Source organism: Sus scrofa, chromosome 12 (assembly GCF_000003025.6).
Source record: "Sus scrofa isolate TJ Tabasco breed Duroc chromosome 12, Sscrofa11.1, whole genome shotgun sequence".
Lineage (NCBI taxonomy): Eukaryota > Metazoa > Chordata > Mammalia > Artiodactyla > Suidae > Sus > Sus scrofa.
In genome coordinates, this window is record NC_010454.4 from 18918771 (window position 1) to 19163620 (window position 244850).

The 244850-nt window shown below is 53.8% G+C and overlaps 11 protein-coding genes and 1 long non-coding RNA gene across 50 annotated transcripts in view; 6 read left to right on the forward strand and 6 right to left on the reverse strand.

The window, feature by feature from the left end:
* Positions 1-991, forward strand: part of SLC25A39 (solute carrier family 25 member 39) — a 6501-nt gene extending 5510 nt beyond the window's left edge. For 3 of the 4 annotated variants that reach the window (XM_021066107.1, XM_021066108.1, XM_021066109.1), the window contains 3 exons: positions 163-244; positions 319-399; positions 522-991. In XM_021066107.1, coding sequence (XP_020921766.1) covers positions 163-244; positions 319-399; positions 522-637 — 279 coding nt within the window. In that variant the 3' untranslated portion in view covers positions 638-991. 4 annotated transcript variants of the gene reach the window in all.
* Positions 1595-10996, reverse strand: RUNDC3A (RUN domain containing 3A). Of its 7 annotated transcripts, none has more exons than XM_005668758.3 (11): positions 10637-10996; positions 6887-7002; positions 6356-6489; positions 6117-6202; positions 5049-5138; positions 4860-4940; positions 4516-4681; positions 4249-4406; positions 3428-3565; positions 3213-3319; positions 1595-2178 (listed from the first exon to the last, which is right to left on the reverse strand). In XM_005668758.3, exons 1-11 carry the CDS (start codon positions 10741-10743, stop codon positions 2036-2038), a joined length of 1326 nt encoding a protein of 441 aa, XP_005668815.1. In that variant the 5' UTR covers positions 10744-10996; the 3' UTR covers positions 1595-2035. The 7 variants fall into 7 exon arrangements, with proteins under 7 accessions (XP_005668815.1, XP_003131398.1, XP_005668816.1 ...); XM_003131350.5 differs by having other exon boundaries at positions 6356-6504; positions 10637-10987; XM_005668759.3 differs by having other exon boundaries at positions 1595-2789; positions 10637-10982.
* Positions 39043-56496, forward strand: SLC4A1 (solute carrier family 4 member 1 (Diego blood group)). Of its 2 annotated transcripts, XM_005668756.3 has the most exons (20): positions 39043-39166; positions 42406-42488; positions 42608-42695; positions 43662-43726; positions 44829-45027; positions 45110-45245; positions 45690-45810; positions 46204-46282; positions 46429-46649; positions 47452-47662; positions 47900-48103; positions 48279-48427; positions 48541-48735; positions 49880-50032; positions 50487-50576; positions 51043-51209; positions 51971-52224; positions 53609-53778; positions 53872-54048; positions 54605-56496. In XM_005668756.3, exons 2-20 carry the CDS (start codon positions 42474-42476, stop codon positions 54683-54685), a joined length of 2775 nt encoding a protein of 924 aa, XP_005668813.2. In that variant the 5' UTR covers positions 39043-39166; positions 42406-42473; the 3' UTR covers positions 54686-56496. The 2 variants fall into 2 exon arrangements, with proteins under 2 accessions (XP_005668813.2, XP_020922529.1); XM_021066870.1 differs by lacking the exons at positions 39043-39166; positions 42406-42488; positions 42608-42695 and adding an exon at positions 43207-43315 and having other exon boundaries at positions 54605-55426.
* On the reverse strand, positions 53853-59303 carry LOC110255996. The gene is made up of 2 exons (XR_002337096.1): positions 59218-59303; positions 53853-54251 (listed from the first exon to the last, which is right to left on the reverse strand). It is a non-coding gene; the product is annotated as an uncharacterized LOC110255996 (long non-coding RNA).
* UBTF (upstream binding transcription factor, RNA polymerase I) lies at positions 71063-87375 on the forward strand. 13 transcript variants are annotated; one of them, XM_021066873.1, is made up of 21 exons: positions 71063-71483; positions 74439-74563; positions 76078-76253; positions 76817-76900; positions 76998-77153; positions 79713-79777; positions 80062-80182; positions 80544-80654; positions 80997-81130; positions 81286-81427; positions 81690-81731; positions 81863-81976; positions 82070-82225; positions 82612-82767; positions 82869-82979; positions 83383-83471; positions 83573-83762; positions 84557-84604; positions 84724-84795; positions 84879-85022; positions 85114-85880. In XM_021066873.1, exons 2-21 carry the CDS (start codon positions 74506-74508, stop codon positions 85237-85239), a joined length of 2295 nt encoding a protein of 764 aa, XP_020922532.1. In that variant the 5' UTR covers positions 71063-71483; positions 74439-74505; the 3' UTR covers positions 85240-85880. The 13 variants fall into 13 exon arrangements, with proteins under 13 accessions (XP_020922532.1, XP_020922536.1, XP_020922539.1 ...); XM_021066871.1 differs by lacking the exon at positions 71063-71483 and adding an exon at positions 71745-71947 and having other exon boundaries at positions 85114-87375; XM_021066872.1 differs by lacking the exon at positions 71063-71483 and adding an exon at positions 73175-73262 and having other exon boundaries at positions 85114-87361.
* ATXN7L3 (ataxin 7 like 3) lies at positions 93554-101366 on the forward strand. 6 transcript variants are annotated; one of them, XM_021066884.1, is made up of 13 exons: positions 93554-93617; positions 94982-95092; positions 95391-95523; positions 95730-95901; positions 96095-96192; positions 96380-96402; positions 96707-96773; positions 96934-97019; positions 97330-97398; positions 97644-97687; positions 97946-98017; positions 98113-98270; positions 98382-101366. In XM_021066884.1, exons 2-13 carry the CDS (start codon positions 95042-95044, stop codon positions 98528-98530), a joined length of 1122 nt encoding a protein of 373 aa, XP_020922543.1. In that variant the 5' UTR covers positions 93554-93617; positions 94982-95041; the 3' UTR covers positions 98531-101366. The 6 variants fall into 6 exon arrangements, with proteins under 6 accessions (XP_020922543.1, XP_020922544.1, XP_013836371.1 ...); XM_021066885.1 differs by having other exon boundaries at positions 96728-96773; positions 96991-97019; XM_013980917.2 differs by lacking the exon at positions 93554-93617 and adding an exon at positions 94285-94560.
* On the reverse strand, positions 100871-105455 carry TMUB2 (transmembrane and ubiquitin like domain containing 2). Of its 4 annotated transcripts, none has more exons than XM_021066887.1 (3): positions 105313-105455; positions 102566-103132; positions 100871-102335 (listed from the first exon to the last, which is right to left on the reverse strand). In XM_021066887.1, exons 2-3 carry the CDS (start codon positions 103105-103107, stop codon positions 101969-101971), a joined length of 909 nt encoding a protein of 302 aa, XP_020922546.1. In that variant the 5' UTR covers positions 103108-103132; positions 105313-105455; the 3' UTR covers positions 100871-101968. The 4 variants fall into 4 exon arrangements, with proteins under 4 accessions (XP_020922546.1, XP_020922547.1, XP_020922548.1 ...); XM_021066888.1 differs by having other exon boundaries at positions 104796-105372; XM_021066889.1 differs by lacking the exon at positions 105313-105455 and adding an exon at positions 105259-105276.
* On the reverse strand, positions 114701-121711 carry ASB16 (ankyrin repeat and SOCS box containing 16). Its single transcript, XM_021066898.1, has 5 exons — positions 121073-121711; positions 119664-119931; positions 117382-117874; positions 116869-116982; positions 114701-116389 (listed from the first exon to the last, which is right to left on the reverse strand). The coding sequence occupies exons 1-5, from the start codon at positions 121662-121664 to the stop codon at positions 116204-116206; spliced, it is 1653 nt and encodes a 550-aa protein (XP_020922557.1). The 5' UTR covers positions 121665-121711; the 3' UTR covers positions 114701-116203.
* Positions 125799-159107, reverse strand: C12H17orf53 (chromosome 12 C17orf53 homolog). 4 transcript variants are annotated; one of them, XM_021066897.1, is made up of 11 exons: positions 159021-159107; positions 153575-153736; positions 139731-139781; positions 135082-136245; positions 133553-133636; positions 132386-132526; positions 131680-131788; positions 131405-131490; positions 130909-131034; positions 128805-128910; positions 125799-126442 (listed from the first exon to the last, which is right to left on the reverse strand). In XM_021066897.1, the coding sequence occupies exons 4-11, from the start codon at positions 136042-136044 to the stop codon at positions 126351-126353; spliced, it is 1707 nt and encodes a 568-aa protein (XP_020922556.1). In that variant the 5' UTR covers positions 136045-136245; positions 139731-139781; positions 153575-153736; positions 159021-159107; the 3' UTR covers positions 125799-126350. The 4 variants fall into 4 exon arrangements, with proteins under 4 accessions (XP_020922556.1, XP_020922553.1, XP_020922554.1 ...); XM_021066894.1 differs by lacking the exons at positions 153575-153736; positions 159021-159107 and adding an exon at positions 140952-141704; XM_021066895.1 differs by lacking the exon at positions 125799-126442 and having other exon boundaries at positions 126876-128910.
* Positions 159140-200693, forward strand: HDAC5 (histone deacetylase 5). 5 transcript variants are annotated; one of them, XM_021066892.1, is made up of 27 exons: positions 159140-159370; positions 164950-165160; positions 172813-172884; positions 185154-185413; positions 185506-185650; positions 185762-185876; positions 186419-186549; positions 186686-186832; positions 186937-187049; positions 187339-187470; positions 187705-187927; positions 189792-190003; positions 190486-190776; positions 191783-191948; positions 193200-193333; positions 193955-194075; positions 194521-194570; positions 194731-194838; positions 195434-195489; positions 195608-195695; positions 197601-197720; positions 197963-198060; positions 198241-198359; positions 199427-199560; positions 200088-200172; positions 200319-200484; positions 200573-200693. In XM_021066892.1, exons 2-27 carry the CDS (start codon positions 165139-165141, stop codon positions 200610-200612), a joined length of 3348 nt encoding a protein of 1115 aa, XP_020922551.1. In that variant the 5' UTR covers positions 159140-159370; positions 164950-165138; the 3' UTR covers positions 200613-200693. The 5 variants fall into 5 exon arrangements, 3 of the variants coding, with proteins under 3 accessions (XP_020922551.1, XP_020922550.1, XP_020922549.1); XM_021066891.1 differs by having other exon boundaries at positions 159146-159370; positions 172810-172884; XR_002337097.1 differs by having other exon boundaries at positions 159225-159370; positions 172810-172884; positions 199144-199560.
* G6PC3 (glucose-6-phosphatase catalytic subunit 3) lies at positions 202770-207521 on the reverse strand. Of its 2 annotated transcripts, XM_003131354.4 has the most exons (7): positions 207420-207521; positions 207000-207251; positions 204699-204805; positions 204205-204295; positions 203907-204025; positions 203570-203711; positions 202772-203433 (listed from the first exon to the last, which is right to left on the reverse strand). In XM_003131354.4, exons 2-7 carry the CDS (start codon positions 207215-207217, stop codon positions 203070-203072), a joined length of 1041 nt encoding a protein of 346 aa, XP_003131402.1. In that variant the 5' UTR covers positions 207218-207251; positions 207420-207521; the 3' UTR covers positions 202772-203069. The 2 variants fall into 2 exon arrangements, with proteins under 2 accessions (XP_020922558.1, XP_003131402.1); XM_021066899.1 differs by lacking the exons at positions 203907-204025; positions 207420-207521 and having other exon boundaries at positions 202770-203433; positions 207000-207361.
* On the forward strand, positions 209860-235917 carry LSM12 (LSM12 homolog). Its single transcript, XM_021066900.1, has 5 exons — positions 209860-210071; positions 212120-212253; positions 230680-230789; positions 232870-232996; positions 233756-235917. The coding sequence occupies exons 1-5, from the start codon at positions 209948-209950 to the stop codon at positions 233846-233848; spliced, it is 588 nt and encodes a 195-aa protein (XP_020922559.1). The 5' UTR covers positions 209860-209947; the 3' UTR covers positions 233849-235917.

Sequence of the window (244850 nt, forward strand, 5' to 3'; positions counted from 1 at the left end):
GGCAGAGGTTCGGGGAAGAGTCCTCACCCGCCTGGCAAGGTGGCCACACGCGCCCCTCCCCTGGCGAAGCTCTGGCTGAGGCTGGCGGCCCCCGTCTGTCCAGATACCAGGGGTGGGGGTCCTGGGAATAGAGACGAGCCCCCACCCCACTCCCACCCCCAGGTGGCGGCCATCCTGACTCTACCCTTCGACGTGGTGAAGACTCAACGCCAGGTCGCGCTTGGAGCGGTGGAGGCTGTGAGAGGTGCGGGGCCCTGGCGGGTGTGGGGCAGGGCAGCCGGGCAGCAGGGTCTTACTGGACTGAGCCTTGGTTTGCAGTGACGCCCCCGCGCGCCATCTCCACCTGGCTGCTGCTGCAGAGGATCCGGGCCGAGTCGGGCACCAGGGGGCTCTTTGCAGGTGGGTGTCTCTGAGTGTGTGTGTGTGTGTGTGTGTCTGTCTGTCTGTCTGTGTCCAGGCCCTGGTGGATCTGGGGCCCCCGGGACCTGACCTCTGACCCCGGCCGCTCCCTCCCGCCACAGGCTTCCTCCCGAGGATCGTCAAGGCCGCCCCCTCCTGCGCCATCATGATCAGCACGTATGAGTTCGGCAAAAGCTTCTTCCAGAGGCTCAACCGGGAACAGCCTCTGGGCCCTTGAAAGGAGTGAGGGGACAGGGACCCCATCTCTTCCACGGGTGGGGTGAGGCAGGAGGAGACTGAGCCAAGTGCCTTTTCCTCAGCACTGAGGGGAGGGGCCCCGTTTCTCTTTCCTCTCCGCTCTGAGCCCCAGGCCCCCCACCCCAGACCTCTTCCTGCTGCTCCCCATTCCCCAGCCCCGTGAATCATCTCTCCCCCCCACGTTCAAGACCAAATCTGCTAACTACCCGCACCCCCCATTCCCTGGTGTGTCTGCTGTAGCCGGGCCTGCCCCTGAAAGCCTGCGGGCCTGGCGTGGTCTGCACCCGCCTCTGTTAATTCCTTGAGTCTAAAGATGATAAACTTCTTTCCAGTGCCTGTGACTCTGGGAATGGGGGGTCTGCGGTGGGTGGCCCGGTGGGTGAGGAAGCAGGGCACGGTGAAGGCAGTGTGTACAGAAGAGTCCCAGAAGGGACCGTGATGTCGGCTTTGGCTCTCCGGGTCTTGCCCACGTAGAGGACCCCACACACAACTTGGAGCCGGGTCAGGGTAAGGACCCAGGGTTGAAGGGCTGGTGAGACTTGCCCCAAGGGCACAAACTTTCAGTGACCACCCAGGAGGGAGGGTGGCTTCACAGCCAGGCTTCGGCCTAGTGGAAGGAGCTGGACCTGTAGGCCAGAGCTGACTTGCTCAGGAAGGTGGCAAGGAAACGGGGCCCTGCCTTCGCCATCCTGCCCCCTGGGACGCCCCGCGTCTTCTCTGCCTGGGATGAATGAGTTACTAATTGGATCAGGGCGCAGGGGCCCTTACACGTTCCGGTCCCACGCTGGGCTGACCTGATACTTAGGAAAGCTGCCCACTCCCTGAAATCCTCCTACCACGGGGCACACACGGACTCTGGTCCAGCACGGCCTTGGCCCCGGTGCCAGCCCCTCCACGTTCTGGGCCCTGTCCCAGCCCCCCACAGACAAGGCTGCCCTCAGTCCTCTGGTTTTTATTTGCCTGATGGCCTCAGAGGCTCTCCCCTCCTCCACCTCCTTGGAGACCAAGGACGGAGTGGCTCCACGGTGTACACAGGAACAGACGGGAGAGGCATGAGAGGTGGGGGTGCTGAGGCTGGGCCACCAGCTCCTAAGGAGGGTGGGGAGATGAGCAGAGGAGAGTCCAGTAGGGAGCGAGTCAGGCGTCAAGGTCGGCGGAAGAATAAGCTCCCCGCAGCCTTGGCGCCCCAGCCTCTGGGGCCCAGCCGGCCTCCCTTGGCAGCTCCTGCCTCCTCGGGCAAGAAGTTAAACTGGGCTAGAAGCAAAGGGTGTCTTTCCCCAGACGCTCCTGGAGGGTGGCCTGGATTGGGGGACTGAGGACAGGTGGCAGGCGTCTGTGCCCCTGGCAGGTGCGGCTGGCACCCCCCGGGGGCAACTCCTCAGCTGGGGCTCAGTGCCGGGCTGCCCTCAGGACTGTCGCTCACCAGGCACTCGTTGGATTTGAAGCTCGCCAGCGACTTGCAGCTGGGGATGGAGGCCAGGGAGCCGCAGAGGCCCAGCATGGAGGGCGTGGGGTCCTTCCCTGGGGAGAGAGGGGGGGTGAGGCCGGGCCAACCGGTCTGCGTGTGTGTGAGTTGGGGCGTGCGCAGGTGCAGGCAGTGAAGGGACAGCCCTCAGGTCACCCACCAGGCGGCCTTCCTCATTTCTGGAGCGTTTGCCTTCTGCAACGCACCCTTGCTCAGCACCTGCCCGCGCCATGCACAGAGCTGGGGACACTGTATTGTAATCGTCAGTTGATGTCTCTGTCTCCCCCCTGAGGTTCACCCTCTCTCTTTGTCCATTTATTAAACACACGGTGAGCACTTGTTCCGTTCCAAGCACGGGGGATACAGAGAACGGACGAGACACGGTCCCTGCCCTCACGGAGCTCACAGTCTGGTGGGGAGACAGACACACGGACAATCACAAACACAGTGTGGCGGGCTTCCACATCCATGGCCTGCCTCGTCTCAAAGAGGATCTAGGGTCATCCAGTGCAGTGTAGGTTTTAGAAAGAAAAGACAAGGAGTCCAGGCACCAGGAAAACTAGGGTGGGAAACCAAGGAGAAGCCAGGGGGAGGGCAACACAAAAATGCATGCGTTGAAGTCCTGGACATTCGCTTGAAGGGAGCCACTAATTTGGCTCTGAGCTTCCTGGCAGCCAAAGAAAAGGGGGAAACAACGGTCAGGTGACTGGTTCACAGAGGGCATGAGATAAGAGCAAATTAGGCAAAGAACTCCCCGAGGGTCTGTGAGGAGCCCCTTCACGATGGCTCCATACCAAAAAGCCATCGAGCCCTCACCATGTGCCAACACTGGGGATTATTCTAAGCGGCATCCCCATCTTACGGACGAGAAGGGCTCAGCAAGGTGAAGTCACTGACCAAGCTCACACAACCAGAGGGGGCACAGCCGCCATCGGCACCCGGGTCTACATGACACCCCAAACCAAGCTCCCAATTGCTGTGCTAAGCTCTCGGGAAGGGCCGAGCCAATGAGGGAAGTGGCCAGAGCCTGACTACAGGCCCCGAGGCCTGGCCTCAGCCCTTCCCCGGCGGGTGCTGGGTGCTGGCTCACCGATGGGGCCCCAAGGCTCCTCGTCCCGCTTGCCCTCTCCCAGACGCTGGGAGTCTGAGCTCAGACTGGCTTCTGCTGACAGCGGCTCCGTGCTCATGAAACTGTGTCTGCGGCAAAGCAGAGAGCTAGTATACAGGCAGCGGCCCTCGGACCCGGCGCCCTCTTCCCTGGGAGGGACAGCACTCAGGCCCAGGCTGAGCGTGGCTGGGGCTTACCTCCGGTAGAGCTTGGGGTTGTTAGTGCCTTCGGCCCCGTTGAGTGTCCCCAGTGATGGCCACTGGTTGACCAGGCGTGCAGTGAGGTCCTTGGAACCCTGGGCCAGGGGAGCGTGGTCACCGGGGATCAGACCTGTCCTGGGATGGGGAGGGGGGGTCAGGCCTGGCCAGGAAGGGGCTCAGCAAGAGGTGGGAGAGGAGTTAGGATTGAAACCTGGGTAGCAGAAACGGGTATGAATGTTCATCAGTGGGGCAGATCCTGGGGGTCAGAAGGATGATGGGAATTAGTGTCCGGGGTTAGGGGAATAGCAGGATGTGGACGGAGTCAGGGGATGGGCCTTGGTGCCGAATAGTGTGGGAATCATGAAGAGTTAGGGGATGTTGGGGGTTATGCTGGGAGGAGCGGTTAAAGGGATGGATAGGGGTGAGGTCAGGGGTCACCATGGCTGATGATGATGGGCCTACACTGCAGGTCAGAGGGGTGTTGAACAGAGGGGAAAGGGCAACCCTGTTGAAGGCTGAGGAACAGAGGTCCTTATGAGCTATGTTGGGGTCCTTGGTAGTGTCAAGAGTCCCAGAAGTAATGGCCATTCTAGCTGGTGGCAGATAATTGAAGGTGAAGTGGGGAAGCTGGTTTTGGGGGGGGGGTCCTCGTGTTGATAACGTTAGGTCGCGCGAGGGTGGGGATCTGTGGATGAAGGTGACAGGCTGTTGGTATCGGGAAAGGTGACGTTAGAGTCAGCGGGGGCGATGGTGGGGTTCCCTGGGGTGATGTGTTGGGGGAGGCGGAGGAACGGGGTCAGGGCGGCGGCGGCGCTCACAGCTGCTCCTGCAGCTCCAGGATCACGCCTTCCAGCTCCCGCTTCTCGCGCTGGTTCTGCGCCGCCGCCTCCTCCAGCTGCAGCTGCAGCCGCCGGTTCTCCGCCTCCAGGTCTTTCAGCTGCGACTCGCGCAGACGCACCAGCTCCTCCAGGTAGCCCTGCGGGGCGCCGGCTCAGCCAGGGTGGCAGGAGGAAAGGGGGGGTCCCCGCGGCCGCCCCAGCCGCCCCGCCCTCCTCAGGGCTCCCCTCCCCTCCCCCACCGCGCACCTTCTGCGCGTAGACAATGCGGAACTTCTGTTCCATCTTATGCCACTTGCTGTACCAGCTGTCCTCGTCGGTGACGAGCGGCAGGTAAGGGTGCTCGGGTGAGTTGTCCTCACTCGTGCTGCTCTCGGCGCTGTGCCGCTCCTCCTCGTCCGTCAGGTAGTCGTAGCTTGGGGAAGGGAGCAGTGGGCACTTGCCGGCCCTGCCCGCTGGCGTGCCCCACGCCAGCCCGCTTGGGCGGGGGCACCAAGATTCTCCCTGCCGCCGGCCTCCCCCCGCCATCCCCGCCCCTTAGGGCGGTCTTCTGACCGCACCCACCAACCACCGGCAACAATCAGGCTGCTCACCTCTGGGTGAACTTCAGGTAGGGCGTGTAGTCGATGACCACGGGGGTCTTCCCGTCCAGCACTTCGCCCTTTAGGCAGAAGCTGGGGGCAGAGGAGCCACAGGATGGCAGGCGGGTATGAGGGGACGGGAGTGTGGACTTTCTCGGAGAAACATCCCCATCGCCATGGCCACCGCCACGCAGCCCCCACCTGAAATCTATGGCGCTCAGGCCGATCAGCATCCCGGTGAGGACCGTGGCTTCCTCCCGCAGCATGATGGCTCCCGAGTCATAGAAACGTCTGTAGGGAGGGGGGAAGGGGCCGATGGTGGAGCACCTCCCACGAAGCCTCAAGGCTTCTCTTGGCTCATTACAGACTCTCCTAGAGGAAGGAGGTATCTCTTTCCTGTTCACTCAGCTGAGGATTTGTCTCCCCCTCAGACTGGGACCCGCTGGGGACAGTGCCTGGGTCTCCCACCTACTAGAACAAGCGTCCCCCGAGAATAGAGCTCCACCCTCTGAACTACCCCTTCCCCATCAAGCACTGGGTCACCCAGATCCTTAAAATCAGGAAACAAGTTCTAAAACGTGCTTGCATACAGTCAGTGCTCAAAAACATGCTGATGTGAACTCTGAAATGCGAGGGCAGGCTAGACCTACAATGCAGTAAAAACAGCAGTTTGAGTGTGGCCACCTGGGGGAGGGGGCGGTGGGTAGGTCCGTGCCTGTGCTGTACTCAGACGGCTTCAAACGCACCTTCCCCACGGACACATCTTCCCTGTGACCCTGCCCCCCCAGACCCGCGCTCTCTGCAAACCCTCAGCGCAAGGATTGAAGCTCTGGACACCGGGACTCTGTAGTCCATGGGTCGCAAGCACAGACTGCTGTTATCGTTTGGGAAGCAGATAGGGCTGTGTGTTAGAGGTCGTGGAACACGGCCAGCAAGAGAAACGATACATGGCTGAGGCTTGTCCCCGGCTGTGTCTAAGGGTAGAGCTGCGTCTGAGACCCGTGCTAGGCAGTCATGGAAGATAATGAATTTGACTTGGAAGAGAGGGTGGTGGTGCTAAAGTCGTGTTCTGGGACGGGAGACCCATCGGACTGGTAGACAGTCTGAGAGAGGGAAACTAGCAGTGCATGCTGGGAGTTGTAGTCCAGGTGCTAAAGGGTGCAGCAGGAACTTAAGGATCACATGCGTTTAGGCAATGCATGTGCCCACTGGGACTTGTGGTCCACACTGCCAGAGGTGGCGGCGGGGGGCCGGGGGGGGTGATCTGACCTGGTGGTCCGGGTGTCCCGCAGGGCTGTGGTGATGTATTCCGACATGCGCTTCTCCATCAGTGCCACTCGGATCCATGCCCGGCCCTGGAAAGAAGGCTTACCATCTTACTTGCTGCCCCAAAAGGACCCGTGCACCACTTGGCACCGTGGGCAGGGGCGAGGACCAAGGAGCAGGCTGCCCCCTGTACCCAGAGCAGGAAGCAGCTGCCCTGGCTCCGCCCTCTACCGACGGCTCACCTTGGCTCGGGCTGTGCTGATGTTCTCCATGTTCTCGATGCTGCTCACGCAGTTGTTGGGCACTTTGCTGCAGGCCAGCCGGATGTAGTCCCAGAAGCCCCGCTGCCCATCTGAGCTGAACCAGCTCACCGGACCTGCTGGGGCACAGGCTGAGCCAGGGCAGGGAAGGGGCTCAGCAAGACCAGGGAGTTTGGAGAGGGTCCATGTACTGGGGCACACACATGCGTAAGCACAAGCAGCCATGCACACCCGTAGCACCTCCCCCAAACATACGTGCACACACATGCATGTACACACAGGGCACACCAGCCCATAATTGCATGCCCACTGATGGGGCTTGTGGGCACCCACCGTTTTGTGCCCAGAGGACCCCTCCCCTCTTCCCAGCTCTGTGGACGAGCTTCTGTGCATGGTCCAGAATTGGAGCCAGGGTCAAGGATGGGGTTCAGAAAGCCACAGAGTAGGGTGGCTGGAAGCTAAAGGTTGGGAGTTGGGAGGGCTGGGCAGTGGGAGACAGGAACCTGGGCCCACCTTTGAAACGGTGGCTGAGGATCTGCTCTAAGATGGCTGCAAAATTCACAAACTCCTCGGATGAGTCGTCGATGGGCTCTGCCGTGTACTTCTCCAGCAGGGTTTTCACAGAGAACCTGGGCGAGGGGGAAGGAGAAGGGGCAGTGGGGTGTCAGGTGGGAAGACAGGGTGGCTGCGGGTAGAAGAAAGGCATCAGGCAAAGAGAGGGAAGCAAGGGCAGAGAAGAGGTCCCAGGATGGATGTGGTGGGGAGGTAGCGGAAGAGACGGCGGGAGGCAGGCGACAATAGAGTGACCGTGGAGGTGCTGTGACATGGGAGAATAGGGTGGCAGGTGGGAGACTGACACAGTGGGTGACAGGAGAGGTGACAGGCAGAGAAAGGGGGCTTGGGGAACAAGGTATGAGGGGGTGACACGAAAGATGAAGCCCCTTCCTCCTTGCTGCCCCGCCTCCCCTCCCGTAGTGACTCCCCTAGTGTCAGAGAAGGGTGGGAGTCGGGAGCTGCTTTGTGCCTCTGCCCTGAGCTGTCTTCTGCTACTGCTGGAATGACCTCCAGTCCCTTCCAGGGTGGGGCTGGGGGTCACCTGTGCCAGGGCATGTGAGTTGGCGCTGAGCACATGGAGCGTGTGCATGCCTGGGCGGCCAGGTGGGCTTCTAGCACACGGATGCCCCCCCTTCCCCCTTTTCCTTCCTAGCTCGGCCACCCACACACCAGCTGCCCAGAACCAAGCGATGCGGAGCTAGGCAGAGGGACATGCAGGGTGTGGGTCTGACACACACAGTGGGTGGGAGGGGGCACTGGCAGCAGATCTCTGGAAGGGGCTTGGGGGCCCGAACACCTGGCTTCTCAGCGAGGAAGGAAGCCAAGGGACGCCCATGGGGCTGAGGGACTGGAGCCCAGCAGCCCCCATCCCTCTTTCCAGTCCTGCTTGGAGCTCCGGCCTCCTCTGCAGTCCCCACGCCTGCAGTCACCACCTGCCATTGCTGCAGCGGGGTGGGGCAGGGGTGAGGACGAGGCTCCCAACGCCCCGTTATTGTCCCACTGTGGGTGGCACAGCAGGGGCGAGGTATCCAGGGATGCAGGGGCTGCTTGGAACTGTCCCTTTTTTTTCTAAGCTCATCAAGCCCTGCAATGTGCCAAGCACTCTGCCTGGGTATCTCATCCATCCCCACGGCAGACCTGGGAGGAAGGTCTCCTCATTATCACCCACATCCCCATGTTACAGGCCCGGTAGCTGAGGGTCCAAGAGCTTGAGTGATCTGTTCAAAGTCATGCAGCCTGTGGAGAGTCAACAGGTAGGGCTGATTCCAAAGCCCTCGCTCTTTCTGCTACATCTGTGGCCTCCTGGTGGCTGCTCAGTAGAGGCCCCTGAGCAGCCCCTCCCTCTTCCAACCTCTGTCCTCTACTCAGCAGGCTCCAGCCCTTGAGCACTGGCCTCTGGGGCTCTTGGACTAAGCCCAAGGACCTCCCTCCCTTCCCTTTGGGCTTGGAGTTAGTCTGGCCTGAGATCAGAGCCAGGTCAGTGCTGGGTTGCACTAGGGAGAGGCAGCCTGGGTGAACAAATCCTGTGTCCTTGTGATACCGATGTGGCCTTGGACAAGTCATTTAATCTCTCCAAGGCCCATTTTCCCAAATGCAGACAAGAATAATAGTATTTGTCTTATCAAAATTTGGTTCAGATCCCAAGACATATCTGGAAGGTGAGTGTACAGGTCATTGGCCAGGGGTGGTGAGGAGCCGGGCCTTTAACGGGATGGCCAGAGGAAGCCTGAGTTTAAGGCATTATCTGGGCTTCATTGTGCAGCCCCTCCCCCGTGATTTCTTCTGGTCTTTTGGGTCAGACCTCAGTGGGGGCCTGCAGCCGGTTTCAGCATGGCAGCCATCTGCCATCTGCCCTCAGGGGTGCTGCAGAACTGGTCATCGCCCCCGGGAGCCCTGTGGTGTGTTCCCTGTTAGGAGGTGCAGTGGCTGCTGCAGGTTGCCATGGAGACAGGGCAGCCAGGGCCCAGGGGAGTCCTTGGCCTGCTAAAGGGAACTGTTCTGGGAGCTGGAGGCAAACCACATGACAAGGATGAGGCAGCAGGGGCCTGAGAGGTTTCTGAGCCTTTGTCATGCTTCCGATCCCCCCCGGCAAAACTCCATCCCTCACACCCCAGCTCTGAGCCCACTTCCAATCCACCAGAGCCTCTGCTTCTCCAGCCTAGGCCAAGGGGAGTTCCCTGCTTCCCCACACCCTCAAGAGGCCCAGGTGTCCTGGCAGGCAAGAGAAAGGAGAGGAACCTAGGTGTTGAAGAGAGAGGAGAGGGCCAGGAAGGATGTCCTCGGCATGAGGCTACGGGGCTAGGCTCCTCTGGGCTTTCTGTCATTACCATTCCTTGGTGGGGCTGTTACAATGTTACAATGGGGATGAAGCGCCCAAGGCCCAGAGTGGTTAGGAGACTTCCCCAAGTTTGCACAGCTAATAACTGTTAAAGTAAGAGCTTGAACCTAGGGCCATCTTTATTTACACCAGCCGACAGGGTTTGAGGGTGAGCATAGAGGCAGAGGTTTGCATTTGGGCTGGGCCATTGCTGCACTCATTCCTGCTACAATATTCTGGGTGTTTTTGCAGGGGTCCGATGTGCACAGCACTGTGCTAGGCCCTAGGGATATGATGGTGTGAGACAGACGCAGTGTGGCTGCGTGTGTGCCCAGAACCCTGGAAGGAGCTGTAGAAGATGGGAGCCTGGGCGTCAGGTGGGCACTGAGTCCTAGGGGAAAGAGCAGGGCCAAGGCCTGTGTGCAGGCAGGTGGGGCTGGCCAGGGAAGACAGCTGAGCTCTGCACTGGGAGCACCCTGCCCTTGGAGGTGGCATAGGGGAGAGGGGAGGTTGCAGATGGAGAAGGCAGCTGGCATGGGGACCCAAGGGGAGAGATGAGGGCAGGTGAGGGCCGAGGGACAGGGGCTGAGCTACTGGCCATTCCTGGCTTCAGGGCAGGGCCGGGAGGGTGAACCACTGCAGGCCTGGGAAGTGGGAAGGTTCATTTCCTGAGCCTCAAGAAAGCGGGCAAGGCTTCTGAACACTGCGACAGCCCCACCCTCAGGGACCAGTGGCTCTGCCCTCCCAACCTCCTCCCGGCCAACCCAAGAGACCCAGGCTTCTGTGGTCAGGCCCTCAGTCCTTCCCAAAGCAGAGCTAGTGCCCCACACTCTTCACTGCACTGATTCGGGGACATTGCCTACATGCCCAGTTAACCCTGCCCTAGGCTGCAGCTGCCCAGACATGGAGGAAGGTACATCCCTGCTCCAAGATTTAAGCATCAGCATCTCCACGGAAAGCCCCACCCCAAAGAGGCCAGGCTGACGGGGAGAGTGAGGGTATGCTCGGAGGGATACCCCCTGTCCCCTCGGTTCTCCTCAGCCCACCCAGCTCCCGCCCCCAGCAAGGGAGCCAGCCATCCTCACCCCTCCCCCTCGCACACAATGTCACTTCCTGGTTCTACAGGAAGCTGCAGTGCTAATTAAACACCCCTAACCCCCCGGGCTGCAGGCTGAGCAGAGGCCTGGCTAGGCCTAGAGGGGTAGGCATCAGACCTCCCCAGGCCTGGCCCTGAGGACAGTGGATGCGCTTCTCTTAACCTTGCGCTGCCTCCCTTTCCTCCGCGGCTGCTGTGCAGCCATCCTCCCGCGGGCACTCTCAGGCCGGGTTTCGGCAGCCCACCCCCACGCCTCTCCCGGACCACCCCACCCCCGCCCGGCGGCGGCGCCCACCTGCACACGGTGATCAGGTTCCTACGCTCCACGGCCACATTCCGGGAAGATGCTTTCTTGGAGGACAACCCCAGAGCCATGGTGGTCTGGACAAAGCTCGCTTCCATCCAGATGTGTGGCCACTGCTGCCGCCGTCAGCTGCCCACCCGGCGCCGCGGCCCCCCCCAACAGATCACGGCTGGGCCCTCTGCCCGCCGGGGCCCCTCGACCCCTCCAAGGCCATCCTCTTGCCGCTGCGCCTGTTGCCCGGCCCCCTGGCTCCCTCCCCAGGCGGCGATTCCGGAGCAAAACAAGGCCGGGGAGGGAGCTCTCCGAGGTGCTGAGCCGGGGCGCGTCACCCCCCCCTCCCCTAGCCTCCCGCCCCCCCTCGGCAGGTGACGTCAGGGCCCTCGGGCCCCGCCCCCCGGCAGGCCGGGGACCAATCCGCAGAGGGTGCAGGATTTGGGGGCGGGGAGGGAGAGGAGAGCACTGGGCCTCAGGGAGGACTGAAGGGGGTCCCCGGAAGACGCAGCGTTTGGAAGGAAGAAAAGGGGCATCTGGCTTGTCCTCCACCCCCGTGATCAGAGCCCGGTACCCCACGCTTCGCATCTCTGAGCTCCGACCCCTCTACCCCCTTGTTTCTTATCTGCGATCAGTGGGGTCTAGCTCAGATTTCGCCCCCTGATTTCTCCTCACCTCCTGTACTCTCGTCTCAGCCTCGGCCCCCACCCGTTCAGTGTCGGCATTCCCAGCGAGGCCAGAACCAATCCTAGAGACCAAGGAGCAGTGAGAGCCTGCGTGACTGTCTGCGCCCGGGGGGGAGGGGGTGGACTTGTCTGCAGCAGCCGGCTTCTAGGGTGGGGGATGGGAATCCAGCCTATGCGGTAGGAGCCCAGCGCCTGGGACTCCTCTGGACAGTGAATGGAGCAGATTGGCAGCTAAGGGCCTGGGCTCTGTGGAGGTTCCCAGCCGCAGAGCTGGTGCCCAAAGTAGTAGGAAGGCAACTGCTCCTTCTCAGGGTCCTACGTCCTCACACCCCCAGGTGGCTTGAGGGTTAAACCCCTTGGCTACCAGAATTGCTGCAGGGTGCCATCAACTCTCTTTGCAAGGCCAGAAAAGCTGGTTGCATGTTTTGGGGAAAGATGGGGAAATGGAGGCACCGGCCGGCTTCCCTGCCACCTTTCGCTCTTTCACATCTCCACTCGCATCTGCTCCATTCCTCTATTCAGCCTGTTCTCTTTCACCCACTCAAATGTCCACCTCCCATAGAACGCCTTTCCATGTTGATAACAAGGGCTTCACTCAGTTTCTCCATCTGGCCTCAGAAACATCCATTCCCAGGCTCAGCTCATATCCATTCACCAACTCTGCCCATGCACTGGATTTACTCTGCTGGCTGGTGGATGGTCAGTATCTCTGCGTTGATTCAGATGTGCAGCTACATCTGACTACGACCAGCAGGCAAGGACCCTTTTCTAGCGCAGAGAAGGAGGTGAAAGACCTGCCAAGGTCCCCAACCTTGGTCTGTCTCCCTGGGGGCTGGATCTCCTGCTCAATTCTTGGCTTCTGGGACCTCAGAGTTAGTCTTCTCTGTCCCTCCTCTCTGCCTTTTCCCTCTTGCCTCATCTCTAGAAGCCCCTCTTAACATCCTCCTGCCTCCAGACCCATCCCCAGGGGCAATCACAATGTTTGTTCTTTTGTTTTTCATTGCAGGATATATCAGATGCCCAAAAGAGCACCTAAAACACATGTGTGCAGCTTAAAGAATGTTTCCAAAGCACAAGCCTGGGATGTAATCTCAATGATCAAGAAATAGGACATTGAGGGCGTTCCCATCGCGGTGCAGCGGTTAACGAATCCCACTAGGAACCATGAGGTTGCGGGTTCGGTCCCTGCCCTTGCTCAGTGGGTTAAGGGTCCGGCGTTGCCATGAGCTGCGGTGTGGGTTGCAGACATGGCTCAGGTCCTGTGTTGCTGTGGCTGTGGTGTAGGCCGGTGGCTACAGCTTCAATTCGACCCCTAGCCTGGGAACCTCCATGTGCCACGGGAGTGGCCCTAGGAAAGGCAAAAAGACAAAAAAAGAAAAAAAAGAAATAGGACATTGCAAACACCCCAGAACCTCCACTATGCTCCTCGCAGATCTCATCTTCATCCATCCCCATAGGAGGTAACCACTACCCAGACGTTTGTGATAATCATTTCCTTGCTTTTCTTTGTAACTTCATCATCTATGTGTCCATCGATAAAAAATATGGTTTAATGTTACCAGTGTTTAAACTTTGTAGAAATGGAGTCATCTTGGAGTTCCTATTGTAATTCAGTGGCAAGGAACCTGACTAGTATGCATGAGGATGCGGGTTCAACCCCTGGCTTTGCTCAGTGGGTTAAGGATCCTCGTTGCCATGAGCTACGGTGTAGGTCACAGACGGGGCTCGTATCTGGCATTGGCTGGCAGCCGCAGCTCCCATTCAACCTCTAGTCTGGGAACTTCTGTGTGCTGCGGGTGCGGCCCTTAAAAAAAAAAGACCAAAAAAAAAAAAAATGCAGTCATTCTGTACGAATTCATTGGTGATTTGCTTTCAGTATTAGGTTAGAGCGGTTCATTTTCCCCAGTACACTATTCCACTGTGTGACTATACCACAATTTATCTATTCTAACCATAAGGGTTACTTTGTGCACCAGATAGGGCCTAGTCAGAAAAATGAAAACCACATTACCTATTTTGGGTAGAGGGGATTTGATTACACAGGAGTTGGAAGAGCAAGGAGAGAAAGAGGACACTGGGGCAACGAGACAACTCGTGGAGCTTGTAACTAAAGAAAGCAGTAAGGGGAGTTCCCACTGTAGCAGAGTGGGTTAAGAACCTGACTGCAGTCGCTTGGGTCCCTGCAGAGGTTCAGATTTGACCCCTGGCCCAGGAAATTTCAAATGCCACTGGGTGCGGCCATTAGAAAAGAAAAGAGGAGTTCCTGTCATGGTGCAGTGGTTAACGAATCCAACTAGGAACCATGAGGTTCAGGTTCAATCCCTGGCCTTGCTCAGTGGGTTAACGATCAGGCGTTGCCGTGAGCTGTGGTATAGGTTGCAGACGCGGCTTGGATCCTGCATTGCTGTTGCTGTGGCTGTGGCATAGGCCAAGAAATGGCAAAAAAAAGAAAGAAAGAAGAGAAAAGAAAGACATCAGGAAGAGGGCTGAGGACACAAAAGAGAAGTGGGGGCCCAGACGCCCCCAGCGGGCTGCCCCTGGTGTCATCTACAAACAAAGAAAAGCCAGCTATGAAGCTGGTTCTCTGAAGGCAGAAAGAAGCTAAAGGCTAGAGCCAACTTCCAATGACAGAGCGACCCTGAACAAAGCCAAAAAAAAAAAAAAAAAAGTGCCTTCTCCCTTCCTCCTGCCCTCCATCTCCCTCTAGAGTCTCCTATTCACAGACCTCAACAGAAAGCCAGTAAAAGAGTCTGGGAAATAGGAGTTCCCCTTGTGGCTCAGGGTAACTAACCCGACTAGGATCCATGAGGAGGCAAGTTCGATCCCTGGCCTTACTCAGTGGGTTAAGGATCCGGTGTTACCATGAGCTGTGGTGTAGGTTGCAGACTTGGGTCAGATCCCTCGTGGCTGTGGCTGTGGTTTGCGGCATAGGCCTCAGCTGCAGCTCCAATTGGACTGCTAGCATGGGAACATCGTGGTGTGACCCTAAAAAGACGAAAGAAAAAGAAAAAAAGAAGAAAAAAAAGCTAAGGCAGAGGAAGAAAGGGGACATGAATTTATATACATATGTATTATTTATACATACACACAGAGTATATAGTATAAAACAAGCAAGCAAAAAAAAAAAAAAAAACCCATAGCTTCTACAATTCTTATTTCTGTAACTGGTCAGAAGCAGATATATTATTTATTTATTTATTTTTAGGGCTGCTCCCACAGCATATGGAAGTTCCTAGACTATGGGTCGAATCAGAGCTGTAGCTGCCAGTCTCCACCACAGCCACAGCAATGTGGGATCTGAGCTGTGTCTGCAACCTACACCACAGCTCACGTCAAAACTGGATCCTTAACCCACAGAGCAAGGCCAGGGATCGAACCTGCATTCTCATGGATACAAGTCAGGTTCGTTACGGCTGAGCCACAATGGAGTCTCCAGAAGCTGATATGTACAATTTCCTCTTCCATCACTTATTTCATTGTCGTCTTGCCCTTAGGCAGCACCTCCGTTTTCTGCTGTTTTTAAACCATGTCAGGTGAGGGAGTTCCTGTTGTGGCTCAGCGGTGACAGAGCAAGTGATATCCATGAAGATTCGGGTTTGATCTCTGGCCTCACTCAGTGGGTTAAGAACCCAGCAGAATTGGGTGAACTGTGGTGTAGGTCTCAGACGAGCCTCGGATCCCACATGGCTGTGGCTGTGGCACAGGCTGCAGCTGCAGCTCTGATTTGATCCCTAGCTGATTGGCGAATGCCCCAGTTTTCTCAGCCGTCTGTTGGGATGGCCCCGAGGCTTACGCTACGACTGGCTCCCTGAGTCCCCAGCAGGATTAAGCTCCAGTTGTCCACAGTCTGAATTTGCCTGATAGCACATCCCTCACTGACCATCTTCCCTTCTCTGTGTCACTTCCCACCCACGTGCAGGTAGTTCCCAACATCGATTCCTCAAATAAATGCTTGCCTTCAAATCTTCAACTGTGGTTTTATTGCTGGGGGGAACCCTCCCTTAAAAAAAAAACAGTTGGGGAGTTCCCATTGTGGCTCAGCAGATTAAGAACTCAACACAGTGTCCGGGAGGCTGTGGGTTCGATCCTTAGCCTCATGCAGTGGGTTAAGGATCCAGTGTAGGTTACAGATGTGGCTTGGATCTGGCATGACTGTGGCATAGACCAGCAGCGCAGCTCTGATTCAGCCCCTAGCCCAGGAACTTCCATATGCCACAGGGCCCTAAAAAGAAACAAAGAAATTGATATCTGAAGTGGTCCTAAGACGCAGATCCCCTGAATGGGATTCTAAAATCGAATCACTCACCATAAATTAGCAACAAGGGTAAGTGGGGTGCTGATACCCACGCACAAGCATGATTCACCCTGGGGAATACAGGGGTGCTTTGCCTGTGTGCATCTCTAGTATTTGAGATATGAGAGGGAACTGGGAATTAAAAGGATTGTGGAATTGGTCAGATGTTAAATGCCATCAAATTGCTAAAAGACAAAAAAAAAATGACAGACTCGCATTGGCTAACTCTCAACTCAGGATCAAGTGTAAAAACCAGAAGTCCAGGAGTTCCCATGTGGCTCAGTGGTTAATGAACCTGACTAGTAACCATAAGGTTGCGGGTTTCATCCCTGGCCCCACTCAGTGAGTTAAAGATCCGACGTTGCCGTGAGCTGTGGTCTAGGTCGCAGACGTGGCTCAGATCCTGTGTTGCTGTGGCTGTGGCGTAGGCTGGCAGCTGTAGTTCTGATTCGACCCCTAGCCTAGGAACCTCCATATGCCGTGGGTGTGGCCCTAAAAAGACAAAAGACAAACAAACAAATAAACAGAAGTCCAAGAGTTTCCATGGTGGCTCAGCAGTAACAAACCCGAGTAGTATCCATGAGGACGTGGGTTCTATCCCTGGCCTCTCGCAGTGGGTTAAGGATTCAGCCTTGCCATGAGCTGTGGTGTAGGCCAGCAGCTGCAGCTCCAATTCAGCCTGTAGTCCCAGAACTCCCACATGCTGCAGGTGTGGGCATAAAAACAAACAAACAAACAAACACATGAAAAGGTCTAATTCTGCCCCCTCCCCCATGATTCTAGATCCAGTGCCTTAGACCGCTAGGCCACACTACCACTCATCAAGAAAATGCAGCCTATCCATGCTATGGCTTTTTTTCTTTTCTTTTCCCTTTCTGGCTTCCCAGGGGCATATGGAGTTCCCGGCAAGGAACCAGATCTTTTTGTTTGTGACCGTGACTTCCACCGGAGCTAGAGGAATCCTGGATCGTTAACCCACTGTGCTGTGCCAGGCCAGGGACTGAAACGGGGAGCCAGTGCTGCAAGACACCCCTGATCGTGTTGCGCCACAGTGGGAACTCCCCCTCCATGATTCTAGCCCAATAACCATAGCCGAGTTTCTTCAGGGGCCGCTTCATCAGGGAATAAGCAGGAAGTACTATCCTATAGCCCTGGAAAGGAAGGGACTATTAGCCAAAAATGCTGCCTGCTCTGGCTATCATGTAGCCGCAGAAAATTGGGAGAACATGCTTGAGAAGGGATCTTGCGGGTGCCCGACTGTGGTCGGGGAGTAGAATATAAGCCTGGAGAGTGGAAAGTTGATTGCTCTAGGATACCCTGCCATGAATAAGGATTTAACGTTTTAAAAGCTTAGCAAGAACATATGATGAAATATGCTTCTGGGATAGAACTTCAACGTTCTGAGGAAACTCTGCATTACAGCAGATGAGGTGGCAATGCCAGAATTTCCTTGGCAGAGTCCTGGGGAAGGGTGGGAAGGCTCAGAGGGGTGGGCTCACCAGAATTAAACTATTATCAGGTAAGATGAAAGAACCCTCCTGTTTGCCACGTTCTGCATGAGGACCCGGAGACACTCTCTTAAATACAGAGATTGGGAATGTGCTAGTGGTTAGTGCAGCACTGGCATCCCTTGCAGCTCAGTAGAGGCTATTCTCTGCAGCCCAAAGCTGATGGTAGTGGAAGCTGCTATGGACCTGGGCTTCCTAAAGCCAATGGGTGCAGCAGAAACTCCGAACAGAAACCAAGTGATGGCACGCAGTCATGAGTCAAGGGAAACATAATTGCCATAATGGCAGAAAGACCCAAATGGCCCATTGGGTTCTCCTGTGATCACCAATGGTCTTTACAAGGAAGACCAAGGTCTTGCTAGGTAGGTGGAAAGCCAGCAAGAGTATTTCTTGACTTCTGCATATCTAAAACCAGGCAAGAATGTGTCAGCAGAAGGATGATGTCAGCCACTACAAAGAAAAAAATCACAATCCCTCCCCCAATTTCCAGACCGCAACCATTTTTCAGCTGCAGAGCCCATTGATTGAAGGGGAGGCCAGTGCCCTTCAGGGAGAGTCTTGCAATGCCACAGCGAGTTTATATCATAGTAATTGTCTCATGCCTCCTCCAAGGCCACTCCTCAGAGCAACTGTATACTAGGGAAAGGGGAATCTCAGATCTTTCAAGGCTTTGGGGTATAGGGTCTGAGCTGGCACTGATATTAGGAGACCAAGATGCCATTATGGACTCGTATTAGGGTTGGGTATACAGAGGCCAAACGATGAAAGGAGACCTGGAGTTCCCGTGGTGGCTCAGTGGTAATGAGCCCAACTAGTATCCATGAGGACTCAGGTTCGATCCCTGGTCTCGCTCAGTGGGTTAAGAATCGAGCGCTGGGGAGTCCCGTCGTGGCTCAGTGGTTAATGAATCTGACTAGGAACCATGAGATTGCAGGTTTGATCCCTGGCCTTGCTCAGTGGGTTAAGGATCCGGCGTTGCCATGAGCTGTGGTGTAGGTCGCAGTTCGGCTCGGATCCGGCGTCGCTGTGGCTCTGGCGTAGGCCGGCAGCTACAGCTCTGATTGGAACCTCCATATGCTGTGGGAGCGGCCCTAGAAATGGCAAAAAAAAAAAAAAAAAAAAAAAAAAAAAAAAAGAATGGAGCATTGGCATGAGCTGTGGTGTAGGCTGGCAGCTATAGCTCTGATTCCACCCCTAGCCTGGGAACTTCCATGTGCCACAGATGCGACCCTAAGAAGATAAAAAAAAAAAAAAAAAAAAGGAGGCCTGGCCAAGTCAATCCCACAGTAGGTCCAATAGGTTCACAGACTCACGTGGTGTTTACTTCCCTGGCTCCTGGATCTATATTGGGATAGATATACTTGGCAGATGGCAGAACTCTCATATTGGTTTCCTGAAACGAGAGCCAGCAGAGTCGGGAAGACCAAGTGGCAGCTGCCCCCTCCGCTGCCGAGATGTTACATCGGAAGCCATACCTCATCTCAGGTGGAAGGCGGTGTACGGTCACCCCCAGAGGAGGCAGGTGTCGTGGTCCCTGTTGTATCTCCATTCCACCCATCAATCTGGCCTTGCGAAAACCAGACGAATCATTGTAAATGACGGAGAACGGAACCAAGGGGTCGCCCCAGGTCAGCTGCTGCGCCAGATGATCCGACAGCTTTCCTAGAGCGGATCAGCACAGCCCCTGCTATTTAGTACGAGGCTATTACCTTGGTGAAGGAAATGGATTAGAACCATAGAAAGTACGCTTCCATTTCCTCTCTCCCTGACTTTGGCTGTTGTCATACCTTTTGTTTTAGTTGGCATTTCCAGGCTGGGTAACATGATTGAGCATTTTTTTCCGCGTGCTTGTTGGTCATTTGAGTTTTCTCCACTGTGAAGTTCCTGTTCCAAGTATTTTGCTCATTTTCTTTTGGCTTTTTTTCATTGCTCTGTAGCAGGTCTTTATATATATTCTTTTTTGTTTGTTTGCTTGTTTTTGTTTGTGCATTTGTTTGTTTTAATGACCCGACCCATGCCATATGCAAGTTCCCCGGCCAGGGCAACACCAGATCCTTTAACCCACTGCACCCGGCCATTTTCACCATTTTTTTTTTAAAGGGCCACACATATGGCGTATGGGGGTTCCCAGGCTAGGGCTCAAATTGAGCTACAGGTGCCGACCTATGCCAGAGCCACAGCCACAGCCGTGAAGGATCCTTAACCCACTGAGCAAGGCCAGGGATCAAACCCGAAATTTTGGGTTTGTCACCACTGAACCACAACAGGAACCATTTTAACTTTTTTTTTTTTTTTTTTTGAGGGCTGCACCCAAGGCATAGGAAGATTTCCAGGCTAGGGGTCCAGTCGGACCTGTAGTCACTGGCCTACACAGCCACTGCAACACGGGATCGAGCCATGTCTGCGACCTACACCACAGCTCACAGCAATGCGGATCCTTAACCCTTAACCCACTGAGTGAGGCCAGGGATCCAACCTGCGTCCTCATGGATGCTAGCCAGATTCCTTTCCCCTGAGCCATGACAGGAACTCCCATTTTAACATTTTTAAGTGTACAACTCAGTGGCATTAATTAAACTCACAAAGTTGTGCCGCCATCACCACTATTTCCAAAGCATTTTCCTTACCCTTCATCATGCTATGAACATTTGGGTACAAGGATCTGTTTGAGTCCCTGGTTTCCATTCTTCTGAATTGCTATGTCATATGGTAATTCTATGTTTAACTTTTGGAGGAGTAGCCAAACTGTTTCCACCGCAGCTGAACCATTTGACATTCCCACCAGTACCATGCGAGGGTTCCAATTTCTCCACAGCCTCGGCAACACTCACTGTCTTTCATTTTTCATAATAGACGTCCTAGGGTGAGTGGTGGTGTCTCATTGTGGTTCTGATGTCTATTTCTTTAATGCCTAATGAGGTTGAATTTTTTTTTTCCTTTTCCTTTTTCTTTTTAAGACTGCAGCTGGGGCATATGGACGTTCCCAGGCTAGGGGTCAACTGGGAGCTGCAGCTGCCGGCCTACACCACAGCCACAGCAACACCAGATGCGAGCCACATCTATGACCTACGCTGCAGCTTGCAGCAACGAAGTATCCTTAACCCACCGAGCGAGACCAAGGATCGAACCACATACTCTCAGAGACTACGTCATGTTCTTAACCTTGTGAGCCACAGTAGGAACTCCGAGTACAGTGGAGTTTTTATCTGTTTACGGCCATTTGTATATCTTCTTTGGAGAAATGTCTGTTCAAGTCCTTTGATCATTTTTAAATTGGGCTGTTTGTACAATTTTTAAGTTGATTCTTCTAACTGATTAAACATTTCTATAAAGTGAAATAATTTATCTGTAGCTTCTTTTGGATTTTCTTGCTACATAATTAGACCATTTGCAAGGAAGAGGTTCTTTCCTTCCTTACCGGATAACAAGCATCCTTGTCCTGTTTCTGACCTCAGAAGGAAAGATTTCAAAATTGTGACGTTCGCTATAGATTTTTTTATAGCTATCCCTTATCAGGTTATAGAAGTTTCCTTCTAGTTTTCATATGCTCAAAATGTTAATAATTAATGTGTGGCAAACTTTATCAAATGCCTTTGTTTATTTATTTATTTTTTGGGGGTCTTTTTGCCATTTCTTGAGCCGCTCCCACAGCATACGGAGGTTCCCAGGCTAGGGGTCGAACTGGAGCTGTAGCCGCCGGCCTATGCCAGAGCTCACAGCAATGCCGGATCCTTAGCCCACTGTGGGAGACCAGGGGTCGAACCTACAACCTCGTGGTTCCTAGTCGGATTCGTTAACCACTGAGCCACGACAGCAACACCCCTTTTTTGTTTTTGAGATGAATCTATGGTTTTCATTCTTCTTTCATGTTCACGTGGAGGATTACATTAATTGATTTTTCTTTTTTAGGGCTGCTTCCGCAGCATATGGAAATTCCCAGGCCAGGGATCGAATCAGAGCTGCAGCTGCGGGCCTACGTTACAGCCACAGCAGTGCCAGATCCGAGCTACCTCTGTGACTACACTGCAACACGGGTTGGATCCTTAACCCACCGAGGGAGGCCAGGGCTCAAATTGGCATCCTCACGTATATTAGTCGGGTTCTTAACCCACTGAGGCACAATAGGAACTCCCTAATTGATTATTCTAATGGTACTAAACTCTATGTCTGGAATGACCCAGTTTGGTCATGATATATTATCTTTTTCATTTCTCACTGGTTTCTGTTTGCTAACGTCTTATTTACTTAGGATTTTAAAATTTATTTTCACGGGTGAGATTAACTTGTTCTTTTTCTTCCTTTTCTTATCCATGCCAGCTTTTGGTGTTAAGAATATGTTAGACGAGGAGTTCCCGTCGTGGCTCAGAGGAGATGAATCTGACTAGTAACCGTGAGGTTGCAGGCATCACTCAGTGGGTTAAAGATCTGGTGCTGCTGTGGCTGTGGCGTGGGCCAGCAGTTATAGCTCCAATTGGACCCCTAGCCTGGGAACCTCCATACGCTGCGGGTGTGGCCCTAAAAAGCAAAAAAAAAAAAAAAAAAAAAAAAAAAATTTAATGAGTAAAGAAGTGCCCCTTACGTTTGCACCTGCAGCATGACGAAGTTCCTGGGCTGGGGATCAAACCTGAGCCACAGCAGTGACAATACCATGTCCTTAGCCACTAGGCCACCAGGGAACTCCATTCCCTTCTTGATCTATAATCTGGAATAATTGGTGACTATTTGGAATAGGTGGCTTCTTGAATAGGTGACTGAATTTAATGATGAAGCTATCTGCTCGTGGAACTTGCTTTGGGGGAATATTTTTGACTGCTGATTCCATTTCTTTTTTTATTCCTAGAAGGTTTTAAGTTTGATTTTGTAGTTAATTTCTCCACTTTAAAAATCAACATTATTGAAGTATAATTTACATAAAATAAACATACCCGTGTTACTTGCACTGGTCAATGAGTTTTGACAAACATGGGTTTTGTGGGTTTTGACAAACCCACAATCAAGACAGGGAATATTTCCATCAGTGGAAAAGTTCCTTTGTGCCTCTTCCCAGTCAATCCTCTGCCCCACCCTGACTCTAGGCAACCATTTATTTACTTGCTATTGCTAAAGACTAGTCTTCTCAAGCATTTCATCAAAATGATATCATGTAAGTTTTACTTTTTTGTGTCTGGCTTCTTATTCTCAGCATAACATTTTGGAAATTCATTCCTGTTGTTGCAAGTATTGTTAATTCATTACTTATTAGTGTTGTGTCATATTCCATTGTAGAAATGAACCACAATTTATTTATCCGTTCATTTGTTGATGGATATTAGGATTTTTTCTTTTTCTTTTTTAACTTTTTAAGGCTGCCCCCATGGCATGTGGAAGTTCCCAGGCTAGGAGTCAAATCGGAGCTGACACTGCCTGCCTACACCACAGCTCACAGCAATGCTGGCTCCTTAACCCACTGAGCCAGGCGAGGGATCGAACCTGCGTCCTCATGGATACCAGATTTATTTCCACTTAGCCATCATGGGAACTCCAGGATTTTTTTCAATTCTTTTTACTAGTGTGACTAAAGCTGCCATAAATGGCATTGTATAAATTTTTGTTTTCCTTTCTCTTGGGTAAATACCTACAAGTAGAAGAGAAATATGTGTTTAAATTTATAAGAAACTTCCAAACTTGTAAAGTGGTTGTAACATTTTACATTCTCACCGTCAATGCATGAGAGATCCAGTTACTTCACAGACTCACCAATATTCAGGTTTTTTTATGGCTGCACGCACAGCAAATGGAAGTTCCCAGGCCAGAGACTGAATCCAAGCCGCAGCTGCGACCTGGCAAAACAGCCAGATCCTTTACCCATTGCACTGGGCCAGAGATGGAATTGGCGCTTCACCAGCGAACCAAGCCACTGCAGTCAGTTTCTTAACCCACTGCACTATAGCAGGAATTCCAATATTCATTATTTTTATTCTTTCTTTCTTTCTTTTTTTTTTTTTTTTTTTTTTGTCTTTTTGTCTTTTTGTCTCTTTAGGGCCGCACCCGTGGCACATGGAGGTTCCCAGGCTAGGGGTCCAATTGGAACTACAGCTGCCGGCCTACACCACAGCCACAGCAATGGCAGAGCCGAGCCACATCTGCGACCTACACCACAGAGCTACACCAAGGAGCTCCTGTACGTTTTCTTTTGCTAAGTGTCTGTTCAAGTCTTTCATCAAAGTTTTTATTGAGTTTTTTTTTTTCATAATTGAGTTGTAGGAATTCTTTATATATTCTAGATGACAGGTCTTTTGTCCCATACATGTGTTGCAAACATTTTCACCCAGATTGTGACTTGCTATAAGCATCAAGGTGTTGGAAGTTTTTGGTTTCAAAATCACACTAGAGGTTCTTTAGCTTTATTAATCTTTTTTTTTTTTTTTTTTTTTTTTTGTCTTTCTGCTATTTCTTTGGGCCGCTCCCACGGCATATGGAGGGTCCCAGGCTAGGAGTCGAATCGGAGCTGTAGCCCCAGCCTACACCAGAGCCACAGCAACGCGGGATCCGAGCCACGTCTGCAACCTACACCACAGCTCACGGCAACGCCGGATCCTTAACCCACTGAACAAGGGCAGGGACCGAACCCGCAACCTCATGGTTCCTAGTCGGATTCGTTAACCACTGCGCCACGACGGGAACTCCTAGATTTATTAATCTTATTAAGGACCTACCTTTGTCTTAACTGATGTTTTACTTTGTATTTTATGTACTTTTATTATTATTTTTCTTCTCTCTACTTTTAAGGGACTTATTTTGTTCTTCTGTTTTTTTGTCTTTCTGTCTTTTCAAGGCCAGACCTGCGCTATACAGACGTTCCCAGGCTAGGGGTCGAATCAGAGCTGTAGCTGCTGGCCTACACCACAGCCATAGCAACACAAAATCCGAGCCCTGTCTGCAACCTACACCACAGCTCACAGCAATGCCGGATCCTTAGCCCACTGTGGGAGACCAGGGATCGAACCCACATCCTCATGGATACTAGTCAGGTTCGTTACTGCTGAGCCACAACGGGAACTCTTTTCTTCTATCAAGTTACAGAAATGAGTAACTTAGAAGTCCCTGTGGTGGCTCAGTGGTAACAAACCTGACTAGTATCCATGAGGATGTGGGCTCAATCCCTGGCCCCACTCAGTGGGTTAAGGATCTGTTCTTGCCATGAGCTATGGCGCAGGTCCTAGATGTGGCTGGGATCCTGTGTTGCTGTGGCTGTGACATAGGCCGGCAGCTGCAGCTCTGATTCAACCCCTAGCCCGGGAACTTCCATATGCCACAGGTGTGGCCCTAAAAAGATAAAAAGACAAAAAAGAAAGGCATTAGTAGCTTAGATTGTTCATTACATGCTTATTTTCCAATACATACAATTAAGGCCATACATTTTTGTATAAGAGTTGCTTTAGCTGTATCCTACAAATATTGTTTTCATTCAAGTCAAAACACTTTATAATTTTCATTATGGTTTCTTCTTTAACCCATGAGAGCCATCAGACCGATAGGCAGAGACATATAGATATGTAAGCATCTTTCTATCTATATTTGTAGATATACATATATAAATATAGATAGATATTTATGTGTAAATATATATAAACATGTGTGTATTTCTAGGTGAATCTTCAGGGAGAGATTGATCGATGGCTTTATTGCCAAGGAATTGGCTTACTCAATTGTGAGGGCTGGTTAGGCCCTCTGAAATCCACCGGGCCGGCACTGACACTGCAGTTCATAGACAGGCTTTCTTCTTCCTCGAGCACCATTAGTTTTTTTTTCCATGTGCGTGTGTTTTGTTTTTGGCTTTTTTGGCTGCCGAAGCCTAATGGAGTCCCTCGGCCAGGGATCAGATCTGAGCTGCAGCTGAAGAACACTGGATCCTTTAACCCACTGTGCCAGGCTGGGGGATCGAACCCGTGTCTGATGCTGCAGACGCCATCAATCCATCACACAACAGCAGGAACTCCAAGGGACCCTGAGTTTTTCTCTGAAGAGCTTTCAACTGATTGGAGGACCATCCAGAATATCCTCTACTTAAAATCAGCAGATTGTAGATTTTAATCACACGTACAAAATACTTTCACAGTGACACGTGGATTAGTGCTCAGGTGAATAACTGGGTACTGTAGACTAACCAAGTTGACCAGAACTAACCATCACACCGCTGTCTGATGCTTCTCTCATGATTAGACGCACATTATGAGGTTTAGGGAGGAAGATGACAGAGACCTATTTTCATCCCAACATCTCAAGCTATTACCCTCAGCATAATCTATGTCCGATGATGTCGACCCTGCCTGTTGGCTGAGCTCGTTGGCTGCCAAGTTACTCCACTGTTGTACTGTTTTGAAGGGAGTCACTCCGTGAGCCCACACTAAAGGGGAGGATTTATGTCCCCTTCCTTGAGGGTAGAGTATGATATATATTATTTGGAATTCTTCCACATGGGAGATTGGTCTCTTCTTCTGTCAGCATCTCTCTCTCTAAATGTTCATAGACATACCTATACAAATATAGGTAAATATTTACATGTAAATATAGAAAGAGTTGTATATTTATAGATATATTTATAGATAAATGTGTATATATATATATATAACACACATACACACAGATGGAAAGAGAGAACGTGAGTGAGTGCTTTACTGCTTTATTGCCATGGAATTAATTTATTAATTTATTAATAAATACAATAGGTTAATTTATTCATGTATTCAATTACTTAAATATATATCAATATGGACTCATGGATATAGATAATTTTTGGCCTCGGCCATGGCATGTGCAAGTTCCCGGACCAGAGATCAAACCTGAGCCACAGCAGTGACAGCACTGAATCTACCTGCTAGGACACCAGGGAACTCCAGGAGTCATAGATACTTGTTTTTTATAATTTGGTTATAATCCAATACTGCTTACTTTGTTATTTAAATTGTTCCAGCTTTGGTCACCGGGACCTGCGTGGTATATCCAGTTCCTATCTTATTACTTTTACTTTTCAGCGTCCACCTTCCACAGACGCTTCTTGAGCATCTTCTGTGTAGATCGTGTGGAATCCGCTTGTAGTTTCGTATGTCCGTGGAGAGAATGAAGAGGACGAATGAAACCCAAGATTCAGCAGAGCTACAGGATTTGAGCATTAGCAGCTGAACATTAGTAAGTCGCGACAGGCTCCATTTGGGCTTTGGAAAGGTCATCAGTTATAGGAAATGCAATGGATGGCTCCTTGGTGGCTGGCCAGATAAGGCGGAAGTTTTGCAGGCACTTCCTGGTTTCTGGCTTGAGCAATGGGTGGACTGGGGTGTCTCTGGCCGAGATAGGGCACCTTGGATGAGGGCCAAGTTACAAGAGCACGCAGAGTGGAGGGAGAAGATAGCTCAGGAAAGATGAACTTGGGGGAGCATCAACATGGGGGAAGGCGATAGGAGGAAGATGAGGCAGCCAAGAAGATACAGGAGAAACCATCAATTATACAGGAGGGGAACTGAGAGCAGATATCTCAAGAAGGAGAGGCTGGACATGCCAAATGAGAAATCCAGCCGGAGAGCTGGGCAGTGTCCATTAGATTTGGCAAGTTATTGGAAAAGGGAGCTAGAGGAGCAGCTGGGCTGTCTTGGGCAGAGGAGGGAATGGGAGGTGAGGAAGAGGAGAGAGTGTTATGCCCTGTAAGGGGTAGAGCGCAACAGGGCAACCACTCTAGACTCAAGAGAAGCTTGCCTGCTTATTTCAATGAATAGACTTGAATTAGGTTGAACCAGGATAGGAGAGAGAGGGAGAAGAGACCACTGAGGCAGGAAGTCCAGAGGGTCCTGAGCCTCAGTGGGGGTGGAGTGCTCCAGAGAGACAGGGCGTGGCTTGAGCCCCCTGGAGGACCGGTGGTGTCACTACAGGCAAGTTTACACTAGCTGCCGAGGAGAGTTTATTTATTAAAATTTTCAAGGTTTGGAGTTCCCGTGTGACTCAGTGGGTTAAGTATCCGGCATGGTCCCTGTAGTGGCTTGGGTCGCTGCCATGGTGCAGGTTTGATCCCTGGGAACTTCTTCATCCCTCAGGTGCAGCCAAAAAATAAAGCTTTTTTTAAAAAAATCTTCAACATTCAAGGGTCTTTACTGATGGAGAGAAATCCTCACTCCTACCTGAACTTGGCTTCAGGTCCAGTTTATTAACCTTCCGAACCTACTGAAAAACTGGTAATACTTTCAACAATTAACATCTCTCTAAGAGTCACCCAAGCACAAGTTGACTCTTAGGAATTTGACAAATTAAATTTCTTCTAACACTTTAATCATCTATTACCAAAAATAACAATAAAAATAAGTAGCACTTAATATCGCCTTTACTATGCTCCAGGCACTAAGAGCCCCTGCATGTATTACTTCAATAATCCTCATAATAACACTTCAAGGAAGGGAGGCTTTTTTGCTTTGTTTTTTTTTTGTTTGTTTGTTTGTTGCTTTTTAGGGCGGCATATGGAAGTTTCCAGGCTAGGGGTCTCATCAGAGCTACAGCTGCCGGCCTATATCACAGCCACAGCCATGCCAGTTCTGAGCCACGTCTGCAACCCACACCACCACAGCTCACGGCAACACTGGATCCTTGACCCACTGAGCAAGGCCAGGGATCCAACCTGCATCCTCATGAATGGTTCCTATTTTGCAGCTGAGGTACCCGAAGCCCAGAGAGGTGAAGTAACCGCCCGAGGTCACACAGCTGGTGAGTGTTAGACTTGGAATTTGTACTCAGTCACCTGGGCCATGGAGACGCTACTACGATTACAGGCTGTAATGAAAACATGGCTGATTTTTCTGGAATTTAAACAATTGGCAAAACATACACAAACACAGGAGTTCCCGTTGAGGCACAGCGGAAATGAAACTGGCTAGTATCCATGAGGATGTGGGTTTGATCCCTGGCCTTGCTCAGGGGGTTAAGGATCTGGCATTGCTATGAGCTGTGGTGTAGGTCAGAGACAGGGCTCAGATCTCAGGTTGCTGTGGCTGTGGCATAGACCAGCATCTGTAGCTCCCATTCGACCCCTAACCTCGGAAATTTCACATGCCACATGTGTGGCCCTAAAAAGCAATACACAAATACGATTATTTCCAAAAGTGTTATGTATGGTTATCAGGCAAATCAAAGCTTTTCTTTGCAATAGTCGTTTCCCAATGATCTAAACTTTTTGCTTTGGGGATTTTTTCTTTTCTTTTCTTTTTTTTTTTTGGCCAATCTTTCATCATGCAGAAGTTCCCAGGCTGGGGATCAAACTTGAGGCACATCAGTGATAATGAACCACGGCAGTGACAACACCAAATCCTTGTCCCCTAGGTTACCAGGAAACTCCTAAACTGGTTTTTTTTTTAATTAAAAAATTTTTGTTTTGCTTTTTAGGGCCGCATCTGCGGCATATGGAAGTTTCCAGGCCAGGGGTCGAATTGGACCTACAGCTGCCAGTCTACACTACAGCTCAGGGCAATGCTGGATCCTTAACCCACTGAGTGAGGCCAAGGATCGAACCTGAGTTCTCATGGATCCTAGTCAGGTTATTACCACTGAGCCATGTCGGGAACTCCCCAGCCTCTGTTTTTCAAGTACAAAATGAGGAGAGAGAAGTGAAAGCCAGAAGGTAGAGTCATCTTTCATGTCCTTGGCTCACTTTTTTACCTTCATGTTCTGCCCCTTTGGGCACAAGGATGACCCTCTCTCCTGCGCTGTCCTGTCCAAAGTCATAAGCACCGTTTGACCCTTGGGACATCCCATCTGCGGTGCCCTGCTGCGTTTCACACCTGGCTTATTGGCTTATTCAGGTTAGCCTAAGAGTCCTTTCTCTCTCTCTCTCTCTCTCTCTCTCTCTCTCTCTCTCTCTCCCCATTTATTTATTTATTTATTTATTTATTTATTTATTTATTTGCATTTGGAATTTCCTGGGCCAGGGATTGAATCCCAGCTGTAGCTGCCACCTATGCCACACCTCCGCCATGCCGGCTTTTTTTTTTTTTTTTTTTTTTTTTTTTGGCTTTTGTCTTTTTAGGGCCGCACCAGCGGCATGTGGATGTTCCCAGGCTAGGGGTCGAATCAGAGCTGTAGCCACCGGCTTAGGCCAGAACCACAGCAACACCAGATCCAAGCATCGTCTATGAGCTATACCACAGCTCACGACAACACCAGATCGTTAACCCACTGACCAAGGCCAGGGATTGAACCCGCAACCTCATGGTTCCTAGTTGGATTCGTTTCCAATGCGCCACGACGGGAACCCCCCATGCCGGCTCCTTAACCCACTGCACCACAGCGGGAAGTCCTACCCTTCTCCTTCGGATGCTCACACTGTCCCCACCCAAGAGAAGGACCTCTCGCCACTGCCCCCTGACGTCCTTGAACATTTTCGTGGACATGGAAGCCACAATCACCTTAGGAATCATATTTCCTTTGAGCAGAGAACTTATGTGAGAGCAAAATCCAGGAGTGGGGCCACATTTGGTCTGAGTGATGTCCTCTGGCTGCAGAGTCCAGGGTGTGAGATGACACCCCTGGTCATACAAGGTTTGGGGTCTTCCGGGCAGATGAGGCAGAAGGATGAGGGCGCCCGGACATTGCAGGTACTGGCAGCCTGCGTCCGTGTCCACCCTCCAGGCCTTCCTGTCTGAGACAATGAAAGGATGGCAGATCCACAGCCGGCTCGTTCCTTCATGGACACACCTGCTACATTGCTTCCAGCTCCTCTGTTTATGTCTCTCCGAAACCACAGGAGGGAATCCCTGCTCCCTCCTGGGATTTGCCAGCCAAAATGATGTGTGACTTGGGGCACAGGAGGCTCCCATGAGTTCTGGGCTGCCGCCTCTCTCTGCACAGTCCCTGCCTAGAACTGCAGTGTTTACACTCCCCCAGGCCCGGAGGCTCCCAGGCCAGACGGCCTGGGAGTCTGTATCCCTGGGCACCTAGTGGGGTGCCTGACACAGGAATAGATGCAAAATAAATGCTGTGGCCCACTTCTATCTTTTTCTTTGTCTTTTTTTTCTTTTTTAGGGCTGGACCAGAGGCATACGGAAGTTCCCGAGCTAGAGATGGACTCAGAGCTGCAGCAGCTGCAGCTGCCGGCCTACGCCACAGCCACAGCAACGCCAGATCCAAGCCACATCTGTGACCTACACCACAGCTTGCAGCAACACCGGATCCTTAACCCACTGAGCGAGGCCAGGGATCGAACCCAAGTCCTCATGGATACTAGTCGGGTTCTTAACCCGCTGAGCCACAAGGGGAACTCCAACGTGGACCTCCTTCTTGGATGGATAAATGAAGTAATTCCCCACCATCTCAAAGTTGAGGCTTAAGAAACTCCAATTTCCTCCAGTTACCCTAAAGATAAACTAAGGCACAGGCTGAAAACCCTTCTTCCCTCCCCCTCTCTGCTTGGACACGGGACCCAGCATTTTCTCTCCCAGACAAGATGAGCTAATATAGTCCCTCCCAAGTCTCCCAGCTGTCAGCATTGACTCCAGAGATAGGGGCCTGGGCCCTGCAGGCACTGCCTTTGCCTCCCCACCCTGCCCCACCCAAGCCCCTTCAGCACCACTGGTCAGGCCCCATTTGAAATTAACCAGTGTAGGGCCAGGGCTGAGGCTCTGAGTCCTGATTGGCTGTTCCAGGTCTATTCAAAAAGAAACAGGAGTTCCCGTCGTGGCGCAGTGGTTAACGAATCCAATTAGGAACCATGAGGTTGCGGGTTCGGTCCCTGCCCTTGCTCAGTGGGTTAACAATCCGGCGTTGCCGTGAGCTGTGATGTAGGTTGCAGACGAGGCTCCGATCCCGCGTTGCTGTGGCTCTGGCGTAGGCCGGTGGCTACAGCTCCAATTCAACCCCTAGCCTGGGAACCTCCATATGCCGCGGGAGCGGCCCGAAGAAATAGCAAAAAGACCAAAAAAAAAAAAAAAAAAGGAAACAAGGAGCAGTTTGGACTTTGAGGCTCCCTGCCCTCCTCCAAGATCTTGGAGGGACAGTTGAGTTATTATGCGGAGTCTGCTGGCGTCTGGTTGGCTTCCCCCCAAAGAAGACAGAGGCTCCTGGTTGCTGAGGTTTCCCCTGCGAGGTCTCCCCAGAGCTCAGCCCCAGGTCCCCTGATTGAAGGAGTCCCTGAAGGAGGAGAAGCTAGGGTCAGGGGCTTCAGGACCCAGAGGCTTTGAGCAGCAAACCCCAGCGTCCAACATATGGAGGGACTGCCATGCTGACTGGGTTTTCTCCCCTCCATGGCAATACCTGCCATTGATTAAATTTTACTACGTACCTACAGCTATGCTAAGAGCTTCCTGCACAATCTCATCGTACCTGCACAACCTCTCCAGGAGGCTGGATGTTATGGATGAAGAATCAGAGACTTCAAAGACATCTGGAAACTTACTCAAGGTCACACAGCTAGTAAGAAGCCAGACCCAGCTGGACTGACTCCAAAGCCATTGGCTTCACCACAACTCCTCCCACCTACTCACCACCACCCCCGCCCCCCTTACACACACAGTGGGGGACACACCCATACACCCTGAGCCAGACTGCCATCAGCTGTCACGAAGAGGCCCCAAATATCTGGCTGAGCAGATAGGAAGGGCCAAGAAGGGATGGAGCTGTGCCACAAGGGAGGGGCAGCTCCTTAAGTCACGCCCAGCTCTTTTCTGGAGGAAACATATGACCCCTCCTCCCGAGGGATGGAGAGAGGAGGAGAGAGGAGGTGTTCTCAGGGGCTGCGGCGGGGTGGGGGTGGGGGGCAGACTGACCAAAAGAACTACCTGCCCTCAGGAGGGGCGGGGACCCGAGTGAGTGCACAAGCAGCTCTCTTGCCACAGAGACACTCACTGCACACAGACACAGCAGGCACAGTCCCACCCCACCCACCCACCCCAGCAAAAGTGGCTGCTCTACTGTTCTATTTTTTTTTTTTTTTTTTTTTTGGTCTTTTGCCATTTCTTGGGCCGCTCCCGTGGCATATGGAGGTTCCCAGGGTTGGGGTCCAATCAGAGCTGTAGCCGCTGGCCTACACCAGAGTCACAGCAACACGGGATCCAAGCCATATCTGCAACCTACACCACAGCTCACGGCAATGCCGGATCGTTAACCCACTGAGCAAGGGCAGGGACCGAACCCGCAACCTCATGGTTCCTAGTCGGATTTGTTAACCACTGAGCCACGACAGGAACTCCCACTGTTCTATCTCTTTTGCACCCAAGGCCTATGGCAGGACCCAGGTTAGAGGTCGAATCCGAGCTGCAGCTGCCAACCTACACCCCAGCTCACGGCAATGCTGGGTCCTTAACCCATTGAGCGAAGCCAAGGATCAAACCTGCATCCTCATGGATTCTAGTCAGGTTCTTAACCCACTGAGACACAACGGGAACTCCCCTGAGTATTTCAAAGGGTCAGGAATGGAAGGAGGACAAAGGCAGCTTCCCAGTGGGTGGCTGGGAGTCTGGACATCCATGATCAGCCCCTGCCTCAGCTCTTCTGAGCTCCTACTGGGTGCAGGCTGGCCTCCCTTGAAAGCAGAGGGTGACAATCACAGGGGGCCCCTCAGGAAGGGGAGGAGGTCCCTGCAGGAGGACAGGGGAGCCAGTCAACCAAAGGGGAGGTGGCTAGACTGGAGAAGGGACTAAGCACAATTTTAACACTTAACCAGTTCAAGGGGGAGCACTGAGGCTAGGACCAGTGGGGCAGGACCTGGGACCAAGTGCAAGTTCACAGGCAGGAAGGCCAGGCCAAGAGGTCGGCAGAAACCACATCAGAAGGAAGAATCTGGACTTTATCCACAGGCGCCAGGAGCAGCTGGTGGCAGGGCAGGTTGAGGGGCAGGAGCAGGTTAGGCTTAGGCGCTAAGGGTCAGTGGGCCCCTGGAGCACAGACGGGCCCTCCATGTGCCCTACCCACTGTGGGAAGGAAGAGGGGACTGCTCTCCACCAGTCCTCTCCCGGTGTATACCCCGACCCCTGGGGTTCCCCCACCCCCCAGGTCTCTGCCCCTCCCTCAGAGCCCCCCAAGCAGGCCTGCATCCCCGGCCACCCGGGCTTAGAGTTGGGGTCTTGCGCCTCTCCCGCACAGTGGAGTCAGGACAGGAGCCAAGGGACAGTCTCTTGCTGGCCAGCCTGCCTCCCAGGCCTGGGTCAGTCTAGTGGGTGGCGGTTCCCCTGTCTGCTGCAGCCCCACCCCAGCCTGAGAGGCCCACGTGCGCCCAGCTCCCTGGGCCACTGGCATGACCTTGAACTCTCACAGACCCAGAAGAGCCATTTCCCTGAGGGATTTCCCTTCCTGTCCCCATCCCAAGCTTTGGACCCTGGTTGTCTGCGAGCAAATCCTGTTCCAGCTTGCTGGAATGAGCTGTGTGACCCCTCGGAAGTTACATCCCCTCTTTGCGTCCCTCTTTCTTCAAGTATTGTGAGGATTAACTGAGAACAGCCTGTAAAGAGAAGCAGCTTGGGAGTTCCCGTTGTGGCTCAGCAGGTTAAGGACCTGACATAGTATGTCCGTGAGAATGCAGATTCGAACCCTAGCCTCACTCAGTGGGTTAGGGACCTGGCTTTGCCACAAGCTGCAGCATAGGCAGCAGATGCTGCTCAGATCTGGTGTTGCTGTGGCTGTGGTGTAGGCCGGCAGCTCCTACTGGACCCCTAGCCTGGGAACTTCCATGTGCCACAGGTGGGGCCATGAAAAAAATAAAATAAAGGCAGCTTACAATACTGAGGGAGGTCTTTATGCCATGCAATTAAGTCTTTTTGTCTGGATAAGGAAGCAGAGGGTCAGGAGTGCTACTTAATGGAGAAGAGATGAGGTGGAGAGAGCTTAGACTCTGGTCTGGGGCTTGTTCCAAGACTAAACTCTTCCTGTTTTGGGGGGGGGCAGTTTAAAGATTTTTATTTTTTTCTATTATAGTTGATTTACAATGTTCTTTCAATTTCTTTTTTTTTTTTTTGATAGGCAAGAAATAGATTTATTAAGATAGGACGCTTGTAAGAGATGCAAGCAGGCAGGCAGGGAAGCTCTGCCTGTTCTGTCAATTTCTGCTGTCAATTTCTCCTGTCAATTTCTGCTCGGTGACCTAGTTATACATACATATATATATGTACACAGATTCTTTTTCTCACATTATCCTCCATCATGCTCCATCACAAATGACTAGATGTAGTTCCCTGTGCTCTACAGCAGGATCTCATTGGAAGTCTTCCTGGTTTTGAAGCCCTGTGGTCTCTGGGGACTTGTGAGCCATCCTAGAGTGCTGTCTCCACTTGTGGGCTGTGCTTCCCCACTGGGGACAGAGGCCAGCCGGTGGGATTAGGGATGGATGAGACAGGACGGGAAAGGGTGGGAAGAAGCAGGCTAGGGCAGGCCAGGTTCGAAAATGGCAGTGACCTCAGGGGTCAGCACTGCCGCAGAACAAAGATAATATTGTCGAATGTTCTACACCAGAGGGTCCCACCTGTCCTTCAAGATGCCTCCTCTTGGAAGCCTTCCTTGACCACTTCACTCTTCTGGGAAAATTCTGGGGGCCTGAGAAGCGGCAGCTTACCCTTGGGGAGCTGAGTGTTCCCAGTTACTGCAGGTGGTAGGGGCCCACCAGCCATTCATCATCAAGTCAATTTTAGAGAGCTTTCCCACGTATTAGCTCATTTAATCCTCCTAACAGCTCTGAGAGGGAAGGATGAAATGTGCTTAATTCCAGGAGGTATTTATCTCATGGATTGAATGTAATAGCCTCACCTAGTGAGTAACAGAAAGGTTATAGAAACTCGTCGCAATCATTTCTTCTGTTAATCTCATTAGAGGCTAAAGGCAATATAGGCAAGAACTTCAGATGGAATTTCCCCGGGAAATGGCATCTGCAGACTCCAGGTGATTGTGTCCTGGCCTCTAACTTAGTCCGAGGTGGGGCTGAGAGATCAGAGGAGCCAGTGTGTGAGACGGAAGTAGTTGAGAGAATGCCGAAGCCACAGAGAGCAAGTTTTGAAGACTCTGGAGATACACTGATGGATCTTTTTGCCTACGGTGTGACCTCAGGTGAATTACTTAATCTTTCTGAGTCTCATTTTCACCGCCTGTAAGATGGGAATGAGAATGTGTCATTCAATCATTCATTCGGTATAAATTTAGTGCCTACCCTGTGCCAGGCACTGGTGCTAGACTCTGGAGATACAGTGATGGACAAGCCCAGCAAAGAATTTGTCTTTACCAAACTACTATGTACAGAATCAATAGGCTCCAAGGATGGATTGTACCATGCAGAGGATATAGTCAATATTTTATGATAACTATAAACAGGGGATTATCTTTAAAATCAGGGAGTTGCAACTCCCTGATTCACAATTTTTAAAGATAATCCCCACCGCGGATGTGGGTTCGATCCCTGGCCTCACTCAGTAGGTTAAGGCTCTGGCATGGCTGTGGCTGTGGCATAGGCCAGTAGCTGCAGCTCTGATTTGACACCTAACCTGAGAACTTCCGTATGCCACAAATGTGACCCTGAAAAGCAAAAAAAAAAAAAAAAAAAAAAAAAGTGAATCACTATTTGTACACCCGAAACATAATATAGTATTGTAAGTCAACTATCCCTCAAAAAAATTTTTTTTTCTTTTTTGGCCACCCAGCAGCATATGGACTTCCTGGGCTAGGGATCAGCGCTGAGCCCAGTTGTGACCTAAGCCACAGTGAAGCAACACCGGATCCTTAACCCACTGTGCCCCGCCCAGGACTGAACCTGCATCCTGGCACTCCAGAGGTGCTACAGATCCCATTGCACCACAGTGGGAACTCCTCGAAAAATATTTTTAATAAAAAGCAAAAGAACTGAGTCCATCATGGCTCAGCAGAAAGAATCTGACTAGCATCCGTGAGGACGAAGGTTCGATCCCTGGCCTTGCTCTGTGGGTTAAGGATCTGGCGTTGCTGTGGCTGTGGCGTAGGCCGGTGGCTACAGCTCCGATGGGACCCCTAGCCTGGGAACCTCCCTTAAAAAAAAAGAGAGAAAGAGAGAAAAAGTCTCCTCTTCAGGAGAACTTCACACTCTGCCCACAGGGCCTCCCTCTGGGACAACCGGTCCCAACCCCATGACCTGGGCCGTGTGGGCTGGAATAACACGGTGCATGCGGGCAACCGAACCACCCTTCCGGGTGGGCTTCCTCCAGCCCAGCTTGAGGCTCCGCCTTTGGTTTACCTCATTCCTGTCAACGTTTGGCCTTGGCTCCCAACCTTCTGAGAGCATGAACTTGGACAAGGGCAGCTGTGAACTGCTCTAGGGAGTGGCAGAGTAGGGCTGGCAAGAGGGGCTCCACGGGAAGAGACCGAAGGGGTGGGGGGTGCCCCTGGAGGGCCAATCAGGACACGCTCGCAAGGCATCCTGGGGCCCTGCCTCATTCCGCCACATGACCTGTCCATGCCCAGGGGCATGGCTACGGGGAGGCGCACCTCTCTCTGCTCGTTTCCCCCTTGCCCAGGCACTGGGGCCTTTAGGTGAACGGAACTGGCCCAAGTCCCCACTGGAATAAAACGAGGGAAAGGAGTCATCGCTTCTTCCTGGAAAAGCAAACAAGTGAAACGTGATGTTGGCCAGATGTGGGGACAATCACATCCCACCAAGGCAACGAGAAGGACCAGGAACACGCGATGTGAGTAGAAAGGACCAGAGGCCAATCTGCTCTGGTGCCGCTGGGGTGACTGGCGGGCTGCCCGGGGCTGGTGCCTGCAGAACCGCTGCACAGCTGGGTAGATTCTCCTTCTAGGCCAGATGTTCCCATTTGCCATCCCCTCCACCCTCCCACCTCGCACCTAGCTAGCTGCCAGTCCTTCTTTGGGCCCAGGGAGAGGGTCCCTCTTGCTGCCATCTGCACTTAGCTGCAGCCTGGCAAGTGGGGCAGGCAAAAGGGTAAGGTGCCCGGGCCCTCTGGGCTGAGGCAGGAAGGCAGGGCCTTCATCTGACATTCGCTGCCCCAGGAAGCGGCCCGGACCCAGCTTGGGCTTGGGACAGATGCCACCAGTGGGGAGAGTGAGTTCCAAACTGTAGCAGAAGGAGGTGTGCCCAGCCCCCTTCACCAGGGCCTCTCTTCTCCTCATTGGTGTGAAGGCCAAGTGTGATAGGAGGGTGCCTGGAGCTCGGTGTCAGGCAGGACACCAGCAGAGGGGCCCAGGGAGAGTCACCTACCTCTCCAACCTTGGCTCCCTCATCCACAAGAATAAACAGTGCCAGAGTTCCCGCTGTGGCTCAGCAGGGTAAAGACCTGACATAGTGTCAGTGAGGCTGCAGGTTCGATCCCTGGCCTTGCTCAGTGGGTTAAGGATCCAGCATTGCCGCAAGCTGTGGCATCGGTTGCAGATGTGGCTCAAATCTGGTGTTGCCATGGCTGTGGTGTAGGATAGCAGCTGCAGCTTCGATTCGACCCCTGGCCTGGGAACTTCCATATGCCACAGGTGTGGCCCTTAAAAAAAAATAAAGAATAAATAGTGCCTTTCTTGGAGGGGCTTGGAAGCTCAAAGAGATGACACATGTGACCTGCTGGGCACAGCGCCCCATGCAGAGGGGTGCTCATGCGTCAGTTATTCTTTTTACTGGGTAAAAGCCACTTTACCTCTCTGTCGTGTTGGTTAAGTCCTCTGTGAAATGGGAAGGCTGTAAGGATTAAGCGCAACCACAGGTGATGCCCCAGGTTAGTGCCTGGAACAGATTCCTTCATAAACGGAAGGATTCTGGCTCTGGGTCTGAATTAATTCCCTTCCTCTCTCTGCCCGGGCCCGGTACGAGCAGGCTTGTGGTGAGACCCAGAGACTGGTTGTGGACTTGCTGGACATGCCACCTCTCTTTCTTGTCTCTGCACTTCTATTGTTTGAGTCTGAAGCAGGGGATCCCCAAGCTGGTGGCCCCCAGAGAATCGGCACCTTCCCCTCCCAGATAAGGTCACGGAAGCCCAGAGAGGGGCAGGCACTTGCCAGGTGGTGTCAGAGCCTGACCAGAACCGGTTCCTCCCTTCACACCTAGAGCCAGGTCCGCAAAACCCCCTTTCTGTCTGCTTGCAAACCTCTGCTCAGTCTTGCCCATCCGGACTCATCTTTCTGTCTCTGCCTCCTTAGCAACCAGAGCCCGGGAACAGGTGACCGGCCCTGGCTCTCCCCAGGAGCAGAGACAGCCCTGCTGGGGGGCCGGGGGAGGGCCTCGGCGGGGGCCGAGAATGCCGGCTGCTCTGGCCTGGGGGCCTGGGCCGGGCTGCCGACAGAGGAGCCAGTGTGCCCAGACATTGGGGCTTTGTGAGCTCGGAGCTCCGTGTGGGGACGTTGTTTTTGTTGACCTGAGATTGTTTCAGGTTGACTGAGTGGCAGTGTCTTGGGGACCAGGGGCTGGTTCTTTGGAGCCAGAGGGGGTCTTGAGGAGAGGGTGGCTGGGGCCGCCCCAGTCCGGAGCGAGGAGAAGGGGGAGCTGGTCCCCGTGGTCAGGGTGGGAGGTGGTCGGGGCTGCAGAGGAAGAGCGAAGCGTCTCGAGGGAGGGCACCAGGTCAGGAGGGAGGAGAAAGCAGCCCAGCGCCCGTGCCTCCGGGGCCCGGAGCAGAAGGGCCTGGGCAGCATGAGGATGGCCAGAAGCAGGACGGGGGCGTCGAGAAGTTGGGGCAGACCTGCCGGGAAGCAGGGAGCTCCAAGAGCCCAGCCTTCACATGTTAGTCCACGAAGGAAGACCCAGGAGCATCGCAGGGGCCAGGAGGGCCTTGGGAGGCCTTGGGGCTGGCCAGCTGGGGTGGGGTGGGGTAGGGTGGGCCAGACTCACAGCTGTCCAGATGTGAGTGAGAGATAACTCTGTTTACCGGGCACCCAGTGGGAGCAGCACAGGGGGGGTGAAAGGGGCTCCCAGGGCCCGTGGGGCGGGCAGATTAGGGGGCGGGGGCATGAGTCAGGGGTTTGGGAACTGTCCCCGGGGCGCACAAGCAGGAACCCGGCGCTGTTAGAGCGGGCGTGAGCTCAGCTGGTCACAGAGGCCACCGGCGGCTGCAGGAGGTCACCGAGGGACCCCAAAGCTCTCGAGCAGGTGAGCAGGGCAGGGAGGGGCAAGGGTGGTCCCGAGGCACCGGTCTGGAGGGTGTCTGTAGGTGCCCACCCAAAACTGTGCCCAAGTGGGTATGGGTGCTGGGCCTCAGAGAGGGGTGCCGGTGGGTGGGATGAGGATGTTACTGTGTGGGCTGCTACCCCTAAGGGCACAGGCCCGTGGGCACCTGCAGCTGGGAAGAGCCGGGCAGCAGGTGTTAGGAAAGAAGGCCTGGCACGTGGCAGCAGAGGTGTGTGAGCTGGTGTGTGAGTGTGTGTCGGGTGGTGAGGGGGGTACAAATCTGATTCCCTTCCAGCTGTGGCCAGGTGTGGCCGCACAGACACAGGTCTCACCCCCCAGCCCCTTCTTTCCTCCATGTGTGGGGATCCCCAGGCCACCCCATCTCCCCCCATGAGGAAAGTTATCAGCTGACACTTCTTCTCATTCGAGACACTTACCAAGGAGTCTACCAGGGAGACCTGGCGCCGTCCCCACCCTAGAGAGTGTTGGGAGGGGCAGGAGGAGTCCCCCACCATCTGAGGATCTCAAAGTGGTTAGGCTGAGGGAGCTCCCGATGTGGCTCAGTGGGTTACAAACCCGACCGATATCCATGAGGATGCAGGTTCGATCCCTGGCCTCACTCAGTGGGTTAAGGATCTGGCGTTGCCATGAGCTGCAGCATAGCTTGCAGCGGCAGCTCGGATCTGGTGTTGCTGTGGCTCTAGTGTAGCCGGCAGCTGCAGCTCCAATTCAACCCCTAGCCTGGGAACTTCACATACTGCAGGTGCAGCCCTAAAAAAAGGAAAAAAAAAAAAAAAAAAAAAGGTTAGGCTGATTCCATGGGAGGTGAAGAAAAATCAGAGGGGGTTGAAGGAAGCAAGTCTGACCTTGATCCCCAGCAGCCCAGTTGCAGTGATAATGGCAGCAAACATTTACCTAGAGCTCTTTATGTGCCAGGGACTGTGCTAGGTGCTTCCTCCCTAGGAACTTACTTAACGCTACAACACGTCCCTGAGGCAGGCGTCATCATGATTACCCCATTTCACAGATGAGAAAACTGAGGCTCAGAGAGGTGGAGTCACCTGCCTGAGGTTACACAGTGTTGGGGCTGGGATTTGAACTCGGGCAGCCTGACGGCAGACTCCATGCTCTTCGTTGCTGGTACTAAACCAGCTAATAACTATTTTCTCTTCTGTGAGGCCACTTAGCGCAATGGTTAGGGGAGCAGCTGGAGCCAGATAGGCCAGGGTTTAATCCTGCCTCTGATACCTACATGCAAGGAAACCGAAACACCAAACCTCACGGAACCTCAGCTTTCTCATCTGTAAAGTGAGGCCGATGATATCACCCACGTCATGGAGTGGTCTGGGGATTATACGCGATAGGGCAGCACAGCTATGTGTGGCATGGGGGCGATTACACAAAGGCAGTGCTATGCCGCCAGGGAGCCCTCTCTGTCATCTGGTCACCTCCCCCCTCTCAGCTTCTGCCAGCTGTGCTCCACCTCCTGGGCTCCAAGGTGTCCCACTCGCCCTTATCTGCCTGGCCCTGGCTGGTGGGCTGGCCAGGTGTTTGGGGCACTTCCAGACACGGGGCAGCCGTCAGGGTCCCGACTCTTATCAGTGCCAGCAGAGCAAGGCCTGCAGCTGGAGGGTGGCGGGGCCTGGTGGTGGCAGCAGTCTGGCTCATGGGGGCACCCTCTGAGGCCCCTGCGGAGCGTGAGCTACCTCTATTCTCTCTCATTGAGGTCTCAGAACCCCAGTGGGGAGGCCTCCCATTGTACAGATGGGGTGACTGAGCCCTAGAGAGAGGCTGGGAGCTGCTGGTCAGTGGCATAGAGGCAGCCTGGAAGTCTGAGTTCTCTGGTTCCGGAGGCCCCTCTGACCCTCTCCCCTCTCAGCTGGGAAACTGAGACCACAGTCCCAGCCCCTGGGGGGATGTTGAGCATCTAACTGGACGCCATGGAGGCTGCTAGGGAGCTGAGGCCCAGGTAGCCATGAGGCCAGAGAAGGAAGAAAGAGAATAAAGATGGGAGCAAAGGAGTTCCCATTATGGCTCAGCGGGATAAGAACCTGACATAGTCTCCATGAGGATGCGAGTTCGATCCCTGGCCTTGCTCGGTGGGTTAAGGATCCAGCATTGCCACAAGCTGCAGCGTAGGTCGCAAATGCAGCTCTGATCCTGCATTGCTGTGGCTGCGATGTAGGCCTGCCGCTGGGAACCCAATTGGACCCCTAGCCCAGGAACTTCCATATGCCGCAGGTGAGACTGTAAAAAGAAAAAAGAAAAAGAAATACAACTGAGAAAATGCTGGCACAGGGTCCCACCATCTCCTGTCTGGGCCCCAGTGCCCCCACCTTCCCAGTCTCAGAGCCCCAAGCCTGCAAGGGGGAGCTGTTCTTACATTCTTCCAACAAGTATTTATCAAGCGCCTAATATGTGGCAACCATTCCGCTAGGAGTGGGGGATCCTTTGGGGATTGAGATGTGCAGGATCTCAGCGCCCATGTGGCTTCCCTTCTAGAGGCATCAGCTGACCATATACACACAAATGAATCAAGAAACCAAAAATGAGATTGGGGTAGTGAAATTAGAATGGTCAGGAAAAAAAAAAAAAAAAAGAATGGTCAGGAAGGGAATCTGAAGAGGTGGCATGTGAGCTGAAATGTAGGGAGGACTATGGTGGGGAGAGAGGCAAATGGGATGTGGACAACACGTGCAAAGGCCCTGGGGCAGGAAAGGGCTTGGTAAGGAGGCCAATGGAATAGATGGTAGGAGAGCAAGAGAGATGGAGTGAGGGATGGATACTGCAGCCCCATGCCCAGCCCCAAGCAGCCGTTTCTGGGAGAAGAGAGTATTTTATGGAGACTCTCAGCTAAGCTCCCTGAAGAAGAGACCCGTCATGCTCCTGGAGCTGGCTGATTCCTGAGCATGGGCAGAAAAGGAAACTGGGTGAGGACTGGTGGATGGAGAAAGGAATCGGATTTGAAGAACACCCCCCAATCCTCCCCAACACCTTAGGCTTGTGCCACCCAAATTTCCTCTCCCCCGACCCCTGCACACCCCGCTTCCCATGTACAAATCCAGCCCTTTCCTCCAACCCCTCACTCACCCTTCCTTCCTCTGACCCGATGGTCTCCAGCACCTGGGATCTGCTTCACTCCCATGCAGCCCCCCCAGGCGGGTGGAAGGGGAGACCTCGGTTGCCCTGTTCCTCACTCAGCCTGTGCCTTCGCCTTGCAGGGACCCGCAGTGCGGGTTATGCTGGGGGCTCAGATCACTGCAGACAACTGAACAGTCAGCACAGCGCCATGGGGGACTTCCAGGTGAGTTTTTGGTGGCATCTGCAGGGCTCCTACCCAGAGGCTCTGGGAGCCCAGCCCTGGACTCCTACCTTCATGGGGGCCTGCCCAGCCCCTCACAGCCTGACGGCGACTTCTCACAGGATAATGAAGAGAGGCTGGAGGAGAATTTAGGGGTGCAGGACTATGAAGACCAAGCTCCCCCCACGATCAGGGAGGAGGACCCAGAAGGTGAGCCTTGTCTCCCTGGCTTGCTGGGCTGAGCTGCCGAGCCCCAGCCCAGCAACGGTGGGGACCTTGTCCTCCCCTTCTCCCCACGCCCCACCGGCCCAGCCCCGGGGCCAGTTCTCCCACAATCCTGGCTGATTGACAGATAAACAGAGTTTTGTTTGAAATGATCACAGAGGGTGACTGGAGGTGTGGGGGGGAAAGGACCAGTCACCCGTCCCTGTGCCCCTTAGATTCCGGGACAAGGGCATGAGCCCATGTGCCACCCGTGCCCATCCAGGGCCAACTTCCAGGCCAGGCACTGGGCCTGTTCTGGCAACATCCATTCTGTATGGGGGTCTAGCGGTCCTGAGAAATGGGGAGCCAGAAGGACCCTCAGAGCTGAGAGCGATCAGGAAACCTTCCCGGGTCCGTCCAAGGTCCCGGGTGGGGAGCCCCAGGAGGGGCCCTGTTTACTGTCAACAGGACTTAAGTGCCAGCAATTGGCACTGGAGATAAGAGGCCCCTCCGGGAAGTGAGGGCTGGGGGTGCGGGGGCAATATAAGAGCCCACCCCACCCGGGCACCCGGAGCTCCCCGTGGAGGCAGCAAGAAGCTACCTGGCTGGTGGGATTATCTAGGCAGGTGGGAAGAAGGAAGGAATCTGGTCCCAGAAGGGAGCGGGAGCAGAGGAGACCCTGGGAAAATCCTGAGAGTTGCCATTCAGACTCCCCAACCCGCTTGGAGATGACCCTCCCAAGGGGGTCACCTTGAGCCCTGGGGTCCCCCACAGTGCTCAGACGGGGAGTGACAGTGCCAGGCTGGTCCAAAAACAGGTGGAAGCCACGACCCATTGAGCAGCAGGGGTAGGGTGGGGGCACCAGGGTCCCGGCCAGGGGCAACGGGAAGGAGAGAGGCTCGCGGCAGGTGGCACAGGGGGGTCTTGGGGGGATCGTCTAGGGGCGGTGCTAACCAGCCTTGGGGTTTTCAGCTCAGCTCACTGAGCCAACGGCCACCGACTACCACACTGCATCGCGGCACCTAGACACCCATAAGGTGAGCCCCCGATTCCCTTTCCTGTGCTGCCCTTGGTACCCCCCATGTTACCAGGGGGAGGGAGGAGGGGGGAGATGGATACAGCTTCAGGATAGGGGACACCCCCCCAAAACGGGCAGAGGAGGAATGGGCAGCCTGGGAAGTTTGAAGAGGGCACCTCCTGGAGTTCCCTACGTGGCTCAGCGGTTAGGAACCTGACTAAGATCCATGAGGCTGGGAGGTTCGATCCCTGGCCTCGCTCAGTGGGTTAAGGATCTGGTGCTGCTGTGAGCTGTGGTGTAGGTTGCAGGTGTAGCTCGGATCCCTTGTTGCTGTGGCTGTGGCGTAGGCTGGTGGCCATAGCTCCAATTCAGCTCCTAGCCTGGGAATCTCCATATGCTTCAGGTGCAGCCCTAAAAAAAAAAGAGGGCACCTCCCTTTGAGGGGCAAACATTGAATACCCCTTCCATGGATGGGGGAGCTCCCTGGACAGAGATAAACTGCCTGTTGGAGGTCTGAACCCCCAGATCCACTGGCCCTGGCTGGGCTGTTAGGTGCTCCCTGGGGAAGTACAGAATTAAATGCATGCTCTTCTCAGCCCAGCGCCCCTTCCCCCAGCCCCCCTCCATGTCCTCGCTGGTCACCAGACTGTCCAGCTGGTTAGGAAATTGGGTCTGCCCTCAGCTAGGCCCCTGGGAGTGTCCACCCGACCCCAAGGAAACCCAAAGGCATGCTGAGCCCGCGGGACAGTCTTGGAGGCAAGAGACAGACCTGGTGACCCCAAAAGTTTCCCGCTTCTTTCTCCTCCATGCCCGCTCTAGCACCCCTTTCGGCCCAGAGGTTTTCAGGTGCCTCTGAAATGGGGTGAGGGGCCTGGAAGTTGGGGAACAGAGCCTGAGGCAGGGGCCAGATCAACAGTCCCCACAAGCATCTCCCCACCTGTCACATCTCACTCCACACCTTCAGGCTATAGCTCCTGAGGGTCCCTTCTGAGCTCAGAGGACCCCAGCCCCTGGCAGACATCTCTCAGAGCCTGCCGAGTGCTGACCATGCCCTGGGCTTCCAGTCTCTCCAAGGCCCTGCCCTGGGCCTGAGGGACTAATTCAGGCCTGTGGGGCCACAGTTACCTGAGCAGCTGCAGATTGGTGTGGAGCTGCGGGAACTGGTGATGGATGAAAAGAACCAGGAGATGCAGTGGATGGAGAGAGCGCGGTGGGTGCGGCTGGAGGAGAACCTGGGGAAGGATGGGACCTGGGGCCGCCCACACCTGTCTTACCTCACCTTCTGGAACCTGTTAGAGCTGCAGAAAGCCTTCACCAAGGGTGAGTGAGTCCCGCCGGGTCCCTCTGTGAGAGGAGGGCCAGGGCCAGCCAACCAGCTAGCTCACCCCTCCACTGCCTGCAGGTACTGTCCTCCTGGACCTGCCAGAGAAATCCCTGCCCGGGGTGGTCGTGCAGCTGCTGGACAGGTTTATCTTCGAGGGGCAGATCCGGCCTGAACACCGAGAGCCCCTGCTCCGGACCCTGCTGCTCAAACACAGGTGCCTCTGCCTGCCAGACCCTGGGCTCCTCACCCACGGGGCCCTGATCCCAGCCCACCTGCCCCAAGCTCTCCCTGGGGGTCCAGGCGCTCCCTCCCCCACCAGGCTGGGGCCCACTTTTCTTCCACAGTGGCTCCTGCTTGGGACGCCTCTTGAGCGGTGGCCATGTCTCCAGGCTCGGATTTGGGGGCCACTGGTCCCCAGGAGGGCCGACTCTCAAGGCCCTTCCCTCCATTGATTCTTCTGGCTCCACTAGTCATTCCAGAGGCCACTCCCTGCCATCCACACCAGCCTTCAGAGGAGGCTGCTTCTCCTGCTGTCCCTGGGCCTCCCTAGGCTGGTCACCCGCACGTCCCATGGGGTCCTTCACACCACCGATCTCCACTCTGCTGGTCGCCCAGCCAGAGCAGCCTACTCAGCCCATGTCCACTGTGTGTCCTGCAGCCACGCCAGAGATATAGAGGTCCTGGGGGAGATGAAGCCTGCGCTCTTGACACCTGCGGGCCCTTCGCAGCCTCTGCTCCCACAGCAGCCTTCGCTGGAAGTAGAGCTCTTTTGTGAACAGGTGAGGCTGTCCCAGGGGTGGCGGAGGAGAGCTGGCAGGTCCCCAACCTGATATGGTTCAGAAAGCAGGGGAGGGAGTTCCCATGGTGGCTCAGTGGTAATGACTCCAACTAGTATCCATGAGAACAGGGGTTCGATCCCTGGCCTTGCTCAGTGGGTTAAGGATCCAGCGTTGCCGTGAGTTGTGGTTCAGATCTGGTGTGGCTGTGGCTGTGGTGCAGGTCGGCAGCTACAGCTCCGATTTGACCCTTAGTCTGGGAACCTCCATGTGCCTCGGGTTTGGCCCTTCAAAAAAAAGGGGGGAGAGGAGGTAGGGGAGGAGGGGGTCAAGAGACTCAGGTGTCCCAGGTCCAGAGTGGCTGGAGGAGTCCCCTTATCACCCTCCTTCCAACAGGGAGAGGGGAGCATGGAAGGCCACTCATCTGAAATCCTGGGGAAGAGCCCTGAGAACCTGGACACGCTGGTGCTGGTGGGTAAGTGGCCAGCGCCTCTATCCTCCAGCCCACACATCCCCCGCTTCGGCCTCCCGCCCTGGCTCAGCCTGCCTCCCCCTAAGCCGGGACCCCAGCAGCGCCCCCTTCAGCCTGGCCTGACCCCCTCCATCGGTTGCCCCCAACAGGCCAAGTCTCCTTCCTGGAGCGGCCGGTGCTGGGCTTCGTGCGGCTAAAGGAGCCCATGGAGATGGAGCAGGAGACGGAGCAGGAGATGGAGCAGAAGCCAGAGGAGACAGAGGCGCTGGCAGTGCCTCTGCGCTTCCTCATGGTGCTGCTGGGACCGGAGGACCCTCATATTGACTACAATCAGCTGGGCCGGGCTGCTGCCACCCTCCTGTCAGAGAAGGTGGGTAGGGGTGGGCCAGGGCGGGGGGAGCGGAGGGCCAGCTAGCCGCTGGGGCCCCCTCTCCGGCCTGGTTCCTTTAACTTCGCAAGTCTGGCCCCATTCAGCCCAATCTGGCTGCTTCTATCCTGGGGAGTCCTGGCCCGTGTAGTGTGGCCTGGCCCTGTCTGATCCGGCCTGGTCTAGGCTGGCCCACTCTGCCCTGGTTCTGTCTGGTTAGGTCTGGGCTGGTCTACTTTAGTTTCATCTGGTCTTCTATAAGCCACCTGCTTTGCTTTAGTTCTTTCTGCCTCCCCAAAATCCTTTTGTAGTGGGGGGGGCAAAAAAAAGCAGTTCCATGTGCTGCCGGTGTGACCCTCAAAAAGCCAAAAAAAGAAAAGAAAAGAAACAGGAGTTCTTGTCGTGGCTCAGCAGAAATGAATTGGACTAGTATCCATGAGGATGCAGGTTCGATCCCTGGCCTTGCTCAGTGGGTTAAGGATCAGGCGTTGCTGTGAGCTGTGGTGTAGGCGGGCGGCTACAGCGCCAATTCAACCCCTAGCTCGGGAACTTCCATATGCCCCAGGTAGGGCCCTAAAAAGAAAGACAGGAAGGAAGGAAGAGAGAGAGAGAAAGAAAGAAAGAGGGAGGGAGGAAGGAAGAAAGAAAGAAAGTAAGAAGAAAAAAGAAACAGAGGAAAAGAAAAAGTTCCTATCAGGCAGGAGCTGGGTGAGAGGGTTCTAGTTCTCGGAGGCCCTGGCTGTGGACCCCTGGATCCTTTTGTTGAGCAAGTCCAAGTGGCCCTGACCTTCCCATCTACCCCCAGGTGTTCCACGCTGAGGCACGCGTGGCTCAGAGCAAGGAGGAGCTGGTACATTCTCTGGGGGGCTTCCTAGACTGCAGTCTGGTGCTGCCGCCCTCAGACACCTACTCGGAGAAGGACCTGCTCAGCCTGATACCTGTGCAGAGGGCACTGCTGAAAAGACGCAAACTCCCCAGTCCTGCCAAGCAGGAACCCAGCTTCTACATGGGCCTAGGTACCTGCCCTGCCCAGTCCAAGGCTTTCTGAGCCCCAAGACCCTCAGACACCCCAACACAGGCCTATGAGCCCCTGCCTCCCCTCTTCCCATTAAATACCCTGCGTCCCCTCTCGCAGTCTTGCCTCCCAGCCTCCCAGCCCGCCCCATTCCCATCAGACAGTCCCAGCCTCGAGTCCCCCTCCCTCCACCTTCCCCATCGGCCCCCTGTGGCCATGGTCCCGTCCTTCACTACAGACGTGGATGGGGGCATAGAAGACAAAGACGACCCTCTGAGGAGGACGGGCAAGCTTTTCGGGGGCCTGGTGCGTGACATCCGGCGCCGCTACCCGCGCTACTTGAGTGACATCACAGACGCCTTGAGTCCCCAGGTCCTATCTGCCATCATCTTCATCTACTTTGCCGCCCTGTCGCCTGCCATCACCTTCGGCGGCCTCCTGGGTCAGTGCCTCTGCAGGTCCCACGTACCCTCGCCTCTGACCCTCTGGCCTCCGCATCAGCCCTGACTTTGCTCCGATCTGGCGTCCTGGAACCCTGCCTCAGCCTCTCCCTGAAACGCTCTGTGGGCCTCTGGGAATGGTCTTGACTTTGCTCGCACTGTCACTTCTCCCTGCAGGAGAAAAGACCCAGAACCTGATGGGCGTGTCGGAGCTGCTCATCTCTACGTCAGCGCAGGGCATCGTCTTCTCCCTGCTGGGGGCTCAGCCCCTGCTCGTGGTGGGCTTCTCAGGACCCCTGCTCGTGTTTGAGGAAGCCTTCTACTCGGTAGCTCCCTTCTGGCCCCACCGTGACCCTGAGCTGGCCCCCGGCCCCGCCCCCTTGACACACGCTGCCCGGGCCCAGTGATCTGACTCCAGCTTCTTCTGACCGCCCCGCAGTTCTGCCAGAGTAACGGCCTGGAGTACATCGTGGGCCGTGTGTGGATTGGCTACTGGCTCATCTTTCTGGTGGTGCTGGTGGTGGCCTTTGAGGGCAGCTTCCTGGTCCGCTTCATCTCTCGCTACACCCAAGAGATCTTCTCCTTCCTCATCTCCCTCATCTTCATCTTCGAGACCTTCAAAAAGCTGTACAAGGTGAGGGTCGTGGCAGTGCTGACGAGCATTCGCGCCCGCGTGTGTGTACGTGACTGTGCACAAGCGAGGCGACTGTGCGTATCATTGCACACATGTCTGTACAGCATTCGTGTGGCCCTCTTTCCACGGCATGTGACTGCGACCACATACGCGTTGACCTCTGCTGTCTGTGGGCCCGTGGTCTCTTGTTTGTTTGTTGTACTTTTATGGCTGCACCCTTGGCGCATGGAAGTTCCCGGGCCAGGGGCTGAATCCAAGCTGCAGCTGCAGCGACACTGGATCCTTTAACTGTGCTGGGCCCGGTCTCGAAGCGGAGCCTCTGCAGTGACCCTAGAGCCACTGTAGTCGGATTCCTAACCCACTGTGCCACAGGGGGAACTCCTGTGCGCCAGTATTCTTGCCATGAGTGTGCAGAGTGACTGAGTGTGAGAGGACCCCTCTGCGAGCACAGCCCATGTGTACAACCACACACAGAGAAACTAACGGGCACGTATGTATATGAGAGAGAAGGTGGGAGGCTGCAGGCGTGGCAGGATAGCGGGCTTCTGGAGGCTCCCAAGTCCCCGCCTCCCTCTCCTGCAGTTGCCCTCAAGAACCTGCAGAGAGCATGACCTGCCTGCTCAGCTCTGTCGCCGTAAACCATGCCTACCTCCGTGTCTGCCTCTGATACGGAGGAAGGATGACAGCGCACATTTGCTCCTGCTTCTGCTGGTTGGTGGGACTTTCTGTTTCCAAGTCTTCGGAGCCCGAGTCTTTTTAGGAACCTCCTTGGCACTTGTTTCCTGCCCTCCAACTTCTTACGGCTCGCATGGGATGAGATGAGGCCCTGGATACTCACACGCCCATGGGCGAGCATGTGCGCGTGCACACACACATACACACTCATTTCCTCCATGACCTACCTCACCCAAGCCTAGCCTGGTCCTCACTCCTGAAAACCAAGCTGTAGAATCTCATTGCCTCTCTGTTATCATATCAGTTGAGGAAGAAGATGGACAGATGATGTTGGCTGGACAGATGGGTGGGTGGAAGATGAATAGAGAGAGAGTTGACGAATGGAGAGATAGTGATGGATGGGCAATGGCTAGATAGATGACGGATGGATGAACGGGAGGAAACAAGATGCTTTGGTTTTCTGCTGCAGATCTTCGAGGAGCACCCACTGAAGAAGGATTATTCTGCGGCAGGGCCGTCCCAACCCAACACAGCCCTCCTCTCTCTTGTGCTCATGGCGGGCACCTTCTTCTTAGCCATGCTGCTGCGCAAGTTCAAGAACAGCTCCTACTTCCCTGGCAAGGTCAGTACATCCTCCTCACCTGCCCTTGCCTACACTACCCTCTCCCAGGCCAAGGCACTCCCCTCAGCTTTCCCAAGGCCATTAGCTCCCCTTCTTGCCCTAGATTCCCATTTCTAACCCCAAGCCTCCATGGCCCCCTCATCACCCAGGATTTTACTCTGCAGACAAGTGCATCTCCCCTTCTCAGCACGCGCAGGCTGAGAACCCAGTGGGGAGCGAAGGACAGGTCTTGCAGGAGGGTGGAGAAACTGTGGGGCCAGGGGTGGGGCTGGGCCGGGAGAAGAGGAGAGGAAGCAGATACATTGAGGTGCAGGACAGGGCATTAGATGTTAAGGGATCCCCTGGGAAGAGAGGAGGGACCCCCTGGGGTGAAGATGGGTCACGAATGGGGGAAAGTGGGAGGGGAACGGGGAGCAACTGGGTACTGACCACTGGTCCCTCCACCTGCCCTCAGCTGCGACGGGTCATCGGGGACTTTGGGGTTCCCATTTCCATCCTGATCATGGTCTTGGTGGATGTCTTCATTGAGGAGACCTACACACAGGTGGCCTTCCCCCCCCTCCCCTTATTTCATGCCTTCCGCACCGTTTCGTCCCCAAACTGCCTTTCAAACCTGAAGCCAGTTAGAACTACCCCTACTCCATCTCTGCCTCCCCCAGGAGCCCCCTGTTCTTCCTTCAGCCTGGCTGAAGCAAGGGTCTGGGTCAGGCTGTCCCTTTTGACGCCTTAATCCAAGGCGGTAGGAAAGAATCTTCTTTGGAGCCAGGCTGATCTGAGAATGAATCTCAGTTTTGCCGCCAAATAGCTGTGTGATGCAGAGCCGGCTGCATAACTTCTCTGATCCTGTTCCCTCATCTCTAAAGTAGGGAGTGAGATGTTTGTAAAGGGCTTTGGGCAGGGACTAAGTACAAAGCAGATGCCCAATATAAGTTCCCAAGGGCCCAGGACCTTGGCTCCCCCTGTCCCTACCCCCCACCCCAGGTGTTCTCACCAGCATCCCCCTCCCACAGAAACTCAGCGTGCCTTCAGGCTTCACTGTATCCAACTCCTCTGCCCGAGGCTGGCTCATCCACCCGCTGGGCCAGGGTGGCTCATTTCCCATCTGGATGATGTTTGCGTCCGTCCTGCCTGCCATGCTGGTCTTCATCCTCATCTTCCTAGAGACCCAGATCACCACGTAAGAGCCAGGGCGGGGCAGGGACTGGGAGGGGCGCGGGCAGAGAAACAGATGGGCTCCCGGCAGGCAGAGACACCGGACTGAGCGCTGGTGGTGATGGATGAGCAGCGCAGGTCTGGGTTTTGTGGGACCTGATGGTATCATTCGGGGAGCCCTTTTTTTTAAAAAAAAAAAGCATAGGGAATCTCAAACAGGGAGTTCCCATTGTAGCTCAGCAGTAACGAATTCAACTCGAATTCCATGAGGATGCGGGTTCGATCCCCAGACCTACTTAGGGGGTTAAGGATCCGGCCTTGCGGTGAGCTGTGATGTAGGTCACAGACGAGGCTCGCAACTGGTGCGGCCATGGGTGTGGTGGAGGGCGGCAGTTGCAGCTCCGATTCAACCCCTAGCCTGGGAACTTCCATATGCCGCATACTTTATCTTAATAATAATAATAAGATAAAGTAAAATAAAATAAATGACAAAACAAAATTAGGTGCTAGATCTTGGAAAGGGCCCGTACCCGGGAGGTTCCCTGAAGCTTATGCCTCATTAGGTGCAGAGTCAATCTGCCTTGTGGGTGTTCTGCGTGTGTCTGAAGACACTTCTCTTAGGGTCTTGGTGGAGCAGGAGGGAGGGGAGCTAGGAACTCCGAGACCGACGGGCAAAGAAGGATCAACTAAATTATCAAGGGCCCCAAGTCTGGGGAAGGAAAGAGGGAGCGAAGGGGGTGGGGGCGAAGAAGAGCCCTGGTAACCCTTGACCTCCCACACCCCCAGGCTGATCGTCAGCAAACCAGAGCGCAAGATGGTCAAGGGCTCCGGCTTCCACCTGGACCTGCTGCTGATCATGGGCATGGGTGGGGTGGCCGCCATCTTTGGGTTGCCCTGGCTCAGTGCCACCACCGTGCGTTCTGTCACCCACGCCAATGCCCTCACGGTCATGAGCAAGTCCAGCATCCCAGGAGCTGCTTCCCAGATTCAGGAAGTCAAGGAACAGCGGATCAGCGGGCTCCTGGTCGCTGTGCTCGTGGGTGAGTGAGGACTGGCCACACTCTCCACCACCCTCTGGCCCTGCCCTGGGCCTCAGCCCTTGCCCGTTAGGAGTCAAGGCCCCTCCGGCCCTATCCACACTGCAGCCAGGTCTCTCCGCCCCAGGGTCAGTTATTCACATGAAAGAATTATGGAGGAAATACCCAGGGCACTGAGCTGGGCCTCTGAGCAACAGGGGGTGGGGGGTGTCTCCATTACTGGAACCTTCTTTTTTGTGTGTGTGTCTTTTCTAGGGCCGCACTCAAGACATATGGAGGTTCCCAGGCTAGGGGTCTAATTGGAGCTACAGCAGCTGGCCTACACCACAGCCATAGCAACGTCGGATCTGAGCCACGTCTGCGACCTACACCACACCTCACGGCAATGCCAGATCTTTAACCCACTGATCAAGGCCAGAAATCGAACCCGTGTCCTCATGGATGCTAGTCGGGTTCGCCAACCACTGCGCCAAGACAGGAACTCCAGCTGGAACCTTCTTTAGACAAAACCCTGTATTCAAGAGCTTCTCCAGCAGTTCAGCGAACTGTGGGTTTCAGGCCTGTCCCGCTACGAACTAGTTATCCTTCCCTGTCTCTGGGCCTCGAGTTTCCCATCTGCACCGTTAGAGAGTTCATGCGATGCCTGCGGTCTCTGTAGTTCAACTGCTCTGTGACTGACACGAAGGGCAGTGCTCGGGGTATAACCTGAACTGGGCTCGAGTACGATGGAAAGTCCAGGGAAGTTTCTTGAAGGAGGTGAAGTTGAAGTTAGCTGGAGGAGAGCTAGGATTTGGGCAGGTGGCGAGTGATGGGGCATTCTGGACCAGGGTAAAGGGAAAGGTGGGCTTCTCTGACCTCTGTGGTCCCCTAGGTTAAAGGAGTCAGGCATTGAAGTCAGGCGGGCAGGAGTCTGACTGCCTGTTCGGCTGCTTACTAGCTGTGTGGCCTTAGGTAAGTTGCCTCACCTCTCTGTTTCCTCATCTGTAAAATGGGAGCAATACCTATTACAGAGGATCCATAGAAAGGGTTCCGTATGGAGTTCCTGTTGTAGCTCAGTGGTAACAAACCCCACTAGTATCCTGACGTGGGTTCGATCCCTGGCCTCGCTCAGAGGGTTACGGATCCCGCGTTGCTGTGAGCTGCGGTATAGGTCACAGATGTGGCTTGGATCTGGTGTGGCTGTGGCTATGGTGTAGGCCGGCAGCTACAGGTCCAATGTGACCCCCATCCTAGGAACTTCCATATGCTGCAGGTGCCGTCCTAAAAAAGACAAAGGAAGGGAGCAAGGAAGCAAGGGTTCCACATGGTACCTGTGATTTCATTCCCCAGCCCTGCTGGTGCCGACCCTCTGGGGCAGCTGGGGCTGAGTGCGTGCTTCTCCCCACAGGCCTGTCCATCCTCATGGGGCCCATCCTGTCCCACATCCCCCTGGCTGTGCTGTTTGGCATCTTCCTCTACATGGGGGTCACGTCACTCAGTGGCATCCAGCTCTTTGACCGCATCTTGCTTCTGTTCAAGCCGTCCAAGTACCACCCGGATATACCCTATGCCAAGCGGGTACAGAGCCCTTCCAGCTGCCCTGGCCAGGGTGGGGTGGGGGGTGCTGGGTGCCCGGGCAGGGCAGGTGATGACCCCCGCCTCTGCCTGCAGGTGAGAACCTGGCGCATGCACCTGTACACGCTCACCCAGATCATCTGCCTCGTGGTGCTGTGGACGGTGAAGTTCTTCCCATCCACCTCGCTGGCCCTGCCCTTCGTCCTCATCCTCACGGTGCCCCTCCGCCTCTTCCTGCTGCCACTCATCTTCAGGAAACTGGAGCTCCAATGTGTGAGTGGCTGCCCCCCCCCGCCCCCACCCCCCAGGCTGGGGACAGGGAGGGGTCCTCGGTGGGGCTGGGAACTAAGGAAGCCAGAAGAGCATCCTGATTCAGGTCTGGGTCTGCAGCCTGTGTTCCCATCCCAGCACTGCCACTTCCTCACGTGCGACCTGGAGCAGGAGGCTTCGTGTCTCTGTGCCTCAGGCTGACTCATCTGGAAAGAGAGGAATGGGGACAGAGTTGGGGAGAGGGCGCAGAGGCTCACAGGCCGTGTCCCACGTCCTGCGGTCCCAGCCATTCTGGACAGCCGCTCCTCTGGGAGCATTCGTCCACGGCGTGACACAGGTGGTCACCGCCCGGGTGAAGGGGGCTGCCCTCCTCCTCCACCGGATTCCCTCCTGGGGAAAGCCCTCGTAAAGACCAACCCCAGGGGCTGCAGGGACAGGATGGGACGTGTCCGAGGTTCAAAGAGAGGCAGGCTCTCCTGACTGCAGCGGTGCCTCCGCGCTGCGGGGAGGGCGCCCCCGGCCCTGGGCTGCTCACGGCTCTTTTCTCCCCTCCCCCCAGCTGGATGCTGATGATGCGAAGCCCAACTTAGACGAGGAGCACGGTCGGGATGAATATGACGAGGTGCACATGCCTGTGTGAGGGGGGGCCCGGGCCCCGGCGCCCCCTCCACCGTTCCACGGGCCCACTCTCCCAGGAAAAGCAGAGGCTCATGGGCACCTCCTGGACTCCCAGGTCCCTCCGGGGGAAGCAGCTGAGGTCCGGGGGCCATGGGTTAGGGGGAAGGAAGGGGTGTCTAAGAAACCTTCCGTGAAGGGTAGGCTGGCTTTTCTGGCAGGAAATGGCCAGTGGGGTCCACAGCAGGGGATTTACCGTGCAGTCCCTTCTGGGGCCACACTGCCACTTGGGGGGTCCCACGCCAGAAGACCTAGATCTGAGCCCTCATGGCACAGACAGGAGCAGTGATGGGGGTGGAGGGAGGGCGCTAGGGGAAGGGTGGGTATTCAAATTCCTATTTGCTGTGTGACCTTGGGCAAGTCCTTGGATCTCTCCAGCCTCTGCTTCCTCATCTGTAAAATGGGTATATCAATAATCACATACCCACATTACAGGATGGTTTCTGAGGACCAAAGATAAATGTGAGGAAAGGGCTTTGGGAGTTCCTGTCATGGCAGAGTGGTTAACGACTCCGACTAAGAACCATGAGGTTTGGGGTTCGATCCCTGGCCTCGCTCAGTGGGTTAAGGATCCGGCGTTGCCATGAGCTGTGGTGTAGGTTGCAGATGCGGCTTGGATCCTGCGTTGCTGTGGCTCTGGCATAGGCCGGTGGCTACAGCTCCAATTGGACCGCTAGCCTGGGAACCTCCATGTGCCGTGGGAGCGGCCTTAGAAAAGGCAAAAAAGACAAAAGAAAAGAAAAGAAAAGAAAAGGGCTTTGTAAAATCTAAAAAGCTATTACACAATAGTCTTCGATTCTTCCTCAAGCCTGCCCAAGGCCATGTAGCTCCTGAGCCACATGGCTGGGATTTGAACTCTAAAAGTCTACTTCAGTCACCCACCTTTCCACACTTAGAGATGTGCCTGCTGGCTCCCCCGCCACCTCTCTGCTCCCACTGGGGACCCTCTTCTCTGGGCCAGAGGGAGGTGTCCGGGTGAGGGCAAGGTGCAGGCAAGGTGCAGGCGAGGACAGAATCAGGGCTGGGACTCAGGACTCCTAAATGCTTGCCCCCCTTCCCCACGCTCTCATTCATCCCACAAACACTTACCAAAGTCCCTGGACCCCATGGGCACAGAGGTGCCTGAGACAAGACCTTGCCCTGGGGTTGGGGTGGGGCAATGTACAGTCTGTTCTGAATTTGGGTGGGGGGTGGGGGGAAGGTGAGAATATAGGAAGAAGATGGGGAGGGGAGGGAGGTTTGTAATTTATACCTTGTGTATTCTCAGAGCTTTTGTTGTACTTCAGCACATGCGCGCGCGTGCATACGCACACACACACACACACACACACACTTAGAGACCCACTGTCCCCAGCCCCACCTGAAACAAATCTTGGAGAGATCCTAGATTCAAACTCTTGGGGTTAGAGACAGTTAGGGTCTGCAGAATATGGATAAAATCTATATATATATATATATATATATATATATATATATATTTTTTTTACAAAAAGAAAGTATAAAAAGAGTGGAAAGAACTGGAAGTGGCGAGAGATGGTTAACACTGAAAATCAGGGTGTTACAGAGAAGCAAGGAGGTTGAGAGAGGGCTGACGGCTACCTCCCACCCCTTTGCTGTTTCATGCCCCATCTGTAAACTGGGACCAGTAAGGGTACCTACTTCATAGGGTTGTTATAAGGCTTAAAGGAGACGTGCCTGCAAAGAGATGGCTCAGCACAGAGCCTGGTCTCAGACCTCCGCAGAAGAGCTCAATAAAGTTAGCTGCTGGTATTGTGATTTCGATTAGAATGCTGGACCCCCTTCCACCCTCTGCGCCTTGAACACGGCCAAGAAAAGTGGAAAACAAGTCACTCAGTCTGCTAGGGCCCTTCCCCTTGATGCTTGGGAATAGGTTTTTACTAATAGAAGCGTCTATGGTGGAGTGAGTGCCTTGCCGGAATCCCCCTCTCAGAGCCGGGGTCCAGGGGTCTTGGCCAGACCACGTGAACACAGAATGTACAGTGTGGAGCTGGTGCAGGGCTGTGGTCCTGCAGCGGGGCAAGGAGGGCCAGGCTGGGGGAGTGCATGGCACCAGCGTTGGGGGAGAGGCAGAGCTGGTGGCCCTGAGCCCTAGGGTAGAGAGGGCCAGCACCCACTGAGGGGGTGGGAGAGCAATGTTTATGCTCCAGACATCCTTCCTCTCCAAAATAAGCAAGACGCGAGAGTTGCCATTGTGGCTCAGGGGGTTATGAACCCCACTAGTATCCATGAGGACACAGGTTTGATCCCTGGCCTTGCTCAGTGGATTCAAGATCTGACATTGCTGTGAGCTGTGGTGTAGGTCACAGATGTGGCCCGGATCCTGTGTTGCTGTGGCTATAGCAAAGGCTGGCAGCTGCGGCTCCAATTCAACCCCTAGCCTGGAAACTTCCATATGCTGCAGGTGCAGCCCTAAAAAGCAAAAAAAAAAAAAAAGAAGCAAGACCCATGGAGGTGGGAGGAGCTGTAAAGAGGTCTTTGCTCTTGCCCCTTGTACAGGGGACCCCGTGTCCACTATACAAAAACTTGAATGAAAGTTTTTGCACTGCAAAGGAAACTATAAGCAAAAAAAAAAAAAAAAAGCAACCCTCAAAATGGGAGAAAATAATTGTAAATGAAGCAATTAACAAGGGATTAATCTCCAAAATATACAAACAACCTCCTGCAGCTCAATACCAGAAAAACAAACAACCCAATCAAAAAATGGGCAGGAGTTCCCATTGTGGCTTGGTGGTAATGAACCCGACTAGTATCTATGAGGACCTGGGTTCGATCCCTGGCCTCACTCAGTGCATTAAGGATCCGGTGTTGTTGTAGCTGTGGTGTAGGCTGGCAGCTGCAGCTCCGATTTGACACCTAGCCTAGAAACTTCCATATGCCACAGGGGCAGACCAAAAAAAAAAAAAAAAAAAAAAAAAAAAAAAAGCCAAAGATCTAAATAGACATTTCTCCAAAGAAGACAGACAGATGGCCAAAAAGACCCGTGAAAGGAGGTTTAACGTCACTGATTATTAGAGAAATGCAAGTCAAAACTACTGTGAGGTACCACCTTACACCAGCCAGAATGGCCACCATCGAAATGTCTACAAATAACACATGCTGAAGAGGGTGTGGAGAAAAGGGAACCCTCTTACACTGTTGGTGGGAATGTACATTGGTAAAACCACCATGGAAAACAGTATGGAGGTTCCTCAAAAAACTAAAAGTAGAATGACCACTCCTGGGCATCTATCCAGAGAAAACCATAATTCGAAAAGACGCATGCACCCATATGTTCACTGCAGCACTGTTTACAATAGCCAAGACATGGAAGCAACCTAAATGCCCATCTATAACGGAGTGGATAAAGAAGATGTAGTAGTATATATATACAAAGAAATATTACTCAGCCATAAAAAAGAAATAACCCCATTTGCAGCAACATGGACGGACCCAGAAACTATCAACCTAAGTGAAGTTAGTCAGACGGTGAAAGACAAACATCAGGAGTTCCCGTTGTGGCGCAGCAGAAACGAATCCAACCATGAGGCTGCAGGTTTGATCCCTGGCCTTGCTCAGTGGGTTAAGGATCCGGTGTGGCCGTGAGCTGTGGTATAGGTCAAAGACGCAGCTCAGATCCTGTGTTGCTGTGGCTGTGGCTGGCGGCTATAACTTCGATTAGACCCCTAGCCTGGGAACCTCCACATGCCGCGGGTGCGCCCTAAGAAGACAAAAAAAAAGAGATATATGGAATGATTGGCCAAAGGGGACCTGCTGTATAGCCCAGAGAATTCTACCCAGTATCCTGTGATAATCTATGTGGGAAAAGAATCAGAGAGAATGGATATGTGTATATGTATGACTGAGTCACTTTGTTGTGCAGCAGAAATTATCACAGCCCTGTATTAACTGTACTTCAATAAAACTTAAACAAATGAAAAAGCAAAACTCACGGAGGTGGAGGAGGGGCAGTGAGGAGGGCTTGCCCCTTGCCCCTTGTACAGTGGACCCCATGTCCCTTTGGACCCCTTAGCCCCTTAGCTGGGCAGCACCCCTGACGGGGATTATGAGAGAGAAAATGCAGTTTGCCTTGGCTCACGCAGGAGCAGCATCTCTTAAGCAGCTTCCACCCGCCCGGGGATGAGCCTCTGGAAGGCTCGCCCCAGCCCCAGCCGCAGCCCCAGCCCCTTGCAGCGATTCTGGGGGGGCTGCTGGGGCTGGTGTCACCCAGCCCTGGAGAGAAAGATGCGAGGACCTGACCCCTCCCCCCCCACCTTCCAAAGCGAGGTCCGCCTGCCTGGCGGGCTCCCTGCTCTGGCTGTGTTTCTATGCTGCCCATCCCCAGCTGACCCCAGCCAGGCCGGCCAGGGCGGCCGCCAAAGGGCCAAAGAGCGACCTGGGGCCGGGGTGGTGGTCCCAGCCATGCACCTCCCACCCACGGCAGCTTCTGTCCCACAGCGTTGTCCCAATCCCCAGGGCTTGCCCGGGCCCGTTCCCTACCTGGAGCCCCTAGGGCCGCCCTCGGGCAAGTGCAGACGGCGAAAGTCGATCAGAATGCAACTCCCTGCCTGGCCCGGGACCTCGCTCCCCTCCGTTTCCTGCCCCCTCTCCGCACAGCCGCCCTGCCCCCCACAGCCGCACTTCCTCTCAGGAAAACTACCTCGGGGTGAATTAACTGCCATCTGAGGTCCACCCTTTTCGTGTGAACACAAAGCAACCCCACCCCTGGGAAGGGAGTAAGTCGACAGAATCCAAAAACTCCAGACCTGGAAAGAGTCTTTGTGGGACTCCCTATGGAAGCAAAAAAACTAGAAAGAGCCCAAATATTCAGAAACAGGAGAGGGTGAGGAAATTACAGTCAATTACCCACCGTCAATATAATGGACCATTAGACAGGCCTTTCAAATAATGAGGCTGAGGAGTTCCTGCTGTGGCACAGTGGGTTAGGGATCTGATTTCAGCTGCTCCGGTTGCTGTAGGGGCGAGAGTTCAATCCCTGGCCCAGGAACCTCCATATGCCGTGGGTGTGGCCATGAAGAAAATGACGACCCGGAGTTCCCTTCGTGGCTCAGCAGTTAAGGAACTTGACTAGGATCCTAGGATCCGTGAAGATGTGGGTTTGATCCCCGGCCTCGCTCAGTGGGTTAAGGATCCCCTGCAGGGTAGGTGGAGCTACAGTGTATGTCACAGACATGGCTCGGATCCTGTATTGCTGTGGCTGTAGTGTAGGCCTGCAGCTAAAACTCTGATTTGCCCCCTAACCTGGGAATTGCCATATGTTGTACATGAGGCCCTTAAAAAAGAAAAAGAAATATTGATGATACACACACCAAAGTAGAGACAATAGTGCAACAAACTCCCACATACTGATCTCCCAGACTCAAAACTTATCAAGATCTTGCCTTAAAATCTTGCTTAAATCTTCACTTAAGACACATTTGTTTCATCTTTCTCTTTTTCCTTCTGCTGAACTAAATAGCTGAAGGTAGATTCTATACATCACGCCATTTCGCCCCTGCATTTTTCAGCTATGCATGCCCCCCAAAATGAACATTTTCTTACCCAACTGCAGAGCCATCTTCACACCCAACAAAATTAGCAGTAATAGCTAAAATACAGACCACAACCAAATGTCTCCGAATGTCTCTTTTCAGTTGGTTTGGTGTGTGTGTGTGTGTGTGTTTCTAGACATTATCATCATTGAGTTCTAGGCCTTTCTCTGTTGGTCCCCTTTTCACCCATCACCATGGTTTTAAGACCCAGCCAGGTTGTTCTGTGGGCACCGATTCGCTTTAACTGCCGTAGGATGCTCCGTGAGGACTTCCCCCATTTCGGCCTCTCTGCTCTCCCAGGGAGGACCATCCGATTACAGCCAACCCCCCCTCCCACAAGCAGGGCTGCAGTGCACAGCCATAGCTTTGTCCTCTTATGGATCCAGGGAAAATCTCTCTAGGTTACATATGTAGAAGCCAGGAGTGGACTTGCTAGGTCGTAGGGTATAAATAAAGCTGTCCCCATTTGACTAAGCACAGTCGTATTTTTCTCTGCAACGTCTGTACCAGTTCACACGCCCACAGACAGAGCAGGAGGTTCCTATATTCCCATATGATTGATTTTATCAGGCTGTCTGGTTTTTCCTACTCTGATCAAGGTGTTATCTCGTTGTTTTATTTGGAGTCGTCTGATCGCTAAAGAGTCGGAGCATCTCTGCATTCGGCAATTACCCTTTAAGATTTCCTTTCCCATCATGGCTCAACAGTGAACAAACCTGACTAGCATCCATGAGGAGGCGGGTTCGATCCCTGGCCTCGCTCAGTGGGTTAAGGATCTGGTATTGCCGTGAGCTGTGGTGTAGGTCGAAGACGCGGCTTGGATCCTGCGTTGCTGTGGCTGTGGTGTAGGCCGGCGGCTATAGCTCTGATTCGACCCCTAGCCTGGGAACCTCCATATGCCACCAGGTGCGGCCCTAGAAAAGGCAAAAAGACAAAAAATAAATAAATAAATAAATGTCCTCTTGTGTGAATAGTCTTTTCATATCATTTGGTCAGATGAATAGCCAAGGCAGGTGGACACAGCTCCAAGTCTTACAGGACCTGCAGTCAGCTTGGGAGTCAGGCGTTCAACAGGAGTGATGAACATTCTGCAGGGAGTGGCGGGAGTAGAGCAGGGCTGGGCTTGGGCAAGGTTTCCTGGAGATATTTGCTCTGACTCCTAAGGGGAAAGTAAGAGCTGGCCCAGTGATGAGAGGGGGACTGTCTTGAGAGAATAAGAGTCTGGAAAGTGGAAAACAGAGAAATAACCTGAAGATAAAGCGGTGAAATTTGCTCAACCAAGTTAAGTCACGTGGTAGAAAGCCTGCTGGGTTGGCGGGCCACATGGCGACCTCAGAAAATTGTTTCTTCCCCGGGCACCTGGGCCCAAAGCCAGATGACAGGAGGGAAGGAGGAAGCTGCAAATAAGCAGAAGCAGGAGGCATCAGCCATGGTCTGGGCACTTGGCCGGAGGGGGACAGGCAGAGAGCACCCAGCTGACTTTATTCCAAGGTGGACCAGAGAGAATGCTTTGTATAAAGAAAGGAAGAGTCCTAGAGAAGAATAAGTGAATGCAAAAGCAAAACGTTTATTTTTCTTTTTTCTTTTTTTCTTTTTTTTTTGTCTTTTTGCCATTTCTTGGGCCACTCTCAGCATTTCTCGGCATATGGAGGTTCCCAAGCTAGGGGTCTAATCGGAGTAGTAGCCACCGGCCTACGCCAGAGCCCCAGCAACACAGGGTCTGAGCCGCGTCTGCAACTGAGATCACAGCTCATGGCAACGCTGGATCCTTAACCCACTGAGCAAGGCCAGGGATCGAACCTGCAACCTCATGATTCCTAGTCGGATTTGTTACACACTGTGCCACGACAGGAACTCCATATTTATTTTTCTTACTCTTTTTTTTTTTTTTTTTGGTCTTTTTAGGGCCTCACTCATGGCATATGGAGGTTCCCAGACTAGGGGTCTAATCAGAGCTGTAGCTGCCAGCCTAGGTACACCAAAGTCACAGCAACGCCTGATCCAAGCAGCATCTTCGACCTACACCACAGCTTCACCACGATGCCAGATCCTGAACCCACTGAGTGAGGCCAGGTATTGACCTTGCATCCTCATGGATCCTAGCCAGGTTCGTTAACCATTGAGCCACAAGGAGAACTCCTATTTTTCTCACTCTTAAATGATCTAACAGATAAACAGTTTGTTCAAAATAATAAACGCAACAATGTACTTAACTGTGAATGCTTATATGTGTATACGTATGTCTACGTATCAGGGACATAAATGACAGGAATATATAAGGGACAGGAAGATGGCGGAATTATGAATATATTGTTATTATAAAGTACTGGCACAATTCACGAAATGACAGTGTTATTTGAAAGAGGACTTGGCTTAGTTGTAAATGTATTGCAAACTCTAGGGCAACCACTAAAAAACAGGGGGGGAAGTAAAATGATACACTAAGAAGGGAAAGAAAATGAATTCATATAAAATATTTGCTTGGTGTTCCCGTTGTGACTCAACCATAAAAAAAACCCCGACACAGTGTCCATGAGGCTGCGGTTCAATCCCTGGCCTCGCTCAGTGGGTTAAAGATCTGGCCCTGCCACAAGCTGCAGCATAGGTCGCAGATGCAGCTTGGATCCAGCATTGTTGTGGCTGTGGCATAGGCTGGCAGCTGCAGGTCCTATTCAACCCTAGTCTGGGAACTTCCATAGGTGGCAGGTGCAGCCATGAAAAAAAAATAATAAAAAATTTAAAAAATAAAATAAAATGCTTGCTTAAGGGAGTTGCCTGGTGGTCTAGTGGTTAGCATTCCATGCTTCCACCACTGTGGCCCGGGGTTCAATCCCTGGGCCAGGAACTGAGATCCCTCACCAATCCACTGTACTCTGTAGCCAAAAATAAATAATCAAAAATACTCGCTTAAAACCACAAAAGACATGGAGTTCCCTCGTGGCCTAATGGTTGGGAATCTGGCTTTCTTGCTACTGTGGCTCAGGTCACTGTTATGGGCGCAAGTTCAATCCCTGGCCTAGTAACTTCTGCCTGCTGTGGGTGCAGGCAAAAAAAACAAAAACAAAACAAAACCAAAAAACACCACCAAAAAACAAACACAAAAGACAAAAAAATAAAGTAAAAGGCAGAAAAAAATAGCAACAAAGAATGAGGGCAACAGATTTAAAACAGTTATAAATATGGTAGATAAGAATGCAACTATATCAATAATCACCTTCAACCACTAAATTTTTTTTTTTTTTTTTGGTCTTTTTGCCTTTTCTAGGGTCTCACCCTCGGCATATGGAGGTTCCCAGGCTAGGGGTCTAATCGGAGCTACAGCTGCAGGCCTACACCAGAGCCACAGCAATGCAGGATCCAGGCTGTGACTGCGACCTACAGCACAGCTCATGGCCACGCCAGATCCTTAACCCACTGAGCGAGGTCAGGGATCGAACCTGCAACCTCATGGTTCCTAGTCTGATTCATTAACCACTGAGCCATGACGGGAACTCCTAAATACACCAATTAAAAGACAGAGATTGAAATGCTATAAAATTGGGTTGTGATGATCATTGTAGAACTATAAATGTAATAAAATTCACTAATTAAAAAAAATAAAATAAATAAAAGACAAAGATTGGGAGTTCCTGTAGTAGCTCAGTGGTAACGAACCCGACTAGTACCCACAAAGACACAGGTTCAGTCCCTGGCCTCACTCTCAGTGGGTTAAGGATCCAGCGTTGCCATGAGTTGTAGTGTAGTTTGAAGACATGGCTCAGATTTGGGGTTGCTGTGGCTGCGGTGTAGGCCTGCAGCTACAGCTCCCGTTGGACCCCTAGCCTGGGAATTTCCATATGCCTTGGATGAGGCCCTAAGAAGATTAAAAAAAAAAAAAAAAAAAAAAAAAAAAAAAGACAAAGATTGTCAGAGTGGATCAAAGACTGAGAACAAATTTTATATCATCTATAAGAAACCCACTTTAAATATACGAACACATATAGATTCACAACAAAGGAATGGAGAAAGATATACCATGCTAACACTAACCAAAAAAAAAGTGAGGATCATAGTTCTTTTGTGGTGCAGCAGGTTAAGGATTCAGTGTCGTCACTGCAGCAGCCTGGTTCGCTGCTGTGGCACAGGTTTGATCCCTGGTCCCAGAAATTCCACATGCCATGGGCATGGTGAAAAGAAAAAGAAAGGAAGGAAGGAAGAAAGTAAGAGAAAGAAAGAAAGAAAAGGAAAAGGGAAAGAAAAAAGGAACGTGGGGGAGTTCCCGTCCTGGCACAGTGGTTAACAAATCCGACTAGGAACCATGAGGTTGCGGCTTCGATCCCTGCCTTTGCTCAGTGGGTTAAGGATCCGGGAGCTGTGGTGTAGGTTGCAGATGCGGCTCATATCCAGCGCTGCTGTGGCTCTGGTGTAGGCTTGGTGGCTACAGCTCCGATTCGACCCCTAGCCTGGGAACCTCCATATGCTGTGGGTGCAGCCCTAGAAAAGGCAAAAAGACCAAAAAAAAGAAAAGAAAAGAAAAAAAAGCAAAAAGGAATGTGTGGATAGATATATTCATTTCATACAGAGCCAACTTTGGAGGAAGGAAAGCTGTCAGGGATAAAAGGGGCATTACTTAATAAAAAAGACATAACAATCCTTAATGTGCATGGGCCTAACAGCAGAGTGCCAAAATACATGAGGCGAAACTGATAGATCTGCAAGGAGAAATAGATGACTCCACTATTATATTTGGAGACTTTAATACCTCTCTATTAAAAGTGGCCAGATTGAGCAGGCAGAAAATCAGTAAGGACATGGTTGAACTCAACAGCACTGTGAATAAACTGTTTATAATTGACATCTATAGACCACATCCAGCAACAGCAGATTAGGCACACTCTTCTCGCACTCACATGGAACAGTCACCAAGATACACCACACTCTGGGCCATTAAGCACACTTTAACACCTCTGAAGGATTAGAAATCATATAACGGCTACTCTCAGAGCACAATGGAATTAAACTAGAAGTCAACAACAGAAAGACAGCTGGAAAATCCCAAAATACTTGGAGATCAAGCAGCACACTTTTTTTTTTTGGTCTTTTTTGCTATTTCTTGGGCTGCTGCCCCAGCATATGGAGGTTCCCAGGCTAGGGGTCGAATCGGAGCTGTAGCCACCGGCCTACGCCAGAGCCACAGCAACGCGGGATCTGAGCCGTGTCTGCAACCTACACCACAGCTCACGGCAACGCTGGATCCTTAACCCACTGAGCAAGGGCAGGGATCGAAGCCGCAACCTCATGGTTCCTAGTCGGATTCGTTAACCACTGCGCCACGACGGGAACTCCAGCACACTTCTAAATAACATATGAGCCAAAGAAGAAATTTCAAGATAAATTTTTTAATATTTTGAAATAAATGAAAACAAATTTGTAGGATGTAGCCAAACCATTACTCAAAGGGGAATTTATATCATCAATTGCGTAAAGTATCAGAAAACAAGAAAGAACTAAGTTAATAATCTGGAGTTCCCGTCGTGGCGCAGTGGTTAACGAATCCGACTAGGAACCATGAGGTTGCGGGTTCGGTCCCTGCCCTTGCTCAGTGGGTTAACGATCCGGGTTAACGATCCGGCGTTGCCGTGAGCTGTGGTGTAGGTTGCAGACACGGCTCAGATCCCGCGTTGCTGTGGCTCTGGCGTAGGCCGGTGGCTACAGCTCCGATTCGACCCCTAGCCTGGGAACCTCCATATGCCGCGGGAGCGGCCCAAGAAATAGCAACAACAACAACAACAACAACAAAAAAGACAAAAGCCAAAAAAAATAAAGAAATAATCTATTGCCGTGAGCTATGGTGTAGGTCACCAATGAAGCTCGGATCCCACGTTGCTGTGGCTGTGGCGTAGGCTGGCAGCTATAGCTCTGATTGAACTCCTAGCCTGGGAACCTTCATATGCCACAGGTGTGGCCTTAAAAAGCAAAAATAAATAAATAAATAAATAAGTTAAATTAATAATCGAAACTTCCACTTTAGGAAATAAGAACAAAAAGAGCAAATTATATACAAATTAAGCAGAAAAAAAAGAAATAATAAAAAATCGGAGCCAAAATTAATTATATTGAATACAGGAAATCAATAGGGAAAAACAACAAAAGCAAAAGCTGGTTCTTTGAAAAAAGAAATCAATAAAATTGATAGGTCACAGATGCAGCTCAGATCCGGTGCTACTGTGGCTGTGGTGTAGGCCTGAAGCAGCAGCTCCAATTCGTTTCCTAGCCTGGGAACTTCCATATGCCACAAGTGCAGCTCTAAAAAGAAAAAACAAACAAGGAGTTCCCATTGTAGCTCAGCAGATTAAGAACCCGACATAGCCTCCATGAGGATTTGGGTTTAATCCCTGGCCTCGCTCAGTGGGTTAAGGATCCAGCATTGCCACAACACTAGTGTAGGTCACATATGTGGCTCGGATCTGGCTGTGGCTGTGGCTTGGGTGGGTAGCTGCAGCTTCAATTCGACCCCTAGCTTGGGAACTTCCACGTTAAAAAAAAAGAAAAAACAAACAACAATGATATATCACTACACACCTAATAGAACGACAAAATTTCAAAAACACTGACAACACTAAGTGACAGTATCTAATAATGTCCAATATGTTTATATCTTATGATACAGGAATTCCACTCCTGGAAATACACTCAGGAGGAATGAATTCTTATATCCACCAAAAGATATGCGCAAGAATGTCAGAAGCAGTTTTATCCATAATGGTAAAAAACTGGAAACAACACATATGCCCATTAGAAGTATAAAGGATAGGAGTTCCTGTCGTGGCGCAGCGGAAACGAATCCAACTAGGAACCATGAGGTTGCGGGTTCGATCCCTGGCCTTGCTCAGTGGGTTAAGGATCCTGCGTTGCCATGAGCTGTGGTGTAGGGCACAGACTCGGCTCGGATTTGGCGTTGCCGTGGCTGTGGTGTAGGCTGGCAGCTACAGCTCTGATTGGAGCCCAAGCCTGGGAACCTCCATATGCCACAGGTGTGGCCCTGAAAAGACAAAAAAAAAAAAAAAAGTGAAAAGGATGAATTATGGTATAGTTATACCATGAAATACTACTTAGCAACGAAAAGGAATAAACCACTATACGCGCAATATCATAGATTACTATCAGAGATAAAGTTGGGTGAAAGAGGTCAAATGTTAAAGAATACATACTGGAGCTTCCGTCATGGCGCAGCATAGACGAATCCAACCAGGAACCATGGGATTTCAGGTTCCATCCCTGGCCTCGCTCCGTGGGTTGGAGATCCGGCATTGCCATGGCGTGGGTCGCAGACACAGCTCAGATCTGACATTGCTGTGGCTGTGGTGTAGGCTGGCAGCTGTAACTCCAATTCGACCCCTGGCCTGGGAACCTCCATGCGCCGAGTCCGGCCTAAAAAGCAAAACAAACAAACAAACAAAAACATACTGAATGAGTCCACGTAAATGAAGTCCGAAAACAGGCTAAACTATGGCAATAGCTCAGAATACTGCTGACATTTGAAGGAGCTGGCTAAATGCTGGAAATATTCGGTATCTTGCTTTGGGTGGTGGTTACATTATATATAAATGTACACATATACTATGTATACATATGTAAAAATCCATCAAGCTATACTCTTAGGTTGTGTACATTTTATTGTCTGTAAGTCATACCTCAATAAAAAAGAAAAATTGGGGAGTTCCCGTTGTGGCGCAGTGGTTAACAAATCCGACTAGGAACCATGAGGTTGCAGGTTCAGTCCCTGCCCTTGCTCAGTGGGTTAACGATCCGGCGTTGCCATGACCTGTGGTGTAGATTGCAGATGCGGCTCGGATCCCACATTGCTGTGGCTCTGGCGTAGGCTTGGTTGCTACAGTTCCGATTCGACCCCTAGCCTGGGAACCTCCACAGGCCGCAGGAGCGGCCCAAGAAATGGCAAAAAGACAAAAAAAAAAAGAAAAATTTGAAGTTCCCTTGTGGCACAGGGGGTTAAGGATCTGGCATTGCTGCAGCTATGGCTCAGGCTGCAACTGGAGGGTGGGTTTGATCCCTGGACAGGAACTTTCACAAGCCACAGGTGGGCCAGAATAAACAAAACAAACAAATAAACATGGGACAATACCTCCAGAAAGAAGAAGAAGCTTTATGTCACCATTTTAAATTTTAAAAATAACATTTCCAGAGTTCTCTGGTGGCTCAGAGGGTCAAAGATCCAGCATTGTTACTGCTGCCACTCAGGTTGCTGCTGTGACTCAGGTGTGATCCCAGGCTTGGGAACTTTTGCATGCTGCAGGTGTGGCCAAAAAAGAAAAAAAAAATTTTTTTTTCCAAATACACGTTATAATACATAACTTTGAAAACAACATGTTCATTGGTATTCTACCACATAGAATAGAAATTTAAGTGCCACACTTTGGTTTAGGCATTCCAGGCACAGTAGGGGTTTTATATGAGCTAGTGCTGGGATACTGGCAACCCAGGGAAAATCTGGGGCTACGTGGAGAATGTGTAGCTAGGATTGTGCCCTGTCACCAGCCTGGGCAGGGGTTGTGAAATGCCGAAGCTCTGCATCAAGGCGCAGGGCAGAAAACTGGGAGAGAGGGGGGAATGAATGGGAAGAGGGGCCAAAGAAAAAAGGCCAAGGGTAGGTTCCCTCAGGCCCTGGCCCACAGCCCAACTCCTAGACTCCTGACCTCACCAAAGACACAATAGATGTAAAACAAGCCAATCAGTTTCCAAGTGGGACGAGTTCCAGCCATGACTTTTGCTGCCCAAGGAATGAAAAATCAATAATAATCATTCTTATGATTCATGTTCATCCTGTTTTATTCCAAAGTACTTTACCGAAAGGCCCCTTGGCCCAGCCAAGAAGTTTAGGCGGGGAGCCAGGACACCTGGACTCCAGATCTGTGTATGAAAGACTTGGAACTTTGTTTCTAAGTTTCTCCCACTGTAATCGTCACAAGTGACATTGCGGAGTAGTTTAACAGCTTTACGTACATCATTTCACTAGACTCTCCAACCCCTGGCGAGGAGAGCAGAGAACATAAGATTGCTAGTTTAATCTTATAGTCAAGGAAACTGGGCTCAGATGAAGTTAGGAGATCCCATCAAACTCAAACCATTAAGAAGGCGAGGAAGCCGAGAGGCTCAGATGCTGGAACTTTTGACTCCAAACCCTTTGCTGTTTCCCAGTCAGAAGAAGAAAGTCAGTCCCTGCCAGTTCTAAGTACAGTATGAGTTGGCTTGATCATACACAAAATGCCCTCTGTAGGTGCCAAGGGCAGAGCTGGGCTTGTGGAGCTGAAACTTGCATAATTGTGGGGGTGGGGGGGTGCTGCCAGGCCTCTTTAACAAAAATACCAAATGATGGATCAAAATTAAGGGCCTAAGACAGCCCCTGTGATAAGGGGCCCTGAAGCTTAAACTTCATTAGCATCAAGGCAAATCGGCCCCTCCTACGTGCTCTACCCACTAGAAAATCCTGACACACCAGATCTTGACAGGATTTTCCTCCCTGTTTATGAAACGTGGCAGATGTGGGCTCTGGAAGCCCTGGAAAAGGAATCTCATTTCTCCCGGGAGACATGAGGAACCGCAGCAGCAGCAGCGAAGCCCGCCTGTGAAGATGGAGAAGGCTGTTTGCCAGGGGAGAGTCCAAAGGGGCCAGTGACCCAGCTGGCCGAGATGTGGCCGCAGCAGTGCTGGCGTGGTAGGCTGGCATCCCAGGAGCCGGGAGCAATGGCGCTGCCCCCGGAGCGATGGCCCAAACTGTAGGCTCGCCTGTCGGAAGCGGGCGTTCTTCAGACTGTCATCTGGCTTCCTGCGTCCAGATAAACCCTCCGCGGAGGAGGACAGGCAGAGGAAGACAACCACAGACGACGGCAGTTGGGAGGGTGGATGGTGGTCCCGCCCAGGCCTTTCGATCCCCGGCCCGCAGGGTGGTAGGAGAACAGAGGCCTACGAGGAGGCTGCCCCGCTGCGGCTTGCGCGGCGAGGCCCGGGTGCCAGGCTCCCCTCTTGGCTCCCCGCCGCCGCTGCCGGGGGTGGGGGTAGTGGAGGGTGGGGGGCAGCGCCCGCAGCCTGCTTTCCCAGGGCTGGCCGAGCCTTTTTGACAAGCCGATTGCGTGGCGGGGATTGGCTGGTCCGGGCGTGACGCCGGTTAACAACAAAGGTGGAGTTGGAAGAAATTAGATTAAAGGAAAGGGAAAAAAAAAAAAAAAAATTAAAGGGGGAGCTGGCAGGGGACAGGCGGCAGAGACCGAAGGGGAGATGCACGAAGCGAGGTCTCAAGCTCCAAGTTCACCCCGGATACCCCTTTGCCTAAACCCAACGGGGTTTTTGCTCTTTATCCAGACGCCGGCCCAGCCACTGAAGCCGGGGTGGGAGGGACGGTTGCTGCTTCTTGAGAAATACCCCCACCTCCCACCCTGACACCCCCTTGCTACGGCCCAGGGGGAGAACTTTTTGCTTGGACTTCCTCGGATCCTAAACCCGTAGGAGGTGAGGGGCACTGAGAACAACGAGGGGCTCGCTCCAAAACCCGGAAGGCCCTGGCGGAGCCCCGAGATCGGACTAGGCGGGGTGCTCCCCGGGTTTTTCAATGTGTTGCAAGCCTAAGAGCTATTTGCTTGCTTTTATCTTTTTCTTTCTTTTTTGTTTTTTTGTAACACTCCCCCTTGCTCCCCACCCCCCACCCACTCCGCTCTGGCTCTAGGGTTGCAAAAGCAAAGAGCAATAAAAAAAAAAAAAAAAAAAAAAAAAAAAAAAAAACCCGCGCACACACTCAGACACACACCAGTGGCGACAGGGGAGAGTTGGAAAGACGCAGGAGAGAAGCAGGAGGCAGGAGGCAGCAGGGAGGGAGCAATGGGAGCGGGAAGCCGGCAGGTTCCCTCGCAAATCCCCCTCCGGCCCCACGTCGCCTCGCCGGCCCCGGCAGGGGAGCGAGGATCCGGGCAAGCAGATGGAGGAGTGGAGCTCGCTCTAGGCAGCGGGCTTGGCCGGAGAATGGAGGAGCCGCCAAGCGATCGGCTGATTGGAAGAGAAACGCAGAGCGATGGAGGCGGGGGTAGGAGGACGATTTCTCTGCGGGGACTGGCGGCGGCGTATACGCCCGGGTCGGGCGCTGCAGAGCTTGGCTAGCTTTCAACCCGCGCTCGCCGGCTACAGCCCCGCGCGCCCCCACCCCTAGCCCTCCCGGCGGCTCCGCAGGTGAGTGCGAGCTGGGGGCAAAAAAAGACCCGAAAGTCTCAACAAGCCCGCCCTGCCAAAGGAAAAAAAAAAAAGAAAAGCATTTTTTCCTTTTCTTTTTTTTTTTATTTTCATGCAACCCCCAGAGCGGTGGGAGGGAAGGGGTGAGGCTGAGCCGCTCGGAGGAGGCGGAGGGGCCAGGCGAGGCCGGAGTGGCCCGGGAGGCGGCGGCGCCGAGGCGGCTCTGACGGGCGAGCGCTCGGAGCGGCGCTGCGCTGCGCCGAGGCGGGCGGGCGGGCGGGCGGAGCGGGGCGGGCGGAGCGCGGCGCGTGGGGCTCGCCATTAGCCGTCGCTCCGCTTCGCCATCTCGGGCTTTGTCTGGCGACTCGCTGCCCCGGCGTCGGCTGCGGCGGAGCTGCGGCTCGGCTCTTCGGCCCGCAGCACCCCTAAGGCGCCCCTGGCCCGCACTCCCATTCACACGCTCGGTAAGTGAGCCCCAGCGCCGCGGATTTCGGGGGAGAGGGGTTGCTGCGAGCGGCGGCAGCGACGATCTCCATGCGCCCGGGCAGGCCTGGGGAGCCATGCCGGGCTGGATTGAACCAGCTCCCAGAAAGGCTCCTCCGCCGGAGCCCGTTGCCCCCTCGCCGTTTGCGGAGTGTAAGCACAGGATTTTTTTTTTTTAATTTGCAAGGAGGATATTTTGTAGGAATAATTTTTTAAAAGTTCGTGTGTGTGCTGCTTGGCAGCGAGGCGACCGCGAGGCAGGCTCCGAAGCCTGGCGCCGCGATCGGCGGGCGTGCGCCCCAAGCCGGTGGCTACGCTCCGGGGATAAGGGTGGGCGCGGACCGCCCGCTCCGGGAGGCAGGCGAGGGGAGCGGGTGAGGGCCGGCGTGGAAACCTGAATCTGAGCTGGGAAGACTTAAGAGAGAGCTCCGGAGCAAGGCTGCAGGCACCCCCCGAGCCTCCCTGGCCGCCGGGGGGCCCTCCGGGCACCCTCTCTGCGGCCGCGCCTCGAGCCCTCCCTCCCGCGCCGGCCGAGCCTGCCAGTTCCCCCGCGGGTCTGGCGAGGTCGCTCTCGGCGCCCGCCCGCCCGCCTGCCTCGGCTCCGAGCCCCGCCGCCATCCGGGCGGCTGCGTGTCTCCCTGCCCCGGCCCCCCCCCTCTCCGGCGGCAGCAGCCGCCGCCGCCGCCGCCACCACCACCACTACCACTACCACCACCACCACCCCCTCCCCTCCTTCCTTCCCTCCGCCTCGGCCGCCCGGGTCCCCCAGCTCCCGCCCCTCCTCCCAGCTGCCCCCCGCGGAGCCCGCCCGGGCAGGCTGTGGGAGGGAGCGGAGCCGGCGAGGCGGGCGGGCTGGCGCTCGCTCCCCGGGGGTCGGTGTGCGCTCTACGGGGAAGGACGCGCTCGCTGCCCCGCTTCTCCCGCCCCCCCTCCCGCTCCTCCTCCTCCCTTCTCCCTCCTCCTCCCCGCTCCGGCGGCGGAGGCTGCGGCGGCGGCGGGGGGTGTGCGAGCTGAGGCCGGGGCCGGCGGGCGGGCGGCGGGCGGGCTGCCTGCAGGCGGAGGGCGCTGTGCTTTGTGCTTTTCGCCGCGAGGAGCAGCAGGCAGCAGCCACAGCCGCCGCCGCCGCCACAGCAGCAGCAGCCGCCGCCCCAGCGCTGCCGCCGCGCCCGGAGGAGGAGCCGCTGCCGCCGCGGGAGGGAGCTGCGGCTGTGCCCGGCCGAGCGGGGGAGGGCGCCGCCGCTCAGAGCCGGGGAGGGAGCCGCCGGAGCGGGAAGCCTGGAGGCCGCGCTGTGCCGGGTAACCGAGGCGGCTGAGGACGCGCGCTGGGGTCGGGGCCGGGCGGCGGGGAGCGAGCCGCGGGTACGGTGGACGCCCGGAGGGGACCCGGGACGACCTCCGGGCAAGGGACTGGGCGAGAGAGGGCCAGGGCACTGGAGAGGACGCCGAGAACCGGGGGAGGGGAGGGCAGGAAGCGAGGCCCGAGCTGAGTCCCGGCAGCAGGCGGAGGAGCCCGCGCTTCTCCGAGCCGGCAGGCGCAGTTCTCGCCGGCCGCCGGAGGGGGCGGCGGGGCCGGTGAGCGCTGCGCCCCCGCCTCCCGGCCGCCGTCCTCCCGCCCTCTCCTTGGCTCGGCTCCCCGGAGGCCGGGGCGGGGGCGCCGGCAGGGCTGGGCCGCAAGCTCGAGGGAGGAGGCGGCGGTTCCCGCCGTGGTCGCGCCTCTGCGCCGGGCTCCTCCGTGCGCGTCGGGGTGGCTGGGCGGCGGCGGCGCCTCTACCCGGGGTGGGTGGCTCGGGGGCGGGGGGCAGGCCAGGCCGCTTCTCTCCGGCTGCTCGCCCGCCCAGGCGGGCGGGGACGGCGTCGCGAGCCCGCGTGGGGGGGGCGGCGGGAATCCGGATCCGGTCCCCGGGGGAGGTGCGGCCGCTGCGCTCCGGGGCCGGCGGCGGCTGCGCTGCGTCCGGGTCCCCGCCGGGTTGCGGAGGCGGGGGGAACCGGCCGGGGGGAGCGGGAGGAGGAGACTGTGGCGCGTGCCCGATTCCGCGGCCGCGCGCGCCCTTTACCCGCCCTTCCTCCTCCCCCGCCCTCCAGCCTGGGGCCTCCCCGGGGCGGGCGCACCGAGGAGGAGGAGGAGGAGGAGTTTTTTTTTTTTTTTTTTTTTGGCCGGGGTGGGGGAAGGAGGGTGGAGGGCGGGCGCTAGCTGCACGCGGGAGCGGGGAGCAGTCTCTCGCGTGGGCAGGGGAGGGCGCACGCCGCGGAGCCGGGCTGTAGGGGCTGGGGGCAGTGGGAGGGAGTTAGGAGGAAGTGGAGGAGGGCATTCCCACCCCCACCGACTCATCTCCCAGGACCTTGGCTTACAGAGTGGGGACTTGGGGCTCCCTCCCCCTTTGGGGGAGGGAGGGGATAGACAGTTCCTCACTTCTCAGCCCGTCTGAGTGAGGACTGCTTTTTTTTTTTTTTTTTTCCTCTTTTTCCCAAAAGGTGAGGTGGCTTTGACCCCGGCCTGCCTGGCCAGCACGACCCGAGGAGGTGGCTGGACGGCTGGAGAATGAACGGAGAAGCCGACTGCCCCACAGACCTGGAAATGGCCGCCCCCAAAGGCCAAGGTAGGAGCCCGGACCTTTAGCCCTCTTTAATTAAATTCTCTTTCCTACGGGGGTCTGCAGGGCCCACTCCCCTTCTAAAGGACTTCTCCATCTCTGAAATGAGACAGGAGGGAGTGTCTTGAGTGTTGATAAGAATAGTCAAGCACCCCTCACGCCGGGGGTTTGGCTAAACCCAAATTATTCGGTCTTGAGCCTCTAAGTTGTATTTTCCACACTCTGTTCCCTCGTGTTGGAGAGAAAGAAGGAGGCCCCTGTGTGTGGAAGTCTTCCTTTGGAGCTTCCCATCACCCAGAGTGTCTTCAGCAATGTCGGGGAATGGGAGAGAGATGAGGAACATGAAGGAGAGGGAGATGAGAGGGCTTGAGAAGGCTTTTGAGGTTTTTTATTATTGTTAAGGGGACAAGGGTTTTGGTGAGGCACACTGGCCAGAGAGGGTGTTTTGGTGGCTTGAGGTCTCAAGATATATAGCTCCACCCTACCTCACCTAGCACCCCAGCCCATAGGGCTCCAGTGTGTAAGGAGGCAGGGGATAGGATGAATCTGAGCCTCTGGCAATCCTTGTGAGACCTTGAGAAGACAGGTTCATGGGTTTCCGTGACCCCGTCCTGGAAACCCTGGCCCAGGTCACCAGATGTAAATGCAGGTGAAGAGCCCCTTTGACGCCTAGCTGTGCTCCCAGCCCCTTTGATGGCTGTGCTCCCAGCTCACCTTCCAGGCTGGCCATCCTCCAGAGGAGCCTCACTGGAACTGCATTTTTCAGTGGCTGGAAAAGGCTGGGCCAGACCCTGTTCTCTGCCTCTACGGGAAGTTGAGCTAGGAAGACAACGCAGAATTCCCGGGCTCTGGGGTTTCTTCGCTGGAGCAGGGCCCTGGGAGCCTTTGCCTGCGTTGCCTCACAGCTGCCCTATATTGGCTCTTTCAGTTGTTTACTCGCCCCACATTCTCCTTGGGTCTTCCTCAAGAGGGAGGGTAGGGTCATCACTCATGTTTCTCATGGTAGTTTCCAGCTGCGCTGGAGAGAAACATCTGCATGGGTTCTCCTTACTGCCCATACCGCTTGCTCAGTCTGCGCATTTAGAATCTTCACCTAGAACTTTGATCGAACTAAGCTTCATGTTTAGGTAGATGCGTGGCCTTCTTGCTTCCCCTCCCTCTGCAATAAGCTAGCTATTCTCCAGCAGGGTCCCAAGTCACCGTAGCTTCCCCCCGCCCCCTTCCGTCTAATAAATTGTGGCCCAGGGCAGGTAGCATGGTAGAAATGATAATAGCTCTGAAGGAAGCCAGACTTGAGTCCAAGGGTGATTTCTAGATGCGATGCTGTCCCGCCCGGAGTTCCCCCTTTAACCCAGGTGGCCGCAGCTCTTGCTTAGGGCCAGGTCGTGTCGTGTCTGTGCCTTCAGAGGGAAGAGAACCAGGGTCTGGGGTGCTCTGGCAAGGAAGGGTTGCTTAAGGACTGGGGAGCAGCTGGGGGCTAGCATGAGCGCAGCGTGATGGGCGTTCCGACCCTTCCCCAGACCGCTGGTCCCAGGAAGACATGCTGACTTTGCTGGAATGCATGAAGAACAACCTTCCATCCAATGACAGCTCCAAGTTCAAAACCACTGAGTCGCATATGGACTGGGAAAAAGTAGCCTTTAAAGACTTTTCGGGAGACATGTGCAAGCTCAAATGGGTGGAGATCTCTAACGAGGTAACTGATCCCCCCCTTCCTGACACATCTGAGCACACATCCACCCATACCTTTGCCTCAGCCTTCCTGGTGGGAGAGATGAAACAGAAGTCTATAAACAGGAAGGAAAGAGACCAGGCGAGGTGCTCGCGTGGTCGCCCTTGTGCATTTCGGGAGGTGGCACGGTTGACAGCCCTGGCCAAGACTTCTCAGTTCTGCCACTTTCTAGCTGTGTGGCCTTGAATACTTACCGTCTTGGAGCGTCTGTCGTCTGAGCTGTTCTGGGGATTGAATGAGGTGCTGGCACGGACAACCATTCCGAGGTCAGGTGGTCACCTTTTTGCTGTCCTGTGGTGTGTTCTGACTGCCTGGGCCTCTGCAGGAAGCACGGGCCAGGGCCTGGGTGTCGGCCTGGGTGTCCGGGCCGCCTGAGCAGTGTGGCTGTTGGCCTCTGCCCCTCCTCCTCTGGTAACTTCAGCCTAGTGGAACGTAGAGAAGGCTCGTGGGGAAAACGAGGGTCGGCGCCTGCGTGGTGGTCCCCTCCTGGGACCGTCCCCTTCTGCTCACCTCCCTTCTTCCCCCAGGTGAGGAAGTTCCGAACGTTGACAGAGTTGATCCTCGATGCTCAGGAACATGTTAAAAATCCCTACAAAGGCAAAAAACTCAAGGTGAGTTTCCAGGAGGAGGAGCGCCAGGGCTCGGAGAGGCCAGGTCTAAAGATCGGATGGCGTCTGACCTTCGCCGTGTCCTTGTCCCTCCTTCCAGAAACATCCGGACTTTCCAAAGAAGCCCCTGACCCCTTATTTCCGCTTCTTCATGGAGAAGCGGGCCAAGTACGCAAAACTCCACCCTGAGATGAGCAACCTGGACCTGACCAAGATTCTGTCCAAGAAATACAAGGAGCTGCCCGAGAAGAAGAAGGTGGGGGGAGGGCAAAGGCCGGGAGCAGTCGGCGTGGCGTGGGTCATCTGTTGGGGGGCCAAGGGCTTAGACCAAGGGACCTGGCGTCAGGGGCGCGAGGGGGTCAGCAGAGCAGAATAGGGCCTCGGGTGGCCACCCCTGATCGCCCTCCCTGGCCCCACACCGTCCGTGCCACCCGGACCGAGGCGGGCGCTCGGTTTAGCCGCGGGCAGCCCGTGGTGGTGTTTCACACGAGTCCTCACTGTTAGGCCCGCACAGCCCTTCACGCCTGACATTTTCCCAACACGGTCTCGTTTGCTGCTCGTAAAGGTCACTCTGGGAGACTGGATGATCCCGATTTTGCAGGCAAGGAACTAGGGTGCTGGAGTTATCAGGTCCCAGTCAGCGAGGCTAGAGCAGGACTCCGGTTTAGTGCTCAGGCTCCCTGTCTACTGCTCTTTGCGTTGCCACATCCACAGGTTGGATGGGCTTCCCTGCCCTTGCACACCTTGTGCCCTGGGGCCTCGTGCTGTCCTAGACCGTTGGGGCTGTGACCCTTGGGTGGAGGTTGCCCCAGCCTGCCAGGCAGGGTGGACACAGTCCACACAGCAGGTCTCCCAGTCCCTCGCAGAGGCAGGAGCTCAGCACCTGCAGTGGGGACACACAGGAGATGCTGTCCAGTGGGTCGGAGCCAGGGAGAGACACTGGTGAGGGGCAGTGAGAGAGGCAGGAAGGCCCATTTGCTGGGAGAGGAGACAGTTGCACGCGGCCACCTCTCAGGAGGGCACCAGCGCTTAGCCCTTTTCCTGGTTTGTGCGCTCTGGCTGCCGGCTCAGGCGCTGGTTCTGTACCCCAAAAAAGGAGCCAGCTGGGCTGGGTAAATCCAGCTGTCGGCAGCTGCTGCCTGAGCCGAGCCGGAGTGTGAGCGGCTGGAGCCATTCTTGACCCCTGTGATGGGGACATCCCAGAGCTGACTGTACACACGCCACCCAGGCATCCTCAGGGGATGGGAGGGATAGGCCGGGGGTTTCAGGACCAAGAAGGGACAGAAGAGACCACGTTGTTGAGTGGACAGGGCGCCAGCCTAGGGGACATAAGCCTTGGGCCTGTTCTGGCTCCCACGGAGTCACCGTGCGTGTGCCCTTCGGTAAGTCGCTTCACTCCTCCGGACCTGCTCTTGATCGGAGGTGCGGGGGGCAGTGCCTTCCGGCTCTAAAAGCTGCTGTTTTGTGGGAGGAGAGCCAAGATCAGGGCAGAGGAGGCTGTGCTCTGCTCCCGGTTTTCCGTGGGAACCTCGAGGAAAGCAGAGTTGCCTCGCTTCTTGGCACCTGGTGCCTGTTCTGTGAGGGGCAGGGGTTGGGCTCTGTCAGCTCGAGCCCCTGGCCCCCTCCAGTGCTGACTCTTGTGAATCTGGGAAGAGACGGGGCAAGGAAAGGTGGACATCGAGTGAGAGCCAGGTTAGGAAGGCCATCAGAGTTAGGGGTGTGGGGAGGCAGGAAGGATGCAGGGAAGGAGTCGAGGATGGTGGGCAGGGAAGGTAAGGTTGGTGGAAGCTGGTGCAGAAGGAAGGGGAACCAAGCAGCAGAGGAGAATAACTCAGGGCAGGGGTGGGGGGGTATCCAGGAGCCAGGGAGCCAAAAGCCAAACACATGGAAGAAGGTGTAGGCGGTAGGGAAGGTGACGACTGAGGAAGGACGGGGTGGGGTGAGGATGGTTGCAGAACCATCACGGACAGCCAGGGAGCCAAAGGCAACGGATGAGGGGAAATCCAAATTCAGGAGATGGACCTCTTGGCCTTTTTTTTTTTTTTTTTTCCCCTTCCCCCTCTAGGGCCACACCTGCAGCAATTGGAAGTTTCCAGGCTAGGGGTCCAAATCCGAGCTGCAGCTGCTGGCCTTTGCTACAGCCACAGCAACTCCAGATCTGAGCAGCGTCTGTGACCTACGCCACAGCTCACGGCAACATTGGATCCTTAATCCTCTGAGCGAGGCCAGGGATTGAACCTGTGTCCTCGTGGACACTAGTCAGATTCGTTTCCGCTGAGCCAGGACGGGAACTCCCAGGAGACAGATCTGTTGGGATGTGCTTTGGGTTGCAAGGATTCACTCTGGGTTATTTTCAGTGCAATCTCTCCCTCACGCCTCAGAAGCTCCTTGGGCCATCTCTGAGGGGGCAGATCAGTATCAGCTGCCACAGACACAGGCAGATAGAGTGACGGGGCAAGGCCTACACCCTCTCCTGACTGCCGCGTTGTGGGAGTCTCGTGGTGGGGAAAGGCAGAGGAGTAGCGCCACTGGACATCAGGGCAATGCCCTGTCCCCCTTCTGGGACTTTCCTAAAGGGAGAGAAGGGGATGTAGGACGCGTGCTGGGAGACCCCTGTAGCTCCCCGCGTCTGGGCTACAGTCGAGTGTCTCCCAGCCCTTCCCCAACACCCTGGAAGGCAGGCCACCGTCCCTGCCCGCTTATAACTTTCCCGGTGCACGTCACCAACTGGGGGGCAAAACAGCTAGCGAGGACGCGGTGGTTTCTGTAGCTCAGGCCTTGGGTCACGGGTGACCCTGTCCCCTCCTCCCCCCAGATGAAGTATATTCAGGACTTCCAGAGAGAGAAACAGGAGTTTGAGCGAAACCTCGCCCGATTCAGGTAAGGCAGAGGAACCCGGAGGAGGGCCATGGGGTGCTGGGTGTGGCAGAAGAGGGTAGCATTGGCCAGAGCCTGGAGGCAGCCATCGGTGAGGCACGGGGGGTGGCTGGGTCCTGTGTAGACCCCGGTGGCGCAGGGGCAGGGACAGGCAGGCCACCGCCTTCCCGCCAGGCCCAGGGGCCTGGGTGGGTAGGGCGGCTGGCTCAGGTCAGCCCCCGGCAGGACCCCCCCTTCCCCTGCCGCTGCCGCCGCCGGCTGATGGCTGCTCCCTGCGCCCTGGCCAGGGAGGATCACCCCGACCTAATCCAGAACGCCAAGAAGTCGGACATCCCCGAGAAGCCCAAAACCCCCCAGCAGCTGTGGTACACCCACGAGAAGAAGGTGTATCTTAAAGTGCGGCCAGATGTGAGTGTCCGGCCAAGGGGTGGCGGGGAGGGCGCAAGGCGATGGCAAGGGGGGAGCCGCGCCAGGTCGGCCGGGCACGGTGCAGGGGAGCAGGAGAGGAGGCCCCTCCCCAGGGGTGGGCTGCATGGACAGGGCCTGGGCCAGCTGGCGTGCGAGCGTGTGTGTGCGTGCGTGCGTGCGTGAGCCTGTCCCCTTGCACCCAGGCGGGACCCCCCCGCCTCTCTGCCTTCCCCTCCTGGCCCGTGGGGGACACTCCTGTGACCTCCTGTGGCCTGAGGGGGCGGGGGCCTCTGCGCCCCCCTCCCCTCCCCTCCCCCTGCCCCCGGCTGCCTGTGTGTGTCTGACGGCTTTTGGTTTGCAGGCCACTACGAAGGAGGTGAAGGACTCCCTGGGGAAGCAGTGGTCTCAGCTCTCGGACAAAAAGAGGCTGAAATGGATTCATAAGGCCCTGGAGCAGCGGAAGGAGTACGAGGTTAGGCTTCCGCTGCGCTCCGCCCCACCCGGCTCTTCACGAGCCTCTGCGCTCTGACTCTCTGGCCTCCGCACTCAGCGGGAGGCGGTCCCTCCCCATCCGCCCCTGAGGGAGGGGCCGTCTGGGCCCCTCACCTCTGCCCCTTCCTTCTCCACCCCCCCACCCCCCACCATGAGATCTCAGGCTAGGGCAGGGCAGGGCACCACGTCTCGTGTGACATAGCAGACACACGGCCACCCAGCTTTGCTCCCTGCCTCCCCTCCCCAGCGGCTCTCCCCGCTCCCCGGCCCCCCGCTAACCCCGCACCCCGTTGCCCTCCATCCCCCCCACCTCACTCTGCAGGAGATCATGCGTGACTATATCCAGAAGCACCCCGAGCTGAACATCAGCGAGGAGGGCATCACCAAGTCCACCCTCACCAAGGCCGAACGCCAGCTCAAGGACAAGTTTGATGGGCGACCCACCAAGCCACCTCCGTGAGCACCGCTCTGGGGCGGGTGGGCCAGTGGGCAGCCAGGGAGCTGGGCCGGTAGAGGACCTCTGGCCCGGGCTCTGGAAGTGAGGAGGCCGCTGCCCTGGGGCCGCCCCATCGCTCACAGGGGTGCTCCCCCCTTGCTGCCGGTTGTGACAGGAACAGCTACTCGCTGTACTGCGCAGAGCTGATGGCCAACATGAAGGACGTGCCCAGCACAGAGCGCATGGTGCTATGCAGCCAGCAGTGGAAGCTGCTGTCCCAGAAGGAGAAGGACGCCTACCACAAGAAGTGCGACCAGGTGAGCCGTGCCCTGGGGCTTGGAAGCATGCGGTCTGACCCGTGGGCCCTCGCTTCACACCTGGTGGAGGTGTTGTTCTAGGTGTAGCTTCCGGCCAGTCAAGGCAGCCCCAGGCCTCGTGCTTCACATCCATCTGCAGAGGGAGACGGGGCCCTGTGCAGGCTCTGGGTGGCTTGCTGAGGGGCCACTCTTTGTCCCTGAAAGAGGGAGGGTCTCCAGCGAGGCTGCCCCCAGACTAACCCTGACTCCCTTCCTTCCCCAGAAAAAGAAAGATTACGAGGTGGAACTGCTCCGTTTCCTAGAGGTGAGTGTTTCTCTGCGGAAGGCGCGGGCAGAGAGCGGGGCCTGGGGGTGGGCGAGCAAGGCCCTTAGGGCCTCTGGAAGCGGACTGGGGACCAGACGTCTGACCGCAGGCTGCCTCTTCTCCCCGACCAGAGCCTGCCGGAGGAGGAGCAGCAGCGGGTCCTGGGGGAGGAGAAGATGCTGAACATCAACAAGAAGCAGGCCACCAGCCCAGCCTCCAAGAAGCCCTCCCAGGAAGCGGGCAAGGTGGGCAGGGGGCACGACCAGCCAGGTGGGGGTGGGAGAGGCGAGGCTCCGGTCCGCACCCCACGGATCCCGACCCTCTTTGCACGGCTACAGGGCGGCTCAGAGAAGCCCAAAAGGCCCGTGTCCGCCATGTTCATCTTCTCGGAAGAGAAGCGGCGGCAGCTGCAGGAGGAGAGGCCCGAGCTCTCAGAGAGCGAGCTGACCCGCCTGCTGGCCCGCATGTGGAACGACCTGTCCGAGAAGAAAAAGGTCAGGGTTGCCAGACCGCCCGCCGGGCAGAGGCCGGGCCCCTTCTCCCCGGGGACCAGCTGCACTTCCTCACCCTGCCCCGTGATGTGTGGATGAGGCCGGAGCCCCACTTGCGCCCGGGCGCAGGTGGCGGGGCCAGGAACCCAGCAAGCCGGAAGGCGGGAAGCTGTCGGGCCGAGGCCTGTGGGCTCCCTGGGGAGCAGGGCTGCCGGGCGGGTTGAGCCGCTGGCTGGAGACGTCTGCACCAGCCCGTCCGCACCAGCCCGGCCCTTAGCTCGCCCGCCCCGCCCTTGTGGGTCCCGAGAGCGGTCAGCTGCTGGGCGAGCCACGCGCGCCCCCTGGGGGCGGCTGGAAGGTTGACGCCTCTCCCGTCCGTCCGTCCACAGGCCAAGTACAAGGCCCGGGAGGCGGCGCTGAAAGCCCAGTCGGAAAGGAAGCCGGGCGCCGATCGCGAGGACCGGGGCAAGCTGCCCGAGTCGCCCAAGAGAGCCGAGGAGATCTGGCAGCAGAGCGTCATTGGCGACTACCTGGCCCGCTTCAAGGTGGCAGGCAGTGGGAAAGGGGTTGTTCTGTCACCACCCACCCAGACCTCCTCCAGCCCTGGGTGACCCCTCCCACAGCTGACGCCCCTGTCTGTCCCCAGAATGACCGGGTGAAGGCCTTAAAAGCCATGGAGATGACTTGGAACAACATGGAAAAGAAGGAGAAACTGATGTGGATTAAGAAGGCCGCTGAAGACCAAAAGCGATACGAGGTAGGAAGGGGGCTGCCGGTCAGAGCCGCGCGGGGCAGGGCAGAGCTGGGGGCCCCTTCTGCCACAGAAAGCTCCGGTGCGCCCTCTTGGGTGGGCAGCTTGACCCCACTGCCTGGGGCTTGGAGCCAGAAGTCCCAGCTTGGGCTCTGTGACCCTGAGTGGGTCTCCTAACTTCCTTCTCTGAGCCTCAGTCGGGCCTTAGTCAGACAAGGGCGATGCTGTCACGTGAGGGCAATGGCGAAAGCCCTTTCAGACAGCAGGGCCCACCGGACACAGCGTGAGCTGTAAGGAAGCTGTGCCTCGGTTTCTCCTCCTTCCTGGCCCATGAAAGCAGAGTCAGCTAAGGACTGACGGCCTGGGGCAGGAGGTCGAGGGGCATGACCTGTCCGGGCTATCCCCACAGAGAGAGCTGAGTGAGATGCGGGCACCCCCGGCTGCTGCCAACTCATCCAAGAAGATGAAGTTCCAGGGAGAACCCAAGAAGCCTCCCATGTGAGCCTGGGGGCTGGAGTCCACCCTGGGGGGCGCTGGCCAGGGCAGAAGGGCCGCTTGGTTGGTATCCTGACCCTCCCTGCCCCACTCCCGCCTCCCAGGAACGGTTACCAGAAGTTCTCCCAGGAGCTACTGTCCAACGGGGAGCTGAACCACCTGCCACTGAAGGAGCGCATGGTGGAGATTGGCAGCCGCTGGCAGCGCATCTCCCAGAGCCAGAAGGAACACTACAAAAAGCTGGCCGAGGAGCAGCAGAAGCAGTACAAAGTACACCTGGACCTCTGGGTCAAGGTGAGAGGGCAGGGCTGGCGGCAAGGATGAGGGAGGTGTCATGCTGGCTGTCTGCACTTGGGGTTTAATTCAGTGTTGCAGCAGTCCTTCCAGGTGATGATCTGTCAAAGATAAGGTTGCCAAGGCTCAGACAGGTTAAGTAACTTACCTGAGGTCACACAGCTAGTAAGTAGGAAAATCCAAAGCAGGCTGCCTTTGCCTCTCTCCAGCCGGAATCGGGGGACCTCCCCTAGATACAGGCTCTACCCCCAGCCCTGAGCTCTCCTTCCATGCCTTGCTTGAGCAGTCAGGTCTCTAAAGAGGGGAAGTCACATATGTCTTCCCCAGCCACCCAGGCAGGCTGACCAAGGACTCCGGGGAATAGTGCGGATTAAGTGTTCCAGAAGTTCGGTGAGCCCCAGGTTGCCTCAGTAGTGGCTCTGGGCTTGGTGTTTGGGGAGGAGTGATGAAGCCAGGCTACGGAGGTCAACATGGGGAGCTTCTCTTGAGTCGAGGAAGCCCTGGCTCTGGAGCCTCCGTTTGGGTAGAGCAACAGGGCGGACACGAAAAGCCTCCTGTCTTGGGGCAGGGTGGCTTAGGAAAGGATTCGGGGCTTCTTAGCTGAAACACTGAGCTGGTGGGGTTCAGTCCCTGGGGTTCTCTACAGAGACCCTAGGCGTGGGGAGACCGGGATGGGTGACAGTGGGGTGGTGGTAAATACTCAGCCCCCTGCCTGGCACCTGGCCAACATGGTCCATCAGCAGTAGTTGGAGGGGTTGTATTCTGTCTCTCACCTCCTTCTCTGTCTCCCCCAGAGCCTGTCTCCTCAGGACCGTGCAGCATATAAAGAGTACATCTCCAGCGTGAGTCTGGGACAGGGTGATGTTGGGATAAGCGGGGGTGGGGGGTGGGGACGACCTCGGTGCAGGGTCTGGAGCTTACAGCCCCTCCCTTCGCCTGTGTCCCCGTCCCTCTCCTGCAGAAACGTAAGAGCATGACCAAGCTTCGAGGCCCGAACCCCAAGTCCAGCCGGACTACCCTGCAGTCTAAGTCGGTAAGGAGCCCCTCCCAGGAGGAGGGCCCCGTGCAGGGTCCAGGGCGCGGCAGGGACCCCTGATGGGCTTCCATCCCTCGCAGGAGTCTGAGGAGGACGATGAAGAGGATGAGGAGGACGAGGACGAGGACGAGGAGGAGGAAGATGACGAGAACGGGGACTCCTCCGAGGATGGCGGCGACTCCTCCGAGTCCAGCAGCGAGGACGAGAGCGAGGACGGGGATGAGGTGGGGCGGGCGGGCAGGCGGGCGGGCGGGAGGGCGGGACGGGGTCCCGCCAGCACGGCCCCCTGGTGACTGCACTTCCCTTGCCTCCCAGAACGAGGATGAGGATGAGGACGAGGACGACGACGAGGATGACGACGAGGACGAGGACAACGAATCCGAGGGCAGCAGCTCCAGCTCGTCCTCCTCGGGGGACTCCTCGGACTCTGACTCCAACTGAGGCTCAGCCCCACGCGGGGCGCCCCTCCTCGACTGACCACCTTTGTTTCTCTCCCATGTTCTGTCCCCTGCCCCCTGGCCTCCCCCACTTTCTTTCTTTCTTTTTCTTTTTTCTTTTTTTTTAAAAAAAAAAACAAAATACAGTGGGGAGAGGCACTGGAGGCGCCCAGGCTAGAACTCTGCGGCCTTAGAGCCATCAGCCCTGGAGGGCCCTCCAGGGAGCGCAACCACCAGACTGAGCCACCACTGGACCGGCCCAGCCCACCCCTCTTTTGCACTCGCAGTTCCGGCATGGACAATGGACCTGGGAGTGGGATCGGGGGTGGGTCCCAAAGAGTTCTCTGAGGCCCTCTACACCTGCAGCCCAACCCCTGGGAGGGTGGAAGCTTGGGGAAGGCCCCTTTGTTTCCAGAGGGGCTGCAGCCTGGACCCCTACATTGGAACTGGAGGCAGGGGACATGGGAGAGGAGGGCGGGTGCCTATGGGGAAATAGGCACGGCCCCCCAGCCCTCTCCCCTGCCCCCTGCAGGAAGGAGCTGCCTGGACCCACTCACGAGGGGAGGGGGCAGAAGTGTTTTTTATATATGTGTATATATTTTTTTTTTTAAGCTCTGAGCTGTCAACGAGACGTTTCCTACCGATCTCGGCTGCCGTCTCTGTTGTCATTTCTGGGAGAGGGAGGGGGTAGGGGTTAGGTTTGGGACTTTTTTAAAACGGTCTTGATGCGTGTGGAAAAATGCGTGTGTGTGCGTGTGTGTGTGCGTGGCCTGTACATAGCATGGGTGCACCTGTGGATGTGTGCAAAGGCACATGTGTATTTGTGTGTGTAAGAGAGGAGGAGGAGCCCACCTCAAGTCTGTGAATCTGGTGAAAGTGTTGGTGCGGGCCGGGGTGACATTGATCCTGATGGGGACAGGCTGGGTGGCCCCTTTCTCCATATCTTCTGCTTTGCCGAATCTCGGATTCAGTTTTGCGGGGTGACCGAAGCTCCTCTGATGCTTCTCATACTGGTTTCCCTCTGAGCTACTGCTGGTCTCCAATATCCAGCAGGATGGCGGAGAGGGGAACAGACCAGGTAGAACCTTAAAGCTTTGATTTGGTGGGAAAGGCCTCTGCAGCTCATCTGAGAGGCCTCCCGGCCACCCTGGGCTCCGAGAAATGTGTTGGAAGCTTGTAACTTACACGTCGCTCCTGCCTTTCCGCCACATCCTCCAGCTCCCCCACCCCCATTTCCTTTGATTTCTCAGGTCTGCCCACCTCCCCAAACCCACGGCTGGGGAAGAGGTCTGCACAAGCTGTTTTTGCAGCTGTCCTAACCCTTCCCAGCCATCCCCCCAATTTTGGTACCCCGATTCCTAAACTCTTAATAAGCCAAGCCACCTTGTCTCTGGGTTTAAATTTGGGGGGGTTGTTTTTATTAAATTTTGACTTTTTTTTTTTTAAACAATCACATCGTTGACCTATCTAATCGGGGCTTTGTGCTTTTCCACCTTCCCCTCTGAATGAAAGCCAAGGGATGGGGAAGAGTGGGAGCTCCGCCCAGGAGGCGGGCTGGGAAAGGTGGGTCCTGCTCCCAAAGGCAGGCGGTCCGCTTTGCCTTGGACTTGGTGCTGGGAGTGGGGGGAGCTAGGGAGGGACACTTCCCACTCCCACTCCCCTTCCTTTGTCCTGATCCTGGAATTAGGTACAAGGGTTCATAGGTTCTATTTCTTCCGGAGAGCCCCTGCAGAGAACCCTGTTTCCCTGTTTGAATGCTCCTGCGCTGTTGTGTTTTAGTGAAACATGTCTTCACTTAAAACCAACTTCGAGCGGGGCACTGTTTCTTTCCCCCCGTTTTGAAAGTTGAAAAATTCTTACAGTACAAACAGGGCTGTGGGGGGTTAGGGTGTTGGTGCTGTGAGAGGTCACTCTGAGTGCATTTTGGCACTGGGATGGGATGGCTGGGGTGGGAGGACCCCGCTCCCCCCCCTTTTTTCTAATATTTAAGGAGTGTTTTTGTAGGTTTCAACAACAACCACAACTTGAATTTGTAACATGGGAGGTGGGAGGGAATGGCTTAGAGGTGTCCGCCTAAGCTTAAGGCCAACTGTGGAAGTTTTGTTTTCCCTTTTTTTGTACAATAAAGTAAAAAAACAAAGGTTTGAGTGCTGTCTGATCACTGGACTCCATGAAGGGGGAGTGGTGGCAGAGGTGACCGAACAGGCTCAATGTGGAAAGCCCCTTGAAGCCAGCTTCTTGGCCTCTTCTTTCTAGAACCATCTTCCTCTCTCCTGAAGATGCCATAGGCAACCTACCTTCGCACTGTTTTGTGCTACTGGGGGTTTTTTTGTTTGTTTTGTTTTGCTTTGTCTTTTTGCCTTTTCTTGAGCCCCTCTTGCAGCATATGGAGGTTCCCAGGCTAGGGGTTGAATCGGAGCTGTAGCCACCAGCCTACACCAGAGCCACAGCAACTCGGAATCCTAGCTGCATCTGTGACTCACACCACAGCTCACGGCACCGCCGGATCCTTAACCCACTGAGCAAGGGCAGGGACCGAACCCGCAACCTCATGGTTCCAAGTCAGATTCATTAACCACTGCGCCACGACGGGAACTCCTTGTGCTACTGTTTTTGCACTTTCTCGATTCAGTTGGTTCACGTTGGGTTGTCAGGCCACTAAGGACTGGATATTTGGAAAACAAATACATTATTTTCTCCCAGAGTGCAACTGCCTTGAAAAAAATGGAGATGATGAGCCATTAGGGTCAGGGGTTCATCCCCGTCATGCATGGGCTTGTCATTGGGAGTTGAGCCCTTCGCTCACTCAGGGTTAGGAATGAGTTTCCTAACACCCAGACCTCTGATGGGAAGTGGGCTGGGCCGAGATGAATCACTCTCTGAGGGTAAGGAAGACAGCCGTCCCTGCACTGGCCCTGACTGGGTTCCTGGAATGCCACGGGCTAAAGCCCCAGGCTTTAGACCCACCACAGGCTTAGACCCACCTAAGACCCCTCGCTTCGCCCCACGGCCCTCTCTCACTCTTGGCCAAACTTGTGAAAAGCTGCTTGCCCTTAGGGTCTCCCATTTCCTCACCTCCCACGCACTATTCCCCTGAGGTGCCTCTGAGGGCACCGCAGACCCTTGCCCGTCTCTTGACGTCTTGGTCTCCTCTGCTGGCACCCGCCCCTCCTCCTCATTCTATCCTAGGCATTCAAGTCACTCCAGGAACCACCAGTTATCACCCACAGGTAGCCATTCTGAAAGGCGGCCTTTACAGAGACCGCTCTTCCAAGCTGCACACCAGTAGACTTCAGGGTATCCTCTGGGGTGTCTAGTAGGCATCTTACCTCAAGGCCCCAGACGATCACCAACCATCTAGTCATTCAATCTAGAAACCAGGGTATCAGCCTTAACTCCTCGCTCCCTATTTCATCTCTCAGTGAAATTCGCTCTCCTAGATCTATCCGTTCCACTTCCTGTATCTCTCTCAGATCTGTCTACACGTGGCTGCCCATCCTCACCCTATTCAAGGCCACCGCCATTGCTCAACTTCTGCAAAGACCTCCTCAAACTGGTCTTCCTGCTTGCACTCTTGTCCCCTACAGTCCATCCTGCACATGGCAACCAAGGCTATCTTAAAAAAACAAATGGGAAGTTCCTTCTTGGCTCAGGGGGTTAAGGATCGGATGTCACTGCTGTGGCACAGGTTCAATCCCTGGCCCGGGAATTTCCACATGCCATGGCTGTGGCTAAAAAATAAAATAAAATACCTAAATTTGATGACTTCTGCACTTACGACCTACCGTGTCTTACAATGACCCTACAAGGCCTGGCCCCCGTTTCCCTCCTCCCTTCTCTCACCCGACTCTTCCTAATTGCTCACAATGATCCAGCCAAGGGATCCATCTTTTGTTCCTCAAACATGCTTACCACAGGGCCTTTGCACTTGACCTCTCTGTGCCCAAGATGCTATTCCCACAACACCACACATAGTTCGTTTTTCTTAGACTGAAATTCAAATATCTCCTCACAGGCCTTCCCTGACCACCCTCTCTAGAAAGGCCTCCTCCTCCATCTCCTTGTTTCTGTGTTTATCTATTTGTTTATTGTCTGTCTCCCCAAGGAGAAGACAAGTTATCTGCTCATTCATTACAGTAATCCCAGCACCTAAGCATACATTTGACACTCAAGAAATATTTGTTGGGAGTTCCCATCGCGGCCTGGTGGTTAACGAACCCAACTAGGAACCATGAGATTGTGGGTTCCGTCCCTGGCCTTGCTCAGTGGGTTAAAGATCCGGCGTTGCCGTGAGCTGTGGTGTAGGTTGCAGACGCGGCTCAGATCCTGTGTTGCTGTGGCTCTGGCATAGGCCGGCGGCTACAGCTCCAATCAACCCCTAGCCTGGAGACCTCCATGTGCCACGGGAGCAGCCTTAGAAATGGCAAAAAAAAAAAAAGAAAGAAAAAGAAATATTTGTTGAATGAGTGAATAAGTATGGCCCACAATGCCCAGAGGATCTGGTGCCCCTGCTGGCCTCTCTACCCAGCTACACAAGCCATCCAAGACTCTTAACACATCACACTCTCTTCCCAGGCCTCTATGTATTCTGCCTCCATGCAACGATTCCCTCTTCCTAGAATGGTCCTTTCTTCCTAGTTAATTCAAGGTGCCACTTAAAAGATCAGTTCCAGAGTTCCCTTGTGGTTCAGCAGGTTAAGGATCTGGCATTGTCACTGCAGCTACTGGGGTCGTGGCTGTGGCAAGGGTACAATCCCTCGCCTGGGAATTTTCACATGCTGCAGGGCATGCCCTCTCCCCCAAAAAGATCACTTCCTCCAGGGAGCCTGTCCTGACCCCCTGATAAAAAGATTTCTATGCATTTGTTTCTTCAGCAGCCCGGATGCCTTCACATTCAAACTTCTTTCTTCCACGTCAGGTTTGCTGGGCTGTAAGCTCCTCTAGGACAAGGTCTGTGGGTCTCTCTGGCTCACTGCTAAAACCCCAGGGCCTCACCCAGAGCCTGGACCAGCACGGTCCTTAGTGTTTATTGACTGGTGCTAACTGTGGAGACCGGGCACGTGCCCAAAGAGGTCACCACTACAGAGTCGCTCAGGCCAAGAATGAACAGTATAATCCAATTTTAAAGGAGTCTGTTGTGAGGGTGGCCACGGGTGGAGAAGTGAGGAAGGATTTAGATAAACAGGGAGGAGACAGGAAGACCTCCTGGGCATAAGTAAATTCCTTAGGGCAGGATGTACAGGACATACTCCGAGACTAAGAAACAGATCAGCATCATGGAGTGGAGAATTTCTGATTTGCACTGTGGAGATACCTGAAGGCCTGGCCTCACTACTTTGCTCTAGTCTCAAGTTCCACCATCTTCTGAGAGGCTCCACCAGCTAATCTCCCAGTAACTCCAACATATTCCCAGAGAGAATTTTTCATTCCCCTGTATCATCACATCTCCTCTTCAGAGCGCCCCATCTTTTTTTTCTTTTTTTTTTTTTTTGCCACGCCGGCAACACACGGAAGCCAAGGATGGAACTCACCACAGCAGCAAGCCAAGCCACAGCAATGACAATGCTGGGTCCCGAGGAGCCTAATGTGCCACAAGGGAGCTCCCAGAGTGCCCCATCTTGGTTAAAGATGTTTTCAGGGTCTTTTACCCCAAACATCTCCAGCAATAACAATAACAAAAACCTAACCACTTCTAAGGTAACCAGCCTCTACGCTCCAGAGTGATCTACTTAAAATGCAAATCTGGTCAAACGATTCCCCCTGAGGACCCTCACAGCCTGTAGGGTAAAAGCTCACAATCTCCGAGGCACACCCTTAGTCCTGCATCGTCTGCCCACCTTACCTCCTGCTGCTTCCCCACCCACTCCTGACCCAGCCAGTGCCCAGACTTCTCTTTCCTCTCTTTTTTGGGCCACACCCGTGGCATGCAAAAGTTCCCTGGCCAGGGACCAAACCTGTGCCACAGCAGTGACAAGAGCCACTTCATCGACAACATCGTTGGATCCTTAACCCCCTGAGCTACACGGGAACTCCAAGGATGTTTCACTTCTGAAGTTTCTGTTCGAGATATCCTGACCAACTCTTTTTACGTCATTTGATCTCACCTCCCCGCCACCTCGGTCCCCTATGCTCATCTTCTTGTTTTAACACACTGTTTGGCAGTTATTTTCCTACAGGTCTGTCTACCCCACAAATTGTGAACTTCTTGAAGGAGTGTAACTGTCTTATTGTATCTTTGCATCCCAGCACAGATGCACCATAAGAATTTTCACAGTGCACCAATCAGTAACAGCTAAGATTTACCCAACAGTTACACATTAAAAGAGTTTCACATGTACTAACTTGTTAATCCCCACCACAATCTAATGAGATAGGTACCACCATCACACAAAGTGACAGGAGAGGAAACTGAGGCAACGGAGAGCTCATTTGCTAAAGTTCATTTGTCAGGTCCAAAGATTTAAATTCAGGAGTTCCCGTCGTGGCTCAGCGGTTAGTGACACCCCCCCCCCGCCCCCCGCCGCCAGTCTAGGATCTATGAAGATGCGGGTTTGATCCCTGGCTTCGCTCAGTGGGTTAAGGATCCAGCGTTGCCGTGAGCTGTGGTGTAGGTCGCAGAGCGGCTTGGATCCCAAGTTTCTGTGGCTGTGGTGTAGGCCAGCGGCTACAGTTCGATTGGACCCCTGGCCTGGGAACCTCCATGTGCCGCGGGGGCGGCCCTAAAAGACAAAAAAAAAAAAAAAAAAAAAACACCACCCACCGAAGATTTACATTCAGATGATTCCTGGTCTTTACGCTTAGGACTACTGCTTCAATAAATGCTTGCTGAAGACTAAAGTATATGATTTAAAACTGCCCTCGTTTAATCTTATCTTCTGAGGGAAGAGGGCTCTCATACACCCGTTCCAAGACTCCAGACCAAGAGAATAACCGAGATGGAAGCGCCAGTCTAGCCATCTACTGTGGCTGGGAAAGGCCCTTTGCTCCAGAAGGTAAAGAGGGATTGTGAGAGAGCGCGGATACGGGCACACCCAGGCGAGTAGAACTGGGTCGGAAGAAGGGTCTGGTTAGTGCCCGGCAGGCTGTGAAGAGGAGAGATGGGGGTCCAGCGTGGGTTCCGGAAGCAGGAAAGGCGAGCAGGTGTGGGATCTAAATTAGGATAAGGGCGGGGAGGACGCTCCGCTCAGAAAGGCACAGCTCGGCCTCCGCCCTCAGCGGAGGACCCTCATCTCGGGCGTCTGTTGGTTCTCAGGCCTGAGAACCGCCCAGAAACAAGGGGAACGGAGGCTCGGACGAGCCCCTTCGGCTCCACGGGTTTTCTGCCCTGAGGTACTAACTGCGTCCCACTTCAACTCTGGCCTCTTCACACAAGTGGCTGCACGCTTCAGGGTAAAAGCCGGGATTGGGGGGAGTCTGGGCGGGGGCGAAAGAGCCGGGAGCCCCGAGGGAAGGGCGGGGGAGCCTGGGCCGGAAGGCGTCCCAGGCTCGGCTAGGAGCCGGCGCTCTCTTTCGACGCCACCCGCTGCCCCCGCCCCGGAGCCGGCCGGGACGGCACAACGTCTCCGCCCCCAGCGCACCGCGCACCTCACCTTGAACGCCGCCCCGCCCACCGCCATCCTATTGGGCTGGCTGGGTCGACGCGAGGCGGCGATTGGCCGAGGTGCTCCAGAAGACCCCGCCCATCTCCCCGCCCCCGTCCCCGTCCGCCGGTACTTTGGACGGCGGCGTGGCGCCCCTCCTCCCCGCCCGGTCCCCGCCCCCTGGAGCAAATGCTGCCGAGCTGCGGCCGCGGGGCAGATGCACGCGCTCGGGCCCTTCTAGCAGGCGCGAGCAGTCGCTGGGCGCGCGAAAGCGAAAGAAGGAAGAGGAAGGGAGGGCGGGGGCGGGGTGTTGAGGAGGGGCGGGAGGAGGAAGAGGAGGAGGTTGGAGCGCGCTCGCGCTTGGCCTCGCGCCCGCGCGGAGGGAGGGGGAGAGGGGCGCGCGCGCGCACGCTCGCGTTCTCGCTCGCTCCATCCATCCATCCTCCGGTCGCGGCACGCGCGCGCGCTCCGGGCTCGCGCCGCACCCCCCGCCCGGGAGAGGCGGGCTGGAGTGGGGGGCGGGGGGAGGGGCGCGCGGACGGCGCGCGGACTGCGCGCGGGCGGGGTGAGGTGAGGAGGAGGAGGCGGCGACGGGACGAGAAGGGAGGGGAAGGGGCCATGGCCGCCCGGTGAGGCGGCGAGGCGGGGGGCGGCCCGACCCCCCGGCCCCGGGCCCTGGGCCCCGGGGAGAGGCGAGGACGGACCGACGGACATGGGGCTCCGGAGCAGCCGCCGCCGCCGCCGCCGCCGGAGGACGCGGCCCTGAGAGGCCGCCGGGCCCCGGCGCGGCCCCCCGGGCGGGGTGAGTACGGGACGGAGACGGGGACGGGGGAGGGGCCTGCGGGGGGCGGGGGGCGGGGCCCGAGGCGGGGCTTGGGCCCCTCCCCCCAGGTCTGGGTCAGCGCCCCTTCCCCTCCCCCCGGGCCGACGCGGAAACGCCCGGCTTCCCCCGGCTTCCCGGCCCGGCCGGGGCCCCCCGCGCTCCCCCTGTCTGGGTCCCCCCTGGGCGGGGCAGGGCCGGCCGGGGAGGGGGCGCGGGGCCTTTGTTAGGGAGCCAGGCCCCAGCCCCCGGGACAATAGAGACACCCTCCCGGACTCTTCTCCCCGGCCGGCCGGGGCTGTCGGCGGGCGGGGAGGGAGAGGGGCCGGGACGCGTCCCACTCTGCCCACTCTCTAGGGGTCGGTCTGTCCCGGACCGGCGCCGGCCTCCGGCGACTCGGCTCTCCTCTCCTCTCCTCCCCCCAGTCGGTATGATGCAGCAGCAGTGCCGCAGGGACGGGGGAAGAGCCGAGGCCCGGCCTCCTACCCTCCCCAGTGCCCCTGGCTCATTTGTCAGTCCCCACCCCACTCTAGGCCGGCAGCTCCTTAAACTCGTACCCACCGTTCAGAGGGGCCCCGGACTGTGGGCGCTGTTTCAGAATCCTTTGGTGGGGATTGCTGGACTTTGGGGCTCTTGGAGAGACTTCCGGGCTGGTCCTGAGGGAGGGAGGGTAGTTATCTAAAAGAAGACCAGGTAAGGGGAGTGCCCACTCTCGGCATGCCATCCCACCGGACTCTGCCTCCTCTTGCTCGGGGCGGCTGGAGATGCCCCTCAGCTCTAGGTTTCTGTGGGCTCTGCTCCCCTCCTGTAGTGGCAGGCTTATTTCAAGGGAAGACGGAGTGGGGTGAAGGTTGTAGGGTCCTAGGGCCATTCTTACTTCTGGTAGCAGTACCCCCCCAAGTGGACATCCTGGCTGAAAGCAGAGGTGACTCTGAGGAGAGCCTTGGGAAGGGGGGGGAGTGTATTTAGGAGTCTGTGCAGTTCTTTGCCACACCCTGTGGGTTTGCTTTGAGGCCTTAGAGTTCCTTTTCCTCCCCCTGCTGCATTGCACCATGGGTATTGAAAAGGGGTTTGAGTTTGGGGGACCTGGGGTGAACTGCTGCCTCCTGTAGACCCAGACTGTGATTGACAGTAGAGTCCAGGGCCTGAGTTCCGGCCTGGGAAGGACTAGGCCACCTTTGGCTTTCAGGCCCCAGAGGACCATCCAGACTTAGGGAGCCTTGGCCTTAGGGAGAGGTGGATCTTGATGCCACCGTTAAGCTCTGGGCAGTGAGGTACGGAGGGGAGGTGGCAGACCTCAGAGGTGCCCTGGACTCACAACAACACCCCCACCCCCATGTGTGCAGCCGTGTTGCCGCCCGCTGTGCTATGAGCAGTCAGAGCGCCGTCTCCACAAGAGTTTACAAATGAAAATGGAGGAAATGTCTTTGTCTGGCCTGGATAACAGCAAACTAGAGGTGAGGGCTCCCCCACGTGTGCCTCTAGTTCTTTCTCTTGATGTCTCTACGTCGCTATATCTGGCATCCACACCGGAGAGGAATTTGGGTAGTCAGCCTTGTTCCTTAAAGGGAATAGCCAGCTGAAAAGGCCCAAGGATCCGGAAGAAGAAAGAACTCGAAGTCAGGCTGGGGAAAATGGCAAAGAAAGCATTATTTTTGGCCAGGGCGAACTGGCAGGCGCTTTGGTTGGTGAGAGTTGCTCTCAGTCCGGGGGGCTGCGACTCTCGTGACCCTGGATGTTCTGCCCCGGGCCCAGGCCATCGCTCAGGAGATATACGCGGACCTGGTCGAGGATTCTTGTTTGGGATTCTGCTTTGAGGTACACCGAGCTGTCAAGTGCGGCTACTTCTTCCTGGACGACACGGACCCTGATAGCATGAAGGATTTTGGTGAGCTTCAGGGTTGAAGGCGCGCAGTCTCGCCCTGCCCTGGGAGGGCTCCAAGGGTCCTTCTCCAGCAGCCACACCAGGTGTAGAGTCTGGAGCTCCTGTGAGCTTAGGCAAGGGGTTTGAAGAGGCCATGGGGCCACGGGGGTGGGGAACGAGAGGTGAGGGTCCCCTGCCCACCCTGACCGCCACGCCTCTCCTGTCCCCAGAGATCGTGGACCAGCCGGGCTTGGACATCTTTGGACAGGTTTTCAATCAGTGGAAGAGCAAAGAGTGTGTTTGCCCCAATTGCAACCGCAGCATTGCCGCCTCTCGCTTTGCTCCCCATCTGGAGAAGTGCCTGGGAATGGGTCGGAACAGCAGCCGAATCGCCAACCGCCGGTGAGGGCTTCTCCCCCTGCTAGAACCGGAGCGGCTCTTCTTCCGCAGCCCGTCCCATGGTGTGGTCCCCCGGGGGCATTTGTGGGGCACGGAGAGTGGGTCGTGCTTGACCCCGGGTGATCCACTCTGCCCGTGAAGTGGGAGGTCAAGAGAGGTGGCAGCCTTGACCCCTTCTCTTCCTTACCCTTGGCAGGATCGCCAATAGCAACAACATGAACAAGTCTGAGAGTGACCAAGAGGATAACGATGACATCAATGACAACGACTGGTCCTATGGCTCAGAGAAGAAAGGTGTTTGGGGATCTGGGGAAACTTGAGGGGACATTGGGGCGAGGTGGGCACGCAGGAGTTGGGTATGTGACAGTCACAAGTTGTCATCTTGAATGGGGGAGGAGAGTGTAGCTTTGTGCTTTCCTTTAGGTGCCCTTAGATTGGGAACTTAAAGTGACCCTGCCCTTTATCCTTTTGTCCTACACAGCCAAGAAGAGAAAGTCGGACAAGGTGAGAGCCGGGGCAAGCTCGAGGGAGGTTTGGGCCAAGGACAGATACCCTCCCCTTTGGGCAGGGAGTCCTCGGGTGTCTTGACTCAAGTCTGAGGTCGCTGGGTGCCTCTCTGGGTTCTGGGATGAGGGTGTCTGGTGGGCAGGAGGGCAGCAGAGGCCTTGGGGAAGGTGGAGGGGGGGCATGTGGGTAGACGGGCCTCTTACTGGTGGGGAAGAGTAGGAATTTGAGGATGTTTCTTTGTCAAATCTTTTTTCCTTCCCTGGGTTCTCGGCTCCCCCTTATCGTTACCCTTTCCCCAAAGCTATGGTATCTCCCATTCCAGAACCCCAATTCCCCTCGAAGATCCAAGTCTTTAAAACACAAAAATGGTGAGTGGGGCTGGAACAGCGGGAGTGATTCTAGCTGTGTCTTCTGGGACTCGTGGCCGGAGGGCGGAGGTGGGGACACGGGGTTGGGGGGTGGGCAGGGGTATCGAGGGAGGGCCTGTGATCCTTCTGTCACCCCCACTTCCTTTCTGGTTATTTTCAGGGTTCTCTGTCTGTACCTCTGCATCAAACACCCTTCCCCTTCTTTTTTCTTCTTCAGGGGAACTTAGCAATTCGGATCCTTTTAAGGTGAGTAGGGGCTGCCCCTGAGGTTTCCTCTCATTTTCCTTGCTGCGGGTTGGATGGGCTTTGCCCATGTGGGGATCAGAACACTGGCGGCCAGGAGCTCTGGACAGGGTGCTTAGCTCTTGTGTATTTGTGTTCTCTGTGGGCCCCAGCCCCTTACCCAATGCCCGCGGGGTGAAAGGCATCACGGGGAGACCGCCAGGCAGGCTTCAGGCCTCACTGGGGGCGGGGAGGGGTGCTGATTCCCCACTCCCACCTCTGCCCCCGCCCTTGGCTGCCCCATCTCTAACCTGTACCTCTGGTTCTCACCCAGTATAACAACTCAACTGGGATCAGCTACGAGACCCTGGGGCCGGAGGAGCTGCGTAGCCTGCTCACCACGGTGAGGGCCCGAGTCAGTCACAAACGGTGGTTGAGGCTCTGGGAGAGGCTGGTGGCAGCAGAGAGGGCTGGGCGGTTCTGTCTCTAGAACTAGGTTTCCTGGCCAGTGGCGGTCTGGGACCCTCTGCCGTGGACACCCTGGGGCCCCCTCTGCTCGTGCAGTCCGGCACTTGTACAGAAGAGAATGTCTAGTGTCTGGAGGAGGCTTCCCTCCGCTCCTCCTTTCAGCTTCTGTTCCTCTTGCAGCAATGCGGGGTGATTTCTGAACACACCAAGAAGATGTGCACAAGGTGAGCTCAGAACCTCTCAAGGGGCCAGGAGGCCCTTCTGCACACTCACCCTGGGCCCGGGCTGGGAGTGCCCCCCGACCCCGGAACTGAGCAGTGGGACTCTGCCCTCCCCTGTCCTCTGCCGGTCAGGCCTTAGGCCACCACCTGGGGGCTCTTGTTCATCCCCTCCCCGTGTCCTCAGCAGAGACGGGAGGGGCCTCTCTGGGGTCCTCTGACCCTTCCTGGCTCATCCGGGGCTGATCATTTGCTCCCTACCAGGTCCCTGCGCTGCCCCCAGCACACAGATGAGCAGCGGCGAGCCGTGCGGATTTATTTCCTTGGCCCCTCAGCGTAAGTGACCCTCGAGGAAGGGCGGTGGTTGTGGAAGAAGGCGAGGAGGATGGCTGGGATCCCTAAAGCCCTCCTCCGGCCTCTCCTCTTCCCAGTGCCCTTCCAGAGGTCGAGAGTTCCCTGGATAATGACAGCTTTGACATGACTGACAGCCAAGCCCTGATCAGCCGGCTTCAGTGGGACGGCTCCTCTGATCTCTCACCCTCCGATTCAGGCTCCTCCAAGACGAGCGAGAATCAGGGATGGGGTCTAGGTAGGTGATGCAGCCGGGCCCCGGGGCCTGTCTGCTCGGAGCGAGGGAGTGGGGGCACCTTGCGTTCCCCTGCCCCAGCCCTCTCCATCCCTCGTGCCTCTTTCTTTTCAGGTACCAACAGCTCTGAGTCACGGAAAACCAAGAAAAAGAAATCCCATCTGAGCCTGGTAGGGACTGCCTCCAGCCTGGGCTCCAACAAGAAGAAAAAGCCAAAGCCGCCGGCACCCCCGACGCCCAGCATCTATGATGACATCAACTGACTCGGGTGCAAGGGATAGCCTTTGGCTGAGCAGAGCCCGCTCTCCCGACCCCCACCCAGGTGGCACAGCCTGGCAAACGGACGGCTGCTGGGGGTTTGGGCTTGGGAAGCTTGGTAGGCCAGGCAGGTGGAGGATCCAATTCTGCACCCCTGGGGGGTGTCAGGGTCCTCTGCGGTGGAGCACGACCCCTCGGCATGTAGGACTCAGACCTGGACATGTTATGCCTTGGACATAAGTCTGGTGGGGAGGCGGTTTTCCTATTTATTCTGTGAGTTACTGGATGTCCAGCTAGGCCAGGGGCCTGACCTGGGCACTGTGCCAGGGCACTGCCGCCCCCCCACCCCAGGAACTGGACTAAGCCCTGCCGAGGAGCATCGTGGCTGCCCGGGAGGCTGTGGGTTGGAAGCCGAGCCTGGAGGGGGCCTCCCCCAGCTGCCCTCAGCAATGTGAATGGGTCCGGTGCTTGGAGCCGAGGGGCAGGGCTGGGCGTGTCCTGTCTGTGCAGAATCCTATCAAACGCCCCCATCCAGGGGTGGGCAGGCACAGCGCGCTGTCTGCTGAGGTGGGCGTCCAGAACTGCCGCCGCCTTCCCTGCCCCTCACAGGGGCAGCCCTTTCCCCTCAGTCCCCAGGGGCCTCCTTGGCAGCAGGAGCTGTCCTTTCGTTGTTGGGTGCCAGGAAAGGGCCTCCAGCCTCTACAGCTTCAAGGAACGGGCAAGGGGAGGGTAGGAAGAGGGAGCTGTGTGTCAAAAAGACTCCCCCCTGCCTCTCCTCCCTGACCCCAGGGCTGGCGAGGAGTGGGGCCCCAAGGTGAGAGGGAACGGTGCTGCTTTATTTGAAATGTTTTCTTACCTCATTCCCTGCCCCAGGAAGGGGCCCAGCCTCACCCTCCTGGGGTGGCCCCCTGTTCCTCCCGCCTCCCCTGCCCCACTGCCCTGCCGGGGCAGCCCAAGTTCCCAGCTGCTGCTTGCCACCCCCTCTTTCACCTTGACCAGCTTCAGTTCCTCTCTCGATGCTCCTGCCTCCGAAGCCTGCCCTGTTTCCCCTTCCGTAGCCGCTTTTAAGTTATTTATTCTGTACTTGTGGTTTGGGGCTCTGAGGAAAATCCTGATCTTTTTACCTCTTCCCCCCTTGCTAGGAGGAGGGTGGGAAGAGGGGGTGGTCTCTGGGCTGTCAGCGGAGGGGGAGGGGTGCCGTGCCTGGGCAGTGCCCCTACGTGGGCCTGCCCTGCCCGCGTGCCCGCCTGCCTGGTCTACATCCTGAAGAGATGTATGGGCCCCCTCCACGTGGGCACCATCGCTCCCGGGAGCCCAGCTGGAGGACTGCGGTCCGGGCTGGGAGCAGAGCTGACGGACGCAGGGATGGAGTTGACCCTGAGCCATGTTCTCTGGCACTTGCTGGATGTGTCCCCTGCCCTCCTCCCAGGAGGAGCCACCCCACATTTGGGTAGCTAGTACCCAGGACTGGTTGGACTGATTTGGGTTAGGGACCCTAGAGGGTTAAGGGAACAGCAGAGATGGGGCTTGGAACCCCGTCTGGAACCCCAATCTCCCCCTGGGGTGGTTCTGATTGTGGCTGACGCATGGTTACAAATTGGTTTTTAACCCAAGAATTGTGATTATTTTTTAAAAAGCCAAACGCATTTTGGCAGGAGTTAGAATCAACCCCGGGGCCTGGGCTCCTCTGTTCTCGGCCCTCCACAGCCTTCTCCCTCCGAGGGGAAGCCAGAGGGAAAGGAGGATCCCAGCCGGCCTCCAGCCCGCTCCCGAACCAAGCCTGGGGAGCAGGTTGAAGGTGAAGGGAGGAAGGCCGCGGGCCCCGCTCCCTTCTGAGAGGCAGCTGCAGCTCAGGCCCCCAAATACCCTTTTCCCCTCTGGCCTCTCCCTTTCCCCCTTCTGGTTGGAGGAGGGAGAAGTGGGAAGTAGTTTGGGAACTGGTTTGTCCACATCCACTTCCCCATTGTTCCTTGGCCCGCCCTCAGGGCAGAGCCCCCTGCCCAGGCTGGGTAAGAGATGGGCTTGGTCCAGCAGGGACCCTGAGGGAGCAAACCCCCTTCCTTCCGGGGAGCGCGTGCCCCCCCCTACCATGTAGTTGAACAGGGGCTAGGAGCTCCCCACTCCCTTCCTTCTAACAGCAGGCTGTGTGGGTTTCAATTCCCACCCTTCCCACCCCGGCTAGGTGTCGTCCACCTTGTATCCTATCATGTGTCTGAGTGTGTGTGGGGGGGTTCTGTACTAATTTCCATGGCCGGTGGCTTTTCCTTCCATGCATCACTCCCCCCCGCATGCCCAGGGGCCACCCGCCTGGCATTACCGCATGCTGGGGTCATTGGGGGAGGGGGGTGGGGCTCACGCTGTCCTGTGGTCTTGAAATTTTTATTTTTGCATATGTAATCCATCCTGTACAGGTAGCTAACTTTGTAAACGCTGTGTATTCCCCCTGCCCCCATGGCTGCTGGTGTAAATAAACTGCATCTCCTGTTGGTAGCCTGGCCTACCCACCCTCATTCCCACGTCACTGGGGCAGAGCAAAGCCATTCTCTCAATGTCACAGGAGACTCCACAGCCACAAAATGGAACTTTATTCAGTCACAGATACTGACCATCCAAGAGCCCCAGAGACAAGGGCCTGGGGCCCAGTGCTCCGTACCCGGAGCTCGTCCTTGGAGCTGGGCAGGGTAGGACGCTGGCTGAGGGCCAGAGCTGCCTCTTGCTTACAGCCTTAGGCCTAGGGGAGCAGCAGCTGTGGCCCGGCCTCTCCCAGTGCCGGGGGCTTGGCTTTGTGCCCCAATCCCCTTCCTGACTGAGCTCTATAAAGGACTATTAAAAAAAAAAAAATAAGCAAAGTGCTGTGAAAAAAAGGGAGAACACTGGCAACTGTCCAGAACACAGAACACCCTATTCCGGCTACGGGCTGGAGGGAGAAGGCAGGGGCGGCCAGGTGCCCAGAGGGAAAGCTGACACACACTTCGCTCCTGTGTGTCAAGATGGATATGCCGCTAAGGAACCGAAAGAGCCTCGGGGCTCCCTACACAAGTATGCTGGGGCCATGCTGAGCTGCCCTGGCAGGCAGCCCGGGGTGCTGAGGAGCAGACATGCAGGATAACGGGAAGAGCCAGGGCCGCAGCTGGGAGGGAGTCCTCAGAGCCCAGGCTCCCCACTGAGCAGGGCCACCGGCTCGGCTCTGAACTCCAGGACCTTGAAAGTGAAGGAAGATGACATTCTCATTTCTACCTGAGTTGTGCTTGCACAGAGGGGACGTCCGTACCCTCGTGGACGTGAAGGGGAGGCCCCCACACCTGCCTCTCGTGTCCTGTGGACGAAGACCCACCGCATCCTTCCCACCCTTCCCTCCCAGGCCCTTGGGCCCAGCCCTGGCCAGGAAAGGGGGGAGGCCATAAAGGAGGAAGACCAGGCCTTGCGTCTTCTCCCCACGGTCCTTATCGTCCGTACATCCCAAATACTAGGAAGCTGAAGAAGACAGTGACCCCCACCAGGGAGACAGTGGCAGGTGCTGTGAAGAACTGGCGGTAATTGATGCGGAAGTACCAGACCACACCCAGCAGCACCACGAACACAGGCACCATGAGGCTGCCCACACTGACGCCCAGGCCCGGTGGCTCAGTGGCCGAGGAGGGGGCCAGGGCGGCGGCGGGGCCTGGAGCAGCTGACCCCGGGGGCGAGCGGTGGCAGTGAATCACACAGTTGTCCGTGATGTTCAGGGAACGCAGCGTGCGGCCCGGGTCCTGCAGCAGGCGGCCCTGGTAGATGAGCTTCATCTGGCTCTCTTGTCCAGGGAAGTATTTACTGCAAGGACGAGAGAGGCAGAAGGAGAGACAGGGCGAGCAATGAGACAAGACCGAAAAGCCCGGACCAGCGAAGCAGGGTGAGGGGGTTTCTAAGCACGGGTTTCTAAGAAAGTGCGGGGCAGGACCTGATGCATCCCTGCTGTCCCCACTCTATCCTGGCCTCCTCCGAGGCGACCAAGGGCTGGGGGCTTGGGGTTTGAGCAGCCTCCCACTTCCCAGCCCACTTACCTCTTCAGAGCACCCACAGTATCCTCTGGCCTGGCCACAGCCAGCTCCTCGGTGTCATTGAGGAATTTGAGCCGCACATTGATGAGGCTGGGGCCGGAAGGGAGGCAGCTGCTCTCCTCGGATCGCAGGGGCGCCTCTGGCCTGCCGTTCTCTGGGCCTGCGTGTCTTTTGGGCAGGCCTTGGATGTCAAGCAGATGCTCGAGGCTGGGTTCAACACCACCCCCAGCTCCAGGCTCCCCTGTGGAGTCTCCCCCACCTTCGCCAGCCTCTTCAGCCTTCTCATCACTACCCTCTGATGGATGGGGGAGTTCGGTTGGCTCGGGGGTGCCTTGGCCTGCCACCAGATGGTCCACATGCCCCAGGTGGAGGACGGATGTGTCGCCAGCTGACACAATAGTGCCCAGGAGCTGGTTGCTACCGCTGTCTGCTACATAGGTAGAAAGCCAAGCTAGGACCAAGGCTAGAATCAGCACCACCACACCTGCCACCACAGTCACCTCATTACCCACTCCCTCAATAAGGGTGACATCAGAGAGCTCCATGGCCTGGTTGCTGACTGGGTCCACACTGCAGGAACAAAAGGGGATAGGGTCAGCAGGGCCTGAGGGCTTGCAACCAGGTTTCCTGTTTGTTTAGGTTCTGCCTGACCCAGCCCTGACAGAAAATGGAGTTCACTGTCCTGCAGAGAGGGGCACAAACCTTCCTAACTCCGGACCCCAACCCAAGGCTACAGACTTAGCCTTTGCCTCCACTGTGAAAGGCTGACTTTCAGACTCCACACCCTTCCTGTCTCACATTCCAACCCCCCAATGAGCATGGGTCATCAAGGAAAGCTTACAGTTTCATTGTTGCTGCTACTGCTACTGTTTGTTGCTTTTTGACAGGTAGGGAAGACACTGGCTTCTTTGAGACCTAAGTTTCTCTAGGATTTCTACCACTCGGTAAAACAACGACGACACCTCCCTGGCAAAAGGCCTCCAAGGCAGCTTCAGAGAGACTAAAGAAGCCTGGAATATTTTACTTGGGGGTCCTTTTGGGAGGCACAGCACGGCCACTCTGGCCAGGTTATCTCATTTGAACCCAATCTCATTCATGGTCATGGATTTAGGTCCAGCTGTTAAGAGCCGAAGAAAATTAATCTATCATCAAAAGCAAAGCCAGGAGTTCCCACTCTGGCACAAGAGGATCGGCAGTGTCTCTGCGGTGCCAGGATGTAGGTTCGATCCCTGGGCCGACTGGGCCGGAACAGTGGTTAAGGATCCGGTGTTGCCATAGCTGCGGCGTAGGTGGCAACTGTGGCTGGGATCTGAGCCCTGGCTCGGGAACTCCTCCATATGCCTTGGGGCAACCAAAAAAGAAAAAAAAGCAAAGTGAGACCACCTCAAAGGGACAACTCTGTAGGGGCCATCACTAGACCCTATGCAGCAGACACTGTGTCTGCCTCCTCTTGAAATTCTCCTGGCAGTGAAGCAGGACACACACACAGAAACACCACCCTCCTGGGTTACCACAGGCTCACAACTACAAAACCGCTACCTGCGTGGAACTAATTTGGACAAGATTCCAAATGGCTCTCACAATCCATTTTGCAATCTTTCTTCTTGTAAGGTGGCCTCCTCCCTTGGCAGTGTCTTAGAAAGGCAGTAAGGATCTCTATTGCTCCTTGGAGTCCCTACTCTTTCCCTTTGAGATCTGCTGCTTTCATAGCTGTCCCTGGGCAAATCCCATCTAATGACTGTCGTTACCAGCCTGTTCTCACAGCATCTATAAAACTTCATTATACTTATCTACCTGTCCATCTCTCTACCAGACTCCTGGAAGACAAGGATCACATGTATTTTTCTGTGTCTCATAGAGCCCAACATAATCCCATAGCAGTTGCTCAAAGAATATCTGTGGAATATATCAACATCTGAATAATTTCCAATAGTACATGGGCCTTGGAGTCAGAAAACAAATAAACAAACCCAAACTACAAACCCCGTCTTGCCTCTTACTAGCTCTGTAACCTTAAATTCCTCGGGGCCTCAGCGTTCTCATCGGTAAAATGGGATTAAAAATAGTACCTACCTCATAAGGTCGTTTTGAAGATGAGGAGAGATCATCGAAGCAAAATACTTAGCACAGTGCCCAGCACATTGCAATTGTTCAGTAACAAATAGTAGCAATCATTTATCACTCTCACAACTAACCCCTGATGGTAAGGTTAATATCATTAACCCTGACTTACAGAAAAGAAAACTGCGGCGAATAGAGGCAAACACGACTGGCACAGGCACAGGGAACTTTTGTGGGAGGGGCCGGGCAAGACCCCAGGTCTCCCTCGGCGGAGGCCTTTGCTCTCTCCTCAATCTGTGAGCGACCCTTGATGGCGCGGTGAGGAAGGGTCCCCGATCCTGCCTATCTGAAGCGAAGGCTCCGCGTTTGGGCGGTCCTATTCCCGCGACGCTGGGGAGGGGTCCGTAGGTCCAGCCGAGCCGAAAGGCTGTCTATTCCCCGCCACAGTTCCCAGACCCAGTTCTTCCGGCCCAAGAGGGGTAAGGGAGGGTGAGGGGGTCACAAACCATCCACACCCCTCAAACTTCGGGGCGGGGCCGGGGAACTGGGGGCGGGGCTTGAGTACGCGGGGGAACATGGGAAATTAAAGGGGGACTGGACCGGTACCGCACCTGGATAAGGAAGGAGGTCCTCACCTGAAACGGCCAAACTAAGTGTTTTGACTTCGTCAAGACGGCCCATGGACTCACCTTTCTTTAGGGAATCGGGGAGGGGGCTGACTAGCCCCAATTCTGTTCAGGGTCCAGTCTCTTCCGGCTTCTCCCGGAAGCTGTTAGAACCAGAGACAGGAAGTTCCGCCTCTGCGCCTTGCACTGATGACGAAAAGCTACGTAAAGCGGGCTGACGTAAACGTATTCTTTAAATAAAAGGGACAGGTTTCTCGGCGGAAGGAGGGGCGGAGTCGTTGTTGGCGGGATCCTGGCCCTCCCGGGGCCGAGCCACGCCTGGTGGGCGGGGCCTAAAGAGCTAGGGGTGAGGAGTGGGCCCTGGAGGGAATTAGGGGAGGTGCTTGGGTAAGGGGCGTGGCTCCGCGTCTGGACGTCAAAGCTGGATGGCACCTCTGGGCAATCTAGAGCTACCCTTTCCTCTTTCGCAGCTTTCTCTATCCGGTCTTGCTCCCAACTTCCCAGACTGATTGGACTTATTACTGTCCAACAACGCGCACTGAGCTCTGGGTTAGCGGAATCAGCAGGCACTGGTCTTTCTGAGCGCCACGAGTTCAAATCAGGGCTCAGTCGGGAGCCAGGCGAGGAGACGATTTAGTAACCAACCATTCGGTGTTTCGAGATTGCGGCTCCAGATAGTGTGGCACCTTGGTAAATAAGGTGAGAAAGCATTTCAAAGAAGGCACTGATTTTTTTTCTAGGCTTGGGGTACAGGAATGGCAAGAGCCCCCAAAAAGACAGGTTTAATTTACAAGAATTTATCTGGATTTTTGCAATTAAATTTTGTTCTAAAGAGGTTCTGTGGTTTTTGCTGTTTTCCGGAGCTGCCTATGTGACCTACACCACAATTCACAGGAACAACAGATCCTTAACCCACTGAGTGATGCCAGGGATCGAACCTGCAACCTCTGGGTTGCTAGTCGGATTTGTTTCCAATGCTCCAGGATGGGAACTCCATAAGTGTTATCTTTTGTTGTTGTTTTGTTTTGTTTTTAGGGCCACCTTCGTGGCATACGGAGGTTCCCAGGCACTAGGGGTGGAATTGGAGCTGTAGCTGTGGCCTATACCACAGACCCAGGATCCCAGGATCTGAGCCTCATCTGCGACCTACACCACAGCTCCTGGCAACACAGGGTCCTTAACCCACTGCGAAAGACCAGGGATCGAACTGGCTTCCTCATGGATACTAGTCGTGTTCATTAACCACTGAGCCACGAAGGGAACTACTCTGGTGAACTATGGATTGAAGAAGTATAAATAATGCAGATGGTCAAGCTAAAAAGCGAAAAGCTCAATAGTTTTCACCACAGAACAGACCAGGGGAACCAGGTCTTAAGAAATAAAAAGATACCCCAAAACCTCCCTTCAGTCCTCTTCCAGCCACTATCTTCCAAAGAGAAGTCACTATTGGAGCGGAAACAAACCAACTAGGAACCATGAGGTTGTGGGTTTGATCCCCTGCTTTCAATTCTTTTGTCTGACTTCTTTTGATTAACATTGTGTTTGTGAAATAAATGGTGCAGTTTTAATTTCTGCATAAATGTGCCTTTTGGGTTTAAAGTGTAGTTTTCTTTCTTTCTTTTTCTTTCTTTCTTTTTTTTTTTTTTTTTTTTTTTGACTGCCCCCTGGTAGATGGAGTTCCCAGGCCAGAGATGAGATCCAAGCCAAAATCTCCACCTTCACCACAGCTGTGGCAGTGCCAGACCCTTAACCCACTGTGCCAGGCTGGGGATCAAACCTGTGTCCCAGTGCTGCAGAGACACTGCCAATCCCATTGCAATACAGTAGGAACTCCAAGTTTGGTATTTTTATTTTGATGAACACGAGAGAGAGCAGGGCATCAGGCTCAGTTAAAGAAAATTTTCAAGAATGAGTACAGATTTACCAAGCAAATTTCCAAACAGAGAGAAGAGCAGTTTCAGGGGCTCTCAATGAATATTTGAGCACTGAGTTGGACTTCCCACCATGGCTCAGCAGAAACGAATCTGATAGTATTCATGATCCCTGGCCTTGCTCAGTGGGTTAAGGATCCAGCGTTGCCATGAGCTGTGGTAAATGTTGCATACGATGCCTGGATCCCAAGTTGCTGTGGCTGCGGTGTAGGCTGGCAGCAACAGCTCCAATTCCACCCCTAGCCTGGGAACCTCCATATGATGAAGATGCGGCCCTAAAAAGACCAAAAAAAAAAAAAAAAGCTCTGAGTTGAACCATTAGTAATGCTTTTGAGAGTTTATTATGTGCCAGGCACTGTGCTTGGCACTTCACATACATTATCTCATTAAGACCTATCAAGTAGCTCTTTTTTTTGTTTGTGGCATATGGAGGTTCCCAGGCTAGGGGTAGAATCAGACCTGTAGCTGCCAGCCTATGCCACAGCCAAAACAACGCTGGATCCAAGCCTCATCTGCGACCTACACCACAGCTCCAGCAACTCGGGATCCGAGCCCAGTCTGCAACCTACACCACAGCTTATGGAAATGCCAGATCCTTTACCCACTGAACGAGGCCAGGGATCGGACCCGAGTCCTCAAGGAAACTAGTTGGATTCGTTTCCACTGCACCACAGCAGGAACTCTCTTGTTGAAGTATAGTTGATGTACAATGTTGTGATCATTCCTGCTGTACAACAGAGTGATTTAGTTATACATGTACACACATCCCTTTTTGTTTTGGGGAGGCTTTTTTTGGCTGCGCCCATGGCATGAAAAGGTTTCTGGGCCAAGGATCGAACCCATGCCATAGCAGCTACCTTAACCCGCTGCACCACAGCAGAACTCCCAAACCATTTGGTAAACATCTTTTTTTTTTTTTTTTGTCTTTTTGCCATTTCTTGGGCCACTCCCGCGGTATACGGAGATTCCCAGGCTAGGGGTCAAATCAGAGCTGTAGCTGCCAGCAACGCGGGATTCGAATCACATCTGCAACCCACGCCATAGCTCACGGCAACGCTGGATCCTTAACCCACTGAGCAAGGGCAGGGATCGAACCTGCAACCTCATGGTTCCCAGTCGGATTCGTTAACCACTGCACTACGACGGGAACTCCTTGGTAAACATCTTTGGTGACAGTTATTTATATGCATGATTTTTTCCCCAGGATGAATTCCTTGAACTGGAATTGCTAGGTCAAAGGACGTTCCCATTTTTAAGATTTTCTTTTCCGGCTGCTTTTTTAGGGGCATATGGATATTCCTAGGCTTGGGTCAGCTCTAGCCACCAGCCTACGCCACAGCCACGGCAACGCCAGATCCTTAACCCGCTGAGCGAGGCTAGGGATGGAACCCGCATCCTCACAGATACTAGTTGGGTTCATAACCCCCTGTGCCACAACAGGAACTCCCAAGATTTTTGATAACACGGTGTCACTGTATCGTCTAGAAGATGGTGCCTGCTTTCATTCCCATCAGCAGTGGGAGGAGTTCTCCTTAATGTTCTCTCCCCTCAAAACAAGGTAGATAGCAACAACAACAACAACAACAACAACAAAAAGACAAAAGACAAAAAAAAAAAAAAAAAAAAAAAAGAGTTCCCGTCGTGGCGCAGTGGTTAACGAATCCGACTAGGAACCATGAGGTCGCGGGTTCGGTCCCTGCCCTTGCTCAGTGGGTTAACGATCCGGCGTTGCCGTGAGCTGTGGTGTAGGTCGCAGACGCGGCTCCGATCCCCCGTTGCTGTGGCTCTGGCATAGGCCGGCGGCTACAGCTCTGATTGGACCCCTAGCCTGGGAACCTCCATATGCCGCGGGAGCGGCCCAAGAAATGGCAACAACAACAACAACAACAACAACAAAAGACAAAAAAAAAAAAAACAAAAAAAACAAGGTAGAGCCTCGAGAGGAACAGGGAGTAGGTGGGGGAGGTTTTAAGAGATGTGAGAATCCTGAAGATACCAGTAAGTCAAGAGCAAAGAGTACAGGACACATTCTCTAGTGGCCTAGTGGTTAAGGATCTGGCATAGTCCCTGCTGGGATCCCTGGCCCAGGAATTTCCGCATGCCTCAGGAAGCAGCAAAAAAAAAAAAAAAAAAAAAAGAAAAAAAGAAAAAGAAAAAAAAGCATAGAGGAAGGAGAGACATGAAGATAAATGCAATCCAAGAAGGGAAGAAATGACAGAGCAGTGGCGTCTGGAGCCACAGAAGGCTAAGCCAGTTAGTGGGCTTGCCCTGCGGGGGATACAGGAAATTTGGCTTGCCCACGGCCCCAGGAGTCTGATCTGGCCATTTGGGGTTGGGGACACACACTCTTTGTCCCTGAGGCTGCATGGACTGACTTCTGCTGTAGCATTTACTACACTACGTGTTATTTTTCATTTTTCTCTCTTATCAAGTTTTTTGAAGGCAGAACTGTTTGTTTTTATTACAGTATCCCCAAAGTCTATCCAGTACCTGCACGCAGTAGGTCTTGGTAAAAATGTATGAAATGAATGATAGATGCATTCAGAGAAGTTGGGGGAAGAGATAGAGAATTTGAGAGAGTTCTCTCATCTGCAGGCCAGAGGTGAAGTCTTTTTTTTGGCTCTTTTTAGGGCCACACTCGTGGCATGTGGAAGTTCCCAGGCTACAGGTCATATAGGAGCTGCCGCTGCCTGCCTACACCACAGCCGCAGCAACACGGGATCTGAGCCACGTTTTGATCTACACCACAGCTCACGGCAACACCGGATCCCCGACCCACTGAGTGAGGCCAGGGATCAAACCTACATCCTCATGAACACTATGTCAGGTTCTTAACCCATTGAGCCACAAAGGGAACTCCTAGGGTAAGGTTTTGTGGGGATTTTTTTTGTCTTGTTGTCTTTTTAGGGCTGTATCCTCGGCATATGAAGGTTCTCAGGCTAGGGGTCTAATCAGAGCTGCTGCTGCTGGCCTACGCCAGAGCCACAGCAACGCCAGGTCCGAGCCGCGTCTTCGGCCTACAGCTCACAATGACACTGAATCCTTACTTAACCCAGGGAGGGATCAAACCCGCAACCTCATGGTTCCTAGTCGGATTGTTTCCTCTGCGCCACAACGGGAATTCCCGTTTTGTTTTTTTTTAATGATTTTAATTTTTTCCATTATAGTTGGTGAGGGTTAGGTTTTTGAAGGTGGAGAAATTGAAGAGGAAAAGAAAGGAAAGAAAGAAGCCTGCAGCTGGGATTATATCACTGCCCAAAGCTGGTCTCTTACATATAATATATATTTAAAATTAACAGAGTATTTTATTTATTTATTTTTTGCCATATCCATAGCATGTGGAAGTTCTGGAGCTAGGATTGAACCCAAGCCACAGCAGTGACAACACCGAATCCTTAACCCACTAAGCCACCAGGGAACTCCTACGGAGTATTTTAATGGATCTTAATTCCTTACCTGTTTATTTTTCCTCAACTATGAAACTTAAGTATTTTTATACTTTCATGTGCAATTTTTCTTCTTAGGGCCATACCCACAGGGATCAAACCTGCATCCTCACGGATACCAGTTGGGTTCTTTTCTTTTTTTTGCTTTTTAGGGCACACCTATGGCATATGGGAGTTTCCAGGCTAGGGGTCCAATTTGAGCTGTAGTCCCTGGCCTGTGCCAGAGCCACAGCAACGCCAGATCCAAGCCGCGTCTGTGACCTACACCACAGCTCACGGCAACGCCAGATCCTTAAACCACTGAGCAAGGCCACGGATCCAACCTGCAACCTCATGCTTCCTAGTCAGATTCATTACTGAGCCACGACGGGAACTCCCCTAAATATGTTTATAGTAAATCTGTTTTGTAAAAAGTCAAAAAGTGCTCCTTCCCTAACCACCAAATATTGTTTCATGTTTGCCCATTTGCCAGGCAAAAGGGTATCTGCTCCTTTAACTTGCATTCATTGTGATACTAGTGAGTGTGCGCATCTGCCATGTTCCCTCAACCACTTTGTAAATTAATCGTTGGGCCTTTGGCCTTTTCTTCCCTTCAATTTTGTAGCAAACTTCACAAGGATCCATGGGTGCACTCCTTTGTAAACAATTCAAATGCAAACCATCAAAAGCCCCACTGGCACAGTCTCTCTCTCCTCCCCGGAGGGGAGTTCTTGGGCACCTGCCTTCCAGGCCTTTTTCTATTCCTCTCCAGTCACGGGGTTTGGTTGTTCGCTGTACATGGTGTGCTCCGACCTTGGTAACAGTCTTGGTAATCTTTCCAAGGCCACATGCATGCTAGTCGCTTCAATTCCCTCCCCGGTTCTCTCCTGCTGGGGTACTACCCTTTGTAAGGGCTGAATTGTATTCCACAGTATGCATTTGTACCATGTCCCACATGTTGAGTTGTTGCAGGCAATGCTGGCATGAATATTTCTTTTCTTTCTTTCTTTCTTTCTTTTTTTTTTTTTTGTATTTTTAGGGCTGCACCCATGGCACATGGAGGTTCCCGGGCTAGAGATCGAATTGGAGCTGTAGCTGCTAGCCTACGCCACAGCCACAGCAACTCAGAATCCGAGCCGCATCTGCAACCTACACCACAGCTCAAGGCCATGCCAGATCCTTAACCCACTGAGCAAGGCCAGGGATCGAACCTGCATCCACATGGATGCTAGTCAGATTCGTTTCCACAGAGCCGTGATGGGAACACCTATGATGAATGTTTCTGTGTGTAACTGGAGAGCAATGTTTAATGGCACTGCTTGATCGATCATCAGGGGCAAGTTCTTTTCCCACCCACAAGATAAGCAAAGACTTATCTCTTCATGTCTCCATGGGCACTGCTTGTCATCAGTTGTAAAGATTCCCCTAGAATTCTCTTGTGGTACAGCAGGTTAAGGATCTGGCATTGTCACTGCATCAGCTCAAGTAGCTGCTGTGGTGCAGGTTTGATCCCTGATCCGGGAACTTCCGTGTGCTGTGGGCACGAACAGAAATTAAATTTTAAAAAATAAAATAGGGAGTTCCCGTGGTGGCGCAGCGGAAACGAATCCGACAAGGAACCATGAGATTGCAGGTTTGATCCCTGGCCTCGCTCAGTGGGTTAAGGATCCGGCATTGCCGTGAGCTGTGGTGTAGTCTGGCAGCCACAGCTCCAATTAGACCCCTAGACTGGGAACTTCCATATGCTGTGGCCCTAAAAATACAAAAGACAAGAAAAAAAATTACATAAAAAAATAAAATTTCCCCCAATCTAGTAGATGAATAATAGCTACTATATATAATATTATTGTTATTATTATATTATTATATATTCCTATATAAAACATAATCTATGTCTTATGCTATATATTATTACATTATTGTTATTATAATATTGTTATTGTTAGGCTGCACCTGGGGCATGTGGATGCTCCCAGGCCAAGGATCAAACCTGTAGCCACAGCAGTGACCCGAGCTGATGCAGTGACAACACTAGGTCCTTAATCCACTACACCACAAGGGAATGCCATCTTATTGTTGTTTCAATTTGCGTTTCCCTAATTACTGGTGAGGGTGAGCATGACTGTTCATTGCTTTGAGAGATATATGAATGTCCACTCTCTGCAAGATACTGTACCAGCTCCAAGTCAGCAATAAAATAAACAGATGTCGGAGTTCCCGTTGTGGCTCAGTGGTAACGGACCTGACTAGTATCCATGAGGATGCGGGTTCGATCCCTGGCCTCAATCAGTGGGTTAAGGATCTGGCATTGCCGTGAGCTGTGGTGTAGGTCGCATATGAGGCTCGGATCTGGCGTTGCTGTGGCTGTGGCATAGGCCGACAGCTGTAGCTCCTATTCGACCCCTAGTCTGGGAACTTCTATATGCCACAGGTGCAGCCCTAAAAAGCAAAATAAAATAAATAAATAAATATTTTCTGTGTCCAGATCTATGAGTCTCTTTCTCTCTCTCTCTCTCTCTCTTTTTTTTTTTTTTTTTTTTTTTGGCCAACATATGACGTTCTTGGGCCAGGGATCAGATCCAAGCTGCAGTTGCAACCTATGCCACAGCTTCAGCAGTGCCGGATCCTTTAATCCACTGTGCCAGTCAGGGGAATAAAACCTGCATCCTGGCACTGCAGTGTCTTTTCTAGAATGCTTTACCCCAAAAAATCTTCTCCTGCTCCAAACTTATGCACAAATCACATGCATCTTTTTTATTTTATTTTTTATTTTTTATTTTGCTTTTTAGGGGCACACCTGCAGCACATGGAAGTTCCCAGGCTAGAGGTTGAATCGGAGCTGCAGCTGCGGGCCTACGCCAGAGCCCCAGCCACTTGGGATCCAAGCCCAGTCTTGGACCTACAGCACAACTCATGGCAACGCTGGATCCTTAATCCACTGAGCAAGGCCAGGGATCAAACCCGCATCCTCATGGATACTAGTCAGATTCATTTCTGCTGAGCCACAACGGGAACTCCCCATCTTCTGTTTTCTTTTTTAAGCAGATATCTTAGCATTGTAAATATGACAGAAAAGGCTGTGCTCACTGGGGTCTGCCTGCTGTAAAGCAGGGGACAGCTGGGTATCCTCCCCTGAGAGTGAGGCTCCCAGTTTGGCCCCAGGACCAGAGAGGATTTCTCTCTCTTCTCTGGGGCCTTTTGGATCTGTGAAATTGAATTTTATTCAGAAAGGAGAGGCTGCCGCTCTGCATCACAAGGATAAAGACTGAATTCCTGTTGGTGAAAGGAGATATCTGCAGATAAACTTCTCAGCAGAGGAGGCGAGACTGGGCAACAGCTGCAGGAGGCTGACCAGGACTCCTGTCCCATCTCTACCATGTGACTCCAAATAGTAATGACATTGGAGAGCCCGGGGTCCCTCAGCAAAAGGACAGGAGAGCAGGTTGCTGGGAGCCACCCTCTCTGTTTCCTCCTACGCTGGGTACAAGCTCAGGGTCTCGGGAGGATTCCCTTGTTGTTCCTTATTTGTTTTTTAGGGCTGCACCTGCGGCATGTGGAAGTTCCCAGGCTAGGGGTCAAATTGGAGCTGCAGCTGCTGACCTGTGCCACAGCCACAGCCACCAGATCTGAACTGTGTCTGCAGTTCACAGCAATGCTGGATCCTTAACCCACTGAGCAAGGCCAGGGGTAAACCCACATCCTCATGGATACTAGTTGAGTTCGTCACTGAAGCGCCATGATGGGCAACTTCCTTTTTTTCTTTTTCTTTTTGGGCCAGCCCAGGGCATATGGAGTTCTCGGGCCAAGGATCAGATCAGAGCTGCAGTTGCGACCTATGCTGCACCTGCAGCAACACTGGATCCCTGACCCACTGTGCCAGGCCAGGGATCAAACCACCACCTCGGCGCTCCAGAGATGCTGCCCAGACTGTTGTGCTACAGCAGGAACTCCCTGTTCTGATGCCCTTTTTCCTATCACAAGAGTAACAATTGCTCAGTGCAGAAAACTTGGGAACCACGGGATAGGACAAAGCGGGGGAAAGAAACACGGAGTGACAGGCATCTCAGCCACATTTCAAGCTGACAACATCCACGCTTTGGTTCTGTGCACAAATCATTTATTTGTGTTCATAAAAACTGGCTCGGCTCAAAAAGCTTCCTCTGAAAGATGAATGATGGTACTTTTGACTCTGGAGACAAAGGAGGAAGTGGGGGGGGCAGCGGGTGGCCGGTCCTTCTGTCCCAGACCCTTTTGAGTGGTCACTGACCACTGTTTAAAACAGCATGCATCGCGGGGGGTGGGGTGGTAGTTGAGGCAGACACAGGTTCCTGATTGAATAAGTATAATACCAAGGAAGTATAATGCCAACCCCGCGCTGCGGTTGTTAAAAAAAAAAAAAAAAAAAAAAAAAAGGCTCTGCAGAGATAGGGCTATTGGCCTGAATCCTGAGGCTCAAATCAGCTTCAACCAGCGCAAAGAAAAAATGTGGGAACGGTGAGCCAAGCAGAGGGAACAGCACATGCAGATGCCTGGAAGCAAAGGGGAGCAGGTCATATCTGGCAACTCGTAACTAGTTTGCTAAATCTGGGTTACCAGAGCCTTAGAAAGGACAAGGGGGATCAGGAGGCCAGAGAGCTTGGCAGAGGCAGGGGCTAGAAGCTTTGTCGAGTTTTTTTTTTTTCTTTTTTTCTTTTTAGAGCCTCACCTGGGGCATATAGAAGTTCCCAGGCTAGGGGCTGAATCGGAGCTGTAGCCACCAGCCTATGCCAGAGCCACAGCAACGCGGGATCCGAGCTGCGTCTGTGAGCTACGGCACAGCTCGAGGTAACGCTGGATCCTTAACCCACTTAGTGAGGCCAGGGATTGAACCTGCATCCTCATGGATACTAGTCAGGTTCTTAACCCACTGAGCCACAACAGGAACTCCAGTCAAGTTTTTTTTTTTTTCCCCAATTTTTTTGGGCGGGGAGCATGCCCTGAAGAAGTTCCTGGGCCAGGGATTGAACTCGAGCCATGGCAATGACAGTGCCAGATCCTTAACCCACTGAGGCACCAAGAAATTCCCTGCTCTGTTGAGTTTTGACTTTAGCCTGAAGGTAGTGTGGAGCCACTGAAGGGCACCATCAGAGTTGTGCGATTTCCAAAGATTGTTCCAGCATCCTTGAGGGCATGGGTTTCAAGACCAGTCTGGGCCTCCCTTGAGGTGACAAAGGCAGGTCAGATATTGGCGGTACAGCTAGAGGCAGAGTCTGTCACTCTTCAGAAGGCTAAACAGGTGCATGCGTAGCAGACGGGAGGGGGCAACAAAGATCACTTCCTCCCGGACTGGGGCCTGTGTCGATGGAGGGGCCATCATCACTTAGGCAGAGGAGGAGGATGCAGGCCAAGGCTGAGTCTGCAGACCTTCCCACTGGAGAGAGGAGCTGGAGTTCAGGTCAGACTGGAGGTCGGCAGGTGGCTCAGGAAGATGGACGGAACGAACTGGCCCTGGAGGACATTCGGGGCATGGACAGGAAGGCCAGGGACTGGTCCTCCGGGGTTGGGGGGATGGCTGATGGAGGGGGCAGGACAAGCTCTGGGAAGAGTTAGGCACGGGGCTCACTGGATACGCCCCTCCACACGCAGCAGCAGGTAGTCTCTGAGGAGCGGGGGCAGGGGCAGGCGGGCGGCGGCCTGTCGGCAGCGGCTGCCCAGCTGAGCACGCACAGCCAGCCGGGCCAGGTGCTGCAGCCGCCGCGGCTGGTTCACCAGGCACAGGGCCGAGCTGTAGAAGGCTTCGTGCTCCTAGGTTGGGAGCGGAACAGGGTCAGATGGCCCAACACCCTGGCTCTGCCCTTGCATCTGGGGATGACTAGAGGTGGGGCTCTGGGATTTTGCAACATGCATTTGGTGCATCTCGAAGGACTCAGATGCAGAACCAAAGGCCCTGTAGGGGTCATGGGAGCTGCGACCACACCGCAGGGCAGGGCTCAGCCATGTCTACACCCACCCCGATTCCAAAGATGCTAGCACAGTGCCACTGAGTCAGAGATGCCTGGTAAATGTCTATACTGATGCGAGTAAGAGAGAGGTGTGTTCTGAGCTGCCCACAGGCAGGGGTACCTGTAACCCAGGGGTTTTACTCTGCCCATCCTCCTCCCGCCCAAGGTCCTTCCTGATTCTGCCTTTAGGAAGCCCATCTGGAGGGATGGGCCTGGGGCTCATCCTTCCTCTCTTTCTCCCCCAGAGCCCAGGAGGAAGTTGTGCCTGTGGGGTGGACATACCTGCCACAGCTCTGGGAGCACTGCCTCGACCCAGGTATCACAGGACGGGACACAAGGGTAGGCATTAAGCAGGACTTCCAGGGCCCGAGGGAAGTTGGCACAGTGTCTCAGCATCTAGAAATCCAAAGAGATTTTCAGACTAGAAAACAAAAGAGGGTTCAGGGCACTCTCCAACCAAGGGCAGGCTCAAGTCCATCGTGGACCAAAGCCCCACTCCATCCAAATGTGGGAAGCCAAGGTCTGAGTCTCTCATCCTTTTCTGTGGCTCAGTTTACCCCCCTTCAAGGGTGCGCCAACCTCCTGGCCCCAGCCAGTTACCTCCGGGGCTTTTTTTTCCCTGGGCACCCTCCCCCATGGTTCTTACTCTTCCTTCCCAAGGTGGGGGCAGACCTCTGGCAGAGAGGGTGGGCTCCCAGTCTCTTGGCCTCTCTTCCCCTGCGGCCTGCGGGGCAATTCCAGCCTCAGGCTCCCCCACCCAACCGGAGCCTCCTGTCACAGGCCCTCCCTGCGCACCTCAGGGCGCACGGGCTGGGCGCCGTAGTCCAGCAGCGCGGCAAAGAGGACCTCGGGCTCCCAGTTGGGGGCGTCCTGGACAGCCTGCAGGGCGCAGTCCATGGGTGTGTGGCCTGCCCCATTGGGGACTGAAGCAGAGGCCCCGTGGCGGAGCAGCAGCTCGGCCAGGCCCCCGCAGCCGTTGGCACAGGCATTATGCAGCGGCGTGTGGCGCTTGCGCCCAGCTGCCCGGGCATCGGCCCCAGCCTCCAGGAGCCGGCGCGCAGCAGCCTGGTGCTGCCGGCTGCTGCTCGGGCCCTCGGCCCCCGCACACGCTGCGTTCAGGGCCGTCTCGCCCTGGCTGGTGCGCAGGTTCACGTTGGCGCCGTGCTCCAGGTAGAGGGCCACGTGCTCCTCCAGGCCACGCGCGGCAGCTACATGCAGAGGCGTCACCTCGCTATCCTGTGTGGCCAAGTTCACAGTCGCTCCCGCCTCCAGCAGCATCTTGGCGCACCTGGGAACAAGGTATGAGACCCCCCACCCCAGGCCAATCCTGAGGGACCAGGCCTGGCCTGGGAACCCTTCAGCCAGCTGTCACCCTGATCCCTTCTTCCCACCCTCCTTGGCTCAGGCCAACCCGATGCCCACCGCCAGACTCACAGCAGCCCCATGACAGACACCAGAGCTGGAAGGCTCATTAAAGTCACCAAGAGCATTTCAGGTTTCAGACGAAAAACTTTGGCTCAGAAAGTTTGCTATGCCGCAAAAGACACACAGCAAGTTAGTGGCTGCGTGGGGATTAATACTCACGCCTCAGAGTTCCTGCTGTGGTGCAAGGGAAACAAATCTGATTAGTAACCATGAGGATGCAAGTTCGATCCCTGGCCTTGCTCAGTGGGTTAAGGATCCAGTGTTGCAGTGAGCTGTTGCAGACATGGCTCGGATCTCACGTTACTGTGGCTGATTCAACCCCTAGCCTGGGAACCTCCATATGCCACAGGTGTGGCCCTAAAAGAAAAAAAAAGAATTTTATTGTAGTTGATTTCCATTGCTCTGTCAATTCTCCTAACATTGTGATAGCACGAAAAGTTTTGAAAACCCTCTGTGTACACTATGAAGCACAGAATTAAGGCTTATGACCCCCAAGGAAAAAGAAGTAGAAGTTCTAATTAGTGTTTTCTTCTTGACTCCAGACACGGAGACCACCCTTCCTGGCCAGCCACACCCACTCCAGCAAAGGAAGGCACTTGGGTCTCGCTTACTCCACCTTCCCCTGGAGAAAACAAACAAAACCAAACAATAAACACCAGATTTTAGGGAGCACAGGTTTCACAGTCTTCTAGTTCCTGGACAAAATATAGGTCAGAACACTGTTGAGGTAAATATGCATCATTAAGCATCATGGGGTAAATCAAACGTGCTGCAAGCTAAGTTAATGATGACACTAAACTAACAGTAATTTTAAAAGCCAGAACGGTAGCCACTGGAAAGTCAGGAGCAGATCCCTGATCCCCCACGAAACCCTGCTGACCAAGCGTCCTTCCCCAAAGGGCCAGAGTTCCAGCTCCCTTCAGTGCGCATGTGCGGTAGGCGCTTTACTCAGTGGCCAAGTGTTGAGCAGCAGCCAGCCAGCCACAAACTACCTATGACCGTTCCCAGGCTAGGGGTGGAATCGGAGCTACAGCCGCAGGCCTACACCACAGCCACAGCAACGCAGGATCCGAGCCACGTCTGTGACCTACACCACAGCAGCACCAGATCACGGCAACACCAGATCCTTAACCCACTGAGCGAGGCCAGGGATCGAATCCGCAACCTCATGGTTCCCAGTCAGATTCGTTAACCACTGAGCCATGAAGGGAACTCCTAGATCATTCTTGATGCCCACCTCAAAACAGCTAGGAATGTGGCTACAGAAAGTCCCCAGGGAGGAGTTCCTTTGTGGCTCAGTGGGTTAAGGATCTGGCGTTGTCATTGCTGTGGCTCCAGTCACAATGGTGGTGAGGTTTTGACCCCTGACCTGGGAACTTCCATATACCACATGCGCAGCCAAAAACGAACAAACCGAAAAGTCCATCCCCAGGGAATAGGGGACTACAGTAGGAACACAGCTTTCCTGATGTGACCTTGGGCACGTCAGGAAACTACGCTGAGCCTCCGTTTTATCGTCCAGAGAATGGGCCCCAGGCTGTTGTGAGGGCTGGTGTATGTGCGGTGCTACCCTTTTCCTGGCATGTGAGCTGGAGACACACAAGACAACAGCCCCCCACCTCCCCAAACCATCTCAGCCCCTGGGCACCTACTGCAAGGACTCCGGGGCTGTGCACAGGTGCAAGGGGGTCGTGCCCTCCTCGGACAACACGTTGACCTTGGCGCCGAAGGTCAGCAGCAACTGCACACAGTCGGACTGGGCCCGGGCACAGGCCTCGTGCAAGGCTGTGCGGCCCCCGACTCGAGCGTCCAGCTCGGCTCCCTGCCGGATCAGGTAGCGGGCGCAGTCGGTGTAGCCTCGGGCCGCAGTGATGGTAAGGGGTGCCGTGTGCTTGGCCTTGGGGGTCAGCACCCAGAACCCTGGAGAGAGCAGGTAGTGTGGGGGTAACGTATGTGAGACAGCGGGCGGGGCAGGCTGTATGTACAAATGACACTGGCCCTCCCTCTGCACACCGGGCTGAGCACAACTCTGTGCTCTCTGTACCTGTGGAAAGTGGCTCCTTTAGGCCCCCAGTTGGGAGTGTAAACTGTTACAGTTTGTCAATCTGTAACAAAACACAGTATGTGTGTCATAGACAAAAACAGTCAATTGCCCTTTAAAAGGGAGTTCCCATTGTGGCACAGTGGAAATGAATCCAGGAGGACTTGGGTTCCATCCCTGGCCTCCATCAGTGGCACTTCTGTGAGCTGTTGGTGTAGGTCACAGACGTGGTTTGAATCCCACGTTGCTGTGGCTGTGGTGTAGGCTAGCAGGTATAGCTCTGATTCAGCTCCTAGCCTGGGAACCTTCATATGCCACGGGTGCAGCCCTAAAAAGAAAAAAAAAATTATGTGGATTTATGGTAATTGACATAGAAAGATGTTACATGAAAAAAATATTAGGCTATAAATAGCATCTGGAGTATAATTTCCTTCTCCAAAAGAAAAAATACTCATGTATGGCTCTATATTTACGGCTATATATTCAGAGGAAAAAACTGCATTAGAATATAACTGTGGGAGTTCCTGCCGTGGCTCAGTGGTTGACGAATCCGACTGGGAACCATGGGTTTCAGGTTCGATCCCTGGCCTTGCTCAGCGGTTTGGGGATCCGGCGTTGCTGTGAGCTGTGGTGTAGGCTGCAGACACAGCTCGGATCCTGCATTGCTGTGGCTCTGGTGTTGGCTGGTGGCTACAGCTCCGATTAGACCCCTAGCCTGGGAGCCTCCATATGCCGTGGGAGCGGCCCTACAGAGGGCAAAAAGACAAAAAAAAAAAAAAAAAAAAAAGAATATAACTGTGTGCCTATGAAATTCATGTAATATGTTAACATGATGTTAATTCTGAAAAGACACACAAACCACTCAGTGTGCCTCCTCTCTGTTTTGGGGGGTGGGGGCAGAATGGGCCGTGGGAAGGGACTGTCTAGTCTCAGGTCAGGAGGGAGGCGATGGACCCAGGCGCTCTCCCCTCCCCCCTCCTCCCTCTCCCTGCTCTTCGGCCCCCACCTGGTGCTCCCTACCCTGTTCAGCTGACCAGGCCAGCTGGTTGCTCACAGTCTCCACAATCATGTTGGCAGCGTCTTCGTCCTGGAACAGGGCTTGGATCTGCTGCAGGTCGCCGGAGAACAGGGCATTGTGCACAGCCGGGTCCCGGCAGGAGCGGCGCGGCCTGGTGAGTCGGGCCCGCGAACTCGAGGGGCACCTTTGGCTCCGGCACCGCTGGGCTGCCGCCCGCCGCCGGTCCTCCCATTCCAGCCACTCCCGCTGCAGGCGGAGAGAGCGCAGGGTGGAGGAGGTGAAGGGGAAGGTCTCCTCCGCCATGGGCCGCGATCCGGGGGTCTGGGCAGCCGCCGCCCAGCAGAGCCAGCCTCCCTCGGGTGCGACTGCCACCCTCGCTCTGAGAGGCCACCCTGCCCCCTCACCCGTGACCCAGAGAGAAGCAGCTGAGGCTATAAATAGGCCCTTCGCAGCTCTGATAAACATGGTTTGCCCAGAGTCATCATCTTTTTGTGGAGAAGGTGTTGGGCCAACCCCCAGCCCGGGGAGAGGGCCAGCCCCTGCGGATACCCTCCGAATGGGGAGCCAGCCCTCGGCTGAGCCCCAGGCCTGCATCCTCCCGCGTCTCTGGAGTGAGCATCTTGGGGTGGCAAGGTCCCGTCCGAGGTGAGTGAAACAGTCAAGCAGGGAATGGACAGGACAGGGGGGGAGTGTCAGAATCCCCAGACCTCTCTGATGCTGGCTGGAGGGAGGACCCCAGTCCAGGAAATAAGGGCAGGTCACGTCAGGGTTCAGACACCTGCAGTAGCAGGAATAACTCTGCACCTATAGGCACAAGATTTTACAATATTTAAATCACTTTTTCTTTCCTGTCTCTTTAGGACCGCACCCTCGGCATATGGAGGTTCCCAGGCTAGGAGTCAAATCGGAGCTGTAGCCACTGGCCTATGCCACAGCCACAGCAGTGTGGGATCCAAGCCGTGTCTGCGACCTATACCACAGCTCATGGCAACACCAGATCCTTAACCCACTGAGCGAGGCCAGGGATCGAACCTGCGTCCTCATGGATCCTAGTCAGATTCATTTCTGTTGAGCTAATGGGAACGCCTTAAATCACTTTCATATCCATGTTTACTCAGGTGACCCTGCTTCCTGGCTCACCCACGTAAACAGCAAACTTGGTTTTGACAAGAAATTATACGATCAGGCTAATCATCAGTTTGGCTCCTCTGAGATGGGCAGGCAAGGTGAACTCACTGGCTCGAGGTCACAGCTTGTGGACCGGGAGCCAGGCTAGGACCCCAGTGGGCCTGACTTCATAGATGGTGCACCTCAGTGAGAGCCTCTCCCCACCTTCTAAGCAGGACAGCCCAGCCCCCAAAACTGCCTTCAGTGCATCTTGTTTTGGTCCCCCCACCCCACCCCCGAGCTCCTAAAGAGGGTTTAGGTGCCTGAGGAAGACCCACTGCTTTCCCTTTAAACTTTAGGAACCGTCTGTCACAAACCCACTCACTCTCTGGAGAAAGTTGCTATGCTTCCAGAAGCCTCTAGGGGGAGGAATGAGGCCGTGAAACAGCACTAGCTGGTGTTACTGCCGAGCAGTGGAGGGGAGGGCGGGAGGCCCCTCAGCCCCTCAGGGTGGGTCTGCCCACACCCCTCTGGGCGCCTCTGCCCACTGCGCTTCCTCCACTGCCTGGCCCTGCAGGGCCCCGGCTCAGGAGTCCCCGACCCCATCCTTTCCCTGGTACCCTCACAAGGCTCCCATTGGCACACGTGCAGGCACCGACTCAAGGTCTTTAACCTGGAGCAGCCCAGCCTCCTACCCGGTGTTCCTTCCTCGGGCCACAACCCCTGGGCTCCACTGCCCCAAAGGCAGGATCCGAAACAGCTCACTCCCCAGCTCCAAACCCCTGAGCCCTGCGCTCTCCCTCCAACTCCAATGCCCCAGCTTGGCCTCATGTAAGGCAGCGTCCCCGTCACGGTTCCCTGCCATTCCCTCTGCTTGGAACTCCCTTCTGACTCATTCCTCAAAGTCCACCTCAAAGGTCACCTGCTCTGGGAGCCGTCCCTACAGCAGCTCAGATTCCCCCACCCCTGTGGTTCTAGCCGCTCTCCAGTCCCTGCTCTTGAAGGACTTCTCCTGCAGGTTGTCGAGCCCCTGTCCCCAGGACCGTGGATAACAGCCTGCCGCGCTGGATGTGGGCTCCAGGGCAGGACCTGAATCGATTCAGCTGGGGTTCTGGTACCCAGTCGGGCCTATCACGCAGCAGCTCTTGATGTGGTGTTTGGGAGCCCTTGGCTTGTGGGGGGCCGGCCTCCTGTGTAGCATGTTGACTGAGGGCCCCTGTTCCCCGCCAGGGCCACCACTCATCTGCCTGCCCGAGTGGGTGCAGCAGCCCTGGCTGTTTCCGGTTCTGCCGTTACCCTGCGGTTCACCCACTCCGGCCCCAGCGTCTTGGTGGTGTTCCAGGGTGGGGGATCCCAGAGGAGTGAGATCATGCCCAGCCAGGCCTTGGAGAGCCTCGGAGAAAGGCGCCTCTATAAACGCAGCTGTGATTAACCCTGTTGGCACCTATTCGATGGTTTAACTACCCCACCAACGGCCGGGCTGAGCACCCACAGCTGGGTTCCCAGGGTTGGGCGATGGCAAGGCTGGGTGGGCGTCCCCTTGCCCTTAGGCACACAGGAGCCTTGGCGAGTGGGGCCCGCGGCTGTGCTGACCTCCCAGCCTCTCTGCAGCCTTGTCACAAGCCTGAAGGTGCTCTGACTGCAGCTCGGTCCTCAGATCCCGTAGGTTCTGTCTCCTGTCCTTAGCTTTAATTTCCTAAGGGCAGAAAAACTGTCCTCAGCATTAACTTCCTGAGGCCTTTCCTTCAACCCACATGGAGCCCAGTTTCACTGGCAGGAACAGTGCCAGGCGACTGGCTCCCCAGCCTGCCTTCTGGGAGCTCAGAACCTGTGGCGTGATGAGTATGCAAGGAACCAGGACGTGTGTCGGGATCGTGAGCGGCAGAGACCAGGGCTCGGCGGGGTGGGGGTGGGGGTGAGTGGGGAAGGGCCCGCAGGCCAGCGGCGCCGGTGGCTTAGGTGCAGGAAGAGCACCGAGTAGGTGGGCTCCAGCCTGGGGGCAGAGCTGGGGAGTCAGCCACCAGGGGACGGGGGTGGGGGTAGAGAAAGAAGCTGTGCAAGGTGCACTTAGGAAGGACGAGAGAATGGGAGGGCGACATAAGAAGACCCTTTACACCCCACCACGGCCCTTGTCCAACTCTTGCCTAAAAGGGGGTTCAGAGAAACTACGGTGGTGAAGAGTTGCATGGCCACAAAATAAAGTAGTACTGGATTATAACCCGAAGCATAAAATACATACCCATGAGTCCACACTGATAGAAATGAGTGACTGAATAAAAAATAAGGGTGACCAGAGGAATCACCCATGCACAAGAATTCCCACGCAGATATTCTGCCCTTAAGAAGGGGGAACAGGAGTTCCCGTCGTGGCGCAGTGGTTAACGAATCCGACTAGGAACCATGAGGTTGCGGGTTCGGTCCCTGCCCTTGCTCAGTGGGTTAAGGATCCGGCGTTGCCGTGAGCTGGGGTGTAGGTCGCAGACGCGGCTTGGATCCCGCGTTGCTGTGGCTCTGGCGTAGGCCAGTGGCTACAGCTCCGATTCGAGCCCTAGCCTGGGAACTTCCACATGCTGCGGGAGCGGCCCTAGAAATGGCAAAAAGACAAAAAAAAAAAAAAAGAAGGGGGAACAGAACTCCTCTTTCCTTAAGTGCGGGCAGCACAGAGTGACTTCCTTCCACAGGGTGACCTGACCGAGGAGAAACCTGGCAAAGCTGACCAACCCTACCTCAGCCGGGTGTCAAGGTCAACTGCAACCCTTCATTCGATGCGATGAAAACATCACCTTACCTCTGTGGTCTTCCTCCCAAACACACAAACCCAGTCTAATCCTGAAAACCTAGCAGACAACTTCCAATGGAGGGGCAGCCAGACCTGTGCTCGTCCAAGCTGTCAAGGTTATTAAAAAATAAAGTCTGAGAAACTACCACAGCCAAGAGGAGCCTAGAGAGACAATGACTAAAAGTAACATGGGATCCTGGAAGAAAAAAAGGATGTCAGTGAGAAATGGAGTGAATGTGAATAAGGTATACAGTTCAGTTAATAAGCCTGGTTCTTTAGTTGTGATAAATCTACCATATATATAATGAAAGATGGCAGGAGTTCCCACTGTGGCGCAATGGATTCGGGATCCAGCGCCACAGCTGTGGCTCAGATTTGATTCCTGTCCTGGAAACTACCATATGCTGCAGGTGTGGAAGAAGAAAAGAAGGGAAAAAAAAAAAAAAAAAAAAAGAAAGAAAAAAGAGAAAAAAAATTTTAAAAAAGGAAGAAAGAAAGATGGCAGCAGTAGGGGAAAGGGTGTGGGGGATGTGAGAACTCCTTGTAATAGCTTTGCAGTAATTCTATAAACCTGAAGCTGTCCAAAAGAAAAAGTTTAGGAGTTCCCTGGTGTCTCAATGGGTTAAGGATCTAGTGTTGTCATTGCTGTGGCTCTGGTTACTGCTGTTCAGTCCCTGGCCTGGAATTTCCGCATGCTACCAGCATAGCCAAAAGGGAAAAAAAAAAAAAAAAAAAAGTTTACAAAAAAGAGAGAGAGAAAGAAAACGAGTAGTTTGGCTCTGCCTGGGCCAAAGCACCACTGACAGGGCAGACAGGACCAGGAGCAGCAAGGATGAAAAGGAGAGGGGAGCAGGCGGCTGCTTTATTTCAGAATTAGGCCCCCCAGCCTCACCCCTGCCCCCGCACCTGGGAGCCCTGGGCACAGGGGAGCTGGGCAGCTAAGGCCTCAAGAGACAGAGCAGAGTGAAGTCTGAGTGTTCCTTCCCTGTCCAGATGGGCAAGTGGCCACTGCCAAGATGTGGCTCCTCTTGGCTCCAAAGCTGTCCAACGACTGGGGAGTAAAGGGACCAGGCCCAACATCCTCTAAAGTCAAGCTGAGGCGGGTGAGTACACACCTGCCCTGTTGGCAGGAGGAGAAGGAATATGCACCCAGGGCTTGGAGGACAGTAGGCCGGAGCCGATCCCGGGCAGAGTTCTGGTTTGCCAAAGGAAGACCCAAGGTGATGGCAGTGCAGAATCCGAGGGATGAGGGCGTCCTCGGGGAAGTGTTGGGTGGGTTTGGGGGGACCACAGAAGCGCGGGGACACTGTCCTCCAGCTGTGCTGGTCTTCCTCTCTCTCTGGGGTGTGATCCGACACAACCAGAGCTTTGCCTGGAGCTGAGAGGCTGCCGGCTCACGGTGGGTGCCCTGCCTTGGGGCAGTCCCAACTGCTGGTCCCACAGAAGAGGTCCTCAGGGAGCTCGCTCAGGAGCCCATCCAGGTCATCTGCAGGGGGCAGGGAGAGGGTGGGGAGACAGTGAGAACACCAGGGCTCCACGTGACTCGGCGCCAAAGCTCCCGCCCTTCAGGAGGGCCTGGACCCCGCTGCAGAGTCAGGGAGGTGGCTCCTCCTGGGCAGAGGTGCCTAAGCCAATAGGCCTGAGGCTGGCATCTTCCCTCTGTGTCCCACAAACTCGCACACAACAAAAGGCAAAGCAAAATGCCTGTATTCTGCTAAGAAAGAGGCTCCCTCGGAGTTCCTGTTGTGGCTCAGAGGTAACAAACCTAACTTGTATCCATGAGGACACAGGTTCGATCCCTGGCCCTGCTCAGTGGGTTAAGGATCTAGTGTTGTCATGAGTGGTGGCGTAGGTCACAGATGAAGCTCCGACGCGGTGTTGCTGTAGCTATGGAGAAGGCCAGCAGCTGCAGCTCTTATTCGACCGCTAGCCTGGGAACTTGCATATGCTGCAGGTGCAGCCCTAAAAAAAGAAAAAAAGAAAAAAGGCTCCCCATGGGCTGCCAGGTCTCCTCTTTTTCCATCGAGAGGCACAGTACCTGAGCAGAAAGGCTTCAGAGTCTCCTAGTACAACCTTCTCATTGGACAGAGGGAGACACGAGGCCGGGGAAAACCACCGGAAGTATTCCGAACCACAGTTCACTAATCTGGTCCCTCACCTGAAGAGCAGGAGCCATCATCACTGTTCCCCTTTGTGGGCAGATGGCATGAAATTAACTATTCCCGACGCCAGTTCTCACAAGGGGTGCTTATGCCTGAGAACCTGGCAACAGAGTTGACCTCAGTAAACCCTACTGCTACGCTGTTAATAACAGCAGCTAACACGTAGGCTGCTGGCCTGGGGGCAGGCACAGGGCCACCTGTTACCCCCATCGCTTCATCGGGGTCTCACTGCGCCCCTTCAGAGGGCATCTTGTGGTAGTTCCTGTTATAATCCCCACTTTACCTGAGAGAACAAGTTAAAAGAAGCTGACAACTTGCCCAAGTGAGCATCTATTTGATGTCAGAGCCACGGCCTCCACCTAGAAAACTCCCGCCAGATGCATGGGATCAGGAGGCCCAGAGTCAGTCAGGCGGGGACTCCAGCTGCAGAGGCCAGCTCCCCGTCTGGCACAGAGCACTCGACAAACACTGCTGCTGGAAGGACAGACGTCAGGTTGGGGGCATTCAAAATTTAATCGAGGTGACCAGCACTGTACTCAGGAAGGTAGGACTGGAATCTGATTATAACAAAAAACGTCGCTGGGAGTCTACTGGTGGTCTGGTGGTTAGGATTTGGCACTTTCCCTGCTGTGGAGCAGGTTCAATCCCTGAATCCCTGGTCTGGGAACTGAGACTCCACATTAAGCTGCTGCACACCATGGCCGAAAAAAAAAAAAAAAAAAAAAGGCCTCTCACTAACTACACTACAAGCGTTTGGAGAAATGCTAGGTTCAATGAAGGGGAATGAGCAGCCAGTGTGGGCCTAAGAAAATGGGAATCAAGAGGAGGAATCCACATCTGTGTCTCCCAGCACTGGTCAGCCACCGCCAGCAGCTGTCTGCCCGGCAAGTCTGTCCCTACAGTGGAGATGTGACACCAAGCCACAACAGTCTCCAGGCAGCCCGCCTCACTCTATTCGACGTCCACCAGCAACCTTCTGACAACGGCTGACATCATGCTTAGCCTGACATCACGCTGACTTACGAGGAGAGGGTGCAAGATTCTAGAGAAGATTCCAGCATACAGGATAGACACTTTTTCACACAATATAAATAATGAGTTTATGCAGTTTATCCATTGGTCTACTGTGACTTTGGTTAATGTGGAGACACCTACCCATAATCCCATGAACTCTGGGGCCAAACAAGATTGAATTAACAGAATCAAAGAGCTAGGGACCAGACCTGGGCTGTGTCAGCTTCACCTGGGTGATGCCTCCTCCTGAGGAACAAGCTGGCCCTGCCCTAAGAGGTCTGTACTTGGGCCTCTCAGGTCTGTATCCTGGTTCCACCTGAACCACACAGATGCAGGAGCCCTCAGCGCTGCCTGGAGGGCCTCGGAACTTAGTCAAGATGGGAGAGTCTGCCTCTGCAGTCTGGACATCAGCCCACACAAGACACAAGGAAGGCGCCAGTCTGTGTCCTCCTTGTGGCCTGGAAATGGGGAGCTGTGGATCGCATTCTTTGTGTTAATTAGTTTGTGGCCGGCAGCCTTGCCAGAGGACACACCACATCTGATTCTATAAGATTCTGCAAAGTCCAAAGAGTCACAGGAGGAAAAAGATGCAGCCAGAACAATCTGGCTGAGCTGTACAAGCGGAAATAGAGGGAGAAGCTCTTTTGCTCCTGGGTGGACTGGCGGCCTTACCTGCCTCTGGATGTTCCACCCCCGCCTCTGGGTTCTGTGCTGTTCTGAGGTCTTTCCCAGGCTTCGCTGTCTTGTGCTGGAGGCTTTCGTGGGAGCTTCCTGGATCCTGGGGACAGAGGATCTGGTTAGCAACCCCTCTGCCCCTGAAATCCCTCTGGACAGTACCATCATCTCCACCCGACCTCCAAGGAACAGGTGGGGGCTCAGAACAGGGGAATGTGGCAGGGGCCAGTCACCCAGGCCCCTGCTGCTGGAGGGAGCGGAAACGTCAAATGCGCCAAACGGCAGATAATTAAAAAAATAAAACAAAAAAGTTAGGGCTGACTTTCTTTTCTTTTCTAATGCTGCTGGAATCTCATGTTTTAGGGACTCTCTATAGCTGGAGCAGAGAGTGAAGAGACCATTTAGAAATATGCTGAGGAGTTAGCCTAGAATTAAAAATGAGCTGTTGTGCAACTATAAATATAATACAATTCATTGAATTATTTGAAAAAGATGAGCTGTTAACAATCCCAGACTAGCTAATATGTGGACAAGTAATTAAAATTAGTAACTAAGCCCATTAGCCATGTTTAGCCCCAGGGATTGGAAGCAGGGAAGGGTCAGTTCATGCTGCTGTATCTGTACCATTTCAAATTTTTTCAGCAAGTATACATACATAACTAAAAACTTTAAAGAAAAATAAAGATGATTCTTTCAGAAGTGGGCGAGGAGGAGTTCAGCGGAAATGAATCTGACTGGCATCCATGAGGACGCAGGTTCAATCCCTAGCCTCGCTCAGTGGGTTAAGGATCCAGCGTTGCCGTGAACTGTGGTATAGGTCGAAGATGTGGCTCGGATCTGGCATTGCTGTGGCTGTGGTGTAGGCCGGCAGCTACAGCTCCAATTCCACCCCTAGCCTGGAACTTCCATATACTGCAGGTGAGGCCCAAAAAAGATTAAAAAAAAAAAAAAAAGAAGAAGTGGGGTAAGGAATTCCCCGGTGGCGAAGCAAGTTAAAGATCAGGTATTGTCACTGCTGTGGCACAGGTTCGATCCCTGGCACAGGAACTTCTGCATGCTGTGGGTATGGAGGAAAAAAATTTAGTTATTTATTTTGGTTTTTAAGTCCAAACCCGTGTCATATGGAGGTTTCCAGGCTAGAGGTCTAACAGGAGCTGTAGCCTCCAGCCTACACCACAGCCACAGCCACGCCAGATCCGAGCTGTATCTGCGACCTACACCACAGCTCACGGCAACGCTGGATCCTTAACCTACTGAGCGAGGCCAGGGATTGAACCCACAACCTCATGGTTACTAGTCAGATTCGTTTCCACTGCGCCACAAGGGGAACTCTGGAAAAAAATTTAAAAAGAAGTGGGGTGATATTGAGAGAAGGTGGAAGGTTAAGGAGAAAGAGAGAAATGGAAGTAGCAAGTTAAAGCTAAAAGCCTAACTTGACCAGACGTCATCCAGTCCAATTTTTTATAGACAAAGCAACGGTAGGGGAGAGGACAGGACTTGCCCAAGGTCATGGTACAAACTACCAGCAAACCAGGGACACAACCAAATCTCCTGACCCCCGGGCCAGGCCAGCACCACAACATAGGATCCCAGGAAGGTGGGGGTGGCCAGAGGGGACACGGTGTGCCAAGTTAAGGCTGGGCTCTGCACCCTCACCCTGGAGTGGAGCTGCCTGGAACCCAGTCTCCCTTGTTCCCCAAGGGCGTGTCCCTCCCCGAGTTCTGGGCTGGGGCCCCTCCCTAGCAGAGGCGGAAGCCAGGAGGGAAGACCAGAGCAAGTGCTGGCGCACCTGACAAGCCACCTGCAGCTAACTGCTCTCTGCACTGCCACCTGCAGCAAACCTGGGCCGCAGTCACCCACGGAGGGCCACCACCCCCGCGGGGACCCTCAACTCAGGCAGTTCTCAAGTGACTCCCATGCCCTCTGTCAGACACTCAGGATCACCAAGAAGCCAGCTGCTCCTCTGGGTCCTGTTACTGTGCCATCTGGGAGGCGGCTGGAGCAGGGACACTTCACACGCCTGCTCCCCAGGGTGGGGAGGGGAAGAGATCAGAAGATGTGCGGCGGTGCTCCAGTCCCCACCCCCACCCGCTCCCCTCACCTTGGGGAAGGGCTCGCATGGCTCGAGGAGGCTGCCGTCCCCAGAATCCGGGCTGTAAATGTGGACCAGGTTGTTGGGCGTCACGTTGAGGTAGTGATTTCGGAGTGAAGGAGAAAACACTCCGATCTGGAGTAGAGGAAGGCGGGGTCAGTGCCCTGACAGAACACTAGGTGCTGCCCGATGGCCATCGGGCCCTTCTGGGCTCTCCCTTGATGGCTTCTGCACCAGGGTCACACAAACTGCTCCTTATCCAGCCCTGGTGCAACAGTAGAACCACTTCCCGCACTCTCGGCCCCTCATGGCACAGGCCCCATGCCCATCCTTGCCCCTGAAAGGGGGCAGTTAGGCCTTGACTCAGCTCCAGGAAGCCAGGGCCTAGCACCAGCCCAGCCACTCCCTGCCTGGGTCCTGGGAAGGAAGGGAGCCAGAGAGACACCAGGGCCTTTCTCCAGGGCGGGAGTGGGGAGAGCAGGCCCCGACCCGGGGCTCCTCGTACCTGCTTTAGCAGCAGCACTGAGCCAGGCTTCAGCTCATTCTGGCGGGTCTCCAGCAGCAACCTGTGCACCGTGCCCTGCATCTCTCCTGCAAACGCCACACCACCCGTCAGCCTCAGGGTCAAGGGCAGCACAGCGACTGGTCTGGGCCGTGGCTGGGAAGTGGGTTGCTCACTGCCTCCATTTTCCCAACTGCAAATGGAGAGGGTGACGCCTCCTCACCTCCTAACCTCCACAGAGGCCACTCATCAGACACTCCCGGGACCTAACTCCTCACCTGTGGGGTCCTTGAAAACCACACTGGCGTCCATTGCGCTCCGAGTCAGGGACTTGATCATCACCGCCATGCTGGGGACTTTGTTTCTGGGAAGCTGCTTCAGGGCTGCCTGGTTACAGCAGAGGTGTTTGCTGAGCCAGCCATGTCCCATCTGTTAGGCTCCCAAGTGTGCCAGGGCAACCCGGGGGCGGCAGGGGGCAGAGTACTGGTGTGGTGATCTTCCTTTGCGGAGGGCAAAGGGGCAGTTTAAAGGGCTCCTCCCGTCTCCCTCTGGCAGACCTGCAGCTGGCGGGCCGCATTTCTGTCCCCTGCTTCCTTTCTTTCGTGTGTTTATGTGTTTACACTTATACAGAGGTCCGGCACAGCAGGCCACAGGCAGGAATACATGAGCAGGTGTACTGCCCACGACCCTTGACCTCTGGGGAGCGCTAAGGCTGGCAGTGAGCTTATCCCACCCTATTCAGAGCCCGGATGTGTAGAGACATGCTTATGACCCACTTCCTCCTGTGCCTGATACCTCGGAGGATGGCCGCGAAAAGGTGGGTGAGTGGAAGACATAACCAAAGGGGCTTCACACTGCAGCTCAGAGACAGGCCTGGGGTCAGAGGGAGCAAACAGAGAGCCCCTTTCCTGAGGCGGAGCAGGGCAGAGGCTGAGGAAAGGGACAACGATGGTCCTCCTTCAGATCCCAGCACCAGGACCTTACCTTCCGCAGCACCATGATGATGCTGTAGGTACAGAGGAAACAGGTGGGGTCTCTCTCATCCAGGCCCAGAGACGACTTCATGGCCAGCCAGGGCCCTCGTCCAAAGTCCTCCTCCACCGATGCCTGGGAACTAGTAACCACCTGGCACCAGAGAGCAGAAGGGGCGCCTGCATCAACGGGTCCAGCCTGCTGCAGACCTTGACTGGGTTGGGATAGGGGGTGGAGAGTTCCCTGCGCCACGACGGGAACTCCCACCTTCTTATACTTAAAAAAATGTTTTGGCATGGCTGTGGCTGTGGCTGTGGCCGGCAGCTCTGGCTCCAATTAGAGCCCTAGCCTGGGAACCTCCACATGCCACGGGTGTGGCCCTAAGAAGCAAAAAAAGAAAATGTTTTGGGAGTTGCTGTTGTGTCTCAGTAGGTTAAGAACCCAACTAGTATCCATGAGGATGTGGGTTTGATCTCTGCCCTCGTTCAGTGGGTTAAGGATCCGGTGTTGCCATGAACTGTGGTGTAGGTCACAGACATGGTTTGGATCCTGTGTTGCTGTGACTGTGGTGTAGACTGGCAGCTGCAGCTCCGATTCAATCCCTAGCCTGGGAACTTCTATATGCAGCAGGTGCAGCCCTAAAAAAGCAAAAAAGCACAAAAAAAAAAAAAAGTTTTGAATCCAGATGAGTATTTATTGCTTTGTATCTGAAATGGCAAAGAGAAAAACTTCTAGAAAGAATTAAAGCAAAAGTGGGTCTGAGGGCAGAGCAGATTAATCGGAATCCTGGGGGGAGGGAGGCTGGGTCTTACCCACCCAGAGGGAACCCGCCAGAGGCAAGATGAAGTCAGATCCTTCCAGCTCAATTCCCAGAAACCTGAGAGGAAGGGTTCCTGAGATACGATTTCCTGATGTGTATCACACTCCCCTCCTCCTCCTCGGGAAGATGGAGTTAGCTGGGCCTTTCCTTCTCACCTAGTGAAGAAGGCTAGACCCGTGGCATCGGTTAATGGCCCTGCGGCATCAGGACAGGCTTCGGTTAATGCCAGTAAAACTGCCACCTTTCCAAATGTCCTTTGGTGCATGACCCCAGGGAACAGACCCAGCAGCACCCAAAGCAGGGATGTCCCCGGCCCTTAAGTGATGCCCAGGAAGTACCGCTTGCACATGATCAGCTACCTCTGTCCGGAGTTTAGCCAGAGCACCGTGAGTTGGAGTCTGGGGCGTGGAAACCATGATGTCGTCCAGGTTTTTCCCGCTGTGCTACGAGGGGAGAGAGGAGGAGAAGGCGAGAGCAAGCTCAGCAGCTGTTATTTACAAGTGCAGCTTCTTGTCTGGGTTATATAATGAGTGCAGGAAACTATCAGAGACAATTAACACATATTACAGCTCTCCTAACGAAGTCTCAGGAGCCTCATTGGGGCTCAAAAAAGACGCTTTGGAGATCGTTTCGGGAACGTGAGGAAGCTGGAGCTGGCCCGGGAACAAAACGCAGGGCTTCCTAAAGGGGCAAGGACCTGAATAGAGAGGGCGTGAGGAGTTAAAGGGCAGCTCTCCCAGGCCCCTTCTCAGGGACCTCAGCCCTCCCTCCAGAGATGCAGCCCAGGAGGAGTGGACATGGCCTCCCTGGAGCGACAGGAAAGACCAAGGAACAGGTAGAAACTGTTTCGAACACGCTCCAAATGTGGGGAAAGGGGGATACCTATCACAACAGACCAGAGTCCAGTTACCTGGGATCTGATCTAAATCTGGTTTGATGGACACTGTCCCTCCACTGGTGCCGAAATCCAAACTCTCAGCTCAGCCCAGCTCCGGCTGCCCAGCTCTCCCCGCACACCAGACACAATGAGCAGGTCTGCGGCTCTCCCTCGCGGCCTGCTCGCCCGCCTCTGCGCCTCTGCACGTGCTCTGCCGTCCTCCCACGGCTGAAATGTCCTCCAGGGCACAGCCTTCCGCCACACACGTCCATAAACCTCCTACTCATCCATCCAAAGCCCACTCAGCAAGCCTAGTGCCTCCCCAGCGCCCAGGGAACGGCCCCTACTCTCTGCCCTTTCCCTGTTTTGTTGGGTTTTTTTTGCCTTTTTAGGGCTGCACCCTCGGCATATGTATGGAGGTTCCCAGGCTAGGGGTCGAATCAGAGCTGTAGCTCTGTAGCTGCCAGCCACGGCCACGGCCCTGCCGAGTCTGTGACCTACACCACAGCTCATGGCAATGCCAGATCCTTAACCTACTCGTGATAGCGAGGCCAGGGATCGAACCCACATCCCCATGGATACTAGTTGGATTCTTAACCCACTGAGCCACCACGGGAACTCCTTTGTGCCTCTTATGTATAATCATTTGTTCTGCTTCTTTCAGTCCCCTGGAAGCTCCCTAGGACAGCAACTATTTCTATGTGAATCTCTATTCTCGGTTCCAAGCAAAGTGCCCAACACATGGGTGGCTGACAAATACAAATGAGTCTCCCTGCCCCGGGGCCAGTAAACAGTAGGTGCTCAATGTAGGGAAAGTGTGAAATTCTCAGAGCTTGAGCACCTCAACGGCCCCCTCGGGCGCCTGACCTCCTCCACAGCTCTGGAACCCCTCCTTCTCTGCCCTTCCTTCCTCCGCCTCGGGACTGGGCCGTGCTGGGCCTCAGCTGCTCTCCCCCAGTGGCCTGCAAAGCCCTGGCTCTGTTCGGTGGGGCTCCGTTCAGTGTCGCTCACCTGGTGGGGCAGGAGCCCTGCGGGGCCAGGGAAGCGGCGTGTCTTGGCACGGGTGGCAGGGCGGGCGGGCTGCTGGGGCGTCCGGCTGGCAGCAGTGACCAGCCGCACCAGGTGGTTGGTGACTATGGGCGTCTGCAGAGCAGCCTGAGGAACGGGAGAGGGCTGGGGGCCCTTTGGGATGCTGGCAGGAGACTGGACAGCAGACGATGGAGCCCGGGGTTGGAAGGGCCTCCAAGGAGACAATCCTAAAACAGTCGTTGAGGGGGTGGCGCAGCTTGAGCTGGGAGTTCGTGGGCTGGGAGGATGAGGTGTGCCACTCAAGCAGGTGTTTGGAAACAGGAACGGCGGGCCTGGGAGCCGGTTTTGAGGGATGCTCTGAACGGGCCTGCCAGCAGCTTGGAGAGGCAGGGGTGCTCGAAGACGGGGACCTTCGGGAGAGACTTGCCAGTGGGGCTGCTGGGCATGAACTACTGAGGCAGCTGGGCCAGGAAGGTTAGCCGTGGCACCAGGTCTCAGGTGGGTCTGAGGAGTCCCACAGAGGACACCAGGCTCCGGAGGCTCACCCTGGGCTGACACGATATCAGTGACGTGGGTGGCAGACGTGGGCCCCTCTTGGCAAGGTCTGTTCAGATCAGCTACCCGGGCCTTTTTAGCCAATGCTGAGTCTTCCCGCTGCCAGGCAGGCAGGATTCCTGTGGCCTCACTGCTAACTCCAAGGTCCAGCTCCATGCTTGCCAGAACTTTATCAAATTCATCTTGTTCAGGCCCCTCAAAGCCACAAATCACCTGCTCTTGACTCTTAAAGGTGAACTGGGGGCGGGAGGCTGAGGACTGGGGCCTTGCTGGCTCTTTGAGCACTTCTGTCAGTGTCACTCTTTGATCGCCAGTCCAGTTGCTAGACGTCGGAACAGGCCCTAGGGGGGCTGTTCCTGTGGAAGGCTGACCTCTGATGGCCCAGGACATGCTGGATGTAGGACGGTGGAGCCCCGGGGCTGGCAGGTCCACAGCCTCTGAAGGAGCAGGGGGACATGGCAGCAGCTGCCCAGAAGCCCGTGCCTGTGCAGCCTCCTGTGGCCGGGAAGAGACAGGTCGCAGGCACCCAGTGGTCACAGGCCCCGAGCCAGCAAACTGGTTCTCTGCATTCTCCACTGCAGACAAAAAATCCTACAAAAAAGCAGAGACAGGAGTTCCTGTTGTGGCTCAGCAGATTAAGAACCTGACTAGTATCCATGAGGATACGGGTGTGATCCCTGGCCTCACTCAGAGGGTTAAGGACCCAGCGTTGCCGTGAGCTGTGGTGCAGGTCACAGATGCGGCTTGAATCTGGCGTTGCTGTGGCTGTGGCGTAGGCTGGCAGCTGCAGCTCCCATTCTTGACCCCTAACCTGGGAACTTCCATATGTCGCATGTGCAGCCCTAAAAAGAAAACAAACAAACAAAAAAAGCAGAGACAGCAGGTCTTGTCACCTGGAAATCAAGAAACACTCTGCTTTGACTGTTTCAGGCCTGTGGTACGTATGTGTGCACCGATGCGTGCAACAAGAAACCAAGGCACAAGAGGCAGTGGTGGACTCTCACCACCTTTGACCCTGCCGTGAGCCCATCACCAGGCTTCTACCAGCCACATTCTAAGGTTAAGTCTTCAAGAAGCTCTTTGTTCAATCTCAGGCGGGGGCAGGGGGTGGTGGTGGTGGTGGTGGTGGTGGTGGGCAAGTGGTGGCAGCTGGGGGAGAAGTAGGAAGAAGCAAAGGAACCAGGTCACCAAGGAGTCAAACAAGTCACCCAAGGTCACACACCCATCCCAAGGAAGTCAGCCTGTGCACTAGGGATCTGTCCAGCTGGTCCTGCTGCCCGTCCTCACCCCACTTCCCACCCCTCACCCCAGCCCCCCTACACACAGAGAATTCATCAGTGAGCCAGAGAGACCCTAGATCCAGCAACACAGGCAGAAGTTAAATATAGCTTTTCAGGCAAGTTAAATTAAGTATGGATTCCAGTTGGGAAGCAAGGTGAGATTGACACCTTCAAGAGCAACAGACCTGTTCTGAGGGTGTTTTTGAGTCAGAACTGCTGATTTAACTGACAGGAAGGTCCCTCCACCCCCAGCCCCTGCTGCCTCATTGGACTGTCTAGGCCAGAGGAAGGATCTTTCCTGCCTTGCGTATCATCAGGAGAGTAGCACACTCCCACAGGACCACCTCAGGACCTAGTGATAATAATATCATTGGAATCACAGCAGCAAGAAAATCCTGATGACCCTGGGGGTTGATGGAGCCCTTTTCTCCGGAAGAGCTCTCACTCAGACACGACGTCATCTGCCTTGGGAAGAGGGAAAGGGACTGGTCACGGAAGAGAAACCTGAGCTGTCAGAGTCTTTCACTCTTTTTTTTTTTTTTTTGGTCTTTTTTGCTATTTCTTTGGGCCGCTCCCGCGGCATATGGAGGTTCCCAGGCTAGGGGTCTAATCAGAGCTGTAGCCGCCGGCCTACACCAGAGCCACAGCAATGCAGGATCCGAGCCGCGTCTGCAACCTACACCACAGCTCACAGCAACGCCGGATCGTCAACCCACTGAGCAAGGGCAGGGACTGAACCCGCAACCTCATGGTTCCTAGTCGGATTCGTTAACCACTGCGCCACGACGGGAACTCCGAGTCTTTCACTCTTAATTCCATTACTGGCCTCGCAGTCCAACCACGACCGGGTAAGACCCAGGAGGGTCACTTTAACAGTCACTTTAACAGTCACTTTTCCAGCCTGTGATTACACATCTCCAAAGCTGAAAGACAAGGACAAGGACACATCTCCTTGACAAAGCTGGCAGTTCTGAATTATGTGTTAAAACAAAAATCAGTGACAACAAAACATTTAACATTTGGAGAACCTCACTGGGTGCCAGCTTCCTTGTAAACATGGAACCAGAATCCTCTCAATGAATTCTCACAATGGCCTTATGAATAGGTACTATTATTAGCCCGGCTTGATGGATACAGAAACCGAGACTCAGAGAAGTTAAGCAACGTCACAGAACCAGGACTGGAGCCCATATGTGCCTTTGTCATTATGTCTTGGGGCCTCAAAGAAGGAGACAAACCAAAGACAGAATTTTAAGAGGTCTGGGGAAGGTCTGTTTTCCTGTTCACACTTCAGGTTCCAAAAGCCTCAAAGGAAGGGAAGCCTGGGGCCGAGGCTGCCACGGCAGGGCCCCTGGTGCAGCATTCACCAACCTACTAGGCACAAATTAGCCATCCGGCTAAATCCTAAATGTGATTTTTAAAGCAAAGCACAGGGAGACAAAAAGTAGGCTTGAATGGCTTGTCGCTGATAAACTAGAGCAGCTCTCTTCTATAAATACAGTTTAGTAGTTTCCATATACATTAGACTGGAGTCAAGAGGCTCTCCAGACTTTTGGTGCTATTTTCTTAAGCACATTAATTTACCTTTGGGGGCTTTACTCACTTAAATCCTGTTTCTTTTTGAAAAGGATTTGAGAGTTCCCACCGTGGCTCAGTGGTTAACGAATCCGACTAGGAACCATGAGGTTGCGGGTTCGGTCCCTGCCCTTGCTCAGTGGGTTGACGATCCGGCGTTGCCGTGAGCTGTGGTGTAGGTTGCAGACGCGGCTCGGATCCTGCGTTGCTGTGGCTCTGGTGTAGGCCGGCGGCTACAGCTCTGAATTGACCCCTAGCCTGGGAACCTCCATATGCCGCGGGAGCGGCCCAGGAAATGGCAAAAAGACAAAAAAAAAAAAAAAAGAAGAAGAAGAAGAAGAAAAGGATTTGAGAGAGCAAGCCTCCCAGATGAAACTATATCCATCACATCTGAGAGGGAAGACAGCATGAAGACCACCAGTTCCAGGGTCTCTGGCTGCACCCAGAGATAAGACATACCCCTGCCTGGGAGTTCTCTTATGGTGAAGCAGGTTAAGGATCCAACATTGTCATTGAAGTAGCTCAGGTTGCTGTTGTGGCATAGGTTGGATCCTTGCCCTGGGAACTTCCATGTGCCTCTGGTGCCGCCAAAACAACAACAACAAAACCCCGACATATTCCTACCTGGGCCCATCCCCAGAAATTCTGATTTCATTGGCGTGTGGTAGGGCCCCAAGTGGGATGATTCTAATATGCCAGTTTCAGATTTAGTCTCATCCCTCATCTTCTGAGGAGAGAGACAGGGAAGGGAAGAATGAGGCAGAAGAACGCCCCTCATGTTGCAGAAGAGAAAGTGGAAGGCCAGAGAATGAAGCACTTTGCCCTGGCTCAGGTGGCCAGCTGGTGGCCCCAGGCCTCCCGCCATCCAATAACTCTGCTGTCTCTGCCTCTCCATAAACTTTCTTCCCACGTCAAGTACGTCCTCATGGATGTGAACCTAATCACCCAGAGGACACAGCTCCTAGGCAAGAGCCCTTATGATTTAAAGGTAGGACAATCAGGCAGCCCATCTCTCTGGTTTTTTTATTTGTTTCTAAGACAGTTAAGTGGATTGTTTACATTTCCCATCATTTCTCAGCCTCTTACAGACCCCCCCCCCCAAAAAAAAGATAACATGTCAAGTAAAAGGAGAGCTGGGCAGACTGTTCCAAAATGTTCTGGGCCTGGGTGTTTACATCTTAAGAGCTCCTCTGCCATCTCTGATCACCAACACTTCCTTACCTCGTCTTCAAACTCCTCTTCCACTGCAAACAGCTTCTGCAGACTGCATGCCTGAAAGGAAAACAAAGCAATTGAGGCTGGAAAGAAATGCTGTTCGAAAGTACATTCTGTCTCCGATGTGCTTCCTTCCAATTCTAATAAGACCATCAGGTGACCTGTTTTCTTTCTTTCCTTCTTTCTTTTTTTTGGCATGCGGAATTTCCTGGGCCAGAGATCAAATCCATGCCACAGCAGTGACAATGCCAGATCCTTAACTGCTAGGCCACCAGGAAACTCCAAGTGTAGAGTTTTCTGGGAATAAGGAATGAGGCAAGAAGAGATGGGATTTACTTAGAGACTTAGATGATTTAGAATCCTTTCTTATGAAGTATTTCACTCAAATCCATTTGCATGAACCTTATCAGAGGGAGGAGGCAAAGGGAAGGCTGCTCAAGGGAGCCTGGGTCATTCATTAGACTCAGTCCTGTGCGAGTGGCTTAAGGATTTTGCAGCATCCCAAAGGTTTGGCCTGATGAATCTCTGTCAAACGTTAAGAGACACTACCATAAAGCCAGGCATGTCTTGTGGCCTTGTTTCCAAACCAGTGGCCTTGTTTCCAAACCAGCGGTTTCCTTTTATCTAATCCAACACCCCAAAGCTAGGATCCCAGGAAAGTGAGACACCCCAGTCCTTCTTTCTGGGCAGCAGGGCTGCTTGTGGCCACCACTAAAGTGCCTCAGTCCTGGAGCTCCCCTGGGGTGCAGCAGGTTAAGAATCTGGCACTAGCACTGCAGTGGCTCGGGTCGCTGCTGTGGCACAGATTTGATCCCTGGCCAGGAACTTCCACATGCCTGGGCAAGGCAAAAATAAATAAATAAAGTCAATCCTAGAGCCAAGGATTGTGCCTAACCCCAGATGCCAGGACAGCAAGAGCTACAATTAGGGAGACCAAACTGGAAGTGGGGCGGGGGTCTGGCGCAGGAGGCGTGATGTTTGAGCACACTGGGAAGGATGAATTGGAGTTCTCCAAGATGAGAAAAGGCAGTGGGCGGGAAACTGAGGCCCAGAGGGAGGGAGGTGGAGAGACTTTCCCCGGGTGAACGGGTGTGTCCGTGCCAAGCCCTGACTAAACTCCGGACCTCACGACCCCACCGAGCTCACCCCCAAACCCTAACCCGGCCCTCCGGCTCGCACGGGGGGAGCGGCTGGAACCCGGAAGGCTGGTCCCCAGGGCGGCATTACCATGGAGACGGCCGGTGGGCTCCGGCCCGCGGCTTGGCCTTGCAGACCCCGACTCTAGGGGTCGCGGAGGCCTTGGCTTTGGCCCAGGTAGGAGAGTCGGAGTCCGGGCGATGGTGTCTCAGGACACAGGTCGGAGAGAGGCGTCTTTGCCAGCCAGGAGGGAGCCGAGGGAGGGTGGTCGCGGAAGCAGGAGGTAGGCGCCCTAGGCCGCGTTCGAAGCGGCCGCCACTCAGCGTCTCCGCCCTCTTAAAGGGGCAGACCTATTTCTCTCCCGCCGACGCAAAGGCCCTACACCGCAGACTTCCGCCCCGCCCTTAAAGGGAAACGGATGGGCTCTCCGTCGCCCCCAAGCGGCCCCCAGGGCCCAATCCACCTGTTCAGTGCGAGCTCAGGACAGAACGAGGTTGGGAATTCGGGACCCATTCTGTCCCATTCTGCTCACGCTACTTTCTTGTGTTCAGCATGCTAGGGACTGGGTACTACAGCGTGATACTCTTTCACACCAAAATCCACTCTGCTGATTTTTCTGTTCATCGGTGCATCCATGCATCTATCAATCCATCCATCTATTCTTGCAACACATATTTATTTAGCAAAAGTGTGCTTGGTCTGGCTCTTTTCAACCTTCATGTTTCAGCTTAGATCTCAGATCTTCCCTGTCACCTTATCACTCAAGTAACATCTCTGCCTCCATCACAGCGTTTATTTTCCTTCTCAGTATTTTTCATAATGCATAATTGTCATGGTTTACATCTTTATTGTGTGTCTTCCTCACTAGAATATGAGCTCCATGAGGGTAGGGGCCTTGTCTGGCTTGTTCAACTTTGTATCCCTAGCCCTTAGAACAATGCTCAATAGAGTTATTGAAGGAGTGACACAATGACTACTATGTATCAGGCCCAGTGCTTGACACTGGGGATAGAGAAATGAATGACTCCTTGTGCTATCAAGTTCATGAACAAGTTAGGGAGGGGAGATACAGATCAAAAGATAGAGGGAGTTCCCTGGGAACTGAGATCCCCAAGCTGCTGCACAGCTGCAGGGAAAAAAAAGATAAGAGTCCAGGAGAGTTGTGCAGACAGACAGATGGGCAGGGGCCCAGTGATCTGGGGAGGCCAACCCTCGTCACTAATGCCTTCTGTGGTTATTGACTCAATTCGACCTCAGATTCCCTTCCAGTGACAGCCAGAGTGGCATAGTTTTGTTGTTGTTGTTGTTTTGGTCAAGCCCGAGGCATGTGGAAGTTCCCAGGCCAGGGATCAAGTCCCAACCAGGAGTTCCTATTGTGGCTCAGTGGAAAAGAATCTGACTCGCATCCATGAGGACACAGGTTTGATTCCTGGCCTCGATCAGTGGGTTAAGGATCCAGTGTTGCCGAGAGCTGTGGTGTAGGCCAGTGGCTATAGCTCCATTGAACCCCTAGCCTGCGAACTTCCATATGCTGCATGTGTGGCCCCAAAAAAGACAAAAAAAAAAAAAAAAGTCCCAACCAGAGAACCAGAGCTATGACCTATGCCACAGCTGCAGCAATGCTAGACCTTTAACCCACTGTGCTGGGCTGGGGACTGAACAGGCACCTCAGAGACAAGCTGGATCATTAACCCACTGCTCCATTAGAACTCCTCTACCTCTTGTCTGGATGCCTTAGCCTCTACATCAGGACTTACCCTCTCCTGCTTGGACTTTGCCATAGCCTCCTGCATGGTCTCCCTAGCTCAAGCTCTCCTCTCTTCTGACCATTCTTCCTAATATGTAAATGAGATACTATTTTTCCACTGTAAAAAATTATTCAATTCCTCCCAGTCACCTGAGGATGACATACAAAATACCTAAGGCCTGCAGTGTCCTGGCATCTGCTTCCCTGTCCTAGCTCATCTTTCATCCAACTCCCAATCAATACCAATCCCTCTCCACCCCACTCATTCTTCATGCCCCACGCCTCCTCCAAGAAGCCTTCCTTAATTGCCCCAAGCCGACCCAAACCAGGTTTCCTTCTCCTTCACTTCCTGCATTTGCGGGTTTCCTCCATGATAGCTTAGATCTCTTGAATGCCCTGTATTGTCTTCAAATTTCTCTCACAACTCCCTGCTTGGACTTTGAACTCTTTCAGGACGAATGACTATAACTTTTCACTTTTGTGAGCCAGCACTTGGCACAGGACCCAGCACACAGAAGATACTCAGCAAGTGTTTGTTGAATGACCTAACGCCACTTCTGAGAAGGGAGTGCAAAGGAGTCTAGGCAACTCCATGCTCACTTCCCCAAATACCTATCGTTGCTGGATGACGAGCCTCACGTTCTTAGGTACAAGGGAGCACACCTCGGGTATGTATTTCTGTGAGTGTGTAGTGGTTTTTTTATTCGTTTGTTTGTTTTTGGCTCTTTTAGGGCTGCACCCACATCACCCGGAAGTTCCCAGGCAAGGGGTTGAATCAGACCTGCAGCTGCCAGTCTATACCACAGCCACAGCAATGCCCGCTCCAAACTGCATGTGAAGCAAACACTGAAGCTCATGGCAACGCCAAATCCTTAACCCACTGAGCGAGGCCAGGAATCGAGCCCACAGCCTCATGGATACCAGTCAGGTTCATAACCCACTGAGCCACAACAGGAACTCCGTGAGTGAGTGTTTGGAGACAGCAGGCCACATTGCCTATGGAGTTAGACAAATCTTGGTTCATATTTGACCCTGGTCCTAACTGGCCATGTGACCTTAAGTAAGTTACTTTACCTCGCTGAAGCTTAGTTGTCCCCGCTATGAAAATGGAATAATACATCTTCCTCACAGGGTTGCTGTGAGATTAAATGAATTAATGCATCGAAAAGGCCAACTCCATGCCTGGCACGTTGGCAGGGGCTCAACAATGTGGGTTCGCTCCCCCCCTACTTGAGTTTGCAAACATGTGCTGAGATTTGTTATGGGAACCACATGGCTTGAGTTTGTATCTATTTCAGCACATTTGCAAATGCATTTCATCCTCATTTGTATTTTTAACGTATGAACAGTTGAATGCCATTCAGGGTGATGAGGCTCCTTTATGTGTTTACATTTGTCTTGGTATGGACAGTGGCATACACTGGAAGTGTGTACCCATACTGAGCCTTTTGTGTGGCTGTGTTGGTGCGTGGGTGTTGTGTGTTGAATGCCTGTAGGGGATGTGCATAGAATTTCGTGGAATTAAATGTGTGCATTGCATACAAGGGTGGGGGCCGGTGTGTATGGGGTGGAAGAGGGGCTGGTCTGTTTGTGTGGCTCTGTGTATGTGAAGGTTTTGTAGACCAGCGCTGTGGCATAGAACTTTCTGCATGGTGGCTATTGAGTACTTGAAGTGTGGCCAGTGTGATGGAGGAACCGAGGATTTTTTTTTTTTTTTTTTTTTTTTTTTTTTGCCTTTTAGGGCTGTACCTGCGGTATATGGAGGTTCCCAGGCTAGGGGTTGAATGGGAGCTACAGCTGCCGGCCTACACCACAGCCGCAGCAACGCCAGATCGGAGCCGCGTCTGCGACCTACCCCACAGCTCACGGCCGTGCGGGATCCTTAACCCACTGAGCAAGGCCAAGGGTCGAACCCCAAATCCTCATGGTTCCTAGTCGGATTCGTTTCCGATGCGCCAGGAGGAGAACTCCAGGAGGCGAGGTTTTAATTGGATTTAATTGTAATTAATTTAAATGTAAATAGTCACAGGTAGACTATGAATAGAAACCTCAAACTTGTTCTCGATAGTCTAAGTGACATGCGCCCTCCTCCCTCTTACCACGGAAACCTATCCAGCCCGGCTGGACCCCAGAAGAAAAACAGACTCGCTGGAGCCCCGCCCGCGCGTGTTTGCGTGTGTGCGCGCGCGCGTGTGTGTGTGAAACGTACAGAGGGGGCTGCTGCCGCTCCCCCCGCCCCACACCCCGCAAGTCCCCAGGGGAGCAGTGAATCAGCCTGACAATGAGGTGAGTCATTCATGAACTGCTCGGCCGACCCAGCAGGCGGGAAGCAAACGTCAGCCAGCCTCCCAGTCCTGCCCCCCCAACCCCCCCAGTGGGATCGCTCAACCCCACGCACTGCAGATGTTGAAGAAACTGACGCGGACGAATCCAGGCACCAAAGCTCATCTCCTAGATCCCTCCCTCTGGTTTGCAATCCATTCATCCCCCAGCCCCTTTCTCCCTTCTTGGGGCGTGTGAGTCATTCCAAGATCTAAGCCTCCAGTTCAACGCCCACCTCCCCAAGCCTCTTCAGGACAGTCTTCCTCCAAGGTTGGGGTGGAGTGGGGGCAGGGACCCCTGGTGCAGCGCCAGGGTTTGCCTTTAGAAAAGAGGCTGACCCCCTCAGGACCGTGGGGGTGGGCGGGGCCCCGGGCAGGCTGCAGCTGGCAGGATCTCTACAAGCCCTGCGTCCAGCTGCTTGCAGCACCAAGACCAGGGGCGTGGGGGGAAGCAGGGACGAGTTGCTTAAACTTGCTGCCCCTGGAGTGTCTGAGGCTGGTGATGAGGAGGGGATGGGGAAATGGCAGTATTCCTCTGATGAGTTCCCTTGTGGCCCAGTGGGTTAAGGATCAGATTTATCACTGCTGCGGTTCGGATCACTGTGTGGCTCTGCCCCAGGAACTTCCATATGCCGCAGGCTCTGCCAAAAAAAAAAAAAAAAAAAAAAAAAAGGGACTGTTCTGCTTGCAATAGACAAAATATGAAAGCAACTTAAATGTCCATCAACAGATGAATGGATAGAGAAGATATGAATGGTACACACACAATGGAATGTTCAGCCATAAAAAAGAATAAAAATTTTGCCATTTTCAGCAACATGGGTGGACCTAGAGATTATCACACTAAGTGAAATAAGTCAGAAAGAGTAAGATGAATAACATATGATATCATAGGTAGAATCTAAAATATGACATAGGAGTTCCTGTTGCGGCTCAGAGGGTTAAGAACCTGATTATATCCATGAGGATGAGAGTTCCATCCCCGGCCTTGCTCAGTGACTCAGTGGGTTAAGGATCTGGTGTTGCCTAGAGCTGCGGTGTAGGTCAAAGACACAGCTTGGATCTGGCATTGCTGTGGCTGTGGTGTAGGACAGCAACTGCAGCTCCAACACAGCCCCTAGCCTGGGAACTTCCATGTGACGCAGGTGCAGCCCCAAAGAGAAAAAGGAAAAAAAATGACATAAATGAACTTATCCATGAAACAGAAACAGACTCACAGGCATAGGGAACAGATTTGTGGTTGCCAAGAAGGAGAGGGAGTAGGGAGGGATGGATTGGGTATTTGGGAGTAGCAGATGCCAACTATTATATACAGAATGGATAAACAACAAGGTCCTACTGTACAGCACAGGGAACTACATTCAATCTCCTGTAATAAACTATAATGGAAAAGAATATGAATATATATATACATGTATGACTAAATCACTTTGCTGTGTAGCAGCAACTAACATAACATTGTAAATCAACTATACTTCAATAAAATATTTTTTTTGTCTTTTTTTTTTTTTTTTTTGTCTTTTTTTTTTTTGCTATTTCTTTGGGCCGCTCCCGCGGCATATGGACGTTCCCGGGCTAGGGGTCGAATCGGAGCTGTAGTCACCGGCCTATGCCAGAGCCACAGCAACGCAGGATCCAAGCCGTGTCTGCAACCTACACCACAGCTCACAGCAACGCCGGATCCTTAACCCACTGAGCAAGGGCAGGGACCGAACCCGCAACCTCATGGTTCCTAATCGGATTTGTTAACCACTGCGCCATGACGGGAACTCCTCTTTTTTTTTTTTTTGCCTTTTAGGGCTGCACCTGCGGCATATGGAGGTTCCCAGGCTAGGGGTCGAATGGGAGCTACAGCTGCCAGCCTAAGCCACAGCCATAGCAACACCAGATCCGAGCCACGTCTGCTATCTACACCACAGCTCACAGCAATGCCAGATCCTTACCCCACTGAGCAAGGCCAGGGATCAAACCGGCATCCTCATGGATCCTAGTCCGGATCATTAACTGCTGAACCATGACAGGAACTCCAAAACGAATGACTTTTTGTTTAAAACGCTTAACAAAAGCCATTTACTGGGCAGTCTTTCAACCTGACCTTGAGTTCTAGGAATAGGGGTGCCAGATAAACTACAGGACACCCACTTAAATTCGAGTTTCAGATAAGGAATAATATTTTTTTTTGGCTGTGGCCGTGGCATGTGGAAGTTCCTGGATCCAACCTGTGCCACAGCTGTAACCAGAGCCACAGCAGTGACAACAATGGATCTTTAACCCACAGAGCCACAGGGGAACTCCAATAATTTTTTATTGTAAGTATAAAAATAAATAAGTTGGGAGTTCCTCTTGTGGCTCAGCGGAAAAGAACCTGACTAGGATCCATGAGGATGTGGGTTCGATCCCTGGCCTCGATCACTGGATTAAGGATCCTGTGTTGCCATGAACTGTAGTGTAGGTCACAGATGTGGCTCAGATCCCACATTGCTGTGGCTGTGGTGTACACCAGCAGCTGCAGCTCTGATTGGACCCCTAGCCTGGGAACCTCCAAGTACCAACAGTGCAGCCCTAAAAAAAAATAAATAAATAAATAAATAAATAAGTTAAACAAGTCATGAAATTGGAGTTCCCATCGTGCTTCAGTGGTCAGCGAACCCAACTAAGTTCCATGAGTACGCAGGTTTGATCCCTGGCTTCGCTCAGTGGGTTAAGGATCCGGTGTCACCTTGAGCTGTGGTGTAGGTCCCAGACATGGCTCAGATCCCAAGTTGCTGTGGCTGTGGTGGAGGCTGGCAGCTCCAGCTCCAATTCGACCCCTAGCCTGGAAACTTCCATATGCTGTGGGTGCGGCCCTAAAAAGACAAAAGACTCCCCCCCCAAAAGAAGTCATGAAATCTTTTTTCTTTCTTTTCTTTTCTTTCTTTTTTTTTTTTTTTTTTTTTTTTTTTTTTTTTTTTTGCTTCCTAGGGCCACACCTATGGCATATGGAGGTTCCCAGTTCAAATCAGAGCTACAGCTACCGGCCACAGCCACAGCCACAGCCACAACCACGCGGTATCTGAGCTGCCTCTGGGACCTTCACCATAGCTCAAGGCGACATTGGATCCTTAACCCACTGATCAAGGCCAGGGATCAACACACATCTTCATGGATACTAGTCAGAATCCTTACTGCAGAGTCACAATGGGAACCTCCAACAGTCATGAACTCTTTGCATAAGTATACAAAATTATTCCTTGTTTATCTGAAATGTGATTTTTTTTTCTTTTTTCTTTTTAGGGCCGCACCTATGACATATATGGAAGTTCCCAGGCTAGGGGTCGGTCTAATTGGAACTGCAGCTGCCAGCCTACACGACAGGTATAGCAACACCAGATCAAGTAGTGTCTGTGACCTACACCACAGCTCACAGCACCTTGGGATCCTTAACCCAATGAGCGAGGCCAGGATTTGTACCGGCATCTTCGTGGATGCTAGTTGGGTTTGTTACCGCTGAGACACAAGGGGAACTCCTGAAATGTAAATTTAACTGGGCATCCAATTCTGGCAACCCTCGTCTGGAGTCCTTGCACCTGCAGGATCCCTGGGGCCGAGAAACACACCCAGGTAGGGATGGACATCTGGGCTGGCAGCCCCACCCACCCCTAAGGCAATTCCGCAAAGTCTGGGCAAGTGGGATGGGGACCCAGGAGCTGGAAACAGCCGGGCGGGGCAGAGGTCGTTTTCAGTGTCCAGGTCGAGTACCTTGTTCAGGGAGTGGCAGTGGCAGTGGCATTTCTGCTGGCCCGGAACCAAGGGGTGGTAACACTAAGGCTGGAGGTGAGGGTTGGCCTCACCCTTTGCCATGCCCTGTGCTGATCGTGAGTTCCCCACGTCATGCTCCAGCCGCCCAGGGAGGAGGACGTCAGTGCCCATGTTTATGGGTAAGGAAATCCTAAGAGATAACGAATTTATCTAAGATAAAAAATGTCTAGGCGCAGCAGAAGGGAATCCAACTAGGAGCCATGAAGTTGCGGGTTCAATCCCTGGCTTTGCTCAGTGGGTTAAGGCTCTGGCGTTGCTGTGAGCTGTGGTGTAGGTCGCAGACGCGGCTCAGATCCCGAGTTGCTGTGGCTCTGGTTGTAGGCTGGTAGCTGTAGCTCCCATTAGACCCCTAGACTGGGAACCTCCATATGCCTCGGGTGCGGCCCTAAAAAGCAAAAAAAAAAAAAAAAAAAAAGAGTTCAAGTTCACAGAGCTGGTAAGTGGCAGAGCTGCAATCCAGGTCTAGATCTTTACCCCTTCTCTGGGGTTGGGTCCAGTGGTGAAACTAATCCGGCTCTGGGTCCTGATAACATGGGATCAGATCCCTGTATCTTCACCTACTGGGTTTGCAGCTTTGGGGCAGTTCCTCAAGACTCCTGAGCCTCAGGTCCTTCTTTTTTTTTTTTTTTTTAGGGCTGTACCCAAGGCATATGGAGGTTTCCAGGCTAGAGGTTGAATCAGAGCTACAGCTGCCAGCCTACACCACAGCTGCGGCAATACCAGATCTGAGCTGCATCTGTGACCTACACCACAGCTCATGGCAGTGCTGGATCCTTAACCCACTGAATGAGGTCAGAGATCAAACTTGCGTCCTCATAGATACTATTTGGGTTCGTTCCCACCAAGCCACAGTGGGAACTCCCCCTTCATCTTTTTAAAATTTTTTTTCTTTTGGCTGTGCCTTTGGCATATGGAAATTTCTGGGCTAGGAATTGAACCTATGCCACAGCAGCGACCCAAGTCACTGCAATGACAATGCCAGATCCTTAACCTGTTGGGCCACAGGAGCTTTTATAGGCAGAACTGGCCTGTGTCTCCCAGGGTCCCTCCTTTGCCACTGCTTCACTCTGCTTCTTGGGGCTGCGTTGTTTCCACAGGATCATAAGCTCCCAGAGGGCAGGCACATTTGCACCCTCTGTCCCCTCCCTGACACACATGCCCCGCCCAGAGAAGAGCCTCTGGAGGGACCTGCTGACATACAGGATGTGACTGGCCATAGCTGCCCTTGCACTGTTATGTTTATGTGACCTTGACTCTTGAACAGGCAGACAGGAACCCCACACAGTACAGGAAATCCTGGGCCTCCCTTCCAGGTCCTGGTAGGGCAGTGGGGGAGAGGGTAGGCTTCCTTTTCAGCTACCCCCCAGGACCTTCTGCTCTTCTCACTGCTGGAGGGGTACGAAGGCTCAGAATGGGTCACTTCTGGGTCCTTGAGGGGAGCTGGGCTGAGAAGCTTTGTCACCTGCTGTTCTTTAGCAGGCAACTAGCTGCTGGGGGCGGTTCTTGGTCGATATACTGGCAGCTTTTTTTTTTTTTTTTCTTTCTCTCTGTCCATTGCATATATATTAAAGGTACCATGACAAATGGCTGTAGCTGCACCCGGAATAATCTTTATTTTTAAACAAACTCACAGCTTGTTCTAGGAGCCACAATGCTGGCTTTCTCAAAGCTTGGCCATCGCTGAGAGAACAGACAATACCCTGCTTCTCATCACTAGGCCAGGAAGGCAGGAGGTGGGAGGTCTGGGAAGGGACAAAAGGGGTCAAGGGCCAGGTAAGACCCTCACCTCTGAGGCTCTCTTGTTTTTTGTTTTAGTTCTTTTTTTTTTTTTCTTTCTTTCTTTTTCTTTTTAAGGCGTGCCCTCGGCATAGGGAAATGCTCAGGCTAGGGATCGAATCAGAGCTGCCGCTGCTGGCCACAGCCACAGCCACAGCCACAGCAATTCAGGATCCGATCCACATCCGACACCTACACCACGGCTCATGGCTAAAACAGATCCTTCACCCACTGAGTGAAGCCAGGAATCCAACCCGCGTCCTCATGGATACTAGTCGGGTTCTTAACCCACTGAGCCATAATGGGAACTCTTTAGTTTTAGTTTTCTTGAGCTACAGCTCTGGAATTGTTAAACCCCAGAGGTGGAAAAATCCTCAAAAGTCATCCATTCAATCATACGTATTTACAGATGAGGAAACTAAGGTCCAGAGGGATAGCGGCTTGCCCAGGCACCTGCTGCCCTCCACCCAAACATCTCAAATAGTCAAGCACAGCTATAGCTGGATGCTGGCCTGAAGCCAGTTTCTTTCTGCCTCAGGGCTGGAGGAGAGGGCCCTGAGGGGAAGACAGGAACCGAGGGAGTGGGAACGGGTTTTCTGTCCTTCCTTCTCAGCTTCACCTGTTGGACCAGGAATGTCTCAGCTAGAAGGAAGGAAATCCCGTCCAGCATTCATTATCCTACAGGTAAAGAAACAGAGCCCCATGGAGAGGAAAGGACTTGTCCAGGGTTATACTGAGAGGCCTGGGCCAAACTCAGGTATCCTGGGGGCCACTTTTTTTTTAATTTTTAATTTGTCAAACTCCCAATCCATCCCTCCCACCAACCCTGGGCAGTTTTCATAAAACTCTGCATAGCTTAGTCCTCAGTAACAAGCCTTTGCTTTGTGCCTTGGGGCACATGAATTTTTGGCCCTAAACTCTCTTTTGCCTCCTGGGTCTATTGTAAACAGCCCATGGGCAGGACTGTACCTTAAAGCATCCTGAAGGATCTAAGCTTTGAAGCCTTACTCTGTGCTGGATGCTGTGACATCTGATTTGGGATTCTCGGAGGGTTGGAACCGAAAGGGACCTTGGACTACAGATGTCCAGTCTTATTTCCCACAAAAGGACACCAAGGCCCAGAAGGGAAATGACTCACCCAGCAGCACATTAGCTGGAGCTGATCCTAGGACCCGGGTTTTCTCACCTCCTGTCCTGTTTTCATATTTTATTTTTGATTTTTTTTTTGCAGTCCCCAAAGTACCTAATATGGTGCTAGCCTCATAATTTTTCAATAAGCTCCGTAAATTCTTTGATTTTTCTTTTTTTTTTTTCTCTTTTCACAGTCACACCTGTGGCATACGGACGCTCCCAGGCTGGAGGTCAAATCAGAGCTGCAGCTGCTGGCCTATGCCACTTGCAGCAATGCCAGATTCTTAACCCCAGCGAGGCCAGGGATCAAACCCCAGTCTTCACGGAGACTATGTTGGGTTCTTAACCCGCTGAGCCACAAGGGACCTCCAGCTCAATAAATTCTTGCTGAATGAACTAGAAACAAGATGCCTCTATGTACAAGTTGACCTCGGTAATAGATAAAAACTTTCAAGAATGCATAGTTCCTTTGATAAATATTTACCAAATGCATCAGTTTACCAGCTCAGTTCTTCTTTGTTCTGTATTATTTTCTGCCCGAGGCCCAGCTGGACTATTCCCACACTAGGCACTCTTCGAAGGCCAGCAGGGCTGCCTAAAATGTTGCTCCACCAGAGACCAGACCTCTTGGCTGGACCATTCTGACAAGGGCCGCCCAGAGCCTCTGGAATTCTTCCCATGGATCTGGGCGTTTCCACCCCAGGAGAGATGCTAGATGGGAGTTAGCATGCTCTGGGGAACAGACAGGTCACCCAGTGCCAATGGCCCTCACCCGCAAAGTCTGGAGAGCATAGGTACCGGGTGGGTGAGAGGGGCTTGGAGAAGACGGGGGCTGTTGCGCAGCATCTACCCAGCAGGGAGAACGTTTGCTCTTTGTCCTGCTCCAAGAACCGGCCAGGACATTTGTCATGATTTCAGACAGGAATAGAAGCTCCCAGAGCCTCTAGCAGTGCTGCTCACCACTCCTCATTCCACTCCCCAGCCTTGATGCCTCCTTCTCAAAGTCCAGGGGTGCTGCCAACCTGTCAGGCGATCGGTTTAAATGCCTGGCTCTCCTCCGAGATTGATTTTTCTTCTACCATGAGGCCAAATTCACCACTGGGTCCCAGGGCCAGAAGTTTTCCCTGTCCAGAGTTCCTGTCTCGGCTCAGCGGTAACGAACCCGACTAGTATCCATGAAGACGTGGGTTCAATCCCTGGCCTCGCTCAGTGGGTTAAGGATCTGGCCTTGCCTTGAGCTGTGGTGTAGGTCCTACACGCAGCTTGGATCCCACGTTGCTGTGGCTGTGGCTGTGGTGTAGGCTAGTGGCTGCAGCTCCAATTTGACCCCTAACCTGGGAACGTCCTTGTGCCGTGGGCGTGGCCCTAAAAAGACCAAAAAACCCGACCCCCCACCCACGTTTTCCCATCAGCTGCTAGATCCCATCGGCTCTCTCTTTCTACATCAGGAAACCGAGGTGATGGTTAAGGAGACACCCCCATGACCCCTGTTTCCATGGTGAATGGTCCTGGCAAGGGCCCACCCTAGGGATTCATAGCAAAGGCAGTTTCATTCTCTATGGGACGTCAGAGATCCTTAAAGGCAGCTGCATCTCTACATCTCTGGTACCTACAGCATGTCCTCAAGAAACCTAAGAATTAATGTGGGAGTTCCCGTCGTGGCGCAGTGGTTAACGAATCCGACTAGGAACCATGAGGTTGCGGGTTCGGTCCCTGCCCTTGCTCAGTGGGTTGACGATCCGGCGTTGCCGTGAGCTGTGGTGTAGGTTGCAGACGCGGCTCGGATCCCGCATTGCTGTGGCTGTGGTGTAGGCTGGCAGCTACAGCTCTGGTTTGACCCCTAGCCTGGGAAACTCCATATGCCCCAGGTGTGGCCCCAGAAATAGCAAAAAGACAAAAAAAAAAAGAATTAATGTGGAGTTATTTCACCCTCAACTTACCAGAGAAGAGAAAATCCGAAGGCTCCTCAGAACCCCATCTGGTGAATTCTCCCAACTTCTGGGGCATTAGTCCATGGTCGGGATAAGGTGATGATCTCAGAGAACTCCAGAGAACAGAGCTAGAGTGCTGAACTTTGGAGCGGGGTCCTGCAGGCCCTGTACCTAGGGATTGAGGGACAGAGAGATGTGGGTTTGAATCCAAGTTCTTGTTTGCATGAGCTCTGTGACTCTGGGTAAGTTATTTAGCTTCTGGCCATCATCAAAAAGTCTACAAACGATAAATGCTGGAGAGGGTGTGGAGAAAAGGGAACCCTATTACACTGTTGGTGGGGCCACTGGTGCAACCACTGTGGAAAACAGTATGGAGGTTCCTCAGAAAACTAAAAATAGAATTACCATTTGATCCAGCAACCCTACTCTTGGACATCTATACAGGGAAAACCATGATTCAAAAAGACACATGTGCTCCAATGTTCATTGCAGCCCTATACACACTAGCCAAGACATGGAAACAACCTCAATGTCCATTGACAGAGGAGTGGATCCAGAAGATGTGGTACATATACACAATGGGGTATTACTCAGCCACTGAAAGGAAAGAAATAATGGCATTTGCAGCAACATGGATGAACCTAGAAATTATCATGTTAAGGAGTTCCCGTCGTGGTGCAGTGGTTAACGAATCCGACTAGGAACCATGAGGTTGCGGGTTTGATCCCTGCCCTTTCTCAGTGGGTCAAGGTTCTGGCGTTGCCATGAGCTGTGGTGTAGGTTGCAGACGCAGCTCAGATCCTGCGTTGCTGTGGCTCTGGCGTAGGCTGGCGGCTACAGCTCCGATTCAACCCCTAGCCCGGGAACCTCCATATGCCGCCGGAGCAGCCCAAGAAATGGCAAAAAGACAAAAAAAAAAAAAAAAAAAATTATCATGTTAAGTGAAGTTAGTCAGACAGTGAGATACCAATGTCATATGCTATCAGTTACACGGCATAGGCCAGAGGCTACAGCTCTGATTCAGCCCCTAGCATGGAAACCTCCGTATGCCATGGGGGCACCCTAAAAAGCAATGAATAAATAAATACATAAATAAAGGACACAATGAACTTCCTTGCCGAATAGATACTGACTCTTAGTCCTTGAAAAACTTACGGTTTCCAAAGGAGACAGGTGTGTGGGGGGGGATGGGCTGGGGGTTTGGGATGGAAAAGCTATAAAACTGGGTTGTGATGATTGTTGTACAACTATAAATGTAATAAAATTCATTGAGTTAAATAAATAAATAAATGTAATAAAAAAGTTATATAGCTTCTCTGAGCCTCAGTCCCTTCACCTGCCGGATGGGAAGTGCTTGGCCATGAGACAGTTATTGACATTCATCATATCAGTTGGGGACCTATTTCCTCATACGCTGCGATCTTTTTTTTTTTTTTTTTTTTTTTTTTTGGCTTTTTGTCTTTTCTAGGGCCGCTCTTGCAGCATATGGAGGTTTCCAGGCTAGGGATCTAATTGGAGTTGAAGCCACCAGCCTACGCCAGAGCCATAGCAAAGAGGAATCTGAGCCTGGAATGCAACCTACACCACAGCTCACGGCAACACCACATCCTTAACACACTGAGCGAGGGTTCCTCGTGGTTCCTAGGCGGATTCATTAACCACTGAGCCACGACGGGAACTCTGGAAATAATATTTTTTATTTTTATTTTTATTTTTTGTCTTTTCTAGGGCCACTCCTGTGGCATATGGAGGTTCCCAGGCCCGGGGTCTAATTGGAGCCACAGCTGCCAAACCTATGCCAGAGCCACAGCAACACGAGATCCGAGTTGCGTCTGCAGCCTACACCACAGCTCACGGCAATGCCGGATCCTTAACCCACTGAGCAAGGCCAGGGATCGAACCCGCAACCCCATGGTTCTTAGTTGTATTTGTTAACTACTGAGCCACGACGGGAACTCCAAATAATATTTTTTAAAAAAGAATGTACAGGAGTTCCCGTCGTGACTCAGCGGAAACGAATCCAACAAGTATCTATAATCTGAGCCATGTCTATGATTTAATTTAAAATGAAATGAAATCAAAATAAAATTAAAACGCCGCAGAACAATTTCGTTTAAAACTCTTCGGGGAAGTTCCCATCATGGCTCAGTGGAAACGGACCTGACTAGCATCCATGAGGATGCAGGTTTGATCCCTGGCCTTGCTCAGCAGGTTAAGTATCTGGCGTTGCAGTGAGCTGTGGTGTAGGTTGCAGACGTGGCTTGGATCTGGTGTTGCTGTGGCTGTGGTGTAGGCCAGCGGCTACAGCTCTGATTCGATCCCTAGCCTGGGAACTTCCATATGCTGTGGGTGCGGCCCTACAAAGACAAAAAAAAAAAAAAAAAAAGAAGAATGTGTGTGTGTGTGTGTGTGTGTGTGTGTGTGTGTGTGTGATTGGGTCACTTTGCTGCATAGCAGAAGTTGGCACAACATTGTAAACGAGCTATTCTTCAATTTAAAAAAAATTAAAAGAATAACAGCCAATGGATGGCACCATCATTCCAGAAAAAAAGGCAAGAAGACCCCTGTTTTAGAATGACATGGGATGACTTTGTAAGGGTGGCCTTTCTGCTCAAAGTCCACAGTCAACAAGTGCTCATCTTGGAGTTCCCGATGTGGTGCAGTGGGTTAATGATCTGGGGTTATCTCTTTAGCTGCTCAGGTCACTGCCGAGGAGTAAATTCAATCCCCTCCCCAGCCCAGTGGGTTAAGGATCTGGCTTAACTGTGGCATAGGTCTCGGCCCGGGAATTTACATATGCCATGGGTGCAGCCAAAGGGGAAAAAAAATTGCTCATCTTGGCTTACAGTTAACATTTATATGGGGAAGAGACGGACACTAACCCAACAATGCCATAAATAGATGTATGTATTTACAGGTCGTTATCAGGGTCAATGTATTTAATTGAAAGACCAAGGAAGGCCTCTAGCAGGAAGTGATGTTTCATTGAGCTCTATGGATGAGTAAGAGTTAGCCAGGCAGAGGGAAGAGGGGAAGGGAACATTCTAGAAAGAAAAAACAGCCTGTGCAAAGGTCCTGAGGAACAAGGGACACATTATTCAATGACATGAGAGAAAGCCGCAATGGCTGGTGTACAGAGAGCTAAGGAGAAGACCAGCTGCAGCAAAATCCCCTGAGGTACTTATTAAAAATGAAGATTCTGGAGTCTCCGCCGTGGCGCAGTGGTTAACGAATCCGACTAGGAACCATGAGGTTGCGGGTTCGGTCCCTGCCCTTGCTCAGTGGGTTAACGATCCGGCGTTGCAGTGAGCTGTGGTGTAGGTTGCAGACGTGGCTGGGATCCCTCGTTGCTGTGGCTCTGGTGTAGGCCAGTGGCTATAGCTCCGATTGGACCCCTAGCCTGGGAACCTCCATATGCCGCGGGAGTGGCCCAAGAAATAGCAAAAAAGACAAAAAAGACAAAAAAAAAAAAAAAAAAAAGAAAATTCCGGGCCCATCACCACTGAAAAACAAGCTCTGCCAGTGGGATTTAGGAATCGGCATTTTCAAGCACCCTAAATTTTTTTTTTTCCTCTTTAGGGCTGTATCTGCAGCATATGGAATTCCTAGCCGCACCACAGCAATTCCGATCGAAGCTGCCTCTGCAACCTATGCAACAGCTTGCAGAAACACCAGAACCTTAACCCACTGATCGAGGCCAGGGGTTGAACCTGCATCCTCATGGGTATTAGCCAGGTTCTTAACCTGCTGAGCCACAACAGTAACTCCCTAAAGTTTAAAAACCACCTTTCTGGGCCAGATATAGATTTCAGTGACAACACTGGAAAGCCTTTAAGCTCTCCCTTGATTAGATTTATGTTCTAAAAAAGGTTATTTTGGCTTTGGGAGAAGTCTGGGATGAATGCAGGAAGTGGATTGGTTGGAGAAGCAGCTACAGCATCTCAAGTGAGGGATGATGTGGCTGCAGACAAGGGGCAAGGATGAAGATGGGTGGGACTGGTTCATGAGATACTTTGTAGGAAGAACTTTTATCATTTATTACAGAAACATTTATGTATTTCCTTCCTTCCTTTTTTCTTTTTCAGCTGCTCCCACAGCATATGGAAGTTCCAAGCAGGAGCTGTGACCTACGCCACAGTTGCAGAGACTCTCCATCCTTAACCCACTGTGCTGGGGGTCAAATGGGCACCTCCACAGGGACAAGCCGGATCCTTAACCCACTCTGCCACCGTGGGAACGCCAATATATTCACTTTTTCTGATTAGATGAATAATACATGATAGTTACAAAATTTCAGATATACAGAAAAAGATTAAAAAGAAAGCAAAGGTAAATATTTTGCTATATATTCTTTTTTTGTGTGTGTGTCTTCTTTTTTTGCCTTTTCTAGGGCCGCTCCCATGGCATATGGAGGTTCCCAGGCTAGGAGTCCAATCGGAGCTGTAGCCACCGGCCTACGCCAGAGCCACAGCACACAGGATCCGAGCCGCGTCTGCAGCCTACACCACAGCTCATGGCCACACCGGATCCTTAACCCACTGAGCAAGGCCAGGGATCGAACCCACAACCTCATGGTTCCAAGTTGGATTCATTAACCACTGCGCCTCGACGGGAACTCCCCTGGTATATATTCTTAAAGGCTTTTTAATATGCATACATATTCAGACATATGGGTCTAGTTTTTTGGCATTTACAGTAAATGGAACAATTCTGTAGTACTTATTTGATTCCTGATTTTCAAGAACACAATATATCATGCGGATCTTTTCAGGTCAATATAGACATATCATTTTTTAATGTCTGGAAAGTATTCCACTGAATGGATGTGCCCAGGTTTATTCGCCAATCCCAGCTGCTGCTATTTAGGTTGTTTCCAACTTTTCACAGGATTATAAGGAATCTCTTTCCTTCTATACTCACTTTTGAGCACAATGTTTATTTCCCTGGAATACATTTTCGTTAGTGAAATTACTAGGTCACTGACAAACCATCTAGGGTCTATCACATATACTGTGTCCTAAGTAGTGCTGTGGAACAGGGTGGCACTGAAGCCAGGGACCGGAAGTCTTCCTTTTGAAGGCCTTGGACTCTTACAACTGTACCCTGGTTCTTCCCAGTATTTTTTTTTTTTTTCTCCCCTTGGCACAGATTTAGTGTGTGAGGTCGGAGCTGGTGTCGATGGCGGCGGGTTCGGGACCTGTCCCAGCCATCCGCTCTCAGCCTGGCCCCCAAGGTGGGGCCTCCACAGCCCTCCCAGCCCCTAGGAATCCATCCCCAGTTCCCCTCCCCCAAGGCGGGAGGGCGTGTTAAGGAGAAGCTCAGGCAGGCAGCGATTGCACCATCCACGGTTCGAAAAGGAAGTGGAGACAGCGCAGAGGAAAAGCGTGCATCCCAAAGGCTGAGCCCCTAGCAGCCAGACCTGTACCCCCGCAGCAATCCTTCCACCACTACTCACGGGGCTCCGATCCCTTGCCTTCCTCCCCTTCCCCAGCCCAACCCTTGGCTGTGTATTGGCTCTTTAAGAAGCTGTCACGGTGGCGCTGTTGGCCCCGCCCCGCGGGGAGGGCCGAGAAGGAGGGGAGGGGTTGGTGGTGGCTGAAACTGGGGGGGTCTGGGTCTATTTTTAGCGCTGGGTCGGATCACGTGACGGGAGTGACGTCTCCGAATGTTGTTGTTGGTGGCGGCGGCGAGCGGAGCCGGAGGAGCTGCCGCAAAGATGGAGGAGCCGTCGAGGAGGCGCTGCCGCTGCTGCCGCCGCCGCTGCTGCCGCCGCCGCCTGCGAAGCCGGAGCTCGAGCCGCAGGGGGTGAGCGCGCTGCACCACCCCCGATCCCACTTCCCCCCAGCCCCCCGGACGCGACGCGGCGCCCCCTCCTCCAGCCGTCGCTGCCCGCGGGCTCCCCGCGCGCGCGCCGCGCTCCGCGCCCCCCTTCCTTCCTCCTGGCGCCCGGGTGCCAGCCGGCGCCCCCTGGGAGCATCACCGGCCCGGGAGCCGGGCCTCGGGGCTACTGCGCGCGCCCCTCCCAGCCCCTCCCAGGTAGGGGCGCCTTCCCTGCAGGTAAGGGAGGGGCCCATCTTCCCGCGACCCACACCCCCGAATGGCTGGGAGACCGGCCGGGGCAGTCGGATTTGCCCTCTCCCGGGCGGCGCGTGGTGCGTTGCAGAGCGACTTGAGCCTTGCAGCCGGATTCTGTGTCGACCCCTCTTCGCTGGACACCCTTTCTTGGTACTCTGAGGTGAGGGGCGCTGCCCACCCCGCAGCGCTTCTCCCCATACCTCAGAAGGTATCCTCGATTCTGTGTCCTTGACTTCTGTGCCGGAGGAGGGGGCCTGCGGGCCCACCTTACTTCTCTCTCCCATTATTCTCATTCCCTCCCCCTTGAGGTGTTATTGCGTTTGTTCCCACCCTCTTCTCCTGTCTGACACCCTGGAACCCGAGTGAGGAAGCTGGGAGATGAAAGCTCCCCCTACTTGTCTGGGGTGGATGCCCCCCGTTTTTCATCCTGGATCTGTGTCTCATGGAGGCAGAAACACTGCCTGTGCCTTTTAACTTGGGGGAGGCTGCTTCCCAACCCCACCCTTCCCTGGGGCCCTGGGGAAGATGAGACCTGATGGGGTAATAAGTAATTAATCTGGGAGTCTGGTTGGTGGAGTGGGGTGGAGGGGAAGGTGGGAGCACCCCTCTGGGGGGAGGAGGTGACCACCTGATAGTCCCTGTTGGCCTTCTGAGATGAGATGTGTCCCAAAAGAGGGAGGTTAGCAGCTGCAGTTGCTTTTGGGGGTGCTCAAGTGAGCCACGACTCTGACAGTGACCACTGTGCTTCAGGGGCCTGGAATTAGCTTTGACGATTGGAAGTGATGCTCGTGGTGACTGGGTTCAGGGTCCAACTGGGAGGGAAAGATGGAGTCAGAACATAGGAACAAAAGGAGGCAGAGGATGGGAGGTTCAGGACTTTTAGCCAGAAGGACCCCTAACCAGCCTACTTTGCAGGACTGGGGCCTGGGGCTGGATCCTGCCCTGGGCCTCCTCAGGTTTGGAGGGTCCTCAGTCTGAGTTCCAGGTACCAGGGATCCTGAACCTGTGCTGGCTGTTGAGATGCTGGGTTGGGTTGGGCTGGGCTGGGCTGGGGATGGTGGATGAGCCACGTAGGGGGCTGCCTGCTTTTTCATTTCAGTCTTAACCTCCTTCCTGTACCTTGTAAATTCAAGCTTGGGGAGCTCTTGGTTTGCGTCTTGCCTCTTCTTGATTCCTCTCTTTGCTCTGTCTCCCCCTTGGACTTGGATCTGGGCTATGTCCAGACAAGGCAGGTGTGGGGGGGTCTCTGAGTTAGAGGGGTGGGCCCCCAGCATCTCCATTCTATCCTGGGAATATGTGTGCATGCCAGGGGCCAGACAGACAGATACCAGGTGCAGTTTATCTGGGGGGGGGGGCTGGCTGGCGGCAAGGAATGAGAAATGTTAGCTCTGTGCCAGCCTCCCCTTCCCTCTCCAGTATACCCTCCTTTGGGGCTGGATGGAGTAATTCAGAGAGGGGGGCAGCTGTATCACATGCCCCACCCACTCCAAGTAGCTGCAGAGACAAAGGTTGCTTTGCCTTCCCTAGGGGTGGCATCTTCGCTGTGTGTTTAGAAATAGGGCCTGGGGATGGGGCGGTGGGGGGGGGTAGTTTGTGTTTCTGCAGGGGGAGGGGGCATCCGCGCGCTAGGAGTTGGGGGGGAGTGTAGTCGGTGCCGAAGTACCAGCTGCTCTTTAATAATTAATTCTTCCTACTCACATCCCTTTGAGAAGGGGTGTCTGGAACACGGCATCAGGCTCAGCCAGCCTGCTGGAGGACGCACTCCTGTTGGTGGGGGAGGGGGAGAGACTGCGAGGGGGGGGCGGTTCTCGGCATTTTTGGAGCACTGTTGCTTGCTCATGAATGAAAACCTGATGCAGCCCGTGAGGGGGCCTATTGTAGCCGACTTTGGCTAATTAAACTTTCTCTGCCTTTCTTCTCCCCAACCCCACCTCCCCCCAGCCCCCGCCCCAGCCCTTTCTTGAATGGGGACCCTGTCTAGTAGTGTTGGGGTGGGGGTATCATTGTGCCTGAGGTTTCAGGGGAAACAGACCTGGTCTTCTGCCCTCTGCCTCCGTCTTGTCCCTCCCTCCCCTCTCACCCCCCCCCTTTTTTCTAGAAATAGCAGCCTCCTCCATCTGGCTTGTGCAGATGCCTGGAGCTGCGTCTGAGCAGACAAACAGAAATGGGCCGATTGCAGAAATGAATTTGTCAGCCTGGTGCCTTTTTTCCTTCTCTGTTGCCCTCCCCCATCTCCTAGATTGGGGCCTGGACATCAAAGTCAGCCACCCGCCTGGCTCTGTTCATCCCAGGCTTCTGGTGGGCCAGCTTGGGAGAAGGCAGCGAGGCAGTGGAAGCTTTTGGAGGCTGGGGAAAGTGATCAGCCACGGCCACAGTCAGAGAGGTCAAGACGAGAGGCCCTCTGTGCCTAGGGATGGGATGTCTGGGCTTGTAGCTTTCTGATGAAGTCTTTAGGGGTGCATCACAGATCGTGATTTGGTTCAGACAGCCCCCCTACTGCCTTGACCTGGGGAGGGGTTCCTGGCCCCTGCTCAGGGCTCGGGCCTGCCTATAGCAGGGCCAGAGCTGGTGTGTTGGCTGAGGCGCTGCCTGGTGGTGCTGGAGTCCAGGTCCCTTGGGGAATACCTGCGGGGGCAGCGTTGTGAACTTGGGGCCTTTGAGGCATCACACCTGCCTCACGTTCCTCCCTTGTCTGTCCTTCTTCTCCTCCCACCCACCCTTTGCCGAGTTTTTATTGCTCGAGAATGGAGTGGGGGTGGGTGGGGTTTTGCCCTTCCACCCCCTGCTTAGCCATGAGCTTGTAGGGTGAGATGTGGCTGGTTTCCTGGGTTTGGATCCCAGAGTGGGACCGAGGTCTCACTGGAAGAAAGAGTTCTCAGGGGTTGGGGACAGGGCTCTGGGGTCTGCCTGCTTGGGATGTCCTGAAGCCAGGCTGCTCACTGGTTTGACCTCGAAGTGCCAGGAAGCACACAGCTCTTGGTCCCTGACTGCCCGCCGAGACTGTTCTGTAACAATGGCCAGCAGCCGAAGCGGGACCAAACAGCTCAGCTTTTAACCAGTAAGCTGCCCTTTTCCCCCTTCATGCCCCACTCTAGACAAAAATCCACAACCTGTCCTGATCCAGCTGTGAACGCTGCTTTGTTTCCCGGGGCTGGGGGCTCCTGTTCGCTCAGGAGGCTTGATGAGGGTGTTGGCAGCCACTCTCCGCAGGTGGACCAGGGCCCAGGGGTCCTACTGCATCGCACGGGGGAGGTGGGAGAGTGGCCAGACGGAGTCCCGGAGCCCCACTGGGAGTTCTAGGAGCCCCTCCCTTCGCCTTCTCCCCAGGGGTGAGGACCCAGTGGGGCTCATGGCGGATCTTAACCTAGTTTTTGTCCCACGGAGGCTCTGCCCCTTCTGAGTGCCCCGCTGCCGAGGTTCCTTTCACTAAGGAGATGGGCTGGGTCACTTGGGCTGCTGGGAATCGTGGGAATTTCTGAACCTGTGTTCCCCAGCCCACGGGAAAGGGTGTGAGCAGGACTGGGCGCCAGCCCTGGGGTGGGCACGGGCTGAGCTGTCTGCCCACGCGGGCCCCGCCGGGGCACCAGCAGCCCCACCTGCTGCATTCCTGAACGTGGCCCCAGCCCTGCGCAGCCTCTTTTGTCCTTGTCCCACACCTGTGTCTGCTGGGAGCCATTTGGCCCCTTTGCTCTGCCTCCTCCGCGTCTTGAGTGCACTTTTCCTCCAACTACAGAGTTTAGACCCTGTGGGTGAGAGCAGGGGCCAGCGGGCCTAGGAAGACCTGAGGTCTTCCTAGCGTGTGCATGGCGTGTGCACGGTGTGCAAGTGTGTTCTTGTATCCCTGCTATGTCTGATTCCTGGGCTTCTTGGCTCCAAATGGACCCCGCGCCTGGGAGTCCTTGAGAATGCAAAGCTTACTGAGAGTTAATCCTGCTAGGAGGTGGGCTGGCCAAGGGGCACGGCTGATGGATGGCCTGTTCCTGGGTTGGGGAGCAGAGTTAAGAGTTTAAACATCCAGCTCCTCTTGGCCTCATCTGGGCGCTTCCTGCTACCTCGATTTCACTGGGTGTCTGAGGGCCTGCCTTCTTTTTGGAAGTAAATGAATGAGATCATGTCTAGGGTGGATCTCTTGGACTGTTTAGGGATGGGCCCAGGTGGGTGCGTGCGTAGTGTCTGAGGCTGGAGGACGAGTTGTGGGGCTGGGGAGGGTGGGGAGCTGGAGGAGCGGGGAGCAGTTGGCAAACTCCGGTCCTGTAATCCTGGGACATTCTCTGTTACCGTCTTGGCCTCAGCAGGCCCATTGCTGGGCCTTTTGGTGCCTTTGTACAGCCTGGAACATGGCGTCCCTTATTCTGGGTGGATCCAGCCTGTGTAGCTTGGCAGGCAGAGCAGGGGCTGGATTTCAGACCTCGTTGCCCAGGGCACAACCTATACGACACCCGCGAGGCCCCAGGCTTGGGCCTTGGACCCCCAGTCCAGAGGGCGCTGGATGTGGGATGAATGTCTCTGTCTTTCGAAATTCTTGGAAACGTGGTTAATGGGTAGAGGAAGGCTGGTTTGTTACCCTCTTTCCCTGCCCGGTTGTTGAATGGATAAGACCGAGACGGAAGCACGGCCCGTTTCCAGAGCTGGATGTGGCACAAGGATCAGGGAGCAAGGGGTCGATGAGAGTCCAGGCTCAGGCTCCTGGGCCTGGATACCAGTTTCTCCTGTAACTTCTGCGAGGGACTCCAGGTCAGCCCTGTATCTCCCCGTGGCCCCGGACGGAGTTCAGAGGCCTCCCTGCACTTGCTCCTTTGGTACATGCTCCGTCCCACATCAGGCACCCATAGGAGTCTCTGAGGTCCCTCCACCTGGCAGTGGACATTGTCACCTGAAAAGGAGTTTGTTAGGATGTGGCTACTGTGGCCACTTCCCTTCCCTTGAGTGCTGGCAGCCTCTCCAATTAGAAAGAAGAAACCTGAGTTCGCCTTGTGGCTCAGCAGGTTGCAAACCCAGCTAGCATCCATGAGGACGTGGGTTGGATCCCTGGCTAAGTATCCTGCGTTGCTGTGGTTGTGGCAGAGGCTGGCAGCTGCAGCTTCAATTAGACCCCTAGCCTGGGCACGTCCATGTGCTGCAGCTGCAGCTCTAACAAAAAGAGAGAAACAAGAAACCAGGGGCTGCTCCAGTTCCGCTGATTCCCTCTCTGCCCCTGGGTGGGTGGTCCTTCTTCTGTTCCCTGGGTGTAAACTGACAAGCTCCAAGGTCTCCTTCGCCTCTCAGTCTCCTGAGTTGGGGACCTCTAACCCTGCTCCCTCTCTCCCCAGGGATGCTGTTCTGAGTGCCTGACTGCCTCGCCCTGAAGGATGGCCTCGGATGGGCGTTAGAGGCACAGCGGCCCCGGGCTCCTGTCCCGTCCGTCTGTCTGTTATCGTCTGTGTCTCTTGACATCACTGCAGCTCCACCCCCTCCCATCCCAGCCCCCAACGCCAGCTTCCTGTGGGCCCAGAGCCGGCATGAACACTCCCACCGAGTCGGGTAAGAGCTTGGGAGGCTGGAGAGGGCCTTTGGGGTGGCTTTGGGTGTACCGGGCTGTATGGGAATCCAGCCCAGGCCAACTGTCTGAGAAGCATCATGAGAAAAGGACAGGCAAGTCTGCAGTTATTGATCATGGGGTAGGGCTGGGAATTGATGGGGCCACAGTCCAGCCTGACCCTGGGAAGGCCCTGGTCCAACTTCGTCCCCATGCCTGCCCTCTCAACTCGGGGGCCTTCAAGTTACGCCACCCTGCCGTGTTCGGCAGCATAGGCAGGGCTAAGGGGGATGTGAGTCCCTGAGCTTCTCCGTGTGGTCCAGGGATGCTGTTGGAAGAAGTTCCCTGTCATAGCTGAATGCCCAGCCTCCTCTTTGTGGTGGTGTCCTCTTTTCCTGATGGAGTGTTTCTCTGTGTTCCATGCTTTTTTTCTTGGTGGAGGTTTGCAGGGCCTATGGCCAGAGCCCGTGTTGGGTTGTATGGGGTTGGGTGGGTTGCAGTGACATGTTAGCAGAGGGGACTTGGCTTCTTCCTTTGAGTCCAGGTAGCCCTGTCCTGGACATGCTAGTTTTCTGGTTTGGGGTCTCTGACTCGGAGATTTCCCATTCCCCTCTGCTCCTGGGAGCCTGCCTAGAAGTGCCAAAATAGTCTGTGGGTGGGACTCCAGGCAGCCTGGTGCACGGGTGGGTCTGGGTGTGTGCCCATGAGGATGTGTCCAAGTGGCCTGAGCTGGACAGGGGGGTCATGGTTTCCCAGGGGGGTCCTGGGTCAGTGTGGTCAGGGTAATAACTGCCTTCTCTCCTTGGCTGTCTCCTTCTGCACAGACTTCTGAACAGAGTCAGAATCCATCTTGCTCAACTCTGAGCTGCCCCCCCCCAGTCCATCCCATCCCTTACATCTTGTTCTGTAGGGATGGAGGAGAGTTTTCCTTCTTTCGGGGGTAGGGAAACTAGGGCCTAGAGACAAAAACCCCTTTGCAGGGAGTTCCCAGTGTGGCTCAGTGGGTTAAAAACCCAGCATCGTCTCCATGAAGATGTGGGTTCGATTCCTGGCCTGGCTCAGCGGGTTAAGGATCTGGCATTGCCTCAAACTGTGATGTGGGTAGCAGATGCGGCTCAGATCCAGTGTTGCTGTGGGGTAGGCCTCAGCTGCAGGTCCTATTGGACCCCCAGCTCAGGAATTTCCACGTGCTGTAGGTGTGGCCGTAAAAAGAAAAAGACAAAAATGAAAGCCATTTGCAGTATGGTAGAGCAGCAGCTTCAGGGGGAAACCCTGGCCCCCTCGCTTCTCATTCCCGGTGGTCACTGTGCTAGACATGACAGCTTCCTGTTTTGAAGACCCTGTGCTGGCGACTGATGTGTGGTCCTGACCACGGTCCCTGGCCTTCCAGCAGACTCCAGGGAAGCCAGAAGGCAGCAGGATTGGCCGGCTTTGTGACATTTGTTTTGGTCAAGGCTGTGCCCCTTCCCGTTTCCCTTTCCAGCATGACCTATCCCGGGCATAGGTGGAGGAGTGGCCACTGGGCCCCCTGAGACTCACCAAGTCAGCTTTTTTTTTTTTTGCTTTTTAGGGCTGCACTCTTGGCATATGGAGGTTCCCAGGCTAGGGGTTGAATAGGAGTTGCAGCTACCAGCCTACGCCAGAGCCACAGCAATGCTGGATCTGAGCCACGTCTATGACCTACACCACAGCTCACGGTAGCGCCAGATCTTTAACCCACTAAGCAAGACCAGAGATCGAACCCGCATCCTCATGGATCCTAGTCGGGTTCTTTCACCACCAAGCCAGGAAGGGGACTCCCCAAGTTGGCTTTGCTGATAAGCCCCCTCCTGGGGTTGTGGTTCCACCTCAGACCCTTCCGCTTCTGCTTCACCTTCTTTCCCCACGCAGGGGCTGTGCCAGGTGTTAGACGTGGAGAGGTTGGTGTGACTCTGGGGCTGGAGCGGGGGCTGCCAAGCCCTGACTCCCTGCTTCCTTCTCAGAGGCTGGGCTGATGAAGGGAAAGGAGAGGCCTGGTGGCTTCTCATCAGTCCCTTGGCCATCTTTGCTGGACATGCCCCCTCGCAGGGTTGGTTATGCCTGGTGTTCCTTTGAGCTACTATACTGACCCGTCCCGGAGCCATCTCTAGTCACAGCGGGCCTGGGGTCTAATCCCTGGCCACGGGAACAGGAGCTGCCCAGAGGTATCCGTGGGTGGCTCAGGAAGGATGTTTTCCCACCTTGAATTTTATTCCCTCTCAGGGAAAGGCTGGGATCATCAAGCTCCGACAGCTGACAGTGGGACGCCTTTCCAGATGGACGTGGTCTGAGTCCCCCTGGAGCTGTTTGTGCCAGGGCTGGGGGACAGGGTTGGGTGTGGGGGCCCTATGGCCTTGGCCACGCCTCCCGGCTGGCTTTCCAGCTCCCCCCAGCAGGGGGAGATGCCCTTCTTCTTCTCTTCAGAAGGAGGGAGAAAGAGGGGGGCCCCCAGATTAGGAACCTTGGTTTAGGACGGTGGTCAGGCCTCAGAGCTGGGCCCTTTGCTTGGAGGCAGCGCCTGGAGGCCCTTCCCATGAGTTTGCCCAGGGCTCCGGGCCTTTGGGGAGGTTCAGTGGCTCTGGTCCAGGGAGAGGGTTGGCCCTGCACCGTCACACAGTCTTCCGCTTCTGGGGGCTCAGCATCAGCTAGTCCCAGAACTCGGGGTGGCACCTGGGTTGGGGCTCTGAGTGTCAGGCACATGGCAGAAGCCTGGAAACCACATGCCTTTGGACTCCACGGAAGTCAGATGAAACCACGAGTTGTAGCTGGAGCAGCGGGTATCCACTCCCCACAGAGACACCTTGAGGGAGCCTCAGGGAGGCCGGGAGGCCGTAGGGCTGGGGGTGGAGGTGGGAAGGATGAGAATGTTTAGTCCTCGGGGCCTGGGTGCCCCGGCCCCTGAGCGCCTCCCACCCTCCACCAAGTTCCTGAAAGCTCGCACCTCTTTCCTTAGGAGGCAGAGCAGCAGGCCTGGGTGAAGGGCAGTGCCCGTCAGTTTCTCTCAGTGCAGGAGCTCTCCTATTTGGCACGCCCCTGCTGGGTATCCCCAACCGGCCCAACCCTGTGCTTGGCCTGTGGGGAAACAGAGAAAAATAGAAAATGGCTCATGCCTGCCCTTAAAACACACAAGTTAGGAAGCGAGCATATTCCGGGTGAGGGGTGGCAGGTAGAGATTTCGAGAAACTTGCTTCTTTTTTTTTTTTTTTGTCAGCGTGGGAGGGAGATCAGCTTCCTGACCACACCTGCTGGCCTGCACCCCCCCGGCCGCACCTGAGGTATATGGAGGTTCCCAGGCTAGGGGTCGAATCGGAGCTGTAGCCACCAGCCTATGCCAGAGCCACAGCCACGCCAGATCTGGGCCGTGTCTGCGACCCACACCATAGTTCACGGCGGTGCCGGATCCTTAACCCACGGAGCAAGGCCAGGGCTTGAACCCGCATCCTCATGGATGCTGGTTGGGTTCTTAACCTGCTGAGCCGCAACGGGGACTCCTCGAGAGCTTTAGTTCTGGGGCTCACCCGTCTTCCCCGGGGAGTGGGAGCTGATCCACTTACCTCTGGGCTGGGCAGAATGCCAGCATTTGACCTGATTGGCCTCTTTGGCAGTCCTGGGAGCCCAGGCAGAGGCCATCGAGGAGGCCGCTCCCTGGTGTCTGGCTTCTCTTCAGGCAAAAGGGGGCTGAAGGAGCGAGGCTCTGTGTTGCTGGAATGGCTCATTTCTGCTTCCCTCAGTGGGACTAAAGGGCTGACAGAATGTGCCTCCTGGCCAGGCTCGGCCTGGTCAGCCTGGAGGAGCTGCTCTGGGACCTGGGCCCCGCTCTGGTCCCTGCCCTGTCCTCCGTGCCGTTGCCCAGAGGAGAGGGCAAGGGGGAGGCCAGCTATGCAAGCCAGTGCGGATGGCGACAGGGCCCCAGGAGGCGGCAGCCAGGTTCCTTGGCCCCAGCGTGGGAGGGAGGCCAGCTTCATGACCACACCTGCGGGCCTGCGCCCCCCGGCTCGCTGCACACTTTCTCCTCTTCCTTTCCCCCGCTGCCCCCTCCTTTCTGGGTGACCAGAGAAACTGGGGCATAGGCGTAGGGTGGAGCCAGGAACCTCGGCGTCCTGCCTCCCAGCCTCAGGCTCAGGCTCTGCCTCGGAGCCCCCGGGGAAGGCGGGCAGCCACCCCGAGGAGGAGAAAGTGGGCCAGAGCTGGCGTGGGGCGGGGGTCTGGACAGTGGGGCTCTGGACAGTGGACTCTGGCATCCCTTCTCCCCTCAGATGCCCCCTGGCGCACCTCTGCGCTCACTCTAGATTGGGATTTGCCCCATGCCCCACTTCCCTGCGCCGTCGTCCCAAAGGGGTTGATGGCTTAGCCCGGGCGGATCAGAGGAGGCAGGCTCAACCCTGCGGGTGTGAGGAAGATGCCAGAGGAGGTGTTCACGTTTTTCCTGGACTTGGTCTCAAACGAGAGGGTTTAGCCAGCACCTAGCATGGGGCCTGGCACATGGCAGCTCCCGGTGATGCTGACGGGGCCCAGCATGACTGGGCTCTAGGGGCAGGAAAGAAGCGGGGGGCTGGCCGGCCTGATGTCTCTGGGGCTCCGGTGCAGCTGGCACCCCACGCTCCCTCTGGGGTGCACCCTGGTCAGCCCTTGGCTTTTTTTTATGGTGCACAAAGCAGACTGCTTTCTCCCTTTTCCCTTTTTGTCAGGGCCCCATCCCAGCCTTTGGGACCCAGGAAATTGGAGCCCCCAAGAGCTCGAGGAACCACCTTAGGTTCCCCTTCTCCAGATTTTGAGGGTTAGGAGGCCCAAGCCCAGCCTCCAAGGGTGGGGAACGAGGTCTTTGTGGTTCTGGAGGGGACCATGCTGGCTCCTAACCCAGGCTTGGTGGGTGACCTGTTGGAGAGCTGCTGGGCGGGGATGAAGAAGAGAAATGAACCACGAGGAGAGGAGCTGTGAAGCAGGAAGGATGGAGGTTAGACTTTAGGAAGACTTTGTTGCAGCCCTTGAATCTCAGAAGAACTTGTCCCCATCCCGGGCCTCCGTTCTTGTTCCCCTGGAGGGTTCGGGGAACGCGGCTGAGGGTTGTCTGACTGTCTGACCCTTCGCTGCCTACTTCAAGCTGTTCCTGGAAGTCAGAACAGTGCTGGGAACTGCCCCGAGCCCCTGGCACCAGCCACCTCTGGGTGCCCAGCCTCCTGGGTGCTCCTAACTGCCCTAAACAGGGAGTTCTGTTCCCTTAGGTTTCTGACGGCTCCAGGTTCTGGGGGGACTGCTTTGAGTCATTGTAGTCATTGTCACTTTTTTCTAGAACAGGGCTCCCCTCCTGTCCTCTCCTGTGCCTGGGGCAGGCAGAGAGAGCCAGGACAGGGCTAGCCAGCCCTTCTGGTTGCTCCCAGCGTGGATGGGTGGAGTTCTGGCTGGGAGAGGCTGCTGCCCCCAGTTTTCTGGGTTCCCTGGAGTCTGTTGCCTGTCACCCTGCTGAGGGGACCTCGGCCTTCCCTTCGCTTGCTCTTGGGAGGGGCTGGTTGGCCAGGGGCAAAGGGTAGGGAACAGAGTCCCTGGACCTCTGCTGAGAGGTCCACCAATTCCAGCCCCTGTGGGAAGCACTGCTGCATCACCAGTTTTCCAGATCTTTGCTTAGGTCCTGTTTATCTCCAACTCCCCCAATATACATCTTGCAGGCCTGGGGCCTGGGAAAGCCCATCTCTGCCACTTCCCCTGTCTGTGTGCTCCCTCCACCTGAGGGCCAGAGGCCCCTTTGCTGTCCCTGGCTGGCAGGAGCCATAGCCACTGTGTCCTTGCTTGGCCAGCTCCTCCTGGGCTCCTGACAGGAGGGTGAGGTCATCCAGTCCAGGGAGAGGACAGGTGTCCCTGGCTCCATGCCTAGAGTTGGGGGCAAGGAGGGGCCAGGAGGGGGCTCCAAAATAGCAACTGTGACATCAGGAAGGGGGAGGGGGACACAAACCCAGGAATAACCAGGCTATTAAAAGGCTCCAGTGAGGTCAGGAGGCCAAGTGGGATCTCTGTATCAGTGGGAGGCACAACTTCAGGAGAAGGGACGGGCCAGCAGTGGGCAGGGTAGGCGGTCCCTGGTGCACTAGCCTGAGGTCCCAGCAGGGCCCCAGGAGTGAGGGCTGCTCTGCCAGGCCTGGGGCTGGTGGGGAAGGGCTGGATGCTGGCAGCCCCTTGACTCTTTTTAGAGGCGCTCCATACCCAAGTCTCTTCCCACCTGGGTACTGGGGGTTGTTGTACCTGTTAACAGAACCTGGGCAGCTTCGCGTGCTCCCTGTGCAGGAGGCAGTGGACTGTGGTAGTTCGAGCTCAGACTTGAACTTCAGACATTCCAGCCTTATCATTGAAGCAGCTGCAGGAGCTAGGATGAGTGACTTCATCTCTCCGTGCCTTGGTTTCCCCATCTGCACCTACCTTCTGAGGTCACCGTGCAGAATAAACCAGGTGATGCAGGTGCTTCTCTTCGCGTTGCACCTGGCACGTTGCGAAGGGAAGAGCTCCCTGTGCCCTGAGAAGGCGCAGGTGCTCCTGGGTCCCCTTCCCTGGGCGGGGCGAGGCCTCCCCAGGAAATGTCTCCCACCCCCCTGGAAGGAAACTGAGCAGCCTCTGGAGGCAACACCCCTAATGGGAAGCAGGGAGCTGCCATTCAGCTGCTGCTCAGGGGTCTCCTTGCTGGTTGAGCGGGCGGCACCGCCCAGTTCTGCGAGGGGGGGCAGAAGTTAAATCCACTCGCAGCGGCTGTTAGAGGGACTCCAGGGAAGATGCGAGGTGAGGCCAGGTGGCCCCGTCTACCACCCTCTCCCAGACTCTTCCAGGTCCTTTACCTGCTCTGGATGGCGAGAGGGAAGACGGAGGATGGCTCTTTGGTCTCTGGCCATTTGCCTGCCGAGAGCAGCGCGCCAGAGCTGTCCCCAGATGCGCGGGTATTCCGGCCCGGGCCCTTCCCCAGCCCAGCCTCCGGCCACCCCGCTCTGTGGCCTTGGCCCTGAGTGCAGGCCCTCCCCGCTTCCCATCCCCCTGCCTGGCGCTTCCTCCTGGGGCGGAACGCGCCTCCCCCCCCCCCCATGGGGCCTCCGCCAGGCCCGGGCTCCTGGCAGCCGGCCGGCGGCTCCCTGAGCATGCTCCACCTATTTATAGACAGGGCCCTCCCCCAACTGCTATTTCAGTCTCCTGCCAGCTGCCGGCGGCTCATTCGGGAAGGAGGAGCAGGGAGCCGGGCCCAGAGCTGTCACCCAGGGCTGGGAGGGAACACAGAGAGCCCGCCTGCCTCTCGGCTCCCCTTCCTGTCCCCGGAGTGCTCAGCCATAGCCCGCTCCTGGGAGCCGGGGAAGGGCCGGTGGTCGGATGCCCCCCGCCCTCTAGAGGGGAGCTGGGCCTGTGGCTCCAGGGCCTCCAGGCTCCTCCTGCGGCGGGGAGGACCGGGAGGGCCGGAGCCGGACGAGGCACCTCCTCCCCACAGCGCGGTCCCCGCGCAGCCGTGGCCTGAGGGAGCCCCTGAGCAGCGAGGGCCCTGCCCCACCACCTTCCCTCGGGCCGACTCCCGCCTCGGGCGGCCCCCTCCCTGGCATGCTGCTGGTGCCCAAGGCTCAGGGGCTCGTGCAGATGCTGCAGACCATCTATGAGACGGAATCCTGTTTCTCAGCAGATGGGATGCAAGGCCGGGAACCATCCTTGGAAATCCTGCCTCGGACCCCTCTACACGGCATCCCTGTGGCAGGTAAGTGCCTCGGTGTCCCCGCCTGCCCTCTGCCATGGGGCACCCTTGTCTCAGGCTGAGCATCTGGCTCCGAGTCTCGCGTCTCCCCCGGATGGGATCCCGCTTAGATCTTTCTGGCGGTCTCTGTTGAGGATGTGCGCTCTCAGGGGGCGGGTGTGTGCTCCCTGAGATGGGCTTCCCTGCTCTCCCCCGGGGCCATAACCTGTCCTCCCACCGTGCCTTCGGCTGCACTCAGCTGCAGCTCCTCGAGGCCCTCTGGCCTCCAGCAGGGTCAGCATGGGCTGCTGGGGGCTGTGGATTACTAGAGGATCCTGGCCTAGTTGGCACTGTGGTCAGAGGGGAGGAAGTGGGTCACTGACCTGCCTCCAGGCTGCCCGCTCCCCAGGTCTGAGCAAAGGAAGAAAAGTTAGAGCCGGAGTGTCTGTAAGAATAAAGGCTACCCCCTACTCCTCTGGCTGAGTTCTTGGGGTCAGAGAATCCAGTGCCGTCATTTCTGCTGGTTGCCGATCAGGAGTGCCCTGGGAATCGGGCGCCTGGGGAGGAGGCTTGATGCATTCGTGGTAGAGTTAGGCAGAGCCTGGCAGCCGGGATGTTGGGGGCCTTGGCGGCCTTGGCTCCTGGCTCCCCCATATCTCTCCTTTCCCTGGGCCTTGGTTTGTTCCCAGAACACGAGGATGCAGGAATGTCACTTGGGCTCATACGCTTGAGGACTCCCTGGTCCTCCCACCTTCTCAGCAGGGACTCTTGGCTCGTGGCTGGGGGTGGGGTCCCCCAGAGCTGGGCCACTCCCACCGTCCTTCCCAGGAACCTGTTGGCAGCATCAAGCCTTTCTGGCACAGCCTCCTCACCAGGCCGGCACCACAAGATGCTTCCTTTAAGGAGGGGCCTGCTGGAGCCATGCCCGCTTGGCCCCTCCTGGCAGTGTCTTGGCACTGGGGTGTGGATGTGTGTGTGTGTGGGGGGGGAGTCTTTGCCTCTGGAGACGTAGGTGTGGGTCCCACGCTTTGAATCGGAAGATGGGAGCCGCATGTCTGCCTGGGTACCTGTGATTTGGCTCCAGGCTGTCCAGGGATAACGTTGTGGCTGGACTGGGATGTGTCAGAGCATGAAGGTTTGGGGAAGGTCTGGAATACCCTTCAAACAAGGCCTCCCATCTGCCTGGGCGGGGATGCCTGTGTAGCCTCCCCTGGTAGGGGCATAATCCTGGGGACCAGCCCTGAGGGTGCCCACGCAGGCCCCAGGATGGAGGCGTAACCCTAGGGCCAGCAGTGCAGAGTCTCTCCGAGGTCCCCTGGCCGGGGTGTGAGCCATGAGCCGGGAGGGCTGGTCTAGCTCTCATCTAGCTGAACCCCCGGCTCTAGGTAAAGATGCTGCCTGCTGACTCCCCTGCTTGACCTCTTGCTGGGAGTCCAGGTGGTCTCTTGGAAAGCAAAGGGCTGACTGCAAAGCATCTGCTCGACGGCAGCTCCACCTCATTTGGCAGATACCCTGTCGATCCACCCTTCTTGCCCTGTCCCCCTGTCCTTTGCCTCCCAGAAGCAGTGTGGTTGGCCCGAAGTTTCCTCCTCTCATCCTCTTTCACGTTAGGCCCAGAATCCTTGCTGGCTGGAACCCCGCTACCCCCATTCCTTCTCTAAGGCTCCCTCTTCTTGCATACACGTCCCTACCCCCTGCCAGTCCTGCTCTCCGGATCCCCGTGCCCTCCCACCCGACACACGCACACTGCCTAGCCTTCTGAGCGATGGCGTGGTCCAGGCTGGCAGGAGGGAGGCGTGAGTCACCTCAGCGGCTCGGGGAGAGGGCTAAGAATGTTCCCCGTGCGCAGCTCTGATGCTGTGTCTGTGACGCGACTGGGGACAGATATAGGCCTGGAGCTCGGCTGCCTTGTTTCTTTTTTTTTTTTTTTTTTTGGACTCTGGAATGTAAATAGATGTTTCAAATAGAAACGCTTTAACCTTTGGGTTAAAAAAAAATCCACCCTGGATAAACACGGCCCTGAGCGCCCAGGCAGCCTGGTGTTCCCCCCTCTGCACCCCCCCCACGCCTCCTCTCCCCATCTCTTGATCAGTCTCCAGGCAGGATGCAAAAGCCTGTGGCTGAAAAAGCAGGTGTCCAGGACGCTTCTTGGGCAGTGTGTGTCACCAGGTCTCCTCGGCCTGAGGGTTTGGGGCAAAGGGGCTGTGTGCCCTGGACTCTTTGCCCACTCCAGCAGCAAATCTTTGGAACCCTATTTCGGGGGCATCCTTTGCTCTCTGGATTGTCTTGGGCACTGCCATTCCCCCATCACTTAGCATGGTGCCTGGCACATGGATGAATGAATATTGCTTGAGGGGGCTGGCATCCAGGGTTGACAGCAGGATTCCTGGGCTCTATTCTGGGGCTTGGCCCTCTGGGTGACTAGACAGATATGGTAAGTTGCCCTGGTGGGCGAGCCACAGTCTTGGCAGGCGAGCCTGTGAAGGGTGCGGGGTATTCTTGGCTCTTTCCGCTTGAGGAGGGGGACAAATGACAGCTTCTGCTAGTGCTATCAGGTCTTTCTTGATGGATGGGGTCTCTGCCTGGCTTCTCCGCAGCAGCCCAGCACATGGCCGGCTCCGCTGTCTCATTCAGTCTTGGTCCAGGCTCAGGGAGCCCAGGAGCGTGAACTCTGGTGCAGGATTCCCAAGGATTCAGTGCTGGGGGATCCCCGCCTCCCTTCTCCTGGGCCTTGGGCTTCCCTCCGGCCTGAACTGGGCAGAGCTGCTGCCTGGGCAACGCGCAGGATGTTAAAAGCAGGCGTGGAGGAGGAGTCTTCTTTCCCCAGTGAGGGCGGGTGTGAATCCCGCTTATGCCAGGAAGAGATGCTGTGGATGTTGGGAAGTGCCATGGGGTTTGGTTTCGGTATTGGGGTTTCCCCTGGATGTTTGTATTCAAATTCTTCACATCATTCCACGCTTGGCTAGGTTGGTGGGTGCAGAGGTGTACGGGTGTGGGGAAGGTAGGAAGGGCGAGAATGGGGTGGGAAGGGAATTAATATTATAATGTTATTAAATGACAAGGGTATTGGGTGCTTGCCTTACATTATGTCCCATAGGAAGGTATTAATAGCTATGCTGTGCAATTGAGGAGGAACAGAGAGGTTAAGAACTTGTCTAAGGTTGCACAGTAAATGACAGCAGGGCTTTGGACTCAGGTCTTGGTCTAGGGCCACCGCTAACCCACACAGGAGCTTCCCTGTCCAAATTTTTATTGTTCGTTTGTTTTTTTTTTTTCCTTTTTTGGCTGCCTCGTGGCATATGGAGTTCCCCGGCCAGGGATCAGATCTGAGCCACAGTTGCAACCTAGGCCGAAGCTGCGGTAACGCTGGATCCTTAACCCACTGTGTCAGGCTGGGCATCGAACCTGCATCCCAGAACGCCCAAGACACCACCGATTCCAGTGCACCACAGCGGGAACTCCCCAGTGCAAGTTTATAAAAGGCAGCCCTTTTTCCAGGTGGCGGTATCCTCCTGCCAGAGTGCATGGCTTAGTCCTTGGGACATGGACTAGATTTCAGCTCCCAACTTGCCCCTTCAGTTGGGTGCCATTGTGCAGTACACAACCTGCACAACCAGATGTGTGGGCCTGTCTTGCTTTCAAAGTTTGTGCTCCTGGACAAGAGAGACCAGTCTGACCTTGGGGGGGTGGGGGGCTCCTGACATTTCTGAGAGGGGTCTGTTTTCTATAAATACTGGGGACCACTTGATCAGCTCTTTTCCTCCCCATAGGGGTTTTGGCCCAAGGCAGAGAAAGGCTCAGGAACAAATCTGAATATCCTGTCTCATTCTAATAGCCTTCCCTGCCCCCATCCCCTCCTCCTTCATCCCTTCTTCTTGTTTTTGAGACCCTCAGCTGTCCCTTCACTGCTGCACAGCTGCCAGACAGGAAATCAGATTAACTGTGTCCACGAGCACAGCTGTAACAGCTGTCAGGTTGGCAGCAGAAATGAGTACAGCCAGCCGGAGGCCTGGACACTGTGAGAAAGTAGTTCTCAAACTTTCAGTTACAACCTATCTATATAGTAAAGGTATTTATTTATTTACGTATTTATCTCTTGGCTGCACCCTTGGCATGTGGAAGCTCCTCGGCCAGGAATTGAACCTGTGCTGCCTTAGCAGCAATCTTAGCTGCCGTGACAATACCGGATCTTTAACCCACTGCGCCACAAGGGACCTCTCCAAGGGAATATATTAAAATGCTGCAAGTTCCTCTTGTGGTTCAGTGGTTTAAGAACCTGACTAGTATCCATGAGGACACGGGTTCGATCCCTGGCCTCACTCAGTGGGTTAAGGAGCTGGCGTTGCCCTGAGCTGTGGTGTAGGTCGAAGTTGTGGCTCAGGTCCTATGTTGCTGTGGCTGTGGCGTAGGCCGGCTTCTATAGCTCCGATTAAGCCCCTAGCCTGGGAACTTCCGTATGCTGTGGGTATGGCCCTAAAAAGATAAAAAAATTCAGGTTCTCAAGCCTTGCCCCAGCCCCCCGACCCCAATGTTTGGATTCCATAGGGCAGCCCAGGAGTCAGCATCTCAGATGATTCTGATGGGAGTAGCTCAGCCCATACTTGGAGTGAGGGCTCTGTGGGCAGGGGCCCTGGGGCCTAGCATCTTGCCAGTGGGTGTCGCCAATCTTCCTAGAAGGCCTCAGTGGGTTTTGGGACTCCTGAGAGAAGGGCCTACTGCAGAGGGAGGGAGGCTATTGCCCCAACCAGAGTCAGATCCATCTCCCAGCAGCCTGGCAGTCTGGAGAAGGGGGTTGTCTTGAGAGGCTTGGAGCAGGTGTCAAAACCCTACCCGGGAAAAGGGGATTATGGCAAGTGGCCAGGTGGACAGGGCTCCCTGCTGGATGCTCAGGGCTGGGTTGTGCATGGGGAGTGGAGGCAGAGCGTCTGCCCTGGGGTCCCCGCTGTCCACCCCAGGTGTAGGGCCAACAGTCCCAGCAACAGCGGCAGGCTTAGAATGGTCAGTGTGTCTTTTTTACTTTATTTATTTTTTTGCCTTTTCGGGCCACACCTGTGGCGTATGGAAGTTCCCAGGCGAGGGGTCAAATAGGAGCTACAGCTGCTGGCCTACGCCACAGCCACCGGAGCACCAGAGCCGAGCTGTGTCTGCGGCCTACACCACAGGTCACAGCAATGCTGGATCCTTGATCCACTGAGTGAGGCCAGGGATCGACCCCACATCCTCATGGATTCCAGTCGTGTCTGTAACCTGCTGAGCCATAATGGGAACTCCCAGTGTGCCTTTTTAATCGCCTCTAGTTTAGTGCCCAGTGTTTCCTGAAAATGGCTGGGCTGCAGGAAGTGAGTCTGCTTCTGCAGAAAGCGGCCCGGGAGCGGTGACAACTCTATCTTCCCTGGTGAGAGATGCTTTGTGCCCCCCATCAGGACCCTGCAGCCTAATGTCCTTCAGAGACATGGTCTCCCTCGAGGACTCTGGGGGTTCCGTTCACTTGGCCCCTTGCGCCCGCACTCCTGGCCTCTAGTGTTCTAGACCAGGTGCCCCATCTAGATCCTTGGATCCTTTATGCAGAATTTGGCTTCCTGCTCCATCTCTCATTAAATCAGGAGCAGCCTTCAAGATTGCCCCTGTTTTTTAGTGGGAGGCGAGAGCCACAAGACCTAAGATTAAGCCCCAGCTCCTCCCTCTCCTTTTCCACAGTACCTGGGACAAATTTCTTCCACCTCTGGCTTCACTTTCCTCCTCTATCAGCTGGGGGAGTTGAGTTGCTGATCTGCAGGCCCTTCCTTTAGTGACGTTCTAAGAGTCTTTCAAGTCAGTTTCGCATTGCTTCTGTCTTGTGAAAAGATGTGCTTAGGGTCTCCTGACTCCTGGCCCCAGGAGGATATGAAATAGCACTAGGGAGAGAGGTGTCACCTGCCGAAGGCACAGAAACCCAGAGAGATTTTTTTTTGGTGTGTGTGGGGGGCATACCTGTGGCATGTGGAAGTTCCTGGGCCAGGTATTCACTCTGAGCCACAGCTTTGACCTATGCCACAGCTGCAGCCATGACAAATCCCTAACCCCCTGTTCCACAGCGGGCACTCCTGGGAAGACTTTCTGCTGGGAGCTGGGGTCCCAAGAGCAGGTACCAAAACCCGTGCTCATCTGTGTTAAGTAATGCTTTTAAGGGACAGAGGGGGTGTTCCCGTGGTGGCTCAGCACATTACAAACCCTTCTAGTATCCGTGAGGATGTGGATTCCATCCCTGGCCTCTCTCAGTAGGTTAAGGATCTGGTGTTGCCGCAAACCGCAGCGTAGGTCACAGATGTGGCTCTGGTCTGGCGTTGCTGTGGCTGTGGTGTAGTCCAGCAGCTGCAGCTCCAATTCGACCCCTAGCCTGGGAACGTCCATATGCCATGGGCGTGGCCCTAAAAAGCTAAAAAAAAAAAAAAAAAAAAAAAAGAATTCAGGCCGTCTGTGAACTGGCCCTGAATGTGATTCTGAGTATTGTATTTTACACACTTAAGGAACATTCTGAGAAGTGGTCCATAGGCTTCAGTGACTGCCGACAGGGTCCAGGACACACACAAGGATGTCAGGAGGCATGAATAGCTTCGACTCATACCTCCCGAGATTTTCCCAGGCTCTGTGCCAAGCTCCACTGCGTGTGTTATCTCTCCCGAGCGCCGACAGCTCTGGGAGGCAGGCGCCATCCTTGTGCCCATTTCACGGATGCCCACGCGGGGCACAGGGTGGGGCTCAGGGCCTTGCTCTCGGAAGTGGTGAAGCTTGACTTGAACCCAGGCGTTCTCTTACTTCAGAGCCCTGGCTCTTAACCATTACGGGAAGTGTGTGCGCTCGAGGTGCATGAAGAGTTGTGAAAATTGCTGGGAGAGAGTCACCCCCAGCCCGCCCATGTGGAAACGCCGTCTGAATTGTGGTAGAACCTGTTGAGCCTAAATTGGCCTCCCTAGTCACGTAAGAGCACAGAAATAGATCATGGGAAACCGTCCTTGTGGGGAGGGGTCAGCGGCGGCAGGGGGAGGAGTGTGAAACTGTTCCCTGCCTCCCTCCAAAATCCCTCCAGGCCAGGAAAGGGCCAGAGCCTTTTCCCGTTCTCCGGAGGGACGGGACGATGGAACAAAGTCATCAGACCTTTAGGGAAGCCGCTGACTCCCCAGAGGAGCTCCCGGGGGCCTGGGTGCTGGTGGAAGGCGCGTCCCGGGAGGGTGGGCAGCTGGCCCTTTGTTCTCCGGAGGGGCCAGATGTCCAGGGCCAGCCCTCACTCAGCCCCTGGGACGCCCTGCACTGGAGTGGGTGCTACGCGATCAGTGTTCAGAGTGAGCCCCCCTGAGCCGAGAGTCAGAACCCCTGGGTTTGAGCCCCTGCCCCGTACGTGGTGGTGGCGTCCTCCGCACAGCAGCCGTGGAGCCTTGGTTTCCTCATCTGTGTTAGGTGGCAGCTGAAACAGTTCATCTCAAAGGTCCCTTTCTCCCTCTCCCCTCTTTTCTGAGAGTAGTTCTTCAGACCCAGGGTTTATCTGCGGAGGCCTCACTTGCATCCTGTGTAGACATTCCAAACCACTTAATGCACCCCTCCCTTACACTCTCAGTACCCTGGTGCCCCCCGCCCCCGGCCCGTTCAGTGGCTTCCAGGAGCAGGGTCTTTCTTTTCTTTTCTTTTTTTTTTTTTTTATCTTTTTGGGGCCCCACCAGTGGCATGTGGAGGTTCCCAGTCTAGGAGTCGAATCGGAGCTGTAGCTGCCAGCCTATGCCACAGCCACAGCAACTCAGGATCTGAGCCGCGTCTGCAACCTACAGCACAGCTCAAGGCAGTGCCGGATCCTTAACCCATTGAGCAAGGCCAGGGATTGAACCTGTGTCCTCATGGATGCTAGTCAGATTCGTTTCCACTGAGCCTCGACAGGAACTCCAGGAGCAGGGTCTTTTGAGAGCCAAATGTTAAGTGTTTTAGGTCTGCTGGGTGGGTCCACACACTGGTGTCCCCTCCCTCCGGGCATCTTCAGGGGAATCCCAAGTGCCATTTCCTTGCTGCTAGAGTTCGGGTCACAGGGGTTTTGGAGTTGGTGACTTCTCCAAGAGCAGGCTGGGACCTGGGGCATGGCTTAGGTGTTCAGAGCAGGAGGAAGGCTTGACCTTGCTTTTGGGCAGCCAGATCTGTTTTTTATTTTGAACCCTTTTCCCAAAGGTGCTGCTAAAACCTGTCCCTCGTGTCCTAGAATCCCTTGGCTGCTCCAGGGGAGTGTCCCTTTTCCTGGACACTCTCTTTTTAATCTAAGCCTGTGCTGGCAGTCATCCCAGAGGTTACCCTGTCAGAACCTGCATCGACACCCGCCCCACCTCCGAGGAGCCAAGCTGTGCTACCCAAAGAATCTGCTGTGGAGCCCCCACTGGGCTGATGGGGTTCCTGGAGAGGTCGGAAGCCCAGCTCATGGGAAGGAAATGTCACTAGGATGTGGCTGTTGCTGCTCAGTTGTACCTGCTCAGTTGTGCCTTTAAGAGAGGAAACTAGAAGTTCCCACTGCGACACAGCAGAAATGAATCCAACTAGGAACCGTGAGGTTGCGACTTCTATCCCTGGCCTCACTCAGTGGGTTAAGGATCTGGCGTTGCCCTGAGCTGTGGCGTAGGCTGGCAGCTATAGCTCCGGTTGGACCCCTGGATCCCGCGTTGCTGTGGCTGTGGCGTAGGCTGGCAGCTATAGCTCCGGTTGGACCCCTAGCCTGGGAACCTCCGTATACCGCTGGTGGGGCCCCAAAAAAGCAAAAAAAAAAAAAAAATAATAATAATAATAAAAATAAGTGAGGAAATGGAATTTCAGAGAAGGCAAGTAAGTTGCCCAAGGTCACACAGCTTACTGATTGGCAGAGTCAAGAACCAAAACCAAGTCTGCCTGGGGAACTGGAATCTCTTCTCACTGAAAGCCTTCCAGACAAGAAAGACTCCTGTCCGCATTGTACCCCTCTAAGCTAGAGCCTGGATGTGCGGGGACATGCTGATGGCTGTCTCCCAGCTGCCTGGGCTGGGGCTTCTCTGCGGAGGCAGTGATGGTTAGTCCTCCCGGGGGCCAGAGGACAGGAGGGCTGTTGCTGCTTGTCCCTAAGGCCCGCTCTCCCAGGAGGCAGGGTCAGAGTCCCCGGAAGAAGTGGAGCATGGAGCTGGCAGACCTGGGCCCTTCTGTCTCCCTCTGCAGGAGGTCCCTGCTTCAGGTGCTGCCTTCCTCTCTGACATCCTGCAGCCACGGGGTAGGGGGACCACCCAGAGCTGTGCCTCCCATGTGACCCTACCCTAGCCTGTCCTTGCCAGACTCTCCAGCCTGTCCTCTTAGGCACCAGCGCCCTCCGCCTCCTTTCGTCCCTTTCCGGAGGTCCTCCCCTCTTCCTCAGGCCACCAGGCGGCGGTCAAGAGTCTCCTCCTATCAGGACACACCCATCTCCCCTTCCAGGTGCCTGGATCTCATGGCAGCCACTGCCATCTGCCCTGCTCATGCCAGTCTGGCAGAGGGCACAGATCCTCAACGGGCGGCACGGTTAGCCGGACTCTAGGTTTTGTGCCCAGAAAACCTCATTTGGGGGGCTCTGTGCCTCTCTCCCCCCTTGCCGTGACTCTAGCTGCCCAGCCACGGCTCCTTCCATCTGGGATGGAGCCAGGTTACTACCTGGCTCACCCACGGGGTGCTGCATCCTTTCCAGGCCCCATGGGGCCCGCAGATTAATATTCTCGAGTCGCCTGTGCTTCCTGCTTGTGTGGGAACAAGGCTGTGTGGCGGAGCCCGCTGGCCGCCCCACCACCTGCATACCAATGGGGCTGCAGCTCCCACTGCAGCGCAGGACCTAGCATCTTGGCTGCGGCGGTGGCGGCTGTGCAGGAGCCCTGCTAGGAGAGTCCCCTTGCCGGAGCCCGTGCCCTCTCTGCAGGGCTCCTGCAAGGGAAGCCAGCATGGCTGGCGGGAGTTCCAGCCCAAGCAGGGTTATCTGCTGGGAGCCAGGAGTGCTTGGACCCCTGCCCTTCCCTGGGCGGGCGGGCTGGCATCCGGCTCCCGCAGCCCCAGCACTGCCGGGAGCAGCAGGTTGAAGCCTGTCCACCTCTTGGCTGAGCGATCTGAGTGCCACGGGCCAAGCCAGCCTTGCCGAGGAACGGATAACTCTCTAGCAGCATGGGGCCTTGCTGAGCATTTCCAGGGCCGGGGATACCTGAGGCTGGCTGCTGGCTCCTTGCTGCCACCCTGCTTTTGCACCCTGCAAAGGGCCGGCCACTTCTAGGAGGGCCCCCTGCAGTTTCCAAGGGCCTTTCCTCCTGGTTCTGGGTTGGGAGGGAAAGCGAGTGAGCCTGTGTGTGTGTGTGTGTGTGTGTGTGTAACCCCACCCTCCTGGCCACATCTGGCCACTCCTGCAGATGTGGCTCTGGCATTGTGGCCGCAGAGTCGTCAGTGTGGCTGGCGGGCAGACCACAGAGGAATGTGCTTGGCGGTGCTGGGGGGAGAAGGGCTGGGGGTGGGGTGCCATGTTACACTCAGGCCACCTCCCACTCCCGGCTCCGGGGGTCCCGGGGCCCAAGTTCAGCCATGAAGGTAGCACGGCCTTGGCCTTCGGCAGGCTTTGCCCTTGCTTTGGTGACGCTCATTCTGCAGGCTCCCTGAGGAGATCCGAGCTCATAGACTGCAATGGGTGTGGGAGCCTTTCCGAGCTCAGCCCTTAGCACCTCCTCCCAGCTCCCTCTCCACTCCTGATAAGGGGTGGCGGTGGGGGCCTGGGCACAGGCCTGCTCATGAGGCCGAGGCCGCAGAGACGATGGCAGCCCTCAGGATAGCAGGGTCTTTTCTTCTCCAGGCCTGGGCTGGAGAGGGCCTCCCTGCCCTCGGAAAGTCTTCCCCGCTACCCGTGGCCTCCCTGGGCCAGAGTGGGGAACGTGAGCCATGTCTTTGGGAAAAGAAATGGAAGAGAAACAAGCCGGCTGGGCCCTGCCTCTCTCACTTCCTCCTTCCTGGGCCGTGGGTAGCCTGCCTTCCCTTTCCTGCTGGTGTCGGGAGGCTTCGTGGAGTGTGGGCTGGGCTTGGGGCTCCCCGCTGGCGTGGTGTTTGCCCGGTTGCCCTGGCAACCACAGGGCAGGGGTGGGGAGTGACATTCAGTGACCGGAGGACAGTGTACAGGGATCAAGAGGTCGAGACCTGTCCTTCCCATTGGCCCACTGGAACCCTTGCCCCTCCCGGGGACCCCTCGGCCCATTGTCTGCCTGGAGACCCGGACCCTGCGCGTCCGGGTCTTGGTCTTGGGCCCCGGCCGGTCCCTCCCCCACTTTCCCCTTCCCAGCGGGTTCTCCCTGGGATCTGGCCGCAGTGCCAGCCCCCGCCCCCTGCCACTGCCCTTCTTCCTGTCTGATTCCCTTTCCTTTCCTGCCTTCTCCTCCTCCCACCTCCTCCCCGCGCCGCCCGCCCATTCTCTCTCTCCTTCCCCCTCCCCCCAGGCACAGCTGCTGTTTGGCTCGCTCTATATATAGCGGCATTTTCAGGGTAATTACAATAAAACTGTTGAAAGGAGATAATCCAGCAAAGGAAGCAAGTCTGACTCCCAGCCCCCTCCTGCCCCTGGTCGGGTGCAGCCCCGCACCCCCCTGGTCCTGCGGCCTCCTGCTCCCGCCCCGCCCCCTCTTCCCAGAGCCTCACCCTCCCGCCCCATCTGCCCCAGCTGGGTGTGGGGCAGAGAAAAGGGCAGCAGATGGGCATGGCCAGAGGGTCCCCACAGACCTATCCTGGGCTTACCGAGAGCCCTGGTTGCCAGCTCCATCATTTCTAGAACCCACCATTGTGCCTCAGTTTCTCCTCTTGTGTAGACTTCTTGGCCGGAAGGGTGTGGGGTTGAGAGGTGGGGGAGGAAGCACCTTTTGCTTTAGAAGCAAAGGATTTGGATTGACATCTTCATTCCTTGATCACCTGTCTGCTGGTCTTTGGTCATGTTACTTAAACCCCTCTGCTAGGTTTCCTTATCAATAAAGTCAGTCTCGTAAAATGCCCGGTGGCCTTAATGGTCAGTGACAATATTGTGTCTGGAGCCCTCGCAACCTTCCAGGTACCCTGCTTTGCTTTTGCCCATTTTCTTATCGAAGTACATGCCTTCCAGCTCATTTAATGAAGGCAGAAGGTGTCATCCAGGGAGCAGAGGGATTTGGCTACCCCCCCCAATCCTCTTTGGGTCTAATAGTCCTGCCTGGTAGCTTTCTGAGCCCCAGGCAAGGCTGCCAGGCCTGGTGGGGTCTGGGATTGGCCTGCTGACCCCCTTCCTGTCTCTTCTCCTGCAGTGGAGGTGAAGCCGGTGCTGCCAGGAGCCATGCCCAGCTCCATGGGGGGCGGGGGAGGAGGCAGCCCCAGCCCCGTGGAGCTTCGGGGTGCTCTGGCAGGCCCCGTGGACCCCGCGCTGCGGGAGCAGCAACTCCAGCAGGAGCTCCTGGCGCTCAAGCAGCAGCAGCAGCTGCAGAAGCAGCTCCTGTTCGCTGAGTTCCAGAAACAGCACGACCACCTGACCCGGCAGCATGAGGTCCAGCTGCAGAAGCACCTCAAGGTGAGCGAGGGGGGTGCGGGGGGGCCACCCAGACGTCCGACCCCCGCCCGGACCTGGCTCACCCTGCCTCCCTCCCCCCTGCACCCCTGCAGCAGCAGCAGGAGATGCTGGCAGCCAAGAGGCAGCAGGAGCTGGAGCAGCAGCGGCAGCGGGAGCAGCAACGGCAGGAGGAGCTGGAGAAGCAGCGGCTGGAGCAGCAGCTGCTCATCCTGCGAAACAAGGAGAAGAGCAAAGAGAGTAAGGCCTAGGGCCTCCTGGGGCTGGCCTGGACTCCCACCCCACCCGGGCAGCCCCGGTTGTGGGGGTCCTGGCTGCGACCTCCCAGGTCAGCTGTGCCCTGTCCTGCAGGTGCCATCGCCAGCACTGAGGTGAAGCTGAGGCTCCAGGAATTCCTCCTGTCGAAGTCAAAGGAGCCCACACCAGGCGGCCTCAACCATTCCCTCCCGCAGCATCCCAAATGCTGGTAATGGCTCTCGGCAGTCAGGGATCAAAGACACGCTCTGCCCAGGGGCTGCCTGGCTGTAGGGTGGCAGGGGGCTCCTGGCCCGAAGCCACATGGGGGCCCTGCAATCTCTCCTGGGAGATGAGACTTCCACCCCTGGTTTCTCTTGTCGCTTCCCTCTCCGGGATCCACCTCCTATCCCCAGATGCTGTGGATGCTTCATAAATGTAGATGGCGGTGTTCCCGTTGTGGCTCAGTGGGTTAAGAATCCGACTAGTATCCATGAGGATGCGGGTTCCATCCTTGACCTCATTCAGTGGGTTGAGGATCTGGCATTGCTGTGAGCTGCGGCATACGTTGCAGATTCGGCTCAGATCCCCCATTGCCGTGGCTGTGGTGTAGGCCGGCAGCTGCAGCTCTTATTTGACCCCTAGTCTGGGAACTTCTGGGTGTGGCCCTAAAAAGACAAAAAAAAAAAAAAAAAATGTAGATTGCTAGGTGGCAGGTCCAGCAGGCTGGGTGATAACCTAGATCTGTTTCCTTTCCCTTCCTGCACCGGGCAGGGGAGCCCACCATGCTTCTTTGGACCAGAGTTCCCCTCCCCAGAGCGGCCCCCCCGGGACGCCTCCCTCCTACAAGCTGCCTTTGCTTGGGCCCTACGACAGCCGCGATGACTTCCCCCTCCGCAAAACAGGTGAGTGCGTGCAGCCTGGTCTCCCAGAATAAGGCTCCTGGGGGGTGGGCTTGGGGGTCTGGGAATGTGGAGGGGCCAGAATGCAGGTGTGTCTGTTTGTGCGCATGGGCCTGAGCCCCGGTTGTCTTCTCTCCAGCCTCTGAACCCAACTTGAAAGTACGTTCGAGGCTAAAGCAGAAGGTGGCCGAGCGGAGAAGCAGTCCCCTCCTGCGTCGCAAGGATGGCACTGTCATTAGCACCTTTAAGAAGAGAGCTGTTGAGATCACGGGTGCCGGGCCTGGGGGTAAGGGCTCCTCTCCTGTTCCTGTTGGGAGGGGGCCGGGGAATTGGGGGGCGGCGGTGGGTATGGCTCCAAGCAGGCCCAGGTGACAGCCACTTGTCCCGTAGTGTCATCCGTGTGTAACAGTGCGCCAGGCTCCGGCCCCAGCTCTCCCAACAGCTCGCACAGCACCATCGCCGAGAATGGCTTTACGGGCTCAGTCCCCAACATCCCCACCGAGGTACAGGCCTGCCAGGGGCTGGGCGGGTGGGCCACAGCTCCTTTCTGTCCCATCTGGTCTGTCTTGCTAAGAGTGCCCACGAGGGAGCTCTCTGCCCAAGTGGACAGGCTGGAGGGACCTGTTGCCCCAAAGTGGGATTTGTCCCATGGGTCTCATGGCTCTGATCTCTCAGTGCCCCCCAGGTGGGGCTTGGTCCGGGAAGCGGAGTGCCATTCAGAGCCCTCGGCCTCAGCCCCAGGTGGCCCCCCTTTGCCTGCTCTCATGCCTGTCTCTCCCAACTGCTCCCCAGATGCTCCCCCAGCACCGGGCCCTCCCTCTGGACAGCTCCCCCAACCAGTTCAGCCTCTACACGTCTCCCTCTCTGCCCAACATCTCCCTAGGGCTGCAGGCCACGGTCACTGTCACCAACTCGCACCTCACCGTAAGTGCGGGGCACATACCCTATCCTCCCTCTGGTGTTGACATCTTTGGTCCTGGATGCCCCCAGCTGGGGCTTTTGTCTTCCCAAGGTCCCCATGGAGCTCAGATGGCCCTCCTCGGAGCTTGGTGGTGGGGGCGAGGGCGGAGAGTAGGGGAGGGACGCTGGTCCAAAGCTGGCAGGACTAGGGGCGGCATAAACCCTTCCCTCATCTCCATCTCCCCTCCCCACCCGCAGGCCTCCCCGAAGCTGTCAACGCAGCAGGAGGCCGAGAGGCAGGCCCTCCAGTCCCTGCGGCAGGGTGGCGCACTGACGGGCAAGTTCATGAGCACATCCTCCATCCCTGGCTGCCTGCTGGGCGTGGCACTGGAGGGCGACACGAGCCCCCACGGGCATGCCTCCCTGCTGCAGCACGTGCTGCTGCTGGAGCAGGCCCGGCAGCAGAGCACCCTCATCGCGGGTGAGTGGGCAGCTGGCTGTGCAAGGAGAGGGTGTGGGGCCCCCCCTTCTGGGGGGCTCAAGGTGGGACCAGCCTTCAGGGAGAAGTAGCCAGGGATACCCTCCAGCCCTGTCACAGCTCCCCTCGGTGGCATCATTGATTTCTTGCCCTTCCTGCAGACAGTATTGAGTAGCGACAGCCTGCTGGACCTTGTTCCTATGTCTGTATTGGAATGGAGCTCGCGTTCCAGGGCAGTGCTGTCCAGGAGAAACACAACACAAGCTGTATATGTGCCTTTTTTTTTTTTTTTTGTCTTTTTGCCATTTCTTGGGCCGCTCCCGCGGCATGTGGAGGTTCCCAGGCTAGGGGTCCAATCGGAGCTGTAGCCACCGGCTTACGCCAGAGCCACAGCAACGCGGGATCCGAGCCGTGTCTGCAACCTATACCACAGCTCACGGCCACACCGGATTGTTAACCCACTGAGCAAGGGCAGGGACCGAACCCACAACCTCATGGTTCCTAGTCGGGTTCGTTAACCACTGAGCCACGACAGGAACTCCGATGTACCTTTTTTTGGGCTTTTTTTCTTTTTATGGCTGCATCTGTGGCATATGGAGGTTCCCAGGCTAGGGGTCCAAGTGGAGCTACAGCCGCAGCCATGCTGGAACTGAGCTGTGTCTGCGACCTACACCATAGCTCATGGCAATGCCAGATCCTTAACCCACTGATCAAGGCCAGGGATTGAACCTGCAGCCTCATGGTTCCTAGTCGGATTTGTTTCTGCTGTGCCACGATGGGAACTCCTGTACGTGTGCTTCCCCCCCACCCTATTTTAGGCCGCCCCGAGGCATATGGGGTTCCTGGGCCAGGGATCAGATCCGAGCTGCAGTTGCGGCAATGCCAGATCCTTAACCGGCTGTACCGGGTGGGAGATTGAACCTGCTTCCCAGTGCTTCCAAGACGCCACCAATCCTGTTGTGCCACAGCGGGAACTCTCACATATGTACTTAAAGTGGCCTAGTAGCCATATTTAAAGGTGTAAAAAGAGGAGTTCCTGCTGTGGTGCAGTGGATAAGTGATCTGGCATTGTCTTTATGGGAGCACCAGTTCGATCCTTGGCCTGACGCAATGTATTAGGGATCTGGTGTTGCTGCAGCTGGGGCATAGGTCGAAGCTGCCACTCGGATTGGGTCCTTGGCCTGGGAACTTCCATATGCCACAGGTGTGGCCAAAGAATAAATGAATAAATAAAAAGAAACAGGTGAAATTAATTTTAATTTAGATATACTGAACTCAGTATATCTAGGATATTATGATTGGAACATATAATGAATAAAAACGGCAATGAAATATTTTACTTCAAAATCCAGTGTGTATTTCACACTGGAGCCCATCTCAGCTTAGGCCACACTTCATGCGCTCAATGGTCACATGTGGCTGGCAGCTGTGGGATTGGCCAGCACAGCTTTGGACAGTCAGTCTATGAGTAGCTGGTGGTATGCAAAGAGGTCCTGCTTAAAAGACACGTGATCCTTCCCAGCCAGGCAGAGCCAAGTCCATGGTCAGGGAGGTGTCTTGCAGTTGGAGAGAGCACTAGTCCTTGTTCACTCTCACAGAGGGCCTGAGACTATCTGTGCAGTAGTAACTGAATCAAAAGGAGAGAATGGTGAATCCAGGAAGGCTGGCTGGAGGCAGTGGCTCTGAGCTGTAAGACTGTTTGATTGTGGGGAGGAAGAGGGAGATCCAGGTTTGGGGGCAGCATTCCCCAGGCCCCTCCTAGTTTTCTCCTGAGTATGTAGGTGGATGCGTTCTAGGTGAGGGAGCATCTGGGGGTGGGAGGGGGGAGCCTGATGCCCTGACAGTGAGGGTTACTCCCCCCCCACAGTGCCACTCCACGGGCAGTCCCCGCTGGTGACGGGTGAACGCGTGGCCACCAGCATGCGGACGGTGGGCAAGCTCCCAAGGCACCGGCCCCTGAGCCGCACTCAGTCCTCGCCGCTGCCCCAGAGCCCCCAGGCCCTGCAGCAGCTGGTCATGCAGCAGCAGCACCAGCAGTTCCTGGAGAAGCAGAAGCAGCAACAGCTGCAGCTGGGCAAGGTGAGCCGGGAGAAGCAAATGTCCAGGGCTGAGCTGGGGGCAGGAGATAGGAGGGTACCAGGCTGGCAGCACGGGAGCAGGGAGGACACCCCGGGCCGTTCCCCGAGCTGTATCAGAGGAGCCACCTTGCCTTTCTCTTTCCTTTTCTTTCATTTTTTTGGCCACCCTGCGGCATATGGAGTTCCTGAGCCAGGGATCAGATCTGAGCCGAAGGTGCCATCTAAGCTGAAGCTGCGGCTACGCTGGACCTTTAACCCTCTGTGCCAGGCTGGGGATCGCACCTGCATCCCAGCCCTCCCAAGATGCTGCCGATCCCATTGTGCCCCAGCGGGACCTCCAGCCTTGCCTTTTCTAATTCACATCTAAGCCCTGTATAGGTTGGGCAGCTGCCGGGGAGGGAGGAGGGAAGGATAGACTCTCCTGGCCATTGGCTGCACAGCCGAGCCCCCTCCCAGCTGATGTGCCTCTCGCCCTGCTCCCAGATCCTCACCAAGACTGGGGAGCTGCCCCGGCAGCCCACCACCCACCCGGAGGAGACAGAGGAGGAGCTGACGGAGCAGCAGGAGGCCTTGCTGGGGGAGGGAGCCCTGACCATCCCCCGAGAAGGCTCCACGGAGAGCGAGAGCACGCAGGAAGACCTGGAGGAGGAGGAAGAGGAGGAGGAGGAAGAGGAGGAGGAGGAGGAGGATTGTATCCAGGTCAAGGATGAGGCGGGCGAGAGTGGTGCTGAGGAGGGCCCCGACTTGGAGGAGTCCAGTGCTGGTTACAAAAAGGTACCCCCTCTGCCCTCCACCCTCCATCCTCCCTGCTGTCTGTCTGTCTTTTTTTTTTAATTTTATTTTAATTTTTTACTTTCATAACCATACCTGTGACATATGGACGTTCCCAGAAGGGGCAGGGATGGGATCTGAGCCCCAGCTTCCACCTACGCTGCAGATGTGGCAATGCCAGATCCTTTAACCCACTGTGCTGGGCTGGGGATTGAACCCGTGCCTCTGCAGCGACCTGAACTGCTGCAGTTGGATTCTTAACCCACTGCACCACAGTGGTAACTCCCTTGCCATCTTTCCACCTTTTTCCTTTGCTCTCGCCAGTCTGCAGTCCAGGCTGAGCAGAGGCAGCCTTACGAAGAGAGCAGAAGGGGAGCAGGAAGGAGACAGGGGCCATGGGAGGGAGGGAGCCGCCTGTATCCGTCTCAGTTATCTGTGCCCCCATCTGCCAGCCCCTCCCAGAGTCTGTGGTTGCCCCGCCTCTGTGTGTGTGTGTGTGTGTGTGTGTGTGTGTGTGTGTGTGTGCGCGCGCGCGTGCGTGCACATGTGCGCATGGTCTCTGTATATTCTGCCTGGGTAGGGCCGGTTGTGCGTCGGTCTCTGCGTGCATGTGTGCGCGTGTGTACACACACGCCCCCACTGTTACTACAGTCTGCCCCGGCGCCTGGCATGCACTCCATTCATTGCGGACACAGCTGAGCCCTCCGGGCCTGACTCATCCCACCCCCTCCCACGCCCCCGTCCCTCCCAGCCGCTTACCTCAATGCTGCTCCGGTACCCGTGACTCATCGCATCCCCCCATCCCTCCCCGTCTCGTCAGAGATGGAGATGGCGATGGCGAAGGCTGAAGGCTGGAGCGTCTCCAGGCCCGGGAGGGAGGAGGTGGGGGAAGGAGATCGGGAAGAGAAGGGCTGGCTTGGGTGCCTCCAGAGGCCCCAGGGCGCCTGTCCTCGCTTCCATCTCAGGCTAAAGCCTCACGCAGGCTCCATCCCGCTCTCCTCCTTCCCAGGTGTTTGCAGATGCCCAGCAGCTGCAGCCGCTGCAGGTGTACCAGGCACCCCTCAGCCTGGCCACTGTGCCCCACCAGGCCCTGGGCCGCACCCAGTCCTCACCTGCTGCCCCAGGGGGCATGAAGAGCCCCCCAGACCAGCCCACCAAGCACCTCTTCACCACAGGTGAGCTACCCCGGCCCCATAGCTGTCCTTCCATCATGTGCCAGGGGCCTGTGCTTGGCACCCAGCCTTGGGGGCATCGTGAAGAGATAAGACATGGCCCCTGCCCTGTAGGCATTGCCAGGGCCCCTCACAGCACCCTGAAGGGAGGGAAAAGCAGCCCTCACTCTCTCCCTGCGCACCGCAGCCGTCTCTGGTAATGGTGGCAGCCTCTGCCTTGCAGAGAGGATGGTGAGTGTCCCTACCTGCTGGGGCAGCATCTTTTTCAGGCCCCCAACTCCCACCACTGAGGTCAAGAATGAGGCCTCGGGGGTTCCCACTGTGGCTCAGTGGTAACGAATCTGAACAGCGTCCATGAGGATGTGGGTTCTATCCCTGGCCCCACTCAGCTGGTTAAGGATCCGGCGTGGCCCTGAGCTGCGGTGTAGGCAGCTTGGATCCTGTGTTGCTGTGGCTGTGGTATAGGCCGGCAGCTGTCGCTCCGATTGGACCCCTAGCCTGGGAACCTCCATATGCTGCAGGTGCGGCCCTGAAAAAAAAAAAAGAGTGAGGTGCGGCCGTAGACCATTCCAAGGGGCTCTGTCATGTGAAGCTGCCCTGTGCTGTGCTCCAAAGGGGCATAGCTGCCTGAGGATGGTCCCATCTCAGCAGTGTGGCATGAGGGGAAGTAGAGGCAGCACACAGGGTGTGGCAGGAGGGAGCAGGGAGGATGTGCCATGAGGAGGGTACAGTGTTGGGGGCATGGTGGGCAGAGGTCACAGTTGATGGAAGGGAGTTCCTGCTATGGTACAGCAGGATTGGCGGTGTCTCTGCAGCACCAGGATGCAGGTTCAGTCCCCGGCCTGGCACAGTGGGTTCAAGATTGGGCATTGCTGCTGCTGTGGCATAGGTCGCAACTACGGGCTTGGATCTGATCCCTGGCCCAGAAACTCCATATGCCAAGGGGCGGCCAAAAAAAAAGAAAAAAAAACCCTGGAAAACCCCAGAAAAACTGAAAACCAATGGCAGTGTCAAGGGCAGCTTGGCGGAAGCTTAAGGAGCAGGGAGGCTGTTTTTAGGCAGAGATGGAGGGAGGGAATTGCAGGAGCGGGGAGGCTGAGGTGAGTGTGTGCGAGGGTGGCTGGAGTGGCCGTGAGGAGGTGCGGGGACCAGGGTGGTCTGGGGAGAGCTCAGGGAGCTTGGCCGAGGATGGCAGTGGCCAGGCTGTGACCCGGCCCAGAGCAGGGCTGGCTGACAGGTGTGTCTCCGGCCCAGGTGTGGTCTACGACACGTTCATGCTGAAGCACCAGTGCATGTGCGGGAACACACACGTGCACCCGGAGCACGCTGGCCGGATTCAGAGCATCTGGTCCCGGCTGCAGGAAACAGGCCTGCTCAGCAAGTGTGAGGTAAGGGAGCCCCTCTTTCCAGCCTGCACCTCAAACCCAGTGAAAGCCTTTGTATTTCTCCGTGCCTCTTCCGCATCCTCTCTTCCATCCCTGACTTCGGGCCCCCAGCCACCTCCCAGTACCATCCTTGTAGCCTGTTTCCCCCACGGTCCCCAGCTGAATGGGGGAGGCTCCTGGCTTGGGGTCCCCGGGGGACCGGGGCATACTTTCTGAAAAACCTTTGGCTCTCCTGAGGGTGGGAAGTGTCTCCCGGTGTTCCTGTCGTGGCTCAGCAGTTAACGGAACCTGACTGGCATCCACGAGGGTGCAGGTTCGATCCCTGGCCTCGATTAGAGAGTTAAGGATCTGGCGTTGCCATGAGCTGTGGTGTAGGTCGCAGACGTGGCTCGGATCCCGCATTGCTGTGGCCCTGGTATAGGCCAGCGGCTACAGCTCCGATGGACCCCTAGCCTGGGAACCTCCATGTGCTGCGGATGCGGCCCTAAAAAGAAAGACACACACACGAAAAGTGGCTCCCCGTGTCCCAGGCTGTGAGCAGAGAGAGGAGCGGGGTTTCCGGGAGGAGCTAGGCCTGGGGTGCCAGCCCTCACACCAGCCTCTCCTCCTGCTCTCCCATGGCAGCGGATTCGGGGTCGCAAAGCCACGCTGGACGAGATCCAGACGGTGCACTCCGAGTACCACACCCTGCTCTATGGGACCAGCCCCCTCAACCGCCAGAAGCTGGACAGCAAGAAGCTGCTGGGTGAGCCAGAGGCCGGTGGGCGGGGTGTGGGCAGGGCCAGGTCTGCTGCCTCCCGGGGTCATTGGGACAGTCAGGAAGACCACCACCATCGCAGGCAAGTGGGTCTCCCCGGGTACATTTGCCACATGGAACACCTCCAGAGGGCGCCATTCACATAGGCTAGAGCATGCAGGTGGGGTGCGTGCAGGGGGATGGGAGGTGACAGGTCAGGCCTGGTGATGGGCTTTGCTCTTCTCCCTAACCTGTCAGGCCTCTATCTCTTGGCCATCTGCCCCAAAGTAGGATGTCCCCCCAGATAACTAGCATGGGCTGCACAGAGGCCTGTCCTGGGCTGGGCTCTCACCTTCTTTTTCTGTGACTGAGCTTGCTGCCCTGTGCACACCCCAACCTGTGATCCTGGGAGTTGGGACAGCTTCCAGAGTAGCTCTGTCCGTCTTCCCTGCAGGCCCCATCAGCCAGAAGATGTATGCTGTGCTGCCCTGCGGGGGCATCGGGGTGAGTAGGTACCTGCCAGTGGGGATGGGCGGGGGATGCTCCCAGCTCTGCCCCTCCCTTCCTGCCCACCACGGCTACAGGCCCTGCATCCAGGTGCCTACCCCATTCTTGCCCTCCCCCTGCAGGGGGCACGCTGAAGCCTGCTCTCCTGCCCCTGCAGGTGGACAGCGACACAGTGTGGAATGAGATGCACTCCTCCAGTGCTGTGCGCATGGCGGTGGGCTGCCTGGTGGAGCTGGCATTCAAGGTGGCTGCGGGGGAGCTCAAGGTGAGAGTGTGTGTGTGTGTGTGTGTGTGTGTGTGTGTGTGTGTGTGTGTAGGGGAGCAGCCTCGGCCTTCCCTTTGGTAAGGCACCATCCCCAACTCTCAGGTGCCAGCGTGGGGAGGAGGTGATAGCTCCAGGCCAGCTTGGGGCTAGGGGGTAAAGAGAGCCACCAAAGGGGAGTTCCTGTCGTGGTTCAGCAATAACGAACCCAACTAGTATCCATGAGGATACGGGTTCGATCCCAGGTCTCCCTCTATGGGTTAAGGATCCAGCATTACTGTGGCTGTGGGAGAGGCTGGCAGCTACAGCTCCAATTTGACCCCTGGCCTGGGAACCTCCATATGCCGTGGGTATGGCCCTAAAAAGCAAAAAAAAAGAGAGCCACCAAGGGGCACTAATAAAGCCTGGTGCTCTCATGGGTCTCCGGCCAGAGAAGGTATCTGCCCACCCGTGAGGCCCTTGGCCCGTGTTCCCAAAGATCATAGGATTTATCCTTCTGATCTGTGTTCTCTTCCCTGCCCGGCTTATGCTGCCCTCTGTGTCCACCCCCTCCATGGCCACCTTGCCTGCCTGCCTGCGTCTTTCTGTACCTCTTCAGAATGGATTTGCCATCATCCGGCCCCCAGGCCACCACGCGGAGGAATCCACAGCCATGTGAGAGTCACCCCAGCCCTGCCCCGGGCCCACTGCCCTCACCCGGCCTCGTTCCCGGCAGAGCTGACACGGGCAGCACACCTCCACCAAGGCTGACTCCCGGCCCCTTTTTCCCCAGGGGATTCTGCTTCTTCAACTCTGTAGCCATCACAACCAAACTTCTGCAGCAGAAGCTGAACGTGGGCAAGGTTCTCATCGTGGACTGGGTAGGCAGTGGACCCAGGGGACCAGGAGCAGCCCTCAGGAAGCCCCCGCCCCGGCCCTGCCCCCTCTTCCTCAGCCCCCGCTGGAGTTGGGCTGTTGAGTCGCCTTATACCCTCCCGCTGGAGTGTTAGCCCAGCCCTCACAGTCCTGTGGGGCTCCCTCCTTACTAGGAGAGGACCCCAAAGTGGTTTTTTTTGTTTTTGTTTTTGTTTTGTTTTGTTTTGCCTTTTTAGGGCTGCACCCGCAGCACATGGAGGTTCCCAGTCTAGGGGTCAAATCGGAGCTGTAGCCACTGACCTACACCACAGCTCATGGCAACGCAGGATCCTGAACCCACTAATCGAGGTCAGGGATTGAACCTGCATCCTTATGATTACTAGTCAGATTCGTTTCTGCTGAGCCATGGTGGGGGTTCCTGCTTATCCATTCTAAATGTAATTTTTTTTTTTTTTTTTCCTTTTTAGGGCTGCACCCAAGGCATATGGAAGTTCCCAGGCTAGGGGTCAAATCGGATCTTCAGCTGCTGACCTGTGCTACAGCCACTGCAACACCAGATCCGAGTCATGTCTGTGACCTGCGCCACAGCTCACGGCAGATACCAGATCCTTAACCCACTGAGCGAGGCCAGGGATCGAACCCATAACCTCATGGTTCCTAGTCAGATTCGTTTCCATTGCTCCACGACGGGAACTCCAGAAAGCATTTTTTTTTTTTTTTTAGTTTTTCTTTTTCTTTTTCTTTTTAGGGCTGCACCCATAGCATATGGAAGTTCCCAGGCTAGGGGCTGAATTGGAGCTGCAGCTGCTGGCCTATGCCACAGCTGAGAACAATGCCAGATCCCCCACCCAGTGAGCAAGGCCAGGGATGGAACCCGCATCCTCATGGATACTAGTTGGATTTGTTTCACAGCACCACAACGGGAACTTCTCAAAAGTGGTTTTAGCCCCAGTCCACCTTGACCCCCACCCAGCAGCCTAGAGCAGCCGAGGAGACTTTCTGCCTTGAAAAGCAGAGACGGGTCCTGCCATTGCCAGAGCCACTCTTGACGGGGGCTGACCATGTCCCGGGACCCACAGTGCTGCTGCATGGCCACCTCGAATGAAGAATGAGGATGTCCATTTTTGTAAAAGCAGACACGGGGCTGTTGGGTGACCTACCCAACCAGAGTCACTTTGCTTGGGATAGTGGCACCAGGTTTTCAGATCAGGCCTCTTGTTCCCAGCATTTCTGCTCTTGCCACCATGCTGTGCTTCTCCAACCCTGCCTCTCGCAGCAGAGGGAGAGGCCTCTACTGCACCCCGTGAGCAGAGGAGCTGGGTACCATCCTCGGCAAAGGGGAATCTAGTCTCTTTGAAACCCGGCTGGGGGAGTTCCCGTCATGGCGCAGTGGTTAACGAATCCGACTAGGAACCACGAGGTTGTGGGTTCGATCCATGGCCTTGCTCAGTGGGTTAAGGATCTGGCGTTGCCGTGAGCTGTGATGTAGGTCGCAGACGAGGCTTGGATCCCGCGTTGCTGTGGCTCTGGCGTAGGCCGGTGGCTACAGCTCCGATTGGACCCCTAGCCTGGGAACCTCCATATGCCGCAGGAGCGGCCCAAGAAATGGCAAAAAGACAAAGAAACCCAGCTGGGGCATAAAAGTTCATAATGTTGGATTCGGCTTGGACTATATCTTTTTGCTTTTGATTCCTGAGTAGCCTTAATGTTCCCTCCACACTATTGAGCGGAGAAGGCACTTGGGGAGGCCTGCCACACACGTCCCCTGGCTTTGTGTCTCCTCTCTTCAGTGCCCCGTTCTGGCCCGCGGACCCTGGTTAGAGACGCAGGGCGACATGGGGGCAAGTGGAATTTCGACCTTTGGGTCAGAGCCCGGGCCCTCGTCCTGATGTTTCCGCCCTCCCCGCTAGGACATACACCACGGCAATGGCACCCAGCAAGCATTCTACAACGACCCCTCCGTGCTCTATATCTCTCTGCATCGCTATGACAATGGGAACTTCTTTCCAGGCTCTGGGGCTCCTGAAGAGGTACAGCTCCTGGGCTCTAACGTGGGGGCCTCAGGGAGGTAGCAGAACGGGACATAGCAGGGAGCCCTGGAGGCCCGAGGTGGTGCCTGGGGAGTGGGCTCTAGTGGGAGGACCGCGCCGGCCAGCTGCCCCTCCGTGCAGAACAGGCCAGTGGAGTGAGGGCTGGAGGCAGGGCTGAGGGCGGGGGACAAGGTCTGGGATCCTCAGGCAGGGAGAATAACCCTCTCCCACCGTGCTGCCAGGTTGGCGGAGGGCCGGGTGTGGGGTACAATGTGAACGTGGCATGGACGGGAGGTGTGGACCCCCCCATCGGAGACGTGGAGTACCTAACGGCCTTCAGGTGGGGACTGAGGAGAGCCCCCGGGAGGGGAGGGCGCCCCCGGGGGCCCTGCCATCGCGGGAGGGGCACAAGGCACCCGGTTCGATGCGGGTGGAGGGGCTTGGCTCTGCCGAGGAGACACAGCGGGGTGAAGGCTGGCCGAGCTATCTGCCAGGGTCAGCTTGGGCCCTCCCTTTGCAGGACAGTGGTGATGCCCATCGCCCACGAGTTCTCACCTGACGTGGTCCTGGTTTCCGCCGGGTTTGATGCTGTTGAGGGACACTTGTCTCCGTTGGGTGGCTACTCTGTCACCGCCAGATGTGAGCCTGCTGGGGGATCGAGGGAGGCTGTGGAGCAGTGAAGAGGCGGTTGGGTGGGAGGTTGGGAGGAGAGCTGGGGGCAGGGCTAAGACTTGGACTCATCCTGGCAGCCTCCTCCAGGCTCCCTCTGCCAACCTTGGCCTTGAGGGGCAAGCAGATGGGGGTAGGGTAGCAGAGGGTATACCTCCTGGAGTTGCAGGGGTGGAGATGGCTGCTCCTCATTTCACTGGTGATTTTTCATGGTGCTCCTTAGGGAAAATGTAACTGGTTTTGCTTGCTTGTTTGTTTTGCTTCAATCTGTTATGTTCTTTTTTTTTTTTTTTTTTCTCCCCTTCAGTCTTTTTAGGGCTGCACCTGAAGTATATGGAGGCTCCCAGGCTAGGGGTTGAATCGGAGATGTGGCCACCGGCCTACACCACAGCCACAGCAATGCAGGATCCGAGTCTCATCTGCCACTTACACCACAGCTCACGGCAACGCCGGATCCTCAACCCACTGAGCAAAGCCAGGGATCAAACCTATGCGCTCATGGATGCTAGTCAGATTCGTTTCCACTGAGCCATGACGGGAACTCCTGTCATGTTCTATCTTTAATGTAGTATTTAGTTCATTGACATTGAATTTTATTGTGGATCTATATTTGGGTTTAAATCCACCATCTTCTTTTGTGCTATTTGTCCCATCTCTGTGTCTGTGTTTCTTTTTCTCTTTTTCTTTCTTGGATTGGTTTTTTTCTTTAACAGTTTTTCTTTCTTTCTTTTTTTTTGTCTTTTTGTCTCTTTAGGGCCGCACCTGTGGCTTATCGGGTATATGAAGGTTTTCAGGCCAGGGGTCTCATCGGAGCTACAGCTGCCGGCCTACACCACAGCCACAGCAACGCACTGTCTGAGCCTCGTCTGCGACCTACACCACAGCTCACAGCAACACCGGATCCTTAACCCGCTGAGAGAGGCCGGGGATCAAGCCCTCATCCTCATGGATGCTAGTTGGGTTCGTTAACCTCTGAGCCACGATGGGAACGCCTAACCGTTTTTCTGTAATCTTTCTCCCTTTGTCCATCCCTAAAGGTTTTGGCCACTTGACCAGGCAGCTGATGACGCTGGCAGGGGGCCGGGTGGTGCTGGCCCTGGAGGGAGGCCATGACTTGACCGCCATCTGTGATGCCTCTGAGGCCTGTGTCTCAGCTCTGCTCAGCGTGGAGGTGAGGCGGTGCACAGAGGGGCTGGGGAGGTGGGACAGTAGGCCAGGGGGTAAGGGGCCAGCGAGGGAGGGTCCCTTTCCTGGGTCAAGCAGCTTGAGCAGTACTGAGGGCCCTTGGGGAGGTTTTCCTCGTGGCCAGGAAAGGCTTCCTTTCCTCTCTCCCTCCCTCCCTCCCTTCCCTTTTCCCCTCCCTCCCTGTGGCTGTACCTCTAGCCTATGCACATTCCCAGGCGAGGGGTCAAAGCGGAGTTGCAGCTGCAGCCTGTGTCTCAGCCACAGCAACAGCAGATCCGAGCTACATGTGGGACCTACTGGGCAAGGCCAGGAATCAAACCTGAAACCTCATGGACACTAAGTCTGGTTCTTGACCCACCGAGCCACAACAGGAACTCTAGGGGAGGGCTTTCTGAATAGGGGTTTCTCCAGAAAGCCTATGCTTGCCGCCGTCATGGGGTCGAATGGGTGCTTAGAGGGAGAGTTACGGCCGCCCACTCCCCACCCTAAGCCCTGTCTTCTTTCCCCTGCCAGCTGCAGCCCTTGGACGAGGCAGTCCTGCAACAAAAGCCCAACATCAATGCAGTGGCCACGCTAGAGAAAGTCATCGGGATCCAGAGTGCGTGGGGACAGGCAGAGGGGCTTGGGCCTCCGCTTGCCAAGGGGGCGGCGCTGGTGCACATGCCAGGGCCTGGGCTGGGGAATGGCCCTCCCTTTGGGGCTTTCTGCCCCTGCCTGACCCCCCTGCCCGCCCCTCATCCACAGGCAAACACTGGAGCTGTGTGCAGAGGTTCGCTGCTGGTCTAGGCCGTTCCCTGCGGGAGGCCCAGGCAGGCGAGACAGAGGAGGCCGAGACTGTGAGCGCCATGGCCTTGCTGTCGGTGGGGGCCGAGCAGGCGCAGGCTGCTGCAGCCCGGGAGCACAGCCCCAGGTGAGGCTCCCCCACCTCCCTGCCTGGCCCAGGCTGACGGCCCCTCCCCGCGTGGTCCCAACACCCCGCTCTGTGCTCATCCCTACAGGCCGGCAGAGGAGCCCATGGAGCAGGAGCCTGCCCTGTGATGCCCTGGCCCCCGTCCCTCTGGGCTTCATCATTGTGATTTTGTTTATTTTTTCTATTAAAAAGAAAAAGTCACACATCCACAACGTGTGCCGTGTGGGTCTCTCAGCCTTGCCCCTCTCGCTCCTCCAAGCTGCCTCAGGTCCAGAAGTCTGCTCCCTCTGGAAGGGGAGGGGGGCCCTCTCCAGCCCTCCCCCCCTGTTGTGTCCCCCACCAACTTCCTGCATCCTGCCCCCGTCCCCCTGGGAGTGGGCCCAGCACCTTCCCGTTCTGGGCTCTGCCTGGGTGAGGAAGGCACAGCGAGTTGGTGCCTTGGCTTCGGCTGACCCGGGGGAAATGCCTTCATTCCGCCCTTCCCCTCCCCAGCCCCAGGGGCGGGTCTGGAGGGTCCCGCTCCAGTCTAAGCTGGAGAGAGGCAGGGAGTGGGCTCCGGCCTGCAGTTCCTTCCTGTTCTCTCCCTTTCCCGTCATCCTCGCCGACTCTATGCAGCCCCCCTCCCACCTTCCTCCTCAGCGCCGAAGCGAAGCTGTGCTCTAGGATGTGGGCCTGAGGTCTGCGGGCAGGGCCGTCTTGCCCTCCGCTCCTCAGGGCTTCTCTCCCCTTCTCGGGCTGCAGAGGTTGAAGGTGTGTGAGAAGGGCTGGGGCCCGACCCTTGGGCTCCGAACCAGGCCTGCCCTCCACCTGACTCTGGGGGCCTCCCTGCCCCTCTGCTGGCACAGCCTGGGGAGGGAGAGAAGGTGGTCCCTGCAGGGGCCTCCAGGCTGGTGAGAGCCCCCCTGCTGTTCAGGACCAGATGTCCCCAGCCATCCAGCAGGCTGCAGGCAGGAGGGTCAGGGGCTCTGAAGCCTGGAGAAGGTGAGAGTAGGGGTTCTAGAAGGGGCAGTCTGCCCTCAGCTGTAGCTTCCCTTCCTCCTGGGTTTCCTTTGTGGGCCACCAGCCCAAGGGAAGAAAGACCAGCATGGGACTGGGTGCTGGCCTTTCTCTTTCCCAGGAGCTTGGCCTGGCCCTCTTGTTTCTGGGGCTGGAGGCTCACAAGGCCTCTAGGGAACGATGTCCAGCCTGTGGGAAACAAAAGATGGGAAGCAGCTCCTAGGGGGCTGAGTCTTCCTCCCTCCCCCTGCCCAGTATACTTTCCTTCCTCCCATCCCAGGGCCCCACCAACCTGTTTACATATTGATTGTTTTTTTTGTTTTTTGTTTTTTTTCCACTTTTTCGGGTCACACCTGGTCACATGGAAGTTTCCAGGCTAGGGGTCGAATTGGAGCTGCAGCTGCCGGCCTACACCACAGCCATAGCCATGCCAGATCCGAGCCGCGTCTGTGACCTGCACCACAGCTCACAGCAATGCTGGATCCTTAACCCACTGAGCAGGGCCAGGGATGGAACCCGCATCCTCAGGTTAGGTTGGGTTCCTAACCTGCTGAGCCACAATGGGAACTCCCGTATTTATTATCCTCATGGGGGCCTGAGCAGGGTTGAGGGAGCCGGGGCGGGGGCAGGAGTCCCACCACCATCCGTTCATTGTGTACTTGTGTCTTGTGTGTTGTTGGTGTGTTCTCGGTCCTCCTGGGGGATGGGGCCGGGGCTGGGCCCAGTGTACCAGGCCTCCCCACGCTGAGCCCTGGTTCCGGGCTTACCTTCCCTCTCCCCATGGCTGGTCTGGTTCTCATGTAAACCCACTCCTGGCTTTGTCTCCCCAGACATGGATTTCGGTTAAGTATTCTGTAACCTGTTAGATTGTGCGTCCTTGGGTAAATAAACTTGTTTCTGGCAGTGCCTTCTGGGGCCAAGGTCTCTGTTCTCTGGGCTCCCAAGTGGCGTTGAGGCTCTCCTTCCCCCTGTGGGCCAAAAAAGCCTGCTCTTCTCTTCTCCAGCCCCCATTTAGGAAACCGGACGGTGGGAGGGAGTTGGATCTCTGTCCTGTAGGTTAAGACGAGGTTTCGCTGAACAGAGCCACAGCATCTCTGGGGACCTCTTGGGTGGCCAAGGGGGTGATGGTGGCGAGGGGCCCCAGGGCTGAAGGTCTTCCTTTTCCTTCTGACTCTCTCCCTCCGTGGGAACAGGGTTGGAGTAGGTCAGAACAGGCGGTCTGGCCAGAGTTCCACCTGCGCCCACACAGGCAAGTCCAGTGGAGTGTGCACAGAGGCAAGAGAGGCCAGCAGTGTTGAAGGGCTTTATTGGGGCTGCCCTGAGCCCCTCACAGTGTTACAGGAACCCACTGGTCTTGCCGTTGCCTCTGTTCTTTGGGGTCTTGGGAGGGAAGGCAGGAGGAGGACCAGCTTTCCTGGCACAGAGAAGGCCCTTCTGTGGGGTGGGACCAGGAGGTGGGAGAAGTGGAAAATTCAGGACGAGCCGGGCCGGCTACGGGGCTGGAGGGGGACGGGGCTGCCTCCTGGAGTATGGAGGGCACGGAGCGTTGGCTTTGTGAGAGGGAGAGTGGCCATAGGAGGCCCCCAGAGTCAGGAAGAGCGGATGGGTGGTGCTTCCTGGGCACTGAATGTGTGTACCACCCAGGGCACGAGGGCCAGGACCAGGCATGGCCAGAGGGTGTACTTGAGGAAATTGAAGATGTAGAAAAGGCTGATCTGCGGCGGGTAGCCCAGCCAGTCCAGGGGCCCCAGCAGCCCCATGGCCAGTACGAGGCAGGCTAGCTTCTGGCCATAGCCCAGGTGTGCCCGCCGTACCTGGGCATAGCAGGGAGAGTGCAGAGCGATGCCCAGACCCAGGGCAGCTCCTGAGTCACGGCTCAGGGAGGCAAAGGGTCGGCTGTCCAAGTGCACCCACTCGGGCCGCTCACACCACTTAGAGGCTAGGCTGATGGACCTGCAGGGAGCAAGAGTCTTTGCCAGGAGAGGGATTCCCCTGGAACCTGGAGGGTGGATGGCTCTCAACCCCTTTGGGGCCTATCCCCATGTTCTGCTGTGGCCCCACTGTGCCCAAGCTTCAAAGCAGGACTTACCAAGAAAGATCCAGGCCCAGCGTAAAGAGGGTCCAATAGATGAGGCTGGCACCCAGCAAGAGAGCCAGCGAGGTCAACCCGTAGAAGCTTAGCTCCCGTTCCATGGGGACCCGGGGGGTCATCAGCCAGCCCAGGACAGCACCTGGGGAAGTAGGGTGACAGCAGCTTCAAGGGGTTTGGGGATAGGACCTGCACCCCGAGCTGCAGTGGGGTTTGGCAGAATAGTCTGCGATGTAAGGGGGGCCTTGGGGTTGGCCGTACCATGGGAAGATCATGCACTGGTCCTCCCACGGCCAACGGCACCCTCGGGGTCCACCCTGTCGCCCCAGCTGCTCACCAGTTATTAGGCCAGCCAGCACCTGGTGAGGGAAATGTGCTAAGAGGAAGACCCGGGACAAGCCGACAGCCAGCAGGAAGGTGCAATAAGCCAGACTAGGGATCACCCTCACCCAGCGGCTAAAAAGAAGAGAGGCAGACAGTTCAGGAGGTGTCCATACACAGCTGGGCTCCATGGTTTGACCAGATGCCCCGTGGTCCCCAGAACTCCAGCTCCCAGGCTGTCCTGCTGCTGGGTCTTTTGGGTCCAGGGTACCATCCCCCCTGCCCCCCTGTTGGTGGGCAAGGCCAAGGTGTACCTGTGGGTTCGAGTGGCCATCTGGGAAGAGATGGCTGTCATTATGGGCCAGAGGGCTGCTCCTGTGATCATACAGTGTCCAGAAGGGCTGCCTGCCAGGAGATTCAGAAGCGTGTGGTGAAAGGATGGGGTTGGAACCCTGGTGCCCCTGGTGATAGATCAACGCAGCGGCCTCCCCGTGGAGGGCCTTCCTCTAGCGCTGGCCCACAGCTCCCTCTGCCCTGAAGTTGTCTTAGCCCCTGCCTGAGGCCACTGCTCTCAGGCTTCTGCCTTGACCTTGGCTCTTGGCTCTAGTCAGTACAAGGTAGGCATGAGGCACACTGGCAGAGGTGCTCTTCCCCTAAAATTCAGCTGGGTCTTCGCTGGGTTTCTTGGTTCCCTGGCCCAGGAAACGAGAGGCCGGGCCTCTGGTTAGGCCACCCTGGCTGTTAAGTACTGCACAACACTCACCGACCCCCTAACCACTCTGGCAGAGGGAGGGCTGAGGCTTCTCACCTGGACCAGTTTCACAAGAAGAGGGGAACTGGTGCACCTGGGCCGGCGCCTGGCTGTAGTACCCAGACTCGTGGACCCACCAAAAGGGCCTGTCTCCAAACAGAAACCTAGAAGAGAAGACAAGCAAGATGACCTCACATGCGCCCACGGCCAGGGGAGCAGGGCAGGTGCGGCAGAAAAGACACCTGGAGTAGCCTGGACGGCTTACAGGGTAGAGTCAGCAAGGGAGTTCAATTCAGTGCCATTGCCTTATCAGGGTTTTGTTTTGTTGTTGTTTTATTTTGGAATAGGAGAAAGCATGCTTTTTTTTTTTTTTTGTCTTTTTGCCTTTTCTAGGGCTGCTTCTTGCGGCATATGGAGGTTCCCAGGCTAGGGGTCTAATTGGAGCTGTAGCCACCAGCCTACGCCAGAGCCACAGCAACACGGGATCTGAGCCATGTCTGCAACCCACAGCACAGCTCACGGCAACGCCGGATCCTTTAACCCACTGAGCAAGGGCAGGGATCAAACCCGAAACCTCATGGTTCCTAGTCGGATTCGTTAACCACTGCACCTCGACGGGAACTCCGAAAGCATGCTATTTTTAAAAAAATGATAAGGAAGGAGACTGTGTGATGTGAGCTCTAAGATGCTCAGAAGTCCCATTCTTACGCCTCCCGCTGCAGGGCCAGCTCTGCTCTTGTCACCTATACGGAGCCCGGGCCGTAACTCTCACCCTGCCTCCCAGACCCTCCTGCTTCCTCTCTCTCCATTTCCCAAATCCCAGCCTGAATTACTTAGGTAAGCCGCTCAGATTTGAAAATGGGAGTCGTGGAATGGACAGAGAAGTCGAGAGAGAAAATGAGAAAGACAACAAAGTTGTTGCCAACAAAGTTCAAAATCCCCTCCCTGGCTTTAAAGCTGCTTTGCTTGACCCCAGGAAACACACTGCAGAGGCTGCTGTGGCCAGAAAAGAGAAAAAAGGTGGGAGATCAGAAAAGACGCCGGGGAGGAAGATAGAAAGGACTCACCTCCCAACCCCCCCCCCCCAAAAAAACTGAGCCTGGTTCACACACCAGATGCTCCACACAAGTCCTTAGGAAATGAATAGAGGCTTTGTCATGTGGGGGGCCATTAAGAGTGTCTACCCAAGGCAGGTGGTCTTAGGGGAACAGGAGGAGAGAGGGAGGCTTATGCAGACTTGGAGGAAGGAGAGCACAAAGCAAAGGCAATTGGGTAGGAAGGAAATGATTAGACAACCGCTTTTCCGTTTGCACTAGGCATGAAGCCCTTGCAGAGGAGAGTGGAAGGGAAGGTAGTTTTTTCAGCAAGTCATTCCAGCCCATTCAAGTGTCTCCTATGAACCTCCCTTCCCTCCCCCAGGCTGGCAATCTGGCAAGAGGCTAAGGTGAGGGGAGGTCCAGCTGCTGCACGCTCAGAAGAGGTACAGCTCCCTTCTGCACCTGAGAGAGAAAAGGTGGCACAGAGAGATAGCCCGGAAGGGCTCCACCCACTTGCCTGGGATTCCTGGCTTCTAAGTCTGTATGAAGAGCCCACTCGTGAATGAAGGGGAAAAGGAAGAGGAGAAAGTGGTCCCTGAAAGGCAATGCTTTAGCCCAGTCCTTTTGACAATTTACTGTGCACGTGAATCACCGGGGTCTTTGTTAAAAACACAGATTCTGATTCAGTAGCCCTGGTCTGAGGCCTGAGATTCTTCATTTTGAGCAAGTTTTTAAATGCTTTAAGTGCTGCTGGCCATTGTCCGGGGACCACACCTTAATTTGCAAGTCTTCCCCGTCCTTAGCAGCTAGTGCGAAAGCCTAGCATGAACGATGCTTCTTAAAAACTGAAAAACTTCTTGAAAAACTCGGTCAAATACACGAATGAATAAATAAGTTGTGATAAACAGTGAGTTGAGAAGCAGGACTTCCTGCTACTCAAGTCATCATAGATGCTTGTTAAAATACAGATTCCCAGCCCCTCCCCTAGAGTTTCAAAATCAGTCCATCAGAGGTGGAATGGGGTATTTGCATTTTAAACACGACCCCCTCGGTGATTTCTCTGATCAGGCCCGTTAAACCCTAGTCTAATGATTAGGAGGGGGATTCTGAGGTCTGAGTCCAAGACGCACAAAGATGCTCCAAGGGGAAAAGTCAGTGGCCACGGGCTAGGGGGTGGGCAGATCTTTACGGGGTCATGGGTTCACTGTTGGGAGGGTGCCAGGCCTTTGAGGCACCTGCTGAGAGAGAGATCAGGAACTGCACAGGACTTAAGGCCCTTGGGGGTGGGGGACCAGGACGCCGGAGGGCTTCGCTGTCTCACCACTTGAAGACGAGGTTGAGCCACTCGGTGATGAGGCTGATCCAGAGTACCGCGATGCCCACCCGGCGAGAGGCGTAGTAGGCCGCAGGGAAGTAGAACAGAAAGAGGCTTTTGGGGTCGCCCAGAAAGGTGACCCAGAGCCACACGTTCTCCAACCAGGGCAGCTGGTTCTGCAGCGCCTCGGCCATCGCGATGCCCGCGCCCAGTGTGGACTCCATGACCACCCAGTGGCCGGCCCGGCCAGGGTTTGATCTAGGGCGGAAGCGGAGGAGTCCAGGAGACAAGGAAACTGCTACTCACTGCGCTCCAAAGCCCACCCTTCGGAGTCGAGGCCACGCCCCCGGCAGCTGCCAGCGAAACCCCGCCCCTGCCCCGCCCCCGGCAGCCCCGGCTTGCCCCAGCCCGGCCTCCTGCCGGTACCGTTTCCTTCTGCGCTCTTCCCGGGCCTTCCTTTCTACTGGGCAGCGCAGGGGACAAATCTTTGCGAAGGCGTTTCCGCAGATCCCCACGTGGCTGCTGTTGCCGGCACGTGGGCATCAGCGTAAGAGGCCACTGCCGCTGCTGTTCCGGGTCAAGGGACAGACTAACCTGAGGGTCGGTGACGCGCCCAGGGTCCTTCCTTTGCTGCTGTGAGGATGGATATGTAATTTTTAGGGCCAGGATCCTTCCAGACCAAACCTTTCTCCTCCGCTACCGCTACCCTCCAAAGATATTTGGAGATCTTCTGGAGATCGAGCTAGGCATCTCCGGTGGGCGCTGAAGTGGGAGGCTGAGTTGGCACACACTGCTGGCTAATCGGTTCAAGCCTCCACTGCTTGAATTCAAACGCTGTTGATTTAGAGGCTGACAGATAAGCCTCTTGATCTTGAGAAGTTGTCCCTAAAGGCTTACACATAGCAGTCTAAGTCACACTTCCTCCCAGTTCTAAGCTTGCCTTGCTCCTCTCCTTTTGTCATTTTGCTTTCCAAAACCCCGCTGGGCAGATAAACCATGAGATAGTAGCTAGCTTGGTAAGGGAAGAGGAGGGGCACACACCCACGACAAAAATTGGAATAATCCTCTGAAGGAGCACACACAGAAAATAGAAATCTCAGCTATTCCAGGCGAGGTCTTGCCTAAAGGCAGAGGTGAGGTGGGAGGAGACTGCTGAAGTGGTTCCTTCCTACCTCAAGCAACTTTGTTCTTGGAGAGTGTTTTGTTTTGTTTTTTAAGGGTGAAGATGAAAATGTAAATCCGGGTTTTTCTTGGAAAGATTAATTTCACTAATTAAAACGGTGTGGGGAAGGGAAGCTAGATAAAAAAAATCTCATTTCACTCCTTTGCTAAATGTTTTTCAATTGCCCCAAAGGAAAAAAAAATTCAATTTCCTAAGTCTTTGAAAGTTTGCTTGGGCTCTAGCCACACAAATTTTACCAGCCCAGTCTCACACTGTTTCCTGATATTTCTGAGCTGCCTGATATCACCAAGCTCTCTTCTCTCAGGGGTCCTGGCATCTGCAGTTCCCTCTGCCTGGAACATGGCCACGCTCTTTCGCCGCTTATCCTTCAGGTCTCAGATTTTTTACTTCTTCCAGGAATCTTTTTCTAACAGTGCCTGGCAACCATTTATGAAAATCAACAATGACAACATTGCATAAAAAGTGGAGTGGCAGTTATTTATGACTTATGGGGGAGACATGAAGATTCTCTGAAAAACGCAAGGATGAGGGATTTGAATGTTTATTTCTATTAAAATGATTATACTAATATTGACCCAACATTAGGAAGTTGATGGCTCTTGCAAGGCAAGGAAAAATTTTTGAACTTTGTTCAGGTTAAGAAGTGTCAGGTCTGGCCCTTTGTGTCCCTCCCTCTGCCTGTTGTTATTTAGACGTGAGGCTCCAGAATTTCTATAGTGGAGGGGTAGATGGGTTAGGGATGGTAATTTGCAATAGTAGGGCTTGAAAATGCATCTGCATGGTACTTACACGTTAGGAAAATTGTTTTTGATCTTAGATAGTCATTAATAGGGAGCCCCAAACTCCTGCTCCATGGCTACAGTTGTCCCTACCACTGCTCCTCACTCTTTGCTTGGTTTTCTGGAGGAGGGGACAAGACCGGAGATGGGGAAGAATTTTGAGTTCCAAGGGTGAGGGGTGATGGCAGAGATACTACCATTTACTAAGGACCTACTACATGCCATGCATTTGTACTCGTTATTTTTTTTATCTTCCACTCCTCCCAAAGTCTCTATGAGGTATTGTCTAATATAGCATAGCAGTAAATAGCACTCTCTTTGGAAACAGGTAGATGGAATCTTTGCTAGTTGTGCGACCTTGGAAAAAGTTTAGCCTAAGACTTAGTTTCTTCATCTATAAAATGAGAATATTGACTTCTACATCGAAGGGTTGTTGGGTGCTCAATAGCGACAATACATACGGAGTAAAGAAACAGGATCAGGTTTAATAATTTGCTCAAGGTCATATAACTCAGTGGAATACTGATTCCAGTTTAGCCAATTCGACAGCCAAAGTCCTTTCCACTACCACTTTATAACTAGGTATAATCGTTTTGAGCAAGTTTTGATGAGTTTTCTGGGACTTCGATTCCTCATATGTAAAATACAGAGTTCATTCATTAAACTCTTGCGTCTAGGCGTGAACGTAATGAAGATTGCAGTTCCCTCCTCCTTCCTTTTTTTATTCTACATAGGTCATTTATCTTTAACTTCTAAAATGGACCCTGCAAACACTTCACCAAGTGGGCGCAGCTGCACAAACATAATTATTTAGATTCCTCTTTATTTCCTCGTCTACCCTCTTCCACCTAGGATCCCGCCCCACCCAACCCAGGCCACGCCCTGGCGTGTGACGTCAGCACGCCTCGTGCGTCGCGGCGCGGCGCTCACTGGGGGCCCGGCTTTCGCCCGCTGCTGCCGCCGCTGCCGCCGGCCGCGGCTGCTCTCCCAAGATGGCGGCTCCTCCGGGCGAGTACTTCAGCGTTGGGAGCCAGGTGTCGTGCCGGACGTGCCAGGAGCAGCGGCTGCAGGGCGAGGTGGTAGCCTTCGACTACCAGTCCAAAATGCTGGCTTTAAGTATCCTTCCCTGCGCGGAGCCCAAGGCCGGGCCGGCGTGTATGTGCGGTGGTGGTGGGGGGGCGGGGGACGACAGCGGTGGCTGGGGCCTCTCCGGGCCTAGGGGCGACCGGCTACCGCGGCGCTCGGAGCGCATGCGCGCGGCCCTGAGCTCCCCTCCCCCTCTCGCGGGTCCCTCGGTCCGCGGTGGGGACCCTGTCCCCCACGCGTTGTGGGAGCTGGGCCCCGTACGAGGGTGGGTGGGTGGAGGGGGCTTGACACGCGGGTGGCTTTTCGGGACGAACGCTAGGAGAGAGGACACAGTGATTAGAAGAGGGGTGGTCGTGGGAGGGGGCTGGGGAATGGAGCCCGGATGGAGGCGGGGAGGGTAAAATCCTGTGGGGACGGGGTGTGCAGAGTAAGGAACTGCTAGTGGGACAAGGGTATGGAGTTTAGGTGGTTTGTCTGCTGATGGGATTTCGTCCAAGAAAGGGCGGTGGGGTAGTGACCAAATGGGTCTCTCCTTTTTGGGGGGAGAGTAAGTGCAGGATAGGAGTTTGTATCTGAACTGGGGATGGGGCTTGTTTTCCTGGTGCTTGTGTGTGTGCTTGTGGTGCCAGTGGGGGCGGGGAGTGCTGAATTTTGGGCTTCTCAGTCATATGGAAATTGCTATTTTGGGGATGTTTGTGTTGGAAACCTGGTGCAGAGAGAGGACCACGTTTTTCGGGGGCTTATGTATCGATGTATGGGTTACAGGTGAAAGAGTAAGTTATATTCTCTTGCTCAGCCCAGCGCATGGAATCCTGATTTTCCATAGTAGTAGCCTTCCCTTTGGAAAGTGGCAGTGTTAGAATGGAAAAAGTAGCCTCTTCGGGGTGGAAATGATTTCTGAATTACTCCAGGAAAGTCATTCTTGGAAACAAAATACTTCCTGGTTGTAATAAATGTGCCACCCCTTCCCCTCTTATTTGAGCCACAGGTGGGTTTATTTGGCTTTTTTTTTTCTTGGAGTAATTTTTTAATGGCACCTTTCAAAAGGAAGTTTCTTTCTGAGTCAGTTGCTTTTGAGTGGCAAGTGTTTTAATTTATTTAACCACTAGTCCTAGATTTCTAGCTTAGGAAGATGTCCTTTGAAACTAATTACAGCAAGAATAGTTTTGTTTTTGTTTTTGCTTTTTTTTAGGGCTGTACCCAACAGCATATGAAAGTTCTCAGCCTAGGGGTCTAATTGGAGCTACAGCAGCTGGCCTTCTTCACAGCCACAGCAACGTGGGATCCAAGTGGTGTCTGCGACCTACACCACAGTTCATGGCATTGCCAGACCCCTGACGCACTGAGCGAGACCAGTGATCAAACCCATATCCTCATGGATACTAGTTGGATTGTTTCTTCTGCACCACAATGGGAACTACTTTGTTGTGTTTTTTAAATACAAGAATACATACCTGGATTAAAGACCATTTACATTACTGGTTTAATTGGAGGGGTTTTGGAATGAGAAATTACTCAGCTTTTAATTGATATACAGTATGCTCTTAAATGGTCAGAGAATGAGTGAGTGAGTGAATGAATGGATGGGTTAACTAGCTGGGTCACCTTGAGTGAGCTTCCTTTCCAGTGCTGTAGTTTTTTCCTGCAAAATGGGAAATCTCAAATCTGAAAAAGTGAAAAGAGCACTGTTCAGATATAGGAAGGATACCAAGAACAGAAAGTACTTGCTCTCCTGTGTGGTTCATTAGGTTCAAGGCAAACAGTATACTTACAGCATTAAAACTACGTCAAGCCTCTGCATAAAACCAGCAGAGAGAAGGTGACAGAAACCCTGTTGAGGCTTCCAATTTTGGATTGTGTTTTCCTTTGAAAAGCTTGAGATCCCTTGGTCGTGGGGTTGATCGGGAGGAAGGTGACAGGCAGAGATTTCCTGAGGAGAGCTGATTCTCCTGAGGCCACCCTCTTGCTTGTGGCATACCTTTTACACAAGTCATGTGTGAATTGTGTTTTCCATGTCCCTTTGGAATGTGTTAGTGCTCTGCTTCCCCCAATTTTCCTTAACTTTATTTTCTCACCAGAATGTCCCTCTTCCAGTGGAAAGCCCAACCACGCAGACATCTTGCTCATAAACTTACAGTATGTTTCAGAAGTGGAAATAATTAATGACCGAACAGAAACCCCTCCTCCCCTAGCTTCACTCAATGTTAGTAAGGTAAGGACTTGAGGGCAGTTCTGGCTCTCCAAAATGATGGGAAATTTGAGTCTCATTGAGTCTTGGTGGCACATACATTGTCCATTGTTTTTTCATTTTTTTCACTAATTTACAATTGCTTGTATTTTCGGAAAAATATAGCAGTTTAGTTTTTCTGTTTATTCCTGGATATCTTCAGATTTTAAGAAATGTCTTAATGCCCAAATGGGGAAATAGAGTTGAGAGCTGGCTTTTGTCCTTTGGGAGAGGGCTTGTTTTTACTTCTTAACCTGGAGTCCATATGCATGAACTTGATGTTGGTGGGGTGTTGCTTCTCAACCTCCTGAAATTGTGTGTTTGTGCACAAGTGAGTTTATGTGTTTCCTGGGTGAAGATCTGAAGTATTTTTCAGGTTCTCAGGAATTCATGACCTACAAAGATTTGAAAACCACTGCACTAGAGCTTCATTTTTGTTTTTATGTTTGAACTTTGAGGTCTAACAAAGTTAGAGGTTTAGGGAGTTCTCTTGTGTGGAAAGGATTAAGGATCCAGCATTGTCACTGCTGTGGCTTGGGTTCACTGCTGTGGTTCCCATCCCTGGTCTGGGAACATCCACGTGCTGCAGGCACTGCCAAAAAAAAAAAATTTAGAGGTTTAGGATATTCTAATCTTGGAAATCCAGATTGATTTTGGGGAGCCCTCAAATAACTTTTCTCATTCTTCATTTCTGTTAGCCAAGTATGGGGGAGTACTTGGAATCCTCTTTCAGAATAACTGGAGCTGTATCTATCAGGGACTCAGTTTAATGTCACCTCTTCCAAGAAGTCTTTTCTGATCAGCCAGGCTAAAGTGATTTGCCTCCATTATTCTCTCTTATAGTATCTTATCCTTGAAAGATAAGGTGACATGTTTATAGTCTAATCTGGGACATTTTTGAGAGTAAAGGGTGAGGGGTACTTTTGTTGTACACTGAGACAAGCATGTATTGGTGTGTCCTGGGAAAATTGGGACTTAAGGTTATCCTATTCATAGCCTTTTTGTAATCATAATTGTATATTATTTGTTTTCTTTTCTTTTTTTGGTCTCTTTGCCTTTTCTAGGGCCGCTCCCTTGGCATATGGAATTCCCAGGTTAGGGATCTAATTGGCGCTGTAGCCACCGGCCTACACCATAGCTCACAGCAAGACCAGGTCATTAACCTGCTGAACAAGGCCAGGGATTGAACCCGCAACCTCATGGTTCCCCAGTCGGATTCATTAACCACTGTGCGATGGGAGCTCCCATTTGTTTACTTTTCTATCTCACTAAACTTTGTTTTGTAGGGATGGGAATATTCTTACTTTGTTCATCACTGAATATACAGAGCCTTGCACAGAGTAGGTGCTTCATAAATATTTGTTGAATGACTGATTTAGACATTCATCTTTTGTAGCAGCTACCTTTTCTTAAGTATTTTAAATTTAGTGTGGTGGAAGTTTTTCCCTCTGTGGGTTTTGTAATAATGTATAATCTCTTGCTTCTCTTGGGAATTTGATATGTTTGCGACAATTCAGCAAATCGAGGAAACAGGCAGCTGGAAATACAGAGGGTGACTGAGGCTGGCAGTATGTAGTTACCTCAGATCTGGAGCACCCTATTTTCTAAATTCCAGGGAAACACCAGTGTTTTTCAGTGATGTTTGAAGATAGATTTAGAAGGGTCTTGGGGGAGTGCCCGTCGTGGCTCAGTGGAAATGAATCTGACTAGTATCCATGCAGACGAGAGTTCCATCCCTCCCCTTGCTCAGTGGGTTCAGGATCTGTCGTTGCCGTGAACTGTGGTGTAGGTCGCAGAAGAGGCTTGGATCCTGCGTTGCTGTGGGGTAGGCCGGCAGCTGAAGCTCTGATTTGACCCCTAGCCTGGGAACGTCCATGGGCCGCCAGTGCGGCCCGAAAAAAAAAAAAAAGAAGGAAGGGTCTTGGGTTTCATATTAAAGGCTGTTGCATAGAGAGTATCCCATTCTTAGAACTGTAGATTGTTTTGAAATCCTGGCTTGATCCCCCTGTTAAAGTATAGGAGATTTTGCTTTTTTTAGGGCCACACCTGCAACATAGGGGTCGAATCGGAGCTACAGCTGCTGGCCTACACCACAGCCACAGCAGTGCAGGATCTGAGCCCAGTCTGTGACCTCACCACAGCTCTCAGCAACGTCCGATCCTTAGCACACAGGGCAAGGCCAGGGATTGAACCTGCGTCATTATGGATACTAGTTGGGGTCTTTACCCACTGAGCTACAACAGGAACTCCCTAAAGTAAGAGATCTTTTAACAATCTTCTATTAGCAGAAGAAATTTTCAAAGGTTCAAGTAAAATAGTTTATGCTTGGTATGTTGAGGGTAAAAGTAGGCTCTAAGTTATCCTTTAGTGTTTGTGGGGTATGAGAAGGTTGTCACTAAATAACTGAACCTTTAGTGAGTAGTTGAGGGAAGATTATCTGAGAGAGGGATGGTTTTCTCAAATTTAAAAGATCTAGATCTGCTCTCGTGACCACCGAGTACCATCGTTTCTCTGAGGGAAGGGCTGGAGTAGTGTGGGTGGGACTGTTAAGTGGAAGCTGTTAAGAAGCAATTCTGGGAGTTCCCATCATGGTGCAGCGGTAAACGAATGTGGCTAGGAACCATGAAGCTTTGGGTTCGATCCCTGGCCTCGCTCAGTGGGTTAAGGATCCGGCGTTGCTGTGCGCTGTGGTGTAGGTTGCAGATGTGGCTCGGATCTGATGTTGCTGTGGCTGTGGCATAGGCTGACGGCAACAGCTCCAATTAGACTCCTAGCTTGGGAACCTCCATATGCCATGGGTGCGGCCCTAGAAAAGAGGGGAAAAAAAAGAAAAAGAAAAAGCAGTTTTCTTCTTATACTTGACCTCAGATATATATAGTTCTTGGTTATTAGTTTGTGGATTGCCTTTGCCTTTGGGGTTTTGCTTTCTGCTGGTTAGTTGTCTACTAGCATTGTTATAAACTAGTTATTTACTCTTTCAGGAAAGCAACAGGAAGTATTATGTTAGGGAATACTAGAAATCTTTACTTTTCTAACTTGTGGCCTGCTTGCCAAGTTTTGAAAAAGGTTTGCTGGGAAGAGGAGTCAGAACCTAAAGACTAAAATTAGGTTGGAGGGCTGCCTTTGGGTTTCATGTATTCATTCTTCCATTTGTAGAAGTTTATGACTAAGCTATATTGGTTTTCCTTTGAAACCAATCTTTGAGGATGCTTTGTGATTCTTTCTGAGATTCGGTTGGAATTGGAAGAGCTGTTGGGCTGCTACTGAAAACAGCTAATCTGTGCAGCCACATGTTGCTTGAATGACCTGGAAAATTAATCTCATTTAAAAATATAGACTTATGGAGTTCCTGTTGTGGCCCAGCGGTTAGCAAACCCCACTAGGATCCATGAGGATGCAGGTTCGATCCCTGGCCTCACTCAGTGGGTTAAGGATCTGGCGTTGCCGTAAGTTGTGGTGTAGTGGTGTAGGTTGAAGACTCAGCTTGGATCCCTAGTTGCTGTGGCATAGGTCATAGCTATGACCTATGTTGCACTTGGGGCAATGCTGGATCCTTTAACCTACTGTGCAGGGCTGGGGATTGAACCTGCACCTCCACAGTGACCCAAGCTGCTGTAGTCAGATTCTTAACCCACTGCACCTGGCAGGAACTCCTTGTTTTGCTTTCAGTTGGCACTTTCACTGCAGGCTAAGACATATCTGTCCACAGCAGTGAGATGTAAGAGGAAGCTTGCAAGAGGACAGTGGGGTCCAGAAGATAGAAGTGTTATTTATTTATTTCTTGCTCTTCTGAGGGCCACACCTGTGGCATATGGAGGTTCCTAGGCTATGGGTCAAATGGGAGCTGCAGCTGCTGGCCTGTGCCACAGCCACAGCAATGCCAGAGCCGAGCCACATCTGTGATCTTCACCACAGCTCATGGCAGCGCTGGGTCCCTAACCCACTGAGCAAGGCCAGGGATCGAACCTGTGTCCTTCTGGTTCCTGGTTGGGTTTGTTACCGATGAGCCACACCGGGAACTCCTAGAAGTGTTTTTTGGTTTTTTTTGGCTGTGCTTGCAGCGTGAGGAACTTCCCAGGCAAGGGATTGAACCCATGCCACAGTGGTGATCTCAGCTGCAGCTGTGACAGTGCCAGATCCTTAACGTGCTGTGCTGCAAGGGAACTTCAGAAGGCGGAAGCTTTGAATGTTAATTTTATCTTCTCCGAGGTAACATTGTACCCAGTAAAAGTGTTTCAAATTTACTGACTATACAAGTACAAAAGTACACCAAAACCAATCATAAGTGAGATTCAGGTTATTCACCATGTGGCTTATTAGTTTCTGCTCTTGTGGAAAGTTTAAATATTGCATGAGGATGACAGCCCAGGGTCCACATGGTAGGGTGAAGTAAAGTGTTTCTTAACAAGTTCCTTTGAATTGACTCCACATCTTGTTCTCTGGGGATAAAGATTGCCCATGTAGTGTTCTCAGATGATTTGGAACATGTCAACATTAACAAAGTTCTTTTTTATGTAGCATTTATCAAATGTTTACTGAAAATTATTTTGTGCAAGGCATTGTGGTAAGCACTGTTGGGGACCATACCTTAAATTTTTTTGGTGTTTTACAGTTTACAAAGAGCTTTGGCACATCTCATTTCATCCTTACAACTATGCTTTCTGGGTTTTTTTGTCTTTTTGCCTTTTCTAGGGCCGCTCCCACGGCATATGGAGATTCCCAGGCTAGGGGTCCAATCGGAGCTCTAGCCGCCGGCCTACACCAGAGCCACAGCAACACGGGATCCGAGCCGAGTCTGCAACCTACACCACAGCTCACGGCAACGCCGGATCCTTAACCCACTGAGCAAGGCCAGGGATCGAACCCGCAACCTCATGGTTCCTAGTCGGATTCGTTAACCACTGAGCCGAGCCATGAAGGGAACTCCAATGCTTTCTGTTCTATAAGAGTATATTCTTTTCCTTTTAGCTTAAGAGTTGAGAAAACAGACTTATGGGTTTGTGACTTGTTCCAAATTATATGGCTAGTAGTCTGGGAACTAATATTTTCGCATGCCACCCTCTGAACTGGTGGTTTATAGACATCTCATTTAATCCTAACAATAGTTCTTGTGGTGTAGGTACCATCACCATCTTACAGAAGAGTAAACTGAGTCTCAGAGAGGATGAGTCAGTAGCTCAAGGTCATTCAACAAGTAAGTGATAGAGCGGGGATTCGAACTCAGGTCTGATGTTTTGGTGGCAAAGTCCCATGATTTTTCTACTTTGGTGTGCTTAGCCCTAGTTGTAGAGTGGTTTGGTGAAATGAAATGAGTACGTGAATATCTGTAATACTAAGTAATATTTCTGAGTAGAGAGAAACTTTTTTGGTGTGCCGTCAGGAGCAGTATGGTCTAGTAGAAAGAACATGGGAACCAAGCGGATACGTCTTTAAATCACTTCTCTGCCTCTTAACCTTAACAGTTTTCTCACTGTAGCAATGGGATAGTGTTAGTACCTATCTCATAGTGTTAGGAGGCTAAAGTCAAGTTGACCACAGTTGGCAGATGTTAGTCCTATTCTGCCTTAGCTTTGTGTCGCCAGTTGCTATTCCTTGAATTATAGTATAGGAGCAGGATGGGGGAAGGGGGGCAGTATGACAAAGGGAAGCAGCCAGAACATTGACACTGTTACTATGTGAGTTTTTCCTGATACTGGTCTGACATTGATATGGAAGTTTCAGGGCTTGGGATTGAATCCGAGCTGCAGCTGTGACCTATGCCATAGCTGTGACAACGCTGGTTCCTTAACCCACTGTGCCAGGCAGGGGATTGAACCCTTACCACTACAGAAATGACACGGATCCTTAACCCTCTGTGCCACAATGGGAACTCCATATCTGACACTAATTTATGTATCAGAACTTGCCAACCCAAGACTGGGGAAAATCAAAATTGTATTGGAAACCTCTTGTTGATGACCAGAATTAACTTGAATTTCCAGAGCAATATTGTCAAGTGACATAAGTAAGTCAACACTTGCCTGAGTACTAGAGGTTACAGTGAGCAGTCATAGGACCTAGGAAGTTGTGCTTTCACCTTCTGAGACTTATAGGGAAAAACTCACTGAGAAAGTGAAGGCAAGTGTGTGTAGTCATTTGTTTAGATAAATGCCTCCTATGCATCAAATGAGATGTGCATGTTATCACTTTGCTGATTTGGAGAAGACTTCCTGAAAGATGTTTGTATGTTTTGATAGGGGAGCAGGAAAAGGGACAAAGCGTGGAATGTTGCACTCCACAGAGGAGGCATCCACCTCCCTTGCCAAACCATTGACAGATCTTTCAGCCTGTTTTGAGGTTTGTTTTTTTCTCTTTTTCCTTTTTGGCCACTCCATCGCGTATGGAGTTCCTGGCCCAGGGATCAGATCTGAGCCACAGTTGGGACCTAAGCTGCAGCATCGCTGGATCCTTAACCCACTGTGCCCACTGTGCCAGGCTGGGGTTGAACCTGTGTCCCAGTGCTCGCAAGACACCGCCAATCCCATTGCACCACAGTGGGAACTCCTGTTATGAGTATTTATTACTCGTTCATACCTTACTAACCAGTAGTGAGTGATCAAATGGAAGAAGGGATTCAAAGAGCTTATCATTGGCACCTGATAAGAATTGTTAGACTGCCTTTGGATAAAAATGACACTTGGCGATTGGTCTGGGGGTGGAGGGGCCTGGAAAGGATGAGAAAATGAGTCACAAAGCTCACTTTTAAAAGGAATGGACAAGAGTCCCCGTTGTCACTCATTGGGTTAAGTACCTGACATGGTGTCCCTGAGGATGCCTTTTTTTTTTTTTTTCCCCTTCCGTCTTTTTGCCATTTTCTTGGGCCGCTCCTGTGGCATATGGAGGTTCCCAGGCTAGGGAGCTGCAGCTGCTGGTCCAGCAACTTGGGATCCGAGCCGAGTCTGCAACCTACACCGCAGCTCATGGCAACACCGGATCCTTAACCCACTGAGCAAGGCCAGGGATTGAACCTGCAACCTCATGGTTCCTAGTCGGATTTGTTAACCACTGAACCACGATGGGAACTCCCCTAAGGATGCCTTTTTAGTTTGATCCCTGGCCTTTCTCAGTGGGTTAAAGATCCCTCAAGGCTGCAAGCTATGGGGTAGGCCTGCAGCTACAGCTCTGATTTGACTCCCAGCCTGGGAACTTCCATATGCTGCAGGTGTGGCTGTAAAAAAAAAAAAAAAAAAAATTTTTTTTAAATAAGGAACTGATTGCTTCGCCTTTAGGTATGATGTCACGTAGGGCAAGATTGACGTGGTTTTTGTTTTCAGTTCCAACCAATTTGAAAGCTAAGATTTAGCAAAACCTTATGGCTTTCAGTTGATATGAGGTATAATCCTCAAATATGAGTAAATTCCTGTGGTTTTGGTAGCTGTTGCATTGTGGCCTGTGTTCATGGACCTATCCTCTTAGCTGGGCCTGTGACCATATCTTGACTCTAATGTGGTGAGGTATGGAGTTAGCACCACATAGAACCAGTTGACTTAGCTGCCCTATGTCGAGGTAGGTATATATTGGTAGGAGGTAGATAGAATGTGTTCATATTATGTGTAAAAGTGGGAAGGGAAATAACTCCTTGTCTGGGGAAGGCAAGACTTTTTTGTCAGATAAAATTTTTCAGGCTTTTAGAAGCTACATATAACCTATTGGATCAATTTTTTTATGGCTGTACCCAAAGCAGATGGAAGTTTTCGGGCCAGGGTTTGAATCCGAGCTGCAGCTGCAACCTACCCTGCAGCTGTGGCAGTGCTGGATCCTCGAATCTACTGTGCTGGGCCAGGGATCCTTGAATCCAGTCCCTGGCCCAGCACACCTCTGCAGCAACCTGAGCTGCTGCAGTCAGATTATTATTATTATTTTTTTTCTTTTTAGTTTAGGGCCACACCCGAGACACAAGGAAGTTCGCAGGCTAGCTGCTGTCCTACACCACAATCACAGCAACTCAAGATCTGAGCCATGTCTTTGACCTACACCTCAGCTTACAGCAACGCAGGATTCTTAACCCACTGGGCCAGGGATTGAACCCAAATCCACATGGATACTAGTTGGGTTTGTTACCACTGAGCCACAGTGAGAACTCCTACAGTCGGATTTTTATCTCACTGTGCCACAGTAGGAACTCCCCTGCTTGTTCACTTGATTAAAATATGTTGTCGGAGTTCCCGTCGTGGCTCAGTGGTTAACGAACCTATCATTGATGAGGACGAGGGTTTGATCCCTGACCTTGCTCAGTGGGTTAAGGATCCGGCGTTGCTGTGAGCTGTGGTGTAGGTTGCAGACTCGGCTCGGATCCCGAGTTGCTGTGGCTCTGGCGTGGGCTGGTGGCTACAGCTCCGATTGGACCTCCTAGCCTGGGAATCTCCATATGCCGCGGGAGCAGCCCAAGAAATGGCAAAAAGACCAAAAAAAAAACCATGTTGTCAAGGCCACAGTCCCAAGTTAGAGTCTACCGGTAAGTTTTGCAACTGGCTGTGAGTAGACAGCTAGCTTCCTCCTCACAGAAGTGTCATAAAAATGCCAGTGTGGGGGAAGACTAAGAGCTCATCACTGCGGAGTAACAGGGCCACAGTAAGTAGTAAGTGGTGTCAGATGAAGTCACAGAGGTGGAGTGATCGACTGCCATTTGCAAAATCACTAACCTTTGAAGGAAGTTGCTTTCAGTGGCATTCAAACTTTGGGGTCAGACTGACAGCCATAGTAGGGGGTGTAGCGCTCCAGGCTAAGGCTCATGACTCAGTTCAGGCTATAGTGCATGGCAGCCAGCTGACTCAGTGGGGCCCTCCTTAAGTCAAGAGTTTGATTTTGAAGGGGGCTTTCTATTTTTGGGGGGGGGCCTGCACCTGAGGCATGTGGAAGTTCCTGGGCCAGGGATCGAACTTGCACCACAGCAATGACCTGAGCCACAGCAGTGACAATGCCAGATCCTTAACCTGCCGAGCCACTTGGGAACTCCTAAAGAGGGCTTTCTTGACATCACTGAGGGTGTGGGGAGGATCACTGTCCACCCATAAAGACAAATTGCTTATCCCAAGTGTCTGGAGTCGTGCCACAGGGTGTGTTGTTGCAGCCACCTCTTCATTCTACCTCTGACACCGAGACGATTCAAAATAAGCACTTTACTGAGAGGTCAGTGGTGGTATCTCTTACAGTGTTAAGAAAGAAGTATTCTAACTGGTTTGATTTTCCTGGCAGAGATCAGGCTTGAGGGAAAGAAAAAAAACAAGTGGTGCAGTCAGGTTCTAGCATCGGAATTTAAGACTAGCTTAGGTAAATACCAGAAACTACCCTGGAGAGTGAAGCAAATTGTACATGAACTACAAAATTAAACAGTCTGTATACCATGCCAGAAGCTAACAGGGTGTGGTAGAATGTGGGGAGTTGGAGGAACTGGGTTCTTTTTACACCTGGGCTGCTAATGAATTGTTGTGTGACCATAAGTTATTTGCTTAACCATTGGGAACTGCTAGTTCTATGAATCTCTTAATAGTCAAGATTTTTTTTTTTCCTTTTATCTACCTTCCCTCTCTCCCCCTCCCTTCTTGGTGCTGGGAGTGTCAGGATGATTAAGACACTGCTTTTGCCCTCAAGAATCTCATGTTTGGGAGAGGTGAGGGACAGCAGCATTTAACTTTGTAGGGGGCAGCAAACTTTTTTTGTCTTTTTTTTTTTTTTTTTAGGATCCCACCTGTGGCATATGGAGGTTCCCAGGCTAAGGGTTGAATTGGAGCTATAGCTGCTGGCCTACGCCACAGCCACAACAACTCAAGATCCGAGCCACATCTGCAACCTGCAATGCCAGATCCTTAACCCACTGAGTGAGGCCAGGGATCGAATCTGCGTCCTCATGAATGCTGGTCAGATTCATTTCCGCTGAGCCATGACGACGGGAACTCCAGCAAACTTTCTATGAAGAACTCAATAGTAGATGTTTTCCGTTTGCGAGCTATACGTTTTCTGGCACTACTATCAACTTTGTAGCAAAAGCAGCCATGGATGATGTGTAAACCAATGGCCATGGTCTTTCCAATAAAACTTAACTAAAACAGGAGATTGGCTGACTTCAGCCCTCAGGCTGGTTTGCCAGTCCCTGGCATAAAGTAGTGAACATTTCAGGGAAAGCTTCTCAGATGTAGCAGTGGAGTAGGATCTTAAAGAATAAATGACAGATAAAAGGAAGGAAATTAAATGCAATCAAGCTGATTTGGATTGGTTTCAGTGTGTCCATCTCTGCCATTTAAAAACATTGCTGGAGTTCTCGTTGTGGCGCAGTGGTTAACGAATCCGACTAGGAACCATGAGGTTGCAGGTTCAATCCCTGGCTTGCTCAGTGGGTTAAAGATCGGCATTGCCGTGAGCTGTGGTGTAGGTTGCAGATGTGGCTTGGATCCTGCATGGCTGTGGCTGTGGTGTAGGCCGGCAGCTATAGCTCCGATTAGACCCCTAGCCTGGGAACTTCCATATGCCGAGGGAGCAGCCCTAGAAAAGGCAAAAAGACAAAAAAAACCCCAAAAAAACCCACAAACAAACAACATTGCTGTTCTGTCAGTGAGCTAAATTGGTGTTTTTTTGCAGAAGGAAGGGAAGGACTAGTTAAATGCCGGTAATGGGTTAGATGTGTATCTTACCGAATTCCCATAACAACCCTTTTGGATGGGCTCCCCACGAGTGGACTAAGGCTCAGGAGAGGTTATGCATCTTGCTCAGATTCATGTAGCTAGTGAGTGGTAGGTAGGAGTTTGGGCTGGAATTTCTTTTGATGGTGGGTATGGGATGGCTGTTCTTTTTCACTTTCTCTGCCCTCAGAGCCCAGGAAATGACAGTACAGGGCTCTTTCACTATCTCTGAATAAAATCAGCTGTTTTGGAGTTCCCGTTGTGGCTCAGTGGTAATGAACCAGACTAGTATCTGTGAGGATGAGGGTTCGATCCTCGGCCTTGCTCAGTGGGTTTAAGGATCTGACGTTGCCGTGAGCTGTGGTGTGGGTCACAGATTTGGCTGGGATCTGGCTTTGCTGTGGCTGTGCTATAGGCCTGCAGCTGCAGCTCCAATTCAGCCCCTAGTCTGGAAACTTCCATATGCCATAGATGCAGCCCTAAAAAGAAAAAATCAACTCTTTATTCTATAAGCAAAGCCCCTATTGGCACATAAAATTAAAGGCATTTTCCAACTTACTATTCCAGTTATATTTTGTAAGATATTCTATTTAGGATTTATTGCCTCTGGCAGCTCTTACAGAAAGCAGGAGAGAGAGAGAGCCCTGAGCTTGCTGGTTAAAGGAAGGTTGGATTATATGGATTTTCATGAAATAACCAACAAGCCACCTTCTTTGTGTTCATGATTATATTACAGTAATAATAATATTAGGAGTTCCCACTGTAGCACAGTGGGTTAATGATCCAGCGTTGTCTCTCTGGTGGCCCTGGTTCCATCCCCAACCTGGTGCAGTGGGTTAAGGATGCAGTGCTGCCACAGCTGTGGTGTAAATCACAGCTGCAGCTTGGATTTCATCCCTGGCCTTAGAACTTCTATATGCTGCGGGTGTGGGCAGAAAAGAAAAAAAAATAATGTCAACAGCTAATGTTTGTACAGTGCTTTGTAGTTCACCCAGTGCCTTCATGCATGTTATCTCTTAATCCTCATGGCTGTGTGCGAGATGGCTTATTCGAGTGTATACTCTCACAGATAGGTCTTTGAGGTCAAATTTCAGCCTACATCCCAGCCAGTTTTTTCTCCGGCAGAGCTCGGTGGAAGTTCCACAGCAGGGCTGTTAGCAGGGACTCAGGACTAGGAAATTATTCTGTGGATGTCCAGGAGGTTTAGTTGTCTGTTGTAGCTGTAAGTAGTGTTTGGTGACAGAATTACAAATAATAAGAAAAACTGTTGACTTTGCTGGTAACTTTTTTTTTTTTTTTTTTTGGCACGCCCACAGCATGTGGAAGTTAGCAGGTGGGGGTTGAACCTGCACCACCATAGCAACCCAAGCTGCCGCAGAGACAACACCTGATCCTTAACTGGCTGCACCACAAGGGAACTCCACTTAGCTTGCATTTTAAGCCAGGTGACAGATTAAACTTTGCTTACAGCGTGTACTGACTGACCTGAGGCTGGTCTGTATTGTACAACAGCAAAATGATGGTCAAAGCTTGGAGATTAAAGTTGTGCTGTGGCTCTTGGATTTTTTCATCATAGCTCAAAGCACTCATCATACCTTAACTTTCAAGTGCAGGAGACTTGCTTAACTTAGTTTCTCTATTATTAGAAAATGATGGGTCCAGGGAATACCCATCAGTTTTGGCCTGAAACGCTTTCTCAGACAGGATCTGTTTTCTTAAAAGTATTCCTGTGAATTACCTTTAGCAAAAGAAGTAAGGAATGTCCTTGACTTTTAGGGTGGGATTGAGACTTTTTTCAGAAAAGAGAAACCCTTCACTAAAGGGCAGACAGTTGTGTTCTACACAGGGAGCATTGATGGAAATGTCAGAATTCACTGATGAAAGAGAAGATGGCAGGAGTTCCTGTTGTGGCTTAGTGGTTAATGAACCCGACTAATACCCATGAGGACGCGGGTGCAATTCCTGGCCTTGCTCAATGGGTTACAGATCCAGCACCCTGGGCTGTGGTGTAGGTCGCAGATGTGGCTCGGATCCCGAGTTGCTATGGCTGTGATGTAGGCTGGCAGCTACAGCTCTGGTTCGATCCCTAGCCTGGGAACCTCCACCATATGCTGCGGTACAGCCCTAAAGAAAGATAATAAAATTGAACATAAAGAGAAGGCGGCAGCTGAGTCTTAAATTTTTTTTTTTTTTGCTTTTTAGGGCTGCACTCACAGCATATGGAAGTTCCCAGGCTAGGGGTCGAATTGGAGCTATAGCTGCTGGCCACAGCCACAGCCACAGCAACTCAGGATCCCAGCTGACGACATTGCTGGATCCTTAACCCACTGAGTGATGCCAGGGACGGGATCTGCGTCCTCATGGATGCTAGTTGGGTTCATTAACCGTTGAGCCACGAAAGGAACTCCTGTTTTCCCTTTTAACAAACATTTTCTTTCACATTCAGATTTATAACTATATATTCAATAACAATTTAGACTTCTTTTAGGTGGAACTATCTGAATATAGTGCAGAGTTCAGAACACAAACCCTGAGCTTGACCCTCTGGGTTCAAATTCAGACTCTCCCACTTGTGACTTGGTGAACTTGGGCAGGTTTCTTGACAGATGTGCCTTAGCTTCTCCAGAGATTTATTAAGTAAGAATAATTTTAGTCCCTATTTTACGGAATTGTTGTGCAGACTAAATGTTGAATATATGTAAAGTGTCTAGCTTGGTGCCTAGCATGGAGTAAGTTCTCACTCAGCAAGTAAGCTCTTGGGATTTTCCTGTTTACTGCCAGGTGTCTTTGGCTCTACTGTTGTCCTGTTTGATTTAATGTTTTGATTCATTTTTATGTATTCTGGGACATGACTTCAAGTAGAGTTACCTTTTTTTGAGTTCTCAGCTGTCTGTGGTTGGAAAGAACAGTATTTCATTAGAAACTTTCAGATAGGAGCTTTCAGTGAGGGAGCAGGAGGCCTTGAGGGTATTGATAGTTGGAAGAGATATTTCTGAGCCTGCTTGTTGCTCAGAATGAGGGCTTTCCAGGAGTGTGCCTCAGAAATGAAACAGCAGGAGCAAGCATGGGCTCTTAGGGTGACAGTTGTTCTTGGCTGCTTTGGTCTGCTATCTTCAGCCTCCATCAGGCAGGCCTTGCAGGCAGCACTGGCAGTTCCAGGGCAGCAGCTGCAGTGCTTCCTAATTCCTCTGTGAGGGCAGCTGGTTGGAAGGCCTGAACATACAGGGGAGACAAACCAAGTGGAGTCAGTAGGTCACATTCAGCAGGTTCCTCTTTGGACTTTGCTTCCCTTGTTGGATCAGCTGTCACAGCCTGTTAAATACTTGGAGTAGGAGTCCCTCTGGATTCCGCACAGCACCTGTGCCTTCCTGGTCTGGGTATGTGGAAATAAGATGGCCCAGCTGGTGACTAAATGACAAGATGAGGTTATAACAAGATGCTTGGATTATGTTGTTGTGGCTGCTTCCTCGTCTCCATGTCATTGAGTGCAGGAAGAGATGTGTGTTGTTGGTGTTCATTAATTCACTCACTCAAGGGTTACCCAGCAGCAGGCATGACTAAAAGCCTTTTAATATTGATGTGCTTTGGTATCGAGTTCATACACTTTTCTCTGTTGTTATCTATAAATGGCCACAGGAGGAAGCACTGGTTAGTAGACAGGTATGAGTGTTTTCACTGGGAATGCACAGACTCAGAGGAGAGGCAGGTAAATGCTGGGTTTGTGCAGTTATTTCAATTAGGCTACATGTACATAAGTAACATATATTTGTAGGTTTTTGCTTTTCAGTTTGTCTGAACCCAGTGTATTCTTAAAGTTGGTGCCTTTGACATTCTTTAATGTTCTAACCAGTTAGTGCTTCTGTTTTGATTAGAAGAGAGGCCAGCAGAGCTGGCATGCTTGTATTGGAAATGAATGTAGTATGGCGATAGTTAGTGAATATAGAAATTGCAGTCCTGGAGTTCTCTTATGACGCAGCAGGTTAAGGATCCAGTGTTGTCACTACAGTGGCTCAGGTTGCTGCTGTGGGGCAAGTTTGTCTTGGGCCTAGGCCAAAACAAACAAACAAATAAATAAATATTGCAATTCTAATGACCTCCCAAGCTTAAAGGGCACACCCTACGTCTTCACTGTTGGGGGGCAGCTTTTTTGTTGTCTTTTTAGGGCCGCATCTGTGGCGTATGGAGGTTCCCAGGCTTGGGGTCAAATCAGAACTGTAGCTGCTGGCCTACACCATAGCCACAGCAACGCCAGATCTGAGCCACATCTGCGACCTACACCACAGCTCAAAGTGATGCCAAATCCTTAACCCACTGAGCGAGGCCAGGGATTGAACCTGCATCTCATGGATGCTAGTCAGATTTCATTTCCGCTGAGCCACAGCGGGAACTCTGGGGGACAGCTTTTACCAGTTCTCTCCGGCGATTTGACAGTATCCATAAACTTAGTAACTTGGAGTACCTGGACCATTTATAGATACAAAAATATGATGTAGGGAAATGTAGAGCTACAGCTAACTTAGGGTAGAGTTAGTTACTTGCTTTAAAAAGGGGGGTTATCCACATTTTTCATGGGTTTTCAGGAACATATCTGAAAAGAGCAAGGTAATCTCCCTTCCCCTCTTAGCCCCCCCTTCCCTTTTTTTTTTTCTTTTTGGCCACACCCATGGCATGCAGAAGTTCCTGGGCTAGGGATCGAACCTGCGCCACAACAGTGACAACACCGGATCCTTAACCTGCTGCGCTTCCAGGGAAATCCCCCTCTTAACCACAGTTTTGAGAGGAAACATTTCTAAATTCTTTTTTTGTGAAGGTAATCTTCCTTATGCTTGATTGATGCAGTCCTCTGTGGGAGAAATTTACCCCATTTGTACAACTTCTTAGTGAAAGCCGATCTCTGTAGTTGAATATTAGATTTAAGCATTTTTCAGATTGCCAGGAAAAATAATCCATAGCGGTAAATCCAGATCCCCAAAGCATGATTGTAGGCACAGGTGGAGCCTCAGTTGAAGACACTGGGGCAAATTGAAATGCAGTCAGTTTACACTGATCTCTGCTGACTTTCCAGGGCTCTCCTTTGTATCATTTAGCATTTAGGATCTATCTACAATATGGGTTGAAATGGAGAATCATCTAGTCCATTCTCCTTTGCTTTCAGAGTCTTTAGAAGAGATCATACAACAGGTATTTGGGGGGGTGGGGTGGTTGAAATCACTGTTGTATAACCACTGTGTTGCTGTTACTCAGGCTGTCCAAATGGATCACTTTTGGCTGAAATTTATATCCTTTTTATTCTGCCTCTGACAAAAATTTAAAAGAGGTTCTTTTTCTAGTCTTTTCCCTCCCTCTTCTAGCTTAATTTGTTGGTTCCAGTCTGCATAGATGCTTGGTTTTCGTGAACCAACTCCTGTCTTCCAGAATGGGTGATGTGTGTTTTTAAGCCTACTGTGTAGGTGACACGGATATTGGACTCTGAGTGCTATCTGTCTAGTCAACACAAACTTTATAGAAGCAGCTTTGTCTGGCCCAACATTGGGAGATGTTTTTGGTCTTCAGGAATAAATATTTTTTTAAAAGACCTCAAAGTGAGACCCCCCCCCCCACTCCCTGCTGCTTGCTCATGGGGTAAACATCTGCCTGACCACGAGCCATTTCCCAGGAGCTCTGCAGGAGCTTGGTTAACCCAAGAGAGCTCTGCTTCCCTCCAGTTGTCCCTTCTTTCCTTGGAGACTTCAGATTTTCTGAAGGGTTGTTTGGAAAGTGAGACTCAAGGAAACTCCTTGTTACCAGGGTTTTCTTGGTGACTGAGTAAGCTTTGCTTGTTGTAGCTTAAAATATACCACCATCAATTCTCTTTCCATACCAACTGAGTGCTTTCAAGCCATGAGGCTTTCTTGCTGCAGTTGGGTTTGTTCTGGGAATGCTGTCAGCCTATGCATTTCCTTCTCTACAAGGTTGTATAGCCTTGTGGGGCCAGAATGCTAGGACCTGGCATAAAAGATTATTTATTTACTGCTGCTCTGTCTGTCTCCATGTCCTGGGGACCAAGTAAAAAGGGAGGTCTGGCTTTAATTTAAATCACTGCAGAATTTTGGCCTTTCTTCCCTCTTTTACCCAGGGAGACTGGAATGACCGCATGTATGAGCCAGCTCTTCTGAGCTCACAGCCCCTCCTCCCTCAGGCAGTCTTTGAAACCCAGAATCCTTTGAGACTCCCCCATTCCCCATAACCTGATGGAATGCCTCCTTGTCATCGTCAAACCCACATGTAATAAAGTGCTTCACTTTACCAACGCTTAGGCACTGTGTTTATTTTTCTCCCTGTAGAACTATATCTGTCATTGGTTTGAAGGGTCACTGTTAAAGAACATCAGTGTTTAAGAATTCTAAGCATCTAACATGAGTTCCCTTCGAAGGATCCACGAGGATGTGGGTTTGATCCCTGGCCTCGCTCAGTGGGTTAAGGATCCGGCGTTGCCATGAGCCGCAGGTGTAGGTACAGATGCAGTTTGGATCCTGTGTTGTTGTGGCTGTGGTGTAGGCTGGTAGCTGCAGCTCCTGTTAAACCCCTAGCCTGGGAACTTCCATATGCCACGAGTGCAGCCCTAAAAGCAAAAGAAAAAAAAAAACAAAAAAAACCAAAAAAACAAACAAAACCACGAAACTAAGTGTCTAGTTTGGGAATGTGCTGGAGATATGATTTCTCTGCATTTAAAGAGCTGATATTTGGCCTCAGATTGTGTGTTCTGTGTGTATGTTTGTGCACGTGTCTTGAGTATGCTGCAACGTCAGGGTACTAAGTATATGTTTTTGTTCATGGATCTGGAAATTTCCAAATCATTTGTTTGACTTTGTTTATCCACAGTGTGTCTGTTTTGTCTCACACTCAAAATTTGTATTTGAGTCTAGCAACCAATACCATGGGGGTGGGGACCAAAAATGTATTAAAGGGGCAGTAGGGATTGACCAGAGTACCCACTCCTACTAAGAGATTTACTAGATTTGAGTAGACTACCAGATTTTACTAGAATTTCTGATCAGTCTGTGATTGTTCCACTAGAGGGCAGTAAAGGAACAAACTTCAGGTAGAAAGCAGACCATTCCTTTTTTTTTTTAAAGAGCGTAGTAGCTATAGTCCAAGTTGAAAGTGGACCATATCCATGCTAAGATTTTCTTGGGTCTTGGCTCCCTATGGGAGCACAGATACTGGTACTAGAACAATAGAGTCTTTGAAAACTCAAATTCTGGTCTTTGAAGGTGTGGTAGGCGTTAATTTCTAAACCTGAGGCTCTACCACAGTAACTTAAAAATTCTCAATCCTCTTCTTTCACAGGATTGTATACATTATCTTTTGTCTCTGACCATCACTTTTCCATCAGGTAGTCTCCCAATCATATCTAGAACTTCGCCCTGCTCTATTTTCTTCTTAGTACTTAGCCTTGTCTCAAGTTCTCTTGTGTGTATTTTTGTTATTATCAGTCTCTTCTCCCCTCTTCAGTGCTGTATCTCTAACTTGTTTCAATGAATTTCTGGCACATGGTAGGCATTCAGTAAGTATTGGAAGGAAAGGACGTTTGCCAGGAATAGTAGTAACTGTTCAGGTATATTGTGTGTGTTTTTGTTTGTTTACTTCTGGTCTCTGAGAAAACTGAATCTACCCAAACCAGTCTTTACCAGCATCTTTTCCTCACTTAGGTCCTGATTGTTGGGAAGGATGAAGGTGAATGCTTTTCTGAGTCTCTTTCCTTTCCCCCACCTAGCTTGCCAGCAAAGCACGGACAGAGAAGGAGGAGAAGCTGAGCCAGGCCTATGCAATCAGCGCTGGTGTCTCCCTAGAGGGCCAGCAGCTCTTCCAGACCATACACAAGACGTGAGTCGGGGAGGGGAGTATAGGGGTCCCTTGCCTGGGGTTCATGCTGCCTGGCTATGCCGTCTGTTGGCCGATCTTCTGGTAGTTGTGTCCTTGAAAGTCACCAGGGTAGCCGGGTATTATGTTGTAATACCTCGATTTCAGGGATGCGATCCTTGTTGGCTTTCCCTGTGAAAGAGTGGTGTAATCGACCACACGTTGTCTGCTCAGGGCTTTAATTTTTTCATCCCTGGAGCTTGGTTTTGGATTAGATTATCCCTAAGGGTCTCTTCCAGGCCTAGTATTACATTATTTAGAACTAGTGATTTCTTTCTCTTTTATTATTTTGATCTTGTACCTTTCTCTAAAAGCTGATGCAGTTTTATTAAGGGAAAGTTATATCTGTCTCACTTGTGCCAGTCATACATTGGGGTGAATGTTGGGAGTTAGGGAGAGCAGAAGGCCACCTTATTACCACCTCATAAAAGACATTTTGTCACAGCAGAAGTCATTTGACTCTCCAGTAGCTTCCTTAGCTGCTGAAAAACTGAAACATTTGACACTCCTCCTCCCCCTGCTGCCTTCTGTTACCCTATTTAACCACCTGGGTCTGGTGCACAGATGGCAGCTGGCATCAGAGCTGCTTGAGGCCATGATGTGAGTATCTGAACATTTACAGGTATGTCAAGGGACTCTCTTAGGAGTATCAGTGGCCCTGAGTTCCCCCAAGTGTAAACTGGGATGGGTTTTCCCAGGCTGGCAAATACCCAGCTGTCTGATAATTGAGAGGAGCCAGTTTGAGGAGCAGTTTCCATTTTGAGTGCTGGGGAGCAGAGTGAAGATTGTAACGAGATGAGAGTTTGTTGGAGTTCCCACTGTGGCACAACAGGATCCGTGGTGTCTTAGGAGCACTGAGTTGTTCAGTTGTTCAGTTGAGCAGGTTCGATCTGTGGCCAGGGAGACCCATATGCTGCAGGGTGGCCAAAAAAAAGAAAAAAGATGAGAGTTCTGTCTTTTTAAAGACATTTTCTCCTAGGCCAGGGGTTGGCAGACTGCAGCCAACAGGCCATATCTACTCATTTGTTTGGGTATCATCTGTGGCTGCTTTCATGGTGTAACAGTGGAATTCAGTAATTGTGACAGAGATTGTGTGGCCTGCAAAGCCTGAAATATTTGCTGTCTGACCCTTTATAGAAAAAATTTGCCAACCCCCGCCCTCGGCTGCTATTTAAGTTGAATCTAGTGGCCTGAGCCTAGCTGTTTCTTTCTTTTTATTTCTGCTTTTTAGGGCCACACCTGTGCATATAGAAGTTCTCAGGCTAGAGGTCGAATTGGAGCTGCAGCCGCCGGCCTGTGCCACAGCCACAGCAATGAGGGATCCGAGCCGTGTCTGTGACCTACACCACAGCTCAAGGCGACGCTGGATCTTTAACCCAGTGAGCAGGGCTGAGGACAGAACACGAGTCCTCATGGATACTAGTTGGGTTTGTTAGCACTGAGCCACAACGGGAGCTCCCTAGCTGTTTATTTCTTTTCTTTCTTTGCTTCTTAGGGCCACACCCACGGCATATGGAGGTTCCCAGGCTAGGGGTCTAATCTGAGCTATAGCTGCTGGCCTAAGCCACAGCCACAGCAACACAGATTCCGTGCTGCATCTGCGACCTACCCCACAGCTCACAGCAGTGCCAAATCCTCAACGCACTGAGCGAGGCCAGGGATGGAACACACAACCTCATGGTTCCTAGTCGCATTCGTTTCCGCTGTGTCACAACGGGAACTCCGCTAGCTGTTTCTTTCTAATTCAAATTAGTTTGGGCTTCTGAGGCTGCCACCAAGTTTTCAGTGTTTTTTGGTCCTTAATGCTTCAGAGTAACTCTTGTTACTCTAATTCCTCCTTGGAATTAGTGTTCATCAATTTCATTGCTTTTCCTAGCTGCTGGCACCCAGGAAATGTTTCTTGGCTTCTTTTCCTTGTGGGCTGCTGGCATCTACTTATGAGCTAGGAACTTGGGGTTAGCTTTCTGGAGTTATTTATTCATCAGGCAGAAGGTATGGGATGCCCCACAGGAGCTAACTTTGACCTGCTCTCTTCTCCTTCCAGCATTAAAGACTGTAAATGGCAAGAAAAAAACATCGTAGTCATGGAAGAAGTTGTTATTACACCCCCATATCAAGTGGAAAACTGTAAAGGCAAAGAGGGGAGTGCACTGAGCCATGTACGCAAAATAGTAAGTAAAGGAGCCATGAAACCTTAGGGAGAGGATGATTCCTCGGCCTTCAGCCCTCCAGCATCAGGGCAGGACATTGCGCCGCAGTCTCTGCCCCTTCTGCCACAGCCAGCCCACGAGCAGCCCTGCCTGATCACCCTGCCTCTCTGCACTGTGGTGCTCTGCAGCCATGGCTGGGACACTCTTGGGGGATGGAGCCACTGGGCAGTGTGCAATAAAGCGAGTGGTCAACCCTGTGTCCTTTGCAGTGTGGCTTTTTGGAATTAGCCAGACCGTTCCACGGTATTGGGCCTCTTATCCCAGGCGGGGTTCTTCTCAGGAAGGGCTGGTTGGAATCCTGCATGTGTCATCTGACTTCCTAGATTGAGTTGCAGCATTGTAAACATTAACTGAGCACTGAGAGACCAATATTGTGGATGTGAAAAGTTTAGGACTGTAATTCCCCACCATCTTTTCATTCTGCACTTGTGTAGAGAGGGGAGAGGAGTTTGGGTCATAATCATCTCCCTTCACCTTCTGCTTCAGTTTATAGATTCACCTTCTTTTAGCCAATCTTAGGTGAAGCTGCAAAAAATGTGGCTGAAACAAGAGGATCCCCACCTACCTTGTTGGGAAGGCCACCAGACAGCAAGGGCAAAAGTGCTGAATAATCCATGAGCTGGACAGCCGGGACGGGCCTGTCGAAGTCTGGAGTGAACTGTTTGGGAGGCCTTGAGTGCCCATCTCTTTTTCTGATCTAGGCTGACTGGTCTCTTTCAGGTTGAAAAACATTTTAGAGACGTGGAAAGCCAAAAGATACTGCAGCGTTCACAAGCCCAGCAACCACAGAAGGAGGCTGCTCTGTCATCCTGAGTCCACACATACGGAGGACTCTTCCAGCATCCAGCCAAGGAGGCGATGGTGGTGGCTTCAGCGGAGGCAGGCCGGGGGAGGGAAGGGATTCTATATTTCCTGTTGGCTCTTGTTAACAAAGGGTCGGCATTTCCAAACCTTAGACTTGAACAAAGAAAACACCCAACAAAAAAGAACAAGAGAATAATTTAAAAGTTGAATCATTACTTGACTAACAGACTTTGGTCCACCATGTCCTTTTCACAGCCCACTTCTGGAACAGTCACCTTGTTAATTTTATTTTTGAAAATTCCTTTCCTGCTTTTCCCTTTCTCCTCTGACTTTCCTTTCCCAGTCTGTCTCTACCATTCTGGTTTTATAAGTGGCTACACTTGCCTTCTGAGTGATTGAAAGAAACTTTTACATCTTCTCTTCCAAAATAAAAGTAACAAGCTGACTGTGATACTTAAGTTGAGACTAGAGCAACAGACAGAGGTCTCACTTTAAATTTTTCCTATATTTTTTCTTTTTTTTTTTTTTCTTTTTCTTTTTTTTTTTTTTGCACAGGGCATGGCTTGAATTAGTTTTATTTTTCTTAACTTTAAATATATATATGAAAATATATATTAAAATGTTCTCTAAATATTTTCTGCTTCTTGCAGGTCTCTTTTTACTAGATCATGGCTGTTCTTCCCACCTCATCCCTCTGAAAATATAAATGTATTGCCCTCCCCACCACCCGTAGCCAGGCAACTAACCTGGCTTAGTTCACGGCAAGAATCTCCTGCAGCACTTTGTAGAGCCAGTGTATGTGGATGGGATCTGGCTCTGAGGGTTCTTGGTGGCTTTTTGGTCTTTAGCTGTGTGTGTACCAGTGCTCACATTGGCAAAAACCTCAGGATTCTCCCTCTGCCTTTGTCTTACTTCATGGTACTAGAACTTCCTCACCACTCTCCTGTCTCCTAGACAGGAGCGTCAGCTGCCCTTTCTCCTGTGCCCTCTGCAGGAAAAACTATTTTGCATGGCATATCTCAGCTCCTCCTCGAGGGATGGTTTTCTTTTGTAAGAAACTCGGGGTACACCTATCCCCACCTATAAGTCTGTATCCAGAGCCACTAGCCCAGGAGAAAGCTTGGGTGACCTATTGTTTCTGTTCTGCCGACCTCCTATTCTTATGCCCTTCCCCACCCCCCATAAATTTTACAAGCTTATGACAAGTTTGTATGTGCTCAGCCAATGGGCAGAAAACCTAGGAAGAATTTCTGGACTTTAGCCTACCAGTTTGTCTGGTTTGACTAACCTGCTGAGAGCTAAAACTGGACTCATTGCCCCTGTGCCTTCACGGCGGGCCGGTGGGGTAGAGTGTGCCGCCATCTGAATCTCAGGCAGCACATGGGACGTGCGTGATGCTCATGTGACTGGCTAGAGCTTCGGGGGTGGGGCGGGGATTAACTACTATTTTTTTGGCCATGATCTCTTTCCCCTTCCTTTTTTTTTTTAATTAAATAAATGGATCAAAATTAAATAATTCAAGCCCTGCCTTCAAAATGAATTTTTTTTTTTTTTTTTTTTTTTTTTTTTTAGTATTGTTTAGCAAAAACAATAAAACCCCAATTTTTTTAACCATCACTCATGTCTTGGGTTCGTGTGTGCTTTTAGAGGCCCTGGAGGGAGAGAGGGCATCTAAGGATGTGTGTGTTTGGTTGGACCTTTCCCTTTAGACTCTGCTTCCTACTCTTTACCCTCTTTCCTTCTGGCCCTGAGAACTCATGCAGAAATAACAGTGCCAAGTGTGTAATTTAAGGAGGGGATCCCGGGTTGGGGCTTGTGTGTAAGTGGAGTAGAGAATAAGAGGGGTGGGTACATACTTAAGACCATTTTTACAGGACTGTCTGAAGGAAGAATGAGAGAAGACTGAGAATATACTTTCATATCCACCTGCTGTTGGCCAGAACTTGGTTTAAAGTACCAGGCTTTTGATTTAGTCTGCATGGAGATGTAGACTCCTTGAGAAGTTAAAAGAGGGAGAAGAGAAGAGACCTTACAAGATCCAGAAAACCTGAGAGATGCAATTAAAGAAGTGAACATAAGGAGTTCCCGTTGTGGTTCAGTGGGATAAGAACCCGACAAGTATCCATGAGGACATGGGTTTGATCCCTGGCCTCTCTCAGTGGGTTAAGGATGCGTCATTGCCATGAGCTGTGTAGGTCGATGTGGCTGGGGTCTGGCATTGCTGTGGCTGTGGTGTAGGCCAGTAGCTACAGCTCCAGTTTGACCCCTAGCCTGGGAACCTCTCATATGCCACAGGTGCGGCCCTAAAAAAACAAGACGACGTGATGAAAACGGCAAGACCGGGAGGAAGCTCTGTCACGTGCCTCATGTCATCACTTCCTCGCCATTTGTGTCTAGGTCTGTGAGTGGGGACAGTGGGTACCAACTGCTGTGTCTGGTAGGAAGCACTTTTGACTCTTTAGTTTTTAGTTTATCAGACCATGTGGGGGAACACTGAGTAGTCCAAGATGTGGAGTTCGTGTGTTGGGAAAGATGTGCAGTGTACAAGCAAGAACAAGGGCTTTGGAGACGTGGTTGTCTTCAAATCCTCACGCTTGGCACTTCTTCACTTTGTAACTGTGGATGAGTCATTTTACCTGTCAAAGCCTTAGTGTCCCCAACTGTAAACATGAGACTAATACTCAGCTCCTAGAATTGGTGTGAAGGGTTCATTAAGTTCTTTAACATGCTTAATGCTTGGAAGATACTTTGTAGATGTTAATATACATGTTAGCTTGGTCCTGAGGTGGTTAAATCTGGAGATGAGATTAGAATAGCTGCTTTTCAGAAGCTCCAATTTTGTTTTAGAAGTCTTTTTTTTTTTTTTTTTTTTTTTTGGCTGCCCCGTGGCACATGGAGTTCCTGGGCCAGGGATCAGATCCAAGCCATAATTGTGAACTAAGCCGCAGCTCTAGCAACACCAGATCCTTAACCCGCTGTGCTGGGCCAGGGATCAAACCTGCGTTCCAGTGCTCCCAAGACACCACCAATCCTGTTGTGCCACAGTGGGAACTCCTGTTTCAGAAGTCTTTGTTTAGATGGAAAACATTTGGTCAAGGGTGGGTGGCCTCAGAGGCCTGCTCTCTCACAAATCTCATCCCTATCTCTTCCTGCAGTCTCTGAGGAATTTCTTGAATTATAATTTGAAGACCACTCATTTTATAGAAGGTGAGTGGGTCTCACTAGGGCTAGGTGACTTGTGGAGAATACCCGCGCTGCCCATGGTGGCAGAGCTGAGAACAAATCCCAGGCTTTATCTGGGATTAATAAAGTGGGTGCCTAATGCCCTGTGACTTTACAAACTGGTGGCATGTGCATTGCTTACCTTTGTTAGCCAGCTTTGGGGTGGGCCATAGAATAGTCTGGGGAGAGTGGCAGAAATTGCTCCTAAATCGAAAGAACATTGAACTGTTGAGTGTGGTACAGAGGACTTTCATCTATGGTGGAACGTGTACAGGTCTTGCAGTGTCTCCTTGGTTTTGAGGCCCCCTTTCTCTTCAAACACAACTGCACGTACACACATTCACATTCCTGCACGCCTTTACACCCCAGCCCCTGGTTATATCCCCCCTGCCACATACATGTGTTTGGGTTTACTGCTGTTCAGGGCACCTGGTCAGGATGGTATAAATAGCTTTACCCAGTGAGTTAATACTGAATCTGCGCTGTTTAAGTCTGAAGAGCTTATTGCTGATTTTTGATGTTTTGAAACTTGCTCAGACACTTCAGTATTAGTTAATGGGCTGCAGCCTGGGAACCACTGATTCAAGGTAAGGGCTCCTTGACATTTTTAAAGCCAAGAATGCGTGTGCCATCCTGGTAAAGGAAGATGCAGAGGGCTTTCAGTCATACGCAGAGGTAGACTCTACCTGTTGACATGGAAGATACTGAGAGGGTGTGAGTGCTGGAAGCTGCACTGCACAGGATGCGTGGAGGGGACCGTGGGGAGAAGAGCTTGGGAACTGGAATTGATCATCTGGGTTGGACGATGGTCGCTGTTCACATAGTGGATTTGCTCTTTCCCATTACTGCTGGAGGCTGCTGGTGCCAGAGAATTCCCCTTTAGAAAACCTGAAATCAGTTAATGTACCGCCTAAACCCCAGGGCTTTAGTATCATAGGACCAAGTGCTGTACAGGTGAAAAGGGGATGCTGTTGGGCTGCCATCCACTGGTGATAGGTTTCTGCTGGGTGCTAAAGTTTCGAAATGAGGTGGTTTTTTTTTTGTTGTTGTTGTTTTTTTAAATCCTTATACGGCTCATTACAGAAAAAACTAAAAAAGAAGGTGAACATTTTCCATTTACCACCCCGCCCCCCAAAAAAAACCCCATTATTGACGTCTTTCATATCCTTTAGATGTTAACATGCTTCTCATTGCCCTTTGCATTTCTAAAAATGCAGTGCACTTCACCGTGTCAAAAGAAACTCCAACCAGTTCCCTCATCCCCAGCCCACAAAGTGTACTCTAATCCATTGGCATCTTAAAATTGATACATATAAAAGGTATGGGGGTAGGTGATCTCTAAAACTATTCCCAATCTTAAGCTGTTCTGTTTTATAATCTCTCTTGTCCTACAATACCTCGCTTCAGTGCCACCTGTGAAGCCGTCCTTGACGGTGAAAAAGGAAAGTGATTCTAATAATTCGTTTATTGTCATGTGGTGGTGTATGATTTGCTTTGTAGTTGCTTAGGTTTATCTTAAATGGTCTAATGGGGAGTTTTGAGGCTCTAGGGCAAAGATCATGTGTTATTCTCTAGCAGCCAGCTGTCAAGGTAAAGTTTTGAAAGGTAGAGTTTTGAAAGCCATCAGTCTAATAACTGGATGAATCGCCTGAACTCCAGGCTGACTGGGTTCTGAGGACAGCGTGAAGTCAAATTTGGGAAAAGAATGAGGCACCAGTAAAAAAAACACTAGAGGAGCTGGAGAGAAGGGTGACCTGGTTCTAGCAGCAGGGCCTTCCCCTTACCACAGGGTTCTCCAGCATGACTTGGGCAGCGAGGACCAAGACAGGTCAGATGGTGACCTCCCTAATTTCCGGTTTTGTTGAAAAGACAGAAAACTAAATTCCTGACCTGGCAAGATAAGGTGAGGGCAAGGCAATTCTCTGTAGTGACTCTCAACCAATCTCTCTTCCCTTTCCCCTGACTAATCCTGATGCCAACTCCAGCAGTTAGTCTCTCGTGGAAGGACTAGCAAGCAGGTGGCTGCTTTACCTCATCTGGCCCCCTTCCTGGTGTGTCTCCCAGCTTAAAGTAGTTGCTTATGTTTACTGTAGGGAAGTAGGTGTACTACTCTAAAGAGCATATTTTAGGATGGCCTCTGAGATGTGCTTTAAGCTGAAATCTGAAGAGCAAGGTGGCAGCCCTGAGTGCTGGGATAGAGGGACGAGCAGGGGCTGAAGTCGAGGTTGATTAGAGCTTGGGATGTTTAGCAACTGTTAACAGATAGGTGGCTGAAGCCTAGTGAGCAAGATGGAGAGATAAACAAGGACCAGATCCTGCAAGGCCTTGTAACCATTGTAGGGACTGGAATCTATTTGTTTTTATTTTCTTTTTTTGTCTTTTGAGGGCCACACCCACAGCATATGGAGGTTCCCAGGCTAGGGGTCTAATCAAAGCTGTAGCTGCCGGCCTACGCCAGAGCCACAGCAATGTGGGATCTGAGCCACGTCTGCCACCTACACCACAGCTCACGGCAACACCGGATCCTTAACCCACTGAGCTGGAAGCTGTTCTTGACACAACGGGGAGCTGTTGGAGGGTTTAAGGTATCGAGGGATTTAGCCTGATGTTAGGCGGCAACAGTGGCAGCGGAAAGACTCTTGGCATTAAGAGGCTGTTGCAGTGATTGAGGCAAGGGATGGGGTGATTGCCGGACTGCTTGGACGGGCTGATGGATTGGACGTGAGAGGACGATGGCCAAGGGAAAGAGGAACTAAGAATGACTTCTGGGTGGATGGTGACCAAAGGGAATGTTCGAGGTTTGCGGGGAAATGGCGTTCTGGTTTGTTATTTGTCTTACCCATGAAACTGAAGAGCAGAGGGCGAGTGGGCAGCTGGGTAATGAGCTTGGTGTTTGGAGGTGAGGACGGGGCCGGAGCAAGACTTTTAGGAGTTGATCAGTTTAGTCAGTGATCTTGTCCTGACTGCTGAGAAATGAGTGGGATCCATGGCCACAGTGGGAGTTTTGGCCTCTGATAGGAGGGGACCCTTCCTCCATAATAAGAGGGAGGAAGGAGAAGGCAGTACAGTTGCAGGTGAGCTCGAAGGTTTGTCAAGGAGCCGAGGATGAGAGAGTACATGGCCTGTGGTTCAGCGCCACATGAGGGAACTAGTCTGAGATGCTGAGTGCCCTCTAGAGGTGTTTGCCTGTGTTTGGTGTGTCACCATCCACTTGGTGACAATTTTAGTCGTGTTGAGTGACTTAGGTGTTAGACCTGGGGTGAATAGTTGAGTATAAGCAGGACAGGAAGTTTATCAGTTCTGTACCGTTGAGGGAGAAGGGGGTTGAGCTGAGGATGTTTACAGGGGGAAGTGGTTATAGCAGTGGTCCCTTGACCCCATACAGTTGCATGCTGGCATCCAATGGAGCTTGCTTCTTGTTGAGCCTTTAAGAAAGTGTCTCGCTGTCCCTGGTATGCACTGGCTGGGGGAAGGATATGCAGCCGTGGAACACCAGAAGGCAGTGTGTGAAGAGTGTGCAGACAGGTTGCTTCTAGTTCCAGGGGTGGCCCAGGTGTGACATCTGAAGTTCAGCACAGATACCCTAGCACTGAGAAATTCCAATGATCTTGGAGCTTATATGGGATAGTCCCACCTCCCAGTTAAATACCCTCTCTTAAAGCATCCTTGACAGGCTGCCTTGGCTCAAACGCTGTTTTTGATGGGGAGCTCATTACTTTGAGAAGCAGCGTGTGGTAGCTGTATCATGCCCCTTTGTTCTCGAAGCTGCAGCTTATTCCTAGAACTGAGGCTAGGGCTCAGGTCTCCTGCACCCTAGTCCTTGCTCTATGCCCTTGAGTGAGGAGGACTGAAGTAGCTAAACAAGCAGATATGACAGGGAGCTGTCTTGTCTTTGCCAGTGAAAGGGTTTCCTTTTAGCAAACTAGTCCAACCTCTAAAGGCTTTTTAAAAATCTTGGTGTGGGGTTCCTGCTGTGGTGCTGTGGGTTGAGGATCCAGTGTTGTCTCTGTGTCAGTGCAGGTTCAATCCCCGGCCCAGGAACTTCCATATGCCGAAAGTATAGCAAAAAAAAAAAGTAATAATCTTGGTGCTATAATCCAGTATACTAGTTATCCATCCCAGTGTTGTGTTCCAATTTTTATAAACTGTGTTTTTATATTATCCGAAGGGACATATATCATGAGAGACTTTAATGAGATCCAGATGTTTGTCTATGATAGTCATTTAACAACTCTCAAAAAGGGAAATAAAGTTGTTTGGGTATAACTTACTTTAGTGAACTCAGTGGGCACCTAGTGGCCATCATATTTTAGGTAGGTGGTCAGAATAATGTCTGATGATTCCCCCCCACCCCCGCCTTTTTTTTTTTTTTTTCCTTTTTAGGGCTGCACCCGCAGCATATGGAGGTTCCCAGGCCACCGACTTGCGCCATGGGCACAGCAACCCTGGATCCAAGCCACGTCTGAGACCTACACCACAACTCACAGCAACACCGGATCCTTAACCCACTGAGCGAGGCCAGGGATTGAACCCGCAACCTCGTGGTTCCTAGTTGGATTCGTTAATCACTGAGCCACGATGGGAACTCCCTGATGATCCCTTTTTGAATTTTGAAGATTGGAACTTATGCTGAGTTCAAGTCTCTGGCAACCTTCTGCTTGTAATATTTTCTCAGAGATTATTGACACTTATTCCTCCAGTTTTTCCAGTATAATTTACTTGACCCAGATCACTTCAGTTAATTTGAAGGGGCTCAAGTCTGATCAACCACAGGATTAGATTAATATCCTAGGCTGGTGATGGCTCAGCTGCTCTTAGCATTCTGGACATCATCTGTGTTATTCACCTGTAACCTTGACTTCCTTAGAAGAATATTTGGCTGGAATAGGGGACAGTGGCCCAGCCTTTGGGGCATTAGTGCTAGGAGATGGACTGGATTCAGACCCGCCTGAAATGTGTCTGATTTCACCTCTGCCACTAATTAGCAGTATGACTCGGCAACTTAGCCAGCCTTGCCAAGCATCAGTTCCCTCCTCTGTGAGATGAGTGTGTCAGTTGAGGATTAAAGGAAGCTTTTAATGAGATTCCTGGCCCTTGGTAATCATCTCTTCCAATGGCCTTTATTACTCTTGAGAGTTTGCGGGGTGGGGCTTGTGAGCACACTCGGTAACCTAGGAAGAAAGTGACTTGTTTGGCTTCCTGGAGCAAGGCAGGAGCACTGGGCACGGACACCGCGCCCCAGACCCCTCGGTTTCAGAAGGAAACCCTGGGCACTCCTGGAAGGCCAGAGGGAGTATTTTGCCCTTTGATCTAGTGAGAACAAGAGAGCTTTCCCTTCCTTTGTGTCCAGATTCTATGCAGGAAGTAGAAGTGAAGGAGATACCTGGCTGCTTCCTGGGGGGGGCTCCAGGGGCCCTGAAGCTGCTCGCCTTGCAGGAGAAGGCACACAGCAGGGCTGGGGCTCCAGAAGGGAGAAAGAGGTGGCGGGGGAACACCTGCTCTTAGAGAAGTAGGGCAGGGGCCTGCTCCCCTGGATGTAAGGCAAAAGGCCTTGGAGATTTCTTCACCCTGTCCCTCCTCTCCACCCTCAGAGCTGATTGCTGCTGCTTTTGGGGGTGGGACCCGGACAGGAGGCCAACAAGACAGCTGAGATTCCTCTGCCATCCTGGGCTATGACTGCACTCGGCAGGCAGTGCCAGGAATATAGGTGAATGCATAGGGGTTTCACCGCCCTGACCTCCGTGGCCTTAGGCCAGGATCTAGTTGAAGCTCTCCTTGCAGGAGAAGGCCAGCTTTCTCCTGGGCCCTGTGGGAGATAAGAGAGGTGGGGTGTGGCACGGAAGTGAAAAGTCTAGAGGGTTAAAAAGGCCATCTTCCCTGATCGCCTTTCCTCCTAGTAGGAATAATGGAACGAGGGGTGGCTGGGGTCGGGGATCAGGATGCTGGGGTTGAAGGCTGAAATGGCTTTTGCCAGAAGCCCAGGTAGCAGGTAAAATCTTGGGTGATGGAGGGAAGGTGAGCTTGATACCATGTTGGGGGACCCAGCAGATGGTGAGACCCCTGAATAATGTTTGCTTTTATTTTTCTCCCCTAGCATCCCCAGGCTTCTGGGTGGAGGAGCGAGACACGAGGTCTCACTCGGCATCTGTGACTGCCCGGGTGCCATCCTCACTCCAGCCCATGGGGCGAGGATGGGGCAGATGTGGCCACTCCTTCCTCACAGTGACCATGGCCACAATGGTGGCCTTAGCCTTGCTCGGGGGTCTGGAGGCAGTGTGCCCAGCACTATGTACCTGCCAAGTCTTGGGCACTGTGTAAACTGTGGGGTCCTCCACGTGCTCAGCCCCCTCCTAGGCTCCCTGACAGTTTGGCGCTTGGAGCTGAGCCACAGTTGTCTCAACCACGTGACAGGTGGTTCCTACCAGGGCCTGTGGGGACTGCAGGTGCCGCTGCTTTCTCACAGTGTCCCATGGGATCTGGCTGGTGGAGCCCTGGGGGGCCTGCGTTTCCGGAGCAGCTGGACCTCAGCCACACCAGCTTGCCTTCCTATGCCTAGACTTTCCTGTCACCCTTTGCTCTGCCTGGATCTCTCACAACCTGCTTGCCATCCAGGATCCCTGCAGCCTGTGGGGACTCGGGAACCTGAGGCAGCTGGACCCGAGTGACATAACCAGACAGAGCTGGGCACTGCTGGGGTCTGGGGCCTCTTCCACCTATGCTGGCAGAACTGGCTGGGAACCAGCTGCAGTGAGTCAGGGGTGCAGTCCTGGCCACCAGGCCAACCTGGAGGTGCTCTCTGGCTGGGAACATCATCAGCAGCAAGCTGCAGGCCAAGGGCTTTGCAGCCCTGCAAGTGCAGGGCCTCCTCTATCAGAGGCAGCTGGCTGTAGCACCTCAAGTTCAAGATGTCGTGACCATCTGGACAGCAGGCATGCAGCTGCTGCTGGCCAGTAATCCCTGGGTATATGACTGTGAAGCACCGGCCTTCAGGAAGCTGGGCCACCTGTGGCACTTTTGTGTGGCCAACCCGGGCAACTTGACTGGTACTGGCCCCAGGCGGCTGGCGGTGTGGTGCCGAGCAGTGTGGAGCCCTGGCTGAGCCTGGTCAAGACAGCTACTACTCTGCTGGGTATCATAGGCATCATGCCGGTCACTGGCTGTGGCCGTGGACATGGCTGAGTGCAAGTACAAGCAGGGCCCCAGAGGAACTGGGGAGCAGGGGAGCCCTCTAGAGAGGCAGCTGGAAGAGGGATGGTCCTTCGGTGTCTTTGGGGCTCAGTTGTCTGCCAGACCAGGTGGGAGGAATGACAGGAGGAGAGAGAGAGATGATTGTGTTCATCTTGGGGCTTAGGACCCACCACCCCTCCCTCACCTATATCCCTCTGACCTAGCACAATGCCGTCATCTCTCCCGGCCCTAGAAGAGGGATCTGGCCCCTAGTCTTCAACACTGCTGTGGGGAAGAGAGCACTAAGAGGCAGAGGCTGAAGACTGGAGGGAGCTGGGGTGGGATGGGTACAAGGAAGATTTCATTGATCTGAATCTCCTTCCCCCTCCTCTCATATGTCCCTGGCCTCTGCTGCTGGGGACTTGATCAGAAAAATTATGATGGGGCTGGGGTGAGGTAAGGGTATTGTTCCTGGAACTATTTTGTGGACATAAACTATCCCAGGTCTCAGCACCTTAGCTCCTTCTTGAGGGCTGTGTATCTTGTTGCATTTGAATTGGGGATGGGTGAGGAGATTAGAAAAAGAAAACCAACTGGAAAGTTGATTCTGCACTATGTGCCT

What these genes read in the sequence shown, in the direction of transcription:
- G6PC3 (XM_003131354.4), bottom strand. Translation starts at nt 207,217, where the DNA reads ATGGAGTCCACACTGGGCGCGGGCATCGCGATGGCCGAGGCGCTGCAG. An exon ending in TTCTTGTGAAACTGGTCCAG is followed by an intron (nt 204,296 to 204,698) that starts GTGAGAAGCCTC and finishes ATCTCCTGGCAG; the next exon opens with GCAGCCCTTCTGGACACTGT. An exon ending in CTGGGCCTGGATCTTTCTTG is followed by an intron (nt 203,434 to 203,569) that starts GTAAGTCCTGCT and finishes TGCTCCCTGCAG; the next exon opens with GTCCATCAGCCTAGCCTCTA.
- LSM12 (XM_021066900.1), top strand. Translation starts at nt 209,948, where the DNA reads ATGGCGGCTCCTCCGGGCGAGTACTTCAGCGTTGGGAGCCAGGTGTCG. An exon ending in TTCCAGACCATACACAAGAC is followed by an intron (nt 230,790 to 232,869) that starts GTGAGTCGGGGA and finishes TTCTCCTTCCAG; the next exon opens with CATTAAAGACTGTAAATGGC. An exon ending in TGAGCCATGTACGCAAAATA is followed by an intron (nt 232,997 to 233,755) that starts GTAAGTAAAGGA and finishes GGTCTCTTTCAG; the next exon opens with GTTGAAAAACATTTTAGAGA.
- ATXN7L3 (XM_021066884.1), top strand. Translation starts at nt 95,042, where the DNA reads ATGAAAATGGAGGAAATGTCTTTGTCTGGCCTGGATAACAGCAAACTA. An exon ending in CTATGGCTCAGAGAAGAAAG is followed by an intron (nt 96,193 to 96,379) that starts GTGTTTGGGGAT and finishes TGTCCTACACAG; the next exon opens with CCAAGAAGAGAAAGTCGGAC. An exon ending in GAATCAGGGATGGGGTCTAG is followed by an intron (nt 98,271 to 98,381) that starts GTAGGTGATGCA and finishes CTTTCTTTTCAG; the next exon opens with GTACCAACAGCTCTGAGTCA.
- SLC4A1 (XM_005668756.3), top strand. An exon ending in CACCTTCGGCGGCCTCCTGG is followed by an intron (nt 48,104 to 48,278) that starts GTCAGTGCCTCT and finishes TTCTCCCTGCAG; the next exon opens with GAGAAAAGACCCAGAACCTG. An exon ending in TTGAGGAAGCCTTCTACTCG is followed by an intron (nt 48,428 to 48,540) that starts GTAGCTCCCTTC and finishes ACCGCCCCGCAG; the next exon opens with TTCTGCCAGAGTAACGGCCT.
- UBTF (XM_021066873.1), top strand. Translation starts at nt 74,506, where the DNA reads ATGAACGGAGAAGCCGACTGCCCCACAGACCTGGAAATGGCCGCCCCC. An exon ending in GGCCGCCCCCAAAGGCCAAG is followed by an intron (nt 74,564 to 76,077) that starts GTAGGAGCCCGG and finishes ACCCTTCCCCAG; the next exon opens with ACCGCTGGTCCCAGGAAGAC. An exon ending in AGCTGCCCGAGAAGAAGAAG is followed by an intron (nt 77,154 to 79,712) that starts GTGGGGGGAGGG and finishes TCCTCCCCCCAG; the next exon opens with ATGAAGTATATTCAGGACTT.
- ASB16 (XM_021066898.1), bottom strand. Translation starts at nt 121,664, where the DNA reads ATGCAGGCCTGGGGCTCAGCCGAGGGCTGGCTCCCCATTCGGAGGGTA. An exon ending in GGCCTGGTCAGCTGAACAGG is followed by an intron (nt 119,932 to 121,072) that starts GTAGGGAGCACC and finishes TGCTCTCTCCAG; the next exon opens with GGTTCTGGGTGCTGACCCCC. An exon ending in TGCTCCCAGAGCTGTGGCAG is followed by an intron (nt 116,390 to 116,868) that starts GTATGTCCACCC and finishes CTCCCAACCTAG; the next exon opens with GAGCACGAAGCCTTCTACAG.
- HDAC5 (XM_021066890.1), top strand. Translation starts at nt 172,734, where the DNA reads ATGCTGCTGGTGCCCAAGGCTCAGGGGCTCGTGCAGATGCTGCAGACC. An exon ending in AGCTGCAGAAGCACCTCAAG is followed by an intron (nt 185,414 to 185,505) that starts GTGAGCGAGGGG and finishes GCACCCCTGCAG; the next exon opens with CAGCAGCAGGAGATGCTGGC. An exon ending in GAAAGTCATCGGGATCCAGA is followed by an intron (nt 200,173 to 200,318) that starts GTGCGTGGGGAC and finishes CCTCATCCACAG; the next exon opens with GCAAACACTGGAGCTGTGTG.
- TMUB2 (XM_021066886.1), bottom strand. Translation starts at nt 104,670, where the DNA reads ATGATCTCTCCTCATCTTCAAAACGACCTTATGAG. An exon ending in CTTCAAAACGACCTTATGAG is followed by an intron (nt 103,133 to 104,635) that starts GTAGGTACTATT and finishes TTGTTCCTGCAG; the next exon opens with TGTGGACCCAGTCAGCAACC. An exon ending in ACTGTGGGTGCTCTGAAGAG is followed by an intron (nt 102,336 to 102,565) that starts GTAAGTGGGCTG and finishes TCGTCCTTGCAG; the next exon opens with TAAATACTTCCCTGGACAAG.
- C12H17orf53 (XM_021066893.1), bottom strand. An exon ending in CAGGGCTCCTGCCCCACCAG is followed by an intron (nt 133,637 to 135,081) that starts GTGAGCGACACT and finishes CTCCCCTCGTAG; the next exon opens with CACAGCGGGAAAAACCTGGA. An exon ending in TGGCTAAACTCCGGACAGAG is followed by an intron (nt 132,527 to 133,552) that starts GTAGCTGATCAT and finishes CTCTGGTGCCAG; the next exon opens with GTGGTTACTAGTTCCCAGGC.
- RUNDC3A (XM_021066868.1), bottom strand. Translation starts at nt 6,766, where the DNA reads ATGCACAGAAGCTCGTCCACAGAGCTGGGAAGAGGGGAGGGGTCCTCT. An exon ending in CGGGACACCCGGACCACCAG is followed by an intron (nt 5,139 to 6,116) that starts GTCAGATCACCC and finishes CCCTCCCTACAG; the next exon opens with ACGTTTCTATGACTCGGGAG. An exon ending in TACCTGAAGTTCACCCAGAG is followed by an intron (nt 4,682 to 4,859) that starts GTGAGCAGCCTG and finishes CCCTTCCCCAAG; the next exon opens with CTACGACTACCTGACGGACG.